Raw genomic sequence first — 287,160 nt, 5'->3', positions numbered from 1 at the left:
GTGTTGAAAGAGGTGAGCCTGTAGGATTCCTAGTCTGCACTCTTTGAGAGCTGTGTTTTCCCTGATGTGCTCAGCTTTCTCTACCAGATCCTGTGTGTGGGTTAGCAGATGAGATGGACAATGATGCCCTGGACCTGCCAATCTGAAAGCTTTCCTGGGCTGTTAGGGGGGCTCCAGCAGTCCCTGCTCATTGCAGGGGGTTGGACTCGATGATCTTTGAAAGGTCCCTTCCAACCCAAACTATTCTAGGATTCCATTCTATTCTAAATGTGTGACCCACCCTGGCAGATAGCAGTGCACTGCTGGGAAGCATCACCATGAAGGTGGAAACCTGAGCACTTCACCCCAGGAGCACCAGGGCTAAAAACGTTCTGGTTTTCTTTTTTCCAACCACCTTGCACACAGCTGTTTTATGTAGTTGAGAAACAGGCAGAACGTGTGAGTAAATCTGAAGCAACCACTGGAGTGCTGAGTTTTCTTTTAGGGTTTTTTCCCCTTTATCAGCTACATCTTCCATCAAAGTGGTCCTGTCTTATTCAGTTAAACTTGTAAGGAATTTGACCGTGCATTTTATTTCCCTAGGACATAACTGCAACTGGGGAGGGAAGGCTGATTTAACCTCCCAGGTAGAATCACAGGATGGCTTTTCACTGGGAAGAGTGACTTTGCTCTTTTTCATTCATTTATTTTGACAAGGCAAGCCTGAGTGCTGGTGTGAGTCTGACTGCAGATGAAAACAATGGAGTGATATCACTGCATGAATGAGCAAAATGCTACCAGCAAGTGGTGAAAAATACTTTAATCATAATTAACAGGACAAAATTAAAACTGAACTTTAACTATTCCCTGGTGTTTTAATTAATAGTGAAGCTAAATATTGGTTAGGGCACATCTTTGCAAGCTTTGAGGGACCTGTGGCAGGGCAGTCAGGAGAACATAGTTCTAGAAAATTCTCTGATGATATGTTCATAAACTTAGGCTGGAGGGACCTTATGAGCAACTTGTGCCACCCCGTAAAAGTAGTCAGTTTTGTAAGATCAGTGGACTGATGTAACATGGCACAGAGCATTCAGGTGCAGTGTAGTGTTTACTACACCTTGTGTAACTGTCTGATACATCTGCTGTCTGGGGCAGATGTTACAGCTGCTTCATGAGCTATTTCTTCTACTGTTTAGCCAATCTGTTTTGCATTGAAAGTGCAAGCTCTTCCTCATCCCTTTAGAGTGCTGCAGACCCTCTGAGAAGTATAGGCCAGGAGATGCTATCTGGTGATTTAGGTTTTTTTCTAACCCACCTTGAGCTACAGGCTGGTTTCCAGGAATATGATTGCCTGTGGTGGGGGCTATGGGCAGCAGATGTGATCCACAGTGGTTGTGCTTTTCCTCAGTGCTCAGCTCCCCAATCCCATGCAGAGCACTTACTTCTCCCACCTTTCTGTTCCATGTGGATTGGTTGAAAGTGCTTCTCTCTGTGGGTACCTGTTTTGTGTTCAATGCTCCTTCAGAATGTACCTGGGAAGCAAGAGGAGTATGTGAACATGTACCTGAAGCTGATGAGTGCTCAAAAGTTACAAGCAGGTCTGTAGCACTGGGTGCTGTACCAACCAAGTCCTGCAATACAGCCCGAAGATGGTTGGGAAGCCCATGGGCAAAGCTGATAGCCTGGGAGGGAAAAGCACTCTGAAGATGGCAACTTTTCTTTGTAAGCCACCTGTTTGGAAGCTCTGATGATGCATAGTTGGGCTGACTGACATTAGTGACAAGGAAGTGTGTTTGGTGGCTGCTGTCCATCTGGGGCTGCTGATGGATGCTGAACCAGCACGTGGTTCTGCACACTGTGCTTGGGGCCTTTGGGACTGTGTGATGGTGGGTGAGGATGTTTGTGCTATGAGATCACTCAGAGGATCACTTAGGGGTCAGCCTTATGCTGACTGTTCCCTGGCATGGAGCATGCTGTCTCAAAAGCATGGAGAAGGGACTTGGCTGGCTAGTGAGGGATGATTCTGAAACTACAGAAGTTGCAGGGGTCTTTGGTGTCCTGGCCATGCTGACTTGAAACTCTTCCACAGGAGCCTGACCAGGAGAAATCGAATATCATTTAAAAAGGATAAACCAACAGGGAAAAAATCAGTCTTGGGATGTCTTGAAACTCAGGGCTGTAGTCCTGGTTCCACAGGGCTAGATGGAGCTGGGGTATGGAACCTGGGAGACTTCCTGTGCTGCCCTGGAAGGGACTTACAGAGGAAGGGAGGTATGTCGTCTCTTTTGACCCACAGGGTAATAACACCTCTCCCAAAATGCAGGCGTGGGCCTGAACAGCTGTGGGATTGTAGAAATACTCCTGCTTACTTCAGTGAGCTGTCTCTGTGTGAAACACGCCTTGCTTATAGATGATGTGCTTTCAAATATGTCCACCTTCAAAATGTAACTGGTGAATGTCATGGAGGTTAAAAGATGGGAGATCTGAGGAAGTTGAATCCAGTGACCAGTGCACATGTGACTTCTTATGGCGTCTTAATAAGGCCAATCTTATCTATGAAAAAAGAGGTGAGATGAACAGTGCTGAAGGCAGTTGTTTTCAGAAGGTCTCTGCCTTGGTTTGCAGGTGCATCCAGAGTCCCATATTATGTAGATCCAGTGGTGAACATACTGTTTGGAAGCATTGCTATGAATAGCTGACTTGGTTTCTGGCTTTACAGGAATGTTTTCAAACATAGCAGTAACTCAGGCAGTTCCTTACCTCTCCCACCTTTTCCTTAATCCCACAAGCTTCCTTAGTTTGCATTGCTTCTGTGTTCCCTGCATGGTCTAAAGGTGCAGCAGACTCAGGAACTGTTACAAGCTGGTAGAAAGTGAGCTTTGAGGCTACAAATGTAAAAATCCATCCTGGGATGGTGGCTGTGGTGTTGTCCAGCCGGGAGTAAACCACTCTGGAGTCAGAGGTCAAATCTAAACTGTGCACCAAAGATTTGCATTTCGGATCTCAAACACTTGCAATGCAGAGCTCATAAACAAGTTACAGATCAGGAATCAGTCACCAAAACCATTGTGACTAATTTTAAATAACAGATATGGGGGGGGAGGAAAATCTGCTCCGAGATCCCTTGCAAGCTGAAGAAAATAGTCTAAAAATTATTCATCGAGCTTATCAAGCTTTATTCTTGAGTAATGTTGTGTCATCACTAGCAGGTGGCAGGAGAAATGGCACAGCATACCATAATTAGTAGTAGTCATGTATATTTGATACTGGTTTATCTGTGATGTATGTCCAGATGGCTTTGAAAATGGAATAAAGATAAAATACAGCTTCCTGTGTCAGAACTTGCTTCTGGTTATTGAGTTAATTCAAAGCTCATATTTGTTTAAAAAAAATATTCTAGATTACTAAGGAATAGTATCAAATGTTGGGATCATTCCAGCTTTATCATTGGATTTCTATTTTGGATGAATACAGCACATGAGCATTGCTGCAGGTATGTGTTATAATGCCATCTTGTTATGTGCCTGCCTACAGAAATGTTTCTGCTTGGTGCAGATGGTTGCCATGTAGCCTTGCCAAGCTTCAGCTGCTGACCTTCAAACTGGAAACAGCAGGAACTTCCCCAAATGGGCCTAATCATCTCTTAAAAAGTACTGCTCATTCATGAAATACACTGTCTGGGTCACAGAATTCTCATCTATGTGTCTGTAGCTTTTGCTAATATAATTTTGTTTCCAAGCAGCCTCCAGCCCCAGCAAACACCTCCTCAAGTTGTACCTAAATCTCTTGACCTGGTGTACTTGGACATCTTTTGCAGAAGTGTTCTAGGAAATCTCCAAGTAATTTCTTCTTTCCCTTTCTGACCCCGCTGGCAAGACCATAACCTTGCTTACACACATCGGTAGTGCTATTTGTGGACAACTGCTGGTGAACATGCATCACTGTAGAATTCAGTCACTGCTCCAGCTGAAGAACAGTGGGTTTCCCATCACCCTAAGTTTAGAAGTCTGCTAAGTTTAAGATAGTTGTCTACACTCCTTCTATAGCCAGTAGAGAGAAATAACTCCAGATCCATCCTATCCCAAGAGAAGCTTCTGAATTGCAGCAGCTTGCTTAGACTATGACAACTATTTGCTACTTAAGTGAGATGAATTTCACCCTGGGTTTCCAGCTGACCGCAGTTGGTGACTACTTGGTGTATAAACACAGATATTAAATAATCTGTCTCTGTTCTGATTAATATACTACAGTGGTAAACTCTGAGCTCATCAGAACCCAATGATGGTTCTCTTTGTAAGGGGGGTAGGAGGGAGAAGTAAAGGGATGGAAACAGAAATCCTGTATTATCTGGTGTTCTTTGTGCCAACCAACAAAGGTGAGGAAAACTGCTGTTTTGAGATTTGAGTGTTTGTCATGAGTGCTGGTTACTGGGAGACAAATTGTCTCTTGGTGCAGCTGATGAATATCATGCCTCTTCTAACACGGGTAGTAAAGAAACCAAGAAGCACTCTAGATAGATAGGTCTCTTCAGACATTGTCCTTGAAAGCAGACTGCTTGTTAGAGTCTGTGACAATAGGCAGCTTAGTGAAAATGTCAGCTTAGCTCATCAGGAAATTCCTATGACTGAAATGGGCTCCTGGCATGAGAAACACTTCTGAATTTGCTATTGGAAGCTTTTCTTCCAGTAGAACAGGTATTTCAGAAGGATGCTTACACCTGTTTCCTGATATGAGTATGTTTGATGCTTAATCATCCCTTCATGCACCAAGTAATTTCAGTTGTCCATGTGGGGCACTGCCTCTCGCCAAGCAGCATGCTGTGACTTGCACTGGGCTGGTTTCTGGTGCTGACCTCCTTTTCTGTGCCTAGACCTGCTTTATGATCAGTCTCAGTGCATGCAGCACCCAGCTGTACTAGGCAAAGTGTAGCTGATTCTTTGGAGTAAAATCAGAATAGCAACATACATATGTAATAATAGTTATAATGCAGATGTATGTGGAGGTGGATACTATGGGCACATTTTCTGGCATGTGAGGGTCATTGCAAAAAAGAATGAGTTATCACCAAAACTGCAGTTAACAGTTGGGGTAAGAGTGCTTAAAAACAGTTCAGTAAGGCAAAAATACCCTTTGTATCTGGCTTAAGCTGCAAAAGGAATCCAGGTTAAAATGATTTACAGTGAGTGATCAGATCAGTGTGGGTTGGGAAAGTTAGCATCCTGACTCAGTAAAGGAAGAGAAGGTTGCACTTTGGTTTTGCATCACTATGTGATGGTGTCTTTGGGCACAGAGCCACTCTGGTGCCATCACTCAGTTAAGAGTGGGAGAAGAGGCATCTGTGCTGAAGGACGTGGTTTTGCAGCCCTTGGGGGTTATCATTCTCCCTTGAGCTCCCAGAAAAGGGATCAGGTAATGTATGTATGCCCTTTTCCAAATGAACCCAAAGAGTTTGTTCCCAGGAATTCAAGCCTCTGGTGAATAACTTGTTCCTGGACAGGACAAGAACAAAACATGAAGGTATCCTCCTGGGATGCATGTGAGAGAGCAAGCCACCTCCCTGGAAAGAACTGGTGTTGCAGGGAAGGAGGTTGTGCTGTCTGGTAGTTAACAGGTTGAGCAAATGACAGCTCACGAGTCACGTTAGTGAGCAGGGTGAAATAATGCCTCTATCAGATGGAATGTGGTTGTATGGATTTGTCTACTCCAGCTAATGTATGTTTCTGGAAACTTCAACGCAAGAAATAGCGCAGCTTCTAGCAGAGCCGTGAGTGGATGTGTTAAACTCAAACTTGGGGGAGGTAGAGAGGCTACAGGCAGGAAAACGGAGAAGTAAAGGCCAACAGCTTCTTAGAAAGTGGAAGGTGGGGGAAATCCCTTTATCTGTGGACCTGAGTTTTGAAAGCCACAACCCTCAGCTCCTTCTGAAGCTTTTCAGTACCTGCTACTTTCAGCTGAGCTGTGTGATTAAGCTGGGTGTTTGGAAACAGATTAATACAAGCTAAAACAGATATGGCACAAGTCTCTGTAAAATATCTGCCTTATCTTTCCATAATGAATTAACAAAGATGAGCTTTGAAAGAAATGTAATAAATTATTCAAAAACCTCCTATGTTTTTGAAATGCTAACAAGCTAAATCCTTTGAGACTGCTTGATCAGATTATGGTGTGTCATACAGTAAATCGAATTGCTTATATCCAGTCCTGAATTATCAGATTTACTAGTTTGGTCAAAATAATGGAAGCGGGGTATAGAACATCAGTGCTGTGTGTAACTGAAATAATGCCAAATATTTTTAATTAAAATTAATTCACTTTCACAAAATAAGGAACTCAACCCAAATTCTCTACACTCTGGGGGCTGGGAACCATTTGTTCTTTTACCAAATCTCTGCTCAGCAGCAGGTCTCATGGCTTCCTTCCCACTCTTTCTGGGTGCCCAGCTTGAGATTGCAAGTGCCCCCATTTATTAAGTAGGTGCCTGGGATTTTCTGAGAACCAGACTTCTTTTAAGGCAAATATATAACCACAATAAAGACTAAACATTCAAATGGAGTTTGAATTTGTTTAATTTAAATGCTTCTGACCTAAATATCAGTGTGATATATACGCTGAAGTGGTTGGCTTCAGGTCCAGGCACATTATGTGGGGCAGAAATAAGCTTGCTATAGGACCCTAACCTTAGCACCTTTTACACACATTGGTAAGGACAGATCCTTTAACACAATTCACTCATGTTCATCGCATTCTGTGAATCCCATTCTTCATAATGACCTAAACTGGAAAAGTGTTTGTGTGCGTATCGGCGTACATCAGTGAATAGAGCTGACCTTGTGGAGTTAGAGCCAATAAAAGAAGCAGCAGAAGTCCTTCTCTGCGATATACAGGCTCTGTCCTCTCTCTTCAGCAGCAGTTTTAGGGTGCAGCTTCCAACCAAAATCTCTCACAAAGAAGAGGGCCTCATCTTATGCTGACCGGGAAAATATGCGTATCCCTCAAAACCCACTGGTCACTGTGGATGTTGCATGGACTCACAACAATATTTGTTCTCTCCAGAATATTTTTCTGGCTGAGAAAAATAGGTGAAATGTGGTGATTGTTTCCAGGGCTGTTCAGTTGCCCAACTAGCTTCCTTCAAAGGCTTTAGCTCTGTGTATGGGTTTGAGCTAGTACAGCCTGGCAAAGGGATCCCTGGCACTGCTCAGCACTCAATTCTTTCTTGCTTAATGCTTTCCTGCTTCCCATGTCTTCCATACCTTTGAGATGGGCTGACCCAGACAAGAGAGAACCCAGGTCTTAGAAGGGATGCAAGTGCTGGGTGTGTGACCTGTGCTGGTTCTTGTCCTGATGTGAAGGTGAGCTCCTGGTGTATGGCCTCACTTAGGGCTGTAGGGAGAGGGGAATGGGGTGGTCAGCAGACCCACCATCTCTGATAGGGTATTTATTACTGCTCACCTTCTGAGGCTCAGAACATCTCTGGGAGAAGCTTTAAATATTGCTTTCCCTTCTACAGCAAGTAACAAGAAGCACTGCTTAAGAGCCTCTTCTCTGCTTTTGGAGACTTTTGATGGGCTCCTCTGTCTGTCTCTGTGTGAAAAAATAGTAAGGCTTGAACAGTAAAAGCATTCTCCTTTTGGAAATGTGTTTTCCAGTGCCTGATCTGTGCTGATTGATAATGTATTTGCTGAGCAAGCAAATTCTTTACCAGCCTTAGCAATCCCAATGCCAACTGCATTTGTTATTCAGAAGCAGTTAACAGTGACCAGTGCTCTTATCTCATTGCTTGGTGAAGAGGAAGAATGAACAAATCAATCCCATTTATGGATGGTAAATGTTCAGGCTGGGAGCACAAAAACCAGGTAGAAGCTGCTGTCCTTTGCCCAGGCTGGCCTCCCTGCAGGGGGATGGTGGCCAGGGCTTTATTCTGTCTTGGGAGCAGTGGAGGGGGGAAATATCACAGCTACACCCAGAAATGCTGCTTTCCTCTTTCCCCACCCTTTGTCCAGACCCTTTGGGTAAGCGGTGATGTGCCCTTGTGCTGGGGCAGCACATCACAATGCTTTTGTCAACTACAGAATATGAAAAATTGGGATTAAAAACTGAGGACAGAGGAGCCTTTGGATGTTCCAAAGGCTGTATGTATAAATGAGTATTTGGTGCCAAATTCTGAACTCCTTGAAAAGCTCTGATATGAGGAATATAGTACTAGGAGGAAATGGGGCTTTGGTGTGGAGCCAGCTCTCCACTGGCAATGCCCATCTCTGGGGGGAGATGTGGCAGTCATCCAAAGAGCAGTTTAGCTAGCTGTGAAGCTGGTGCCAGCATTGACAAAGATGGGGAGCCAGGCTGTCCCCATGCTTCCATCATCTGTCCATAGAGTGGGCTGGACCCTGTTTACGAGCTGCTGCTGTAGTGCTTTTGCCTGAAGTTAAAACCTTGGGTCTGGTACAAACTAAGAGTGGTAAATGCTCTGTCGGTGTACAGTTGGTGTGATAAGAGCATCTTGGCTTGATCAAGCCCTTCCTTGGCAGGTGACAGGGCAGTGCATGATGCTGAATGCAAAGAAGAGAGGTGGTATAAACCAAAAGCAGTTTGTATGGTATGCCTCAATTCCCAGGGAGGAGGCTCTCCAAAGACAGCGCTGAGCAGCACAAAGAACTAACAGCTTGTGTGTAAACAGAATCATGTGTAATGAGACAGCTAGACGGAGGCACAGCCAGGCTGGTTTAAGACAGGCTAGGGTGCTAAAGGCAAGTATTATGATGAGTGCTAAGGCAGTACAATGAGTGCTCGGGTACATTGTGTGCCGAGGAGCAAACAGACCTACATGGGGGCCTGCCGTGCCTCATGCTCCTTTGGAGATGGGGGCAGACAGGTGACCTGAACAAACACAGGAGAACAAACCTGTTGGTTTGCTGCCCTGAGGTGGGTATGTTCTGAGTAACTGTTATGTTCAAAAGCATGCTGTAGTCCTCAGAGGTGCCTGGATCCAACCCTGATGCCCAGTGTTGTGTGGATTTGTCTGGGGCACTACATAAGTATGAAGGGAATGCAGCCTGAGCCCTTAGTTTGCTCTGCTGATGCACTTGTTGGGGTGAATGGCTTGTCCCAGGTGCAGCAATGTGTTGTGTTGTGTTTCTGGCTGTGCCATGGCCAAACCTGCCACGCAGGAGACCTCCTGCTCCTCCCTCCATGGCTGTGACCAAGCTAAGAGGGGGCTCTGACCTGCAGTATGCTGGTGCTCAGCATGTGGACAGGTTTAATGGCCCAAAATTAGCAGTTATCTAGCAACACAAGGGGCAGCTTTGGTATTGGGCACAGCCAGATGCCACTGCAGATCCAAGGGTGTGAGAAGGGACCTGCATCCATGGGCACCCCAGCAAAGCCCAGCAGGGCTGGTGCTGCAGCTGGGCACTGCAGACATCTTCCCGTGTGTTTGTCCATTTTGCAATTAACTCATTGAGAAGTTGAGTGCTTATAAGGCTATCTCATGATATAGCAGGAGAGAAAAGAGGCTTGTGTGTGTTTCAGTAACACCTTAAAGTGTCAGCTGAAGAGACAAAGCTGGTCCCTTGCCTCCAGAAGTGAGTCATGGTTGGAAGCTGGCTGTTTGCAGGGAATCACAGGCAAGTGGGTGAGTACCTGGCAGATGTTTAATCATTTTGTGGATTTTGCCCTTTCCGCTTAATTAAAAATCTGCCTGGTGGCAAACCTGTGCTGCAGAACACGGCTCCTTCCCCGCTTCTGTGTGGGGAGGGGGTTGGCGTGTTTCACCATGATGAACGCTCAGACTGTGCAATAATGCTTCAGCTGGACAGGGGTGTGATGGACTGCGGGGGTTTTGATTTACAGTGATCGAATATGCCTTCTGTACATAAAGCTAGCCTAGCAGGGCTGGCTGTTCCTGCTCCTTTGGGTGGAGGTGTTGGCCAGGAAGGACTGCCTGTAGATATGCTTTTGCTTTGTCTGTGAAAAAGCCTGTGAAATTGTCTCTCAGGGCAAGAGCCCTTTTGCAGAGGGTTGAAGTGGCTGCAAAAAGCTTGGTGATGCAGAAGGGTACAATGGCTGTTTGATGGTGGAAGGTCAGAGAGACTTTGATAGTTTTCCTCTTCTGTGATGTGCTTTAGGCTGTCTTTAGCCCCTGTGTGGGCAACAGGATGGATGATCTTTGAAGACAGACCTGGCAGAGCTGCTGGAGACCATTAGTGAGGTGACAGTGTGCAGGGAAGGTGTCCTGCTGTCCGAGTGCCTGGTGTAGTTACAGGTGGAACTGAGTGGTGCACAGAGAGGGTGACAGCAGTGCCTGCAGCCCAGGGCTTGTGCAGGCTGGCTCTCTTGGCCATGCATTGCTGGCTCTGAGATGGGTGCCTGGCTTTCCCATAGTGATTTCCTTTTGGATAAGAACTGGAACTTCTCATTCCAGTCAGTTTGACAGCCTGAGAAAAGGGAATTAAACGCATCAATGCTGCTAGCAGAAGCTCACAAATCCTTAGGTTTTCTCAACTAGTCTCCACAGAGCTGTAAAATCCATGGAGAGCTGCAGTGTAGAAATGATATACATATTCCCAACTTAAAATGCCACGGTCCAATTTGCTGGAAATGATCTGCCATGGCAGATGTGTTCTGTGCTGTCTGCTGGGTAACCACTGGGAGACAAGACTTGCCAGAGCAAGAGAAAAATCATGTCCTTCTGCCTCTCTTATTTTCTGCTAAAATTACCTGTAGGTCATTGTTCACCCTTTTCAGTCAAGCTCACAAGTGTCCTGAGTAGCTGAGAGATCTTTCTACATGTGCTTTAAGGAAGATGGTAAAGGCAGAGTTATGTTTCTCTGCCCCATGTGATGGCATAGGGATGCAGAAGGCCTGGAGCTGCTCAGTACCATGTGCACATCCCCGGCACTGGTGTGAGTAGGAATCCCTACAAAACCATAGGCTTTCTTCCTCACACTTGGAGATGGAAAGTCTTCACCTTGTCCTGCCTGTGTGAGTACCACCACCAGTTGCAGTGCTTGCTTCTGCTCCAGAGGAGAGCCTCGAGGGGGAGGCAGGGAAGGATTTGGAGGCAATACCAAGTTGAGCTCTGTGTGAAATGCCAGCTGCAGCATTTCTGAATGCAACCCTCTTAAGAGGGGGTTTTGTTTTATAGCCCCATGTGGGATGAGAACCAGACATTAGTGGTGGTTTATGGGTCTGTGGGCTAACTACTCAAAATGAATGGCTGCAGACCTGCTGGCTGCAGGTGCCACCAGATCTTGATTTATAGGTGACATGAAAAACATATGAAAACTTCCTCAGGCTCCTACTGGGAAAAATGCTGGTCCAGGTAACTCAGCTAGTGCAAACCAGTGTAACTCCACTGAAATCCATAAAGATTGATTGACCGTGTTGGAGGGTCTGCACTGCTGGCCTTTACTGAAATACTGCTAAAGTTGACAGGCACTTCACATGGGCTTTTGCTGTGGGGAAGGACAACTGAGTGGCTTGAAAGCAGTGAGATATTGATTTGGAGAGACACCAGTAAGCAGTTCGTCCTAACAATCAATCCCAGGAAGGTCTTGTTTTAAATTAAATCCACATCACCAAAGATGATGCAGTGAACTTGCAAGTTTGTTCCTACATTTCTCTCCCCTTGATAGTGGGTGGGTTGAAGGCAGAGGTCTGATTCTGGTTCAGAACTTGCTTCCCACCTTCCCTACTGCTGCCCCATACCACCCCTTCCTCAACCAGCCAGGCTGTCTGGCTCCCTGTATCCTTTTCACTTTATTTCAGAGACAGCAGTGGGTGAAAGCTCTAAACCCTCAGTGTCCAGCACTGTTGCTGCTGTCAAAGGAGCCCTGGAGAAGCAGCAGCATGCCTGCCTGGCTGCACCTCTGGGGAGTGCATGGAGTGATGGTAAGGTTGAAGGGGGTATTGATGTGACCCAGACTAGGCTGGGGAACAGTGGTGCCTGTTAGAGATGTCTTGTTTATTCCCTTGCACTGTCCTGGCAGAGAAGCCCCATCCCAGGACTGGGGGGAAGCTGATGCTGATCTCCCTGGCAGGGCTCAGCTCTGGAGGCAGCCTGATTGCTCTGCTGAGAGCACAGGACACTGCCTGAGAGGTACTAAATGATGGCTTGGGTGCACTGTACCTTCTCAAGGGAAAGATCTTCATTTCAGGCAGCTTCAGTACCAGTTTCATGCCTGCATTATCTAAGGCTTCACTTAGTCCTTTCAGTTTTCATGGACCTGAATTAGTCCTTATTTGTCCAAGCAATATTAACATCCTATCAGAACTGACAGATGCATAGAAATGCAATGTAGTACAACTTTTTACAATGGTCACTGCTCCAAAACAATTTTATTTTGTCATTCTAAAATAGCCAAAGCTCTTAATTCCACCAGGAGGCTTTATCCATATTTGAAAGCTGCTCCTAGGTGAGTTTTGGTTCATATGTTCAATTGCCTTTTATGAGCTCCGTTAGAGCTTCTTCCATAGGGCTGCTCTGATTTGTGTCAGCAAATGATCTGGTGTCTCATGTCACAGACCTATCTTTATTGTTAGCTGACTGTACACTGGCTAACTTAGTAGTTGATACTTAGTACTCTTATTTCAGAGGTGCCCATTAGTTCCAACTTTAACTACACTGGGTTTTTAGCACCAACTTTGTGTTCTAAGAAATCCTGTTACATAAAAATGTGCTGGAATTCTTGAACTTTATATAAATGAAATTAGGAACTCAGCAAATGGGTATGGACAAAATCATGGAGTCCTGATGCTGATATGGTTTCAGTTGAGTGTATCTGAAGAAGGATGCTCATCTCTGCACTGACATTACCTATGATGAATAGGCACTACCAGAATACTTGCTAAATGTGTGCTGTATACATGGAAATCATATTTGGTGTGGGAAAAGCATCCATTCATCCTGTTGCCTCAGTAAACATGTACAAGAAATACAAGGAGTGCACTGTATGCAGAGCAGGCTATGCCAGCTGAAAGCTATTGGCATGTAATCTGTACTCTGCTGTGAACAAGACTGCAAAGACTTGGGTTTAGCACATGGGTGGCTGGGAATTATCTGAATAAGAAGAAATTGTTCACAGGACATCTTGAAGTTGCAATAATTAGGAATCTGGCTGTAGAAAGACAGCAAGATTAGTGGTATGACTGACAAATGGTTGGGTCCTTGGCAAGTGAAACTTTATAAATAAAGAAATTATGTTTATAAACTTCATAATAAAGGAATTGTCTTTAGCAGCTGACAAATCCACAAACAAAAAGAAACTCTGATTTTAGTCACTGGTGAAACACTAGTTTGCCAGGGTCCCTTCCAAACCATATTGCAATCTTTGATAAGGTACCTCATTGCTACAGTAAGCTTAATTCAAGCATGTGGAGGGAGCAAATGAAACCTTTTGCTTGTTTGTTTGCCTGGAAGGGCAGGCCTCACTGAGATACCTATAGAAAAATTGCTGAACTCATCGCAATCAGCCATAAAAAGCAGTTCTTGTGGTGTAAACAGTGTTCAAAATGGAATTTCCCTCCCGTCTTCTCTGGCATCTGAGATGTTGTCCTCTGCTCTTGTGAGACCTCAGTTGGAGTATTGTGTGCAGTTCTGGTGTCCTCAACATAAAAGGGACATTGAACTGTTAGAACAAGTCCAGAGGAGGGCCACAAGGATGATCAGGGGAATGGAGCACCTCCTGTATGAAGACAGGCTGAGAAAGTTGGGACTGTTCAGCCTGGAGAAGAGAAGGCTGCGTGGAGACCTCATAGCAGCCTTCCAGTATCTAAAGGGGGCCTACAGGGATGCTGGTGAGGGACTATTCATTAGGGACTGTAGTGATAGGACAAGGGGTAATGGGTTGAAACTTAAACAGCAGAGGTTTAGACTGGATCTAAGGAAGAAATTCTTTCCTGTTAGGGTGGTGAGGTGCTGGAATGGGTTGCCCAGGGAGGCTGTGAATGCTTCATCCCTGGTGGTGTTCCAGGCCAGGTTGGACAAAGCCTTGGGTGGAACGCTTCAATGTGAGGTGTCTCTGCCCCTGGCAGGGGGGGTTGGAACTGGATGATCTTAAGGTCCTTTCCAACCCTAACGATTCTATGATTCTATGTTGTCATTAGGTGATCTGAAAGGCAAACTATTGACATTTGATCTTGTAGACTCAAATCCATGCCAGTAGAAACCACCATAAGAACTATAAATCATAGCTGGGTGATTAAGGGGTTACCTTGAGTGTGTGTGTATCCCTTAAAATCTGCTTCGCCTCATCGTGGAGTTGCAGTTTTTACCCATATTCCATTTTTGTAGGGGCTACTGTACTGAAAGTATGTCTCTTGGCAACTGGCTTATGTCACTGGTTAGTAGGTAGTTAAAAGTCCTTAGCTGCTATTTTTACTACCTGTTATCTGTATATTTTTGCAATGAATGGGTTATCAGCACCTGTATTTAGTATTTGAAGCAGACTGAAAGTAAATAGAAGTAGTGTTTCCTTTTCGAAGCCTTATAGTGATTGCTCAGGTTCTACTCATTCTGTGCTGTTTGTGAAGGTGCATTTGCAGGAATGAACCTTTCTGGTTTGTATCGTGGTTTTCACTGTTTTCCCTTTGAATCCAGTCCATGTGTCCTCTTGACACATATATACATTTGTGGCAGGAGCTGTGTGAATGTGGAGTGGGAGTTAGTCTTCATGTAAATAGTTTGTATGTTTTTCCCCACGCCTACACATCTTACACATATAGCTACCATTTTGCTCTTCCATGCTCTATTTCTTTTTTCCCCAGATCCTGATAATAATTGATTTGGGACCTCTCTTTCCTCATTTGTTTCCTTCTTCAGACACAGTAATTTTCCCTTGTCCCAGGATCTATATTATTGATCTCAGGTGGTCCACTTCACTCTGGCAAATGTTTCTATTCCGATTGGATTGACTTTGGTTTGCTGGCCAATTTGAGAGCTGGCAAGCTCCTGAGTGACTCCTCGTGTCTGTGTAATACTGTGAAAAGCAAGATTCAGCTGTAATGATTCTGAAGGGGGATATTTATTAAGGCCACTTGGTGTTCAGAGGATCTTGTTCTACTCTCTGACTTTCTAGCCCTCAGGCAAATTAAATTGTTGACTTCTGTCAGTCTCCCATAGTTTCCTCAGGCTGGGCTGGGTCCTGGGGACTATTTAAGTTACACAACCTGCCTTGTGTCCTTAGAGCAAGAGCTTAGCCAGAAAACCAGGGAAAAACTTCCCGATGATAAATGTATAAAACCATTATGACATTCTTACATAAGGCCCATTTGTGCCAATAAAAGATACACAAAATATCTGTCCTTTCCCCTTAAAGAAACAGTGGTACTGCACTTAGTGATGGGGTCAGCCAGCAATTCAGAGCAGGAATGGCATGAAACAGTTCCCGGCACACCAGTGAGAACAGCCTGAATGAGATGCTGAATGGCTGTTGCTTCAACTCCTGCTCCTAGGCTGCCTTGTTGGGGTTTGCACCCCGAGCTTCCACTCCCTTTTAATTTAACTGATTGTATATGTCCCTTACAGACTGCGGAAAACTGACTTTGTTCTCCATCGTGAAGGTGTGCAGCTCTGTCATGGGGAGCTGCATCCAAACAACATCATCCCTAAGAAGTTGCCACTGGGGTCCATTGTACTTGTCTGTGTGTTTTTTCAAGGAGAAACATCAAGATCAAAGTCTGAGAACACCATTTGATCTTTCAGCTGTAAACAACTACTAAAAGAGAACATACGCTATATTTAATTACTCTCCATCGAGGTGCTTGTATACAAACTATGACAAGCTGGTGAGTTTCTTTTCTCCTTACTTGAAGCCATAGGTAAAGGAGATGGGCAGTGTGAGAAAAAGTGAGTGAAGAGGCAGGAGAGCTGAACAAGATTCAGTCCTTTAGCTCTTTTTATTTCCTGCTGGAACTACTAGAATGCAGCTGGGATGTTGGTTTTGCTTAGGGAGTGTACCCATGGGCGCTCAGTCTTCAACTTGTGCATCCACTGGCTGTTCACAAAAACATCATCCAGAAAGCTCTTGTCAATGAGTCCTTATTCTCATCAGTTTTATATGTACCCACCAACCATAAACCTGGCGGATGGCTAAATCTGAACAGTAGCTCTCAGTTTTATAGTTGATTATCAGAAAGACCTTGCTTAGCTTCACTCCCTTCCCCTACGCTCATCAAATACTCGAACAAGATGAAGTGGTGACCTGATCACACCAAAACTATAGGGGTTTTGTAGAAAAAATAAAGTCAGTTCACTGGTCTAGTAAAGCACTTGTGTTGAGCTACCAGCACATCAGTCCTGACCCAAATGGAACTGTCTATGCTGAAGTTCACATCTGCTTTTACATTTTAGAGCAGCACCCAGATGTCAAAATTCAGTAGGAAGTAAATTTCCTAATAATATATGTGGATTATTGAGTCATTACTGTAATGAGGAGCTATTATCTACATTGCCTTGGAAGGTTGATTCACCACATTGATAACTGATCAATCTGGAATATTTCCAATTGCTAGGAGCATTAAAAAAGGCAACAGATAAAGATCCAAGGCAACAAATTTGCTCCTCTTTCTTATGAGGAGACCTGCTGGACTGATCACTGGTTTTATGTTAACCAAATTTACAAGATTCAAGGTTTCTGCCTCAGTGTTTGATACTTTTGAAAAAAGATAGTAAGTAGTTGGGCTAAATTACCCTGGAATTTATCTGGAAACCTATTTTTCTTCTCCATTTTCCCCTCTCCCAAGCTTCTTAGGTATGATTTTGTTCCAAAACAATGATGCATAGCCATGAAATGGCTTTGCCCTCTATCGCTCCAGCATAGGAGGAGATAAACCAAACAGACCTGTTTATTCATTTTGGAGGGAAAACAAAATTAAAAGGCTTCTGTGTATTGTGGTAATGTAATTCTTAATCAATGACAGTGGGTTTAACAGATTTATGGGGTTTTAACTTGCAAGATTAATGGCTACATACATTGATGCTGTCAAAATGACAGTATCACGGTCACGTACCTCATGGAACAGATAGCAACCTCCTGCCAGACACGTCCTTAAGGAAATGCAATTATTGCTACCCATTTTACAGTGCATAACTTTTTTCTCTTGGTAAGTGACAACAGAATGGGGTTTGAGCATAAATTAATCTTTCTAGATGAACTGTTAACCCTTCATGCCTAGCAGCTAGTTTTATTAGCGCAATGCCTGCATACTGTTTTCTGGGGTGGCCCTGGCAAATAAAATCAAGCAGTGCCAGAAGTACCATCTGGAGGCTCTCTGGAGCACTCTGTTCCAACAGCCATGTGGAGGATCAAGTCTGCAATGTGACTGTCTCGTATTAGACTTTGTTACTGAAGCAGTTACTGACAGTGCCCCCGGCAACACTTCCAAATGTGTATGTGGACACACAAGCATATACAGGTGTGTGCATTTACACACACACAGGGCATAGCAGTAAGCCTCTGCATGTGCAATGCACTGCAGGCAGATAGCTAGCAAATGCAGATGTGGGGAAATACCTGCTCTAGCTGTGGCTATTCCCAGGACAGTGAAGTTATCACAATATCTGGTTATGTGTGTGTGATTACAAGACTACCTGACTGCCTGTGTCCTAAGAGCCAGGTGTGAGGTGCCAGGTCTGGGACATGGTCAGGCTGAGAGCTGCAATCACTGTCATGGCCCTGTTGCTGGGTGCCTGAGATGTCGCATTCTTGCTTGCAGATCTCCCACCTTGTGCTGGGCTGCAAAACATGCCAGCACAGCCTCTTCTTAGGGGTGAAAACTGATGGTTGATAAATACATGTGAAATATGGTGACAGGACATGCGGGAGTCTTAGTGGAGGCTTAGAAATCCCAATGACAACTTACAGATAGCAGAACAAGACCATCCAGTGCTGGCCCCAGATGCTGCTCTGTGCTGTTCTCAATTTCTCATCTTTCTGCTTCCCCTAGTACTGTAACTCCTGAGTACTTACACTGCAACTCCATCCTTTTGTTCTCAAGTTATTTATTTTTGGGGAGTGATCAGGTTCAATTGTTCCCGTTACTGACACTTGCCAAGCTGGATGTGGGAAGCAGCTTTTCTCCATCTGAGTTGTTCACATGGTGTAATTACACTACTGGGTCTTGGAACTGAACAACCTTATGTTGCGCCCAGAAACAGAAGGGTGCAGAAGAGTTGTTTTGGATTTTGTTTTAGGTTGTTTTCTTGGGGTTTGGTTGTTTGTTTGGTTGGTTTGTGGTTGTTTTTTAGTATTTGTTGCTTTTCCAAAACTGGGAATTGAATACTTGGTCACGTGGTTTTTGATGGTAGGTGGTCTCGTAAGGGCAACCACTCTTCCTTGTTCACCTGCCATTTTTACCAGTGTCACCTCTGGTGGGGCACAGCAGTGGAGCTGGGGCTACAGTTCTTATTTTATATGAAATAAAGCTCAACCACTCATTTTAATGTGTAATAATTTGTAATTGCTGTTGGTTTCCTTTGTTTCCTGATAAGCATAATGATGGTTTGCCCAAAGCAGTGATAAATGCTCCATCCCTGGCAGTGTTCAAGGCCAGGCTGGACAGAGCCTTGGGTGACATGGTTTAGTGGGAGGTGTCCCTGCCCATGGCAGGGGGGTTGGAATTAAATGATCTTTCCAACTTTAACCATTCTATAATTCTATGGTAAGCATCTGTAGACCTTATTTTCGTCTTGTGAGTCCTGAACAAACATAACATTCAAGTTTGTTCTCCCACAGTATTCCTCCAGAGATTACAAGACGGTAGAAGCTGCTAGAATGTTAATAGCCATCCTGGAAAAGGACAGTGTCCTGCTCTCCTGCATTTTGCAGCTCTGTTTGCACATTCTGGGACTTTCTGTCCATTTATAACTTCTCTTAGTGTTTCATATTCATCTTTTTTTGCATTCAGTGCAAAAAGCATAGAATAAAGTTCTTGGCCTCTCCCTGTTAATGGCCTTGCTTGCATATTAGGGCATTGTTCTCTGGATCTGGCTGCTTGTTACAGAGCAGAAGATGGCAATGTAGCAAGGCCAGCATGACCTAAATTGCTGACCTGGATGTTAGTACATGTCCCCTGGAAATATGCAGGTTTCTTACTCCTGAATCTTTAGTCCATAAAGATAACACAGCTTTTTCTCTATAGTTTTGGTATGAAGTCAGTTGTGTTTGCCACAGGAACTTGTCCCAGGTGACCAGACATGGTGCTAGCAGCATTTGGTATTGATGGAGTCACGTTCAACTTGGTTCAGCTTTGTCAGATAACACTGACTTTAGCACAGCTGTCCCTGCATGCAGAGTTTCCTGACAGAGTGCAGAGGTCGTTTGGATCATGCATAGGCTTTTAAAGTGGCTGTTTAATGTTGGATCATGTATTTGCACTCATCCTTACAGCAGTTTCTGCAGCACTGCAGTTCTCTAAGCAAAGTATCTGTAAGAAGGCAGTGCTCCTGGAGAGTACTCCCATAGTCCTGGAAAGCAGCTGTCTATCCTAACCCCAGGTCTTGAAGCAGTTCTCCATACCTGCTGAGAGGCCAGCCTGGTCAGAGAAACCTTCATAGTGTGCACAGCTCAGTATAAACTGTATTCACAAAGCATTAGTGTGCCTGCAGGTGTCCTTTATCTGACTCTGTACTAACGCAGCCTTCAGCCCCTGGTTGTTTTTTATATGAAAGAAAGGTTGCTTTAGGAGCTGTAAAACTGAGCTGTCTTGGCAAGAAGGATGTGATTCAAAGACTGATCCAGATGAGCTGCTTCTGAAACATTGTTTTGATGGATAGATATTCTGATCATCCATTGCTTAGCTGGGAGCTCACCGGATGTGAGCAGCTCCCATTTCTGAGCCCCCGAGTGTTTGAACTGTGTCACAAACTTCATCAGCAAGCATCACAGGGCCATTGGGAATGTACTGAGGAAATGGGGCTTTGCAGGTGCAGGAAGTGGCTTTGGTGGGAGGTAATGTTGGCATGGTGGCACTTATAACCAGCAAGAGGCTGGTTTGCTGGTTTGAGAACCCACAGCAACATTCATTTCTCCACCTGCTTTCCCCATAATAGGAGAGCTGTTTGAGACTGCCAGACTCTCCTGGCCCACAGGATTTGTGTTGAGTCAGTTGAAGGGTTTGCTACAGAAGAGTGGTGTGACCCCAGCTGAGGGTGCTGGCTGCTCGTGGGACATGTCCAGACTTCGAATATCTTCTGTAAGAATGCAAAACCTGGATTTTCCCTGTTACCTACTGCCAGAAGCTATTGATTAATGAGAGGGGTGTTCCTCTGTGAACTACTGATGCATTAAAGAAATGGATGGGGAGGTACCATACTGTGGTCCAAGTCTGGCTGTGGGTAGGTGTGTGGCTCGTGAACTGAGAAGGATGTCCAATGGCCTGGGGAGGAGGAATGATGGCTGCAGATGCCAGAAGAATGAATGCTGTAATCTAAGCGCACACCGAGGTTTGCCTGTTAGACAAACGGACAAAGGAAACTGCAGCAAACTTTGTAACTCAGAATGTATTAGTTTGTTTTCTGGGAAATACTAAAAAAGTGTGCAACGTAGATTTTAAATGCTTGGTCTCCCATGAGCGTGTGGAGATGAGGTTTGCTGAATCCATTTACTAGTTAATGCTTTCATCTCCTGAGCACTTCAAGCTTTAGAACCTGGTGTCAGATGTAGCAAATGCTTTATTTTTTCAAGTCCAGCTTGCAAGTTCATCTTTGGAAAGGAGCTGTTCACCTGAATGAATTCAATGTAGAAAGAGATGATGTTTTTTGGTGGCAATTCGGTGCAGCCTCTTGCTGGCTCCTTTGCAAGCATGGGAACCCTGATGCTAGCAGGTGCTAAAATAGCTGATTTGAACACTGTGCCCTTTCACATGGAACATGTAGGTTAAGGAATACCATGTCTGAATCCTGCAAGATCTTGTATTGCTGTTGTTGTTCAGTGGCTGTTACTGAAAATCAGGGCTCTGGTCATCTCCTTACCACCATCTCCTGCTCTGTGGGAGCACTTGGCTGGGCCCTGCACCATTGTGCTTGAGGATCTCATCAAATGGGCACCCAGTGACTCAGATCTGGATCCACACCAGTTTGTAGGGCATGTGGGTGCATGTGCTAATTCAGAGAATAGGGGATTTGGCAGTCTGGTGCACAAACAGAGCCACTGGTGTGTTGGGGCATGGATTTTGGAAGCTTATAAACCTGAGATAAGCAATCTGTAAAGGGCAGATAGAGGAGATGATCCATTATGTGAAGTTTTTATATGCTTTTTAGCATGAAAAGTATTAAAATTCTCCAGCTGCCCCTCATTCTAGCCATTATGTGTGATCCATTTCTTAGAGGCACCCAAACATGACTGGGGCTGGAGAAGCTGTTTCCCCTGGAGGTTAGGTTTATGAATGTTTTTGGTAAAGTGGAGCACCTTCATACCCAGACTGAAGCAAATGTTTGTCAGCAGCATTTCCACCCTGTTTGCACCTGAGAGGGTGGGATCTTGCCCAGTTTTACCCACTGTGGTAAGTGCAAGTGCCAATGGTACTCACCTGCACAGGGCAACAAACTGTCCTGCACAACTGTGCTCATCTGGGGGGGAGCCCAGAGAAGACCTGAGAAAAGAGGGGCTGCTTTCAAAACCATGTAGAGCTGCATGGTTCCAACTACAGCCCCATTCAGCTCTCCTGGAGTGTAGCCACAGCTGTGATGGGAGCAGAGCCTGGCAGTTTCTTGGTGTTCATAAAAGCAACCCTTGGTCTCTGCAGGTGTTGCTGAAGGGGGCACTGTGGGGTGCTTGTGGGCAGCATCTTCCATCTAGGGCTTTCTCTCCCTATTATAAATCAAATAACTTTCTAAGGAATAACTTTTTCAGTGGGCAAGGCCAGGGATCACTGCCTGCAGAGGAAGATAACTTGTCATCATAAAAAAAAAAAACAAGTCTTCATAAAGTCCCCAAGACTTGTACAGACAGGGAAAAGACAATTACAGACTTAGCTGTAAGGAAGAAGGGAGGAGGGGAAGTCTACTCGATATTTCTCCTTTTCTGTTTTATGGAGTTCAAGAGGATAACTGGTGCAGAGAGGCCTCAGTGGAGAATGGTTTGTTTTTGTTTAACCTTACATCAGCAGCACTGATTAGGTGTCATCTCTGCCGTTGCCTTTTTTTTGCTCAACTGTGGCTGACTGTGCTCAGGGGGTACCTTGCAGCATGTCAGCTTGATGCGATGCAGTAATTGTTCCATTTGGCAGACATGGAGTGGTTACCGAACAAGCAATAGCTCCTGTCTCTTTATGGAGTGATGTGGTTAATGTGTGTGATTATACATAGAGCCTTAAAACCAATGTGCTGGTGTGCCTTTCCCTTGGAAAGTTGTTGTGCCACGGGGGCAGCTCCCTGTGTTCTGGAGAGGAGAAGGGGAGGCTGGCTGTAGCCATGGGAGTTTGTGCGGAGGGATGGTTGTGAGCCTCGATGAGTGCAGAGGGAGGAGACGTGCTTGTAGCTCCATTCTCACTCCCCACAGATGCAGGTAATGTTGCTGCTGATGTGCAGGCTTGGCCCGCCTTTGCTCAGGGCCAGTGTTGTGGGCATTGCTGCATGGAGTCCCCCTTAGCAGCCATGTGCAGCAGCCAGGATCAAGGCACACTCACATGTGCCATTTTGCTACATTAGTCTCCAAAACTGCTGTCCTTTCCTGAGGTTTCTCCTGGCCTGGAGAAGAGCAGAGTCTCTTGTGGCACATCTGCTGGCTGCCACTTAAGGGAGACTTACCGTCTCTGGCTGTAAGAGGTTGTAGGTGGCCCCTGAAGGAGAGCTCATTTTGCACAATCTGCATTGCCCTCACCTCTGTGGGGATCTGGTAGGACTCCTCTGAGATAGTGATCCAGAGGAATGCTGGCCCTTCTGATACTTTAGACTATGGTTGTACTCAGTATTAAGGATCTTTTCCAACCTAAATGATTCTGTGCTGTCCTAATTCTTATCTTTGTGCCTCCTGGCCTGCCTTCTGGATCCTCCCTGCAGAGACCCACTGATGATTTTGAGAGTCAGATTTCCTTTATTTATACTAATATACTCCTGTACTAGATGACAGCTTAGTAAAATGGCCATTGCCTTCTGCCCGTGGATTCCCCTGTGCCTTTTCTTGTTTTTCCCCTCTTTGATAATTCCTAGTAGTTTAATTAAACTTCAGATTTCATCCTTACTCATTCTCATCTCTGAATCACTGGTGCAGTTGCTCACACAGAGTGTGGTGGTTTTGCATGTTAAGCAGGTCTCTTCTGCAAGGCTGCAGATGTGTATCCTTATCTTCACCCCACGAGCCCTGCTATCCTCCCTGTGCTCGTAGACACAAACACAAAGTGCTCTTCTCTCTGGTGTGTGCTGGGTTTGGCTGTGAGCAGTGAATTGTCAGGCATGAGCCTTCCCGCACGCAGCTGCTGAGCATTAGTGCTGTTGATTGCTGGAGTTTACACATAGACACTCCTGGAAAAGGTCACACTAGTGCAATATTGGCTTAAATGAAAATTGGTTTATTATGCATGTGGCTCTTCCCTCAGGCAGCTGATTAGGCAGCCAGCGGTGGCCAGATGTCTGCTGGAGATCCTCTGGGATGCACGCAGCTTTAAAAGATGGTTTGGGTGACTTGTAGTTGAGCCTGTCTTGGCTCAGTTGGGCTGGTGGTACTTTTCATGGCAACTGGGCACAGTGCTTCTCACCAGCACGTGCAGGGCTGCTTGTCACTTGCACCACTGGTACATGGAGCATCAGAAGGGGAAGAACAACCTTTGATTCACTTGGAGTGTGCGGGCTGTGCTGGGCACTGAGGAGGATTCATTTCAAACACTCTATTGGGATGTATCAGAAGCAAAACATCTGAGAAGTAAATTGTTTTTCTTTACTTAGGCTATACTTATCTAACCTGAGTCAGCTGTAATCTATAAAGCAGCTTTCAGCTCATGTTTTCTGCACATAACTTCTAGTTATATTTGTGATAAATAACAATAGATGTTATTTTAAAGACACTATTTGATCAGATCAGAAAGATGTAGAGAGTGTGATTCATTTGAGAAGGGAAAGGGGTGTAAGTGGGGGGTGCTGGGGCTGTGCAGGTCAGGGAAGAAGAGGGCTGAAGAGCAGGCAGCCATGCATGGGCCCAGGAGCCAGTCTGGGGCTAGAGTGGAGCTGGTAAGACAGAGAGAGCAGGAGCTGCTGTGGGAGCCAGGGCAGTTCGACCATCACTGTTCAACCAACATGGGCTTGTTGTTAGATAAATGCTTTGCTTGCGTTTAAAACATCGTTTGACCCCTCTTCAGTAGCACCTGTTAAGGATTTGTAGCATGTCATAGAATCGTAGAATAGTTAGGATTGGAAAGGACCTCAAGATCATCTAGTTCCAACCCCCCTGCCACGGGCAGGGACACCTCACACTAAACCATATCACCCAAGGCTTCATCCAACCTGGCCTTGAACACTGCCAGGGATGGAGCATTCACAACCTCCCTGGGCAACCCATTCCAGTACCTCACCACCCGAACAGGAAAGAATTTCTTCCTTATGTCCAATCTAAACCTCTGCTGTTTAAGTTTTAACCCGTTACCCCTTGTCCTATCACTACAGTCCCTAATGAATAGTCCCTCCCCAGCGTCCCTGTAGGCCCCCTTCTGATACTGGAAGCTGCTATGAGGTCTCCACGCAGCCTTCTCTTCTCTGGGCTGAACAGACCCAACTTTTTCAGCCTGTCTTCATACAGGAGGTGCTCCAGTCCCCTGATCATCCTTGTGGCCTCCTCTGGACTTGTTCTAACAGTTCCATGTCCTTTCTATGCTGACGACACCAGAACTGCACACAATACTCCAAGTGAGGTCTCATGAGAGCAGAGTAGAGGGGCAGGATCACCTCCTTCTACCTGCTGGTCACGCTCCTTTTGATGCAGCCCAGAATACGGTTGCTTTCTGGGCTGCAAGCGCACACTGAAGCCGACTCATGTTCATTTTCTCGTTGACTAACACCCCCAAGTCCTTCTCTGCAGGGCTGCTCTGAATTTCCTTTTTGCCCAACCTGTAGCTGTGCCTGGGATTGCTCCAACCCAGGTGTAGGACCTTGCACTTGCCATGGTTAAACTTCATAAGGTTGCCATCAGCCCACCTCACAAGTGTGTCAAGGTCCCTCTGAATGGCATTCCTTCCCTCCAGCATATCAACTGAACCACACAGCTTGGTGTCATTGGCAAACTTGCTGAGGGCACACTCAATCCCACTGTCAATGTCAGCGACAAAGATATTAAACAAGACCGATCCCAACACCAATCCCTGAAGGACACCACTCATTACTGATCTCCAGCCGGACATTGAACCGTTGACCACAACTCTTCGAGTGCAACCATCCAGCCAGTTCTTTATCCACCGAGTGCTCCACCTATCAAATTGATGTCTCTCCAATTTAGAGACAAGGATGTCATGTGGGACAGTGTTGAACGCTTTGCACAAGTCCAGATAGATGACGTCAACTGCTCCACCCCTGTAAATCACTTCTGTAGCCCTGTCATAGAAGGCCACCAAATTGGTCAGGCAGGATTTTCCCCTAGTAAAGCCATGTTGGCTGTCACCAAGCACCTTGTTGTTTTTCATGTGCCCTAGCATGCCTTCCAGGAGAATCTGCTCCCAGATTTTGCCAGGCACAGAGGTGAGACTGACTGGTCTGTAATTCCCCGGGTCACCCATTTTCCCCTTCTTGAAAATGGGGGTTATATTTCCCTTTCTCCAGTCATTGGGAACTTCACCTGTCTGCCATGATTTTTCAAATATGATGGCCAGTGGCTTTGCAACTTCATTCACCAGCTCCTTCAGGACCCGCGGATGGATTTCATCAGGTCCCATGGACTTGTGTACATTCAGATTCTTAAGATGGTCTTGAAGCAGATCCTCATGTACAGTGGGCCCAAGGTCTAGGTTTTCACAGTCCCTGCATCCACCTTCCAAGACTCGGGTGCTGCAGTCAGAGCCTTTGCCAGTGAAGACCATGGCAAAGAAGCCATTCAGAACCTCAGCCTTCTCCAAGTCCTGTGTAGCCAGTTCTCCCGAAAGTTTCCAGAGGTGGCCTACATTGTCCTTAGTCTATTTTTTAGCTGCTACATACCTATAAAATCCCTTCCTATTATCTTTAACATCCCTTGCCAAGTTTAGCTCCAATTGGGCCTTACCTTTCCTAACTTGGTCCCTAACTACCCTGACAACATCCCTGTATTCATCCCAGGCCACCTGTCCTTGTTTCCACCTTTTATAAGCCTCTTTTTTCTTGTGAATTTTTCTCAGCAGCTCCTTATCCATCCAAGGGGGTCTCCTGACCCTCCTGCTGCACTTCCTTCTAGTCGGGATGCAACACTCCTGAGCTTGTAGCAGGTGATCCTTGAATATTAACCAAGAGTCTTGGGCCCCCTTGCCCTCTAGGGCTATATCCCATGGAACCTTGCTAAGCAGGTTCCTGAAGAGCCCAAAGTCTGCTCTCTTGAAGTCATGGTGGGTTGGATGGTTTCTGTTTAAATTGAGCCCCCTCTTGATAGAGCTGAAAGATGAGGTAATACTGATGGTCCTTCTGATACTGCTCCTGTGTTACTGGGCATTAATTATCCCTTCCTTGAGACTGCCTGTGTTTCAATTAGATAGCTTTCTGTGGAACTTCTAAGTAGACAAAAGGAAGAAAAAGGAGGAAAAATTCCACAGAGTGTGCTCTTTTTCTTCATTTTCTTCATTTGGAAGTAAACTGGGAAAGGGCATCTGTGCTAAAGGCTGTTTTAAGCAATGTTTGCTAAATGCACAATTTGGTTTGGCTGCATCGCTGTGTGATTTGACCTGAGATGTGTGCTAGTCAGAGGCTGATTGGTTTCCTCATGAACACAACATCTCAGACTTGGACTCCTATTTTACCTCTTTTATCCCAGAAACACACCAGTGCTGAAGGTCTGTACCTGCAGGACAGAAACCTGAGAGAGCTCAGCCCAGCAGAATCTCAGTTCCATTTACAAAGATGACTGTGAAAAATGACTAGTAAGGTACTGCTGGAAACTAGTGCCTATCACTCGCTTTACAGTGATATTTAATTCACAAGGTTGAATATCTCTAATGCTGTTGTTGGAAAGCCTGGCTGTCCTGAGGCTGGGCTGAAAAATGCATTGTAGAATGCAGCAGGGTAAAGTCTTAGCTCATGTAAATTCTGTACCTGTTTTCTAAGCCCTTTTCTAGGTGGGCAGCATGGCTGCTGGAGGCAGGGTGTGCTTGCCCTCACTTTTGCAATGAAGGCAGTGACTCAGGGGCATGGCATATGGGGCTCCTCTGCTGTGCTTTGGGCAAGTCTTGCAGCTGAGATGACTTTTGCTGGTCGGGGTGAGTGGCTGATGTGGAGCTGTCTACATGATGGGCATCTCCATTGCGTGAAGAGAATCCCATCTGCAGGGATGGCAAGGGGACACAGTACCCCTGGGGACACTCCCACAGTTAGGATGCTTTGCTGTGACACTGCAAGGGCAGGAGTCACAGATGTTTTAAAGCACCAAAAGCTGATCCATTCTGTGACAGTAACCCTTTGCTGGTTTTGTTTGGGGATATGAAGGCCATTGTTCACCTACAGTGCTCTGTCTGTACCCTGGGTTCACTGCCCCATTAGGAGCTGCGCTCTGGCAGCAGGACCTGTCCTGTGACCTCTCTCCTTGTCTTGGTGAGGATGGCATCACAGGGTGCCTATCTGTTGCATGGTATTTTATTGTTTTTCTCATGACCTGTTTCCAAGCCTAACCTGCACCTGATGAACCTGCCTGGACACCAAATGTTCCTGCAGAGTCCTCAGTCCAGGAGCTGTTTCACTGTGCTGCTGTACACCACCAGCCAATGCAAGGTGCAGCTGAAGATCTTTGGTACACTCTGTTACACCAAATTAATCTTCTGACTGTAATATTCAATATCATACTCTTGCTTGCAGTTCATCTTGTCCATTTAATCTGCTAAAAGAAGGTGCTGAGGGAGAGAAATGGGTGGAGCAAGGTTCCTAGCCTGTCTGTAAGGCAGGAGCACATGAGCTTTTAATATTTCTATTTGCACAATTTTGTAATTGTAATGAATATTTGTGTCTTTGGTCCCTTGGAACAAGGTAATAGTAAATTCAGTTGTGAAGCCTATTTATTACAAAAGGCTGGAGCCTTTCAACCCCCTTGTTGTGTCTGGCAACTCCTAGCAATTAATTGCATGCTGTCAGAAATGCAGGTCTCTCGAATCCAGCCCCAGCCTGCTAATAGTGGAGTCATTATTTAACAGTTCAAGAGTCTGGGAGGCTGCTTTTTATTCTGCTCTGCTTGGTGGCTATAGAGAGGTTTTTAGAGAACTGAACAGCTGAGGCAGAAGGCAGTTGCAAGTTGTCCCACCCATAGCATCCTCCATGACTGCTTCTGAGCTAATTGTGCCTGCACACAGGAATCACTTTGAATAGCTGATGGCCCTCATGCTGGCCATCTCCCTTGAAGCTGCCCCAGTGGGGTGAACAGGCTTGGGGGACACCTCTGATGTCCTTCAAGCTGAGCTGGGGACCTGCTGAGCTGCACAGCGGGTGCAGGGGGCTGCTGCAGGTTAGGGGTGTGGGACTACCAGCTCTGCCTGCCTTGTCTCAACCCTGACTATGAACCCCCTAAACTTCATTTAAAACCAGTAGGGAGATCTTGGCAGCTGGAAAAGCTTTTGCTGAGGCTCCCTGCTTTGGTAGTTAGGGACTGTCTTCCAACTCCCAGGGCAGATTTACCTCAGGAAAGTTCACAACCATTTACTCTTGTTCTAGCTCTGTTTATCAAGTTCTTCTCTATTGCTGTTTATCTCTCTATACATATGAATGCATATGGCCTGTGAAGCCTTGTAAAATGTAATTAATTCTATGCTATAGCTTTAGAAATGTCTGTGATTAAACTCCAGGATTTTTCTCAGCTGCTTTCTGTTGGTGACTCATGGCCATTCAAGCCCAGCTGGCACAACTGGGTTCTTGGTTGTTTCTGACTACTGAGGGTTTATAGCAAATGTATTGTTACAGGCAGACAAGTGGAGAGCCTTCTTTATTAGTATTGAATTCATCCCGTTTTATCACTTAAATCTTCAAGGTCATCTGGCTCTTACATGAAATACCTTGCCGGTGGGGGACTGAAGGAAACACAATGCCTTTTTTAATAATCTGGGAGCTTCATCAGTACTCTGCATGCCACGGCTGTTAATGAAAGTATGGAGACGGGCAGATCTCAGGCTCTCTCCATAAGGAGCTCTGATAAGCTCCATCAAATCTGACACTGTGAGCCCCTTTCAGCAGTGTGTCTTCCCCACTTATCTCTCTTGGATGCTGTGCTTTAAAACCTGTTCCCATGCCTTTTACAGCAGGGAGATTTGACAAGTTGGTTGGGCATTACCTGGATCACCCGCTCCTCTCATATGTTTAACCTTACATTTCTTGATCTCTAAGACACTGGACTTTTCTAATCAGTTCCTTCTCTATTCCACTTTCTGCTTAGTTTTAATAATTAAAATATTCTTCTAATGCCCTGTTGCTTCTCCAGAGAAGCCAGGAGCTTGAGCCCACAAAGTTTTACATAGTTTACATTTTTACATTCTGCATAGTGTTGGTATTTCTAATTTGAAGAAATATTGGGCTTCCTCTATAGGCAGTCCCCTGAGGTCCTGAATCCACTCTAGGATTTTGTATTTTCTGATCATAGTTCCTTTCTTGCACTTTCTATTTCTGGCAACAGGTATAATACGTTTATCATGGTCATGTATGTAACAACATGCAAATCTGTAATGTTTTACTGTGTAATGGTTGCCAAGGACTGGTCTTACTTATAGTATAAGTACCTATAAATCAAAAGTATATTATAAGAATCTATAAATCAGACAACAGCTCCAAATACAGTAGTAAGTTATGCACCATCTCATAATTTATTATAATACAAACAAGTTTGTCAAACACAATATATTGTCTACTTATGAAAATATCAATATTCACAATTTAAATAGATGATAGGTCCCATAATTTTATATACCAGCAACTTGTCTAAAAAGTATTTTGTTCCTATCTGTGGTCTTCAAGGACATATACCTGTAAGTAATTGTAAAACTGTCCATTCACAGCTTATTTTTTCTAACTGTAGATATTTGAAATATAAATTAAATAGAGTACAAAAGACCATCTCCACAACAGAGATGGTTTTGTCTCCAGGATACTTTTTCCATAAATAATGGCACTATATGTGCTTGGTTAAGTTTTTACTATTGGAAAATCAGGAGGTACGAATAATACAGCAAGACATTGGCTAGTTAGCAACAGTCATTGCAAGACACTTCACACAACCAAAAATAAGGCAAGTATTATCAACAGCAGCTTCCATATGGCAGACTAAAAAGTCACGGCTTTGTTATCCAAACTGGACTCTAAGAAGGCTTCAAATGTCCATTAGCAAGATACAGCTTGATCCAAAGCCCTGATAAGTTGATGGGGATTGGAAAAACCAACCACAAAACCCACAAGCAACCTTTCCTTTGACTTCAAGGGGCTTTGGAAGTAAGCTCTTGAAACCCTAAATTATCAGAAATGAAATGACCAATCCCACCACACATGAAAATTGCACCTTGTCATTTCTAAAGTGATATGGGAAAGGATGGTGAGGTTTTTCAAATGAAGTTACAATTTAATGGGTTATTTTTAGTGGGAAATAAAATATTCACACAAAGGTTTTGTTTTCAGATATGGTAATTTACAAAAATACATCATCAGAACAGGAAAAATCAGATGGCACTGCTTGTTTGCAGGACAAACGTTATGTTACAGAAACTAACAGATCACACCACGTGAATGGCAGCATATGCCATGCACCTAATTGAATCTTTTCAATAAATAAAAGCCCTAAACATTCACTATTTTCTGTAAGGTTACTATTATATTAAGTAAATAGTGAATTTCTTGTATAGTTTTTTTCAATAGATACATTCTCCAAAATGAACCACTTATCTCTACAGATATTGCACTTCAGACTCATTCACATGTAACTCAGACAAGCATTCCTCATAACAGATTTAGAATAAAAATAAGTTATAACTACAGTGTTTTCCCGAAATGAAACATACAGTACCTTTTTTCATAAGGTAACTTTGGTTACTATCAAATGACAAAGACCAGAGAGAGGTTTCTGAGAGGAGGGTAAAAGGCATGGCCCTAAAACTGAATTTCTGTAAAACTCTGGTAAGGGAGCAATCATTTCAACCTTGCCATGGCAAACACAGCAAGGGTGAGCATCCCTCTTACACTTTATTATTGCAAGTAAGTGTGAAGCTTTGCTGAGATCACAGGGACAAGCAGCCTACAGGATGAGGAAGCTCCTCATTTTTCTTTCGATCTGGGGAGATTAAGGTGGGTAGCATCCCTTTGGTGGGTGAGGGTGCAAAGGGTCACCTTTTTCTCTCAGTTCCCCTTTTCCTTGCTCTAACCAGAGTGGTCCCTGCAGTGCTCCAACACCTCACAGAGGAGTGCTGAGCAGCTCTCCTGATTGCTTTGCTGGTAGGAGAGGGTTGGGTAGTGCGTGCCCCCCAAGGCACTGGGCATTCTGTCTCTGTGCTCCTGACTGACCTGAGTAGCCCTGATCTGTCCTGAGAAAGCCATTCCACACACAAGCCAGCCTTTGCTTGGGGTCCTGGTCTTCATGGCTTGTGCTGCCGTTCCCACTTTGGGAAGGCATGCTCAGGTCTGGCATGGGTTTTGCTCTTGCAGGATGCTAGTATAAGTAGGTGTGCAAATGCAACCTTTGTGGCAGAAGGGAACCAAGCTGCTGTCCTCAGTAGGACTCTTGCAACTTGACATTTCTTAGGGGAAATGCACCAAAACTGAGCCATCCATGGGGTTTAGAGAGATGCTTTCAGCCCTCATATCCCACCAAAGTGGGATTGACTGGATCCCTTTGCAGAGGGCCTTGATGTTAGCCCCTGATGCCCCACTGGAAATGGAAATGGGCACAGGCCCAAATGCAGAGCTAGCACCAGGCTACTTCTCATTTGCTGGGAAGCTGCTGTGTCCACCAACCACATTGTGCTTGTGTTCACCAAGCAAGGAAGTCTGCTCTCGCATTTAGTAAGGCTGCATTAAGTGCCTAATATAGAAGTAAAAAGGTGGTATGTGGTCTGAGAGACCACATGCCAAGGTCTGAGAAGGAGAGAAATTATAAGAAATGCATTTTCAGTCTTCCTATAAATCTCTTCTCAGTTTCTACACTCAGCATTGCTGGGATTGAGTGTAAAGGAGGAGAAGTTAAGCTAATTTAAATAAGGTAAATACTCAAAAGCCTTAGTTCAAGCTGATCTGTTTTTACTGCTGCTGGGTATTTAATGGACTTGTTTCACAAATTGTTTTTTTAACAATTAAATGGCAAATGTGCAATAGGAGGGCACAAACTGTCAGGAGAAAAATCTTAGACTGAGTTTTTTTATATGTTAATGCCTAGAGGCCTGAACATGGGGATAACTGAGAGTCTTTATTGGTTAACAGGGAACCTGAAGGCTGTGATCACTTCAAACCTCGCAGGAGCAGCTTTAGTGGGATCTCTGCATTAGGCAGGACTTGGCCTCACACTGAAAGACTGTAGACACCATAACTAAAATAGCAGGGAAAAGATGCTGTTTTTGTTCTTGGCTCCAGAAACCTCCCTCCCTCCCTCCCTCCCTCCCGTGAGCTCTCCTGTCTTGGTCTCATTCTTAAATAGCAACTTAAAACGTATGAATATTGGCAGCTTGCAGGATTGCTTTCTGTGCCAAGGCTGTGACAGGTACTATATCGGTCCTTGAGCCTTGTTCAGGTAAGCCAAAAAGGGCATGTCCCAGTTTGTGTCTCGCAGGCTGCCTCCTGCAGCAAGGTCTTGATAGCAAGACTGTGGTAGTGTTTTGTGTCAGCAACAACATATCGTTTTTGGCAAGTGCACACACAGAAATGGCACCTTCCACGGTACATAAAAGCATCCATTTGCTTTGTCGATAGTGAACTGCGAGGTCAAATAAGTTTTTTTTTGTTGTAATTAAACACTGTTGTGGCTTCCTCTCTCCAATGACTTCAGACTGCACCAGTGCTGGGATGTAAAGCATTTGAGTGCAACTGAACACTAAGACTTGAACTCTGAAGCATATTCAAAATGCTGTGTAAGAGATGGAGGCATTTGCCTTCTCACTTTTGCTCCTAAAATCAAGTGCTCCTGATCCCTCCTTAACAGTCTGATCTGCCCTCCGTCTCCCAGGGAAATGAAATCAAAGGACCACTTGTCAAAACAGCCATTTCAGCAAATTACATCCTGAAGATGTAACCACTTGAAAACTTGCATCCAGAAACTCAAACTATTGCCCTTTTCATGGTGATATTTTTATAGGCTTTCCATTCTTATCATACTGGTAAACAAGCATTTTGATGCAGTGCGAATTGGCTGGGGAAATCCAAGGGCTGCTTGTTATGGAAAAGTTATGGTTTGTATAGAATTGCACAGGTTGCTTCTGACACTTAAAGAAGGCTTTCAGCGTGGCAGCTGCCATTGTGCGAAATCTTTTGCTAATAAAACAGTAGAGGAAGAAATTAATTGCAGTGTTCAGCAGCGCGAGCATATTGGCAATGTCCGACACAATATGTACCACCCAGCTGTTGTTTATAGGTGACACGTAGAGGTGATACAATATCATGATTACTCTTGGTGCCCAAAGTATAGCAAAAATAGAAGTTATAGTAAACAAAATGGCTGTTGTTTTCCCTGTGGAGTACCCTCGCAGTCGGAAATGGCTCTTTCGACGCAGCTTGTACACGATGATGGAATTCAGGATGAAGAAGATGGAGCAGGGCACCAAGTAAACGGTAAAGCAATGGATCCAGATGAGGACGTGATGCATTGATGTGCTTATGTAGTCTTCAATCCAAATGTTAGGCCACCAGTAGTAGGGAATGCTGGTCAAAAAGCAGGTGATGTAGACACTTACAATGACTTTTCGAGTACGAGCAGGGTAGGAGACTGTATGATACTTTAGCGGATGGCACACAGCTATATACCTATCGATTGTTAGCGGAACCGTAATCCAAATGGAGGTGTGGATAGAAGAAAACTCCAAGACCTCAATTATTTTGTCCAGTACCTGAGGCATCTGTTTGTTTAAGATGAAGTCTTCCATGAGGAAGTCAACAAAGACGATGAAGAACAGAACCAGGATGTCAGCAGCAGCTAAAGCTAGAAGGTAGTTATAGGAGGACTTCTGCCTGCGAGCCACGAGCTGGGAAAGGATGATAACTGTCAAGATGTTTGCTGTGGAAACAGAAACACAGAGTTAGGCAGTTAAGGCACAACACTACCTTTCCTGAGCACTTGCTTGGAGCAGTAGCTCTGTTCAACCACCTATCAACATGACCACCTTTAATGAAGTTCAAGAAACCAAAAGGAAAGCACTATGGTTGGGTCCCTCAGAGAAGCTGTTGCAATGAGGAGTATGTGGCCCTGCTCCCAGCTGTGGGATATACTGACACTCAGTGTCCCAGCAGACTGGGATGAGAGACAGAGGAATGTGGGACTCCAGGTGTGGGGTTAGGTGGTATCCAACATCCCTTGGCTATCTCCTTGGCGCAGATGTAGAGTCAGCCCTAGCTCTGTTGCTGCTCTCTGGTGAGCCCTGCTGCTGCTGTGGGCACGGCAGCAGCATTGTGAGCAGGGGGTGCTGGGACCCCTGCCTGTGCACTGCAAGGAAGGGCAGCAGGGGAAAGACACTGGTATCTCTCACACACAATCTTATTTCCCCACTTGCTTTTTTCACTTTTTTTCCTTTTTAAACTGACAGATGGGAAGGGTTGGGTGGACTGTGGAGAGAGACATTTTGTTCTTCATCCTAGCTCATGGTGCTTCCCTGTTCTAGTTTAGAACTCTGCCTAGAAAGAGCTGAAAAGCCACCTGGATTAGATGATTCTTCCTTGACTGAGTGGGAACCTAATCTAGAGAGTGGCTATCCGGAAGCACACCCTTGAGTCTCCTGAGAGCTGGAGGTGTGTTACAGCACACAAAGTTTTCAGCTCTCCCCAGGATGAGTCTCCTGTACTTGTCATCTCTTACAGACAGGCTCTGAAGAAGCATCTCCCTTCCCACCACTGAAACAGTCTGTTCCACAGACCTGCTTGCTTATCCTAAGCTGCTCTTTAGAAGTCCTTCAACTGGAAGGTATTTTTCCTCTGGCATGATACAGCTGAGTCTTTAAGGAAATGCTGCTGGTCACTTCAGACATGATGGATGTTCTCATCAGGCTAAGTATAAACATCCTTGAGTTTCCTGAAAAGGCATCTGCTTGCAATTTTCTGGCCACAGACCCATCACCTAAACCATGCCTAGATGTATTGCATGACATTAAATACTGCAGTGAAGTGAGTGTCCTATCTCTGCTGTTTCACTGTCTGGTTTGCTTCAGTCTTCTAAAGCTGTGATGTGTTTTGGTGTCTGCTTGAACCGGTACTATAAGGGATGTTCTAGGAAGGACTCAGTCCTACAGCCCCTCACCAGGCAGAGCTGCTCACCATGGCTGCAAACAGCCCGTGCAGTCCTTGAGAGCTTTCCTGGAGCACTATGAGGTGTAGCTGAACTTTAATCAGTTGCTCACATTTAATAGAACTTACTGTGTAGTCTTGAATAGGGAAAAAAATAATCCTGTTATAACTAGTGGTATGGCTGGAACGAGGCAGGTGAAATTGTTCCCATCAGAAATTTGTATAATTTTCCTACAATACCTGAAGTAGTGCTTAAAAATCAGGGATCTGGTTTACCGTACTAGAGACTGCCAAATGGTTGTATTTGACATTTTCTAAGTGTTCTATAAATCACCTCTTCTGTGAATTCAGTGCTTCAAACGTTTCTGTCAGCTTTGATGGATTTCCCAAAACAAATCAACAATAACTGTAAGGATTCTTTTAAATCAGAGAGAAAGGAAGTTGCTGACGTTAAGGTAATGATGACCTAGGACATATGTCCTACAACTGAAAATGCTCATTCTTTTTGAAGTGTTGGCACTGGAGAAAACCTTGTGCCTTCATAAATGCCTTCAAAGCCTGTTGTCTGGGTGCAGATTTCTGCCACCAGGGAAATGAACTGCAGCAGTGAATGATATTGAGTAATAGCCCTCATAAGTGTCACTTGCTTTTGTATTAACTTCATCTATTAATTTTGTAACTTGGAACAAAACTAAATGAAACATGACAATCAACTGATGCCTTCCCTAAATGAAAAAATAAGCATGAACTTTCCAACAATATTGTCTCAAACTGCCTTCAGGGTAATTTTCCCAGTTCTGCCCTCTATTAACATGAATGCAACTGCACTGATTTCCGCTCAGAGCAGGCATGGGAGATGGGGGGCAATACAGCTAGAACTGCTGTGTCATTTCTCACTTACTTGCTTATGAAATGCCTCTGTTATGCCTGCTGCTGTGCTGTAGAGGTACAGTGAGTGATGTACTGTCAAGGAAATCCTCCAGCTGGAATGTTTATCTTGACTTTGCAGCAAATGTTGGTTTTGGCCAGCCAGGCTGAGTGGCTTGGCTTCACAATTACTAGATGTGACCCACAGGGTTCATCCTCTCTTTAAATCCTCTGTATTTGACTCACTCCAGTGGCACCAGCTGAAGCCAGTGTGCAGCAAGGGGAATGCTTGAGGTCACTGCTGGTAACACTGGCCTGCCTGTCAGAGGGTATCCTGCGGGGATGCTGAAGTCATACTATGTCCTGGCACAGCAGCCTTGCTCCCTACCCCTTCTGCCCATTTTGGGGATCCTGCTGTTTGCTTTTAACCGCACTCGCAATTTTCTACAGGAGTAGATTTATGAGCAGTCCTTTCCTGTGGACCCCCTCTCCCTGTCTTTCTCAGGGTTCCCAGCAATAGCAGTAATAGCATGTACTGAAATGCAAGTTATTCACTTACTGCCAGCTTGGTGAGCCAGATTAGAAAATTGATCTGACAAAGTACATGCCATTTTTCTACAAGGGTTACAGTATCTTGTATTGGAAATGCTTTCTCTGGGATCGCATTAGGGCTTTTTCTGGCTGGATGATATGAAATATTGTAATATCATTTGCTTTATGAAAGCAGACATACAGTGGGGTGCAGCAGAAAGTTGCCAATATCACAGTGCCTTAGCACAGGGCTTGAGACTGTTTTTCCTGCTGCATGATGTATAGGGAAAGGGAAGATGAGCTATGGACAAGTCTCAGTCCTTCACCCATTTCCTAGCCAGTGTCCTCACTGATGTCTTCAAACGCTGTCTAAAGTTCAGTAAAATGGGAAATGGGTAGGAATGATACTGTATGAATAACTGTGTCCTTGTGCCAGCACCTTGGTGCATCCTGGGTGCATACTCAGTGCCCCGCAAGCTCTCCTGTAGGCAAAAATTATTTACTCCAGGTGAAAGGTGATGCAAGAGTATTTGCAACTGGATCTTAACTTAATTTACCCTAATTCTTGCACTGTTATTGTAGTCAGTGATAAAGATTATGGTAGAGATGGTGATGGAGATATAAAAGTGTCTGTTCCTACTGTAACTGGGGAGCTGCAGCTACTGGATAGGCCAGTGCCCCTAAATTCTCCTGCATGGTATACTGCACATTTCTTGCAGTGTTTTTTCTAGATATGAAGTAGTTAAGATCATCTGAATTTAAAAGACATTGATCACTGTGCTGGGAGTTGATTAGGGGATGATAGATGGGAATTTCTGCCACTGTCGCTTGCTGCAGTGCAGCATTCTGAATTTATAAGCACGTAGTTGAGATCCAGGGCTTGATTAGGGACTAGACAGCTGAAGCCTTGAGATGCCCCTAGCAGATGATAAGTAACTGTAAGAATGCCAGTCTCAAGTCTTTCCCTTCAGACATTGAGACACAATATCAGAATGTCTCTTGACACCCAAACACAATTGGTCCACGCTGCTCAAAATACAGCAACCTTCTAACCCAGGCAGGCTTCATCATGGGATACTTGCACCTCTGCTTTGACATCTCCTCTGACTCATCTTCTGAGTACAAACTGTAGCACTGAAATTCATGCCACTGGGGATCCTATGTATCTGAGAGGGGTCATCCTTTAGGAGAAACCCTTGTTCTCAGGTGGATTTAGGTCTGTTTCCCATACCAACACCATGCTACCTTGCCTGCAGACCCTAGTCTTCTGTGCCTCTTCAAAGTGGTGCCTGTGACCTAAAGGCACAGTTTTTTCTCCACCTTCTTGTTTTGTGGATTATAGTCATAGCTCAAATGCGAGGGATTCACACAGTTCCTTCCACTGACTATTATCACAGTGTGTGAGCTTAAGCAGGATCAATTGTATTTGTCTGAAGAAGAAACAGGCAGGTTTCTGGTCTTTGGTGTGGGTTTTTTTTTTACATTGAGAGCATTTTGCATGTACACAGCCGCCTGTGCAGTGAAATAGCCTTTACAACACAAGTGGTAGCACCACTGAGTTGGGAATAAGGCCTGCTGTGTGGTTCAGTAGTTCAGCATCATAAACCACCTAAATGAAGTAGCTGTGAGTGCCGCTTACTGAGTGTGATAAACATTAGGTCACTGACTGTAATGGACACCTTTTACCGAATGCAGTTGTTGCTAGGATCCCTACCAATTATTGTGCAGGGCATGGAACTACTCTGCAGGCCTTGTGTTAGTCACCTGACTGGCACAGAGAGATGGTTACAAACAGGAAAACTTAAATTGCTATGGAAAACATGTTTGTAACACCTCCTCCTTAGATTTAGAAACTCTGAGTACAATATGCTGAAAGTCTATGGTGAAAAAAAGGTGATGTCTTGGCTAAATGGAAATAGGTTATTTTCTCTAAACTAGGAAGTCATGTTATTAAGATGTAAACACGTACATTGTCCAGCAGCCAAATCTGACCATGGTTATGAACACAGTCACATGCCAATAGCTACCAGATTGGAGATGAGGATGGTATTCAGCGCTCACTCTATGTGTGGGCTCTCTGGAGAAGATGATGACAATGAGATTTCTGACAGAAGCTACACAACAGAACTGTTAAGAAAATAAAATGCTGTGGTAACAGAAATGTGTTTATTACTGATCTTGGCTATAGCTGGTTATGTGGTCTTTTAAAGTAACCCCTGGATGCTGTCTGCTGCTGAAGAAGGTGGGGTAGTTACATATATTCCTCTTACAATTGGTATTGGCCAAACTCAACACTACAGCATACAGGGACAGACCCTGTGAATGGTGCCTGCTCACAGCTAACGTAATTTGTTTCTCTCTTTTATTGCTGTATTCTGAGATCCTTCCTTAAACCATTGTGAAGTGTAAAGAGATACTTTATAGACTATAATTAGTGCAATACAATTCTTTCCTTCCCTGAGAGTTCCTGTGAGGATTGACTTTTAAAATAAATTGATTTATTTGTTGTTCAATTGCCTGAGTGTGCTGAATGGCACGGACCTGCTCACCCTCGGGGAAGGGGAGAGCCCTCAGCCCCTTCTGCTGGTGTCTGCATCACCTCCCAGGGGATCCAGAGGGGTCTAAGATGGGAAATGATCATCACAAAACCTACTGTAGGGGCATAGATGCAGGACTGCCACTGGAGGAGGTTTTGAACCTTGCTGGAAGGCTCTCATGTGGTTTGTGCTTAGAAATCACATGTACAGGGACAGACTGTGCCAGTTTTGATGATGGGAGTGAACCTGAAGGTAGAGAATGATCAAGATCCTGCCCAGATGCCAGAGGAAACACGGCATGGCCTTGCACTTACACATCACAAGTGAATTAAAGAGTTAGTGTTAGAGGCCAGGTTCTGATGAGGAAGTCTGGCTTCCAGCACTATTTTTCTCACTGACAGCTTTATTAGCTGAGGTGGCTCTGGGGAAGAATGCAGTGAATGGGGTACTCTGCTCCATAGCTGGCACTAGCCATCAGTGGGTTATGGAGGCCAGAGAAGGATTTTAATCCAGCCAAAAGCACTTCCTCTCTGTTGGAGAGCACAGATGTGGTAATGGCGTGGAGATGCCAATGGCAGGTATGCACTTTGAGCCTTCCCAACCACTCAGGCTTAAGTGCAGTAACTTGTCTGGTGGACAGGTGTAATTACATTGTGTTGCTTTTGGCTTTCCTAGATCATTGGAGTAGGGTTTCTTCCCTAATTGTTATAAAATAGGGCTATTTCTGCAATATTAGAATGGCTCAAAGGATCCCTAGGCTAGGATGTGGGGAGAACCAGTACATGTGTTCACTGATGACACATGTAAATGTGACAGGGATCTGGTTCTTGCCATCTTCACCCTCCTTATCCACCTGTCCTGAGAAGTGCAGAAAGCCTCTAATGACTCTTGGATGTTCTCCCCCTCCTCAAAGCCTTTCTTAAAGGCACTCGTACCAGGACAAAAATGCTTAATACTCCCATTTCACAATCTAGTGTTGCATCTTGCCACCACAGCAGTAAAGCTTTCTCATAAAATTCATGCTGGGAGGAGGAAAAAGCGATCTGCAAAATGATGGTTATTCATGTAACATATCTGAACAGAAGGAAATTTTCAAGGTAATTTGGGTAACTCATTTGGCAGGTGTCTATGGCTTCTAAATGTAGGCTGTCAGTAAAGTTTAAGAGGTCTCAAGCTGAGTAACTTGAGCTCAAAGATGGCAGTATGCCCTTCTGATACCGAACAACGAAGCATTAAGGCAGGTGCCAAAGGTATTTGATGGGATGACTAGGACAGAGGGAGGACGTGATTTCATAAGGGCACCAGCATAAATTCTTTACTGAACATGAATAATTAAGAGGATTTTACTTCTGATTGAGGTTTTACTAAAAAAAACCCTAGTCTTTATGTCTTCCTAAAGCATTAGCTAATGCAATAGGAGCTCATGCTTGCAAACCCCATGGCCAAGCTTTCTCAGAGACTGCCAATTTTACACAATATGCAGGAAATTACAAACTATGTAAAATCATCACAGTTTGGCTTTATTTCCCCCACACAGAATACACTGCATCCATGCTAGATAGATCACTCTTTGGTGTGCTAGTCTGGACATTGAGGAAAACATACACTTAGAATGTTTGTGAAATTTCCTAGTCTGATGTAACTGACAGGTAATTTGTCTTGAAACCAAAGTCAACATCTAGTGCACCTGTCCATTGAGTCAATGCACTGTATGATTGAAAGGATGGAGAACTTAAATGACTCTCTATTCCAGGGACTCTCAGTTTCAGATCGTAGAAAAGACCAATTTCAGTGAAAAACATATGTTCAGTGTTTCATAGGCAGGCTTCTCTCCTCTTCCATACATAAAGTGATAAAACTCCTTGTAGTCATCTTCTGTACTAATTTTGGTCTTACTTGGTTGTCTCTACTCCATTTCCTCTGCACAACCATACTAGTGTCCTGGGTGGGAACCCAGTACCATCTTCTCCCATCAGGTCACCCCTAGAACAGCACCAACAGCACTCCAGACACTAGGGTTTAGGATGCTTACATATCTCTTTACACTGAAGAATAAAAATGGAATTGTGTGCAAGGTCTCTTATGCTCAAGAGGTTAATTTTGGCTTTACTTCCTCTTCTGGTGTCTCAAAGTTAATGGGGAAAGAGATAAGGCTCAAAAAGACCACCTGAAACAGAAGATTATAGGCCAGGGAGTGTTTTGCCCTTGGCATGAGAAAGCAGGGAGTGCATCACATCAGGACAGATATCTCCATGTTGTTCGTTGCCTATAGCAAATTGTTTTGATGTATGCGGATGAAGGCCTTCTCCTGCTGGCTTGTTTCTTCTGATTCACCCCCATTTTACAGAAGGGAGCACAAAGAGGAGGAGGAGGATAGAACTAAGGAATTGGATGAAGAACAGCAGGGTATTAGACTGCCTAGTGCTTCTGAATGCTTGACTTCTTAATGACTGGGGGCTCTGCATTACCCACCTACCGTGAAAACTGGCTGTGCTCTCTCTTTTGTGTCGTCATTTCAAGGAAAAATCTCCTTTGGAGTTTTTCCTTCCCAATCCATTTTAGCAGCGTGCCATGCAAGGTTGTGCACTTCATAGTCTACTGAGCCTCCCAAATATTGTACCTCGTTATCATTACAGCCCTGACAGTGATGTTTCCTACTGATGTGGCAGAAGAAAACCAAAGTTAGCAGTTGTACTCTGTAGTGGCATTCAGAGATGAGCAATCAAGTCCTCTTCTGCATTAGTATGTATTCAGCCACACGCTGCCATTCAGGATGCAAGGTTTTAGTGGCCACAGTCTCCAGACATAGTGACCAAACTAAATCACTCCCATCTGTCACTGGTTCTATGCAGAGACACTGTAATGAAACTATTCTTTTTCCTAATGATTCTTCTTTCCTTAAAGAAAAAGCATTCATTTTACAATAGGAAATGACTCATTTTAAGCATGTTAGCAGCAGTTTTGTTTCCTTCTGTCCAGCAGTGCTACTGCAATGTGCTGTAGTGCCCTTCAGTTGCTCCGACAGCTGAGCTAAAGTTCTGCCAGTTTATTTGCCCTCCTTTAAGCAGGATGCAATGTACTGGCTTTGTGTCCAATTCAGATTTTAAGTCAGAGAAAGTGTGGCCTTTAAAAGGGGGGTTGAATTAGGCCTCAGGAGTGTTCAGTTCTTATTCATTGTATGAACTCTATCTAATGAGCAACAGCTAAAGACTGCTGTTTTTTCAAGGTCATAACTCTGCTTGTAACAATTCTCCCACTCATATTTTCAGATCTTCTTCTAGCACTTCTATTGTTCAGGTGTTCTTTTATGAAAAAGGCTATTTATTCAGGTGTTGGAAATGCTCTCTTTAATCAGAAGCCTCTAGTGTGATTGCAGAAGAAGATACTAGCAGTAGATGGCAGGAATCCAAAACAGGTCAGACACACTTCTGCACTGCTGTGTGCTGTATGTACACCTACCTTCTGCCTGCTTTGGTATTTACTGGGTATTACATGCCATGTGAGTCATCAACAAACATTGCTACCTGTCCTCCTTCCTACTTGTGGTACTAACCAGGTCATGGCTATAAGCACAGACATGGCAATGCTCTTCGGGTCTCATTCCCCCTACACCATGGGAGCAGAGGTAGTGCAGCTGGGCTGTTGCATGGTGGTGGTCTCTTAGATCAGGGATGCACAGCCCACTAGCACTACCTGCCTTGCCAGGATGATGAACCTGACTAGCATTCCTTCTGAGTAGCCTCTTTATTGCACACTGCATCTGGGGAGAAGGCTGCAGAAGGACCAGTTCTCCACTGTTTCAGTTTGCCTGTGACTGTACTGTGGTTTGCATGGGCACAGTGCAAATGTTACGCTCCAGAGTGTCAATCCAACACCCTAGGGAGCATCTGGCTTGCTGTGTGAGGACACCCAGTCTGTTGGGGGAAGGTCCGTAATATTGTACCTGTCTTTCAACAGTGTGTTATAAAGGTCAGGCACCCTGCTGAGCTTACTTCCCCTAGGTCAGGACTACAGCTTCTCTTCCTCTTTGTGGAGGCCACTGAGTACGCTCTGTGCATGGCTGAGCTTTGAATGATACAGGTTGTCCCCACCTCCACAACACCTTGTTCAGCAGCAGGTCTGACATGAGAGCTACCTGCTTACAACCAAGTGTGGCCAGCTTGCTTTCCCAAGCTTGCAATCCTGAATTTACGTTTAGATGGGATCAGTTTTAAGCACAAAGAAGCATTTGTGGACTTTCAAAGTTTGGAGTGGTACTTTCCAGGGACATTGGTTTGTAATCTCCTAGAGATTTTGTGAGGATGCCAGGTATGTCCGTACTTTGTGTCACTGGCATGTGATGACCCCTGAAGAGAGTTGCTCCCCAGGTAGGCAACTGACCAGGGAGCAAAGTAGAGACAGAAATCACACAGTAAGAAAGCCAGATTTTACTGTCCCTCTCCAGGAGGAGGAGATCCCTGGAAAGAAGGGATTGAGCCAGGCCTGGGTGTGGGAAATGCTGCCACTTTGTCCTTTCTGCAGCAATACACTACACCCCCAACAGAGAAGGTGACTGCATGGAAGGCAAATCTGTTGCTGCTGTACCTTCTAATGAAGCAGGAATCAGGGTCAAAGCCAGGTGCCTGCAGCAAGCTCTGGGGCTTCTCTCCTTGACTTTGTGCAGCTCTCACTGGCAAAGGGATGGACTAAGAGTTGGTACCTGTTGCTCTTTCCTTTCTCACCTTACCAGCACCTTCTAGATTGAATCAAAGCAATTTCTTCTCTCCCCCACATCCCACAATACCTCTTCCCTGGCATTTTCTCTCACTAAAGCAAGAAACATTTCCATTAAGCCTTTCTGCAGCCCTTCTCTTGCCTCCTGGCTAACTGGAGGTGCTTCAGAAATCTGAGTGTCAGTCAAAGGGAGTGCAGAGATGGTAGAACAGGGGCTGCAGAACAGCTCTGTATATGATACTATTGCCCCCACAAATGGGAGTATGACCCCAGTTCTAGTGCTACTGCCTCACTCTGCTCCAAACCCTTGCACCAGCAGCTTCTCCCTGTTCCACACAGCCTGCTTCTGGCAGCAGGACTGCACACTTGTGGGACACCTTTGCACATCTGCATTCAGAACAAGTTTGAGAAAACAGTTTCTGTCTCACCAGCATCTGCTTAGAGGGAAAAGAGATCTCCCATCCCTGCTAACCAGGAGGCAGGATCACCTCTGGCAGACTGTATCTGCAGTACAGTACCAGACTACCTGGGGACACAGTACCTGCTGCAGCAGGGTCTGCTTGCATTGGTGCCTCTGTGGTTGCCCCTCTTTGCAGGGCACAGCTTGGAACTTGCCTCTCTGTGTGCCACAGCAGGGGTGAAGGAGTTCACTTTGCGCTCTCTTGTCTCTGCCTTTCTCAGACTTTCTGGTGCCTGGTTGAACAGGGAGGGAGAAAAAGTCGCTGCTGAGAACAGGATCTGCTGAGGTGCCTGGGTTACGCAAGGGAGGGAAAAGGATGCTTTCTCTGCATGCACAATCAGGCCTGGCATCACTTGGCCTCAAAGTGGAGTTGTTGAGTTAGTGAAATTTCCTTCAGACACTAGAGCAGGAAAGACAGAAACAGTTAACTGGTTTCTCATCAGTCTGTCATCAAGATTTGTGGCAAGGAGTAAACCATTGCATTTCAGCAAAACACTGTCCTAGACACTGTTTCTCTTAAATTCTTGGCACCATACAAAGCTGACTGCTCTGATCCCACAGACTTCAGGGTTCTTTTTCTATAGGTAGTAAGTATGCTACCTTTATAATTTTCTAATGTCAGAAAACTGAAAAGCAGCTTCAAATTAAAACATGAAAAGCTCTTTATAGCACTGCTCTCACCCTGTAACATATCCTCAGTGAAGCCTGGCTATTTGGGTCTTCCCCTACACATATTCAGCTTGTTCTCATCTCTGTGCAGTCTTCATATGAGAATCATTAATTTCTCATGCACTCAGTACACTGTACATATGCAGTGTTTTCAGGTGTTAGTGCCAATGTTATCCTCAAATAATGTGCACTGAACAAGCTGACACATTCATACCTGATGTGAGTCCACTGAACTCAGCACTGTTTTGCCACCAAATGCTTTGGTCAGTTCTGTTAAGTACTACCATTGATCATCTACCACAATCAACTGATGTCCGATTCCCCAGGAAATGCATGTCACCATTGCTAATGTGGATTGTACACCAATTTTAACTATGTTCTTAAAGTAACAGTGTTAGGTCTGTAATTACAATGCAGTATCCCTAGGGAGCTGGTGCGAGTATGTGCTGAACACCCATTAAGTGATCTTTCTTGTCTGTGCACATAAGATTTTCCCTGTTTCGGAAACATACAAAGGTAAGTTTAGCTACAGACTGCTTCAAAACAACTTCTTCGCCTGACAATCTTGAGAGGGTCTTGGTCAGTTTCTAGGGGACAGATGTTGAAACACAGCTTGTCATTACTGTGGACATCTAAGGCATTAATGAAGAGAAAACTACCTCCTTACCCCTGCTGGCTGGGTCCCTTCAGGTCAGAGCTGATACTCATCAATACTGTGGAGCAGACACTTGCTTATGCCCTACATCCTCTGTGAGGAAATACAGGACTTAACTTGCCAGTTTTGTGAAGTATTAGTGTGAACTATTAGCCAATCCTCAAATTTTACTTATAAGCCAGGGAGGCCATAAAAAACCCCAAATGAAACAAAACCCCGCCACAAAGAGCATCATTTCATGCAGGTACCTGCTATGGTAGGCTGCTCTTCGTGTCTGATTTGATTTCTTTTCTATGAATTAATTGCTTGAAGAAGGAATTTCAGTGAACAAAACATTTAGAAATTGTAGACTCCTGAATGTCACTGCTGCTTGTTATTTTACGCAGCGATTTAAATGTGTAGCTGTACACAGACACAACCAAACTCTTGTACTGCACCCTTAAAATACTGATTAACCCTGGTGCATCACATTGCTCTAACTTTTCCCCGACTCATCTGCCTGTCCTTGGGATCGCTGTAGGTCACTCTGAGGCTGGAGATGTTAAGCGAGGGAGCAAGCCATGATGTTTGCCCACCCAAGCTGAGCTGGGCTGGCAGCTCTGCCTACTGAAGCCCAGTCTTTAACTGCAGAAGTGATGCTGCATGAGCAGTTCCCTGTGGTCCTGTGTGCCAAGGTGTCTCACTGACAGCCACAGATACTCCCCTCCGGGAGGCAAAACCTGCTCATTCCCTTGTCTCAGCTGACACACTGATGCTGATGTGATGCTCATGTGGCATCTGCACATTCTGAGCTGTGGATATGTGCATGCTGGCAATGGTGCCTCAGGTATTCACACCCAACCCTGAAACATCCTTTCCTTCCCCATTTGGGGTCTCTCTTGCTTTTCTCATCTCTAGCATCTCTAGATCATCTTTGTCCCCTTTCTAAGTAGATTTCACTGAGGTTTTATGCAGGCTGGAGGCTGGTGCCTGTGAACTGGGACTTTCTCCTGAGCCCTGTACCTGCACTCGGGGATCTCAGTGTCAGTATTGCCATTGCCCTTGCAGGGCACTGACCTCAAAACCGGACTTTCTAGGTACTGTCCTGCTCCATCAGCTGTAGACACAGGCTCCTGAGTAAGACAAAACTGTCTGCTAACCTCCTGATAGCATGCTCCTTCCCCAGCCTAGTTCCTCACTGGTGGCATGCTGCTCCTAAAGCCAACCTTGCCCCAGATTTGCACTACAAAACCTCCTCAGCTACATTTCTCATTACAGCCAGCCCGGCCCGCGATCGACAGAGGACAGACCCGGCTGTCCTCGTACCGCTCTGTCTTCACATCACCAAACTGATAGCGGCAGGAACTTCACGACAGGCTGAGACTTTGTATGTCAAGTTCAAAGTCAGAGCGCCCGAGGGTGAGAAAGCGGCTGCAGCGGAGCGAGGGCAGGCGGGGACAAACCCGGCGGGCGACCGAACCGCAGGGACAGCGGCGTGCCGGGCGGCGAAGGCGCTGTCTGCGAAACACCCGCGCTCAGCCCCGCCGAGAACCCGCTCCAGGGGCCGCCGCAGGGCACCCATCCCGCACCGCAGGCAGCCGGGCAGAGGACGCTCCGGCTGGCGCTACCGGCAGCTCTGCGGGAGCCTCTCCCGGGGCAGCCCGGGCACGGCGGCACGTCCCCGCCCGGCACTCACCCGGCAGCCCGAGGCACAGCAGCAGGCTGTAGTAGACGACAGGTGCGTACCCCAAGCCGCAGCCATAGCGGTGGTGCGCCAGGAGGGACCCGTTGTGCAGGTGGACGTGGTTGTGCTCCATGGACCCGCTCTCCCCGCGGCAGCGCTGCCGGCGCCCGCTCCGCCGCACGGGCCGCCCAGCCCGCCCCTCGCGCGCTCGGCACCGGCGAGCTCAGCGCGGCACGCGGCGGCGCGGGGAGGGGCGGGACCAGCCGGCTCCCGGCGGCGGGGCGGGGCGGGCAGCCCCCGCCTCAGGGCAGCCCCCGCCTCAGGGCAGCCCCCGCCTCACACCCGCCCCGGCGGCAGCCGCCTCAGCGCAGCCCTCGCCTCAGTCCAGCCCCGGCTGCCGGCGCTGCTTCAGGCCGTTCCCGACTCAGGGTAGCCCCGGCTGCCGCCGACGCTCGAGTGATAGAGTCTGGGACCTCCCCACTCGGCAGAGGCAGGTCTGGGGCCGAGGAGGAGGGGTAGCCCGGCGGAGCAGGGCCTGAGGAGCATCCTGAGGGCGCCCTGCCTCGGGGCTGCACCTTGCCTTCCCCGGGACACAATGCCCTCTGCCAGGGGAGCGCAGGGGTGCCCGGCTCTGAGGCGGGCCGGCCGGTGGTGAGAGTGAACCTCCCCCGGGTGCTGCCGGCCCCACGGCGGAGAGCAGCGAGGGAATTCCCCAAGCTGGCACACAAGTCGGTAGGGTAGGGAGAGAGGCGGGCAGGGTTTGCCAGCGGTGTGGAGCTGTCTGGCAGCCCGGGTTGCGCTTCAAAACGGGCTGTGAAGGAAGTAGTAAATCCAGAAATGAGCGTTTATAGTAGCAAAACTGAAACGGAGACCTGGGGTTAATTACACTGTCACTCTTCTCCCTACAGAGACACGGTCAGCAGTGAAATACACCGTGCTCCCCCCCACCCAGGAACCACAGGTGTGTGTACAATTACTGTGAGGTAAAGCAGAAGGGAAATCAGGATGCCTAAAGTCGTTTCCACCCTTTCCTTAACATTTGTGTGTTTCAGTACATAGTCCTGTGTGTAATTAGGAAAGAGTAGAGTTACACTCATTATGTGAAGGTGGTAGAGCCCTATGTTTTGTGCTATCTACCAGTGGGCTGGACACTGATGTGTTGAGGTTACAGTTTAGTGATAAAATAGATGTTTGATTACACTTTTACTGAGAAGAAAACATGACTTTTTGTCACCCAGTGTGTAGGGTTGAGTCCCACAGCCTGGCACTGCCCATGGAAAGCATCACCTGGATTGTTGCCAGAGCAGGCCAAGGGGGTTTATGTGTGCAATACCTTTGAAGTTGGTCGCTGGGGCATGTCTGTTGGGATGCTCACGAGGTACAGTGGGTGGGTTATAAAGCTAAGTAAAGATTTGGTCTCTTGCTGTCTGAAAACATCCAATGTAACAGTAATACAGCATGAAATGTGTGCTACAGATGGGAAGACACTAGTAGGGCAAGTGCTGTAACAGTCCCTCAGGTGACTAAGAAATGACATGTATATCTCTGGGTTTCCATGAGTTTGTTTGAAGTTGTTGAAATGTAGTTTAGCTTCTGTTTAGAAACACAGCAAGGTGCAGGCAAGGCTCTGGTCCAGCAAGTGGTGTGAGACTCAGCGAGATTATTCACATGCTTTTTAACAGAAAAGGTCTTTTTGAACTGTACTGAAACCAGTTAAGTTTCCCAGGTTAAACAGGCTGAAAAAAACGTTTTTCCTCTTCTTATTCAGTTGGAGTTTTTGTGAATGTAGCTTTAAACACAGTTACAATCTGCTAGTATGGGCTTTAAGTGTATGTGTTCTTAAAATGAAGTATTTTGAATCTGTTTGTTCAAATGATCAACAAATTGTGTAAAGTGTTGTGTGGGGGGCTGTGATTATACAGTACAAGGCCTTGTGAATTCAGCTCTGCCTGGGTGGTTTGGTTTTTTTTATAGACAATTAACTTACGGGGTTTTCTAATTATTTTAAAAAGTGTAATTTCTTCTCACGTTCATCCAACAGACCTGGTGAGGAAAGAGAGTTCTTATTCCCAAAAGGGAAGTGGTGATTGCTAAAACTTCTTGGGTGAAGTGAGTGCCTCAGCAGCATTGAAAGTGTGACCCCCTGTTTCAAAGTTATGTGAAGTTTACCAGTAAAGCAGCACACAAAAGGAGAGGGCAGTGAAGCAGTAGTCAGTAAGTGATGGTTAAAAAGTGTCACATCCCGTTTGCAGTGCCCTGGGTCTCTCAACTTCCCAATTAACAGCAGTGAAATCCTGCAGAGGCTGGAGACTAAGGAAGCACCTCTACAATCCATTTTTTGTTGTGCTGCTGCACGGTTCTGTCTGGCCTAGTTTTAAACATCCTGAGCAATAGGACTTCCCTGGAGAGGTTTCTGTAATAGTAGCATTTGTTTCTTTGGAGTTAGACTTATCTCCAGGGCGCTGTTCAGGTAGCTGCTTGTGTGCTGAGAGGAGATTTTGGTCATAAGAGAAAGAATCTTTTGCCATCTTCCCACCTTGAGCTCTCATTAGAGCTTTGCAGCTGCAATCTGATGTGTTCCCATTGTATGAGGGGAAAAACTGGAAAATTTGGGCATGTTCTCTGACACTTCCTCTGGCCTGCCCTGCAAATGGAAAGGCCAGAGAAAATGAATCTGCTCCTGGTACCTCAGCTTGATTCAAGTTTGTTTGAGGAACTTTTCTGCCTTGCTGTACCAAGAGATTCTAAGAACAGGATGGACCAGGTTTCCAGGTCTGATTTTCTTTTGTTTCACTGAAGACAAGTTAACAAAATACTTTGTAATACATCAGAATTAAAGGCTCAAAGAGTGCTCTTCTGTTCAGTGTGTAGAAGGCTATTTGAGAGTATTCTGTCCTTCAAATAACTTCAAATGAGTTTTTGGCCTCAACGAAATTAATTTTGTTGTTCTGCTCTCTTAATTGTGCGGTAAGAGAACTTTGGACATAAAGACATTTCAATAAAGTCAATCCAAACCTAACCACAGTGTTTGCTTCTACTTGAAGCTGTTTATCTTTAAACTTCTTGTTGTTTTCTAGCTACTTTCTGAAGGGAAGACATTTACATATAACATCAGGCCCTCAGTGAGAAGAGCACTGTGTTCTGCTAGTGAATTAACAGTGAAGACAGAATTCCTCTGGAGCTTTAAGGAGGATGGTTTCTGAATCTCATCTCATAAACAGCCGTGTGCTCAGAAAACAAGTAACTTTTTTCTTTTTTTTTTTTCCAAAGAGCTCTTTATTCTTTGTATGACCTGCTACATAAGAGATGGGTGTACTTTGCTTTTAAATTTCTAGAGCTATTTGAACTTGGTTAGCTTTCTGTTTTTCAGAGGAACTGAGCCTCCCTGTAAATTGCTAGGCAATGGTCCTTGGGGAAGGAATATCGAACAGTATGTTACTCACATACACCCCCCTCCACTCAAGCTGTGGAGGAAAGCAGGAGTTACTTCAAGAGAAATGAGGCATTGACTCAAAGAGTCTGGAAGTACTAAATGTTGTGTTGTTGTAGGACACACTGGCATGAGTAACATGCCTGGAAGGTAGCAAGGGTGAAACTGGAAGACAAATGCATGGAGTCTGTACAAGGGATTAGGAGAGGCATTGTGAGGATAGAGGAGTCTTTCAAAGGAAGAAGTATAATTTAGACAAAAAAAAGGGGGCTAACAGTTATAAGAGAAAGGGACCTTAGCAACAGACTGGTTTACCCGGTCAAGGTTGTCTTACCTGTGTAGCAGTGCTGCAGGAACTCATTTCAGAGCTGCTACAGAGAAAATGATAGCTGTATGAATGACAAGTCTTACATTATACTGTATTAGATGCTTGTACAATTTTGCTGCAATGAAACCTTTCTCTTCAAAGCAATATTTTTATCTTTACTTACTGTTAGCTCACAGAATAATTGAGTCAAATTCTGCTCCTGATTTGAACGACTGTCTTTGTCAATACCATTCTCCAGGTCTCTTCAGGCTTGGAAGGGGAGTAAGACCTTCCTGTATTCTCATAAAAGCTGTTAAGAAGAAAATGCGATTATGAAAGTTCTTTACTGGAGCCTCCTCAGTGCCTTTGAATAGACAGGCTCTGGTTTTACAAGAGAACACTGAAGATTTATTCATTTTTAAGGTGAAAAATTTTTCTTGCGCTGGTGGTGCTTGCTGGAGAAGCCTGCAGGGCCAGAATACTGGTGCATCAAGGCTTCTGCTTGTGCTGTGGGTTCACGGCCTGCACCCTCATGCTCCCCACCCCTGTAGATTCCTCTTCACCTCTTCTTCCTGTGGCCTTACATCTCTCTGGAGACCTCATGAGAGTTACATCAGGTCTCAAACTGTGGCTGTAATGGAGCTTTGCCTATTTGAACCATCTGAAGATGTGTTTAAAGCTATTAAACACCTATGTTTTTCCTCCTAAAATTAAATGTTTATTCCCTGAACTCCCTTTTAGGTTTCAACTGATAAATCTCATTGTCATTCATTTGAGCACTATTGTGAGTATACTTTCCAAGGGAACAGAAAACAGATGTGATAAATGCCTGAACATGAGATTTAACCTAGCATCTGTTGTTTCAAAGAAGCGTTGCAAAACAAAGGAAGGTAACTCTGTTTGCATTTAACCAGTAGGTGATACACCTGATTTTCCATAGTAGTCTTTTCAGGTTACACTGAAAACATGGGGCAGAAGCGTGCCCTGAGGTAAACTCACTTCACCTGTCCAGTCTGCAGTGGTTATGACAAATTAATACTATTTTTACAAGCGTCAGCATATAGGTAGTGTTTCAGGTAAAATTAATTCATTATAATAAAAATGCTTTCTGCAGGATAAGGAAGTAGAAAGTATCCATCAGAGTTTGCATGATGCTTAACTGTAGTGTTAATGGGCTAATTCATATGTTTAGCATAAGGATATGCTGAAGTGCTTTGCTGGATTCAGGCATAAATAAATTAGGATTAAAATGTAACTACTTGACAAATACTTGTAAAGACTGAGACTAATTTATCCTCTCCCCGAGGTGAAAAGAAAGCACATGGGATTCATGTCACAGATACTCTGTGTCTCTTCTGCTGGGATTTTTAAAAGTTGAACAATAAAGTACTTGAATATTGAAGTTTTTGCTTGGGCTGGAAATTCCACATGGTTTAACTGTAGAAAAGATAGAGTGTACAAAGGCCTAATAAATGGAAGTGAAACTTTCTTGTTCCATTACTGTGCAGAAATCAAGCCCAGCCTTTGAATAGCAAGAAAAAGAGTGAAAACAGATTAGATTGTCTCTTATTTAAAAATCATTATAACAATTATCCGTACTAATTATTGCCAAAAATGTTATTATTACCACAATGTATTCATATCACGATAACCCTCATTAGACTTCATTTCAAGATTAAGTCACAAAGTTATGTACTTTGTTCTGTAGTTTCCTATGTAAATGACATGTTTAGCTGGTTTGGTTAAATCTTCCTTGCATGTCTCAAGGTAGAGCTATGTCATTTTCATTTAGATTTGGAGCTTTTCTTCAAGAAAAAAAATACACTCCTTCCCCATCAACACTTGTTGATGCCTTCGCATTACTGGAACATAACAAGCACCAGCAAAATCAATGCACCTCTTCATGAGAGCTGGGAATGGTTTCTGTATGGAGCAGTCGTCACTGGCTGGTAATGAGGCTCCTACACAGAGTGTCTTGTCAGGAGTGGTGGCTCTGGCATTGGTGTGCTTGTCACGGGTGTGCGCAGCGGCAGTCCCTGCAGCTGCAGGAGCTGAGTGCTGGGGGCAGCTTCTCCACTGACTTGTATGTGGCTTATTACTTGCAGCCTGATAGAGCTGAAGGAAGGTCTTGCAGCATCACCTTTGTTTTCTGTGGGGAGGGGCAGGAGGCATGAAAGAGTGTAGCTCCATGGACAAAAGGCTGATGCAGACTCTGATCGTGTGGCCAATTAAATAGATTGCAAGGCCCCTTGTTAACTTCTGCCTGTCTACCAAATGAGCAGCAGCCTGAGCAGAATATGATTATGTTCTCATTTTACATATGGTTTTCACATGCTATCCCTCCTATTAATTAACTAGATTAAAGGTTTTGTCTTCCTTGAACTCCTCCTTTTTTTGTCTGATACGCTCTGAATTAGATGTAACCATTATAAAACATACCAGAAGCAGAAGATTCTTTTTTTTCTAATTTTCTGGGTATTGTGGGTATTTTTAGGTACCACACTTGGCAGATACAGCAAAAATACCTTCCTGCAGGTGGGTGTTTCAAGTGGCCGTAAAAGCTGCTGTTTATCTGGCTTTTATTTCCTTGATGTAAAAAAATCTATTTTGACTCTTCAGTAAGAGTAATTCATCTGTCAGTGGACATGTATTTTCACGCTTTGGGATTGTCTTTTTTTGTTGTTTTTGCTCTAGATAAAGAGAACTAGTGTTTACTCAAGCAACAATGCCATTAAAAACGTTAATGAGCTTTCTACCCAGTCTTACTCTCATGTAGTTTCACTACTTACCTTGGCATAAGGGAGGCATAAGCAGGATTTGGCTCAGGTTAGCAGCAGTTTTACTGTAATCCATAAGGCCAGTGAGAGCACAAAAAGGAAAATAGCTGTACATAATTGGAAATCAGATAATGTAGTCCTACATCTCTGCTTAGTTGCTTGCTGGTGATGTTGAGCACATGTCCGAGCCTATACTAAAGGCACAACAAGCAGTCGCCTGGGGAAAGAGGAGCAGGACGAGTGGTGTATCTGAGCCCCAAGACTAGAAATGGTTTTGATTAAATTCATGTCATTTTACAGACAGGTGCAACACTCTGATATCCTTATGTTTATTCCGCAGCTCATCTAGCTTTGTCTGTGGCAGGAGAAAGAGATGTTGGAACACATCATTGAAGAAAGGAAAAAAAGAAACCGAAAATTGAACTTGTCAGTATTAGCAGGGAGAGGGATGTAACTGCAAACTAACTGACGTGGTTCAACTCAGCCGAGACAAGCAAGCAGCAGAGGCCGAGCTGCAATAAGGCTGCTTTCTAGGTGGGGACCAGTTTCATTAACTTCAGTAAGATTGCTTCACTGAGTGGGATGGGCAGTATTTGGCTTTTAGAAAACTGCAGAGAATATTATTGCAGGGTTCTCAGATTTTTTTCCCCTGTTTAAATTGGCTCAGCAGTCCTTGCAAAAATCCCTGTGGGTTTGAACAAAAAATGATTTGCAGTTTCCTAGAGGCCGACAACTGTTTCTCCTCTAATCAGATATTGCCCTGAAGAAAGCTTTGGTCTCCCTGTGGATCCGGCAGCGGTAATCTAAAGTTACTTACAGGGGACCTAATCCTGCTTGCCAGCATGTTTTAAAGAGGGTTAGTAGATTATTTCACACCTAAGACCACATAGGCTCTGCATGATATAGAGAGTGTGGTAAGACTGCATGGCAAAAGTTTCTGTCCTTGATAATATTAGTGCTTGGGCACACTTTTGACAAAGACATACGGCTGTGATTTTCCTACCTTGAACTTGAAAGAGAAGTCAGGATTTAATTTTATGTCAGCACCTGGAGGCTCTTTGTTTCTTGCCTTTGCTCTTTATTGCTCCCACACTGCAAAAGCATACACCAAACTGAAGCCTCTAATAATACAGTCTATGGAAATCACAAATGCAAGGTCACACAAGTGCTTGCTATTGGCCCCTGAAGTCCAACTTGGGCACCGCTATAAAAGCAGAGACTCTTCTGCCATTGACTCTTCTCTTGCACTGCTGTTGGCCTGGGAACACTAGAGCACTTACAAGACTACAGGGCTCTTCTTCCATATATGTCATGAACAGAGCAGTATTTTCCAAAGGGGCTACTGTACTGACTTTTCACCTGGAAACAGTGGAAGCTGTCAGTGGTCAACATTTCCAGTATGAGGCCTGAAGTTCATAGTTTTGTTGCTGCTCCTTCTGGTTGATATGCACAGGGTTTGTCAGATCAATGGCAGTATTGCATTCCTGAGTCAGACTTGGTCTTGGGGTTTTTTTTCAGTGGAATTTGGTTTATGTGAGATGGGAAGGAAAGCTATCAGGAGGACTTCATCCCTTTCCTTTTCCTCTCTTTGTACTGGCCAGTGCCTCTGGCCCAGATGATGCAGGTGTAAGCTTCTGTGGATGTGTATAAGCATTGATGGAGTACTGTGCTAGCAGTGAGTTACCTGCAGCTGTGGGTTGAATACTTTCTTTTTAGTCTTTGAATGAACCTACATATTTCTGAACTTCACTTCTTCTGTACGATATTGGTGGTAGATCTTCAAATACTCATTTCCTCATTTTCAGGGGTTTGTTCTGTTTTGTGATGGCCAATGAAATAAGCATTTGGTTTTCAGTTTGAGGTAGCTAATGGATTTCAAGGCAATTTGCTATTGTAATTTTTTGCCTAATTGGTTTTTCTCTGTAACTGTATGCCTTCACTTCCAGGATTTACTCTTACATTCCCATGTTGTTAGTTTGATGCAGATTCTGTGTGCTTCCACAAAATGACTCTTTGTTCAATAGCAATCAAGGCTGCAGACAGGGGAGACAGAGGCTGCAAGAAGATTATTTTCATCTGCCACTCAAAATGTAATTTCTGACCTGCTTCTGGAAAAAATGACACCCCAATCTCAGAAAGTGGGTAACGTATCATTGTATGTGGCAATCATTTGGAAGTGCTGGGCAGCTGACTAATGAGAGAGACAAACAAGCTGTGCATGAGTCAAATTTCTGACTCGCTTTTACAAAGGCTTTTTTTTGCGCAGGTACCAGCTTATAACCAATGTGCTTTAGATTTTGTCTAGCATGTGGGAAGGTTCTTGTAGGTTGGCACCACTTTGAACATTAGGGTAGTATCTAGTTTCTATAAATACTGATTTCTCCTTAAACAGGTTGACTTTAACTTGTTTTTAATTAGTAATGGCAGATGTTCAGCTGGAAGAACACCTAGGGATCATTATTCTAATAATGTCCTATTAGCTTTTAAACCTTCCTCTTAACGTAAATCTGTAATTAGAGTGCTCTATCTGCTGCATCCTACTACAGAATCTGTCTGTAAGCCAATACACTGGGATGCCAAAAAGCTGCAGGGATCGTAAATAATGTCTTATGACTCTGTGTTTCAGATAATTGCACTCTGAGGACAAAGCAGAGTAACATAGCAGAGCTGCAGCAGCAGCCCCCATCATCTTCCAGTTCAAAGGAAGGATATTCCCTTGGGTGGAGGAGGCTTTGAAGCAAGGGAAGACTGAAGAGGTGGAGCGTTTTTGTAGTCATTGTGTCCCACTGAGACAGAATCCAGATGTAGAACAGCCCTTGAAGTTGATGGCAGTGTGTCCTCCAGCCTTGCCCACACCTCCCTTGCAAGAGTAAGCTTGATGATGGTCTGTGCCAGCAGGGTAGGGCAAGAGAATGCCTCTGGCCCTGGGTGGGGAGACTGTTGTCCTCCGAGTTTGGCCAAGGGTCTGTGAGAATTAAGACTATTTCCTGTAGGTCCCTGGCTACATGACTGAGATAACATGGAAGGTATCTGAGGAGGCTTTACGTCTGCTGGAAGCTTTTGGCTTTTTAGATATTTAGATGTATTTAGGTGAGTGCTTCTCCCCTGTGTCATTATTTCACTACCTCACATGTGTTCAGTCCCAAATATTATGGCACTGGCCGGTCACTTCCTTAAAGTGATTTTATATCAGCACATCTCTGCTGACTCTCACCAAGCCATTCCAGCACCAAACTGATATAAACAAGTGTACCATGCCATGAGCTGTGTCTGTAAGCGCACATGTAGAATTTAGATGGCTTAGTTGTTTTATCCTTGTAACTTGTCTCTTATAAATAAAACCCAACCCATTTCATTCACTGCCCTCTGGTGGCATATTCACTTTTCCTCATATCTCTTCATATCCTCATATCTCATATCTCTTTAGAGAAGAGATTTAGAGCAGCTCTGTGGAGAAGGACTTGGGGGTGCTGGTCTATGAGAAAATGAACATGGGCCAGCAGTGTGCACTTGCAGCCCAGAAAGCCAACCATGTCCTGGGCTGCATCAAAAGGAGCGTGACCAGCAGGTCGAAGGAGGTGATCCTGCCCCTCTACTCTGCTCTCGTGAGATCTCACTTGGAATATTGTGTGCAGTTCTGGTGTTCTCAACATAAAAAGGACATGGAACTGTTGGAACAAGTCCAGAGGAGGGACACGAGGATGATCAGGGGACTGGAGCACCTCCCATATGAAGACAGGCTGAGAAAGTTGGGGCTGTTCAGCCTGGAGAAGAGAAGGCTGCGTGGAGACCTCATAGCAGCCTTCCAGTATCTGAAGGGGGCCTACAGGGATGCTGGGGAGGGACTATTCATTAGGGACTGTAGTGATAGGACAAGGGGTAATGGGTTGAAACTTAAACAGCAGAGGTTTAGACTGGATCTAAGGAAGAAATTCTTTACTGTTAGGGTGGTGAGGTACTGGAATGGGTTGCCCAGGGAGGTAGTGAATGCTCCATCCCTGGCAGTGTTCAAGACCAGGTTGGATGAAGCCTTGGGTGACATGGTTTAGTGTGAGTTGTCCCTGCCCATGGCAGAGGGGTTGGAACTGGGTGATCTTAAGGTCTTTTTCAACCCTAACTATTCTATGATTTTATGATTCTGTATTAATCCTTCCTCACATATAGATACATCATCCATTTCATCTGTGTGTCCCAAAGGAGAAGCTGATGTCATTATTTGCACATGGCACAAACCAGATGTGCAGAGATCTTCTTAGTTGCCTACAGTAACACTGGCAACATCCAGAGCTTCAGAGGACCCCATGGGTTGTTGATCTGCAGTCCCTTGGCTCCCATCCCACCTCCTGTGAGAGGTGCTCTTCAATCTATTACTCACAGACCACTAATCCCATTCACATTTTCCATTGCAATAGAAAATACTAGCTCTTGCCATCAGATAGGAGGGCATATGTGACTGTCTGTATATTTTATGTTTCCCTTGAGAATGTAGCTTCATTAAACTCCTTCAGTGTTGAGTCTTAACCATGTACCCACACTGAAATAAAATGACATTCTAAAAAGCTCACTCCAACTTTCCAGCCTCCTGGAGTCAAGCCTAGAGTGGCATAAATCTGCTGTGCTGTCTGTGAGAGACTTATTTCTAGTCCTACAGTGACACAATCTTTTTGACTTATCTGCAAAGATTTCCTTCCTTGCTCTCTTCCCATCCCACTCACTTCTCTTTTCTCTTCCTGCGGGCACAGTGTTTAACTACTGGCTTAATTTAAAATAAATAAATAATGCTCTATGGTATCCATCAGACTCTTAAGGATCACTCTTGAAAGGTCACTCCATACTCACACGACATGTTGAAGTTACCAAAACCTGCTAACCTGTTTCTCTTACTTATCCTCCAGACTTCACACTGGAGTGTCTGCCTTTAGTAACTGGATAATCTGCACAAATGGAGTCAACAGGTGCCAGGTTTTATACTGATGTAGGAAAAGAACCAGACTCTGTCTTTCTTTGTATTTCTTTTACAAGGCAAAGACTCCTGATACTCTTGAAAGCCATCAAACTGCTATCCTAATGTGTGCTGATATGTCCAGTTTATTTCTTTTAAATCTATACCCTGCTCCTTTCCAGTATGCTGTGCAGTCTTACTCAAAGGCTTTCCTGTATGTTACCTCTTGCTTTTTAGGGAAGAAAATATTAGTGATCTTTTCTTAATTACCTTGTATTTCTCAGTGTTTAACTTCATTCTTTCATTCAGGCAGCGCTTGAAGCATATCCTGCCTGATGTGACTAAGCTGTTGACTCACTCCTTTTATGGCTGTAATAAAACTAGATCTAATGACCAATGTCTGGATATCAAACACAAAAAGTATTTGCAAAAAAAAAATCCAGATTGTTTCTTTTCAAGGTTGTGTGTCCTGGCATAACATTCACTTAATTTCTGGTATCAAGTAAGTATGGCCCAGATGTAATCACAGTTTTGTTTTCTTCTTTAATAGAGATGACCTGCTTGGCTTTATCGTTATCCCAGACCCTCCAGTTCTGAAAGTTTTAAGTAGCAGTGTTTTGGAATCTGTTCCTGCAACCATTAGAGCTGGTAATTGCATTCAAAGACTTAATGTAGACAATTAGCCTTGCACTGGGCCCTAGGGATTGAATAATTTTATGAATTTGCAGCTAGCCTCAATTTTGGCATCCGGCTGGTGTAACTTTGGGGCCTCTCAGCCCCTGCTGTCATCTCAGGTGGGTTATTGTCTGTGATTCCAGCATGTCTCTACCACACAGGGATGGGGAAGAGCAGGCATCTAATTTTTGGTTGTGGGTGACCCCATCAAGTGTCCCCAGTATAAGGAAGGCTGTGGTGGGCATCTGCATGAGAATGTGGCCCTTACAATTCTGCTTATGTCTTTGTTGAGTATAAGTTGAATTTCATGCATGGGAAGGTGGTGTGAGAGAACCCATTTCGTCCCCATATATCCTTGGTATTTTCCTTGCCAGTGGCAAAATAGCGGATTATTAAATGTAGTACAGGGCATGGATAGGAAGGAGAATCAGGGACCTGGAGCTGGTTCCCTAGAGACTCCACCATCTGCTGTGCTGAGAAAGCTGACAGTAATTCTACACGTTGAATCCAGACTCAGGGAAATGGTGGGGGTTAGCCGTAAGACATCTACGGTCTTTTCCAAATTGATATTGTATCACAGTATTTGGTGCTGGAGTCATTCAATTACATAAGATTCTCAGTTTCATTTACAAGAAAAAATAAGTTTCTGTACTGCAGAGTACCAAAGATTAGCTTGCAGAGATGAGCTGAGGGACTAGGAAAGGCTCTCAGTCCATGGACTGAAGAGTCTGATGTTTGTTGTTTGACATCTCATCATTTTAGAACCATCTCACAGTACAACCGGCCTCATAATGGGAAGTTCCTTTCAGTGAATGTTAAGTTTTATTATTTTAAAAAAGCCCCAAACCCAACAGTGGCAGGTTCAGCAGATCTGAAGCTTTCTGATGATATTCAGCAAATTCTCTGGGAGGGAAACAGGAGACATTTGCTTTGGAGAAGCTGCATTACTTCTCTCAAACATTCTTGTTTTTGCTCTGACCCAGTGTTTACATTAGAGAATTGAGTTGTTCTTAACAAAGGAAATTAAACAAAGAAGATAAACAAAACAATATGGGATGACTTAAAAAATATGGAAGACGCAGACATTTTAATTTGACATAATATACACCCATTATATGCACACTCTTAGTTTGGAGATGTGTCTGGCAAGCTTTTGTTCTTTTGGGGAAGAGTGCTGCAGGGAAAGCTGCCCTGGAAAAATAGAGCCTAGACCTTGCAAGTGGTTTGTGCCTTAGCACCAATAGAGAAAAATCCAGTGTCCCACTTCTCCAAAGCAGTGGTAAATGCTTCATCCCTGGCAGTGTTCAAGGCCAGGTAGGACAGAGCCTTGAGCAACATGGTTTAGTGTGAGGTGTCCCTGCCCATGGCAGGGGGGTTGGAACTAAATGATCTTAAGGTCCCTTTCCATCTATGATTCTATGTATGCAGGTATTATGGGCTTCTTTTCCTTTGGCCTTCTCGTCTTGCAACAAAGTGAGCTCACCTGAACACCTCACCTTCCTGGCTGTAATCAGCAGGGCATTAAAACACATATCCAGGCCTTGGTTTGAAAGAAGCTTTGAGGTTGTATTAAATCACTTGTCAAACCCAGTAACACTGACTTGGAATCTGGCTCTTCTGACTGATGCTTTTTGCTGCTTCTCATGTGCTTGCCCATGGGCTGTCAGCCCCTGCAGGATTTAGCTAGGGTTGTATTTAGAGTGGGGGGACTGGAGTGGGGAGACAGACTATGTCACTCTTCCTGCAGCACAGCCAATACTTCTTGGTATGAAGGGAAGAGACCATGGCACTGCGTGGCTCTGCTGGCACCACCCTCATGGCATCCACCTTGCCGAATCTGGCCAGCTAGTGGAAATGGGGACATCCATGGTACTGGTTGTGTGTGTGAGAAAAGCTTTTCTTCTCTTTTTTTTTGCCATGCTTTTATAGAGTAGAAGGTCTTTGGGGCAGTGATGGTCAGTTTTCTTTTTGTACAGGGCTGAGCTGAGGACTTCAAATCTCATAGGTGTCAACTGGTGGCATCATTTGTATTAACAAGGTAACTGGTATGTTACCAGTGTCAGTACTGGTAGATGTTACCCCAGGCTTTCCAGAAACATCTGACCCTAGAGGAAAATAATCTCTGTACTCAATCTATTTGGAGAAGGACATGTGTTCTTTATCTGTATTATGTCAGGCAAAGTTCAGCCTCTGAGATTCCTTAAAAGAACGAAATGCCAGAGAGGAAAACTGCCTATTGAAAGACTGGGGGAGGAAATAGCACCTTGCTTTCTTCTGATAAAAGCAAGTGATGGTCTCAAGGAGATGTCTCAGGATCTGATCCCACTTAGGGAATTTTGCCTGGGAAACCTCAGGGTCTTGCTTGACTGTTGCATTTCTGCAGCTCTCACAGTGTCCAGGATCCCTAAAAAAATATGAACTTTTCAGTAGAACTGAGCGAGAAGTTTTTATGCTCAGTTCTAAGAGCAGCACTGGCTTTTGATAAGTGGTTGAGTGGTTTTAAACAATGAAAAATTAAAACAATCATTCAATTACATGTGAGCAGATGCCCTGAAGTGAACTGGTGTGGCTAACTTTACAGTTTTATTGATGATAAGGCTTGGAAGTATTTGATCGTTCTTATTTCATGACTCCCTTGCTTAATATAATCCTTTTTTATAGCTGAGGTGGTTTTAAAACATGAGATAAATTTTTGCAGCAGCAATACATTTTCCTGAAGAAAATGCAAATCTCCAGGAATGGCTTATTTACAGCATACTGAGTCAGAGGAGGTCCTGCTTGACTTTTATTTAGAGCAAGATTTCACAAGATATTTAGGTGTCTGTATGGGATATGAACAACTCAGCTTTTCAGAATTGCTTTGCCAAAGCCCCCCATGCATGCTTTTTGAAAATGGGCCTTTACTTCATATGGAAACAAAAATCGCTATTAACAAAGCATCCACAGTCTCTTTGATCCCCTGAAGGCAGGCACTGCTCCATCTTGGCACCTGCAGGGACTACCATTGCATGAAAGCAGGAGCTAAACCACCTTCAAAGAAAAATGACCCCTATTTTATTTGTTCTTTTGCAAAAACTGAAAACTTCTGCTTTAGCAGACTTCATCCCCAACTCTCTTGAATGCACTGTATTAACTGATGCTCAAATATTTTTGAACGTCTGGGTTTCTTATTTATTTTGGTTTTAAACTCCTGTAAGCTTTTGAAGTTAAGGGGAAGTGATGGGGAGAAGGCCCAGCCTGGGGATCCTTCATGTTATTGCATTCAGAAGACGGAACCTGTATCCTTGTACTCCAGATCTTACTATAAAAATAGCTTGATGAAGAATCCCCAAGTATGGGAAACTGCCCTGTTTCATTCCTTCATTCTGAGATGTGGAAAGAACTTCAAAGTCCACATTTTTGTTACTTTAGATTTCACCTACTCTGTTGTAGACCAGTTTCTTTCTTCCGTCCATCCCAGCTGCATCCCTGCCAGGCCAGTAGAGCACTGGCATTCAGCAGGTCCCACCTACCCAAGCTGTCCCTGGAGTCCTGCTGCCTTGCACTGCAGGGCTCGATGTGCTCTGCCCCAGCAGCCTCTCTGCATGGTGCAGAGTTCACTGTGCCCCAGCTTGTGTTTCATGTGCTGGGAATGGCCATGTCATGTTCAATATGCAGAGTGCCTCAGGGACAGAGGCTGAAGAATCAGAGGGCAGCTGGCTGCCCTCTTCACTGCCAAAGCTGGACACTAATGAGGTGACATGTCTGAAAAGCAGCTTGTCTTGTCTCTGATTTGACTATTTGTTTACGTCTGGTCCCTTGTGTCATTTTCAGGAGCATTTCCTCCTTGTTTCTGTATATAGGGGTTTTGCTGCATTTCTGAATAAGCCAGCTTCCACCCCCATTGCAAATGAAGAAGGTGGTGCAAGTACTGAAAACAGGAAGAGTGCAAATAATTACTTCCTTGGAAAGGTGGGATGTGGTTTACCTCATTAGAGTAAACCAATTAAAGCTGGACTCAAATCCTACCCTTTGGGCTATGCATTGACACCTGGTGATAATGTGGCCAAGTATTAGCACATAAGTCAATGAGAAATAAAAGTCCCTATTTGTATTAATATAGCAGAATGAGCTTGAGGGACTGTTAACAGGAAGGAAATTCTGGATAAGAATTTAATTTTCTGGAGGCAAAGCCTGTAAATATATTGTCTGCTAAAGGTCCACTCAGGCTTTACCTCTATCTGGGGCTACCTCATGCCCCAAAATGCTCTGCACTGCTCCCTCAAACCAGGTTGACCTTAAGAGGTTCACATTTTCCTTCACCATGAGATGGTGACTGTAGGAATCCTGATTGAGAACTGAAGAGATTTCCTAATCTCTTCCTTTGTTTTCTGCCTTCTTTTCCCAAATCCAACACCACTAATATTTTAGAGGCGCTTTCACAAGTTCACTGTGGAAATTGCACCTGTATTCTCGGGCAGTAACTGCTCATGTTGCGTCCTTCTCTCTTGTCTCTTCAGTGGATTTTGCCTTGAACCAGTCTCTATCTGTATGGCCATGTTGCAGCTTTTGTGGCTTTGGATCACAAAGGGATTTTCCAATCTGGAATGCAATTGCTAGTTATTTACTGGTAATAAACTAGAAATAACTCACCTGTCTGCAAGTCTAGGAAAAGAAATGCAATGAGGAATGCCAGTGAAGCCAGCCAGCAGGTTGCATTTTTGAGGAAGTGTGAAGCTCAGTTCTAGTCTGAGCAGAAAGAGCAGCATAAGCAGCTCTTACATGCCCAGAAGTGTCATTTTAAAGGTACCACTGATATTACTGTCTCCTTAGCCATGCCACTGCTTAGCAACTGCACATTAAAATGTCCAAAAGCTCTGTGTTAACTTGAAAGAGGAGAAACAGAGATAATAACTCCAAAGTTGGAGGTATCAGTACTTTAGGCATCAGTTTGAAAACCCCACAAGAGGGACCATATGTGATACTGTAGTCATCTGGGGCCAGATGATCAAACCAAGAAGCCATCTCCACACCTAAGCTGGATTCTTAACAGATGGTAGAGCCAGTCCACCTTCTTGTGAGGCTGTAAAACATTTGCAGGGCTAGTCCATGGCAGCCATGGTGCTGTTGTCCCTTGTGTGGTATCAGCTGGGACGCTGAAAAACTGGCTTCAATGGTGGCAAATCCTGCCCAGCTCTGATCTGTGCCAAACCCGGAGAAAATGAACCTAGGAAAAGGAGGAGCTGTAATGTGGGTGCAGGGGGGCTGCCTGCAGCACCTTAGGCTTTGTGCTGCTCATCTGAGGGCTATTGAGTTAGAGGGGAACTGGAAATCCTTGCTCTGTTTACTAGATGTTTTCCCAAGAGATCTGTTCTGCTTGGGTAATTCTTTGGTTACCTTTTGTCACAGAAACACATAATAATATCACAGAGGACAGGAAGAATGTCGTGCTGAGTGGCTGTGTTTGGGAATTAGGGGAGAACATTCATAACATCACTTGGGATCTCTCAAGCACTCCTTGAAGGCAAAATGAAAAAGTTAACATGAAACACGGAGTCTGAATTTAACTGTTCTCATTTGGGTTTTGAACTCTTAAATCTTTGAAAGCATCAAGCAGAGTTTTGATTTTGACAGAGTGTTATTCAGTATAAAACTGCTGAACAAATTCAGTTCACGTAGGAATGTTTTGTTTAAAGAATTCATTTCAGAGATGCCTGAAGTAGAGCAATACCTACAACCTCTGCTAAGTGGTACGCTGTGATGTTGCTGATAGGACTAAGAGATTATGTGTTATATATTTCAAGTTATTCGCTCAAAGGCTTGTAAGATGAAAGACTGTATTTTGAAGAAGAACAGTCTGTGGAACAAGTTTGATGGGAAAAAAAGCAACATCTGTAAAGTGGAAGTGTGTTCATCACAGCAAGGATTAATTGTCAGAAAGGGCGGTAGTTATGAATAATATCATGGTAAATTGAAAATGTCTGGAAATGCTGTGCAAGGTTCAAAGCCTGTCAATGGCGGACAGGGAAAATTTAAGGTGAAGAGAAGGCGAGCATTGCAGAGTGCACGAAGTGTAAACCTGCCCTTTTTTCTGATTAGAAATACACCAGCTAAATATAATTAAGAAACATCACTTGTCTGAGTCAGAACCTGGAAAAGGTTAGAAGAAGAAATCTTTTCAAAGTGTTTACAAGCCACAGGGGGGTGTAAATCCCACTTGAGTTTTACAAGCTCAGAGGCACTGGTTTGAACTCATATTTTTGTGAATATCTTTGTACATGTTTTCATAATGTACTACGTTATTCCCCCTGTTTTGGAATGGTAGCACTGGTTTCTGTGTGCAACAGAACAGATTTTAAAGAATCTTTCGGGGAGTGAGAAGTTATAAATGTCTGCTTGTGGCCACGAAGTTTTTCATTACTAAAAATGAATCCACATGAGAAGACACTCTCTGGCTTAAGCATATAGGAACTTTGCAGAAATCTGGATAGATAGAGTTTTTAGTTCAAATTTGACCATACTGAAGATCATAAGTGATCACATACCATGCTGCTTTCATAAGCGATTGCTGCTATCCTTGAAAAAGGTCTTTATCAATAGAACACTTTACTACAGAAGGAAACACTGTGGTGGCTTGTGAGGAGCCAGAGGACAACTGAAGTCCCAAACTGTTCCCATCTCTGTGATGCATTGCACATAATTAACAGGAATGATGAAGAGACTGGAAGCAGAAATCTCTTGAGCAGAATGTAAGGTGAAATGGTCTCTGTGTACTTATTGAATCTAATAATTTACATCTCATTGAACCCAATCAAGTTAGCAGTTTATCACATTAAGATTGCATTAAGTTGGTTGTCTCCAGCAAGCCTGAATTATTGCTGGAGGGGATCCTACAGCTTTGTGCTTGGGGCTTTTATATTCCTCAAGTAAAAGGTCTAACTTTGGCTGGGATGTGCCTTTGCAGAAGCCCCATTTCCTGACACAGCTCCATGTCTTACTCACTAGTGATGAAAGCGAGCTTTTGGCAATCAAAAGGAGATGGCTCCACACTTGCATCTTGTTTACACCCAGTCACTGAAATGCCACGGAAATCAGCAGGTTTGTTTGGAATTTTCTTCCTTGCAGCTGAGGTCTGATCAAATCCTTTAAGTGTAGTTTTATGATAGAAGTCTCTTGTTAGCCAGGTCTGTAGGTGGGTGGCAGCAACAGTAGTTGTGTAATGCCCCTTTACCTTCACCTATTGAGAATATGCAGCTACTGGAATATTTTGAAATTCAGAAGTTGATCAGGTGTGACCAAAAAAAAAACCACCCAAGTGTCCAGTTTCCAACTGATTCTGTGATTCAGCAATACCCACTGGCTACAGACATGTCCAGCAAGAGCAAAGGACAGAGTTAATCTTAACACTGAGAAATGGAAGATAGAAAATGAGATATTTGTGTAGCCCAGTTACAATATCACAGATTGTGTGAAAATAGTTTTTGTAACTAACTCTTGCTTATGAGGCAAAAGCAAATTACTGTGCTTTTTGTTTTTCATCTGAAAGTCTCAGTCTGTAAACTGGAATGAGCCTGAAGAGAAGAGTGCTCTGCAGAGATGACTTGGGTGCCGTATAGATTTTTATGGGGAATTTTGTCTCTGCAGCGGAACTCTGTTGGGTGGTTTTACAGTTCTGGGGAAAGATTATTGCTGTTTCTGGAAGAGCTTCGTCTAAACGCATGGGTCCCGCTGGTGCTGCTGCTGTTCAGCTGTGCAGGGCACAGCCTACGGCTCTGCCTGCGGGATGCAGCACCCAGGGAGTAGGTGGAGGCTGCCCAGGGTGGGTGGAGCCGAGACCAGTGTCGCCTGACCTACGGGGTTTTTTGTGTTGCTCCAAGGGTTGTCTCCTATGCAGTCAATAGTGTCTGACCTTAGAGGTCTACTGGTGCAGTCATGACCTAATCAGTGGAGGTATGGTTATCATGGTCCCACTGCCTCAAAGGGAGGCTGAGCTGCGCCATTCAGGGTCTTCAGAGCCACTTTTCCCACATGATGTCCTATTCTACTTAGGAAGAGGTAGACTGAAGGGAGATGTGTTCCTGCCGAGCTGAAATCCAGACAGTTCAGTTAGAAGAGAAAAAAACAAATGAAAAATATGGTGGGAGCAAGCTGGTTACTGTGCACAGCTTACAGGTGTAAAGACAAAGGTTTTCATTGGCAGTAGACTTCTAAATGGCTTTTTCTTCGGGGTTGCAGCTGCTGATTGCACAGTATCATAAAGCCTCTTGGTCTGATTCTCCATTTTCTCCCTGCTCTGCAGTTTTGTTGCTGTTCTGCAGCCCACTTGCATTCTGCTGAGTAGTGTGCAGAGAAGAGTCTTCAATATTTTTTAAAACAGCCTGTGGGCGGTTGATCCAAGATTACCAGTGTCCTGCAAATTGGTTGTCGTTATTTAAACATCAGATAATTTCTGCCTTAGGGCCTGGGCCAAACAAATACGGTTTTGCTGAAAAATGGTTTTATAAGAATAATTTGAACATGAGCTGAGGAGAGGGGAAGGCCTTCATCTCACTTCCCATATCTCATTACAACTTACTCCAGTGCATTAATATGGGAATCATCAGGAAAGGCAGCTCAGTTTTTATCAAAGACTCGATGTCATTTTTCTTGGGGCTTTTGCAGTAGCTGCAAACTGATTAGGTTTGTTTTGGAATAGGCTGGATCAAGTAGGATTTCACAGAGGTTAAATAAAAATCTGGGTTATTTCTAAATTACAATTCTGGGATTACTGGAAAGGTATTTAAAAAAGTCCTGCATTTTCAGAAAGGAATGCAGGTTTTTAGTAATTCTGTATTTCTTTTCTGGATCTATTAAAAGTCAGTGGAGTTGCCTTTGGATAGTGACCCAATGTTCTCATCTGTATTTAGCCCAGTGTGAATAATTATGCAATGTGGTCCATGTGACCTCATTTTCTAGAGCCCTCTGGACAACTGGACTGCCTTTTAGGTCCTGCAATCCTTCAATTAGCTTGATTTTTCTCTCAGCTCCCATCTTCTGTGTAGCAACACTTTTAGTCCTTGCAAAGACCTTTCAAGTTTTCGGGAGGGTTCACACCTATTTTAATTCAGCCAGACGCTGGTGCAGAATGGGGCTGCAGGGACATGCATATATTGAAGCTTGGCTGGTTTAACAAAGGTGACTTTGAACTACCACTGTGCTCCAGTAATTGTGAGATTGGTGAGCTCTGAAGGAGAACTGGAAGGGAAATGAGATTACATCAGGGCATGATACCTTTTCTTTGCCATCACTTACATGTTTCTGAGACAGGAGCACCAGTAACACTTCTAGCTGATTTTATGTATAGACTCATCAAGTCATTGCATTAGTCTTGCTATTTTGAAGTCTGACTTTTACCATCACAAAATAGATTTGATGCACTAATGAATGGAGTCAGCAAGTTAAAAGATGTGGCCAATGAGCAGCTGGATACAAAAGACTTTAGTAAGTAAAGTTATCACATAGGTAAAGATGCTTTTACTGTGCTCTTTTTGCTCTTTTGTGGGGTTTATTCAACAGTAAACACAATTAATTTAGTGGCTATATTCCAAATCATCTACGTGTTATTCACAGTGCAATAATACAAAATACTCAAGGGTGTTGTTCCAGTGATTTCTCTTGGTGAGCAGTTTAAAATGGCTGTTACATTTGGATTTGGTGGAAAATCCAATTTCTAAGACTGGGAAATACTTTATTTTTTAAAATCAGGCATGTTTATTAGACTCATAAAAGTTAATGGAAACAACAGAAAGCCAGTAAGATCTGGGCAGAGATAACAAGGTTTCTCTCCTTAATAAAACTACCTTTGCCTGGGATAGCATTTTCTATTCCTCTCTGCAGGGAGCTGGGCAGTCCCTGGCACTGGGGGAGGAAGGCTGAGTCAGTGGCAGGGCTCACAGGTAACAGTCAGGACAGAATAACCCTGAAAAACCTCCCAGACGCCGTGAGCTCACCCTTGAAATCAGGAGTACGTGTGGAGCTCAGGAAAGCAGCCTCTTAATGAGAGCCTCTGAGTCTACCCCTGGGCCAGACAGGCCCTTGAAATGGGGCTTTCCAGGGGGATTTTCAGCCGTGATGGAGCTCCCAGATGAGTATCTGCAGCATGAAGAGAACAGGGAGGCCAGCATGTCCCACCCTGATGACCTGCTTCCCTGGCCAGGCAGTGGTGCTGTAGGGAGCAGTAACCTTGACCTGTCCTTTGGGGTCACCTCTGCAGAGATGCTTCCTACTGTCAGCTTCAGTGGAATCCCTATCTAAGGACAGGATTAACTCAGTGACGATGCAGACAAAGTTTTACTCGTTTCCAGGATTGAAATTGTCTTTTGTGGAAGCAGACTCTATGATCCTGCTGAAGCACTGGCATTTGGGAAAGATTATCAAGCACAACTCCCATTTATTTTTGAACACACAGGAGTGAGAACAAGTTATTTACTCTATTCTGCTTGGTTTGAGGGTTTTCTTTTTAGCAGTCAGTGTCTCCCCAAACTTGGCAAATGACCCAGAAAACAAAATACATGGACTGGCGCTCTGGTAGTAATGGAAATAGCAGTGGAAAGGCTCAAATCGGACCAGAGCCAGGTTATGTTACAGAGACAAGGACTCCTGTAAAGCAGGGGAAGGGCTCTCTTATTTTTCTGCAGAGTAAACTGATTTACAAGGAGGCCCATCTTCTCTTGGGCATATACAGAAGACATCATTAACTATTTTAGTCACGAGAAGCAAGGAAAGGGATGCATTTAATGACTCTGTGTTAGAGCTGTAGAAGATTAATAGATTCCTTCGAAATAGCTGGCATTTGGGTTAGAGCATCCTTCAACAAAGAGCCCAGCTGTGATCCTGTTTCTCTGTAGGGCTATTCTCTCTGCCAGGTGCCTGCCCCTGAGAGAGCAGTGAGTGCTGGGCTGCCAGTCAGGCTGGATGGCGAGATGCTGAGAGAGCCCCAGTTGTTAGCAGAATGTGTGGCTTTATTCCTTTTCAATTAACGTCATCATGTGTAAATCTGCTGTGGGACTCCAGTGATAAAGAAAACTGACATGCACCACTCCAGTGCAATAAATCTTTAGGCTCTGGCTGTGGGGATGCCAAATCCACTCGTCAGCTTGGTATTCTTGAGCTCATCAATTGTGTGGCAGTTGTTGCTGCAGTCTGAATACCATTGTTTTGTGCAGAGGCTGAGCTCTGGTTGAGCAACTGAAAAAATCCATAAGTGTGAGGCTTAGGTTTTGCTTCTCCCTTTTCTGTAATAGATTGTGTTCAATAATCATTTTAAGACCCTGTAGTTTACTTCCCTGCCACATCTTCACTATTGACAGTTTTAGATTTCAGTTTTCAACATGTGCTTGTGTATCTGTGTGCACAGTGTGTGCATGTGGAGGGGCTTTAAAGTTGCAATCAGAAAACTTTCTAACCTAACTGATTAATTTCTACTGGGATGGATCTGCACCAGTGTTTCTAGGTGAGAACAATTTGAATTCACTCGCAGACCAAGATACAGCTCCTGATGGTGAAGTCTCCCAGCCTTAGGTTTAAAGAATTTCTCTGCTCTGAAGCTTTGTGTCATTAAAGAAGTTGAACATTATCTTTCTTTAAGTAAATCACATTATTTTGCTGGAGACCTCAGTATTTTGTCCAGCTGTTGTCTCATTTAGTGCAGTACATCAGACTGGCTGGCTGAGGTATTTGCAAAAGCCATGCAGTTCCTAGTGATGGACCATTTGGGGCTTATTCTCATTATAAGCTTTTTTATCATTATTCTTAAAGTAGAAGCCTGCTACAAATAATGTATGTAGTGTCTGGCATGAACTAACTAATGGCCTGCTGGCAGGGCAGCTCTTTTGCTGCCTACAGTACTTTATACTTGAATATTCTAGTGGGATGGGAACTGTGTAATGCTAACTAGTAATGATGGGCTACCTGCACAAGCCTATATATATGTCTGAGAAAACTGCTTCCTTTGGTACTCATTTGTTCTTGAAGCACCTTATATTACATGGGGTATAATAACACCACAATTTAATATTAGAAAAATCAGGTGAAATGAAAAAAATAACCCCTTAAAGTTGCACATAAATCATATTACTCCATTTTTCAGAACCACTTTATTTCTTGAAGAGAAGGTGAGGAGCTGTGGGAGTTGAAATTCCCTTTCTGAGCAATCCTTATAATTATTTATACCACATCATGACAGCAGTCCCACTAAGGGGTGCTGTCTTTATGGTGATTGTATAGTGGCATGAAAGATGAGGTACTGCTACAGGAGAGCTGTGTCAATATATTACAGTACCTGGAGAGCTGGGGGAGCAAATTTGGGTTTCGGAAGCTTGTGAAAATGGTGTGGAAGGAAGAAGACATAGCAAATAATGATTTTTAAAGTGGATTTTTTAAATTTCTTTACTGAGTATTTAGACTTTCCTTTTTTTTTTAAGAAGTTGATTGCTTAAAATTTCAACCAAATCCCCAACTGAGCAACTCCAAAATGTTCAGTACGATTTGTCATTATGATGTTGGATCTGCATCTTTTTCTCCCTTACTTCTCCATTAGCTAGCAAAGTGAAAAACCCCCTAGATTCTCTTTTAAAACTTGACAAAATTTGAGCAGCTGCAGAGAAGGAGTTTTGTTGCAATCAGCCATTGCTATTTCTATATGAGTATTATTAGGTTTCAGAAAGAATTTCTATATGTAAAAGGGAAAAGCTAAGTAATTTTTTGAATGAATATATATGATTGTAGCATAAGTATATGTTTATGTTCTGTACCTGCATTATTATTAACATAGTTTAATTTTGTGTGTTGATGAGACAACCGGACAACTGAACAGCGAGTTACCAGAACTGATTGTTTTCCTTCTCCTATCTATCAGAGAATTGCAGAACGGTTAGGGTTGGAAAGGACCTTAAGATCATCAGGTTCCAACCCCCCTGCCATGGGCAGGGACACCTCTCACTAAGCCATGTCACCTAAGACTCCATCCAACCTGGCCCTGAACCCTGCCAGGGATGGAGCATTTATCACTTCTTTGGGCAACCCATTCCAGTACCTCACCACCCTCACAGTAAAGAACTTCCTCCTTATATCCAATCTAAACTTCCCCTGTTTAAGTTTTAGCCTGTTACCCCTTGTCCTATCACTACAGTCCCTAATGAATAGTCCATCACCAGCATCCCTATAGCCCCACTTCAGATACTGGAAGGCTGCTCTGAGGTCTCTACGCAGCCTTCTCTTCTCCAGGCAGAACAGCCCCAGCTTTCTCAGCCTGTCTTTATACGGGAGGTGCTTGAGCTCCTGTGTCATCCTCGTGGCCCTCCTCTGAGCTTTCTCCAACAGTTCCATGTCCTTTTCATGTTGAGGACACCATAATAATCTTTTTTTTTTCTTTCTATATAGTCCAAAGTAAATATGATTGAGCAATTCATATATTTGCACATGAAATTGGATCTGCTCAGGCTCCTGATGCATGAGCAATGCAGGATCAAGCTCATAAACTTTCTGAAAATTTCTGCTGCTTTCTGCATGTATTTAGCCCCCTTCACTTGGAATCCACATTAAAAGCTAAATGCTTCAGCAGCTGCCATCACTATGTAATGTGTCAGTTAATGCTTGTATTGCTGTATACAGATAAAATTGAGGCAACACAGAATTTTCCAATTTTTGTTTAATTACCCAAGTCACTTTTTAATAAATGAGGAAGTTGTTTCACTTCTTGTAAACACATCTATTTGCATGAAACTCCAGGAAATCTGTCAAACCGTCATTCTTGCTTGAATTTTGGGTGTCACTTTTTATCACTGTCTAGATGATGGAATTTAAATTGGTGATTAAAAACAATACCCTTAAGGATCTCATTTAAGAACCCTGAAAATACAAGTGGCTCAATTCAGACCTGCCAGTTAAGAGAAGTCATTAGAGTTTCTGGAAATGTGAGAGACACCACTAATGAGAACTATGCATCCACTCTCTGATACCATGGAGGTGGGTTTAACTCTTTGGAAATTCCCTGAAAATAGTCTCTTTTTAAGACACTTGGAAGCAGGAGAGGAAGAGCAGACTCCATTTCAGACACATTTTGTTTCCAGCTTTATTTTTGCTCCTTTCCAGTTCCTATTTATTCTCAGCTATTATAATAATTACTAAACACCTAGATAACCAAATATATACATAAATAGAGATAAATAAAATATTGATGTTATCTGGACATGCTGTGCTCCTGCAGCAGTAAACTATTTATGCTGTCTGAATAACAGTGTAAATTATACATCAGATAATTATACCATGTGATTGCTGGAAATAATAGGATGAAACTTAACCAAAATAAAGGAGATGTGTAGAGGAAGTAGCCTTACGCTCTGCGCTAGCTTTAGATGGCATTAACTAAGCTAAAGGAAAAGGTTCAGGCTTTGTCAATGCCAACTATGCAAATAATGTTTGTTGCCTGGGCTGCATATAATCATAGCTGGTGATGGGAGCCTGTGTTTTGAATGCTGTGTAGAACAACTGATTTAAAGAGGGACTTTGGTCCAGGAATTTTAATTCAGCCTCCTCCAGATTTCTAGAAAATCTGGAAAAGGCATCCTAGTTTCACATTGGAGATTCCACTAACAATTGTGCATTGATTTCTTTTAACAAGGGTATGATCTTTTGAAAGAATGAACTGTGATTTGACAGTATTTTAATGAAAACTTTCTTGTGTTTGGTTGGACAACTGGCAGGTTTTAAATGAAGGTGAGCTTCAGAGCCTTGCCAAAGTAGCACACTACTGATTTTTTTTCTCCTTGTCCTTAAATGACCAAGTCTACAAAATGCCTGAGAGAAAAGATAGGCACAGCATGCCAGGAAAATCTGGCAGAAGGAGGAGGAAAGCATTCCCCATAGGTGAAGTGTTTTCACTGGTAATTCCTTATCACTGAATATCCTCATTTACATAAAAGCGACTCCCATATCGATCTTGGCTGCAGCAATGTAGGTACGTTCTGGTGACTCACAAAACCTGAACCCTTCTATTGACTTCACTGGGTCAGAGCTGAGCTGCTTTGGAGTAAGGGCCATCTCTTTGCTACCCAGATCCCAAACTAGCATCAGTTCAGAGCATTGGGGTAGCCATCACTTGCACATGGGAAGGATCCAGCACCTCAGCTTCTCTGATGTTATGTTTGCACTAATGTGTGCATCATGCATTTGGTAGCTGATAATGAGGCTCTTTTTCTGCAAGATACCGAGGGAGTTGAAGAGCCTGAAAGAATGAAGCTCTTTGAAGTGGTAGCCCAGACGCTCATTAAATGCCCCTGTTGGGTTTTCATCCTTCCTCTGGACCTCTGTCTGCAACTGCTCAATTGTTTCCATTTCTTCCAGACACGCTATTTCATTACGATGCCTCCTGGATTAGATAGAAAAGCAATAATAAGTTTAATTGTTTAATCATTGATGAGGTTGGGCTGAACGAGACATGAATTCAGTTATGTAATTCTGAATATAATATTTTGAGATTGAACTGAGAACAGAGCTGGTCCAAACCTTGGGCAAAGGAGGCAGGAGTCTGGCCTGGCAGGCCACAGAGGACATCTCTCCTTGTCCAGGAATAGGCATAGGAAGGGATAGGAAGAGCTCAGCCTTGCTCCCAGATCCCATAGCTCTCTGCCAGGGGAGGAGGGAGTGGAAGGCTCTTACCTGTGCTGCCAGCACTGGCTTCATCCTTTTCCCCATCTCCCTGGCAGCAGGAACAGGAATCTCTGGGGTTTTGTCCCTCCCTGGTCCTTTCCCAAAGCCTCACTGCAGAGGATGCTGGCAGATAGTGCTTGGCCAGGGGTAGGACTAGGACAGCAAGAAGCATCCTGTGCCTGGGACACTGGGGAAGGAGCAGAGGATCTGGAAACAGGGAAAGGCTATGCCTTACTCATTTCCAAACCCTTCAGCAGCCCCCCTCAAAAATCCTACTCACCCCTCCCAGCCCTCCTCTCCTGACAGCTTCCTAACCCTCTCTGGCATCTCCCTTCTCACTCTTGCCACCAGCACTGTCTTCCCTTGTACATCCTCTTTGTCACATCCTGACTTGTATCCAGCCAGACTCTGAAAATCATGGATCTCACAGGAAGACATCTTGTCCACCCACCCCCTGCCATTATTTTCCTGCAACCAGCACAAAGGGGTTTTTTTTGCCTCCGTTGCTGGGACATTTGGAGGTGGCATCAGTTACAACATCCAATGGATGAGTGTTGGGGTGATGAGAGATTGTTGGGACACAAGTTCAAAATGAAGTCTCTGCTCTGGAGTAACTGGTTGCAGGCATCACTGCAGCTGCCTGTGTTTAGATTGCAACACTTACCAAGCAAATCAGTAATGCCTGGTGGGGAATGATACCCTGGTGTGGGTACCAGTAAGTAACCTGGTGGCATCATGAATGAACAGAAGGAAACTGCATACATCAGCATAACAATGTGGACATAGATTTACATGAATTTGTTAATTTTATTCATAAGAGCCTCCTGTATTCTGCTCCACATTTTTATTGCCTGTTATATGTACTCATATGCTGGAGTTTGCTTTGCTATGAAGGAAAAATAATAAAAGATGAACCTACAGGTATCATCATTGTTTATAGCTCTGATATATCCTTGCAAAGCAAAACTGGTTATTAGAAAGCCTAGATACTGAGCAAAGTTATCTGCAGCATATAAGATGCTTTTTCAAACACTGTAGTAAATACACAGAGTAGTGACACACCAACTGTTCCTTAGCATTAATGAACTAACACAAAGCTAAGAACCCGCTCAGTCTAAGCCCCCATGTAGATAGCCTTGCTGATTTACAGTGCTGCTTTTGAAGTAATTGAGTAATGTGCTAGGACATTTTTCTCTCTAGCCTTTTATTCAGCAGTTTTACAACCATAAGTAACTGCAGTGAGTTGATGCATCAGCTGGTGCAGCTCAGGACAGCTCTGCTGAAATCACTGAAATAAGTCCTGTATTAAAGTTGCCTGATTATTTGTAGGAATTAATTCTTGATTCATTCTGTGCAGATCTAAGTGTAAGTTAAGATTCTTTGTGTAGCATGAAAGTACTCTGTAGTTGTTAGGTTAGCACTGACCTAATACCAGAGCTTTTCTAGGCATGCTTATATGCCTGTATGTTGATATAGTTACCTTCTCAGTTGGATGGGTTGTATTAGTTGGATGCTAAATATTATTTCATGACATCAAAAGATAAATTGTGTTCTCAAATCTTTCTGAGCAAATCAACCTGTAAATATGGACCTATTTATTCTTCTACTACTATCTAGCAATGGAGTATAATTTTAATCAGAAAATTTATCTAGATGGAAGAAACCCAATGTGCAATAATCTGAACTGTGATGATTTGATGGATCTTGGATTTCAAGATCACTTTGTGCTCTACAACAAAGATGGCTGTGTTTTTTGGAGTTATCTATATATGTAGATCTCAGATATAGTTGTATATACAGCATTAAGAAAAAATACAAATCATACATAAAGGAGAACTTTTAGATACATACATTTTGGTGGGCACAGGGCACTTTGAAGCATACTGCATGTAGTGTTATGGGGAAGGCTGCACTGTGTGCTTCCCTGATGGGGATCACAGCTGTATAAGAGTTATTCCTATTCCCATCAGTAACAGTTATGAAGACCTTTGCAAATTTGAAATTACTTGTCCTTGTATCACCTCTGAAGTAATATTATATCCATTTTACAAATGGGAAGCTGAAGCGCAGCAGAACGAGATGACTGTAGCCTCATCCTCAATCAATGTGTATCAAATTAGCTTAATGTTCATCCGAGTGCTCAGATTTGTCTAGAAGAAAGTGTGATCATCACCAGATAATGTCATTCACTTGTCATTATGGTCAAAATGACTAGACAGCATAAAGATATGTTGCTCCTTGTCCTGAGAGCCAAGTCACCCAAGTTCTATGTTTCAATGGTAAAGCTTCACCCTGTGAGTGGTCAGGTTGCAGTGGCTTCAGCTCCCCAGCTTTCAGCTGAGCACATTATCTGCTATCTCTATTCTCCCCATTAGGTGCTACTGGCATAGTTTAATGTAAGTATAGTATGACTCTCTTGAATGATGAATCCTATTTTCTGTGAAACAGCAGGCAGGCTCCCCAGTTCTTATATCCTGTATAACAGATAGATAAGTAAATGCAGTTACTCCCAGGTCACCTCTGGTGAATGCATGACTTTGCCTGCTGGGACAAAGAGTAGTGTGTGTCCTAATAAAAGGAATGATGAAATGAGAAGAAAAACTCATTTTCAAATCAGAGTGTCTGGCTACAAAGCAATTATTTTTTATGCTTACAGAAAAGTAACTCCCTGCCAGCTATGCTTTTTGTAGGACTTGAGACCACTTCATACTTCTATGGTGCTGTGGTGCAGAGAAAATGTATGTTAGCTAATCTCATTCTAATTAGTTAATCTTATTCTGTGATTTACAGAACATGGGCCATAACACCAAAGACACACCAAAACATACCTGAAAATACATAGAGCTGCTTTCAACATGGACAAACTGCTTTTGGAAATGTTTGGATTGGTCGTGATTTCTCTCCACCTCTTATTATCCTCCATGCACTTTTCCAGAGATGGTATTTTGAAGACTGGACATCGAGAATGATGGGTCAGGTATGTATTTGTGTTAGACTATAAGCTTTTAGAGACCTAATGAAGTTTGTAGAGCTGCCTGCAATACTGCATGTTCTACCTATAGATTTGTTACCAGGCTCTTTTTACACTGACAACCATGCTGTTTGCATGTTATGCTGAAGACAATTCCCTGTTCAGCAGTGGAAGGGGTTTGTTCCTCTGCAAGGGTTAGTTCTGATTAAGCTACATTTTATTGTTGAGCTCATAACTGCACATGAGACAGTTCCAGTGAGGAGAAAAAGGGAACAATGGGTATCTAAGAAACTGCTATAGTAGTTTCCAGACAGTTTTCCAAAACCTACTAGGAAGAAGACTCAAACCTAGTTTCTGGTGTGTAGGTGGTTGGATGGACCCTGGTAAGACAGGCATTTGCTTAGGCTGGCTACAGCAGTCATCATTGTTTGTTTGATGTTGTTTCTACTATTGCGTTTAAACTAAGTTGTTCTCTTTAATTCTGTTTTGAGTCCTCTAAAATGTCAAATGTCGTGGTTCCGAATGGAAAAATGCTAGGGAGGACAAACCCAACCTGACATATCTGTGTACCTGAGACCAGTGCAACAAGAGTCAGAGGTGAAGGCTAATGGAGAGACTGGAAAGGGGAAATGTATTGCTATCCTCAAAATGTAGACTATGAGTGTCTTTTTCATTATAGTTGAGGGCTCTGTACTTTGATATCTCTGTATATTACCATCTCTTTATATAACCATCTCTTTGTAGAGCTGTATGCTCAACAATCCCTTTGCCAACATCAAGGTTTGTGCTGCAGTAGATTTCTTATCCCAGTAAAATGAGTGGAGAGCAACCTAACCTATTCACCTCTCTTAATGGATCATTCAAAGTTAAATTCTGATAAGGCCCCTTCGCAATGCTATCTGAAATCTGAAATGCTCTGAAATCCTTGGTCAGATTACATGTAGGTGCAGATGTCTACATCTTCTAATTGCTTATATTATGATTATCTGCTATTAGATTCTCCCCAGCATTCCTCTAGGGCAGACAGGTCTCAGTTTACCTTGTTCAGAAATATTTTATGTTCTCAGTTAAGCTCTTGCTTTGGTGAAAAAATTGTATCCTGTTTTGGAGTACACTGAATAGACTGTGCAGTAGCCTACTGAAGGAAGAGGAATTTATGTCTTTCATTAACTTCACTTCTGGAGCGTTACCTCCACTACTTGATGTCTGAAGCCAGATCCAATGTTGTTTTCTATCTCTTGAACTCAGCTGCCTTCTTTCTAGCCTGTTGCTATATCACTTGCTTTTACCCCTGCAAACAGTGTCAACAGTACTGAGTAACAGCGTGCACAGCCACACTGGTAGCTGACCATGCTGGGCTGATGTGGGATGGATAAGTGGGCTGTGTTTATGCTGTTGCCCTTGCTGGGTTTCAGATGGCTGTGAAACTCCATCACAAGGGGAGCATCACCTCAGCACTGAAAGCTGACCTCTGGGAGGCTGTGGGATATCACAGCTATCTCCTGGCTCCACAGGAGGGGACTACATCCTGCTCTGCATCTTTGACACAAATGATTGCTTTTCTATGTATTCTGGGAGTATGACTGATATTCAGATCTACAGAGTAGATTACCAAAAGAGTCCCTCTCTCCTGAGAAAAGCCCTAGTGATGAGCAGTAGGGAGAAGTAACTTTGCCATCAGCCTTCTCCTGGGGAGGAGCACTTTGTACTTCTCAGATATCTCTAATACATACAAACAAGCATGAGGAGACTGCACTGCTGAGATTAGAGAATTTTTTAACTTTGGGATTTCTGATCAAGGACAGAAGAAATAAAGATTAATACTAAGATGTGAAGTACAGGATTTGAATGAATATCACAAATGCTTACTAACACAGAAATGAAATCCAATGAAGCAGGGAGCAATATATACCTTCAAATAAATAAAAAGCAGTTCATTTTGACCAAGAGTGCTGATCTGATCTCTGATTTCAAATGGAATAAGGAGGACTGCAGATGTCTCTTGAAATTGCTGTTAGGTATTCAGCTTGAGTTTCTCTGTATTGAGACATATGTATAAAGATCTGAAAGGGCTGCAATAACATCTGGATGGTGTTTTGGTGCCATAATGGGCTGGTAAATAACATTACTGAAAGTGAGGAATGATGCTGTGCATATCTTTTTTTTTCCTGTTTCCACTGTAGCAGGAGTTTTAAAGCAGTCTTAAAGATGCCTGGTTAATGATCCATCCAGGTACTTGTATCAGATTTGCAGTGATGTTCTCAAGGGTAAAAGTCATTAATAACTAATATTTGTTCTATTAAGCTTACTAAACTAAAGTCTGACTGACCTGGTGGAATCCTAAATCCTGAGCAAGAGTAGTACTACTCTTCAAAGGGATTTTGTAGTCTTGATGATATATTGCTAGCTGTAAGGAAGAGTTTCAAAGCTAGGAAAACTGAGAAGCAAAAACCATTTGATTCCAGTGAGCGCCTCTCCCAACTTCTACAGCCAGTGCTCCAGTGGTATAAACCAGTACTTTCCACTGCAGTCAGTGGAATTGTACCAGTTACAGTAGATGAGAGCTGGGTCCTGTACTTCAGTAGACTGTAAATGTCAGCTCTTACTAGCAGATGTAAAAAATATGGAGCATTGTTGTGATGTACCACATGATCTTCAGCCCTTAATCCATTTAATCAAGCAGAAATAATAGAAACTGGCTAATTCTGGCACCCTCACTGTTCCTTAATTGGGCAGAGTGTTGAGTTTCTCAGAGATCCCTGGACTAATGAATTTTTAGCAATATGACTAAAGGGAAAAAAGCAAATGACAGTGAGTTTGTTACTTGCACACTTTTCCTATCACGTAACATGAAGCTAATTCCAGTTATTCATATAAAGGTACACTCTTGTCTTCAAATACTTCATCATTTCATTACTGTTCTGCTAAAATGCATTTCCTATGTAATCCAGGATTACTTTATAGTTACTGACAGTGGAAGGGCATTTAAAAAACAAATAGATACAAGTACAGTACCATAATCTATTTAGAAAGAAGTGCGTTAAATCAAGTCCTGAATAAAATGAAGGAAACTCCACAGGCTCAGGTTAATTTCTTATGAATGTATTTGCTTCTATTCATTATATGGCTGCAATACAAAGACCAGATAAGATAGACTTTGACCCTGATATAATTCTTTCTGCACGAGCTCAACCTCCAAGAGCCAAACACCTCAGATGAGATCCTCCATATGGAACTTTGAAGAATTTTAGGGTTTTTAATCTTATTTTTATTTAGTTTGCTTGAAGATCCTGACATGGAGGCAAAGGGAAGAGCAGCTCTTTCAGCTGCTAGCAAAGTATGAGCATAAACAATGCAGTCAAAATGCAAAACTTTTCAGAATGTGCTTTGGTTTATGGAGGGTGCTATATCTGCAGCATTCACAAGGACCTTTGGTTAAGACAAGCCTACACATACCATCCTAACCGATGGTGCTCTGACTGAGATTTTAAAGCAGAAAAGGGCATACTGGGATTTGAGACCTTCCTAGGAGGAAGGAACAGGAACACCCCTCTTCTATCTCAGGCAGTCCCACAGAACCTTTCATTTTTAACAACTTGTATGTATCCTATAGCTGATGACACCAAGCTGTGTGGTTTGGCTGATACGCTGGAGGGAAGGAATGCCATCCAGAGGGACCTTGACACGCTTGTGAGGTGGGCTGATGCCAACCTCATGGAGTTTAACCAAGCCAAGTGCCAGGTTCTACACCTGGGTCGGAGCAATCCCAGGCACAGCTACAGGTTGGGCAGAGAAGAGATTCAGAGCAGCCCTGCAGAGAAGGACTTGGGGGTGTTGATCGATGAGAAAACGGACATGAGCCAGCTTCAGTGTGTGTCCACAGACCAGAAAGGCAACTGTATCCTGAGCTGCATCAAATGGAGCATGACCAGCAGGTAGAAGGAGGTGATCCTGCCCCTCTACTCTGCTCTCATGACACCTCACCTGGAATATTGTGTACAGTTCTGGTGTTCTCAACATAAAAAGGACATGGAACTGTTGGAACAAGTCCAGAGGAGGGCCACGAGGATGATCAGGGGACTGGAGCACCTCCCGTAAGAAGACAGACTGAGAAAGTTGGGGCTGTTCAGCCTGGAGAAGAGAAGGCTGCATGGAGACCTCATAGCAGCCTTCCAGTATCTGAAGGGGGCCTATAGGGATGCTGGGGAGGGACTCTTCATTAGGGACTGTAGTGATAGGACAAGGGGTAATGGGTTAAAACTTAAACAGGGGAAGTTTAGATTGGATCTAAGGAAGAAATTCTTTACTGTTAGGGTGGTGAGGTACTGGAATGGGTTGCCCAGGGAGGTTGTGAATGCTCCATCCCTGGCAGTGTTCAAGGCCAGGTGGGACAGATGCTTGGGTGACATGGTTTAGTGTGAGGTGTCCCTGCCCTGGCAGGGGGGGTTGGAACTTGGTTATCTTAAGGTCCTTTCCAACTTTAACTGTTCTATGATTCTATGTTAGAGGTCCCATCAAAGCATTTCTAAATATGGGTGTTAATATTGCATATTCTGTTTTGAATGTAGGAGCAGATACAATCAGTGGAAACTGGAGGAGCACGTCATTAGGGAGCCAATCAGGTAGATTTTATGCAAACACAATTAGGGCTTTGCATAACTCAGTCACTGGTGCTCTTGCTATCTCCTTCCCGCGTTTATTCAGAACCCACTGTCAGTGCAGTTGAGCACATACCAGCTACTGAGGCATGCAAACATTGACTTTGTTTGTATAAAGTCACTTTTTGGCAAATTGGCTTCATAAACCGTGATTATGCATTGATAGTGTTGATGTGTGTAGTCAAACTAATCCCCAAATACAGAGACAGGCGATCCCTTTTGAATTAAAACATTGCTGAGAGAGCCACTATTGTCATGGGGAAACACAGGCACATTTCATTAAGAAGGGTAGATATTGTTGAAGTTATAAAATGCAGATGTAGCTACTCTGAAACTGGTAGTAAGGAATGATTTCTAGTGTCAGTTTCAGGTCTGCGCGGTGTTAGGGAGAGAGAAGGTTCTTTTGCACGTACTCTGGCAGAATTTAAGAGTTGAGACTTTCTGGAAAGGCAAATAGCTAAAGAGAAAGATCAAAAATGGTTCTAATTTGGTAACTAATTGCTATGCTTAAACATTGCTTGAAGTTTATTGCTGATCATGGTACATTTCTGTCATGCAGCAGTGCAGTGGCCGTGTGACTTGGCAAGATCCATTCCCTTTAAATAATCTCCACAATCACATTTCCAGGCACAAGTGGCACACCCAGCCCTTTTACAGCAGTAAAAGTTTAGTTTAGGTCTTGCTTCACTGCCTGGATGTCCAGGTCCTTCCTCTGTACCATAGTGGATGCCTTATGGAGGGCTTTCTCCTCATCTCTGCTCTCTGCTGCTGTAGTGTTTGCTGGGCCTGGTGAATATACAGGTGTCAGGAAGAGAGCTGGGAGAGCCTCAGAGCTCCTTGTGTTCCTTGGCTGTTACTGAGGAGCTTGGCTGGCGCTGTGGGCAGGGAGGGACCTCTGCTCAGAGCCTGGTATAGCCAGGGTTATCATATTAATTCTGTGCAAAATGAAGATTAAAGTTTCTTTGGGAAGCATTGATGTAGATAAAAAGTTTTCATGGTTTCAATATATATCATTTATTATTCCAGGCACATCTTCCGTATATATAGATAGGCTTTGTCTTTTTTTTTGAGCTGTTTTTTTATTGCCCTATGGGTGTTTGGGTCGATATATACTGTCTCTGTTAACCAGGAGGCTGGAAATTCCTTGTAATTCTGAAGAGGAGGGCTGGACAAGAGAAACCATTGATTTTTCTGATTTGTCTGCTAAAGTCCTGCAGCTCTGGAAACAGGTTATCTGCCTGAGCTCAGCAGGCTGTTTGGTACTTCTAGGGGGTCAGAGTTGCACCAGTATTTCATTTTGGAGAGCAAACCAGGTTTGAGGATCTTTGTATCACAGTAACAGTAATGACAGAGCAAGCAGCATTCGGGGGATGTCACAGCAGCGCAGGAGGACTTGGCAGCTCTAATTTCAGGTGCCAGATGTGCTCCTGACTCACTAGGGAATTTCAGGTAAATGACCTGAAATTACCTTCAGGCGGTTTGGGTCTGTCTTGGGAACAGCGGCTGAAGTGATGGTCACTGCCTCTGTGGAGGGATTGTCAGAAAAAGAGGCTTTAAAATTATCTTCAGGTAACAGACACATCCCAGGACTAGGTGGTTATTGAAATGTTAAAACGCAGGAAGTTCTGGCTCAGGTGAGCTGGTCAGAGGTGTGAGAGTTTGGATGACCATAAGAATTTCAGTGCTTGGAAAACATGGAATGTAGATAGGTGAGAGGCAGTGAGGGGAGCGGTGCCAAGAATGAGATAGCCGCTGGGTTCTGTTGGTGTGACCTCTTGAGAACCTGAAGTAGGCAGTGGGTGTTCAGGCAGACTCAGGTGTGCCAAGCCCAACAACTTATGTGTTTTCTGTTCTCACTTTGCCTTTATGTCTAGGCATAGGAAGAACTGAGACTGGGATGAAGGATACACAACTCTGTGCCTGCTCCTAGATTACAAGGGTGCTTGAGTCTATGCAGAGATGCCAGAGGTGGTGAGACTGAGCTCAGGTTGAGTTTGCAACTCAGTGCATGCTGGTAAATGAAGTGTGGCTGGTAAGTGACTCTAGGTTTGAGAGCAGGCTTAGGCTTGAGCCAAATACAGTGAAGACATCTTATAGATTCTAGGAAAGGACTAAGGTATCGCTAGACATACCCTCCCTCCTTTAGAATGTCTAAGTAATGTCTGATAGCAGTATTAGATATTTAAGAGAATTCTGGAGCAAGAATTACAGCAGATTCAACAAGGTTTCTTAGGTTAATGCAGCCCTTGTCAAATTATAAAAACGTGCTTAAACCTGAAGATGGCACTGGAGGAGGCAATGGATCAGGAAGCTGGATCTGCATATTCTTGTGAAGTATTTTGCAAGCTATTGGGACTGCAGAAAGCCTGGCATAACCTGCCCTCAGGCTGGGATCCTGGGTAACCAGGATGCTTTTGCTGTTGTGAGCATAGCAGTCTTAAATCTTTGCATGGGAATGTTCAGTGAGGGATGATGTAAATGGACTGCACTAGATATAAATTAGGTTTTAAAGATACGAAATATTCTAACTTTATTTAACTAATGCTTTGAAATATGGCATTCCCTGTAAAGGGAGACTCTTAAATTGTATGTACTGAGTGGACATGCGTTGAAACTCGGTTAACTTTTGCATTTATCTGTTATCCAAGTTATCACTGGTATAGTATGATATTTATACAAAGTGTGCTTGGGCTTAGTGTTTTTCCATTTCCAAGTTCTTACTTTTATTTTCAATAGCAGGGAAACTGCTATCAGATGTATTTACAGCTTGTGCAATATGAGTCTTTAAAATGTAATGCTCCAAGAACCCAAGAGATAATACATGATGAATGAAAGAAAGAAAGAATGAATGAATGAACGCAGCTAGAATGGTTAAACAGCTCCATAGCAGTAGGTCTTCATAGAGAGACACAGGAACCATGTACTTTTGTTTTTGCTGGTGTTTAAGATGGCAAGACTGAGATGATAAGATCATTAAATGAATCATAGAATCACAGAATAGTTAGGGTTGGAAAGGACCTTAAGATCATCCAGTTCCAACCCCCCTGCCATGGGCAAAGACACCTCACACTAAACCATTTCACCCAAGGCTTCATCCAACCTGGCCTTGAACACTGCCAGGGATGGAGCATTCACAACCTCCCTGGGCAACCCATTCCAGTACCTCACCACCCTAACAGTAAAGAACTTCCTCCTTATATCCAATCTAAACTTCCCCTGTTTGTTTTAACTCATTCCCCCTCGTCCTGTCACTAGAGTCCCTAATGGATAGTCCATCCCCAGCATCCCTATAGGCCCCCTTCAGATACTGGAAGGTTGCTATGAGGTCTCCACGCAGCCTTCTCTTCTCCAGGCTGAACAGCCCCAACTTTCTCAGCCTGTTTTCATACAGGAGGTGCTAAAGTCCCCTGATCATCCTCGTGGCCTCCTCTGGACTTGTTCCAACAGTTCCATGATCTTTTTATTTTGAGGACACCAGAACTGCACACAATAGAATCACAGAATCATAAACTGGTTGGAAGGCACCTTAAAGATCATCCAGTTCCAGCCACCTGCCACGGACAGGGACACTTTCACTAGACCAGATTGCTCAAAACCCCGTCCAGCCTGGCCTTGAACCCTTCCAGGGATGAGGCAGCCAGAACTCCTCTGAGCAACCTGTTCCATAGTGAAGAACTTTTTCCTAATATCTAATCTAAATCTCTTCTCTGTCAGGTTAAAGCCATTACCGCTTGTCCTGACTCTCTCCAGATTTCTTGTCAGCCCTTTTAGGCACTGGAAGGTCTAAGGTCCTCCCAGAGCCTTCTCTTCTCCAGGCTGAACAAGCCCAGCTGTCTCAGCCTGTCTCCATAGCAGAGCTGCTCCAGCCCCAGAGTGTTATAATGGCCTTCATTAAGAAAAGTGGAGAAAAAAGAAAAGACTTTTTTACAGTCTATTTCTCTGACCCTTTTTTAAGGGTTTAAGGTCAAAGAGCCCTTATGTGTCTTGGCACTGGCAGTGGCTGGTGATCCCAGCTTCCCAGCTGAAATGTCTTTGAATGATAAATACTGGAATCCTTTCCAAAGGAGGCATGAGAATGTGTGACAGGTGTTAGCATCTGTGTTCCACAGGATGGACTCAGTGTCAGAGACTGCAGGGACTTTTGCTACATACTGCAGGCTTAGCAGCTGGAGACCGTAAACTTAAGTCAATTGTAATAAAATAATGAGCTGCCAAAGTGTCCAGTCTAAAATGAGCTGATACGGTCGATTGCATCAGTGAAAATATTCTTGGTGATGGTGGTCAGTGTTTATACTATAGTATAGGACATTTTCACGATTGCATTTAGAATTAAAAATACAAGAAAAACTATAAATTATATTTAAAAGCATCAGTGTTTTAAATAAAATAAGAAATGTCAAGCCTGTTAAAGCTCTTCAAGGGCAAGATCCATTCACAGTCAGTGGGATTCTGTCCAAAAATCCACACTTCTCATTTACTGCAGAACATTTCTCAGCTTCAGTGAATTAGCCTCTAATTAGAGGTTAAGCTTTTATAAACTAAACATGGGAAAATAGGAAAAGGCAACCTACAGTAAGTCATCTTGAAAGACAAACCTGGAGGAAAAAATAGATGTTTCCCCATGTGCAGAAAATATTACAACAATTTATCTTTGGATGTCATCCTCTAGGAAGGATGTAAAGCAAGGAAAAATAATGGTGATGCCAGATATTAAGTTTAGAATTGTAGCACTTCATTTATTAGACAGCAGAAATCAAAATGTCTCAAAATGTCTATTTTGTCTGGAGGCAAATGACTTAAAACAATCCCAGTAATGGTTTATTGCACTGGTAAACATTTTGGGAAGCTCTGTATGGAGGGACTTATAAGGAAATTAGTTAAATTGAATTTTGTGTAAAGAACACATCCATTAATGACTCTTTAGAGAGCCTACACACGGAGGAATCTTAATAAATATGAAAAGTAGGATTTTTGAATTCTGCTTAACACTCAGGACATGGTTATTACCTTCTACTAAGGAAGTGGGACACCCACCTTTCCAGGTAAACAGAATAGGCTGTGGAGTCCACTTTTCAAAGGTATATATTACCAGGGAGTAACACAGTCTGACTGAACCCTTGCAGCATGTCCCCAGATCTTGTGAGTGTAAAGCTCCTGCATATGCTGTTGGTGCCTGTCACTTTATGTGTTTACAACTGTTTGTGTACATCTTTAGAAGTAGAAGTGAGCACAAAGCTGCAGTGACAGACTGGGTATTTGCCAGCATGGGAAATTCCTAGTTTTAAATGTGTGTGTGAATGCTCCTGGGGGTGAATGCTGAGTATATTAAGCAAAATATTTACTCTTATCTGTCAGGTCAAGATGAACCAATTGATTGATGGCTTAGCTTCGTGAGCGAAGAAGATTTGGGAAGGGCTTTACCCATGCTTACTGCAAGCACAATGACCAAAGGCATGCAGGATAGGCAAATCTGTTTGGAAAAAAAGGGTGCTTAGGCAATCAGAAAGTGTCCAACCAGGACTGTCATCTCCTGGGGCAATCTCGAGTGATCCCGATGAACCAATAGTCACATGGTATCACGCCCAGTATGACACTGGCTGTAAAGCCTCATTTACTGAAGAGGGAAATGTCCTTCTGTGCCACTTAAGAAAGCACAGTTTGCATGCAGCTGAGAACATACATTTTTTTGCATTCATAATAGTATGCTCACACTTATACAGATCATGCTGACGTTCCCACTTTTGCATATGTCCAGTCCTTTGTGCACCAGGACCATTACCAGCCTCAAGTCAAGAAAGTGTACTGGAGAAAGTTTAGTGTTCTCAGGCCTGATCATCATCAGGAGCAGATGCAACAAAAATACCATTAAAAAAGTCATTTTACATCAAGAGCTGTAAAAAGAAATCTGTTTACAGGCAATTGCATGGATAATTCCAATAATAAGATGAGGAGAAAGAAGAAGCCAACCAAAACTGTTGTAATGGTATAATATCCCATTACCACTGTCCATGGAATGGCATTGTACACAGTATTGAAAGAGAGTGAAGGCATGAGCCATTAAGCTGTATTCAGAGTAATTGCAACCTCCAAGTTTAAAACATATTGGGGCTTATCTTCTGCAGGTGTAAATGAGTTTTGCTGTACAGTTGTCAATGGAGCTGTACCCGCTTACAGCCGCCAAGGATCTGTCTCATTAGGTTCATCTGACACGCTGTGCTGGAAACCATGTCTTTTGCAAGCTCTACAGTTATTGCTGCCAAAACTTTTCAACCTTGAGAGAGTGAAAGAAATGTGTGACAAAACAGTTGCACTTTGGGGATAAAGCATGTCCTAACAGAATCTGTTTTTCTTTGTCCGGTTGCCAAATACTTCTTCCCACATAAGCAATTGAAAAGTCTCATTTGAGCAACTTCTCAGGAATAGTGTAACTGTTGCAAAAAATGTATGGTCTGAAAGAACATCATAAGTATTTAAAACAATCTTTTCTCAGACCCAGGGGGAATAGAAGAGCTGCCAACCTTCTCTCACAAGCAAGTTCTGGCTGAATGTAGGGTTGCTTGTAAGACAGGCAGAAACTTGGAAGATGAACTTTTGCCCTTTTTCTTCCCAGGAATATGTGCCACACCAGAGCTCTCACACCAGCTACAAGGCTGATCACCTGCCCATTCCCTTTCTGTGGTCAGTCATGGGATATTCCCAACAACCCAGAGTGTTTCTTTAGGTCACTAGCAAAATTTGATAAATAACAAAATAATCACTTAATTCATACAGGTACAATAAGGTGCCTGAGAGGTAGAGCTATCCTTGTTTAGTGATCTGAGACAAGGAGCCATTTAAATCTCCAGGAAACATGGGGTTAGGTCAGAGCAGCAGCCATGTCTGCTCCTCCCTGGAAAATCATGCTCTTTATTACCTCCAGCCTAACTCAGCCAGACATCACAGAGATAAAATAATCAGAAGCACAGAGCAACTTGATCAAATAAGGAGCTATGCTAAACACTTGCTGGAATCACTGACAAACAAGAAAAGGAGAGCAAGATGGGAACAGGTGTAATATGGGTCCAGGAGTACCAAAGATGTGATTGAAGGCCCAGAACAGAGTTATCCTGTCACTAAACCACAGTGATGAACAATGCTAGGTGAGAAACCAGCAGGAAGGCTTAGTCTTGGGCACTAACACCTTCCAGGCTCTTCAGCTGTTTGTCTGTGTGGGATGGGACTCTGGAGTTTGGGCGAATGGCTTACAGGCAGGTGGAAAGTGTTTGGAGGTGGCCACAGACAGGTTATAATGTTTCTCAGACTGGTGTTTCTCTGTGCTACTGGGACAAGAGTATCTCCTCCAAGTAGCTGTGTGTCCCCTGTTGCTACCTCAGGGGCTGAGTGCAACCCTGTGAGGCTAATGGACACTGATAGGACTCTTGGTACTCTGGTGAAATAACATACTGTTCAAAATGTAGAGTGGCAGATGATTGATGTTTTACCTTGCCTTTTAAAATTTAAGTGAAAAGTAAGTTTAAACTACTTTTGTCATCTGATGTACAGGATTTCTGTGCATGAAAGATTCTGTTATTGTAACATTTATATAGCTAGAGAAGTCCTAAGGTATCCCTGTTGATTTTAACTTTGACTTACTTTCATCCTGTGGGCAAACTTCTTCAAAAATCAATACTTCTATATCTGACAAATCCATTGCAAATGCATTGTTTTACCTATGAAATGTGAAGAAAATGAAAGCTGGTCAGCATAAAACCTTTCTCATCGTACTTAATATTGCTCATAGTAAGCCTCATTGAGCATATGTGGTATATGCTCTCTCCTAAGTGACCAGGATTTGCATTTAAGGTCTCGCTTGAAATTTTGGCATTGTGGGCTATCTTATACCACAAATCTGGTAATTTACCAACAGCATTAGGGAGAAAGTTTCCAAAAGTATTAAGCTTTAAAAGCACATTAAAGGTACAGATGGCCACTGGCATACTCATTTTGCAGGCAGAGGGGGAAAAAGGACTGTCAAGGTGACAGGAAGGCTGTACAGCAGATTAGGAATTTCCTCCTAGTGGAAGTGCAGCTTCTGTTTGGGCACTCTTTGGTGGAGCACATCTCACTGCATAAGACCAAACTTCCTCTTGGTGTAAGTCCCCAAAACTCTGATGTTGCACAGGGCACTTGTAGACAGTATCTTAAAAGTTCTGCTTCGTTGCTTCACTGAAAGCCACGGGACTTTGTCATTGACTTCCACAGCCACAAAGACAGCTCCAAAATATTTTTATACTCTATATTATTTTTTAAATAGGCTGCTTCCATTAAAACTTCCCTTAAGTAACATAAACTGTTGTGACCGCACTTAGCAGGTCATCTTGGGTCCCAATGACGTGGGCAGGATTAAGCAGGGCCTTAATTTTAATAATGAGAAGCTGTCAGACAAATAATTTTGACTGCTGTTTATTCACAAATGTAAATTCCTTTAACAGTCACTGAGGGCTCTGAAGGACACCTGTTGTTGTTTAATTTCTACCAGCAAATGCATTTTTTATGATTATGTGGCTGTCAGAGTCAGGAGCACTGCCCTGCCTTTCAGCAGGAGCTGAGGAGGAAGGATGATGGGCACTGCAAAGTCCAGTTAAATCTGCCCAGAAGTCAAATACTTGAGTGTGCTGCTGCACACTTTTCTCCTCAGGATGGGTCTGCTTTAGGGAAAGACAGAGGCCAGGAGCCACTGTCACAGCTCCCACTGATTTCAGCTGAAAAATGGCCTTTAATTCACAGCATTCCTCAGACACAGGAGCCCAGTCCTTATCTCACCTGGGTGAGGACAGGGTTGAGGGAAGCTCCTGCTACAGTCCCCGAAGGTGCTTTTGACTGGCCCTGCTCCCCTCCACACTGCAGTATGTAGTGGCTTCAGCCCAGGAGTTGCTATATCCCAGACAAGCAGGATTGCCTTCATGCCTTCACAACAAGGGAGAGGGGGTCCCCCTCAATGAAGCAGCCTTCCTGTCCCAGCAGGAAACTGTTCTCCTACTGAGGTGTTAATGTAAGGTGCAGTCTGCCATGTCTTCTTTCTGTAGCCCTGATCACAAGCTTCTTGAAGTGCACACAAGGAGTGCTCAAAGGCAGGAACTGCCTTTCAAACAGAATGAATGCTGATGGCACATAATGCTTATTGCTAAATCTATGCTGCATCTGATAGCGTCACACTGGATAGTTACACTTAGTTGTCCATTATTCTTCATCCCGAACCAGCAGGAAGAGGAGTGTTCAAGAACGTCAGACAGGGTAGCACAAGGTAAGATACAGGCTTGTTAAAAGGAGAGAGTGAATCAAGAGGAGAAAATGAGAGGTCTGGAAGCCCTGCAAAATGAGGCTCTGAAATACATATTGCTATTATTTAATGATAGTATTAATCCATCCAGCCAGTTTATTGCTTCCTGCTCTTACCCAACCCTGTAAGCCATCATCCATCTACTGTACAGTCTCAGTTGCTTTGGATAAGTTTTTCTGTCCAACAGAGAAAACAGGAAGAACAGCTAGAGAATACTCTGTACTTCCTCAAATGCCTTGCATTGTCAGTCACATGCTGATCTGTGCCTGGGGAATCCAGGGTCTTACTCTGTAACTCCAGAGGACACAGTCCTGGAGCCCTTCCTCCTGGAGATAGCAATGGCTCCAAAGTCACTGGGCTGCTAAAATGCATGTATTTCCTTTTCAGTTTTGAGATACTCCCTGTGGTATTTGCAGTGTCTTTCTAACAAAGATACTATATTCTTTTGAGATTATAGACCAATGGTTTGATTTCCTGAGAAGGGTGCCCAGGGTGTCCCCAGCCCAGGTTTCAATGCAGTAATCGCAGAGGTATTGCATTGACAAGAATGGGGAGAGCCTTCCCAATTTCTAGAGGCCAAGGACAGCCCCAGGCATGAGTTATGCATGAAAGTCCTGTTTTGTGGTTCCTTGTCATTTCTTCTAATCAGCAGCATCCATGAGCTGGGTATCAACTGCCTCTCTGATTTAGGGGATAGAGATCAGTTGGCTAATAGTATAGTATTACCCTTTTGATAGTTACTAATATTAGCTATATATAAAATGATAACAAGGCAGTGATTGGAGTGCCTTAGTGTGAGTTATTTATAGCTTATTGCTTATACCTAATCTCAGTGCTACTTTGTACAATTTTCTGGGCCTTCTGGAAGGCTGTGAACACTCCTGCAGTTTTACATAAAGCTGTGAAGTGCTATAGTGCTGAGAGTATGCCATACATCAGATGGAAACTCAAGCATGCTCAAGGTATGAGCACCTCAGTGCTGAACTATAACATCAGGAGTTAAAATCTGAGTTAAGAGGAGTTAAGGAAGGTGTGATTGCACTTTTTGGGTTTTTCCCCACTCCAAGGACAGGATGCCATTCGCACTTTTGCCCTTTTTGGTTTTAGATGCAAGACTGAATCAAGCCAAAGAGATCTTGTTTTGCTGAGATATTAAACAACCCTTTTATTTTTTTAAATAAAAGGACTCAGCTAAGTAATTCTGACCATTTAATTGGAAAATACTCTGTACTGTTCTTGCTGACCCCTCTGAACAAGGCAATATTATCACCAGCATGCAGAAAAGTCCCCGACAGAAAGCACACATTCAGAGTATCTTTAATACAGTACAAATAAGAGGGTGGGACTGAACTTTTGGGTGCTTTTGCAGTCATGCCATCTATTCCTCTGAAAGTGCATGCCCTCTGCCTGCTTCCAGGGAAACATCAAATTGAATTATCAGCTGCTCTGAATGCACAGAACTGGTGCAGAGATTAGAGCATCTGACAGCAGCAACTGTTTGTTTTGCATTCAGTAACATCCTTCTCCACAGATGTCCCTCATCTGTAATATTGTATATTGGGTCAGTACATTCAAGTAATGCACAGAAGTAGAATACCTGAGGTGGAATCCAGACTGGGAAGCACTTGGCACAGACTGAATCACATCAGAACTATAAAAAGCCCATTTTAGCAATGCTGGACAGTAAAGCCAGAAAAACCACTATTAGTGCTATCTGAAATTCACCAGTTTCTGCAGAGTGGCTGGAAACTTCCATATACCTTCTTTGGGTTTGCTTGCTAACTCTTTTCCCAGAACTGAAAGCTGTTTCCCCCTCTGTTTGAAATGACTGTCAGTACCTGCAGCCAGCTGGGGAGAGAGAGCATGGGGAGCACATTGCTGGTGCCACCTGAACATGTGGCATGTGGGTATCCCTTTCCCCCAGCCCTTACTGCAGCTATGGTGCTCCAGCCACTCCAAGGCCACATCATCCAGCATCCTCAATGCAAACATTGCCATTGCGTTAACAAATGGTGCAGTACTGAAACAAATGCATTCCCACAGGAAAAGATCTTGGCTTTTTTGTCAAAATGCTGATTACTGCTTTTAAGTAAACATTTTTCATCAAATAGGTTTCAATTCCAGAACATACAAAGCACCTTGAAGGTTGGTAGCTTTGCTTTTTGTTATGAATATCATACCTGTTTGTTAATGCTACAGGTCCTTCCTTGCTCTTCTGTCCCCACAAGGGTCGAGGCATCATTTTTGTCATAAATAGGAAACACAGTAATTTTCTATTCATAGGGGAAGCACTTTGTTCTCAGAGAAAGATGAATTATGTAGTCCAAACAGGTGACACATAGTAGATGTTGTTGCTTTCCACAACCTGAGCTGTAACCCAGCTGTGCCCTTTGCTTTTGCAGATGTCAGCCGTACCATCTGCTGATAAAAAAGAAATAGATGCATCGCTGTGGAAACACTGAGCAGTTCCGTGGTCTTTTCTGCACTCTGCTCAGGCTGTGCATTTTTACATAGCATGACCTTTATTGATTCTTTCAAAAATGAACTGTCCAAGATGGAAAACCTGAAATGTATATTGACAGAGATTCCTTTTAGGACAAAGAATACAATTCTTTTACAGAAGTGTTAAAACCAGAAGATATGAAATCAGTTAATTTCCTCTGAAAATGTTTGGAAGAGCTTCAGAAAAATAGAATGAGTGATAACAGGAAACAGAGCTGCTCAGAGGGAGAGTGGGATGGTAAAAAATACTTGCTCCATTGAAGTCAGAAGTAGTTTTGGAATTGCTTTCAGTGGAACAAGGGTTGCATCAACTCTAATGTTTAATGCACCACAATTTTATAGCATTTTGAGTAAGGAGGATGCTGTGTCTTGAAATCCTTCTCTCTGCTGTAGGTGTAAGCTGGCACCTGGTAGTTATCTGCTGTCAGGGGCTGGCTGGGAAATGGTGCAAACAGCCAGGAAAGGGGAAACCTATGTGCAGTGTGAGACTTACTGCTTTGTATGCCTCCTATTTCCTCCATCCAGGCCAGTTGTTGTCTTCCTCCTCTCCTGGAAGCTACAGAGATGTTGTCTTTCCGTACATGAGGTCTTCCACTCTTGTTTCTCAAAATGTCCTTAGGACAGCTTCTCTCAGCTGGCCCTCCTGAGGGCTTATTCCCAGACTTGCCAAATCAGCTTTGCCGTTCCTCTTTGTTCCATGCCACTGCCCCATGTTCTATCAACAGTGTGAAGACAGGCCAGAAAACACAGGCCCTTTTGAATCCTCCATCCTTGTTCGTATCTACTCCTGGCCCCAGCTGGATAGCAGAAGGTCTTCAGTTGTAGTCTTTATTACTAGGCTCCAGAGAGACAACCTGAAGTAAAACACTGAAGCTTTGTGTGCTCTAAAGGACTTACCAGTGGTTTTGTTTCCTCTTTTTCAATTAATCAAATTTTAGATGGTTCCAGAAGGAACACAAGTGTTGTGGTTTAGCAGACAACCAAATAGTTTCAGTGTGCTGAAGAGCACAGCAAGTATTTTTAACTCTGCAGTGTTGTGCTCTTTGTGGCTACTGCTATCATGAAGTACCAAGAAAGTGTGTAAGTACTAAAATGAAATCACTCAAATTCAACTGGGAAAATATAGCTATCCTCCCTGGGTTCAGATTTTCAGTGTCTGTGTTCTTCTGGGACTAATGGCAGCAAACTTCATTTCTGCTCTTGCATAGCTTTTACGTGGAAGCCCCATTTGAGTTAAGTACTCAAAAGTCTAGGCTTAACAAACCAGCTTTCTGAATTCAAAGGGGATGGAAGACAAATTTAGGAAGTACTGTGCTGCTTTGTGTTACTGTGAAACAGCATGTATTCTTCAAACAGCCATAAACAATGTCAAGTGTCTTCAGACTCCCTGAAGAAGGATGAAAATGGGAAGATCCTACTAAAAATAGGAAAACAGGGACTCATGCTATTAGACCATTAGTCTGGCAGGTCTGAGAGGGGCTATCTAGTGGAGGGGCTGGCTGCTGTATTCATCAGCATTGTCTGCAGCCTGCAGATTCCTTATGGCTGATGAAGAATCCCGACAGTTTTCTGTGTCTGGCTATGTGAAGGCTGTTTGTGGAAGTTATGACACTTAAATTTGTGCAGTGTATTTCTGAGGCTGTTTCTGGAAGATGATTTACCATAATAGTAAGTGAAACTGCAGACTCCTCCAGAAAGAACATTTGATGTCTAACACAGACAGCTCCTGATGTAAATGTTTATGAAGAGTTTGTTAAGTATGTGACATTGCCTGTATGGTAATGCAGAAATTATCCTGCTAGTGAATGATATGTTGTGATTATAAAAATCAGTGGACGAGGAATGGATGAGAATGGTGCCAAAACAGGACACTGCTGTGACAAATGTAGTGCCAAGCAAGTGCAGCAAGAAGAAAATCTATTAACTACATATATTCACTTAGTGGCATATCTTGAATTCGTCATTTTAAGATGCTATTAAAATTAATGCTGTCCTGAGAGGTGCTTTCAGAACTATGTATAAAATTGCCTAATTAGTAAAAAAAATAAAAAAGGCATTCCAATTAGATGCTAGATCTTGGGAGAGAAGGAGTGAGCAGCTCAGTGAGCCACGAAGCACTCATAAAATGTACTCTCCTTGGAGAAGAGTGCTTTACCTCTGGTTTCCAAGAACTGCAGGAACTGAAGATCATATCTGCAAATCTTTCCATTTCAAAAGGTATTCTTTTATTTATTTAAAAGGCATTTTATTGAATGGACCCAGACTGCAAATCAGTGGGTTAAGTGAAATAAATTACCCTCTTACTGAAACTCTCTTTCATTTACTGATGCAGGCCATGAAATCACTGGTCACTCGTTTCCATGACCATAATTTAATCTCACAGTGAAACAGAGGGAATCCCTGATATTTACCTCTGGCAAAACAAATGCAAACATTTCTCAGATACTGTCTTTTCCCATCCAGTCCACTATAGGACCCAAAACAGGTTTAATGACCTGTGTGCTGTGGAATCTGTAAAATCAGAATAGCTAAACCTCTGGTCCTGCTGGCAAATGGCTGATAGGAGAGTCCAACACATTTTAGAAGGCAGAATGGTGTCAGAAATAAAGGAAAAACACAAGGAGATGCATGAGCATTCTGCATACATAGAGAGAGAAGTGCTGGATATACCAGAAGACACAGGCAGGGGGATGCACTGGAGCAAATGGGGACCTCTGGAGGTCCAAGCTGTGATAAACAGATCTCCTTCAGGTAGGGTTGTTCTCTCAGCTGCACCAGTTGAGTTCTGAGTGTGGTTAAAGGCAGGGAGGGACCGAGCTGAGCATTTCTGCAACCCAGACAGAGCCTCTGGTGTCCCTGCACATGGATTTATCCTCACCACCATCGGTGGCTGTGAGTGTTCATACTTTCTGGCAGTAAGCACCTACAGGTATAATCTTCTCTACTGTGGCAGTACCCAAATCAATAAGTGAAATCACAGCCTTGTATTGATTTTATGTTCTGCTGATAATGAATTTGGGAATCCTCTGGGATTAGGTATATGTGCTGACACAGAGCTATGGGGAGGGTTCCTGTATTCCTGTTTCACAGCAGCTAGCCAGTTATTGACACACACATTTTTGTAACAGTGATGTATTAAAATTCAATATGTGTGTTTCATTTGAAATAAGAGGTGGGGGAAGTGTAGAGGGGCCTGCTAATCCTAATAAAAGGAAACCCATTCAAATGAGTAATTTTATAAACTCCCAAGCACTTGTGCTGAATAAGAAGTTATTGCCAGAGCTACTTCTATTAGCTCTAGCAATAAGAGGCTGATTTTGATTATTAAAGCCACCATGAGGGAATACCTAGCAGCAGATGCTGCCAGTGAACCACAGACTTTGGGCAGGAGATCCTTTCAATATGCAAGTGTAGGGAAACATTTCCTTTAATAAAACAGAAGAAAATGAGATTCCTACTGCATTCAAAACAAAACTATTCTGCAAAAAAATTATAATGGTACTATCATGCTGTACATAAATGATCTTTTTGCTCTGCTAGGAGGTATACATTGTTTGGTATGAACACACCGTTGCACCATCCACTGCTGTGCAATGTTAAAAACACATGCAGCAGAGTCAGAGATACACAGGGACATGTACCAGGAAACCTGGAGAAGCTCCCAGTGTCAGACCCTGCTTTGGGCAGGCACTGTTACAGCCACTTTCCTGAGTACAGGGAGACACAGAACAGGAGCCCCATGTGAACTGCCTGCAGTAAATATTAGAAACCATTTGAGAACCAACTTTAAGAGTTAAAATTTGATGTTGGTATTTTGGCAATTTATACATTAGCATTTCCTGATTCTTGCTTATGGAAGGCAGCGCTTGTAACATTTACAAAACTCCCACAATCCTCAGAATTTGCTTAGATAGTGATTTTGAATGCATGTGCTGCTAATCAATGTGTTAATGATTTCTTCCATGCTGTAATCCATCATTTTATCACAGCACACAATTTAGCAATTTGCTTATGCTAATTACTACAACAGCTAGAGCAGTTCTGAGCACAGCTCTAGGCTATGGCAAGAGAAATGTTTGCTGTGTTATTTACATTTCCTCCATTTACCAGGGGGAAGGCCCAGAATCCACAGTACACCTGGAAATATTTACTTAGATACCAAAGATGCACATCTTGCAATGGGTCAGGTTTCCCTCGGTGATCGCTGCAAAGGAGACATAAGGAGACTCATCTCCTGAACCCACTGCACTCTGAGGTGCAGATGCGAACAGGCTACAGACAAGAATCAGAGGTAAAAGGGGCTTCTTGCACTGCTGCTTGTAGTGGGGTAAATGTGTTCAGGGATCAGGGTTGTTAATCCCAAGAGCAAAGCAGAGACAGCAGTTTGGCAGATAGAGCACTAGGCAGACATCGCATTTAGGCTTTATCTTCTATCTTTTGTTGTATTGCCTGTTTAGGCTGCTTCGACTTTTCTCAGGGCAGGAAGCATTGCCAGGGAATCCTGCTGGTGTGTGCTCCTAACTGAAGGTATTTTGCCAGTGCAGTCAGCAATGTGTGGGCATGTGTCCCTGCTCTAGGCTGTCCACTGGGGTAAACAGAGCTCCTATCCTTCCTGTCTGTGCTGTAGAAATTTAATGCATGGCTTAAGCACAAGAAGGGGATTTGCTGTATCTACCCAGTAGCCTCTCAGTACAGCTGTTGATGGCAGCGCTAAGTGAGGAGGAGCCTTCAGGATGTCCTGATGTGGGATTTAGTCAGTTGTCCAGTGTGACATAGAGTGTGTCAGCTCTAAGGGAGCTGCCAGGCATTATATGGGCACAGAGACACCCTTCTCCGTCCTGTCCTGGGGGAACCCAGCAAATATCCTCATCAGCTGGGGAAGTGTCAGATGCTCTCCTGGTCAGAGCTCTGCACCTTGATGAGTGCAATAGCCAGTGGCCCAAGAGAGTGAGCACTTGAGTGTTTTAAAGAGCAGTTGTGGCTGGAGGACATTTGAACCTACTGCCATGCCCCTGGCCTTGCTGGGAACTTGAAGGAAATGTTGAAATTGCAGCCTGTCACGGAACAATAGTTTTCAACCTCCATCATAATTGGCCTCTTAAAAGTAGCACAGAAGACTTTCCTGACAAGGCCATTACTGCTGAAAGGACAAAGGGAAAGTAGTTACTCGGCTGTGTTCAGAACTGGGTTATCAAATTAGCTTCAGCCACTTTCAATTACAGAATCTCATGGTTTTGAAATGAGCTCTAAATGAGGGGCTATAATTCTTTGTCAGCAGTGAGCAAAAAGAACATAATCATCATTATTTAACAGGGGCCTACAGTCTAGCTAGCTCCTGGATAAGTTTGCCCAAGAAAAGAAAGGATTCAGTTGGCATAAGCAAGGCAAAAGATTATCAGCTGGCCAGGCTTCAATGCATTTCTCCAACCTGCAGCTATGGAAGTGACCTTGGGACTCTTCCAGGAGGGATTTCTCCTGGAAGCACTCTGAACTACTAGGTAATGAAACATAAATACCACAAAAATGAGAGCAGCAGCGATTGTCCCAAGCATGCATCATTCCACCTTAAGCTGGTGCTTTCTTCTGCTGTGACTTCCACTCTGCTTGAAGACTGTTCTTGTTATTATAATGATGGTGTTAAATTCTACCTGTCTGGTGGCTGTTGGTCGTTTGAGCTGCTTTGTATCACCATACCAAGGAGAGAGAATATCTGTGCTAGAAAGAAAGAAGGATCATTTGCAGGATCAGGCAACCTGCTGGAACCAGTGCCTGTCCTGCTGAACTTCATTTTCCCGATGCAGTCAGCCAGCTCCTTGGTCTGGGTGCAGTAGACAAGCTTGCCCAGGGACCGCTGGGTCTCCAGCAGTGGATGCAAATCCAGAAATGCAAGGGCACTTAGGGTCTCTAAGGAGTGGATGCCATGCTGTCACCATCCTCCAGGATGCTTTGGGAACCTATAGCCAGGTTCAAGAGAATGGCTGTTCCTGTGCAGCCTCACAGCCTCCCTCCCTGGTCAGTCTATGTGGTTAGGTTGCTTGGGGTGGTCAGAATCTGAGAGTCAGGGCAGTGCCTGAGACCTCTGAAGGACATCTTCCACAGTCCTTTAATAATATGCTTTAGTGTGAGGTGTCCCTGCCCATGGCAGGGGGGTTGGAACTTGATGATCTTAAGGTCCTTTCCAACCCTAACTATTCTATGATTCTATGATTCTAGGCACAGGCAATGTCAGTGAAATTATCCAGGCTTCTTGGTCTCTGAGGGAGCCAATGATGACGTCCAGATTGCTTTTCAGTGCACGGTCCAGAGCAGCTACAGTGAAATAAGCTGCAAGGACACCATTGTCATGCAGGCGTTGGTGGGCCACCAAGGGAGATCAACAGATATCTTGGCAGGCTTCATTGCACACTTCATGACATTTATGTTCTCTCTAACTTAGGCTCTGAAACCAGGCTGAATTATGGTCTCCATTTTTTCAGTGCCTCCATCTGGAAATGTAAGACCATGCTTCCTCTCTGTATGTCAGGATGGCAGCTATAAAGGGTAATTGTGAGAAGGTGAGAAAATTCAAGGATGGAGTCATGGTAACCATTATAGGTTTGTGTATATGGCACAATACATGGTGTCATGGATGGATATATATACCATGGATGGATGTATATACCACATGAGCTAGTCTGAACTAATCCTCCCACTGCATGCTCTTAACACAAAGTAAGCATGGGGTCATTTGTCACATCTCAAAGGTAAATTCTGATCTGGCCTATCTCACATGAAGCTTTGTAATTACTCCACCTAACTCTAGATTGACACATCTACTTAAGGAGCTTACACCACCCCTGAGGTAGTGGAGAAAGAGGTGTCCCCAGATGTATGACAAGGTGGGGTAGGAAAGCAAGTTTGAGCATCATCTGATACATTTTCAGGAAAATTTTACAGACCAGATGAACAATCCGGAGACCATTTTCCTCCTTCTATTCACTGGATTTCAGAGATCAGATTTACTGCCTTCTGACTGTTGATGTTTGGCACAAACATCTGGGGCGAAATGCTGTCTCTGCTGAAGTCAAGAGAGTTTTGTCATTTCTTTCAACAGGTCATTGACTCTTTAATTTGCGTTCTGCCTTTCTGAATCAACATTGCCCTCGGGCTTGGGAATATATTTAGATTTACAGAGTCATGAATACACACACAAATGAAAGCAACAGAGAAAGAAATCATTTCAAGTCCCACAGCTTTTATTAATTTGTGCAGTCCTTGCTCTGTACATTAATTCTATTTTCAACAAGATGTCTATTTTATACAAGTTACAAAATGAATATCCAGGGGAAACTCATGCCATTTCACACTAGATTTGTTGTTTCTGTCAGGAACTGAGACACTGACTTTCTTGTTTTCCTTGACATTTTTGTGGAGTTTATTCTGTTCTTCACCATAAATGGATTTTCACTGACAATGCCTAATAGCTGCTGAAATTGCTTTGAAGTTTTCCTTGTGAAACATCATAATATTGGATCTGAAAATTAAATGATTGTAATGATGTGGAGGTCAGTCAGTTGTGCAGTATAATATTGTAGCAAAAAAGGTGCAAAATGTTTCCTTAATGGATACATTGCTTGGCTAAGGGTTTAAGCATTTACCCTCGACTTGCTGGTCAGAATGCCAAAGAACTCTCATTTTGAAAAATTGAAGTAGATAGAAAATTAACATTCTGATTATCCATCATATTTGAAAAATCATGGCAGTCAGGTGAAGTTCCCAACAACTGGGAAAAGGGAAATATAATGCCCATTTTGAAGAAGGGGAAAATGGATGACCCAGCAGATCACAGACCAGTCAGTCTCACCTCTGTGCCTGGCAAAAGCTGGGAGCAGATTCTCCTGGAAGGCATTCTAAGGCACATGAAAAACAACAAGGTGCTTGGTGACAGCCAGCATGGCTTCACTAAGGGGAAATCCTGCCTGACCAATTTGGTGGCCTTCTATGATGGGGCTACAGAAGTGATGGACAGGGGTGGAGCATTTGACGTCATCTACCTGGACTTGTGCAAAGCGTTTGACACTGTCCCACATGACATCCTTGTCTCTAAATTGGAGTGTCATCAATTTGATAGATGGACCACTCAGTGGATAAAGAACTGGCTGGATGGCTGCAAGCAAAGAGTTGTGGTCAACGGCTCAGTGTTCAACTGGAGACCAGTAACGAGTGGTGTCCCTCAGGGATTGGTGTTGGGACCGGTCTTGTTTAATATGTTTGTCGCTAACATGGACAATTGAATTGAGTGTGCCCTCAGCAAGTTTGCCGATGACACCAAGCTGTGTGGTTCCATTGATACGCTGGAGGGAAGGAATGCCATCCAGAAGGACCTTGACACACTTGTGAGGTGGGCTGATGCCAACCTCATGAAGTTTAACCATGCCAAGTGCAAGGTCCTGCACCTGGGTTGGAGCAATCCCAGGCACAGCTACAGGTTGGGCAGAGAAGAGATTCAGAGCAGCCCTGCAGAGAAGGACCTGGGGGTGTTGGTTGATGAGAAAATGAACATGAGCCAGCTTCAGTGTGCGCTCACAGCCCAGAAAGCCAACCGTATCCTGGGCTGCATCAAAAGGAGCATGACCATCAAAGAGGTGATCCTGCGCCTCTACTCTACTCTAGTGAGACCTCACCTGGAGTATTGTGTGCAGTTCTGGTGTCCTCAACATAAAAAGAACATGGAACTGTTGGAACAAGTCCAGAGGAGGGCCATGAGGATGATCAGGGGACTGGAGCACTTCCCATATGAAGACAGGCTGAGAAAGTTGGGGCTGTTCAGCCTGGAGAAGAGAAGGCTGCATGGAGACCTCATAGCAGCCTTCCAGTATCTGAAGGGGGCCTATAGGGATGCTGGGGAGGGACTCTTCATTAGGTACTGTAGTGATAGGACAAGGGCTAACTGGTTCAAACTTAAATAGGGGAAGTTTAGATTGGATATAAGGAAGAAATTCTCTACTGTTAGGGTGGTGAGGCACTGGAATGGGTTGCCCAGGGAGGTTGTGAATCCTCCATCCCTGTTGGTTTTCAGGGCCAGGTGGGACAGATGCTTGGGTGACATGGTTTAGTGTGAGTTGTCCCTGTCCATGGCAGGGGGGTTGGAACTAGATGATCTTAAGGTCCTTTCCAACCCTAACTATTCTATGATTCTATGATTTGCCTGGAATGGAAGGATCTCTTTTCTCATCAGAGAGACAGACAGTGAGAAGACCAGCATGTAAGTTTGGGCACACGGGGATGGGACTATCAAAACAGGAGTTTTATTCAGGTGCTGAATGAAAAAGCAGGGCTTGGGTTCACTCCTGAGTTTTTTGCCAGGGTCATGTGCTGCTTCCATGCTGTGGTTTCACTCACAGGAAATGGAAGCTTGATCTTTTGCCTTTGTTGTGTTTTCTTTTTCTGTGTTGACACTTAGGTTTTAGACACTTTACAGGAAACAGAGGTAGTCTTGGGGCCTTGATTTTGTCAGGTCCACATAGTCCTGCTACAAATCTAAGTGTTATTAATTACAGACAGTTCTGTATACATTGTCAAGTCCCAAAGTGCTAGTTGGCTCTTGTAGAACCTGTTGTCAGCTCTGTTAGTGCAAGGAAGATAGTTCCAATTTTGAGCTGTAAACATACTGGAGACCATTAGCAATTCAAAGCCTTGTCTCGGGGATCTCTGAAATTCCCTGCAGTTCCTCTTTGGCTTTCAGGAAAGAGAAATCCCATCACCTTCCCTTGCCTCCATGACCATAGTACATGCATGCGCTCATGCATGGAGTGCAGTACATGTGCACTCACAGCCAGTAAGAGGAATTAGCACTTCAGTGCGCAAAACAAAGGGCCAGCTGGTGTGGCTGTGTTGTGTTTACACACCTTATTCACGCAAAGCTCTGTTAAATGGTCTAATGAAACAAGGTGCTCTGAGGGGAAAAGCCCATTTAACAGAATAACAAATCCCATTAAGCTCAGTGGAGCTGGAAATCTACTGCATAATAAATTACCTCTGAATCTGTGGCTTTGAACATAAATTTCCAGGTCTAGACTGATACATTTTTAAGCTTGTATGCAACTTGGCCAATAAGCTCTGCATTGGTTTTTCTTCAGATATATTTTGCTGATAGTTTTTCTCTGTTTCTATAAAATCAGCAGTTTTATTGCTCTGTCCACCTGCTACAGAAGGAAGAGCTGTCATTACTCAAACTTCAAGAGCACTTTGCAACTCACTGTTCAAGAGTGAGACCACAAGATGGAAGGTATCACCCAGACCTGTAAGCAAAGGACTGTCCCTGTCCCCAAGGCCTGCCAATCTAAGGCAGTCTAATACAGTCCATGCATCCATAGATCAGGAAGAGGAGACATGCTGTCTTAAAGTGACAGTCAGCTTACAGTATGGATGTATATGACTTGGTACAGGGCCTACAGTAATAAGCCAGAAGACAGATTTTACTGATCTGCATATAATTCAGCATGAATGTGGCTATGCAACTTCCAGGCCAGATCTGGAGTGCCCAGTGCACTGTGGGAACCTGCTTGGGGCCAGTCCAACATCTCAGCTTTGGGCTCTGTCCCACAGTGTAAGCATATGTTGTCTCCAGTGCAGCACGCATCAAATCTTGTCTTGAAATGGTCTTGCTGGCATGCTACCCAAGAGATACAGGAGCATCAACACAGTAAAATCGTGGTAGAATTAATTTGAGCAACTTCCCTTTCAGTTACTGCTTCTGACTGATCACAGCAGCTGCATGGATTAAACGGTGAAATCACCAAATCAGACTACTTGAATAAAAGCTGAATTTCCATCCTGTGAAGCCAGAATGTATCCTGCAGAGCCCTTCACTGACAAGGCAGCTCAGTCAGGTTATATAATTGGCACCCTCATAAGCTTTTAATCTTTGGCAGAGTGGTACTCGAACGGAGTGAAGTTCTCTCCTACCCTTGAAAATATCAATGAAACTCAGAGTGCTTACTGCTGAATGTCCCATGATCGCAAGAAGACAAGGACACGGTGCCTTAGCACCAACAAGAAAAGATCTTTTGGAAAGTCAATCTCCTTCCTTCTAAAAAAAAAAATAAATAAAAAATCAGTGATTTTCAGGACTGTTCCCATCAAAACAACTTGGGTCCTTTGGGTCACTAATTCCTACTTTATGTGATGTGAGAGCCCCAGATCCAATCCAGAGGCTCCTTTTTCACATCTTGTATTCAGGAACAGTAGAAATGTGTTCTCTGCCTTCCTGTGGCAGGATGGAGGCTTTGCCTAGCCTATCTGGACATACCATTGTGGTGCAGTGAGCCCCTCAACCCAGCATTTACAACCTCCTGAGGGACCAGGTGAGCTTGGGACCATGGGAGCCCATTCTGGGGCTTGAGTTTGAGCAAGCAATGACTCCATCCTTGTGGGCTGACGGTGCACATGCTTTTCAAGGGCAACAAGGATGCAGACAGCTGGAGTCTTAACTTACTGGGGTGAATCAATTCTGATATAACTTCATGCATGTCAGTGAAATTACACTTGGTCCAGGATCTGTACATTCTGAGTATGTCACTGGATTTATTGCTGTCTCCTATAGAGCAACAGAGATGTTTCTGTGAGAACTGTCAAGGGCAGAACATCAGCATCCCCCCAGGACATCAGCAAGGTTAGCTGGATGGTGTCATTAAATCTCGGTTAATATTCGGGGTCAGCAAACCCTCTGCAGAGTGCCAGTCCATAAGCAGCAGGTAAGTAGGCAGAGGAGACCTCTCCGATGGGAGCTGTAGCTGCTGGAATCTTCTCATCCTTGTTGGGAAAAAGACAAGTACATTGGGGCCTGCAGTTTAGATCAACATATACCTGTTCATGCACACTGTTTGGTCTGGTTTGGGGATGAGGGCTGTTTGTTCAATAACAGGTAAGGGTCAGGGCCATCACCAGTGGTGCCTGATGACCTGTTTAAAGTCAGGAACCCAGGAAGGTAGCCAGAACTCTAGAATTAGGAGGAAATTGCTATTCGTCAGTATATTTTTTGCCATGTATCAGGCTGTTTTTCTTTATTTAGCCTTTAGGACAGCCCGACTGGGTTCTTTTCTTGCTTTGAACTCCCTTCAGCTTGTTACTTGTCGTGGGTTTCTTAGAACCAGAAAGGTGCCAGCAGGCTAAGGGAAATGTCTTAAGAGGACAACAGAGCCTATTAAGGACTGAAAGGGGAATGTGAAGAAAACGCAGAGCGGAGACAGGACCTGCAATCGATGGTAATCGCTAGAGGCGACCCTTCCCTGCTGCCCACCTCAGCCGGACACTGAGCGGAGGCTCACCGGCCCAAAGGCCATCACCCCAGCCGACCTTGCCGGTAAGGAGGGGGGGTTGTGCTGATGGAGCCCCTCCAGGGGTGGTGCATGCTGGGGAGAACCTGGCCAGAAAGGCACGGGCTGGGCTGGGGAGTGTGGTTTGCAGTGGCCATGGCGGGGTTGTGGTGCATGATGGGAGCTGGGCTTCTGCTGAGGCCTCGTGTGGAGGGGGCAGCCTGCTCCAGCTGCTGCGCTGATGGCTTGAAGGATAGAGGTAAGGCAGCCATGCCTGTACCTGTGAGCATCAACAGTGCTGCTGTGTGCTTAACAGAAGGCAAGTGCTGTGAGCCTGAGCTGCCCTCAGATTGCATTCTGCGCAGGTTGTTTTCCTGTGGCTGTTTATCTCACATGAGAAGAAAAGCTGAGTGCTGTTTGTGCAACACATTAACCAGCTTCCTCCTGCACGTGCTCCCTGGAGGGTTCCTGTCAACCATGAGATCTTCACCATGATGCCCACGGGATGTTTGATGGGCCACTGTGGCTCTCCCCCACCACATAGCCCTGCATGGCAGCTGTGATGGCAGCCGCGGTGCTGGTGGGGTGAGCTGGATTGTGCCTGCTGGCCTGTGGCTGCTTCTGTTGTCCAAACAGAAGGAAGGAGTCTGAAGCTTTTCTGCATTCTAACATGATTTTTGAGCATGTTCATGTTTGGGGGTGATGTTGCTCAGCTCCTTATATATTTTCTGGACTTCCCTGGACTAAACTAAGAAGCTAGAGTTAGAGCATCTGAGGGGAAGAGGGAAGTGGCTGGTGGAAAGTTTTTACAGGCCTTTATGGCAGGAAAAAAGAATTATTAAATACTATGGTGGGAAAGATAAATCTGCAAACACTGTTTTTGCTGTGATGCATTTCAGCGTGGTCACATAACCTGTTGAAGGCAAGAGGAGAAATATACAGCTGATGCGTTAGAGAAAGCACGTCCCTGGGCCTGTGCCTTAGCTCACACTGCATTCCAGTACCTCATTAGGTGAGTTGCCCTCATGTGGAAAGCAGAGGGGAGTGGGACTCTAGAAATCTGTTTTGTGAGTTAAAATGGTTGTTAAATAAGTAGAGTTTATCTTCTGCTAGTGGTGTAGGTTCAGGATGATTCCCAGGTATCAGAGCTGAGCATGAGCAACTCTGCACTGGAGTCGCATAAACAGTTAAAATGAACTTGGATTAACCTTCTGTATTGTCATCTTTAGCATGAGCTGGTTCATTGTTCCAGCTAGTCTCAAAGTCACAGCAGAGCACTGATGCTTGTGGAATTTAATATTCCTAAAATCGGCAATACTCGTTGCCCATAAAGTTCACTGCACCCTGCTGTCTAGTGTCTGCACTTCTGCCACTTGGCAATTTTGACACTGCCATTTTAAATAGTATTATTAATCTCCAGAACAATTAAGGTGCATTTTATTGCTTATTGATGAGATAGAAGACTCATAGAGACTGTTAATTCTTGTGCATGAGAGTCACAGGCTTGTTTGACCATGGGTATTAAAATTGGAATTGAGCTCATCTGTATTTTTGAAAGTATAAAGCAAAAATGAACTCTCATGGCTTGTACCAAAAACTTTACAGTGAGAGACTCTGCAGCTCTTCATACGTTTTGTAGGAGCATCAGTTGTTTATTTTGGATTTTTTAAAGTACGCTGTAAGAGCTGTTGGCTCTCTGACTCTTTATAAATAGCACACAGCATTTTTCTGTTAAAGCGAAGTTCAAATAGAGAAGAGCATCTTGCTTTCTTTTGTGTGCATTTCTGTGTAGTAGCTTCTCAGAGGACAGTACCTAAAATAAAACTGTTTACAATAACCTCCTCAGATAAAAACATTTGAGCACAAAATTTTCATGTCTTGCACTTCAGCTCTGATGTGCCTTGCTCTCATATTTTGCCCAGAGGTTTGGTTATTGTTCCATTACTGATACAAATGGAGGAGCTTCTGTTGCAATTCAGGCTTTTCAAGTAAACTCTCTGAATCATCAAGGTCTAGGCACTGTACTTTTTTAATCTCTAGCTATAACTTTCTTGCTTTTCCACTTATTGTAAAATCTGTTTTCTGTTTACCCTTTTATAACTTGAATGTAATATTTTTCCTCTTTTCATCATTGTTCTCCTTGCTTTCCATCTTTTTTCTTTGCCATACCCTTATGATGGTGTTTATTTCTTGAATTGTCTTCAGTCAGCTTGAACCCTGCAGACAGCACAAGTGTGTCTGAAGAAACAGGTAAGAGGATAGCATTTTCCAATACCCAACAGTACAGCACTACTTACAATACTGATTAGAGTTATTGCTGGGTACTACAAACTACTGTGTGCATTGAAAAAGTCCAGTTCATTGCCTGTCAACTTGGTAGTTCAAGTAAGTAATTGTTAAAGTGGTTCATTTGCTTGTTCAGTGTTTCAGTACTACAGGTTCGTGGTTCTGCAAGTGTCAAAATGCAGAAAAGTTTGTTTCCTTGCAATGGAGGCAAATTAAGACAGTGCTTCTTCTGACAGAAATTTCATAACAATAGCAAAAATGAAATAACATTGCATCTTCTTTGCAGTAATCTTAGACTCTCTCTTCGGCATTTCTGTACAATTTTACTGGAGCATACACGTACAAATTACAGCTCTGATGAACAGTCATCAAGGGCATCCAGAACTCAGTGCTGTTACTGTATCTCCTTGGTTTTACCTATAATATTGAGTCAGATTAACTACATTGGAATATGTCTGAGTCTACTGAAGTGAAAGTGTCATTTTCTTAATAGGGTTTTGTTCTGTGACTGCATTGCTAATGGCCTGTGCACCCTGCTTCCTAGCAATGGCCTAATTAAAGGTTTGACATTGAAAAAGTAGTTAAAATTTGCATGAGAAGTGTTGAAGGGATTAATTTATTTTTTTTTCTGGTGAGTAGATAATAACTAACTTGTTTTGGTAAGTGTTAAGAGCTCTGATCCAATGGACTTGCTGGACAGAAGCATCTATTCAAGGTATGGCATTTGATGCTTACTAATTTTGTTGAGACTTAAGCTTATGTGTTTAAAGTTAAGCAGATATTACAGATGTTAAATCCTGAATATGGAGTGAAGCCTGTATGCCAGTAGTTGGCAGAATTATAACTCTTGATAGATATTTACTTTTGAATATACTTTTGGCAGTTTTAAAGGATGGCCATTTACAAAATTTAGTAGGTGAATAACTAATACAGGGTTTAGGTTCTGGGTAACCTTACTTGTACTGAGCAGTACACGCTTCAAACAATAGCCCTGCTGAAGTAAAAGACTATCAAAAACATATCAGTAACACTATTGGAATCTGTCCCATTGATGGTGGCTGGATGAGAATATCAATTTTACTCTTGCCAAACCTGAATCAGCAATATATATTTTTAAAAGGCACCTGGTTTTGCAACAAGCAGGTAACAAGCCTTTGTATAGACACAGTAGCATAATTCTTCCTCCTAGTACAACTGTATTGGCTTAAGTGAAGTTATCATTGTTCAAATTGGTACTTGATCTATGGAATAGAAGCTGTAGAACTACTGGAGGGAACTTTCTTCTTGCTGTTGTATTGTCAGAGAACTGCTTCATCTATTCCCACTGCCATGATATACAGTGTTTTCAAAAGGATTCCATCCTGCAGGCAACTTCTGCGCTCATCTCTAGTGCTTAAAATCTGACATGCAAATCAACTAAGGGCGATTACAAGCATTGCCAGGAGCTGCACGCACATGACTGAATGCTCGTAGGCAGGAACATACTGTGCATTGGATGTCTATGGATCTCAGTAGTGCAAGTAGGTCTTTCCTCCTTTAAGCTGTGTGTGTACATGTGCAGGTTTCTGTATTGGTTACCTCTGCTCAGTGAGGAAGAAAAGACTTGCTGGTCATCACAAGCTCTGTATCAGGGCTCTTCATGAGCAAAGTAAGCTAGGAAGTATTTCAGTGCATCATACAATCATGTTCGCTGGTGTTTGACCGTTCTTTTGAAGTGTGCCTGCAAGGCCTGATTGTTAAGTATCTGTAGCAATTTATGCTCTAGCATATCAGGTTTAAGTAGAGAAGGCTCTTGTTGCTGTCTCATAAATAGATACCATGTTCTAGAGAGATGGTATATTTTGAAGACTTAAACATGAGATTTCTAGGAATACAAAATTCAAATGTGTAAGGAGCTGCTAGTCAGATGAGGCAGGCTGCCAAAATAAGGATCAGGGCTCCTGTTACAGAATTAGTGAGGGGAAAATCTGAGTGTACTGTAATTCTGTTGAGAATCCAAACTTCTGCTGAGTAATTCCCTGTAGAAAAATAAAACCTTCTGCATGAAGATCTGACCCACTTCAGTCAGTGAAACCTTATATCAGACTTTGACAGAAGGCAAGTAACCAGATTGTTAACAAGAATCATTTGGAAATCGGGTAATATAAATCTTGCAAACCCAATGGGGAGAAAGCTCTCTTGAGTGAGTCAGGATCTCTATCAATTCCCTGCATTTAATGGAAAAAGTATGTCTGTCCTGCTGCTGGCCATCTCGCAGTCTGACCTCTCTGTTGTCCAGTTTTACCCCCAGTTAACCTAAATATGCTGATCTGAGCAAAAGGGAAGGCTTTGCATCAATGTAGGCACTGATCTGTACTAAGTGATGCCTGTACCTGTGGCCCCAGAAGCCTCTACTTCAAGTGTAGATAGCCAAAGCCATAAGAATGTTGTGTGGGTCCCTCGATCTGTGGTGGATATGTGTCAGAAAAGCCTCTAAGTATATTTTTCACTGTAGCTATGAAAATGCCTGTTTTGTGGGGCTGATAATCCTGAATTGCTTCTCTACATACATACTGGAAAGAAATGGCCCTTGTCAGCGTCCTTCCTGCAGGAGGGACCTTGCATGCCAGTGTATCTTAGCAGAAAACTGAACCTACGCGTTCCCACTGGGAAGCTGTTGTACCATATGTTTATAAGCTTCTCAGATAGCCTGCCTGTCTTCTACTCCCTCTTTATACATACTTCAAGGTGAAAAGCAAATGTGGTTTTGTTTCTTCTTCCCCCGGGCTTTATTTTTTTCTATGGCCTGGTATCAGATTTTTTTGATCTGTGCATGCAAAGTACATGGAGGGAAGTCATTCCTGAACCTAGTAATCTTTTCCCCCAAACCAGAGATTAAAAACCCAAACTAAAAACTTCCTTGTGAGAATATGAGCTCACTAGCTGGAGATGCTCTGCTTGATCTGTTTGGATACAAAGGCTTGATCTGTTTAGATACAAAGGCAATGCTTGCTCAGTGTCAGGCTTTTAGGACTGCTACAGCATGAATGAATGATGCTACGAACTGTTGTTTTTTATTCCCTGTGCATAGATAGAGGCAGCAATATATCTGCATAGGCAGGGTACTGGTATGAATTAATTCAACTCATGGAAAAAAAAAGAGAAAAATAAACCCAACTTCATTATACTCAGATGCAACTGAACAGGAATGCTCATTTTTTTTAAGAGGCTTATTAAACTTTGAAAAAGCACAGTATACAATAGAAGGAGGATGTGCTGTGCATATGTAATTATTGCCCTTAAATGCTCTCTCTCTGGTCACAGGAAGAAGGAATAAACCTGCACAATAGAACTACAGGGAGGTGAAATGCATGAAACAACAAAGTCTGTCCAAAAGACTCTTAACAAAACCAAGTACTGTGGAAAGTGCAGAGCCTTTGCAGGTTTTTAATAAGCAGTGGTTCAACACTTGAATACTTGGCAAACAGGCCTTTTAGCATGGGAAGTAAATTTGTTTTAGTGGTGTGTAGGCTTATATTCTACTTTCCTGTATTCAGTAGCCATCTCTGCCTCCAAAGAATGATAGCTTGAAATTCAAGAAGAGCTGCTTGGCTTAGGTACCTCTCTTTCATGTCACAGCACTGTTTCCCCCAGCTTGCTCCTTAGTGTTGCCATACATCCAGTCCTCTGTGAGATGCAAGTCTGACATGTTCCTTGGGTTGATGTTTGTTGGCTTAATACAGTCTCCCTGATGCTTGTAGTAAATGAGCAGACATGGGACTTGGTGAGCAAAGGCAACTCATTTGAAATGAATAATAGTAAATGTGTAAATAATTCACAGCCTTTATCTAGCTCTTTGCACATCCCACATTATATATGTGAAACCTACCATCTCTAGTAATTTCAAACATGAATATGGGAGCCAGCCTTGTTCAGTGTTATTCTATCAAGCAAATGTACATATTTTACAAACAAAAAATTGTGGTTTTAATGATGCTGCTGAGAATTTATCACTGCTAGTCAGGGCCCAGTGTGCAAGGCACTGTACAAGAGAAAACAGCCATGCCTTAAAAGCTTCCAGTCGAAGCATAAATGCCAAATGGCAATGAGCAATGGAAAGAAATGCTGTGGTAATGGTTACACTGGGTGTTCTAGCAGCTTATCTATTAAATGTATCTTGTAGATGTCCCAGGAAAAGAGATATCTAAAGAAGAGCAAAGCTGATGTTTTCACATGCAAAGTCTCTTTGCACAGTTCTTGTTAGATAAAAATGCCTGTGCAGGAAGAGGAAACATGACCTAATGTTCTCCCTGTATACCTATGTATGTGTGTGTGTAGGTGTTTTTTTATGATATACTTATGTTAGTGATAGTAATTACACTGTGCAAAAGAAGAATTATAAATAATGAGGGAAGAATGAGCTCTGGGAGACCTAATTAAAATCCTGCTCTCTTTATTGGTTAACAAAGTAATTTAAGTCAACCTCTGGCTCTAATGATTTTTTCACTGTATTGTAAAGGAAATTAATCATCTCTTAAAGAGTATTTTCTTTAACTCTTCACCTTGGCAAGATTGTTGGTTAAAAATAGATTTTGGAAGAAAATTCATAGGTGAAGCTGGAAATACTATGTTTTTTAATTTGGATGTACATTCTTTCATAGGTAGAAGCAGCTGCATGTTGCTTCCTGTCTGTTATCTGCCAGTCTGTAGCACTTCACACTAAATAACTTGCATCCAGGGCAAGCTCCACATGTGTACTTACCCTCTTGAGTCCAGTGCTTCTGATAAAACTTGTTCTTAACAAGTTAAAACTCTTAACTGTTGAATTGTTTTTCTGTCAGTTTAAGATACTATTACAGGTTTAAATAATTAGTTTATAATTGTGTTTTGATAATAGCCCTGACTGGGAAATGTGGGGAAAGAAGAGAACAGTAATTTTCTAAAAATACTCATGCTTTTAAACAGTCCACTGAAGAATGAAATAGATCTTCGTTGAAAGTTACTGTGTGCCAATACACATGAACCAATGGTTCTTTGATGTATTTACATTTTTTGAAGTTTTCAGGAAAAAAATTGGGGGGAAGAAGAGTTTTGGAAGAGGAGAAAGATAATGAGTCTTTCTGTAGCAGTCAGGCATGCCAGGGCCTCTTGAATTATTAAACTTCGTTAGTTTCATTTGTTATTCCTGGAGGCTACAAATATTAAATGCCAATCCAAAGTGTGGTATGTTTGATGTGGTGGGATCATGAATTTGGGAATATACTGCAATGCCACTAAACTTCTGAATAAACCCACAATTCCGCTGTGCTCTCATTTTATGAAGAGTGCATGTATTTTCATAGAATTCTAGTAGAAAATAAGAGCATCTTAAAATGTGCTCAGCATTGTGTGATACCTCAGTAGTCCAGGGGATGCTTCAGTCTGTGTTTCTGAAGTTATTTAGGTCCTGATTTCATATAAGCTTGTATGTGTGCAGAACATCATTCCATCATTCACTGATTGCAACTGCCTGTGCAAACTGTTGCAATAGATGTCACTTCTTGCAAACCTAGCTTCTGTTTTTCTTTGGCTTGTAGTTAGTAACCTCTCGGGGTGTTGTATCTTGGTAACTAATACAGCCAGTTGTCTCATGTTGAGAAAATACTTTATCTGCACAATAAAAGTGAGAAAATTTGATCCTTGACCCATGCTAATTATGCTCCTGAAACAGACAAATGATAAAACACTTTTAGCTGTGATAGGCAAGGAATATCCTGTACAGAGAGCAGAAGACTAGCACAGAGCTTGTCAATTAGTGGAACAAAGTAGTTTTTCTTTTACCTAAAGAAGCTGATCTTGACAAGTGAGGAGATGTCAGGTAACAATGGAAATCAAAACCTGGCTGCAGTGCTCCAGTCACTACTGTGCCATTACTGCCAGCCTCAGATTCCTTTTAACAGATGATCATGGACATCAGGTCTAACATGCCATCACTAGCTTGTTAGTCTGCAACTCCTGTGTAAGTTCAAGAACATCCTTCCTGCTCTTGAGAACTAATGACCCTCTGAAACGAAGTTTTCCTTTAGGCAGGATAAAGAGGGTGTGGAAATAATTTGGTATAGAGTAGGAAGAGGTTTGTTGTGTAAGACTTTTTTTCTTTTACATACTTTTTTGGAGATGACCTTCCGGAGTTTAGGTACTTTTTGCAAGGACCAACTTCACAGATAGCTATTTCCAGAAGGCCATAAAACTCCAAAGTAGGAGGAGGAACAGCTAAGTACAGCAGTGCAGACTAGAAAGGCAGAACTGTATTGAAGTGGGCCCAATTTAGTCACTTAAAAATTCATTGAAGCCTACAGTTACTTAATTCTGCCAAGAACAGGCTCTCACAGCCTGGCTGACATTTTGGTACTTTATCTTCGTTTGTGGCTCAGGTGAGATTTTTCTAACCTTCACAAAACAGTGACTTGATTCAACTTCTGACCAAATTGGATCCATTTTCTATCTTAATCAATAGTAATGGTTGATTAAGGAAGGAAGTGTAATAAAAATTACCTAAATCATGAGCCTGTCTCTGCCTGTGTTAACTGATCACCTTTACTGTTAACCTCTCTTTTAGGCAAGATAGTGTGCACCATCTTTGTTGTGTTCTAGTTGTAAATTAATCTGTTGCAAAATAATTGATCAGTCTTGTATAAAGGCAGTGAAAAAGCAAAAAGGCAATTCTCATACCAGAGTTAGTGCAAACTAGAAGAGAATAGTCCATTTAGATGGAAAAGGGCATGAATTTTGCCAGAAACTTAATGAAAATTTGTATTTGGAAGAGGGAGAGATGGAAAGGGAAGGACAATCATGAATGTTGGAATTTTACCACTCTCCAGTTTTCAGCACAATTCATATATGCAGACCCAGTAACTCAGTGGTCATTTGCTGTCAAGTCAGCTGGCTTTTAAATCATTTCAGGGATTTTGGTATTCCCATACAATGCACTGCATTAATGGTGTAATAATGTTGCATTTTGCTACTAATTATGCTCCTGTACTGTTTGAGTCGTGAGAGATTTAGTTTTAGGCTGGTCATTCTTTTCAATTATGAATTAGTAATGGTGCATATTTCCCTATTGGTTTTATTTTCTGATCATATCTTGGAATATGCTAAAACGTTATCAACAGGCTGCTGCTTAGCTGAGAGATTTTGTCCTGAAAGAAAACAGGGAGGGTGAAATGATGAATGGGCAACAGTGTCATCCTAAAGCAGTATGTAGGTATAAAATAATATATTGCCCTAAAGGTCTAGTTAGCAATGAATCGCCTGTACTGAGAGATTACTTTCTTAAATGATCTTCTCAGCCCCATTCATACATGGGTTTGTACTACCATCTTCTATAAGGCATGTTAGGATACTTCTGTAGAGGTAAGAGAGGGGAAGAGAACATGTGCACTGTCAGATTCCCCTTAATGACTTGAGTGGCCCAGGATGGAGGTTGTCCTTAACACACAGCATAAAGCTTAGAGATGATTTTGCAAGGGATTTGTTGTTATAAACTGTGAAGAGGAGAGATGACAGGAAAGTCTCAAGCAGCAGCAAAAATTTCATAGTCAACATAGAAGGTGTCTAATGAATCATAGTGCTAAATCACTGAGAGTTGTTACTTGGGATAACTTGATCTCAAAAACTTAATTTGTGTGTTGACCAGGAAAAATTCTGTAACAAAACCAGCTGCATTTAATAGTAATTATCATACTTTGATTTATTTATGGAATGGAATACTGTAAAATATCCCTGGTCCTTCGTCAAAACTGGGCATGATGCAGGTTACTGCTAATAGGCAGCTCCTGCTTTCTGTGGTGTAGTCCCAGGCTCCTTAATGCTAATGCTACACTGATGTTAAGACTCCTGTGAAAAAGCTGCTTACAGCAGTTAGCTCTGAACATCTTTAGTATTATCTTTACGTTAGGTCACAAATGCTGAGTCCTGAATGGTTCTGAGTGCTTGTAATACAAAATTATTTAATTTAGGGTTTGATTTTTATTTATTTCCCAGTGGAAACTTGATCTGTGTGCTCAGCAGATGCTCAGCTTCTGTCAGGAACCAAGCCCTGATTAATTCATATTCCCTTTTTTGTATTTATTCCCTGAATGTTTTTGCAGTGTGGATGAAGCTCTTGAATTTAAAAACACTCGTAAGATCGAAACATCTGAAAATGTGCTCTTTAAAATTCAGTTACTTTGTGAATCAGCACTAATCTCTGAAAATAAAATCAGATTTTTCAAGCAGGATTGATCCGCTGTTGGTCACCAGATTTATGTTCCTTCTAAAATCCAGACAGAGTAAGATGTTGGTAGTTTGGGTATAACACTACCCACATCTAGCAAGGAACTGGATATGCAGTAAACACATAAACTGTAGACAGAAAACACGTTAATCTCTTCTGTTTTGACATCAGATTAAAAAAAAAAGTCTCAATTGCCTCAAACTATGAGGCAGACTTACTGAAGGATATTAATACAGGAAACATCCTGGGGTATCTGACTGTATTCTTGGGGCCAGATTCTTCATCCAGCATAGCTGTGTCCTAGCTGCTACTCCTCCAAGATCAGTTTAGAATAGGTGACTGTGAAGAGTTTTGATTGAGGGCTCAGATGCCCTTAATTTTGAAGTCAGAACGAAAGGACTGTCAGAGCCTCCAAGGCACTTTGCACTCACAGTGATTGGTGCTACATTAGTGTAGTTTTGAGGTCTTCTGTTTTCTTAACAGAGACTTTCAGAAGAATGAAGTTCTCTTTTGGATTGGTCAGTGTGTCCTGGCTAGGTGGAATACGGAGTTTATAAAATATTTAGATATGGAAAGTGTAACACTTGGCACCTCTTCCTAACTAAATGACACATGAAATCAGATAAAATGCAAAAGGAGCTTGTGCTATGCTTGTGAATAAAAGCACAAGGGTAGTGGGAATGAACTGAGCTTGTGAAAGCTGGCCCCCTTGGAAATAGTCATTTAAGCATCAAAAAAACCCTCAAATATCCAAGGGCTGATGTCTTTCTGATGGACTTGATTTGCTGTCTTTTGCTGGGGGAAAAACAGCCAAATGAGGACAGGCTGTGGGGAACACAGGCTGGCAAAGAGGGTGATGAATCTGCTCACTGTAGTCTAATAACATTGTTCCTGTCTTATTAAAGGTAATGAGCTTCTATGAGAAATGAGCAACTTCCAGAGAAGATGTTTGGCAGGGGACAGAGAGGAGAGGTCCTAGCCTGCCCTCCTGCTGCAGAGCAGGGGGAAGTACTCAATGCATACTACCTGCATACTGAATTCAGAAGTCAACACATGCCTCATCTTTTTATTAAAGTGTTAAACAGATCTTCATCATTTCTTATTTGAAAAAGCACATTAATACACTGCTTCAGTTCAGATGATGCAAATGCAGTAATAAATGGTGGTTTCAGTCAACTGACTTGCTGGTGTGAGAGAGGAGAGCGGCTGTTCTCCAGTGTTGCACAGTGGTATTCTGTGTCCTTGTAGGATGGGTCCCCTATCTAATTCCTCACTAATAATTAATTTCTCTTTCTTTTCCTTTTTAAAAGCAGTTTGATACAGCAAAAAAAAAATATACATTCTGGGGCATTTAAAGTATATATTCTGGACCTTTTAAAATAGTGAGGCAAGAGCTTTTAAAGCCACTGTACCGGCAGTCATATTTTGAAGAGATGCTGCTGTAGCTGTGGAGCTGTTCTTTTTTTACAGGACTTAGCAATCAATAAATGAAGTCGACTGACTGTAACTGGCAGTTCTGAGGCCTCTAGAAATGAGTTTGACAGGTAGCTGCCTACAGCTGGTACTGTTTAGGGTGGGGGGAAATGCCATTAGGAAAATAAAAGCAAAGAGAGAGCAAAGTCACCACATAACTTCACTGTATATTCCAGTCTTTTCACAGGGGTTGGACATTGCAAACAACAAGCAGATATATGTCCCTTTGACTCACAAATCCAAAGTCAAATAACCTGTGAATAACACTTGCAAGTAGTGGTAAACATTACTCTGGATATGGGAGCATTACAACATCTGAGCTTCATGTAGACCTTCAGACTGGTCTGTTAAATCAGAAAGCTTATTTACAGCATACTTTTGATACTGCAATAATGAAAGCAGGAAATTATTAGTATTTCATAGGAAGTATATCTCTACTTAACAGAGAAATTTATTTGCTTTAGTGACTTCTTAGAGAAGAGCCTCTTGCAAAATTTCAGTAAACTTAATTTGTTCACAACAAGCTCAGGACTTTACCTGTTTCTGATACAAAATTAAAAGCCTGAGTTCCCCCAGCAAAGAAAGGTTTGATCAATCAGTTGGAAAGATGGTCCTTAAAGTTCATAATTCAGTACAGTACAAACAGGGTTGGAGACAGGGAAATCACTTATCATAATGACATTGACTGTCCTAAGGATTAAAATCAAAAGAGAGGGTTTAAAGTGGTGCAGACATTAATGGAACATTGAAGAGCAGCTGTGTTCCAGAGCACATCCCAATTTGTTGGTGTGCTCTTATCAGTACCAGCTACCGCAGTAATGCAAGCAATGTTTTTCTCTTTCACTTACTTCAATGCTGGCTGATGACCTGCAGGACGGCAGTTAGCATCCAGCTGTTATCAGCAAGGTTTGCATTAAATAATGAAAAGAAATGTGGGTGTTAATTTAAAGAAAAAAATAAAACCAGTATTTAAACTGGCTCCATTTTTCCTCAAAACAGCGTGAGTGTGCCCCTTTAAATAAAGGCTTAGGCTAAATCCATAACATTAGAAACAAGACAAAAATAATTCCCTCTTCCTTTACCCCTCTGCTTTCAATTTCTCCCAGTGGTGTCTGGAAAGATGCTGTATGTGGTAAATGTGTCTGGAAGAAAGGGCATGCTTTCTATGTCTAGAAAGCATGGGGCTGCTGGCATGTGAGCAGAACAGTGCCACAGAGCTTGCAGTCCTGGAGGTGAGGTGAGCCTCCTCTGTGCCCTGGGAGGACTGTGGGATGTTTTACCCATTGACAAAGTCTCCACTTCACTACAGTGACTTGTGGCTTTTGTATTGTTTTCCTGGAGCTGTTCTGGGTGGGATACAAAGCTTGCTGTGGACTTGGCAGTGTGGCAGAACAGCTGTCACCTGCGAGAATCTGTCAGTCCTAAATACTACAAGTATATTTGGAAATTGCTTTTGTAATTGCCCTGTTGTTGCATTGAACAGATGTGCAGATTAGAACTACTGAAAAGTCTCTTAAATAAGGTCAGTACATGCACAGCCAAAGAAATGGGTTTAAAACCACTGGGACAGTCTTTAAAAACATGACAAAATTAATTCTGAGCCTAATTCTTCACTAGTGTTCTGCTGATTTCAATGGAGCTAACCCAGTTTTCACTTACACAAAACCAGAACTTGGTGTTTTAATCTGGCTTTGCTCTGAACCTTTCAACAGCCTGTGTATGTGCTTGCTGCAAGTGATCCACCGGAGCTGTGCTGGACCATAGTTACACTGGCAATCCAGGCTCTGCACATTCAGGCAGGATCAGGTCTGTATGCCTTCATGGGAGATTTGCTTATTTGAAGATTTGGGATGGAATTTCCATTGCTCTAAAAACAGATCTCCTGCTTTTGAAGTAGGGAAGGAGGTGGATCGTGAAGCACTTCTTGAAGTTAGTCAGGTTTGTTGCTGGGATGATATTCTACCTCTACCCTGTGTGGAAATACAGTGCAGGGTAGTGGTGATGGGAATGAGTCAGCTGTTTTGCATCAGATCATCCAGCTGCTCAGAGGGAGAGAAAGCATGTGGAAAGGTTTTATATACTGAGTTTCAGTATATGCATGCAGCATCGCACATTTTATAGTGTTCTCCTTCCTCTAAACATAACCTCTAAAGATATTTATCTTCTGCATGCGAAAATTATCACACAATCTGCTGTAGACCATACATCTTTAAAGCGTCCCAGTGCAGTATCTTTGGGTATAACACTGTCTTCTTGTCCTCTTTTTTTTGTGTTTTTAAACACCCTTTGCTACCCAAACCAGACAAGTTGGCAGCTTGACAAAGAGAAGCTTTGGGGTTTCAGTTTTATGAACTTGTGCCTGAAACCTCACACAAAACTGTTAATTTCTTTGTCTATAAAGCAAAGGTTGAGACGCAGAAAGGCTTCTGGGCACATGTTGTGTATAATGAAATTTTAGTTTAGGGATTCACTCTTTGCTCAGTATTCAAGGCTTGAGTCTGATTCCTCAGATGTGGAAAATGTTCAGTATTCCTCTTTAGGCCAGTGAATGGGCACTGTTACATGACAGAGGGTTCATTTGCTGTCTGCTTGTTCTATTCACAGTTTTGTTATTTTGCAAACACACTCCTTTTTCTAATATCTGTGCCCCCCAAATTTATAGCATGAAGATATGTGACCTATTGTATTTGACGCCAACTGTGCTCTGTAAACAGTGGTGTGAGGCAGAATAGATGTTACCTTTTCAGGCTGTTAAATAACTCCATATGTTGCAGTATCCTGGAAACTTTAAAATGTTACTTAATGTGAAGATCACAGCTCATTCACATCTCTAATCAGAGTGGGAAGTATTCTGTGTTAGTGTAATAGTTTTGGTCCTCAGCCTGCAAGCTGAAACACAAAGAAATAGCAATGATGTAAATAAGCAGTGATCAGTGGTTCTCCAGGTAAATCTTGGCCTGTTCCAAAACCACTGGACCAAAGCTCTTTCAAGTCACACCGTGCTGTACTTGCACGTTCTTGGGCTTCCCGTTATTTGAGTAGGATACAGCACTGCCTTTACTTTGAGCTTCCAGCATGTGTCTGAGCCCAGTATCAGTCTGTTATTTTTTCCATGTGGAAGTGGCTCTTAGAATGAACACCTCTTAGCCTGGCTTTGTAGATGCTCATTTTCCCAGCACCCATTTTCCAATCCCATTGGATTTACAGTTCACCTCTCAAAAAGCAGAAGATGCTCCAGCCATGTAGGGTTTATAAAGAGTTACCCTAAACTCTTACCTGAGGGAACAATTGGCACCCTTTTGGCACCCTTCATTATCAGTGCATTAGCTGCAGTCTTGACTTCTGCCTTGATGTGGAGACCAAAGGGGACAGCAGACAACCAAACTCTATATGTCAAAATGCAAAGTCTGTACTCAAGAGTCCCCACATATTCACAGGCTTCATGGGCAGATCCACAGTAGGAAATATGCCATAAACATACACTTGAGGCACCCCTGGATCTTTCAGTGGTCTGGAATTTGCTGTACATCCAGCACCATAAACAGAGGACTTTGGAAGGAAAAGAGGTAAAATAGAGGTGCTGTGAGACCTATTGCTAGGATCTGCTGTGGGCCTGCCACAGGCATCAAATGCTGGTTTTACTTCTGCTGACCAGGAGCTATGTGAGCATGGAAGTTGATGTTGTCCTGAGTTCAGAATAAGTTTCCCTTCCTTGCCTGTTCCTCATAATCACTTCGAATCTTTCATAAATGCAGTCTGCTGTCAGTCTCCCAGACCAAACAAAGCATCTGTGGGGAACTTTGAATCAGCAAGAGTATAGTCCCATGTCTATGGAGAAATCTGAATTTCTGGTTACCTTCCAGTGCATTTCTGCTAATGGCTGATGCTCAGCTTCAGAGCACATAAAAAATTTAAAGAATCACTAAATGCTAAGTAAAATAAATAGAATGGAGTTCTCTGCACTCAGTGAAATTATTGAAGCAATAAAGAATAATGCTTTTGCAGATGAGGCTCCAGACCAGGCATTGCAGAGTAAATCAATAATGTCATACTTCTTGCCAGAATCAAAATACTAGTGGAAATAGCTGTGGAATGGAAGGGGAAAAGGTTTGTTTCAATCTATCATGCTTGTTGTATAATGCAGTATCACAGACCAAACTAACTTGCTTGCTAGGGACTTTAAGAGCTTGAAAAGCATTTAATCAAAAATGTTGAGGCACTGTTTATCCTGAAGGCTCATTATAGAGGGTGAATGTGATGGATACAGGGAAAGCAGGCGAAACCAGCAAGGTTGCATCAGGTCCAGGACTCTTCCCCTGCATTTCCTCATGCAAAAATCAGGTTTCTGAAGCTTCAAGACTGACTTTTAGTTCAGAACATCTCACTGCATGTTCAGCCTGTGACTGCCAGTGAAACAGTGGGAGAAATGCCCAGTCAGGGTGTGCAGACTGGGAGAAGCTTGCTTGGTATCTTGATGTTTGTAACGCAGCATTGCACTGGAGACCAGCTGCGAGTTGTTCTCTACTCTCTGCCAGCTCTTACAGGTTACTCAGTGTTTAGATGGTCCTGCTCTTAGTTAATTTACAGTTTAAGCAATTAATGTATGTTTGGAGTAGGTGCAAATGCTAATGAAATTAAATGACCTGCTCAGGAAAGGTGTAGCAGAGCTGAGAGTTGAAAACGGAACTCATGAATTCTAGTCCCAAAACTTTATAGCCAAGCTGTCCTTTGTAGACAGCACCAAGCTAATGCAGGGAGACAAATTTGGATTAGAATTGCTCCCTGAACATGGCTGTGATTGAGAGCAGCTCATGTTAATGTGTCTAGGGCCCAAAGACTGTAACAAAGGGATAATTCATGATACAGTAAATGGCCATCCAGTCATAGTGCCCAGGGTTCAGTTCAGGAGCTTGTTGCAGCTGCACAGGAGCTCTTCAGATGTAAAGCATGAGACAATGCTCTGAACTTAGTGCTGGTTTGTTTAAATGATACCTATTTTGATACCTATATTGAATGTGTCCCTGGAACCTCAATTTACCAGGTGTGAGAAAACTCTTTTCATAGCTTCTCTGTTTAAAAACTACTTTTTAAAAAAAAGAGGAACATGATCTTCAGCTTCTGCTGAACAGAATGCTGCAACAGAAGTGATTGTTTCTCTAGTACACACAGTCTCTGAAGCACCCTGTATTGTGTATTGATCAAGAGGATGTGACAATTTCCCTCTCTTTTGATGTCAGTATTTTATTGCTGAAAGGGCAGCAACTCCAATTTCAGCAGCTTTTCAGGATTTGAAGCACATTAGTTCTGCTGTTGAGCAATGTGAACTCTATTTTATATGAATGTGGAATTGCAGTCACATAATTTCCAGGATGAAAGTCAAGTTTTGTGTGGGACACTAAGATCCATGTGCTCTGACTGGCACATAGTTCATGTGCTTAGGTCATTTCTTATCCCAGATATTCCTGACCTGGCCAGAACAGGGAACTGAACCAAAGTCTCCCTTCATTCTATGATACAGTCATCTCTGGTTTTATTCTTTTGTATTTTAAAAAGTTCAAACTAATTAATTGCCACAAATTATTTGCTAAACCAGCACAATTCCACAAGATCCAGCTGAACCAGCAAAGTTTTGATGACTGTAGTTAGACTATTATGCAGTTTTCTTGAAGGTCATCTAAAGGCTTGAAGCTTTTGGGATTTTGGAATGGAAATTGTCATCTTCATTCATTTTGAGTAATAGTGGAAGGAACTAGAATTATAAATTGAGATTCAGTTCTTCCTCATTCAGCTGCTGAACGAAAAAAGTTGTATAAAATGAGATCCATCTTCTGATTACTCAGAACAGGATTTTCAGCCTCTCATAAGGCAGGTCAAACAATGCCCAGAAAGTTTCCCCTCCTTTCCTTAGGCCATTAGAGAATTAAATTGATTGCATCATTTTCAGCATCATTTCACAACAGTCAATAGTCCATCTTCCAAATTACATCAGTGCCTCGTACCATAATACCCATCTGGAAGAAGGAGCAGCTGCCCCTTCCTGATGCACAAGGCATTTAAAATTCTCCTACAGAAAATTATTCAAACAAAACAGCAAAATGGCAGCAATTTACCAGCTATTTTCTCCTCCAAATAGTCTTCTGTAAGAAAAAATTATTTACTGTTGTTCTTTTTTTCTTCTCCCATTACGTAGCCTAAATTCACCATTATGTAGAGAAGTTTAGATCAAAAGAGAATACACGTAGTAACTGTGCTGTAATAGTCATAGGCATTAACTGAATAAAGCAAAGTCAGAAGTCAGCTTGAAGGCTGGGAGGAATCACTTCTGACAGTGTGCTGCTCTGTTGCACTGTTGTGTCTTCTTACCTGGAGGCTTATTTAATGGTGGAAAGGGGAAGGACTGCCAGTCTGCGTGGTGTGCTTTGGGAGCGAAGCAGGAAAGGCAGTAGGAACTGGAATATACTTTCATGCTTCTGGAGGCTTTTTCCTCCCAAGCTGCAGTTATTTTTCATAACCACTTCATGAAAAATACTCTGTCCCTGGCTGACCCCTTTACAGATGATCCTTCTGAAGTTAGTAGTGTAAAAAAGAACTACTTAAATTTACCCTGTAAATGTATTCTGTATTAGTAACAGGGTGCAGCTGTGGTCCAGAGCAAATATTAGCTTCAACCTTTCTGCCCTTGAGTCCTGGATATGAATCAAACCAATTTATGTGTGTATTTTTGTTGTGTGATCAGCCCATGAGGAGAAGACATGTCAATAGGCTTGTACCAAATGCAGAATCATAGAATCATAGAATAGTTAGGGTTGGAAAGGACCATAATAGTTAGGGTTGGAAAGGACTAGTTCCAATCCCCCTGCCATGGGCAGGGACACCTCACACTAACCCATATCACCCAAGGCTTCATCCAACCTGGCCTTGAAAACCACCAGGGATGGAGCATTCACAGCCTCCCTGGGCAACCCATTCCAGTACCTCACCACCCTAACAGTGAAGAATTTCTTCCTTATATCCGATCTAAACTTCCCCTGTTTAAGTGTCAACCCGTTACCCCTTGTCCTGTCACTGCAGTCCCTAATGAATAGTCCATCAACGGCATCTCTGTAGACCCCCTTCAAATACTGGAAGGCTGCTATGAGGTCTCCACACAGCCTTCTCTTCTCCAGGCTGAACAGCCCCAACTTTCTCAGCCTGTCTTCATATGGGAGGTGCTCCAGTCACCTGATCATCCTCATGGCCTCCTCTGGACTTGTTCCAACGGTTCCATGTCCTTTTTATGCTGAGGACACCAGAACTGCACACAATACTGCAACTGAGGTCTCACGAGAGCAGAGCAGAGGAGCAGGATCACCTCCTTCGACCTGCTGGTCACACTTCTTTTGATGTAGCCCCAGTCCTCCATTCTGCTCCCACACAACTGTTGTCTCAGCCCCCTACTGTCAGCCACAGCCTTGTGACCATTGGAGGTTGCCCAACTTGATGCTACTGCCTAGGTTAAAAAGTAGAGAAAGCATGTTATAAGCAGCAGCAATTTACCAGTTACTGGCTCAGTATGACTGCCAATGGGCTGGCAAAGACTGGCCATTACACTCTTCAATTGAATAATTTCTGTTTCTTTTCCTGAGGCTTAGGGTTCCCAGAATATCAGTGAGTTAAAGGGCATGAGACAGAAAGCACATCTCTCAGCTGGCCTGACCTGTGTTTTAAGTGAACAAGCTGGACTCTGGACCATAGTGCATTTTAGTTGCTCAGCCCAGACTTCTGCTCTGCAGCCCTGAAAATGTTGCTGCAGCACTTGCTGTGAACAGCTTAGAGTGAGCCCTTTCTACTGCTTGTTTATTGTTTGAGGGACCTCTGAGCTCAGAATTTTCTTTCCCTGGTAGATCTACAGGATTTTCCAAAGCACTGCAAAAGCAAAGCATTCGCTCACCTCTGTTGCCTCAACATGGAGTTGATCCCTGTGGTAAGGTGGAGCTGTAGCAGTGTGTCTGCCGAGGTGTGATTGATAGTATTTTAGGACAAATTGAAAGAAAATGCAGAAATTCACAATTTGTTGATCTTGTTGGAATAAGGTATTTGTTAAGACCCAAATGACTTGAAGAGTGTACGGCAGAGTTTGCCTGTAGCTGTTCTGTTTGGTTCTTTTCACTTTGTGTATTTTTCCCCCACATAGAAATGCTAGAGCTTGTTTCTTTTTTTGTAGCAAGATAGAGGATGATAGCTGCATGAAAGGCAACCATAGTTTATATTTTCACTTTGATTTGCTGTCATGGTAGCATATGGAACAGCTAGTGAGGCATTCAAGGAATGTATTCAACATCACTACTTTTGCATGGAAATGTGGCTCAGAGGTAGACTGGCTGTGTAAGAAACAGTTCTCCTTTCTTTTTCATCCCAGATGAAGAGGTATTGAAGCATCCAGGGACTACCTCCCCTTTAGGCAATGGCTTGATCAGGTTGCTACCTGGATTATAGAGTCTCCTGATGCCTTGTGGTCAGTGTGCATCTTGCCGTGCTGAGGACTGTTGCAGGGCAGCTTCTGTGGCACAGATATTACAAGGGCATCCTTGGTCCAGTGATCCTAAATGGGAGGAAGGCCATACCAGCAGTAATAATCCAGTGCTGTGTCCTGGCGACACGAGCTGTAAGAATAGAGTCTAGCAAACGTTAATTCTCAGCATGGTCTTGGTGCAGGGAAGCCTTTGGCAGGAACAGTTCTCACATCCAGGGAAACATGGTAACCACTGCAGTGCTGCCAGGTAGTCTGGCTTGGGGAAGTTAGGAGGTGATCCATCAGTGCCATCCACCTTGCAAACCAGACTAACTTACAGTGGCTTGAAACATGGAGGAGTCAGGGTGGAGTTTGGTGCCATGTCCCCTTGCACTGCTTTGGTTAAAATCAGCTGCAGTCAGCAGGGCTTAATGATTTCAGGCCCAGCACCTTGCTAATGCTGTTACTTGGCTTCTGGTTTTGGCCTTCTGGTAACAGCTACTTGTTCAGAGCTCTCTGCATTGCCCTTGGTTTGGCGTGTAGCTGCGCCCTATGTATGCAATAGAGGTATAGATAAACCAATGCTGATACTGCTGCTGACCAACACTAATCCATTGTGTTTTGTTATTGATCTCAGCCAGTGTTACCTCATCTGTATCCTACCTCAAATGCATATATTTAGACAGCAAAGTAACTTTCCCTCCTGTGATTGTCATGTGTAAGTGAAGGCCTTGCTCCACAGGAACTGCTGGGTATGTGGTTGCAATCCTCCTGACCATCTGGCTGCAGTCACCAAGTAATTTTGATCCAGACCACTGCTACGACACTGGCTACAGAAAATCCCTTTTGGGATTGAAGTTTGAATAAGGAAAAGTGAAATCTTGATGTAGAAAAGTCTGATGGTGTATTAACCTGCCAGTTTAGGAGGTACCCACCCCACTGTGAATATAAACATGCTCTTAATGAGAGTACAGAAACTGTCAGGGACCATTTTCAAAGTAAAAACAGACTCTTCAGCAAGCACTGTAATCTGTTAAATTGCAAGATTACCATTTGAGGTGATACAGGGCGGTAAGAAGAGTCCTTAGCTTGTCTAAGAAAGTAATCATTTTGGGTATGAAGAGAGTTATTTCTGATAAGGTTACTTGTAACAGTTCCAAACACGTAATTTCAGTCTCCCTGGGAGTTAATACACAGCCAGAAAACAGCTCTCTGGGTTTAAGTGGGAGATACAAAGCTGGTGATAACATCCATACAGCCTAGAGCTACTTCACTTGTACCCTCTCTTTTTCCCAGAGGCACATCTATGTTCACATAGAAGTTCCTCCATATCATCTGAGACAAATCTGTTGTTCCAGATTTCCCCCCATCTCAGTGGATGATTTTGTATCCTCTCAGGAAGCATCATACTCTTTTCCTGGATATTTGACAGTGGCCATTCCCCTGGCTGTTATTACATGTTTACCAGCAAGTAGAATATATTGAAGGCCAGATACGGGAAACGAGATGTAAGTGCCTGAGAACGGAATGTGTGCCTCTGATAACAGAACTTCTCAGAGTACATCATGTTAATAGGACACTTGTATCTGTAGAGTTTGCTCCAAAGACCTGCAGAGACTCCATCACAGGCTTTGCACAGTTGAGAGCAGCTGTTGTGGTTTAAACCCAGGCAGCAACTAAGCCCCACTCAGACACATGCTTGCTATCCCCCAATAGGTCGGGTGAGAAATCAGAAAAGTGAGAAAAGTGGTGAGTTGAGATACAGACAGTTTAATAGGTAAAGCACAAACCACGCACACAAGCAAAACTAAACAAGAAATCCATTCAGCACTTCCCATAGTCGAGAAGTTGTTCAGCATTTCCAGGAAAGCAGAGCTCCATCGTGCGTAGTAGCAGTGACTTGGAAAGACAAAACACCATCACTCCAAACATATGTTCCCTCTTCCTTCTTCCCTGAAGCTCTATTATACTGAGCGTGACATCAGAGGGTATGAAGTATGAATGGCTTGGAAGGAGCATTCTTTGGCTACAAGTTTGGAGGGATTGTTTTTTTCCTGCACTAGGTGGGTTGTGGCAGGACATGTTAGGAATGGAATAGCATAGCTGTATCTGTGGAAGTCTGTTTGATGCAACCAGCAGCCTGCATGCCTCACTGAGCACTACTGATGGTGGGTTGATATGATGAGCCTCCTGCTTCTAGGTTGTCTTATATTTTCAAAGTGATGTGAACTGTATTCTGTGTGCTACTGAGGTCTGGTTGCAGAGGGAGTCAGAAACAAACTGGAAAGTGCAAATGACTGGAGCTGCACCATGATGTTCTACATAACCAGCTGTGACCTCAATGAAAGTCTTCATGGCTCATCAGGTGAATTTATGTACTTCAAAACCAGTGTGAGATTGTGTCAAACTCCCAAAGACACAGGGGGAGAGATTATCCCATGTAACACTGTCAACAGTATCATGCCACTCAGAAGGTGAAGAAGTTCACATCTTCTTGCTGTTACTATCAGCCTTTACTTTGACATTAAAATTAACATTATTTCCTCCAAAATGTATTTGTATTGACCAGCAGAGACATCTACCATCAGCAGACCTACATATTCAAATATATTTTCTTGCTTTTTGTTTCCTTTCTCCAAATGACAGTTTGTTCTAATAGCACTCCCACAGTCTCTTTCAGAAATTATAACTGCTGTAGACTGCATGCCGCAGGAGGTGAGCTCTGTAAATTGGGAGTTTTGCCTCTCTCTAAATCTTCTGCCAACTTTCAGAGTTCATGTGGTTCACCCTTTAGGCTAAGAGCTTCTTTGTATTTAAGCACACACATACACTTGCCCTTACAGTTTTTCATCTTAACTCAGAAAAGCATTGCAGCCTTTTTGCTACTTCTTTATACATTTAAATGAAAATTGGTGCTCCCTTTTAATCGTATAGCCACATCAGCTGGTCAGTTACTGTGTTCGATCTTCTGGTAACTTTAGAGGAGAAAAGGGGGATTGGATTTGGCTTTAGCTTTCTCTGTGCTTATGCCGGGCACTTAGGGACAATATGTAATATAAAAGATAGCTGATGTGAGTAATAGCTGTAATCACTGTTAGGTCTGTTAAAGATAGTGGGTATGTATATTGTACTCCAACTATGCTGTGCCATAACTGTATGTCTGCACATTCCCCATGCTATACTGTTCATCTGAAAAACCTATGGCAATCAGAGGGGCAAAGTTGATACTGTTACAGGACCATCAATAGATGTGCTTAATTAGTCACAGATCTGTTCTGTTCTTTGCTTTTAAGATGATTCTTCCATGGCTATTGTTATGTATTACTCTTGTAATTACTCTTGTAATAACTCATGTATTACTTTTACTTCTTGGAGTCAGTTCTGGCAAGGAAATACTGACTGTACAGTGCCTATATGACATACATTTGGCAAAAATAGCTGGTGCCTGGGAATGTGCTATTAAACATTTTGATTCAGAAAAAGACAGGAATTGGGATTTTTGTAAGTTATTCTGAAACATAACAGATTTATGTATCTACTGCAAAATTCAGTAGCAGGAATTCAGGCTGAAGACACTGACCTGAACACCAGTTTAAATTTCTTTGTTATTTGCTTAGCTATTCTTTCTCATTTACCCTTTGCCATAATGTAACAGCTCCCTGGGGCCAAGTGCTGTTTTAGCTCTTATCCCCCATCCCAAAGTCAAAAGGGCTGCTCAGAGGAGGACCAAAATGTGATGGTAAAATTCTCTTGGTCTCCCAAACCTGGAAAGCTCTCTGCCCCCTTGTTGCCATAGTAACACCTCCCATCCACATTCCTTCATCACTGCTCACTATTACCTTGCTGTACGACTGTCTTGAAGCAATCGTTGTCTTTTTCTATTTCTATGGTGAAGCAAGGAGAAAAATTACATAGAAACTGAAGGAACAGCCATAATCACACAAGGGTAGGTTCATTCTGAATATAAAACCACCAAAGTGATTAGCCCTGAGGACAGGATAGTCAAGAGAACAAAGAACAAATTTTGGATTGGAAAGGGCAGCTCTGGTTCTCATCAGTAATTCCCTGCTAACTTTTATATTGATGGTTGCACAGATCATTCCCTGGCATAGATGCTTTCATTTATGCCTCTGAAATTTGGGATTGTTTAGGAAGGTTATTGCTTGGGATTTCTCTCAGATCATCGTGGGCCACCTGGCCAAGCTAAAGGGTGTCTGATGAAGGGTTTGCCTCAAAAAGCAGACTGGCTTGAGACTGTAGAAAATATTGTGAAGGGGGTTAAGATGAAATGCCTGCACTAGCAGTTCCCAGAGGCTCTATTCCTCAAAGTGATGTCCAGGAAATACATTGAAATAGGCTTGGCCCAAGCTTCAGTTATGTAGCTGGTGATCTTTGTAGAGGCTGTAGTTCTTTCTACTAGAAAATGCTTGATGGCAACCAGCCTGGCAAACTCTCCTTGTAGATAATGTTTCTATCACCCAAATGAACGTATGTGTGCTAGTTCCTTGAGTGCAGTGAGTTTTGCAGGTTCGTCATTAGGTCTGAACCTCTGCTTTTGGTCTAGCTGGCTAAAGTTGAAAAGTTTTTTGTGTTCTCTGAACCTACATGTCTGTGCAACACAAACAAGGAAGTATGGGCCATGTCTTATTTTGATGCAAAGGTAATCACATGTAATTACACAATTCTGTACAGTTACCTATCTTTAATTAGAAACATTGATAATTATCTGTTCAAAAGTGGATAATTACAGTACTTCTAACTAAAACTCACTTGTTGGTGTCTCCTAGAATGTGAATGAGGGCTGTTCTCCCCCTCCTGAAGTGTACATTTTACCTGTGTCACAGCGTGAGATAAGGTGAGTGACATCATGGAATGTCTTAATCTCACATCTGTACTTGGTCTTTTTCCTGGCAACATGGTAACTGATGTACTTGAAGCAATAACCCAGCATAGCCTGGTGTAACAGATCCACAATGCGTACTGCACAGTCTTACTGGAAACTTCATAATCAGGCGAATTCCAGGAAACTGGTTTTATATCATATTGATAGTTTTCTCTTTAGATTTAACTGGAATGTTCTCCACTGCCTGGCACTTTTCTGAGATTCAATAAAACTGCTTCTCCAAAGGAGAGGCTTTGTAAATCAAACCCAAACGATTTCATAGTGGAATCTAAAGGCTTGTATTGGAAATGGGCTGGGGAGACTTGCACTGATAGTTGATCTTCTGCATGTGAGGTGTCTCAAGGATGATGTGGCTGTGTATTTAGGACTGGATGCAGGAGTAGTCAGTAGTAAAGCTTCACCCCTCTTATAAAATCAGTTCTTTCTTCTTCTGTTCTTTATGCTTATATGCTTCTCTTTTCATGAAGTCTTGGCCTGTCCTACTTAGTATTTTTAGGTTTTCTTCTTCTGGGAGCCTCTCATTTAGGCAGTGGCTTGCTCTCCCACTAGTCCCATGGTATGTCTTCATTTCACAGATCATCTTCACCTTCCACTCTGCCCTTCCCTTTGTATTTTTGTGACACTAGAAGAACAGGGGAGGGAAAGATTGGTACAACATGATGTAGATGAGAGATTGTGTTATTTTCTGCTTGAGTATGGTGTAGTATATGTAGAAAACTAGTATCTGCTGGAGGAATAACATGCACAGAACACAAGTCTTTCAAGTTGTCCTCTAAAAGATTTCTGCTGAGATCCCATAAGATTGAAAGGATAGCAGAAAATTTAATCAAATTCATTTCTTCTCTCTATAAGCAATTGGATTGATAGCATTAAGCTTTGAGAAATGCTGGATTCTCATCAACAAGATGCTAACTGTGTCTTGCTCCAAAGCCCTATCCTACTCCTAATGTTATATGGAGCTTGCTAAATATAGGTAATTTTTCTGATATTCAGACATGAAGAGAAGGTAATTAGTGGTGTTTGTGTACAGAAGAAGCTGATCTGTGCAGGGAAAACACAAACTCTGCTTTCTTTATTTCCATGACAGAGTGAGTTTAAAACTGTAACGTTTCCTTTTTCCCTCTTGCCTCCTCAGAGAGAGGGGAAAGAAGAAAACCAGGTTCTTTGGTCAAAAATGCACTCAGAGAAACTGGGAGAGTTCATCCAACACAGCAACTTGAGCAACTTTAATTAAGGATGTTTAGTAGCTGGTCATGATCATGAGCGAATGAAAATCAGAATTGGGATGATGTCAGTCCAGTTAACTTTAATTTGATTCTCAACATGCATCAGTCAGCATAGCTCCATTAGTTGAAGAGCATGTGTCTGATCCTCTTGCTGTTGTCATCAGAGCTCTTCTACACAAGAACATTAAAATCAACAAATCAATAAGGTGGAAATGAACCATCAGCAGGAACCCTGCTTCTCCTGAAAGCTTAAAAAAATCCAGAGAAGTTTCTTACACACAGAGAAAATCACAACTCTTGCACAACCAACCTCAGCTTTTTGCATCTGCCTATTTATCCAGGTTTACCTGGTGAGCTAACCTTGCCCCAGCACCTCTTGATGCTCAGTGGTGCTAGCAGAGTATTTGGACACTAGTAAAACAAGAAGAGGTTGGCATGGAGTGGCATATACTGATCTGGGGCTGTAAGTATCTTGCTTTTCTGTAGCATGCATTGTATTTTTCTAGTAAGCATTAGCTTGAGATTATTATGCAGTAGTGCAGCCATATTTGTATAACAGAGGTAGCTCTGAAATGAGAAAATAAATGTATAGACAGCTCACAAGTCAGTGGATAAAGGTAAATAAAGCTACCAAGTACATACAAAAATGTCTTGCAGTGTGAGGGGAATCCATGTTACGTCTATTGACTTGTGGTAGGAAATAGCCCTCTGTTGACTTTCATCAGATGTAGGCATTGCAGGTAAGTGCTGAGGGTTTGTGTTGTGGTCAGAGACAGAAATGTAAAGCAGCCATGAGAAGCCAGGCAGTTCGAAGTGATCATCACTATGCTATGGGCTATGCCATGCTTCACTCTCCTCCAACCTCAGTTTTCACTTCTCACTTTGAGCCAATGAGGAGCTGTGGAGGAATTCTTCATGAAAAGGGGATTGAGAACCACTGAGAAAATACCTGTTTCTAAACCAAACTCTCTTTAATGTCTTGAATTTCCCTAGTAATGTGTGCTGCATACAAAAAGTTGCTCATAAATAACAAAGCTCATATTGCCAGCCTGTAGAGTGCTGATGCATACCCTGATAGTGCAAAGCATTACTCATTTGAGCTTGATAGAAATGTACTGCCTCTGCTGAGATGGTCACTGAAATGGTACTTCATTGAAAATACAGATATCAGAAGGAATAGATAGCATTTTGAATGCATGGCATTTCCTTTATACTTCCAGTCACTATTCATCATAGTTTGTATTTTACTATGTTACGTCACTTTTCATTTGACTTGTATTTTTAGGGGATTTTGAAATTACTACTTAAAAACCTGTCTCCATTCCTTTGAGATACAAAATGCAGATCTCACAAAATCATTTTTTCCATGCTTTAAAATTCTCTTGGGATTGGTTTAGGAGGAGCATTCCCCATTATTGTACAGCTGTGGTGCAGCAACTGTGGTGGCCAAAAAGTATGCATAAGAGAAGCTGTTGTAGTGCAAGCTAAGGAAAACATAAATGATGAACGCAGAGCAGGCTTCAGAGTATTTACATGATCTTGTAAAGGTTTTATTTTTAATCAGTTAGAGTGAGTGTTTATTCAAATAGTTGTTGAGTTATGCTGATGGTGGAATGGCTGTGTCAGCCTCCATGACAAATGTGTAAATGCATTTGAGTGTGATGTTAAAACAACAGTGGTGGCGATGGGAAGTCCCCAACCTTATATTGAATACAGATGGTGTTTCAGTGTTGTCAATCAAACAGGTAAATAATTGGGAACAAATTCTTACGTTTTTGTCTTTAGCTTTGAAAAGTGCAGAGAGATCAAAATCAACTGCTACTTTGCTGCCTGGACTTGATTTTTCTGCACGTACAAAGAATTCATTTTTTACAGCAGAGATTTTTGGTCACCTGTAACGTGCTCTACACTGGCCTCAATACATCACTGTCTGATGTCATCACTGATCCCCCTTCTGTAAGCACTAGTGCGTAGTCCTTCAGAGACAACAGTTTTTGCCCAGGAGGAGAGGATAAAGTCTTGGGTCTTCTGTATGAAGAGAACCAAAGAAACTAGAGCCAGGATGATGAAGAAGTATTGGAGGAAATGATGATAATGAAGATCTGGTAAAGAAGAACTGGGCAGATCCTGGAAGTCATCAAGAATAGGAGTGCCTTGGAGGAGTAAGCCAGTGGGATATTAAAAAGAGCAAACCCCAAGACCATGCACAACAGCTGGTCTAGTAGGATCAGGAGGAAGCTATTTTGGGTTATTACCTTAGCTGTGAATTTGTTTTGTCAATTCTGTGGCTCGGTATAGATGATAGAACTCTATCTTTCTGTAAACATCAGCAGCCCACTCGTTATATTTCCAGGAGACATTATTTAAATTGCAGTCTGGTCTCATGATAGACACAGCAGTGTTGCTTTTGCAGCTTCTCAGAGCACATTAACATGGTAGCTCTGTTGTAGTGATGTGTTCCAATGTGAGGAGTTCAGCTGGCATGTCACATATAGCATGCTTTGGTGTGTTCTGTTTCTGTCAGTTGTTTCAAATTTGTAGAATTGGGAAAAATATTTTGATACTCTTGAAAGAGACTTAATGACCTTGCTGTGATTTTATGCATTGACATACAATGGTAACTTTGGCATAGGAGGACTTTGGGCAGAGGTCAAGATATTTTTGTTTTAACTTTCTAGGTTGAGTTTTTTTCTTGGTTTCAGAAACTTTATATCTCTTTTTTACTGATGTTTTGTTTTGCAAAAAAAAATGTCTGATCTGACAGGCCAATTCCAAAAGGCCAAAATTACTCCTGTTCTGGGTAGCTTGATGTCAGCATTCCTTAGCTGGAAGTCCCTGGTTGACTGGATTTATTAAATGCATTGGCATTCAGTTTAAATCTCCAGCTAGTCCTGGAGCTTGGTGAGAGTGTTACATACAGGTATGAAGGATCAAGTAGATCTTCATTCAGCTGTTCTCTTTGACATGGATGGGTCAATGAGCCTTAGGGTCCCTATAGGTGTTGCCTGTGAAGTCTCTGTCAGATACGATGTTCTTTGGACCTTTTGGTTCTCTGTATTTTGTCCCCCGGGTCACTAAGTCCTCCAAGGAGCCAACGCGGAGAGTATGATCTTTCGATTTACCAGCAGGTGGCATTAACGGAGCAGATAGAGATGTGCTCTGGGCATTGCTAATGAAGAAATCAGTGGTACCGGCTTCCTGGGAAGGTTGGCTTATTCCTGGTACCTTGTTACTCTCCAGCTCATTCCCTTAGACTGCGCTTGGGCAGCTTTCCTGACACTTGGAAATCTTGTGCAGAATGATGGCCTTAAGTTTCTGTTGTTTAACACTCAGTGATTTTCCCTAAGTCAAATAGTCTAATTTCTCATCTCTGACTGTACCATTGAAATGCATTGTTGTACAAGGCTTAGATAAATTATTAGGAACAAACTCGTGGCGGAATGAACATATATTTGGAAACTTATTTTACGTGCTCCCAATATAAATGAAAATTTGTTCACTTCAAAACTGCAGTGGCTCTCAGTGGGAAGATTTCAGATTGCAAAATTATATTAATTTCAAAATGAATGCATTCATTTATCCAAATGTATCTTCTTTACCTGTGTCAGAAATTCACCTTCACCAATGACTGTTCAATAGAAAGCCTCTTTCTTGTCCTGTATGAAGTCTTCCGGTTGCTGACAGAGCACATCCTTCACATTTCCACATCCGTGAGCTGAGCAAATCACCCAAAGAATTTTTGTGCCAACCAGCATCTTAGTGCCAGGGTCTTAAGGGGGAAAATACACAGATGAATTTACAGCAAAGGTTGTCAAGCACACACTAAAAAGTGTCCAGTTTCTTCTTTCACTGAATCTTAATAAAGGATTATGTGGGAAATCATCAATGTCTAGAACAAAACCAGTTCAAACTAGAGGCATGTATTTAACTCCAGTGGGAAGATTGTTACATCCCACTCATGGTTCTTACAAAGGCTGTAATTGCCACCCATAAACCAAGTATTCCTGGAGGCACCTGATGCTGTGCAGCCAGTGTAAAACAGTGATACAGACTTTTGCAATATGGTCTGAATCCTCCAAGAAGCACATGTGATTTATGGGCAAATGCCTTTGTCCACTGAAGTTACTAGACTTTGGCAAATAGCTATTTATGAAAAGGATCAGGATGTGGTGGTAGAGTATTTTCCTATAGCAGTGCTTTGAAGGAAAAGTGAGACCCAGCATCAGAGACCCAGCAGTGTCAAACTAAGTGAAAGGAAATAATAGTTAACCAATATTTATTAACCCTTCCATCCATTACCAGTCTTAAGGAACCGTATTTCTGACAACCATAGATAACATAACCTGGGATGTAGAGACTGGGGAGAATGTTTTCCCAGCGTATTGCTTTAGCTCAGGAGAAGTGTCTGAGTCTGTTAGCGGTTGTGTGCATGCTAAGAAATAACCAGCAACTGCTCAAAAATAGCAAGGCCAGAGAAAATAAATTAAGGCAGAATTCCCAAATTATTTCAGTCCATTAAATGGATGCTTTGAAAAGCTGAGACTTCAGCAGTGATGTTTACACATGTATGGTCCTTAGCCTCTGCTGACTAATTATGATTCTACCTATGTTGTTCTTGGCAAGCAGACAGCATTTGTTCAAGGGGGCTTCTGCCAGCTATGCTGTTGAAAGTGCTGTTCAATAAGATTCCGATTAAATGCTTTATTAATATTTATTATTCACTAGTTGCAGTTGTTGGTAACATGTGTTTGCCCAGGAGAGCTTAAATGAAATGCAGGAAGGTGTTAACTGCTGGGGAGGGGGAAAAAACAATTCTGTGATTGTTTGTGTTCGCTGCCTGGTGTGTAGGTGCTGATAATAGACACAGAATGTGGATGGTGAGGGTGCCTGTTCAGTGAATCCCACCCATGACCTGGTGTAGTGTAACTGGCAGGCTCTGGTGGAAGGGCAGCCATTGCATGTTTGTTTAGTAGCGAGAGGCATGGGCAGTTGGCTGTCATGGCTTTAGCTCTGTCAATGTTTTACATGAAGCAACTACTTCGAGGCGATTCTCAGAAACTAGAAAATGAGGACACATTGGGCACTTTGTGTTTCTCTTGGTCCAGTACTGCACCATGACAAACTGCTGCCTCCTTTGACATTAATGAAAGAGCTCAATTTGGCTTGGCCTTTCAGTCATGGTAGTTCCCACATGTAGTGAATCAAATGTGAAACACAAGCAGTGCAATTTATCTGGAAGCCCTCTGAACTTGACACAAACTTGAGTTGAATAATTGACAGCTTCTGTGGGACTCCTGATGCACAGAGGCAGTAGTGTGATCACAAGCCCAGGTGGATTTGAGCCATTTCCCAAATCAAAGTTTCAGATGAGCACAGCCTCCTTCCCCCATCGCAGCCAATTATACCAAGCACAGTTTTCAGACATCTGAGCTGAGTAATTTCCATCAGCCACACTCCACTTTACACAATAGCATATTTTTATTAAAGTGTGAATTGTTACTTTTTGTTAATATTTCTGCATAAAATCATTGTGGCCTTGCAGCAAACTCTCCTCTCCTTGCTCTCAGGAGTGAGTGTGAGAGAAAGGCAAGACAGTTAAAGGCTTCCTAACGTGGAGTTTGTCAGTCCAAGTCTTTGAATTAGATGCCTAAAATTTAGACACCTCATTCTAGCCATCCCATCAGTCTTCAAACATAACACACAGTCTTCAAGCATATATATATATGTAAGGCATATATATGTCTCTACCAGAGCCAAACTTCTGACCTTCAAGCCAGACCTTCAATTTATACCAATTATACCACTTCCACACATCAGGGTTTTTTGAACGGTCAGCACATTTGTTGTGCATTTGTATTAATCTCTTTTAATGTACTGTGGTTCTGTTTCTGTTATGCTGATGCCAGCTGAGAGTAATTCCTGGGGAGTTAAGCTAGGATGAATCTGTTGTAAAGAGGAAAATAATTATTACATTTCTCTTTAGGACTGATTTTTCCTTTGCATTTGAGCATTTATGATTGATTGTCAATTCTGAACATTTTTCATCCTTGAAATTTAAGAAAAGAATGAGATGAATTGCCAGCTGCAAGATGCTCAGAGGTGTATTTTAAGGAAGAATAGGCTGACATTTAGTGAAAAAGGAGTCAGCATTTCTTGGGAATGGTTCAGGTTTGCCTTCTTTTTTTGTATTAAACCTTGCTGCGCTTCACATTTGTTTGTGAGCTCTTTTATAAATAAAATTCTTAGCTGTAAGTGGTGCTTCCTGTGCTCTGTGTTGATAACCAGACCATCTTGACATTGCACATGAAACCAGCTCCACGCTCGGTACACACTGATCTCTCTTTACTTAGTCCTGTTGATCTTAATTGATAGGGCTTTTTTATGTGGATAAGGAGATTTTTCATATGATTGATGTATTCAAAATATTGGTATTCATTTACAGGAACAAATTTGACTACTAAACATTGTCTTTGTTTTTTTTTTTTAATGGATTTAAATATTTTTTAGAATGTTTGGGCACATTTGTAATGGTGTACTCTTTAAAATTAAACAGATTTGCTTCATGTTTAGACTGAAATAAAAGCAGTATTTGACTTAGCAAAGCTTGAAGAAATGGTTTAATTTCAGATATTTAGGGTTCGATTCTGCTTATGATAGTTGAGGAGCCACTATAGCGTTATGAGTTTTGTTTGTTGACAGAAGCTGGCTTGATAGAGGAAGTGAGTTGGCACTGGATTATCTGAATCTGCTTAAAACCCCTTTACATTTTGTTACAGGAAAATACTCTGGAACTTCAGATCATAGGGAAAATGAGACAACATGCAAGGTCACTTGCCTGGCACAGGGGGCATGTCCTGCCTTGGTCAAGTGTTGGACGATCCTCACCCAGTCACAAAGGAGGCAGCCTTTCAACCACAGCAGGAGTTACCTTTCAGGCAGGCTTTTACCAGATGCTTTTTAAAGTAGATTTACAACTCTTGTCATGCACCAGGGCACAGCATGTGTGTCTGCACTTGGCCTCTTGTCTTAACACAGCATCTGAGAGTGGCTGGAATAGAAATGAGAACATCATTTGCTGAGATGGCACATGTTTTCATTAAAATGTAATCTTACACCTTATAATAGGATAGATAGCAGCTTCAGGATTGAGCCTTGTGTACAGTGGGTAGGCACAGTGAAAATTAATTTTTTTTTCATTATCTTGAATGGTAAACCCATCTGCCAGATACAGAGTGGTGCTGAACAGTGCTTGCTCTGATTTTCTGTGAGGAAACTAATTAAAAGATTATAGCTTCTGTGTTTAATAGTTGTTCAAAATATATTGGCGGCAATGCTTGCCATTTGAATTTCATCATGTTGCAGGCAGCAAAGGGAGACCATGCTGACATTTCCCTCTCTTTGGGATTTACTTCATCTCATTCGCTTTCTAATCTGATCTCCCAAGATATCAAATGAGAGCTTCTGTTTGTTAATGAATGCCCAATGTTAAATGAAAGTGAAATGAAACATGATATCCAGCAGTGTGTAAGGCCCTTCTGGCAATGTCCCAGAGAACTGATGTTTGTGTCCAAAGGAGAACTGACTTTCTCGGTTGTGTGCAAAAGTAACAGCTTTGGCACACTTCAGTGGTTGAGTTGACAAGACATTTTTTCTATCAGATACTTGTAAATAAAGTCCTCTTAACAAGGATACTGAGAAATACTTCGTGTTTCCTGGATCCCACACTGTCCAGCTGATTTGCAGGGTACTGCAGTTCTGTCAAAAACATGCTCTGCCCAAAACCCATGAGAATTCAACTTTACTCAGCATCTTCAAAGAATATTCTTTCTTTTAAGTAATAGTAGCTCAGCTGGGTGCACAATTAGAAGTCAAGGAGCTCTTGGATCTACCATTCTGACTTTTGGCCTACAGTTTCCCTAGGTAGGTGTAAGGTCCTTTTGACCTTATAGATGATGCTACTGGGAGCTGCAGCTGGCACAGACCTGTATGAGTGGAGCCTGTTTGATCAGTTGTCTTCACTAATTTCAGATAGTTTAAGTAAACTGCTCATAAACTAGATCCAAGACCTTCGAAACCCAGGTGGACCTTATTATTAGTGATCTACCACTGAACACTTCCACAGAAAACCTCTTCCATTAACTGGATTTAGTTGAAGTCCCGATGAATGTTAACCCCAACAGAGATTAAACTGTGCCTGCAAAGTATTGCCATAAACTGTTGTACTTTGTGTTGTCTTGTTAAGTCCTCATCAGTGAAGGCCAGCTCATAAGGTATGTGTGTTGCATGTTGAGTGCTATTTATTTGGATAAACTGAAGTAGAGAAGTTAATATTTCATCTTAAATCTCTAAGAGCAGGTGCACATTGCAGCCTTCATAGCATACAAGATACCTCATAGGTACTGCAGTTCTAGCAAATAATTGTAAGAGATCCAGTACTTTAAAATTTTCCACTTCTTGTTGACTTGTTTGACAGGTGAGAGTTGGGAGATTGCCACTGTTCTTTCAGTGCTGTATTCTTCACTGCTGAGATTAATCCTCCTTCCATTCAATTGGCTGTTCCTTAATTTTGTAAGGTTTCACCTTTTTTTGTCTGCTTACATAGGAAAGTAACTTATTAGCATTAACAAGTTGGGAACAAAGACTTGAAAACCTGCTTTTGAAATGAAATGCTAATGAATGAATTTCCTTCTCTAATTGTGCAGGAAAGGGTTTCAGATTTTCAGAATTATTTCTGCTTTATCTGGCCCTTGCAGGAAGAAAGAAATTAGAGTTGTCCAGCAGTTCCACCAGCTGCACTTGCATAACTTTATATGTGGGATAGTTAAGGGACCTAACATAACTGAACTATGAATCATACCTGTGACTTTATTCATTAGATATGATCTTTTTCTTACTGGAATTAAATTATATCTTTATTTTTTTGGATTTTTTTACTGCTTGATAATAAAAAAAATCACAAACTGCCTTTTGGTGCCCCTTTGGGCATAGCCCTTAGCTTCAATTATTACTTTGGAAGATTACTTTAGAAATATGCTTTGTAATGCGAGTGCCATCCTTCTGTGAGCTTTTAATCTCCTCTGAAAACAACAGGGCTTTCTTAGGGTACATTGGAAAGCAACTGGTTGCAAACCTGTAGCAAATTTTGTTCAGAAATAGTAGTTTTATATCTTGATCTGTTTGCCATGGCACATGCACCTTTCAAACTGAGAGCAGTTTTATCAATAATAAAGGCATCATTTGAGCGAAATTGACAGTAGATTAAGAACCGATGACAACTGATCCCAGTAAAACTAGGAGTTAAATTGGATTCAGAAGAGAGGTCACACAGAACGAGCCATTGATTCTGAAGTTTTTACTTCTATTTTTTGATTCAGCTCTGTGTTCACTTGAGGTGATTCATTCTTCCAGTGAGTGCCTTCCCGGAAGGATTCTCCACAATCCTCGGAATTTTGCTCTTTGTGCTACTAAACTTCTTTCTCTGTTATTACAGTTTCTTTTTGGCTGTGTCTTCTTTGATTCCTCTCAAAGGATCCTTTTATAAAAGGAAATGCAAGAACTAAGCTGCTTATTGCAAAAAGAATTGCTCTAGTAATTGCTTACTTCCCTCCCACCCTCCCCCCTAAAAAGGAAAATGGATTATATGAAATGCAGATTTTCATCTATCCAACCTAGAAACTCGGAAGACTTGTTAATGAGGTCAGAAGTAGTGCAGCTATTGCTAAAATGTGTTAATGCGTTAAACTGGCCTTTTAACTTACTCTTTCGTATGAAATAAAGCATGAAGAAGAGATGACAGAATGTATACAGCTCAGATATTGTATCTAAAAGGCTGTGTAGGACTCAAAACACATCACTGAAGAACATGCAACAGGGGCAGACACCAAACGTAGGCTGAGTATTGGAAAACGGAATTGTGCAGTGACTGGGCAGAGCTCAATATCTCATCCTTCACTGCAGACTTAAGTGTCCCAGTATTAGTGTTGTCATCTCTCCATTTGTAACCACCTATTTGAGCAGTAAATTCAGGAGCAAATCAAAGCCTCTGGTGGAAATAAGTCTGCAAACTCAAAACTGTTTACCTGCTGGTTGAAAAGAGCATTTGCTATCCTGTGGATCTGCTTCACTTCCAGGCAGAATGAGCCCATGATTCTTATACTGGCTGGACAGTGTCTCCATCTTATGTGTCAGTTTTTTTCTGTTGCTTGGAGCTATCTGTGTGGAGGTTAATTATACTGTTCACATACATATGTCTTTTTGCAGTGAAGTATCTGGGATTGGGGAACATCCTAGGCTGATCTGGAACAGCTGATGCTTATCTGTTCTGAATTACAGGGGAGGAGAAGGGGTTGAGGATTTGGACAATAATCATAACCAGATTGCCAAGAGAGGGGACAGTGTCTGCTCTCTGTTGTGCCCTTGCTTATGAAGAAGAGAAGCCACGCTGAATATAGGAGGATGAGGCAGGCAATGGATGTTTAAAACACTCCAACCACTCAAAAATCCTGATGAAGTTTTGCTGACACCTGTTAAAGTGCAGATTCCTTTCTGCCATGCAGTACTTAGTATCAGAGTGTTAACGTAGTGATTCAGTGATGACATGAGAGTGGGAGAAGCAGTTTTTGTGTGATGAAAACAAGGATGTGAGTGGGTGTGTGCCTGCCAGGCAGTGATATACGACTGCAGTTAGCGTGGTCATGCCAATCTAGTCAGCTCAGAACCAGCTAAGAACTGGTAAGAACCACCATTGACAGGAGCAGTGGCTGTAGCCACACATGTGGCTGTGCTATAGGCAGTTCAGCCATGCCTGTACAAGGTGTGAACATGCCTTGGATTACACAGCAGATCAGTGTCTGGATCAAATGCCTTACCTTCTCTCCTTCTGCTTTTGTCTTGCTTTGTTCTCCTAAGAATTCAGAAAATGCCTCCAAGGTGTGCTCCCCAGCATAGGCCACCCCCTGAAAGAGTTTTAAGGTTAAGTATTAACTCTGTGCACAAAATGCTGGAAATAATGCCATAATCAAATGCAGGATTTCAGTTCTTTAGACTGACCGGACTCTAGACTTTTGTGCTTAGTTTAGAAAGTGAGGGAGGAAGCACAGCGAGTTCCAATGTCGTCTGAAACTCAAGTGTGAAGAAGAAGTAGATGTATGTCCCTCAGAAGGAAAAAAATTGTATCAAAACCATAACTATTCTTGTATAATACCAGTACCAGACACCAGTGTCTTTTTGTGTTTAACAGTAAGCACTTGCAAGATATTTTGAAGAACAGTCTTTCAAGTGTCCAGCCATGTTGTTCAGTGCTAGCTAAATATTTTAATGGAAATAGAGTTTCTGAAAAAGCTTGGAAATACACAGTCCAGAAGTACCAGCTGTTGCACAGCTTGAAAGAGCAAGATGATGATGAGCAGTGATATTAATTTTCTTACACTTCATGTTAAGTTGGGGTTCTACTGAGGATTTTCTTCTGGGGAATTTTAATGGAAGAAGCACTTTCAGTTTAGAGCTTTAAATTGTCTGGGTAGGTCTAAGCACCATACTGTATTTTAAAGATCCACCACTCCACCCCCTAAATACCTTTGCGCTCTGGAAGTATGAAAAGATCTTGCACAAGCCTTCTAACAAAAAATTGCAGAAGCTCGTGTGCATGACACTTTGGATTGTCTGCTGTTACCTGAGCATATCTAGAAATAGACAGATACCTATTCTCACTTGGGTTAAGCTCACTTACTCCCACTGAGATGAATAGTGCTGTGCTACTTTACACTTGATGAGAGTTCAAAGGACTGTTAACAAAACACTTCCGTTCTCTGTTGAATTCACTAGAAGTATGCACAGGTTTGATGTTTCCATTCAGTTAGGTGTTCTCCTGTAATAAGAATTGTGTCAGTTGGAACATCAGTTTCTCAGAGCCCAGTGTCCTGTAAAGCCAGAGAAACAGCTGATCCCTGCACTGGTTACTGAGGGTGTGTGTCAACACTTCTCAATAAGAGTGATTGTGTGTAAGAGTATGTACATGTTATTTTTTTCACTTAATCCATAGAAACAAATAGAATAATCTTCTGGGTCAGAGCAATCCCAGGCACAGCTACAGGTTGGACAAAAAGGAAATTCAGTGCAGCCCTGCAGAGAAGGACTTGGGGGTGTTGGTTGAGGAGAAAATGAACACGAACCGGCTTCAGTGTGTGCTCACAGTCCAGAAAGCCAACCATATCCTGGGCTACATCAAAAGGAGTGACCAGCAGGTCAAAGGAGGTGATCCTGCCCCTCTACTCTGCTCTTGTGAGACCTCACTTGGAGTATTCTGTGCAGCTCTGGTGTCCTCAGCATAAAAAGGACATGGAACTGTTGGAACAAGTCCAGAGGAGGCCACAAGGATGATCAGGGGACTGGAGCACCTCCCATATGAAGACAGGCTGAGAAAGTTGGGGCTGTTCAGCTTGGAGAAGAGAAGGCTGCGTGGAGACCTCATAGCAGCCTTCCAGTATCTGAAGGGGGCCTATAGGGATGCTGGTGAGGGACTATTCATTAGGGACTGTAGTGATAGGACAAAGGGTAATGGGTTCAAACTTAAACAGGGGAAGTTTAGATTGGATATAAGGAATAAATTCTTCACTGTTAGGGTGGTGAGGTACTGGAATGGGTTGCCCAGGGAGGTAGTGAATGCTCCATCCCTGGCAGTGTTCAAGGCCAGGTTGGATGAAGCCTTGGGTGATATGGTTTAGTGTGAGGTGTCCCTGCCCATGGCAGGGGAGTTGGAACTGGATGATCTTAAGGTCCTTTCCAACCCTAACTATTCTATGATTCTATGTTTTTCTCTTACATTTGGAGTGGATGATGCAGTGGATGAGTTGTTCATCAGCTTCACAGATGGAGCTCAGATGATGCCTGGTCACTCCCTCCTCCATGTAATTCAGCAGATTCCTTCTCTTGTTCCTTCAGCTCTGGCTGTAACTGTTCATCAGCATAGAAACACTCAGTGCTTTGGAAACCTGGACATATGCTTAAACACCCAACTATAGATCTAGATGTCTTAGTTCATGCAACTTCACTGAACTCCAGTTAACCTGGACTGGCTCCTGATTTAAAAATGTTATGCATCTAGTTTTGCATCCACTTAAAATGAGAGGGTGACTTGTCATTAACTTCAGAAAAAGTTGAGCCTATTCTTAAACAGACTTCAGAGTGACAGTCCACAGACAGTTCTAGCTTGGAGACCTAGCAGACACTTCTGTTCAAAGGATGATATCAAATACAATCTCATCAGGTGAGAGGGTTTGGAAGACACTGCATAATGTGTTCTGCACATGGCTTTGCCTCTAAGGAGGTGTAAGGGTGTCTCTGGTGGCCAGAGAACTTAATCCAGTCTATAAAACAGCTTTGGGTCATGTTAGCTGCATTTCCCTTTACCAGGAGCAGGTTCAGACTTCTTTATGTGCATTTTGATGGGCTTTCTAGAGTCATCTTAACCCAGGACAATGCTGTGATACTACATTTGTATCCTGTGCTCTGACTTTGGTTACCTTCCAGAAAAGGACAAGTATATGTGGAAGAATTCCCAGTATAACTGCTGGTTGAGATATGATGGCTGCACTGACTGTGTTAACAGCTTGAGTGCGTCTCAGATCATTCATGATTTCCTGTAGTGAGTAAAGATGGATGTGGCCAGCTGTTTGTATAGTGCCAAAAGAAGGAAGGCTAGAGTCAGACATCTCTGCACTGGTAGTGATGCCCAATTTAAAATCCCGAAGTTGAGGTAACTAGTATAAAAACTGTGGTCCACAAGGAAGAATGTGAGATTTCAAATACTCTTTGATTTTGTGGTATTGTACATATACAACAACTCCTTAATAGTTAATGAAAATTGTTACTGATATTTCTTGACAAACTGACATTTATTATGAGCATTTAGTGGGTATCCTGCTTTCCTGCATAAAGACTGAACATGGTGTGAGTGTGCAGGACTGCAGTTCAACTTATTAGGAGCTGTGCATGCACATCTGAGAGGAAAATCTCTCCCTCAAAGATTAAATGAGGACATGGGCAAATGTCTTAGAATTTAATTTAAGTTTAAGACTAAAAAGAAAAACTAAAAGCTTAGTAATGTCTTAATTATAACAGTGTCTTAGCATTGAATTTTTTTTTTGCTTCAGAGATATTTTCTTTTTAATTAGGTTATGTAGATGGAGGAATGTAACTTTAATATTTTTCTTTGCCTCTTTCTGCAGCATTTTCTGATTATTGTGTAACATAGCTGATTATAGCTGATAGCTATAGCTGATAGCTATAGCTGATAGGTAGCATATTGTACAGATCATTGGTCTTAACAACAAATATGTATTCCAAATTGAGGTTGTGATGCTGGAATGAGGTAAAATTACTGGCATAAGTGTATAGAAGAAAGTTTGGGATTTGGATTTTGTGAAAATACAGAGGATATAAAGAGTAGCACCAGCATTTTAGAGGGTATAGTCATACCTGCTCTGGAAACAACCATGGCAGGGTAGTTCTGTAACAGTACATCTCTACTCATGGTCTGAAGTAGAAAGACACTGCACTGATGGCAAGGTATCTGTAAATTCACTCTGAGTTGGAACTGTTGCTAGAACCCAACAGACAGATTGGAGATTGTTCAACAGCAGAATGTAAGGTTGTAATGACTTGCAAGTCCATGTTGGTAAATGATGCATGGGCTTTTGCCACAGCATCCTACATAGGAAGAGACAACAGGAAGACTTCTCTAATTCATGTACTTGACAGCAATGAATCCAATGTTGAGTAGCTAAGGACTAAAGATTGCTCGTTTAAAGGACTCCTCACCATGACAGGTACATGCAGACACACATACACATCCCTCCTCAGGGTCTCCATGTTCTTCCCTGACAGCTTCTCACTTGATAGTCTGGTCCAGCAGGAAAGAGTCTGAAGAATGGATAGCGAGGTAATCCAATGGACAGGACGTTGTTTGCTGTGACATCTGTCTTTGCAATGATTATGTCTGTATGACTTTCATAGTGCTCTCCTAATTCATCCCAGATTGGAAGGAATTTTCTGCAGTCATAGGACCAAGGGGCATCTGCAAAATTAAAAATAAAAGTAGAAGGATAGAGTTTGGCAGAGAGCATGTGCTGGTGCAATTGCTGGGACACATTTGTGGTCAATCTTTACTTGAAATCATTCCATTTCTTGATTTTCATGAGTTTTCATGTAGTGATTACTACCTGTTCACTAATGCATTTCTGACAGCAGTGCTGCATTAGCTCTCTTTAGGTTTTTTATGACTATAACAAACACACAACCCTTGCCATATGACTTTGCTGGAGGGATGTGCCAAATGACCAATGCAACCTAAGTCTTGCATCATTCCTATGATGAAATGCTTGCCAGAAGCACAAAATGTTTTCTACATACTAAAATGAATCATAATTAATAAACGATGCCATATATACATTGAAAGGAGGAGTTTGAGCTATGGCAGTGTTTTGAGTCTGAGCACTGCATGCATGCTGATTAACAAAAAGGCAGACTGCTGAGAACACAGTATCCCCTTAAATAACATACAACATGGTCACAGTCTTTCAATCGTGAGAACAGTGCTCATACTCGTTTTGGATGGAATTGAACTTCCCTGAATAAGCTACATCCCATTTATCCCATTTATCAGCCTTTCATTTCCAGCAGACTTGGTTCAATTCTTGCCTAGATCAGTCTATTCATGATACTGCAATGTAAAGATGACTTGCATGAATTAAATGGCTGCAGCCAGCAAGAAGGATTGCAGGATCATACTACCTTTAAGAACTTTAGAATTCCAGGTAGTACAGCTACTTCTTGTTGTCAATGCTGTATGTTTGCTCTATTGAAGTAATTAAGGCACAAACTAATGCCTGGATAGGGCATCGGTTTCTGGCTGGGAAGAGTCAAGCAGGAAAGCCACTTCCCTTGCAGGAAGAGGAGCAAAAAGGAGTTACAGTTTGATAAACTACAACTCCTCTCTGGGATTTAATCCCAGACCATGATAACCTGACAACCTCATTTAGCTCTCCCTCTGTCCTTGGAAGACAGACTGACTCATGCTGTACAGCACCCTGTAGTGTTCTGTTGTACATGATGCTCTAGTGTCATTTTGTCTTCCAGCACTGACATTTGATATGGCCTTGACAAATATTTATTCAAGGGAGCCAGTGTTATTAAGTACAGCCCTAAGTCAGCAAAGGTATCACAGTGTTTCCATAGATATGACACATTTTAACTTCAGTGCTTTCATTAGACAATGAAAATTCATTAAGCTCAGCTCCTGTAAACTGCAAATATGAGTTTGGTACGTAAGCATGAGCTTTTGTTTTTCACTTCAGATTGATCATGTTAAAGCAACCTAAAACCTGAATACAACAATAACACTTAAAAAAAATGTAACAAACACAGTCCTGGTCTTATCAAAGACAATCCTGTTAAATTCTTCCCAACAAGCACTTTGACAGGCATCTCATCCCAGTCCTCTGGAATTTACTCACTGGGGAGGTTTAGCTAAGCAGAAACAGAACACTTCTGTGAAGGAGCAAGGAGCATTGGGGAAGTGTACTCTAGCTCAAGTTACTGTGAGACCAGTGGTACATTTCTTGGAGCCAGCCTTCATGTGCTAGTACCTTCTCTCCCTTCAGCAGGGAGCTGAGGTCTTGCACCCATATGTAATTGGGAGTCAGAATTACTCATCCCTCTCTTGAATACAGACTCCATAGTACACAGTCTGAAAATGACCCTTTGAAACATTTTTGCATTCATTGTACTGAATTCTTTTTGCCTGGTGTTCAGAAACTAGACTACTGAAAAACGCACCTATTGCTGGCTTTCAAAAGTGATGTAAAACACACAAGACAGTGTGCATTGCTGCTTAAATCTCTGCCTTTTCCACCAGTGACAGTCCTCACAGAACTGCTACAATTTACAGCTAATGCTGGCAATTTCTTTTCTTTTATACACCAACACAGTAGTAGAAAGGCACACATTCCCCGTAGAAGCTGGTCCCTGCTGTGAGTTTGTCACTCAAGTAAATCTTGGTGGAGAAGAGATAACATCCCCACCTCTTCTGTCCTTCTGCCCCACCTCCAACATGGAAATCAGGATACTACTCCAATCTCTTAAATTTTGTCTGCTGTCAGATGGACTATTTAATCTTTTCTCCTCATGATGGAAACAAAAGTATATCACCCTGAAGAACACTGAATAAACAAAACATCTTCATGTATTTTTGTAGTGAGTGTGGAGAATGATGCTTCATTATTCTTTACTGTTAGGGTGGTGAGGTACTGGAATGGGTTGCCCAGGGAAGCTGTGAATGCTCCATCCCTGGCAGTGTTCAAGGCCAGGTTGGATAAAGCCTTGGGTGATATGGTTTAGTGTGAGGTGTCCCTGCCCATGGCAGGGGGGTTGGAACTAGATGATCTTAAGGTCCTTTCCAACCCTAACTATTCTATGATTCTATGATAACAAATACCGCATTTAACATTGTAAGTGATTCTCCTGGTGCAAATTCATTCTGAGTTCACTTATAACAAATATCAAATCTTACTCCACTCTGAAAATCAATTTTCTATTTATTGGACTTCTCCAAATCCTCAGAATCTGTTGCAGTCATTGTTTGCATCTCTCCCAACTAAGGGAATTAAATAGCTCCATTATTGTACTGGCAAGATCAAGACGTAGGGAGTTTGAGTTTCTAAACCACTAAAGTACATCAGCTCAAATTAACTAGAACATTGTTCGACAAATGGTTCATCCAGTTTTTGCATAAGAGGACTAGTGAAATTTGTAGTTCACATCAGTTGTTAAATACAGAAGAAAACTCTGTCAGCAGCTGTAGATGAATGCTTTGAAAGGAGAGTAAATTACTAAATTGATGATCAGAAAGGCACATTGTTATCATTTAAAAAAGGATGTTTTGCAAATTTGTCAATGTTTTAGCTGGGTTAGTAAAGAGATGTCTCATTAGTAGTGGACATACCTTTGCTTTTCCATTTAGGTAGCTCTGGCAGACTTCCTTCAGGTTCTCCACAGTCACCTCATTTGCAAGCGTTTTGTACATTGCCTCACTTGTCAGATTTAGGATTCTCAAGGCAGGAACGTCAACCTTCCTGATGTAAAAGTACTCAAAAGCTCTTCCTTTCCTTGGTTCATTAGTATCCACCAAGACAAACATTATCTGGTAAGAAAGAGTTGTGCATCTGGTTGAGTCTTCCAGCTTTGGTTTAGCCATTTTAGAGAATTGGCTTGTGGAGCTTGACAGTGGGTTAGGATCTGACATTAAATGCAAGAAATTGTGTAGAACAAGGAATTGCAAGTTGTTTGGTCTCAGACCAACAACCAGAAGTTCTGTGGACTTCATCATACCTTGATCCTAGTTAATAACAAGTGCTAAAGCAGCCAAAAGGAGCAAAGCTTTTCCTTCTGTCATTTGCAGTGGTTTGCTATCACGCACTTTCGTAATGCTTACAAATTATCCCTCAAAACTTTTATTGCTCCACCTAATAAATCTAAACAGGACAAAAGAGCTGAAACACCTGTAATCCAATGTCTTTACCAGTGTGATAGTTGTGTGGCAGAAATTGCCACAACATTGCTAAAACTATCTTTGGTTGGAAGTTGCTCCTGCAAAGTCATATTTGCAATATCAGAAACAAATTTATTGGGAGCAGCTATAATTAAGTGTTGGTTTATGTGATTGTTGCATTTTAATGAATTGTTTTCAAGTGAAGGTTCTTTTTCAGCTTGTCCCCCTAACATCTAAAGAATAGTTGCTGATACTGTTTTAAAATTATTTGGTAGCCTTAGAAGATGAACTGACAGCAGTGTACTTTTACCAGTAACATTGGTGAATGTTTTTCTATTGATCATTTGGCATTCCTATTTGCAAAGCAGGAATTCAGCATTACAAAACTTCCCTGTAAATTCCGCAGCAGCAGACTTGTAGTTTTCATAAATTGCACTGAACATCTCCAAGTTCGTTGGGGCAAACAGCAGGATGTGATTTTCAACAGGGACATCAAAAATCTTCACAGATGTCCGGGAAACAAAAGGCTCAACATCTGTTCCACTCTTTGTAAGCAGAACAGTGAATCAGAGGCTCGGCATATCAGCGTCATTTAGTTGTGCGATCACAAATTTTACTTTTTAAGACTCGGCTCCCAATCATTTCCATGACTGTTGGGTTTTTTTCATTGTTTTAAAGAAGATAAAGTGAGAAAAATCAGCAGCTGCTGAATGTTTTCTCTGTTACAGGGAAAACCTCATTGTTATTCATAGATTTTTACAGTCAGAAGGGATTGTGATCTGCCAATCTGACCTCCTGTGTAACACACACTGAAGAATTAATGCTAGAGATGTGCTTGAAGTAAAAAGCATTGTTACCCAGGAAGGCCCAGCTGCAGCAGCTGCGGGAGCTGGACCTGCTTGGGGTACTTCCTTAATTTCTGAGTGGCATCAGCATCTTATATCTCTTTCCCTGCATGCCACCCCACCATGATCAAAGGCAGTGGGATGTCCCCCCAGTAAGCAGGTATTTCCCTGATTTCCATGTCTTTCCCTTCATATCTGCACTAACAAACATTATTGCTGACTTCTTTCTTCCTCGCCTTGGTGAAGAGGACCTGTTTGCTGCATGGGAGTGGAAAAATTGAAAACCTTCCAACCTCCAACCTGACGTAGTTACTGCAGAAGGAGCTCGGGCCTTTGTGTTGGCTCCACAGAAGGGAGGTGTCTGTGTACTCAGGCAAGTTCACTGTTTGTTCAGCCATTACTCTTCTCTTCTAAGAAACGTCTTGCCAAAGGGAAGCATACTGTGGCATGGATTAGACCAAGAGCTGCCTCTTGGGTTCTGCTGGTGTTTCTAGATGTGTCTGTGGCTAGCCTAGTCAAACAAGCAAACAAAATGCTCGAATACTAAGGAGGAGAATAGCTCCCCAAGTCTTTTTCTGCATGGGTTCTTGTCATTTTTGTCTTTCTCCTGTGGCTTTTGTTAATACAATGAAATACACAAACCTCAAAATTATATTCAGTGACCAAATCCAGGGTAAAGGTTTTTATTAGCCTCATTAGATCCAGTTTGTTCTGTCTGCCATCTTCCAGCGCTTCATTATGCACAGGTTTCCCTTGGACAAATAGTGAATTTTGTGAGGTTGTTGCCCTTATTGACTACATCAGCAAAGAGACTATCTTTACTCTAAAATGTTGTTCTCAGCTTTGCTGGTTTATGATCCTCAGTAACTGAAATTCCATAACTTGTAAAATGAATGTCACAGCTAGATTACAACACAAGATTATAGCTAAAATTCAAGGTACAGCTGACAATTTTAATTTGCTTGGTAATCTTAACATACTGAAAGATCTGTTCTATATATATGCTGTGACGTACACTCACTTGGGACATCCTTGGTCTAACTAGTTCATAGCCTAAACGTTGGTGCTACTTCTGTGTAGTTTTATTCTTGTTGTTGGACACCTCTTTTGTGGACTGAAAGAAAAGATTTCTAGCCAAAATCAACACAAAGGAAAAGAGGTGAATGTCTGCAAAATTCACTGAACCTGGCAGCATGTGTTGATCAGAATGTGGGTTGGAAATTGAAGGTTTTTTATCAAACGCCTAAGTATAAATTAGGAGCCTGAATATAGGCAACTGTGTTGAAGACATCAGCTGTCCAAAGGTTGCTGTTTGCTTCTACATGTCACTCTTGTCTATACATGTGATATTCTTTGTGATAAGCTTTTTTAATTTCAACTAGGAAATCATTTAATCTGAAAAATTCCCTAACTGTCTTTCCATAACCTAATGCATAACCTAGCTGCTCTGGAAGCTACTGTACCTTGCATCCTAGGCTTTTGTACTCCTACCTTCTTAAACATAACAAGGGTGTTCTTTTGGATGCCGTAATTAGCACAGACATCCTCACTGGCTGTCATCCCAAAAGACATCTCTGGCACATCTCTAGCTGTCTCACAGAAAACTTCCACATTGTCACTGTGAATTTTCTAGTCCTGGAAAGAATATGTATTAAAACTGTGTCCTCCATCCTGCTAGGATGTGTAGAAGTGAGAGCTATTAGTGAGACAGGCTGCTAAAGGCTTGTTAATTAGAGAGGAGAGTGTAATTGTGATGTGAGTATAACTTGCTGTGATTACCTCCAAGGGGAGATCTTTACAACAGGGGACATCCTAAGAATGCTATGACACTACTAGTGTCTTCATGGGTCCAGCAAGTGCTGGTGGGCCTGAGTCAATATAGATGGTGTATAGTTCCCTGTGTCCTTGCACTAACCTCATCTGCCCAGCATTCCCATGGCATTTCCACACTCTGCAAAGACTTCTGCAGATGGGGGAAGATCATGCCAACAACAGCTCCCCTGCTGCAGATCCGTCTGTACAACAGGCAGGCTGTGATGGATTAGAGAGGAGGGCTCTCTGCTTGCGAGAGGACCTGACTGATGTGTTTGGTGCTTTGACTGAGTGCTCTTCAAGGCAGGGACCTTGACTCCTACGTCTGTCAAATAGTCACTGTGCTGTCCACCCTCAGACTAATAGTAAATAAGCATGATGAAAGTCAACAGCGCTTCCAGATTTGATTTAATCAGACAATTATTTCATGCTAGATGAATAGTAATTTATATGCTGAGTCCTCCCAGCACATCCTGGCACTCACATTTGTGAACAATCTGTGACTAATAGAAGGCCAAATACAGCTCTTTATTTACTTGGATGCTGTTTTGTTGGCTTCCACCCATTAAATTTCTGATATGACCTAACTCATGCTCATCTATTGTCATTTCAGCCTCAGAGTGAAATCATGGAGTCAAGTCAAACACATCTGCAGGCAGTATCTGCTACCAGCATGGTTCTGGGAGCTCACCGGTATCACTGTAATAGCAAGGGCTTCTCAACCTGCCCCAGCACTGGGAAACTGCCTTCCTTCATAAATGGCTTCAGGCAGATTGCTGCAAAGCAAAATTCTGGGCACTCTGAGCATTTTCACAGTTTGTCCTATTATGCAGTACATGTTCATGAGCTCTGTTACTATGGGACACTGTGGCAACGAATCCTGTTTTCCACATCCTTAAGACTTGGACTATCCACTGTAGCCAACACACCTGGGACCTTATCAGCTGAGGTATCAGTCCAGACACCATGCTTTTAATTAGGGAGAGAGATACCACAACAGAAGTCTCTTTAGTTATAGAAAATCCTTGATTGAATGTTTCAGATATGAAACATTTCAAGAAAAGGCTGCGTGGAGACCTCAGAGCAGCCTTCCAGTATCTGAAAGGGGCCTATAAGAGGCCTATAAGAATGCTGGTGAGGGACTATTCATTAGGGACTGTAGTGATAGGACAAGGGGTAATGGGTTAAAACTTAAACAGGGGAGGTTTAGATTGGATATAAGGAAGAAATTCTTTACTGTTAGGGTGGTGAGGCACTGGAATGGGTTGCCCAGGGAGGCTGTGAATGCTCCATCCCTGGCGGTGTTCAAGACCAGGTTGGACAAAGCCTTGGGTGACATGGTTTAGTGTGAGGTGTCCCTACCCATGGGAGGGGGGTTGGAAGTTGATGATCTTAAGGTCCTTTCCAACCCTAACTATTTTATGATTCTATGACAAATTGAAAAGCAGGAAAAAAATATTCCTATTTTACTCCCTTCTGACTTTATGCCTTGACAGAATTTATTTTGCAGTACTTAACTGTTGTTCTGTATCATTCAGCCCCAAATCTTAACAACTTTATTCTGCTATGGAAATTAGTAGGAATTTGCTTGAGAAAGGACTATATGAGTTGGATCATACACAGTAAAATATTTTATGACTTCCTATTGATGCAGATTTCTTAGCTGGCAGGAACTATAATGCACAGTTAGCCTGATATTTATGGAGCTGTCTCTGCCCCCCCGAGTTTTACTGAAGTTGTTTAAATCATCAAATGGGAAGAGGAAGAAAAGGTACACCAGTATGTTAGACAATATTTACTGCTTTTTTTTAATGGACTTAAGCAGGAAGGGAACAGTCCTTCACTAGAACAGCCTGCAGCTGTTCATGCCTATGATTTTACACTGGGTCTGAATAGAAATACAGTGACCGGGTAACCCTAGATTTTTAGTTCAGTTACAACTCTGGGCAAGGATTACAACTTTATGCATTTGGAGGCTGCAGTAGCAGCATAATCCACATCAACAGTGGGTTGAGCCTTTCCAAAGAAAAGGGTTAAGTAAGGGTAGGTAGATCAGTAGTTCTGCCCTCTTCCCACCAGCCACCAAATTTGGGATGGTTTGGCAGAAGCTCTTTCTCTGAGGATACAGGAAAGTCTGCTGTGACCAGGGTTGTGAAAGCACTGCCGTTACATCATGTTCTCAGAAGCTGGTCTCAGAGTGGTAGGTCTCTGTGCTTGGAAAAAGTGTTGTGGTGCAAGATGTTCTTATATCTGCCTGTGCTGCTTATTTGGAAGTGTGAAAAAGATAAAAACAAGTAGAAAATGCAGAGAAAACTGAGGGCCTGGAGGTTTCAGGCAAGTTCTATGTCTTTCAGATATGTAGGATTTGGTGACGATAGCAAGCAGTATATCCCAAAGCTGAAAAAAAAACCCAGCCTTTTGAGTTTCCCAGTAGATTACCTTAAAAAAGCCAGTCACTGCCAAATCATCAGCATTTATGATGGCTTCAGCCTCATCAGTAGGGTTGATTAAAACAGTGCTAGGTCCTGTTCTTCTTTTCACTTATGTAATAGAGGCTGAGGCTTGCCTGACTCCTGTGGAAAGGAAAGATTGTTAAAATGACCATAAAAATGAATGAGAAAAATTTCTGTGCAATCAGGATAGAGGTAGTGGGGTGGAAAATGATGGTGAATACAAATAGACTTGGGCTTCTTAGGACTGGGGTCAAAACTGACTCAAGGTGGGCCTGTGGCATCACAATTGAAGTTCAGGTTCTAATTGTTTAAACTATTGCTGACTGTAGAATATTAATGGTAGATCAGTGCTGTGTTTTCTGAGACCTCTGTAAATGCCTGTATGTCCAATTAGCTGCTTAATCACATATGGAGAATAGAGATGAGGAAATTTAGACAAGTAGAGAACCAGTTCAGCAAGATTTCCTGTGTCCCAAAATCACAGTCAGCTATAAAGAGCTATTGACCTGAGGTTTAATCCAAAATGACTTCAAACCAATTGCAGATTTTATTGAACTGTCTCTTCAATTAAATTAGGTGTCAGAATTGTTCCTTCAGTTCTGCAGAAGGGATCTGATAGGCTTAGAGACATTAAAATTCCTCTGGAGTGCTGCAGCTTCACTGTTCAGTTTAGACACAAGAAACAAAGCTGAGGTATCAAAGTTGTCCTGTAATTCTGGATTGTTCCAAATTACTGCTACCAGAGATAACAGTCTATTTATCTGGTAAGTTCTCTTCAAGCGTTCAGGAGTTTTAGGAATCTTGAGTCTCTTTTAAAGTTTGTAGCTATCATGTTTTCAGAGGAATTTGAGCCGTGGATTTAGTCTCGGGAGATTAAAATCTCAGCTGTACAGTAGCCCTTTCATTTCTGTGAGTTTGATATCCTTGTTGGATCAGAGCTGAGTCCAGCAAAGAGTTAATGAAAGTTATATGTAAGAAAAAGACTGTATGATGTGAAAAGTGCTAGAGTCAAGATGTACAGTACAAGTGGATTATCAAAGATGTGAGTCCTGGTACTGTGCATTTTAGCATTATGACAAGATCAAAATTGAGTCAGACCATTTTACTGCCATCAAGTCATTTTGCAGCAGGCTGCACTGCAACTAGCTTAAACCACTGTTTTTTTAAGATGAAGCTGACAGGCATCTGTTTTGGGGTGAGTAGGCTCCAGAGCAAAGCACACAGCAGTATCTAGTGGCCACATAGTGCTTGACTTCTGCTGTCTCACATGCAGATTTGAGGTTTTGCAGCTTATGTCAGTGGTACAACCCCTCAGCATATTTTTCTTATGGTTAATCTTTCTGCTGAGTTGCTTTAAACAGCCTGTATACCTTGTTTCTACTGTTCAGATGGAGTTGTAAATGATGATTTTACAAAGCCTAGGGTTTGGCTTTTACACTCTGTCCATTGCAGGATGACCATTTAAAAACTCCCTCTGCTATGAAATATTTGAGTTCATTTCTTGATTTAACTGCAGTCTGCAGGTTTTTCTGTAGTGTAAAGTATATACTAAGCTCTGTATGAGAAGTTACTGGGCAGTTACTGCATGTTTTTGGTTGCCAATTAGCAGTGGTTTTAAAGTCATATGCCATAGGTCAGATTTTACTAGTTATTGTACATAAGCATTTACCAGCCAACAAAGTGTAGTTTAAGTCATTACTGGTGGTACGCCTGAAAGGTTAGTGCTGTCTTGTACAAATCACAGAGCAGAAGCCAGTTTCCTCATATCTTGATAGTGTGTCTTCAATAGCAGCTCTCAGCTGAAGGGTGACCGATACTCTGTGTTCGCTGGTTCTCACTAGTGAACCTGTCAAATTGGTTTACCTGTTTGAAAGAGGTTTTCTTGTCAACGCTATAGATACAATCAAAGACTGAAGATAGGTGCTTTCGTTCTCATATAGCAGCACCTCTAATAAAAGTTTAGTGTGGCAAATCACGCTTTTGTGGCATTTGCGCAGAAGCTGCTGTTTGCACAAGTGGTGGGAACTTGGTAAGAAATTCAATAGCAATGAGGAGCAAGTTACTAAAAATACTGAAGATCAGCTTGCAGCAGCAGCAGCCACAGGGGGCTCAGCAGTTAAAGAAATCAGAGCACTTGGTTGTGTACAGGCTCAGGAGGCAAACTCAAAGTTCCTTTTTTTGTTGGCTGTATTAAACTTGTGATTCAACTGTATCTGCTCAGAGCACACTGACAGATGCTTGGCCAAGTCCTGCCATTTTTGTCAACTCTGAAAAGCTTCATTAATTTAGGGAAAAATAATTTTTAAAAAAATCTGTCTTGTATATACTTTTAGTGAAAGAAAAAGTCTCCATAAGGCCTGGATTTCCCAGGATTGCTCAGTCCTATTGTCTTTGCTTAATAACTTTTTATAAAAGGCTTCAAATAATTCCTTAGGTTTTCTGAGCCATGTATGAGCTCCCTCTGATGGTTAAATTGCAAAATGATTTTCCTTGGCTTAGGAAGTATATTAATGTAGGAAATGTACCTAGGAACTTAGGCAGTATATTAAAGAACCTTGTGAATTCATGATTCGTTGTCAGATGCACAAGAGTATTGCTCCAGCCTACTGCCGTAGGTGCACTACCTGTGAACTAGAAGAGCAAATGGAGCAGGTTTGGGACCACATTCTTGTTTGGCAACTCATTTATTTATGTTTATTGTGTAGATGGGAGTAAGTCATCTTCTTGTGGAGATTCTCTGTACTTGGCGGAATTACACCGCAACTAATTTGGCTGAACGAACTAAACACTGCAAAGCATGTTCAGCTATACACCTGAAAGATTAATTAAAAGCAAACTTACTGCATTAGTACAGGTGTAATTGTGTATTTTAAATCATGGGCAAAACAAGATCTCTACCTTGCATATTCTCTGAGTATCTATATTTTTCTTCCCAGCAGCATACTATATAGGTACATCCTGCTGTTACATATCATTATCTTATCAGTGCATGAGACAGTTTACCTTTGCAGTCTATGGGATTTTCCCTGCTGCCATCCACAAAAAATTCACAGTAGGAAACTCTTGAATATTAAATTCTTTTCTCAAATCAGGTTGGTATGTGACACCAATTTTGCCAAACTGGATTCTTGGAGCTGTTGTTTTAAGCTGTTGTGCAGCTTCTGCAAATTCTTCAGAAAAATTCTGAGATGATTGGGATAAAGAAACATCTGGAAAGGGTCAACCAAAAGCAAATGGGTTACACAAGCATGAAGCTTCCTAGTGGAGATTTTTCTATCATGTTGTAGCTCGAATAAGCTACAACAGCGTATTGAATAAGAGGTTGAGTAAGGTTTTTTGACTCAAATGAAGGAAAAGTTATATTTAGTTTTTACTTCTTTGTATTGATGATGATTGTTGGCCACTCTACATATCCTTGGACCAGTCACAGGGACCAGCAAGTAAGATTTCAGTACTCTTCTGTTGGGAAGAAATAATGTGGAATTAAAAAGTAGTTTGACTGACTATACTGGGTATGAATCAAAGGGAGGTCAAGAGCAGAGTTAGTTATTACTCACATTAGGACTCTTTGATTAGATACCATTTTTGTAAGCACTTCACTAAGGCAAACTTTTGTGATGCAGAAACTCCTTTTCCAGATAAGAGATGGCAGTGGGGGAAGGAGAGCAACAGAGTATGGTATTTTAGAGACCGGAGAAGTATTTCTGTATGTCGTGCTATGCCCTTCTGTAGCTCAGATGATAGACTGCAATTGTGTGTTTAGAGAAAGGAGAAAGGTCATGCTAGCCTTAGCCCTGGAGCTGTAAGTTATATTAGTGTGAAAAAAAGGGTAAGAGAAAGAAACTGGTCACACATCAGCTGCTCTTTATTCAGAGGTCTGGAGGTCTGAAGATTTACAGTTTTGCAACTTGGGTTGGCAAGAAAATAAATTCCACTTTCTTTTGATTAAAATTGAGATAGCCTATCTTGTTGAATTTGTTTTGTTATAAAGAGCAAAGCCTTTCTCTTTAGATTCTGCATGGAAGAGTATGTATCATCAATATACTTTTCAAATAGGAACAGATGAAAAACATCCAGTTAATGTTAGTTTCATACATTTATGTGTGTTCCCATGTGTATGTATACACACATTTAGATACATACTTAGACAAGCACACACACTTGGCTTTGACACCTGTGTGTCAAAGCATGAATCTAACAGAGTAACCCTCTTTTGTTCTTTCACAACATTACAGTTGCACTTCTGTACAGCCTACCTGGTGAAGATATTGCTCAACATATTTATAACCAAAAAGTGAAGGAACATTTCTGTAGGAGTTCTGATAAATGAAAGATAAAACCACTAATCTAACTCAGTGCTGAGTTACATTTCTTGCATTATTAATCATTATCCTTGCTCTGAATCCCAGCCATCAATCATCTTTTTCCACCTAACTGCAACAGCAAGGAGTGGGAAGAGTAGCATTAAATAATGTTATTTTCTCAAAACACTAATGTGATAGGCCCTATAAATTCTGTCACATATAAACCCATCTTGACTTAAGCTCACAGAAACCCCAGCACTGGGACAGCTGCTCCAGCTGCTTAGTGCCAAAGGGGGTTCCTGTTGGTAGAACAAAACTTAGTGTCTATTCAGGAGGCACACAGATACCATAGTGATGAATCGAAGACACTTCTCTAAAATAGTAAATGATCTTAAGGAATCAGTCCAAAGCAAATTGTGGTTTTAGGATCCATTTTTCTCTGAAATATTCCAGTTACAAACAGATACTTTGAGAAGGATCTGTTACCACTGAAGGACCTGTATAAGCAGAGTTGCAGGTAACTAACTAGTAATGTAACTAGCATGCTTAGGTAATGAGAGTTGGTAAAGTTAGTGGCTCCTGGCTGGAGCTGGGGAAAGTACATGACTCCATCCCATAAAAAGTATTCATTGCAGTCAGAGACCAGTAGAAATCAGAGTATCATTAACCTGGCAACACTGAGACTGAAGTTCAGTGAGTGAACAGCCTTATTCATCAGACAGATAAAAACTCTTTCCTTGACTACCTAAAACGCATGTGGAAGCATCCATCACACACCTTTCCTGAATGATTAGGCTCATCTTCAGCTTTCCATCAATTCCTTTTCAATCCATTCATTCTCTGTTTGCCTCCCAGGTGCTTTATTTTTCAAGTCACTTGAATGTCGCAGGAAATCATCGCTCCTTTTTTTGAAGCCTTTTCTTGAGTTTTGTTTCACTTCCTCTGGTTTAGATTTTTATTGACACTGATCGCTTCAGGCATTGGGGTGAGGAAGCAGCTGCTGAGGCTAACACAGCATCACAGAGCTCAACTTAAGGAGAGCTGAGCATCAGCAGAATACAAAGGCTGACACAAATGAGAGGTAACAGAGATGGTGGCAAGGTCATGAGAGAGACGTGCATGGGTGGTGGGATATGGGTTTGCTGAGATTTTAAATCTTTTTTCCTAGATAGTGTGTTTGACCTGCCTTTTGAAAGTATCACTGAATTCCCTCCCACGCTGTGTCACTGCTGTTTGTGAGGTATCCTTTTCAAAACACATGCAAACCTCTAGTGGAGCATTTGAACAGATATCCACCATTTGATCATGGGTACAGAAGGTCCCGAAAATAAATTGTGTGAGAACAGCTCAGGCTCTTTGGCTCAAATACGGGAAGAATTAAAAGGAACCACAGAACTAGGACAGTTAAAAGCACCTGTGAGGTCTCTTCTTGAATTTCTGCTCTTTCTTTTCTTTTTGATAACAGTTAAGCTGCAACCAGTCACCTTTTTAAATCACTTGCAGGGGGAGACTGTAGCACCACTTCTGCAGCCACTTTGCTCTGACAGTATTGGCATGTTGTCTTTGTGAGGAGAAGGCCCTGCACTGAAGAGTGTCACATTTTCAGCACCTTCCCTAACAACTAAAGTTTCCCATATTTTAGAAAGTGTTCCAAGAATGCTTCTCTCTAAAGGTCATGCTGAACAAATCTTACACGCACCCTCATTCCACAAAGGAAGCATGTTGAGTGTGGGAAGATTGACACATTTTCCATTTCATGAACTATAATAAAGGATATTTTGTTGGTTTTGTTTTCCATGGACAACCAGTGAACCAGATTAACATGAAATCCTATGTACATTGAAAGCAAAGCCTGACAAACTGAAAGGGAATACAGATTTTGAATCATTGTCAAAACCCCTGATTTTTACAGCTGAAACAGTCTTGTTCTAGGCACTGTAAAACGTTTTGTGAGAGACCAGTCCTACTTCTCGGAAGAATTTACAGTACGACTGCATAAGGATCAAGAACAAGGTGAGTATCATTACATGTTATCACTCTATTTTAGAGAGGTGGAGTATATTTTGCCTGAAGCCACACCAAATGGATACAGCAAAAGTGGAAAAAGAGAACCAGGAATCCTGTACTTGGGGAGACTCTTTCTTTTGTGCACATCAATAACCTGAGTAAGTTGATTCTTCTTTTCCAGTGCACTTTACTGAACTAAAATATACTGAAATGTGGATAGAGAAATTTTTTGCTGATAACATAAATGTGTTTATGTGTTTAAAGCATTTTTGAAGCGAGCATAACAAGAAAACATGGTAAGTTCCTCCTTTAGCTAATTGCTGGTGGCCTCAAATTTTTTCCTGCAGTCTATTTTGATGGTCTAGTGATTGCTGCAGTCATTGTGAATATGCCTGTTGTCATGCTTAATACTTATTTCCTAGCTATTAGTTTCTGCTATGGTCTGAAAGTAATTTTAGCAGTCCCACTTTTCATCTTGTGTGTAGGCTGCTTTTACAGTTTTACTACAGATCTATAATTTTCTCTGTAGCAGACTCTTGAGATGAAGAATGGATTTATGTTTAACACACCAGAGTTGGAGGGATGTTAATCTTCTTGCAGTTGCAAACTTTCTTGTGTGACCTTGAATTCTCCCATTCTCTCCTGTGCTGATCTCTGTACTTTTAAACTTACATTTGGAGTTCACTTGAGATCATCTGCTATGCAAACATCAAGCATTATTCTACAGTTTGGATCCTTATTCAAAGCATTCAATAAAATAAGCTTGTGTAAGACATACCTACAGGAGGGACGCATGTTAATCAGTAAGTCTGTGCTGTAGGTAAGTAGAACTTCATCTAGTGACTTGTACCTGTCTGGACATACATTTCTACTGTCCTGCTCTTTTTTGCACGCATACTTTGCGAACAATGTAAGTGACTCTTTTAAGAAGATTTATTTCTACAAGACTGACACGGATTCCTGAGAAAACCTGTAGGCGTGAGTCACCCACGTTCCACTGTTTTTCACGCTGCAATAGGTTCTTATAGTAAGCTTAGTTATAAGAAATAACTGTTCTGGGTGGTTTTGAACTGTTTGCATTCATCTCCTGTGTTAAGGAGAACACTGTACGCTGAAATGAGCTCTTAGCACAGGAGTGAGTATGCTTTGGATGTTGGCTTTGTAAGTGAGCTGATCATCTGATCTATACAACTGATTTAAGATCATGTCCCCCACACTGTTTTCTAGAAATCCCCCATATCTATGCATAAAGAGCAATTTATTGTTGGTTTGGGATATTTTTCAGTAACATCACCTTCAGCTTTTGTGCCTTGAACAGGAGATGTTTGTCTTTAAGAGTAACCCATATCTTACTCATTAAATGTCATTATCTCAGCACAGATTGTTAGTCACGGGCTGCAGGAATCCTATGGCTGACCTGGTGCCTCACTGGGTGTATAAATGTTTTGCTAGAAAAAGTAAACATTACTTTTTCATAAATGAGAGTGCACTTAGCACACAGAACAGCAGCACAAGTTCTGCACTGCTTGTGTTTGTCCTTAGGTTATCTCTATGTTTATCTAAGAACTGAAAACTTCACTGGAAACGACAGGAGTGTGCATTCTCAGAGATCTGGGGAGTCAAACATTTGCTGAGGTCTAGGCCTTTTCCTGAATTCTTCTGTTAGGCAGGAGAAAGTGGCTTTAGCATGTGCTCTGCACCCATTTTGTTTCCCAAAATATGCTATTAACCAGGTTAAAGGCTTGTAGAACTAGAGCTGTAAGGGGCTTGGAGAGGTTGTTTGTCTGGTCTAAAGCAAGAAATCATACCTAAACCAATCTTGACAGCTGTTTGACTAATCTGGCTTTAAATATTGCCATGAGTGGACATACCAGAGCCACTCTAGGCATCATTAGCCTTCCTGATAAATGGTCATCTTTATCTCTGCCTATGATATCTGTAGTGTTTAAATCCATTACATTGCCAGTGAAAATGAATAACAGCGTAATACCTGTTTCTATGCAGAAACAGTGAATTTGGTTACATTTAACATGTCTCCTCTCAGTCACAGTATGGTCTGTTGATGGGGGCTGATGCACTGTATTTTAGCCCTGGGCTGGAGCGTACTGTGGGCTATTTCTGCCTCTCTGGCCTGGGAAAACCTTAAGCATGAATGGTATTCACCATACTGTTTGGGAGATATGGGGACTGTTCTTCCACAGGGAAGTATGAGACAATTGCTGAGTCCTGTGGAAACCATTCTGACAACAGAAAATTGAAAGGGTTTACAGAAGGCTTTTGAAGAGACACAAAACAGAAGATGTGCCTCACTGTGTTCTGATAGTTGCTGCTCCTGGGAAAATCAGAGTAATGCATGACTTCGGCTGGTTACAGTTTGCAGTGGTGTGCAGCAATGCTTTTAGTGTTTGTGGGTTTAAGTGTACAAAGCTTATTTTCCCTGTGATAAAGACATTTGTGAAGTGCTTGGGATTTGGGGGTTTGTTGGGTTTTTTGAAAGCATCAGTATTCTGCAATGAAAGCTAACATAGGGACTCATTTATCTAATGTATACTGTAAAGCATAAAACTCTCCCATGCAGGCAACATTGATGTGGTATCTACCTTCTGCTGGTGGCAAGTGCTCTATATTCCCTGTGCTGATAGACATTTCTGTGATATTTAGATCAGTTTAACATGGATAGGGAGATGCCACAGAGTGCAGCAGAGGACAGTTTCCAATTGAGCATTTAGATTAGGTCCTCCTAGAACATGCAGGACATATAACTCAGCTGGGCAGGCAGGAGGACTTGCATCTGTATAGGAGGGTAGGCACATTGCTGTGTGCTACTCTCATTGGTTTCAGACATTGTTCCCTGTGCCTTCCCAAAAAAACAAAGCGAAGCTGGAACCTCTTTTTCCTCACCCTCTTATGCTGCCCCTTCAGCTACTCTTCTGTTGAATGCAGTTGTTCAACAAAAGTTGACAGAAGAGTGCAGGTTTCTGGGTCACTACTTTGTTTCTATGCTGGGTACCTGCCCAGTGTACTTTGCTCAGACTCTGAGGGTAGCCTCATGCTGCTTGGCAGAAAGTCAGCATACATTTCTGTAGTAAACCTTGCTTGAAAGAAGGCAGATCAGAAACACTGTGAGGGTGAAACTGAAGGACATTAGGAGGACTTGTGAGTCACTGGGCAGAAGACATCAAAGCAAGCCTCTCCTGATAAATATTGTGGGATTGGTAAGTGCATAATGGTACGCAACAGGGAAAGCATTGGGATTTTCACATAAAGGAGAGGCCTAGGGCAGATCCTAGAGTGCTGAATCATTTTTCCCGTGTTGTTACAGCACTATATCAATCCCGCTTTCTGGGAAACATGGGATTCCTTCCCATTCTCTGTGTCTTTGTGATTAAGAATGGGTCAAGAAGAGAACAGTCTCAGGTACTCCCTTCATTCTGGATTTATGAAGCTAACTCCTGACAGGCCCACAGACTTCCTGTGTCTCTGGGGAGTATTGCTTTGTCTCTCATTATGTAAATTCCCTTAATAGTTCCATATTCACACAGACTGTTTATTTATGTAGCCTGTTTTAAGGAGTAGGACATAAAATATTAGGGCTTTATGGTTTCTCTGTGCAGGTGCGTGTGTGTGTGTGTCCTGTCTTTAGTCTCTTTCTGTTGTGGCAGTGCAAATGATTACAGAAAATGAACCGTCTGGCTCAGCACTGTGGACTCAGGTTTCCTACATCCTGGGGCAATGCCTTGCTGCAGGATAGTTTTTCACTGCCCCAGAGGCTGTTTAGTGACATGTCTCCAAAGAGAGCTATGGAGATTGAGGTCAGTGATTTCCACATAATGTGTGTGAGTTGTGGAGCTCATCACTTTCATGAGTGATTCTGTAATTCTCCAGATTCTGTAGATGCCTTTATGGTTTATGGGGGAAAGGCAATCCATGAGTTTTCAGTAAGTTCTTGGCCTTGAATCCAAACCAGAAGGCAGTGAGAACCACTAGAGCAAAGTATGGCTGGGGAGCAGTGTTTCATCACTGACTTTTTAGAAGATGCATAGAATGGAAGAGTGTTCCTCCTTCCCTTCTGATGAAAGCCAGTTGTGAGAATAGTGAGATATAAGAGAAGTCCAAGATTCTTCTCTGAAGCAGGGAGAAGAAATCCTGATTTAGATCTCCTGCATCCTTTGAGTGCCCAAGTCCCTGGGTTAATGTATTCTGAACAATACTTTCTTCATCTCTTCATGAAAATTTTCTTATCTTTCCATTCAGTGTTAGGTTGAAATCATGGAGTGTGTTGCAGTATCTCTTTGTTGATCAGCTCTGCCAGTACTAAGGAGCTTTGGCTGCAAACTCTTCTCTGATCTGGATGTTTAGGTTCTGTGCTTTGAATCAGCTCTTACAAAGCTGAGAATGGAGCTTGACTGAGGGTTTTCTGCTAAATTTTTTCACCAAAATAATACATCTTCCAAGGGATCAGAACAGTTCACAGGTGGAGACTGGATCTGGCAGATAGCTTTAGACCTCTACAACTAAAAAAATAAAATCTTACTAACTTTCAACACTTTCAAAAATGTTCAGAAGTCTTAATCATAAGTTTTATAGAAATTTCTAATGTGATTGTTCTGAAAGTTTTCAAAATATTTAAAGTTTTATAACATTATTTCAGGATTAATGAAATGTTTGGTATGTTCCAAGCATATTTTTAGTTTAGTTAATCTGTTACTGTATATTTAGGTTTTGTTGTTGAAAAAGTACAAGTTTTCAGTTCAGATTGACCTATACTGCTACTACTATTTATTGTCCTCATCATCCAGGTTTGATAGTGAGGCAAAAGAACAATTTATGTGCACTTCTGCAAAGTTGGGATATTGCCACCTTAATTTCAAATATCCCTTCCAAATATGAAATAGATTGGGTTTTTTTTAGCTTGTACCTGCTCTGATGCCTGTCTCCAAAGGTGTGCTGCTTTGCAAGGTGTTGGTATAATTTAAGGCTGTGTGGATGCATGCATTGAGCTCAGTGAGTATGGCACAGTTAAGCAACATCAAGACGAAGCAATGGAGACAAAGCTTTTGCTCTCTTATGTGCATGAAGAGTTTCTCCTACCAGCAGGCTGCTGGGAAATACAGCTCTATGTTTGTGAAGACAGAATTATGCAGTGTCTGAGCTTTTACGTGGGTAACCTCACGACAATGTACTGTTTGGCTTTTGCTTTTGTGATAGGCTTTCTGTAAGGTTCAGATCTTCTAACAAAGTTAGTTACTTGAAAGCACCTACTACTCTCCTCCCCATAAGGAGCAAACATGAACTTAGAAAAACCAAAAAACTGGCCTCCACCTTATCAAGTGCTAATTTCAGGTAAAGAGTCCAACATGAGACAATTAGAGACACCAGAATATGGGAAAAGACACTCCCTGAAGCCCAGACTCTCAGAGAGGAGATGTGCCAACCGACAAAACCCTTACACAAAGCGCTAATGAAAATGTAAGAGGGAGAAAAGCCTTCTCTGATTTTTTTTTTTAATATCCATCACTGCTGTGAAACACATACTTGGAAAATCAGGCAGTGGAAGCAGAGAGTGCCAACTCAGTATTGTATGCATGGACCCATCTTACTCGCAATATCCATCTTACGTAGCAGACTGGTATTTACCCACCCCAAAAGAGAATAAATTACTGTAGTTATGGTCAGAAATAGAGACATGGAGATAAATAAAAGAAACAAGGACTGCTGAGGGACAAAGCAGTGGTAAAGTACGCATACCAAAGTGCCACAGCCATCAGGGTAGGAGAGCAGAAATTGATACAGAACTCCACCAGCAGGTACTTACTTTCCTACAGTGCTCAATCGAAGTTGCTCTTTTTCAGCAAGAGGGCATTGTTCTCCTTTTATTTTGAGGATTTTGGCTTTCTTTGGCTTTGTTTCATTTGGGCTTATGCTGTCTGCTGCCAGGAAGCCTGTAAGAAGCAATAATGGCAGAAGGAAAAACTGATGTGTCTTCATCTGTCCAGTTACTGAGAAAGAAAGCAAAGGAGCACTAAGTATTAGGGTTTGCTGCTTAAATGGCTGCTGTTCTATCAGCCAAACTAAGAGGCTGATAAAGTTGATAATGGAGTCTTATCACCAGTGGAGGCAACTGCAGCTTTCCACAGGAAGATTAATATAGTTAATGACTTCAGCAGTGTCTGGAAAAGAAATGTGTGTGGGGAAGGTGGATTTACTGTTCCTTGCCTGCAGAAGCACCATTCGATTTGTAGCGCACTTCTCTAGACAGCCTGCTTCTGTCACCATTACCTAGTGCAAAGCTTCAGACAAAACAGTAAATGGGGTACCTGGGGCAGTATTTGAGGGCTGCTCCTCCTCTGAATATTTGGATGTCTGTTGCACTTATAGAGCTGTCTGATTATGGATCTTTTTCAGAGCACACTGTAGTCAGGGAAAAATTCCTGTTGCTTTGCATGTGAAATTTTAATGTCTATGCTTCTTCAGTGCCTTGTCTGTGACCCTCCCATCTCTACTAAGGATGGGAAGTAGCAAGTTTTAGCTCAAGTAAGGTATTATTTGTGGGTTAAACCAGAGAATTTGCCATTGGTTTTCAGTGAGCACAATTTCATGCAGCTAATACCCATAGAGTAAGCTGAAGGCACTAAATGTTCTTTTCATTCCTAGATAGATATTTCATTCTTAGAATAATCATCAGCTGTGTCTGTGAACGATGAACCCTCCCTGGCTGGTCTTTTCAGAACCTTTTAAGAAGTATCTTACAAAAAATATTGAGGCGGCATTTACTAAGAAATAGTTATTTCTGTAAATCCATGCCAGTCTGTAACTGTAGCAGGAACCGATTCTTTAATCCTTAAACTGTCCTGAAATTTGTGAACTGTACACCTAACGCGGTAGCCTCTCAAGAGGGGAACAGGTATTCTGGTGGTGGTTTTGTTTGCACAGACAAGGACAGGTGGGTCTGGATTAGTAGAACCAAGCTGATAGTTGAAGAAATTGCTTCCAGTAATGACTCTAGATTTCTCTTCCGCAGCAGTTAAGTGCTGCTTTGTTCCTTCATGCCCTTAGGAGTGTTTGTAATGGTGGTTTATGTGGTAGCCCCCACTTACTGGGGGTGAAGGATGTTAGGTGGCATATAGCTTCCATTTAGGTTGGTTTAATGTCTGGTGTGAGTGGGGTTGGGTCTCAAGTGAACTTTTTCCTCTCAGTCTCAAAGGCTTTGGGTTGTAACATACCTTGAGATATGTCCTATGAGCGCTTGCACAGGGTGCATAATGAAATCAGAGGGAGCTGTGTATTCAGGCTGCTTGCAAGATAAGATCACACGTAAATATAGATGCAGTAATCAGGTACTAAACAAAAGAAAAGGACAGAAAGATAAGAGTCTCCTCTTTGACTTTGTGGTCTTTCTCTCTTCCTAACAGTCTTCTTTCCAAAGATGCCTTCCAAGTAACATTCTAGGACTGTTAAAAAGCATCTTCTGGAAGTACAGGGAAAACCTAACAAGGCCTGTCTTACCTGAACAGGCTGTGTTGTAAGCTCAGAAAACAACCTGAGACTCCCAGAACATCGATAGGATGACAAAACCATTTGCTTAGAAAGCTGGTTTTCCTCATTCTGCCACTAAAACAAGTAACAGGCAACACAAAAGCCTTTTGGAAATCTCCTACTAGTAAATGGGCACTATTTTTGATAGGACTTCTAACCTCTATGTCCTGGAAGGAACCTGCAGTTTCCATCAGATTTGCAATGAGGAAAGGAGTGGGATTTAGCAGAGCTGAACAGAAAATTGAAACTGATGGAGTACAGTGTTTTGGTTTGGGCATACAGCAGATTAGGTCACATTTCTGCACATTTCTTTATCAGTGCTGAGTAGTTCTGGCTCCTTCGTTGTGTGCTTTACAGTTTTTGAGAGGTATATGGAAAATCTGTCTTTTGCAGAAGTCACAGGCAGGATATGTACAATTCTTGGGCCTTCTGCTCTGTTACTCCCCACACCCTGGAAATCATTGTATGATCGAGAGCCATTGACAAATGCCTCACATGGAAGCACCTTCTATTTGCATTTCTGTTTTGCCTCACAAATACAGTGATTAGAGTGGTGACAGTGTTATTTATTGGCATTAAACACTTTAAACTGTTATGAGATCTACACTTGCAATACATAATGAAAGTAATGTGCAGTATCCATGTTAGAAAGGTATGTGCTATTAAATAAGGAGAAGGTAATGCCACAGAAGGGTTTAAAAGCATCAGGAAATTGGTTACACTCAAAACAAGTTTATCAGAAGATTCTGCATCTGTGAGTAAAGCTCCAGTTTTAATGATTTACAAGGCTGGGCTTTAAATAACTGCAATATCATCAGTTTTGTCTCTTCCACATGTACCTGTATGGTGTGTAGGAAAGACTAGGAGGAACTGGAAATGCAGGAATTTTCTTTGCAAGTTTGTTTTACAGCATGTATCATTTTCCAAGTTGCACACTTCAGCTGAAGTGCAAAGCAAATGGAAGTCTTTGACATTTCACCTTTCATTGACTAGTGTTCATTTTGTATTTATTCCATGCCCCAAATGAAAATACAACTCACAAGGAAATAAATTAGATTCATCAGTTTTATTGGTGTCTAAGATCAGTGTGAATCGCCATCTAGTGTATATTTAAGACACTGCATAATTACAGAGACTTAAATCAAGGTCATAAAGTGTCCTCGAAACACTTTCTATAGCTAGTGGTGTTTTATTTCTGTATGCAGGAAAAATAAAATCTAAAAGCTACAGGAATCAAGAGATAGATATTCCAAAAAGGACTGGCAAGTGAAAGTTTTGAGATATGAGATTCATCCTTCAGCTGGCCAAGTAGAGGGCAAAGATTATAATGACAAAAACAGCACAAGATCTCTTTGCCAGAAACAGAGAAACACTTATTTTACAAATCACATAAAATAATGGGGAAAACTGAGGACAGACACAACCAACCTATTTATTGAAGCTGGCTTGCATTAATTTGTCCAGCACCGCAAAGTAGGCAGCATCCAATATGTGGCTGATTTTAAATGTGTTTTCTTTCATTTCAGATGCCTGATTCCTGCAGGTGTGCATCTGATTTTTTAACCCACTGTCTAAGAAAGCATCATTGATCATGAGGACATTTATTAAATCATGGATTCCTCAGTGTTTGCGGATTCTTGGGTCACCTTGCAGGTTATTCCATGGATGCAACAGGCTTTTTACATCTCAGATTATTTCTTATTATGACTCTATAAACCAGTGTAAAAAGGAACTGCCTGAATATTTCAACTTTGCAAGTGATGTCTTGGATGAGTGGTCACAACTAGAAAAGGTAGTATTTTTCTTTTACTTCATAGACATTGGAACAAATCTCATATGATACAAATCGATTTTCCTGATTGATACTGGGTAGTATAAGCTGCAGAGTAGAATGCACTGCTTTGTTTTCTGTGTCAGAATATGGGTGTCACTTTAAGACACTAGTTGCCAGGGTAAATCAGTTATCTGGAGTTATTTTGGATAGAAATTAAACATTTTAAGGTTTGTATTCTGTTGCATTCTAGGTTGGAAAACAAAGAGCAAATCCAGCTTTTTGGTGGGTGAATGATGAGGGAGAAGAGGTAAAGTGGAGCTTTGAAGAGTTGGGATTTCTTTCTAGGAAAGCAGCTAATATACTTTCTGAGGCCTGTGGTTTGCAGAGAGGAGACAGAGTTATAGTAGTGCTGCCTCGTGTTCCTGAATGGTGGCTACTGTATATAGCCTGTATGCGAACAGGTGAGTGACTTTACTGATCTCTTGGATGCAGAAAAAATAAATAAAAGATATGAAAAGTACACTAAATTAAATTGAAAAAAAAATAAGCAGGAATATGCTGCTGTGCCCTGTATAGTTCAGCTTTTGCATAGAGAGAGAGAATTGGCAGCACCCACACAGGAACCAAAGCAACACTGCACTAGGTGCTGAGCAGACCTGGTCTAGTTAAACACCTTCTTAGTTGAAGCCATTGAAGGTTGAATGGTTATAATCTAAGGCCAGGTTTGGCCATATACATTGTCAGTATGAACAGTTTTAATGTAGTAAGTTATATGACCAAACTGGTTAAGAATTCCATACAATATTTTTTTGCTCTGCTATTAGAATTTTTAAAATTCTTTGGCAGAAGTTAACGTATTGCATTTTTAGAGTGCTAAGCATCCATAATAAAACAATTTAGCATCAACAGGGACATGATCAAGTATTTTTGTCCCACTTAGAAACTCTGTGATTTTGGCGGGTTGTAAATCAGGTTAAGGGTCAGAGAATCCAATTCTATCTTACCCAAGTTTTTTTGGACTATGATGTGGGAGTAGCATTCAGTATCTCAGTGTCTCCATTTCCCATTTGTAAAACTTGGTAGACATCTCTGAAGGTCCATGAAGGCTGTAATCAGTATAGGTCAATTCTGTTGAAATCCTTGGGAAAAAGAGGATATAGAAATGCACTAACATGCTTAGAAGTACGCTAAATTGACATTCAACCACTCTCAATGTGATTTCAGTCACATTGTAGTCAGTATCCAAACTTAGGTTTGTTCACATTACAAAATTAATCCAAGCTTTAGGGATTTGTTGACTGAGTAGCGTATGTAAGCTGCCAGACTCAATCTGTTTATCCCATATCAAGACATTAATTCCTTATTGAAATGAATAATGGCTTTATTCCAGATGTAAATATAATTCATATGCTGGTCGTCTTCATATACTTAATAAAGGGGGTGATAACACTTCCTTCCTGAGTCATAAATCATGAAGGAAATGCTCAAAACTGCTCTAAACCTACATCTTACTCGTGATCTAGATACCTGTAATATGGATGACACAAAACTTAACATCAGTGTTGCAGGGTTTGAAGGTCTTTTAGAGCCAGATAATCCCAGGTCATTTTTAGACCATAAATTCACCCAAGGCCTGCCTTCAAACATGAATTATACTTGGCTCCCATTTCTCAGAAAATAAGAAATAGCTCAGCTTTTCTATGTCTGGGGTCATATCCTGTGAATGTAATAAAGAGAAATGGTCAATTTTCTAAATTGCTTGTTGCTTTTTTCCAGGAATTGTCTTTATTTCAGGAACATCTCAATTAACAACAAAAGACATCTTATACCGACTCCAGACTTCAAAGGCCAAGTGCATCATTACTAATGACACACTGGCACCTGCAGTGGAATCAGTCATACCTGACTGCCAGTTTCTGAAAAGCAAACTAATTGTAGCCAAAGGGAGCAGAGATGGGTGGCTGAACCTCAAAGAACTCTTTGCGTGAGTATCCAGCTGTTACACTGTCACCCCTGTGAGGTGAGAAGCTGTATCAGGTGACATTGCTGAATTTTTGATTCATTTCCAGAATGCAAATGAAATACATTTTTGCACCCCTCTGACAACTTGCTGTAATCAGTGCATTGAGTACAAACCCCCTCAACACACTTCTTGGGAGATACATTCAGATCTTTCTGCTTCTTTTTATTCAGCAGCCTGCCAGTTTGTGGAAGCTCTTTGCTTCTACTGTGATCACAGGACAAGCATGCAGAGTACTAATCTTGCAGTTGTTTCACACTTGTCTTCTAGAGCCCAGCCTAATGCCTCTTGAATTCAATGAGAAGATGCCCATTGCCAGCTCTTAGAGTTTAGCTAACCTGGGATCAGTTATTTCTTCCCTTTGCTATGTTGGTAGCCCAGACAATCTGAATTGCTCATCAGTCTCTTGAACATAAATGGTATAGTAATGCCTAGAACCTGGCATGATAGACTGAATTTGGCCCCCGTTGACTTCATATTGTGAGACAATATATGTTGAGATAGAAGTTGGTTTTGTTCTGTAATAAGCACCCTGAGTGCCCTTGCAAAATAGTTGTAAACAAAGTCACTGGAATATGCTGTAGGTGCTCATATCTTGAAGGTTACAGCATACAGAGAACACTTGTGACTAGCAAAATGTGCTCTCTAACTCTTACCTGTGGTGTCTGATGCAACTATTTATTTAGTGAGATCATACAGTCTGGGACTGTTTTCCTGTTTATTTCCTAAACCCTAAGAAGTACTGCTTCCTTTGTGAAAAACTACATGCAGTAATTGTCGTATACTGTTTCCTCTGAAGGGTGGCATCTGCTGACCATAAATGTGTGAAGACAAGGAGTCAAGACCCAATGATAATTGGTTTTACTAGTGGAAGTACAGGCTTTCCAAAAATGGTGGTGCAGTCCCACAGCAGTTATGGCATTGGATTCGCAACCAGCGGCAGGTAAACCTTGCAGTTGCTCCCAGTGTCCTGGTCAAGTGACATGATCGCAGTTAAATTTAAAATGTGACTGTAAAAACTCCAGTAAATGTAGGCATTTCATAAGTGTAAGTTCTTGCTTTGTCCTCACCTTTCCTCTCTCACAGTGAATCCTTATTATAAAAAGCTTCTTGAAGACTCAGTTGACATCATCAAACACAGTCTTCTGGCACTCAGAGGACTGACTGCAGAGTAGCAATAAGAGCAGCATCCTTGTAGCAAAAACAGATAAAATGCTTTAGTATTGTGTAAATCTTCCTTGAGAATGAAAGCAACCTTGGGCCATAGCATTATACCTTAAAAGTCACAGTTTAGTCTGAATCTGTGTTTTGGTACTGATTTGCTTTCATTTAACATCTTTTGTTTATGCTTTGAAGGAGTGAGAAATTTCATTAAAATCAAAGGATACGTTTCCCAAGGAACATTGAGGTGGAAGTTGATGATATATAATCCATAGAAGTAATATGATTAGTTTCATAGAGAAATAAAATGTGATTTAGCTGATGTCACTAATCCACAAGGTGGGGAAGGCCTACTCCAAATGATCTGTTTGGTTTTTCATTTAGATCCAGATTGTGCAACACAAGCCAAGGATGTTCTGCACTGTTCAGGAGAAAACCAAATGCTGGAAATGTTAAACAGGAGGGAATGATGGGAAATAAGAGAGTGTTTTAAGATACTTCAACTCTTACAAACTTTCTAAAGAGCCCTACTTGCTAACATCACATCTTCTAATGGGAGCCTCTTGCCCTTTAATTATGCTGTCACCTGGGCCTGGGTCTTTCACACCCTATAAAGCTTTTTTTTTTCTCTCTGTTTTATCACCAGGTACTGGATGAACTTGACTCCTTCAGATATAATGTGGAATACTTCTGATACTGGCTGGGCAAAATCGTCTTGGAGCAGTGTTTTTGCACCATGGATCTGTGGATCCTGTGTCTTTGTACACAATATGCCACAGTTTAAACCAGAAGTCATTGCACAAGTAAGTGTAGTATTTGTAACTGAGTTTTATTTCCATTTTGGGTAACAGGAGCAAAGCCCATACAGAGCATGGGTATCCACTGTTCTGTAGCAGAAGGGATAATAATTCCCACATCCCAAGCAATCATACCTCCTTTTGGTGTCCAGAAACGTAAAGGAACAAATGTTTTCCACCCTAGTTAGGTCAAGTGACATGGATGGCTACAGTGTAGAGGGGATGTGATGAAAGATGCAGGATAAAAAGAACTCAGAATCACTGCTGTCTTGTCCCATATTTACTTCAAGTATGGACTTCAGCTGCTTTGGGTTCAGGATGAGCATAGGCCAGTGATCAGAGTATGGCATAGATGTGAATCAGGGCCTTCTTATCCTGAATTTTCAGTGAGTTGCCAAAATGCCTGTTCCTCCACTCTGCCATTTCACAAAACCAGTCAGCTGGCCTGTTTGCCACAACATTGGTCTCTTGTGTGGAGAGGAGACCCAGACTTCCCAAGAATAAAGTTGGGAAAGATTTGATCTAGTTCACTGTTGTCACTTAGTCTTGAGCCTAAGACAGAGTTGCCTGGGAAGCAGAAAACAATCTTAACTGGAACTACTACTCTCAGTGGACGTTCATTTGCATGAGAATATTTCCGACAGCAGTGGGACTGACAGGTGCAGCCACTCCACAGTCAGGATTCATAGTCACTAATGCATAGGGGTTCTCTGTGTCGAATGTATGTTGCATTTTTATAGTTTTCATTTTGCAGACATTTGAGCACATAACTTGTGTTAATCACCTTCACATTTGTAGGGTCAGACTCAACATTACATTCTCTTTTCAGCAAAATAACTTTCTATGTTTCCTAGACTCTCTCAAGATACCCCATCACTACCTTTTGTACTGTTCCCACTGCCTACAGCATGCTGGTCCAACATGATCTGAGCAGGTACCTCTGACCATCCATCCATTCCATGGGTAGCAGAGAGAGGCTGGGATACAATGCTGTGACAGCTCTGGCTGTTTAGTTACTTATGTTGCTTAATTTTAATTTTATTTTTGAGTTAAAAGAAATATAATTGAAATTGCTCTAGAAAATTCTCAGTGTCTTACTTGATCTAGGATGTTGGCACCTAACTCAGCTTTCCACAAATACCTGATGGGCTTGCTCAGGCTTCTCCATTCTTGTTAGCTCTTCCAAGAAACACCTTTCCTCCCTCATCTTCCAGAAAAAAAAAAAGCTACTTCTGTAGGCTTAAATTATAGGTTTAAACTAACAATAGTTCATGTAGCTTTAAACTAACATAGTACAGCAAACTGTTCTAACTTGCTAACACATAGAGAGAAAGGAATGTTCGGCTGATGAGGGAAGAGACATCATGGGACTGATAACAACTAAGGAGACCCAAGGATGCTAGCCTTCAAGATAGCAGAGTGGTACCCAATGTGGGGTGAGACTGGAACAGAACAGAAGCAAGGACATACCAACTGCTCAGTACTAGGACCTTGTGACCATGTGCAGGCACTGAAGGCATTCAGTAAACACAGTGAGGAAGACTATCAGTAACCACCAGAGACCCCCACTCAACAAGAAAGAGCATGCATAATTAGAATGCAAATATTATAATTAGTTCATGGAAATATAATGAATATGTAAAGTATTTCCTGGGAAGTCTGTAAATATGCATGAGCATGCTAAAAATGTAACAGTTGCCAACACATAATGGGCGCGCTCACCTTTGCAAAACTATTCACATGTGTGCCCAGCTCTGCCATAAAGAATGCCTGCTTGCTGAAACTCCAGATTGAGTCTTAGAGAGTTTCTCTGACCAACTTTTATGGTAACACTTCCAGTGACACAGATATAAACCCCATTGTCCTCAGTGTTAACATGAGCAATATAGGAGTTCAATCCAGATCTGTGCAGAGGGATGATTATTGTAATTTCCAAAGTAGCTTTTGAAGTTTTATGCATACTAGCTCTGAAAGTTGAGGGAGCCTGTTCAGTTAAGACCATTTACTGCTCTTTTCAGGAGGTTAAAGAAATAAATATTTAATTTGCTATTTCTCTCAAGGTATAAGTTCATGAGTTTGAAACACTGTGTAAGTGGAGGGGAACCACTCAATCCTGAAGTGATGGCGAAGTGGAAAATCCAGACAGGCGTGGATATCCATGAAGGTTATGGCCAGACAGAAACTGTATGTTTGCATTAATTTTTGCAGTATGCCTTTTCAAAGGTAACAATACCAGAGGCACATTGTGCTTGATAAATCAATGGAAAATGTGAGAATCATTTAAATGAATTATAGGCAATATATAATTACGCTTATATATTTCCAAAATCAACTAGCAACATGTTTTAATGTTTATAGGAAGTACTATGACTGTGGAGTTCAGCCCCTACAAAAGCCGTGCCAGAGATTATCTCAGATCAAATAACTTGTAGTAGATCCCTTCTGTCATCTTTACTTAAAAGGCAGAACTAAAAAGAAATAAAATAAATAATTTGCTCTGGGTATCAATTTGGCCTGTCTAATGTTTTAATGAAAAATATTAAATCAGTTCACATCCAGACTTCTCTGCAAGTGAACATTAACGAAGCTATTAAGAGTCAGATTTCAGGCATTCTCTCTCCTCTTACCCTTGATATGGTCCAAAATTAATTGTCCCATTAGTGAAATAAAATCTGTAATAATTTCACATCTGCTGTCTTGCAAAATCAAGTGTTTTCAGAAGAACCCAGTGGCTCAAACTGAACACAGCCAACCTCATTCCACAAGGCTGAACTAGAATGCCTCTCAACCCTCTCTGATGTGCTTGAGAACCACAGTGCATTAGTCCTGATTCAGTCCTTGTCACGACAAAGTCATGAAGAGGTGTCATGCCTAATGGAAACAATAATAAAGTCTATAAGATGTTGCACAAATTAAAAATAGAATCTATTTGCAGGTGGCAATTTGTGCCAATATGAAAGGAATGAAAATTAAACCTGGCTCTTTGGGAAAACCTGTTCCCCCTTATGATGTGCAGGTATGTTGATACGTCTCATCTGAGCTCAGCTGCAGCTTTGGGTACAAGAGTAGGGGAACGCTGTCTGTGTCCCTTCTCTGCCCTGCACTGTGCTGTAGCAGATATTTCATTAAGCTAATCAAAGCAGTAATGATGTGTCTTTTCTGCAGATCGTAGATGACCATGGGGCTATTCTGCCTGCAGGAGAAGAAGGCAACATTGCTGTCCGTGTTAAACCAACACGACCATTCTGCATGTTCTCTGAGTACTTGGTAAGTCCGACTTGGTCTGTCAGTGCCTTCCAAGAAGCTCAAGAGAGATCCAGGGCAAAGTTCTGACTTATTCAAGAAGCAGAATTTCATCTAGGATCTTTGCAAAGTCTCCCTAGGCTGCTTGAGGACTTTGAGCCTGATCTGATCTGATCTGATTTGAGCGTTTGTTCTGATAATCCTGGAACAGACTGACTGGCAGAGTATAACTTCAAGATGCAACATAAACCAGGTGCTACCTTGTTGCAGACCTGTACCTGGTAGTTGGCACAAACTTCACCTTCAATGCATCACTCCCTTCCATTCTACTTCCATCCTTGGCTAAGGATTAATGAAGGAAGCCCATAAAGGCTACTCTAACACATCAAAAGTTCAGAAAGACTTTCCAAAGATCACAAGTATCTTATGATCTCATACCACTGTCAGAGGTATCCATAGATTTCTCTCTTACATCTTTAAAAGTTACCAGCATGCATATATATCTAGTGTCAGAGAAACCCTTTGTACAGCTATGATCCCACGAGTTTATGGTAGTGGCATATGTAATCTAACATCACTATTCAAATGGGAATGCTCTACCAACTGAAAGCAGAACAGGTTAACAAAATTCAGAAAAATGGCCATCTTGGTTAAGATCAAAGGTCCACCTAAGGTATTCAGTCTGCGATGGTGCTGAGTTGTAGTATATACTTAAGAAAACACTAGAATCAGGCAGATTCATTTCATTTGAACTATCGCATTGTGTATGCTTTGGGAACCTATGTGTTTAAATCTCCTCTGAAACCCCATAATACTTGGATATTTTTAGCATACTCAAGCAACAACTGGCACAGAGTAATTACTATATGATAAAAAGCTTCTTTTGGTTCAATACTATTATTTCAACTTTTCATTTTGTCTTCTGTCATCAAGGTGTTTTTCCTGTGTAACCTGCACCTGATAGATCAGTTTAGATAGTGAAGTTTTTCCTGTAGGTCACCTCATTTGTGTTTTGATCTTGAAGGCTGGGGTAAATGTTTTCCACTGACAGGAGGTTATTGTGGCAACCCCCTGCAGTGATAAGTCATTTCCCTGAAGACAGTGAGTTATTCAGTTTAGTAATTTGCTGTGATGGATGAGCATATTGATTCAACACAGCCCTTTTTCCCTAGAACATGAAACCATATCTACACAAATGATGTTTTCCACCTCTCACAAGTTTCCACCACAAAATTGCTGTTTTTCTTAATTGAAGACATAAAATAATACTTAGGTTGAGAACAACTTAAAAATTGTCTCAATTAATTTTATCATCACTGCGAATGAATGCATTACATTTCATTACATACATTTCATTACATACATTAAATGCATTACATTTCATTACACACATTACCTTTCACTAACAATCAGATACATTTTTTACATGTTTGATTATTGTCAGGATAATCCAGAGAAAACTGCTGCCTCTGTGCGTGGAAATTTTTATGTCACTGGGGACAGAGGGATTATGTGTGAAGAAGGATATGTCTGGTTTGTTGGAAGAGCTGATGATATAATTAATTCTTCTGGGTAAGTCAGTCGCTATTAGCAGTGCTCATTTGTCTGTTAGAATTCAGTATGAAACACCAGTTGAATGGCTGCCTTGCTGCAGCTGTCATATGTGCATTTTCTCCCAGGTACCGCATTGGCCCATTTGAAGTTGAAAGTGCATTAATTCAGCACCCTGCAGTCTCAGAGGTAGCTGTTGTCAGCAGTCCTGATCCAGTTCGAGGGGAGGTAAATAGAAAAAAAGAAGATATAGAAAGAAATGCACTTTATTCTGAGCATCAAGTTCCTTGTGTGTACTAGGCTGCTTTGAAATTAAGATGTTGCTAATTTATAAGATTAAAATCATTCAAAAAAACTTTAAACCCATACCTTGACAAATCTTAGAAATTCATAATTATTTCCTTCTTTGAAGGGTTTTATTTGGGGAAAGAAAAGTTTGCCTCTTAAGACTTATTTTGGCATTTTTGGCGAAGAACTAGGATTCAGATGATTTCTCTTTTTGTCACTAAGCACCAGGTGGCAATTATATGCAGAGTATCTAATTTTTCTTTATGTTTCAAAGTTGACAATATAGAAGCTTTGAGCTCTGGGGTGAGATTTTCAGATGGTTATTTTTTTGTTGTTGTTCTACAACTTTCTGAAAGTTTAGTAGTGTATAAAGTGGAAAAAATAGCTGCAGAATATTTCCTTCATAATATTGCATTCTGTAATAAACAACCAATGAAAAGAGAAATTAGAGAAAAAGCTCAGATTTTTGCATTTTGAATTTTGATACTCAGTTCTGGCAAGAAATATATCCCTTTATTCCCATGTCTGGAGGATAATGGAGTCCCTTAACTTTTGTGGTACAGGTAGTCAAAGCCTTCATTGTTTTAGCTCCTGCTTATGTGTCACATGATCCAGAAAAATTAACTCATGAGCTTCAGCAATATGTCAAGAAGGTGACTGCACCTTACAAGTACCCGAGGAAGGTAAGTACACCACAGAAAGACAGGTCTTCTAATGGCATCAAATATTGAACAGTCTTTGTCCCGCTTTGGCTTCTTTTCAGCTGCATTCTGACAAACACCCCAACCATAGTTAAATAAAATAAATTACAGGGTCTGTTGCAGCTGTGGCCTTGGGTTCACTATATGTGCAGGAAAGAGCCTATAGGGAGGAAATGGTAGTGTAGATTGCTTTTATCAGAGTCCTTTCATAAAATACTGAGGTTTTCATAGCAACTCAAGGGCAAAGCATTCAGCTCTGTTTAGACTCTCACCCAAAGCAAAGGGGAAATTTCTGCTGGCAACAGATGGGTCAGAATCCATCCCTTATAACCAGAAAAAATATCAGTAACCCCCTGTCCTGACAGCTGAAGCACTCACCTCTTCAGGACTGTGTCACTGCAAATACTGCCTGTGCAGTCAGATAAGATGTGTGGTAAGGAGTTTCACCATCCCAGCCCCAAGTTGTGCAGCTTCCCACCTTTTTACTCCAGCCATAATTAAAGTGTCCCTTCCTTGCATCTGGGGGTTTAATCAGAATGTTATTTCGCTAAAAGTGAGCATTTTTGCCTTTCAGGTGGAATTTGTTCAGGATCTGCCAAAGACGGCTACTGGGAAAATCAAGAGAAAGGTTCTAAGGAACAAAGAGTGGGGAAGACTCTAACGTGATCTGGAAACTGAGGAGAGAGAATTCCCATCATCTGTACCAGTCATAGCACATCACACTTGCCATGTGGTCATGACCCAGAGCACTAGGAGAACTTAGGAAAAAACAAGCCATAGAAAAAAAAAGGGGGAAGTAACACGTGGCTTGAGGATGCCATCGGCCTACAGATTTCCAGGAGACAGAAGGTGCAAGTAATTAAGAATGAGGACTAGAAGAGAAAAGGGTGATTACAAAGGTTTAATTATTTTACTGGAATTAGTATGAACAGCTTCCTTAAAAAAAGTGTAATGACAACATTTTTATAATGTTTACAGATAAATGTGAAATTAATAAAAAATATCTTTCTCCTGTAGTGGGTATCAGCAGTGAAGTGATATTCTCTCTTCAAAACCTGCCACTGTAACATTCCCATTTTCTTTCTGTCTGGAAGGAAAGAGACATGCGATTTAACACCTTCCTCTTCATGAATTTGTGATCTACTTAAATGGTTAAAGTGGGGGGGGAAAGAAGATACAAAGTACTTTAGGTAAAGGTGCAATTTATGCACAATTGACAACAGTGTAAATGATTACCTGAAAAAGGTTGCTCCACAGGAAGAATCATGCTGCCTGGTCTGTTTTCTGCTATGTCCTGTTCTCATTACTGCAAAAGAAGCAAGTGAAAGAGTATAAAGGGTTTCACTCCAAATCCTTTTTCACAGAATGTCATGTTTGTCATGTTTAGATAAAAGCTAATCTTTACAGTGCCTTGTTTGGGAAACATGACCTGAAAGCAGAATGAACTGAATGAAGAGGATCTACCCAGCCAGCTCTCCATCTATACTGTCCACAACAAACAGGTCAGGAAAACATTGTTTGAATTCCTAGTGTTGCTGACGGTTGAGAAGCAGCAGATGGTACTAAATTAGGAAAAATAATGTCTGATTCTTGCAGCAGTTCAGAGGTCTTTGCCATTACTGGGTCTTTTCCTCAATTTTTTCACTTCATTTTCACTTGTAAGCTTGCAGGTGAAAAAGTGCTAAAAACTGAAGGCTGTCACAGCAAAACTGTGATGACATTTTTGTAGACCATTAAGGAATCCTGGATTTAAAATGTTTATCAGTCTACCCGTCCTGAATGCCATTTCCAATCTTGAATACTGTTCCTGAATGTTCTTTCTTTCCTGTTTTCTTCACAGGCTATTGTGTAAACTTTGTCATTGCAATGCTCTTAAATCTGCAGATTAGAGCTAAACCATAGAACCAGAGCAGACTAAGAAATGAGAAATAGCTGTGTTATTAAAAAGAATAATCAAAGTTACTGGGTTCTTCTGTTAAGGGAATTAAAGTGGATCCATTGGTTTTTACCATTAACAGTGGAGATCATGTCCTCAAAGAAAGGTTACATTTAACAAAAATCTTATCTGTTTTTACTGGCAGTTGTTTCCTCATGTAAGAAAAAGAAAACCTGAATAAAAATGAATGTGTATCCCAAAATATGATATAAACCCCCTGAATTAATATCCATTTCCTATGGATGTAATTAGGGAATGCTTAAAATGCCTTTTTTCACCAGTAAAATCCTTTTAGATTAATTTTTTCTACCAGGTGCTAGTAATAGAGTTTTGGTTTAAAAACTCTATGTAAAATATAAGTACTATCTAAATAAGTTTCTGCTCTATAATCATCATTCTGAAGTGGGTGACACTTAGGGACACAACACTTAGTTTTATATCCATGTCCTGTGATTGTTTCTCAGGAGCAAATTATACCTTACAGGTTTATTTACAGCTGGTCGGTATTTCCCTACCTCAGTCTCAATGTAGCATGAAGAACACTGTAAATTACTGTTGATTTAACAACATACCTGTTCTGGGGGAAAAATTATGCTGTCAGATATCACTGAAAAGATTAAGTGGTCCAAGTTCTAGGTATTTGAGTTCATTCACCTGGTAGGTAGATTAAATATTATTGTAAAAGCTTCTGCTAAGGAATAAGGAGCTGTTAAATAATTTACTTTTTCTCAGGGGATAAAATTTGACCAGAACTGAGATCTAGGCATCAGAGATGTAATGATAACTGGTTACAGTTGAAGGCACAGGACAAAAGGTAAAGAAATACAAAAAAAACTTTAAACCTTGGGACAAAGGGCAAAACTTTGCAGCTTTGTTCAGGCCACAGAACTTCCCACATGGAAAGGAACTTAGCTAAGAGTTTATCTATAATTTGGTTCCTAGTTTGTGAATAGCTTCATCCTTTGTAAGAACAGAAAATTAACCTGTATTTCAACAGTAACTCACCTTAACGTTAGTAACTTGTGGTGAAAAAAGGAATAGATAGATCATCAACTGGCTGCTGCTCTGACTGCAGGCTCTCCCAGATATGTTTGATAATCTTCATGTGCATGTACAAGAAACCTCATGATAGCTTTGAAATGTTTGGAATTGAGCACAATTCTGAAGCAATCTTCTAGACTGCTGAAAATGATAGTAGTAATACAAAAAGAAAGGAAAAAAGTGAAATGGAAAGGAAGAAAATAATTTTACTTGCGGGCTTTTAGAGTCATCATGGGGAGTATAGATGGAAGAGGGCATTTACAGCAAGCAAATATACAAGTGTCTAAATAAAATTTGGGGACCTATGTAAGTGATTACTGAAGCAAAGGTTCTCTGAGAGATATGTGGTGATGAATGGATATGTCAGTCAGCAATTGTTCAAGCTAAAGCAGTGAGAATCTTGATGGAAATAGTCTGGAAACATCCTTCAGTTCCATTTGAAGGAAAAGGAATAGAGAATCAGCTACTGAATGCTTTGGAGTAAGAACCAGTAACCTTCTTGGAATGCAAACAATAACCTCTGATGTGTTTGACTAAGGAGAATTGTGGGCAATTAGCAGCCCCAAAGATCCATAAGGGTCTGCTGAGTTGAAGGGAAGAAGCCAGATCAGTACACTACATTAAATCCTTAAAAAGCTGATGGTAGAAAATGAAAGAAAGCAGGATGGAAAAGTTCATATCTAATTGAACTGATAAAAACATCAGTTTGGCTGTGACTGGCCTAAGTGACTTCAAATAATAACTTCAAACTGAATTGTCTTTGGATAATCTTAAGGTTCTTTTTTTTTTCTTTTGTTGTTGCTGCAGGACTCACTGCAACGATTCTGCTAATTTTCATATAGTCTATAGCATCTATGTACATCCTCTTCTGCCATGAAGTTGTTGTTCAAATTACAGACTCTAAAATCTCTGTGGACTTTGAAGCTTCCTAATAGGACTTTCCATGGACACCCCAGGCTGCTCACATCTGATGTATATTCACAATACGAGCCTGTCAGGAGGGGCAAACAGGAAATACCAAAATACTTCAACTTTGCAAGTGATGTTCTGGACAAATGGTCTGAGATTGAAAAGGTAGACAATCTTTTGGTGTGCAGATGAGATACTCTAATTTGAAATTTTACTTGAAATAAGTTGGGTATTTCTTTTATAAAAAAAAATCAGTTGTGAAAACCCATTTGCATTAGGAAATGATACAAAATCTCATTCTTTCTTGCCTTATTTTAAAAGTGTCCCTGACCCTTGGTGCTTCCTATATAGGTAGAAAAAAGCAGTGATAAGTCCCTTTTGACTTTGATTTAACTTTGGAATGGCTGTGTTTATTCCTTCTGCATACTATAATATGAGATATTTGCATCATAAAAATACAGGTAACATAGCAATAACATTGCATGCTAGGGAAAACTCTCACACAAATATTTTAATTGCCTTGTCCCAAAGTGGATTCTGCATTTGTCCAGATGCCCTATAGTTAAAGATCACTTAACTCTCCTGTTCCTGGCACTGTGTCATCCTGTTGTTTTATTTTGTCCTCTGTCTGTGCTGCTTCTGTTTAACAGTGTTCCACAACTCCACCCAGAATATCAGGAGTATTATGTGAAGTATTTCCTATTATCTGTTATTTTGTAGGAGCATTAATGCTGAGCATAAGGTTTAAACTGAAATAGGGTCTGGAAGAGGCCTTGAGGCTGGAAACAGTTTAGCTGGTAAACATTTTGGTTTGGAAAAGGAGAATTTATTGGAAATATCTGAGCTTGATCCATTAAGGACAAAGGGAAACATTATAGTTTATATGCCAGTTGTGAAATACTCAAAACTTGCAGTTATTCTATATTTGCAGATATTTGTGCATTATAATTTCACTTTTTTTTTCAGAAGAAATGTTTTGGGTTTGGATCCCTATGTTTTATAGGCTGGAAAGAGACCATCAAACCCTGCCTTTTGGTGGATAAATGGAGAAGGTGAAGAAGTGAAGTGGAGCTTTGAGGAGCTGGGGTTCCTGTCTCGGAAAGTGGCAAATGTTCTGACTAAAGTATGTGGACTGCAGAAGGGGGACAGAATTGTTGTGGTCCTGCCACGAGTTCCAGAATGGTGGCTGATAGCTGTGGCTTGCATGCGAGCAGGTCAGTGAATATATCTGAGACTGGTAAAACTGGCTCATGCAAACTGGTTGAGAGGATCAAGAATTTAATATGGCTTGTAAAGAAAATGTAATGTAATAATCTAGGGAGTGTCCTAGCTATGCAGGCAGTCCTGGATAATTTGCACTAGGTGCTGTGGGGAAAGTGGCCTGTATAGCAGGCATGGAGGTGAAAGGAGTCAAGGAAGAGCCATGGAAGTCACCAGGCAGGTCCATGTTTCATTCCTTACAGGAGAGCACAAGCAGCTCCATTATTCCACTATAACTGTTTGGCTTGGGAATGCCAGGGCAAATTAATCTCAGAGGTCAGTTTAGGATTAGTTAATACTTTAGGTTCTCAGAAAAGGATCAGATGTAAAAAATGCTATTCCTAACTAACTTTACTGCTCTTCCAGGAATTGTCTTAATTCCAGGAATATCCCAATTGTCAGCCAAAGACATACTATATCGACTCCAAGCGTCAAAAGCCACGTGCATTATTACCGATGACACACTGACTCCCGCTGTGGACTCAGTGGCATCTGAGTGTCAGTTTCTGAAAACCAAGCTAATTGTGTCCAAAGGCAGTAGGGAGGGATGGCTCAACTTCACTGACCTCTACAAGTGAGTATGAGTTAGAGACACTGCAGTCATGATGCAGAAGGCAGACCTGTTCTTCACAAGTACTCATTTACAAGTATTCATTGTAACACTAAATACCAAGATTAAGGTGTTAATTGTGACAGCTTGATTGCTGATACACATGAGAATTGTTTACCAACAGTGGTCTTGTTCTGGGCGGTTTCTGTCCTGTTCTTAAGGGGAAGTCTGTCTTTGAGGTAACTCCAAATTATTTTAGTCTGATTTGGTGAAAAGCTTCTGTGAAGCTTATTTGGGGTAGGAGTTCTGCAACATGCAATAACTTAATTATATTCTGAAGCCTGTGTAAAGTAACCATTGAATTATTTGCATTATTGATTATTGCATTCTCTGTTTTAAAGAAACCAATCTGCTGACCATACCTGTGTCAAAACAAGGATTCAAGACTCAATGATTATCTTCTTTACCAGTGGAACCACAGGTTCTCCAAAGATGACTGAACATTCCCAGGGTAGTCTTGGTTTCAGACCCCTTTTAAGTGAAAGGTATGAAAGGTCTTGAGCCTGATTGAACTTGGGGTAATTGAAGCTGCATAGTCGAACTGCTGAAAAATAACTAAATAAGAAATACCAATGTATGGCTCTAGCCCTTCTCTCTCCAAAATTGGACTAGAAATTCCAGCAGATTTCTAGGGCCGTAGAATCACCCCTGGTGTTCCCATTTTTCAATGAATATATGTTATGCTTTCTTTAGAGTGGTTCAAAGGACAGCCATCAGCTGGAAATAGTGTAGTGCAAAGAACCAATATATACTGTGCAGTTAGGGCTGCAAAATGCTTGGTGATGTGTAGATGAGCAGAGGCAGAGTATTGGTTGCACAGATCATCCTGTCCCTTAGCCTTAGAACTGAAATACCTGCTGTCCAATAGAGCATCCATCAATGCTTCTGCTTCAGCCCTATCTTTCTACCTAGTGGAAAGTCACTTTATTGAAAGAAATTCAGACTGCTCTCCTCCCCTTACTCTATCTTATGAATGACATCATATATGTATGATATACACATGTGTATATTTATGCAAACATACAGTTAGGTGCCCTTTTATTCTAGGGCTAGCTCATATAATAACCTTATTCAGAGTGCACAGTGCCCATCTATCTTGTGAGAAATCTTGTGCTTGTTGGGTTTTTTGTTTGGTTTTTTTTTTAGGTTTTGGGGGTTTTAGTTTTGTGGTTTAGGTGAGAGTGTTAAACATAAATTTTTCATTATCTTTCTGATAATTTTTTTCTGCTCTATCAGGTATTGGTTGGATTCGACTCCCTCAGATGTGATATGGAGCACAGCAGACACAGGATGGATAGTAGCTTCACTGGCATCTGTTTTTGATCCCTGGGTTTTTGGATCATGCATCTTTATACATAAGCTACCACGGATTGAATCAGCAGCCATCTTAAATGTAAGGGAAAACTCACGGAGATGTGTTAATTTGCAGAAAAGGGCACATAAAAAAATATTCTTAGCAGCATCTATAGATCTTGTGAGGGTTGTGTTTGAGCTGCTGTATCTGTTGTATAAAGCCCCTACTTGTATCTTCAATGTACACAGAAGGGGCCAAACCTGCCCTTCATTCACACATTTTGCTTCTAGCTGGTAAGCACATGAATGAAAATCATCCAAAAGCAGCACTAATTGCTAGTATTAACGCAGACTGAAACCTAAGCATTCCTCTGCCCATGCTGACCAAGATGAAAGTGAAAACCTTACCTGTAATGTTGACAAAGAGGAGCCTATACTGGTCATACTCCAAGCTATGTGGTCTGGGTGTCATGCTGACATGTTAGCACGGGATTTTGTCCTACCAAATATTCTGTGAATCTCTGCATATTACACTAACTGCAGGAGGGTTTCTTACCCAACAGAGAGTGTATAGTGCTTTTCCATAGAAAGGGGAGCCTACATTTTCCTTCTAGATTACCTATTCACTATACATCCAAAAGGCATTTTTTTATCTCAGCTTCATATGCCTGTTTTGTTGTTTAACTCCCTAGACTCTTTGCAGATTCCCTATTGACACACTGGTTAGTGCTCCAACATTGTTCCGCATGCTGGTACAAAATGATTTTTCCAGGTATGTCAAGGAATTATTTACTCATATTGAATTTATCCAAACCAAACTTTAGTGATCTCCCACATCTAGCTGCTTGACCAAAAATAGGGTAGTAGTTTAGTTTAAAATATCCTTCATGAAAAGATTGGCATAGAAAATGTCCTAATTTTCAATTACCTAATTAATTTTCCATGCCTTGGGAAGGACTGTCATCCTAGAAAGTGAGAGTCAGCATATCTGCGAGGGAGTCATTTGTGGCAGTTGTACATCATTCCCTGCTCCACTTCCCACTGCCTGCCACTGTTCCTGCCTCCCCTCTTGCATTTTCTCACTTGGGCTGCTGCAGAGGGTCAGCAGTCAGGGCCCTGGCTCAGCAAATTGCTCTGTGATTTGTTATAGGCATGTCCTTAAATCCCAGCTGACTTCAGCAAAAAATTTACTTTGTTTCTCATGTGTGTTTAATTCTGACTGCTACTACTCAGAGTGTTGAGCACAGACTGATAGCCTTGCTGTATCAGAAGCTGAAGGATCAGGCATCCTCTGATTTCCCCACTTCATGGGACTAACTCTCCCAACAGCTCTCCAATATTACTTGTTTGTAGTTGCATGCTCCTTGTCTTGCCAATGGATTGAAATACTGCTTCTTTTGTTTTTTAACTCCTTGTGAAGCTACAAATTCATGAACCTGAAGCACTGTGTGAGTGGAGGAGAGCCACTCAACCCAGAAGTTCTGCAGCAATGGAAAAGCAAGACTGGGCTGGACATCTATGAAGTATATGGACAGACTGAAACGGTACATCTGTAGAGTCAATGTTGTGTTAAATCTTTATAATTCCTTTTTGTTGCATGATGTTTTATGTTTGTTTTGAAAGAACACAGCCTGTTTGTTCCTTGATGCTTCTGTGTCTCAGACCCTCCCCATGATAACCTCTGAAAGAAACAATTTCATGGCTCTCCTCACAGAACCTGCCAGAAACATGGATTGCTGGGAGGAAATGTGCTAATTTCCATAAATGTCCTTCAGCAAATTCCAAGAGACAGGGACAGGCAAGACGGCAGAGTCTGACTCTCAAAGAAGGGGACTGCTTAGCAGAGGGCATTAATTCTTTGCAGATAATAGAAAAGTATCCTTTCAGGGAGTTTCTTGATTTTGCTTATCTGTACCACATTGCTCTGACATACAGAATCCTATGAATCTTAATTCCTTACTTTGGAATTATTCTAGAAAGTGTATTTAATGAATTGAATATAAATGTAGCAGTTTTCTATAGTAAAACATTGATTTAATTTTTATTTTTTTCAGGGAATAATCTGCTCTGGTTTTAAAGGAATGAAGATTAAACCTGGATCAATGGGGAAGGCAGCTCCACTTTACGATGTTCAGGTTTTTTGGCTGCTCTTAAATTCTTTCATCAAGTTTTTTGTTTGGGTTTGGTTTGGGTTTGATTTTCCCATTGGACTAAAACCTGTGTTGTTTCTCATTCTAGATTATAGACAAAAATGCTAATATTCTGCCTTCAGGACAACAGGGGGAAATTGCTGTCAGAAGCAAACCTATAAAACCACTTGGTTTTTTCTCTGGATATGTGGTAAGGACTTAATTTTATTCTCACCACCACTGATCTCTCCAGTTGAGCATAGTGGCTCAAAAGCTGAATATTTTTCACCAGTTTAGTATTTATCACCAGAGTAATTTGTTTGTTTGAAATGGTGGATGTTAGAAAATGGAAGCGTTTGCTGAAGATTGAGTTAAAATTTTATAGCAATACCAGTACAATTCTTGAACATCCTTGACTGAAAAATTAAGTTTCAGTGCATTTAATGTTATGTGTGTTATAGCACAATGTATAGGTAGTGCATGTTCAATATCTAAACTACTGTTTGTAAACCACTTTGAGGATAACCCTAAGAAAACCGCAGAAACTGAACGTGGGGATTTTTATGTCACTGGAGACAGAGGGACTGTGGATGAAGATGGATATTTTCAGTTCATTGGAAGAGACGATGACATCATCATTTCTTCAGGGTCAGTTTGCACACTTCCTTTCGAAATCTGCCATTGTCTAATCTTACATGTTGTGTTCCTGGTGAGCTTCTGACATGATAATTCTGTGATGAATATATTGACCTTTTGATTTAGGAATACTTGCTTTTATTATTAGCTTTTCATAGACTTGCAGTACCATCTTGGTGATGTCAGTGGCATCTCTGTGTCAATTTCACCTCCAGCGTCTTGTCTGTTTCAACAAAAAGTGAAGACTGCCATTGACAGAGGAGGGAATTTAATCTAGTTTGGGTTTTTAACTAAAATTGAAGGGCATCGCTATCAAAACAGCATTTGAAATGTTTTATTTTTAACGTGGTGGAGTGAAACAATTTTATGTTGTATGATGTGATACCATAACACAACATTGGCTAGTACTACAGACCCCAACTATCAGGTTGAGATGGAGCTCCAGTGTAGGAGCCACAGTGAGAGGGGAGAGATGGGAGAGCCTCAGATGTCCTCTACCACATGACCACCATGAAATGCTCCTCTTTTAACACAGCCAACCTTCCCATTCTGCCTGAGGTTTCTGTAGTTGGTTGTTAGCTTGTTTTGGGTTTCTTCTGCAATATTAACATTAAAAATCCATTTGGTACTGGTTTTCCAGCTCATAAAGACAGAGCCTACTTTTTTTTCCTTACCTAGATATCGCATTGGGCCTTTTGAAGTAGAGAATGCCCTGATAGAACACCCAGCAGTAGCAGAAACAGCTGTTGTCAGCAGCCCAGATCCCATCAGAGGAGAGGTAATGATGGCTGAGCAGTGGTGGGGGAAGCAGTATGATTGTTTAAATATATAATTTGATAAAGCAGTTTCTACTTTACTGAATAATGTACAGCTCTAAGGCAGTCATGTCATCATAGATAATCCTGCTTGGGATGACAGGCAAAATCCCTTCTTATTTACATGCCTTTGCTTTTAGTTTATTTTCATCCCAAGATCTTCTCTGGAGAACATTACAGTGATGCTTACTTTCCTCTTGTTGTTAAGCACTTGTCTGTACACTGAAATTGTCTTTTTTGTCTGTCTTGGTGTAACCAAAGTTATTCTGTACTAGTATTAGCTAGTTACATATAGGTAACTAGCATACTGTAACTGGCATTAGAAAGCACAGTGCTGTGCTGGGATGACATGGGCCTTCTGTCTCTCTGTGAACTTCAGAAAGAAACAAAGTGTCCCTCAGCTTCAGGGAGAACTCTGCAGAGACACCTCTTATTACTCCTCCTTCTTGATGCATACTGATAAGATAGAGCAAATGCTCTTGCTTTGTAACGAGGGAAGAAAAACTCTGCTTTCAACTTTCCCTTCTGTGAGACATGTGCAGAAGCTGGGCACAGCCATTTCTTATATCATGCTGGTTTCTCTGCTCCTCCCTTTTGCATGTCATGAGACTGAGCAGTACTGTTCACTGGTAATTTGGGTATCAGCTTTTAAAAGTGCATGGTGTTAGATCACTTCTGTTGACATTTTCTTACAGGTTGTGAAAGCATTTGTGGTCCTGTCCCCAACTTTTTCATCCAATGATTTAGAGAGCTTAACCTGGGACTTGCAGGAGCATGTCAAGAAAACTACTGCTCCATATAAATACCCCAGAAAGGTAAATGCTTCTGAGGTGGTCAACCAGGTCACCCTTCCATATATCTCACAGAATTACTATTTGGATTTTCATAATTGACCTGAAAGAGACAGTGGTAAAGATTCAGCTAAAGCTCTGGCTCCAGGAAATCTTTCCTAAATAACATTTGCTTATTTTGGTTTTCATTCGAGTTAAGTGTTTGCTTAAACCTGTCAAAAATTTCTAAGCTTCATATAATATCCTAGTTAGCTCTGCATATTTTAAGTCAAATTCACAATTCTCCATTTTGTATTTAATCTTCAACTGAGCACTCTCTAGTGACTTTAGGGTAGTATCTGACTGAATCTGAATAAGTTTTTATCTACTGCTTCTCACAGTTAATATATAAGATAAAAGCCCAGGAGTATACACTTGGTGTTTCTCAGTAATCCCAGCCCTACAGGAGAAGAGCTACTAGCAGTGCCCTAGTTTACTTGTGCAGAACTCATAGGAACTGAGGACCATTAGTTTATTTAGTTTATTAGGTGTGCCAATAACATCTCTTTCTTCTTCTTTTTTATGATTTTTCTCTGACATCTGATACCATTCAGGTATTCATCCTGAATGCTACAGTACTCAGTTTGGTTAGCTGGGAGACAGCTACACAGGTCTTTGGCCATCTAAGGAGCCAAAGAAACTGACAAATGGCACAATACACTGCTTTGATTTGGCTTGGACTTCATCCTTTAGGCAAGCTGTTCTTACTGATAGGAGTCCTCTTAGTTTTCCATATATGCTAAGAGCTAGTCTTGGAAAATCAACTCTGTAGAACTTGCTACATTGTTGTCTGTCTTTTTTTATTTAGGTGGAATTTGTCCAAGAGCTGCCAAAAACAGTCACTGGGAAGATCAAGAGGAATGAATTAAGAAAGAAAGAGTGGGGTCGGATGTAGTATTGTTTGGAAATCAATGGAACTTCTTTCATTCCATTAAGAATTACACATTTCTCTGATGTAATTGCCTTCCTCTTTTTTGTTAAATGCCTGAGTATCAAAAGCTGTAGATAACACCAAGATCTGATGTTTGCACCTGCTTCCAAAGTGTCAGTACCACCATTTCAGTTCCTGAAGCACTACTGGAAAAGGGAACAAATGATACAACTCCATTCTAGTCCTGAATGTCCACAGATTCACCAGAATTTGGCTGGTAACCCATCTCCTTTAGATAGTATTCAGGATGAGTGAAGAGACATTGCTGATTATCAGTTGTCTAGCTCGAAGCTACAGAAAAGGCAGGAATGGATTTGAGTGGTTCAGATGCTCTGTACTTAAATGCAGTGTGTTTAATCTGAATGCAGCCCTCCTATCATTTATTGAAGATGGAAAGACCCCTCTTTATTGATGCCACCATACAACCTTCATAAACCTTTCTTGATTAATACGTGTGTTGATGATAAGCAGTGCTAGCTTCTCCTGTGCTTTATCCACAAATAATGTCCATGCAGAAGTAGCTTCATTGTTCCCCTCTGTTCTAATGTTTGCATACAATGGACAAAACTCCTGTACCACTTCTGCCCCCTTCCACCCCATTCCATCCCATGCCTCTCCATTCCATTCCATTCTGTGCCAGCACCTGCCAATACAGCAGTCACAATCCCCAGGATAGGATAAAAGAGAGCAACCTCCTGTGTCCCCTGGCAGAAGTGGCATGGGGCAGCTCTAAGACATCCCAGAGGAAGCCCTTGAGCTTATGGAGTTAACTACAGGGGGCTCAGGCAGGAAGGGCAGCTGCTGATGGAGGCTGCTGGAGGCTCTCGGCTGCAAGGCCAGCTCCTGGCTGGAGCAGCTTCCTAGCTCATGGGAGGGATAGCAATCCTTTTCAGCTGGATAGAGCATGGCCAGAGCATATGAATGTGTTCTTGAGGAGCACTGTAGAGCTAACCATCCTCATCTGCCACAGAGCCAGGGGCAGCAGCCATAAACAATAGGATGCAGAGGTGTTTCCAGGGATCCCAGTGCTTCTCTCAGAAACCAGTGAGGTGGCTGCAGGTTGAGGGAGAATTGGGCTTGGGTATCTCCTGGGAGGCGTGAGCACCCCGTGGACCAGGAGCAGGTCTTGCTCACATGCTCAGGGACAGCTGATCACCAGCACTGGGGTCAGGAAGGAATTTTCCCCCGGGGCAGATTGGCACTGGTCCCTGGGGGCTTTTTGCTTTCCTCTGAGTGTGGAGCAGGACCATTTGTCAGGGTTCCTCTGGTCCATTCTGCTGGGTTACTGCCTGCTGCTCATGTACCACGAAGGTGGCCCTTTGTGTCCTGCAGCTGGGGGGAAGGCTTTTTTCCCCACAGAGGACATGCAAGTGTCCCCAGGGGTTTTTTGCCTTCCTCCACAGCTGAGCACAGCCCCTTCCTGGGGCTCCTTTGGGCAATTGTGCCCAAAGGCTGCTGCTCATGCTCCATGCAGGTGTCCCTCGTGCCCTGCTTCTGGAGGGAGGAAGCTTTCTGGCCTTCCAGGGTATTCCCTGGGAGTTGCTGTTTGTCCTCTGGAGCACTGAGCACATCCCCTTGTCAGGCTTCCCCTTTGGCCTTGGTTCTTGCCCGCTGCTCTTGCACCTCCAGGGCACTCTCATGTCCTGGCTCTCTTTGGCTCCATTGCCCAGTGCAATCTTGGAGTGGGAGCAAGCTCTGCTCTTCCCTTAGCTCCATCTCCCCAGGGGTTCTTGCTTCTGCACAGCAGCCTGTGCTTGGGAGGGCTCCAACCTTGCTGCCCCATCAGCAGCTGCCACTCTCCAGTTCTCCCTGCTTGCAACACCAGTGCCAGGCAGGCACAAGAACACTTTTCATGCATCCCTGGCCAGGAAGCACAGTGAATGAATGAGTATTGAAAGTCAATTGTGTGCATATCATTGATAGATGTCATGCTTTGGGAAATACCCCATGCTACCACACACCTTCTTCTTCTTGCATATTTGTGTGTGGTTGGTGATGATGCTTGTAAATAATAACATAAAACTTTCAGGCTGGATGTAAGGAAGAAGTGTCAGGGTGCTGAGGCACTGAAACAGTTTGCCTAAAGAAGCTGTGTGTGCTCCATCCCATGGTGATGTACAACACCATCACGTTGTACAGACCCTTGGGTGACATCTCCTGGTGAGGTATAAGACCAGGCTGCACCGAGCCTTGGGCGACATGTTTCTCATGTGAGGCATCCCTGAAAATGGCAGGGCAGTTGGAACTATGTGCTCTTGAAGTCCTCTCCAACCCTATCTAGTCTATGATTCTAGGATGTAATGATTCTAAAAGAACATAAAATATAAGAAACCAAACCAAAATCAAATGGAATTATAAAATAAAATCTTGTTTCCACATGAAAGTTTTGTGATTTGTGTCCTTGAAAGTGCTTTTGTAGCTGAAAACCCCTGACGCTGAAGAGAAATCAGTGTCACTAGTATTCAGTTCAGGTTGAGCATAGAGAATGGAATGGAACCTAATGAAATGGACTACACTAGACTAGACTAGAACAGAATTGGTATAGGTTAGGCTATGTTACGCCTGCAACTCTGCTTGACAAGTGATGCCCTTGTTGTTGGGCAGGTGACCCAATTTGTAAAACAGACCATGGTTCTTTGCCATAGGAGACACTTCCTACAGGACCAGTCTATTTCTGCAGTCACTTAGGGGTGAAACTAGTGAAAAACATTCCTTGGTCTGGTTTAGATGGTTGCATAATTTTTTAACATTTAACTCTGATCTTCATGAAGAAGCATGTACAAAGTGTACACACCCTTACTTCTTACAGTGGCACGTGCAATAGTGGTACAGACTTCAAGGTAGTATCAGTTCTTAGTTACTCATCCTGGGGGTTTGTGGGGTTTTTTTGGGTTTTTTTTTTGAATTTCATTTTGTGGCACAAATTTTCATTATTTAACAAAAGCATCTCCAGCCTTAGAGTCCTCTTATGTTCATTAAGTAAGAAGAAATTGCTGGGTAACAATAGCATCTTTAGGCAGGAAATAAGTGCTTTTACAGTTGTGTCTCACTGCCTGGAGTTCTCTCTCTGCTGCAGCTGTAAAGTGGGATTTGGAGCATTCTAATCTTGAGAAATGAAAATATTTTATTTCTTGAGAGTAAACACTTCTGTCACTAGAACAATTTCTGTACTAGCAACTGCTTGAAATAAAAGTAATTGTCAATAAATACATTTATGTCACTCTTTTTGACAGTAGCTTCATTTTTTGGAATTCTTAATATTACAGAGAAGTTTTAAAACACTCACTCCTGAGTTTTCTTGGAGCATTAGATTATATTATTATAAAACTGATCATTAGTTTCTTCAATGCACCTGTTTGGGCATGTCACTTGTTGCTGCCTCAAAATCTTTTCTGTACCCAGTTCAGTTTCCTTTAACAGCCCTGTACTCCTGGGCCTTCCAAGGACTCTACATCTTCTACATCTTTCTGCTTGCTTTTAAACAGAGAAGTGTTTAAAAACAACAAAAAGTAGACAAAACAACAAAAAGGCTGCAAAAAGTGGAATGGTGAGCAAGTGTACAAACTGGAGTTCAGAGCACCTGGCAACTCCCCTTGTACCTGCAGTTAGGTGTTTGGGCAGTTAAACTCCAGTGATGTCTGAGAATTAGGAAGTTTTGTGGGTTTTTTTCCCTTACCAAATTTAAGGACCTAAAATCAAGCAACTAAATTCAGAGTTGGGGTTCAGAACCTTAAAAGAAAAGGTCTGAATTAAACTACCATACTGAAGACTGGAGTTTTACCACTGATTTCTGTGGGGTCATGACTCTCTAAATTCTAATGTGTCTCATTGGAATAATGTGCTCCAGGCTTCCATGCTAGAACTGTTATCTATGGTAATCACTTCCTTATTTGACCATAGAAACTGGGTTTCTGTTGTGCTATAGTACCCAGGTTTTTGCATGAACAGTCCAGGGTCAAAGTCAAGAAGACTGACAAGTTATTCATGCCACATGCTGTGGCTCTAGGCTGTGAGGTGCTCTGCTCCATGCTACAGCAACCTCTTATCAGCAATATTCAGTACACTGTTCTGTCTCATGTTTAAGGTAGATAATTTGTTTACTTTTTCTCCTATGCCCAGAATAAGAGAATTGCCAGTATATTTCCTCTGATCCATGCAGAATGATTTCAGAGACACCGCTTGCAGCTACAAGCAATTGAAAGCAAAGTAAATGTCTGCAGCAAGTCTTTCTTCTGGAGCCACAAAGTTTGAAACTTGACTGGATTGTATCATTCTGGCTGAAAACTATAATTTTCAAGAGACCAGCCTTTCCCTTTGAGACCTCCTCTCCTTCCCTCTTACAGCCCAACTTCATAGTACATGCTTAAAGTTGCATGTATATGTATGCTCTCTGTGTGTGTACATATATTGGGTGCATGTATTTTGGCACGTAAAATTGTTCTGCTTGCATTAGTAAAAAAGTTAATATTTAGTTTTATGCCTAGAGATCCTTTATTCACTTCCAGAATGTGCTTGGAACCTGGTCTTGCAGATTTGCTGGATGGTGATTTTGTGACTTTGCATGCCCTTTGCATGACTGACTTTTAGCCAGTCCATTGAGCAGGAGCGTTTTTATAAGTGATCTACAACTTCATCTCCTTTCCAGCAATACAAAAAGCTGGAATAAAGGTGCAGCCATGAGGTGAGTTTGGCTTTAGTTATTCATAAGGCAATTATTATGCTAATATTTTATCTGTCCCCATGTAAGAATAAAAAAGAACATAATTTATAAATTAAATTGATATAATCGTATCTGTGTGAGAAGGGTTCATTATTGAAAAGATCAGTTACAGAAGGAGTAATTAGCCAAGTTTGGCCATTATGTTCAAGTGTTAGATTTAAGATGCAGATCAGAACTCACTACCAGTGTCTGAGCTTCGTCAGCTATGGCAGAGTAACAGAGTCCAGCTGCTGCTTGTTTCTTAAAGGATTCCTTGCAGTCCTAAAATCCAGAATAAGTTATCTTCAAGCACAATGTCACACACCTCTAGTGAGTGTAGAAAATAAAATCCCCCATGAAAGAAAAAAATTGTTTAATGTGATTCTATCAGAAGAAAAGTGAGCAAAACAAGCTTGTGGTCAAATCTGGCTCTAGGAGCATTGTCTGCCAAGAAGCCTATGCTCTGAATGGCTCCATACTCTGAATCAGGTTCCCCTAGAGAGAGGGAAACTGCAAGCACTAGACCTCTCATTTTTTAAGCCCTCTGTGAGTGCCACACATTTCAGATAAATGGGATTAATCAGAGAAGGTAACACACTTCACCTCTTTAATTCAGGTATTTATTTCACTTGCTTCCAGTGGGTGATAACAGTGTATGGGTATGTTTTCAAAAATTGCTTATCTTAGCCTTTTATGATGCTTTCAGTATTTGTTTCCCTGTGATACTTCCTAGGCAAGTGCAGTCAAGTGCAGAGGTGAGGTTATTCATTGGGCATAGGCCAGGCATTCATAGCTAGATTGTTGAAACCTCATTGCCTGTTATTATGGTCAGACTGGCTAGTTCTGGATAGAAAGCATTATTTTCTTAGTAAATGAAATAACAGAAATGTGAAGGAAGCAGAGAGGACTTTGTGTGCTTCCTTTAATAATTTTAAATGATTCCACGGTTTTTTTTTCCCTTCCATGTTTATGGTCTGCAGCAAAATGACATTAAAGGTAAATCTCTTCTACTCGGTGACATGAAGCTACACTCCTGAGAGATCCGTTAAAGAATCAGGCCTGTTAATGAATTGAAAGAGGATTATGTAAATTGACGTCTACATCTGCTTAGCCCCATTTGTAATTTTTTTTTCTATTGAATGTTTTATTTATAATTTCCTCATCATTACTAAGCTTTGGGTGAATTTGTATTCCTCTGATACACTATGGGGTCTGATACAGGCTGGATAAAATTTGACCCTTCTACCTCATTTTCTCCATAGATTCAGGGATCATGCCTCTTTTCACGTGGCTAGCTACAGATGACAGAGCAACTATTTTAAATGTAAGAATAAAAAGTGTGTTCTCAAGAGCAAAAGCTGTTGTATTAGTGGATTGTTAATGCCTGGTGAGAGACAGTGCTCTTGGTAGAGTGGAAACTCAAAAACACATTCAGTTTTTTGTACCACGCACAGACATAAGGATTGATCTAGGGCAAGTCACATCTCTGTAACACCACGAATTCTTTTTCATCAAAAATGAGTAATGATATCTCCCTCTGCACTGTAAACTATCCTGAGGCGTGCTCTGCTTCCACCAAATAATGGTGTCACTGCCTCTCTGATTTTTGCTTAGTGTTTGCTTGTTTGAGCTACCTAAAACGTCTAATATGTACGTGTATTGAGAAATAGCTGTCCATGAGGGAAATATTGGCTTTATTAACATTGTAAAGATGTAGATTGGCATTTTCAAGTACATTTTTGTATGTATTTAAAATACATACAAAAGAGGAATCTAACATCCTTTTGATTTCAGAAAAAATAGGGGTACCTACACCAATGGCTTCTCTGTATTCCAGTGAGATCCTATAGCTTGAAGTAATGTACCCTAGCTATTCTTAGGAAGATGATTAAGTAAATGTGGCTTATCTAAGTCACCCCTCTTCTTCAACACTGAGGACACGACGTGCCTGCCTAACCACCAGTGAAGGATTCCTATCTGCTGGGAATGCCACTGTGCTGTTTTAAAGCCCATTTCTGGAACTCAGCAAATGATAAAAAACAGTAAGTTGTCCAGTATCTGGCTTGGAAACCTGTATTTCTATGGGTTTGAAAGAGATCTGATTGTAGAAAATTGTGTTATTTTTCTTAGTCTTCCTATTGAACATTATTCATCAAGTTAATGATTGCTGAGTTTTGCCTTACTCTAGCTCTCTCCTTTAGGTAGTAAAACCTTTTATTGTTCTGTCTCCTGAATTTACATCTCAAGATCCTGAAAAAATCCTCCTTCAGCATGTGAAAAAAAGTTACTGCACCTTACAAATACCCAAGAAAGGCAAGTACCACAGAGTTCTGAATATACAAGTAGTGCTTGACAATACACTCCTCTAATCAAACCTAATAATCAGATAAGAAATACAGTCAGGTTTTGTTTTGGAATAGTAGAATTTTGCTTTTTTTCTCCTGGAACTTCTTTTAATCAGGTTTTGAAATGTAAAATTGAGAAACTGACAGCAACACACATCCTTTACATGCTTAGCTGAACATCATAGGCCTACCCTGATAGGATCTGATGTTGTCTTCTTAGGTTGAAACTACAGAGGAACCTATATTAGATTTCACTGTGATTATATGCAGGGAAATTAAATGTTCCTTTCCCTAATCAAATTGTGCCTATGAGTATAAATTTATCCTAATTATTTTAAACAAAAGAATCAGATCCTATGAATTTGATACAATTATAAGATATTAAATGTATTTCTATACATCTTGAATGACTAACTGAACAGAGACAGATAATTCTTGGATGTTATAACAGAGGGTTGAAAGCCTCAGCTGGCAACAATCAATTGGCCTGTCAAGTTACTCAGCAGTTATCACAGTTTGCACTGGTTGCAGATTATCAGGCTCAAGGGGTATGGCAGGTTTGAGAGAATCTCAGCGTGATTTTCACATCTCGTTACTGGTGGCAGTGGGCTGTGCAGAGGCAAACAGTGCTACAGCTAGTGCAGGTGAAGCAGGACTCAGACTCCACTAGCGGAGCATCTAGCACAGTTGAAAAGAACCCCAGGGCCTCCAGAGTTAACATGAATAGTTCATCAGAAGAAGGATAAGCCCCACCTCTAAACCATGTCAAAACCTGAACCTGACCAGGAAAAAAGAAACAAAACAGCTGGATCAAAACATTTCTGTTGGGGGTGTGTGCAGGAGTGTCCAGTGAGCTCTGCCTCACTGGCCAGGGTTTCCAGCAAGCAAATAAAGCTCTTAGTAGCCCCCTTTCCCAAGCTGTGCTCAAATTCAGTGGGGTGCGATTGTCCCTCACAACTGGTTTGAAGAATTGCTGAGTGACCCAAGTGATGAACTCTGTTTCTTTAAAAAGTCACTCTTTATTGGGCACTGGGTGTGCTGCCTGCTGCTTCATCCTCAGAAGAGCCTGTAGCTTTTAAAATCACAGGCTTGCTGCAGCAAAGGAACACAGCTTGGAATGAAGCTGGAAGTTCTGTCAAACTGCTGAGTATTGTTATTTCTTTACAGACAAGTTGGAGTTTGTTCAACAACTGCCAAAGATGGTCTCTGAGAAAATCCAAAGGAAGAATCTAAGAAAGGAAGACTGGGGAAGAGCTGAGTTTTGCTGCTGAGCTGCTGGCCAGAATGTGCTGTACATGACTGCTTTTCTGCTTTCTGGCATCCTGTTCCTTAACATTCTTAAGAGGTGCTGGAGAACCTTCTGAGTAAGGTTTTGGTCTTGTGCTTTTGGGTATTTCCAAAGCAATATTTTCCCTATAATTTATAATGTGTATGGGAGAAACTGGCTTGAAAATAATGATAAATGAGGGGGACTCAGACTTGCCTTCAGCTTTTGCTTTTATGTTTGTATGTGCGTTGTTTCACTGAAAGCCACAAAGTATGCAAGTCAAATCCTATTTTGTGAGAATGGTTTTTAATAATTGTTGATGATCAGACTTTACGCTTTAGACAGTGCTGGGTCACAGATAGTTTCAGGATTAAATATAATCAAGGATTTCCTGGACTAAGTAGTCAGTTCAGGCTGTGAGAAATTTCCATAACAGTCAAGCAGAGTTACGTGGCTGTGGCTGCAGCAGAGGTTTAGATCATCCCTGTTAGGTCACATCTCACATTTCTTATGACCCCTCTGTAGCACTTGCACCTCACACAGTGCTGCTACAGCACAGGCTGTATACTCTTTATTCTTGCTGCAGAAGATGTAAGTAGTAGTTGAACTCTATGACCAATGCTGTATTTACTAGAAGCACAAAAACACCAGTGCTCAAAGTGCACAAAAACACCGAGTCCAGGGTTGTTTATCTCAGAATTTCCTTGTTCTGTTGTAAAGCCACTATGCAGTACCCATGAACCCATCTGCTGTTGTACCAAGAGCCTGGGAAAATAGCAAATGTGCTGTGTAGTGAAGCTGTTGTTGACCTTTGAGGACAGCTAATTGAGTTATTAACTGGCTAACAAAGACAAGTCCCAGGAGAGGCTGTGCCAGGAGGATTCTGCAGGTGGATCTCACCTCTTTCATACTCTTAAGCTCTGAAATGGATATGGCTTTGCTTTCCACTTAGAAAGCACGTAATTGCCTGAGGTCAAAACCAAAGAGAAAGCAAATGCACAAAATGCTATGTCTGTGTAAATTACATCAATCTAAATGTATCTGAGTTTGCACTACTCAGGGGATAGATGAAAATTTATTTCTTTAGGAGCAAAATTAGACCTCAGATGAAAAATAAACCCTACTAGTACTCTGGAGTATTTGCATGCTGTGAGCATTAAATGTTTTAGAGAATTTACGAAAGATACTGAAACGAGGCGGTTTTGGATATTTTATTAACCAGTCCTTTGGAGATTCATTCCACAGAAAGTCTTTAGACTGTCCAAAATGTTGTACTTGAAGTAACAGACATGCAGAGAGGAATTGTATCATCTGCCTTGAATGGTTCTCTACAACATTTGCATCAACAGCCAGTAGTTAAATTCGGTGAGCAACTGAGAAACTTCTCTGGATTTCATTGCAACTACCATGAAAATTATGGGTCAATTGGGTTTTTTTCCATGTGTGCTAGTGGAAGACTGCTACAGTACGTTCACTGTTTGGGGGCTCTCACCCTTTTTGCTTGTTCTAGGATTTTGTGGACAAATTGGGCTGACCCATCCATGTGTGTATGATCCATCATTATTGCACCCAATAATGGTTTATGACATTTACAAACAGTAGCAGCTGTGTTGTGTGTCTCCAAATGTATTTACGTGGTGAAGGCAGCACGAGGGACCTCACTGGAGTTCTTGCTGTAAACCCCTGAGTGCTCATAGAAATTTACCCTGATTTACCCTGGGAAAAGGGCCAAATTTGTCTGCCCTGAAAAATCTGTGAGCAAATTCAGTCATTGATTTCAGTCTCTCCACACTGGGTTGAAGATGGGCTTAATGCCCTCTCATGTATGTACGTTAGAAACACTGTGTTTGGAACGGCTTTTCATGTGTGTATTGCACAGCTCAAAAGACACTTAACAACCACAATAAAATGAGGAATGGGAGGAGTAATTTCCACATGGGGAAAGCAGATGGAAAATTCTGTGCTCTGTTACAGAAGCCTGAAGTTCCTCAAACCTTGACCCAAACATGTTTGCTCGGAATCTCACTGGGGGTGCTCCTGAAGCGTACATTCAAAGAACTGAGCACTGCACTGTGGCTTTTCTCCAGGTTTCACTGGGAATTTCATGTGGTTGCTATTGCTCTGTCCATTTTAACTTCTCTGAATATATGAGCTACCAGGCAGCATAAGACACAGTTATCTTTTCTCCTAGTCTTGACTGAAAAATGGTAAGAGGAGAAGCAGAACCAGTTAAATAGCAGTCAGATCAGAAAAATGGGGTAATTCTCTCTTCAGATCACCTTAACATCAGTAAACACTGTCACTTGAGGCAGTCTGCTGCATGCCCTTTTTTAAGTGTTAAGCTGAGAGACAGGTAGCCTGCAATTACTTTAGCTTTGGGTATCTGCATTTTCAGAATATCATATGTGATTTACCAAGCTGGGGAGGATCATCTCCTAACACTACAGCAGCAGGCTGGGGGAGCTGGCTCCAAGTCTACAAGACACAGAAGGCATGGAGGGAGAGGTGGTACGTGACTTGTGCAAAGACACTGATTCCAAATTGGATAGTTCTGAGGCATTTCAGAGCTTACATTCAGTTTGCAAAAGTGGCTTGAAAGCTTCCCGATATCCATAACACACAGCAGTTCAATGGTTTTCTTGGAAGACTGGCCATGCATTGATGCCTGCAGAGATTCTGCATGTGGTCCCCAACAGCCTGGTTCTGCCTCTTTGTAGTCACTTATTTCCATGGCTGCTCTTTGTGCTTGTTGTTTCTAGCAGCATCTCTGTTCCCTGACTCTGATCCTTAATTACACCCTGTACTGCCTCTATATAGAATCATAGAATAATTTAGTTTGGAAAAGACCGTTAAGATCATCAAGTCCAACAATAAGCCCAACTCTGCCAAAGTCCACGACTAAACCATGTCCCTAAGTGTTATATCTACACATCTTTTAAATACCTATATTTATACACAGTCTGTATATATCATATAGTCTATGTGTTTGCTTATGTATAGCTTTTACTTATCTGTGTCTTAGTTTAAAAATATCTTTCCCTTTGCAGAGCTTATTGCCTGTGGTAGCAATACTGACAGACATTACTGTGACAGCAGTAGAATTCACCTAATCCAAGTTTACAAAGCTCACCATAACTGAATACCTGGAGATCCTGTATCATGTCTTTCAGAGCCTGGATTTTGTGTCTCGGCCTTTTGTAACCCTTTTCATAGCAATGATGGTAGTTTGAGTTTTCATTGTCCTCAGAGCTGATGTCAGAACCGCATGTATTTTGTTCACAGAAGTATCTGATGGCAGATATTATAGGTGATATTTATTTGCAACAAGCTTCTGAAAATCTTCATATCTTTATCAATTCTCATACTATATTTAACTCCAGCATCTGAGAATAAAGCCCCATTGTTGCTATTTCCAAAGTTATTGGTGCCATAAAATAGTTATACAGTAATGTATGGTAGATTATCCATTCTCCAAAGGCAGTGAACCAGAAACACAATTATTCATACTCAGCGCTCTTCCTGTCTTCTCTCAGCTTTTTTGGTGATTGTGCCTTTCTCCAGAAGGAGATTGGAGAGATGAATTCTGTGCTCTCAGGGGAAATAATCCCCACCATGGAACATGATGTGTGATCCTAATGAAGGGCCACAGCTACTCAAAGAACTAGAGAGAAGCCAGATGGCAGTACTCACCAATTAAGTACTAGGCAAGATACATGAGGAGGAGTTGACAGAAGTCTCACCTGATCACAAATAACACCTCCAGGTAAGCACAACCTACTTAAACACCCTGAGAAATTAGTTTTTATTTAATAGTTGTTCAGATGTCTTTTCAAATGACAGATGCCATCTACTAATGTGAAAAAATGTAACTCTACAGTGCTGTACTTTATTCCTCTTTCTTTGCATGATTCTCACTTTTATGAAAGAGGGTGGACTACTTTTCTGTTTTGTCCCAAGCAGACTGAAGAAGTAGCTTCTTTCTGCAAGAACATCTTCTAGATCTGAGTCTGCAATCACTGGCTCAGATCCAAGAGAAAAATAAACCAGCAGCCATTTCCACAAAGATGTCACTGATTAACCGTGAGTTCTGGAATCTGGATTTTTTAATGACCTCTTAGGGACAGAGATAAGAAATAATGTGTTATAAGCAAACTATGTGAAAAAAGAAAAATCCTTTTATTAGTCTCTGAAGCTGATGTATGCTGAGCACCATGTTCCCATACATACGGCTGTAATTCACTCTTGCAAAGTGTTTTCAAGGTCATGCAAAATGACAAATGGTATTCTGTAAAACCAAATGCAACTCTGCATATTGAAGGACAGATGCAGATGTGGCAAAAGCATTAGTCTGGTAAACAAATCAATAATAGAATGTGGAAAGGCACCTCAGACTTATTCATAAGACTTTGCTATCCAACTAATAAAAAGCAAATGCCAGCAGTGGGGAGGGAACACATTTTTTTCTGTGGACAGTAAGGAAGGCAGAGTAAATGGTGCAATGCAGAATACTCAGCTTAGCCTCTACTTTGGTTGGAAAGAGTAGGAATTGTCAGCTCCAGGGGGAATTCTCTGAGAAACCTGTGGGAAGATGAAAAAGCAGGAGACTTAAAAGTGATACCAGAGCTCTAGCTTACACATAAGGAGAGGTGGGATAAAATGTTATACAGAAGTGGACTTGCTGCTCTGTATACATCTGTTCCATTTGGAGCCAACAGCCCATCTGGGAATGTGCACACCATAATACTATTACTGATTTTTCAGCCTCTTGTAGGAAGGAACTAATCATTAAAAAACCAGTTCTGATGGTTTTTTATTATATCCAAAAGCCCCCATACATCTGCTTTTGTGCCACAAAGATTTTACTTGTATTTCAAGTGTTGCAGTCCTCATGGAGCATCCACACACTCTGCAGATTATTCCACCAGTATCACAAGACTTTTGCACCTTTGAATTTCTCATATTATGAAGCTATCAGTCGTTGTGAACAGGAAGTACCCAAGTACTTTAATTTTGCAAGTGATGTGCTGGACAAGTGGTCTCAAATCAAAAAGGTAACGTTTCTGACCCTGTAGATTCAGTGTTTTTAGTAAAACTCTGCCCCTATCCCCAATATCAAGCCTAAAACCATCACTGGCTTCAGTGGTACCAGAATTTCCTCCCTGTTTCTATCTTAGCATAATATTGACATTGCAGAGAAAGGAGAGGCAATTTGCTTGGCATCAGAAGGGACATGGTGCTTTGTCTCTATGACTCTGATTCAGCAGTGTGTGCAGTGCTGGGGTCATAAAAGCCTCTAAGTTATATATGAACATTGCAAATTAGTTAGCTATACTCACCAACTTATAGTTGCCTTGAAAAAGGTCTCTTTTAAACCACATGCATAATATCCCTGCCCTAGAATATGTCACACTATCAGATTCCACTTCCTGGACCATCCCAAAAACCCTGCATGGAACTGCAGGTGTATCAGAAGTAACCAACATGCTCTTTACGCTTGTGTATAGGAACAAAAAGGACCATCAAATCCAGCTCTATGGTGGATAAATGGAAAAGGAGATGAAATTAAATGGAGCTTTGAGGAGCTGGGCTTCCTGTCCCAAAAAGTGGCCAACATGCTCTCTGGGCCGTGCAGTCTGGAAAGTGGAGACCGAGTTTTAGTGATTCTCCCTCGAATCCCAGAGTGGTGGCTGTTGAGCATAGCTTGTATGCGAACAGGTGAATTGTGTCATTGCTAATAGTCTGTAGATTGGTTGTTACCTTCTATGCCAAAAGTTGGTTAACAGTTCATTTAACAATTACATTTCTTATTTGACTGTGTAGCAAACATTTGACAATCAAAGAGGCTGACAGTGTAGTCTCTTATGACTGATGGAATTACCTTCATCATTTTTCTTTGCTTTCTGTGGCTTGTGTTGATTGTGTTAAATCAATTTGGTTGTGTTAAATCAATTTAACTTCAATAAAGTTAAAGCTGCTAGTGTTTACTGTCCCAAAGTTATATTTTCTACTTACATTGTGCCTGGAGCAAAGGATCTCATAAAAACAAAGCTATATTGTACTGCAGATTGACACATCTGTATTCAAGTTCATGTGTGTGGCGCTTGTTTTATCTTCTTCTAATTTCTGGACTGAATGGTGCTGATATTCAGCAATTCAGGAAAAGCTATGAAGTTATCAGGACTGAAAGTGACAAATACCTAATAAATTCCCAATCTTATGGCACTTTCAGGTGTTATCATCATCCCAGGGTCCACACAACTGACAGCACAAGACATCTACTATAGATTGCTGGCTTCCAAGGCTAAGTGCATTATTACAACTGATGTGCTTGCTCCTGTGGTGGACTCAGTTGCATCCAAATCCCAGTTTCTGAAAACAAAGGTAATTGTATCTGAAAGCAGAAGGGACAAGTGGCTGAACTTCCGTGATTTGCTCAAGTAAGTGCCTTCTACAATAACCCCATCATCATTACCTCTAGTGGAACATTTCTCCTGTTGTTTAAATACACTTGTGCACTTGTGTCTAGATATGAACTAGATACCTTTGAGGGAGTGTGAGAGAAGGCAATTAAGTTTTTTTTTCTACAGAGCATTTGGAAATAGCTGAATCAAAGAATAAGTACAGTCGTACAATGACTAGGTTTTTTATATATGACTATGAAATAATACAGAATAATAGATAGGAAAGCCTCTCTCATTGACAGCTGTGGCCTGTTTACCCTCTAAAGTGCAAAGAAAAATATTCTATACCAATTATTCCAATCCATATTCCTAAAACTCTATTATAATAAGGTTAGTAGAAATAGCTTTTCAGTATGAAAAGCTAAAAAAGGGCACTGCAAAATTAACCTAATGTGTTTAGGAAACAACCTGCCTCACAGCTGAAAAGTAGCTACTAAAATGGCACCCAACAGACAGGTCTTCACTGCAGTGCATGGGACTGTAGAAAGGGTGGAAAGGCAGAGTAGAGAAGAAAAGCAAGTACCCTGTTAAAATCAATGTAGCTAAAACCATTATTTCAAGGTGGGATCCAAGCCCTTCAGTCACTTTAAGAGCTTCGTAAGATGTACCATGTGTTCTCGCAACTACAGGTGTCTGAACTAGTACTGCGTGTGCAGCTCACAATGCATTTACATGACTGTAAATTACTGACTGTATTTACATCTGTTCTTTTGAACAATGGCACATTTCAGTGTCACTAAACTGAAAGACAGGGAAAGCAGTAACACTGCATTCTCAAACCTCCTAGAGCTACTAAAACATTGTCAAGTCGATTTGATGAATCCTCTTTCATGCTGGTCTAATATTCCACATCTCAGTTTCATGGCAGAGAGTAAAATTGATTTTGATAAAACCTAAATATTGCCTGGAACTGCATCAGTCCTGCAGAGGCTGTGCCTGGCAGTCAGGCAGGTAGGCTGTCTGGTTTCCCAGGATGGCTGCCCTGTGAAGTGCTGGCTGTCTGGCTCCAGGGTTGCTCAGCTGTCATGCTCACAGTCTTCCTAGAGTGCTGGACTGTTGTCCTGCCTGACTTGCTGTCTCGCCAGATCACTGGCAGCCTGCCTATCTACTGGGATACTTGCCCAGTCTGCCCAGCTCCCCATGTCCTCAGCTGCCTTAGCCAACTGCTAAACCAGCCAGGAGGCTGTGAGGCTCTGGAGTGAGGGCTTCTGGGGATCAGGTCTGCCTGGCAACCAGCACAGGGAGACGGCTGGCCTGGGCAGAGAGACTTCCTATGCCCAGCTTCGCAGGCATGGACAGTGTTTGCATGCCAAGTAGAAGCTTTTAGAACATCAGTCCTGGCAGAGGAAGGGTTTTGCTTTCTCATCCTAGAAAGTGATGAGAAATATTTCCCTGTCACATGCCAAACAACTGAGAGTTTGAGCCTCTTCATACTTCCCAAACAGGGTTAATTAACTAGTGGGACCACATATCCAAAGCTTCCCTCAGCTTATCACGTTAAGACTGGAAGCTGTGCTTTCTGGAGGGCACTTGAGTCAAACACAAGGTGCTGGGCCCTTTTTATGGCTGTTAAGGGAGGCAAATAAAGGTCAGCCAGTTGGCATTTTTACTGTGGAGAAGTTGGACATAGAAAATAGTTAAAGAAGACCAACATCAACAATGCTTCAATACAGAACTAGCAGTGCAAGAGTGAGGGAATCTCAGTAGTTTCTTATCCCTCACATCTCACTTTACAAAGTCCTGCATATATTGGGTACAGAGGATCGAAGCTGAGTGTGCTGAATAATGCTGCCCACTGTTTCAGTAACCTGTCTTTTCTTGTAAGGGCTGCCTCTGCTATCCATAACTGTGTGAAGACAAAAAGCCAGGATCCAATGGCAATCTATTTCACCAGTGGTACCACAGGCTCTCCCAAAATGGTTGAACATTCCTATGGAAGCTTTGGTCTGGGTTTTTTTCTCTTAGGAAGGTAAAGTATTCAGCTAATTATGTCTTTACAGCTCTGGAATGTGAAGCAAACAGAGAGATTTTGTGTGTGATAGAGTTATGATAGATGATGAGGCGCCAGCAATACCGTACATGTCATTTCTCTTGTCTCCTCAGCTGAATTTTACCCAGGAAGCAAGGACCTATTTCGATCTGGTCTGTGGCTCTGTTTTAGAAACTACTTGTCTGTTAGGCTAAATAATGAGTTAGGATATTGTTTGATTTTTTTTTTACCAGTACAAAGGCTGGGCAAAAGGCATTTATTTGAGCTCCTGAGTTTTGGATCAAATTCACCATGCCGTTCTAAGGAAAAATAAATAAAACAACAACCAAAAAACCACCAAACAAACAAAAAGAACCTACAAAAACCCCTGCCTGCCTCACATTCCTAATTTCTACTTGCAGACTTTCTTATAGACACCTTTGTTTTCAACAGGTACTGGATGGATTTGACTCCCTCAGACATCTTGTGGAACATGTCAGACACTGCTTGGGTAAAGGCAGCTGCTGGGAGCATTTTCGGGCCATGGTTCCAGGGCTCATGTGTTTTCATACATGCCATGCCACAGTTTGATGCAAGAGAAACCTTAAATGTAAGAACACCATGTTCATAATGAACAGTTACTCATATTTCATGTTGTTTTCCAAGCAGGCCACAAAATTAAGCTTCTCAGGTTTATGGGATTAGCCGTTTTAAGCTGGCATAACCACAAGGTGATTATTCTTTGATAGGAATATAATACAGGAAGGATTTTGTAGCATGACTCTTGGGCACAGGATATTACCAGCTGCTTCTGATCAGCAGGAGTTACTCGTGTTACTTAAGCCTCTTGCCTACTGTATTTCACTACTGAAATGATAAATGAGCTGGCTTACATGTAAATTAATATTTTAATTACACTGTTGTGACCATTAAGGAAGTCAAGTGAGTACTGGGAAGCACTGAAGCTGTGAGATTGACTTGAAAGAAATTGTTCTGAAAAGAAATTATTTTCAAGCTTCTCAAAGCAATCTGAGTTTTAATCTAACACAAGAGGAACACTGCTGTTCCCAAATGGCTCAAAGCACCTATGTGGAAAAGTGTATGTTCCTAACGTGGGGGTTATTTGGGGATCTGAATACTGTTTCATTTCCATTTTAAAATTGTAGTTGCTGGTTTGGTTTCCTTTTTTGTATAAATTTCTTGGCTGCTTCACCCACGGCGTGGCTGGAGTGAAAGCTGCTGAAGGAGAGGCCTTTCCCCTCTGTGAGCAGATTTGCATTGCAGGCAGAAAGGAGTTTAAAGAAAAAAGAAGTAAGGCTTAGCTCTGCCTGAATGGCTGGGAATCATCTGCTGGTGGTATGGGTGTGAATTAAAGATGTGTCAGAAAACAGAGGCTTGACTGAGATCTTTATTTTGCTAGCAAGCTACTCCTGTCCTGGCCCATGTAAAGGAGGATATATAAATTTACTAGTCCAAAACAACCTTTTAATACAGCATTACTCACAACTCAGCCAGATCTCATGGAGACTTGGCTCTGCATGTCAGGCCTTTTGTTAGGGCAGCTGAGGGAATTAGAATATGTCTGAAGATTAGTGACAGTCCTTTTTACAAAGCATGTGGCTAGATAAAAGACAGGCAAAATGTTCAAAAGAAACCTGCAGTTTTAGTTGCCTCTGTTTTGAGGTGTTTGACTTTGTCCTTTGTCCTAGGGTGAGATGTGGGGGTTACAGTATAGTTCCCTGCAAAACTTAGGTTGTTCCTCCAGGGCCAAGGTTTCATACCAAGGGCTGATCCTTGTGCTTCAAGTAAGCATCATGACAAATCAGGGTACCCCAGTGACTTACCACGGTCAGTGTATCACCTCTTCGGCTGATGTTTGAGCCCTGTAACATCTTTCCTGAATACTGGAAGTGACACCAATTACTTTGCTTTCCATGTAAGTGAGGTTACAATCAGGTCTCGTATTTTGAGCTGTAATATGCAATAGAAAGTAATAGTTTGCAGCAGAGTTTTTCCCAAAACAGTATTATTCAATCTTCTTTTTATTTGTTAGACCTTGTGCAGATACCCAGTGACCACTCTGTGCACTGCACCAACTGCCTACCGCATGCTGGTACAGCACGACCTCACCAGGTACCGCGGGTCTGTTAACAAGTAGCCATGCTGTGTCTGCAAGCTATTGTCTGTCTCTTAACAGTGATTTCTACAGGACCTCATAGCCATTTAAACTCTTAGAGTGGTGGAGATTTGTGGGAGGCAGATCCATTTCTTTAGCACTGCAGAGAGGTGATGAAATCCACCCCTCGGGCACCTCCAATGCAGAGCAAGTTTTGCCCTTAGGCATTAGGGATAGTGCATACAGAGGCTGGTATTCAGCCCTTGAAGGCACAGGTGTGGCTGCACTGTCAGTCCTGTGCATCTTTGCACCTCACTGCTTAGGCAGCCCCTTTCCAGCCCCACTCCAATTAGAGCTCTAGATTTTCTCCCAACCCTAACCCTTACTCTAAGAGAATCTGGTGTGTCCTGAAGTCACGGGGTTGGACATAACAACTGCCAGGGAGAGCATTTGTCCCTTTCTGTCCTCTGATACTCAGTAATGTCCTCTGCTTATGAAGGTATGCGTTCAAGGCACTGAAGCACTGTTTGACTGCAGGTGAACCACTCAACCCAGACGTGATGGCACAGTGGAAAAGCCAAACAGGACTGAATATTTATGAAGGCTATGGCCAAACCGAAATTGTATGTTCCGCTTTTTTGTAAAGCTCAGCTGTCACTTGGATTCTATCTCATTCCTCTTAGTAAATACAGAACTGGGCCATGCATATGTGATTAAAAAGAAAGATGGCATTAGAGTATGTGACAGTTGCTTACAGGAGGGTTTAAGGTTTTTAGAATTATGGCTTGGTTATGATACTGCTTCTAAGACTACTTAAGCTGAAAAATATCTTGAACTATTTGTCCAAGACTTTCAGTGAAATTCAGTGTTTTGCCTCACACAAATGGAAAATTTACATCTTACACTAGCTCAACAATGGGCATAGTACAAGAACAGGAAGAGCCTCAGGAATAACAGTGAAAAATACCTGGGCTGGTTGTTTGTCTTTTCCAACAGGGAATGGCATGTGCCAATACAAAAGAAACGAAAATTAAGCCAGGTTCCTTGGGAAAGGCAGCTCCCCACTATGATATTCAGGTAGGTGGTCCCATTTTCTGCTTACTGTTGATTTCATAGGAAGTAGAATATAAGAGAGTACAACATACTGTACAAGTTTCAGTACTATACAGTGGTATTCATGGCAGGCTGACTTTTTGGTTGAGCTGTTGGCTGTTGGTTAGTTTTAGAACATGGCTTTCTTAAAATGGGAAGTTATAATCACCCATTTGCCTTTTCGATTGCAGATTATAGATGAAAATGGCAGTGTTCTGCCTCCTGGGAAAGAAGGAGACATTGCTATCAAAGTAGATGCCAAGTGGCCATTTACTTTTTTCACTCGATACGTGGTAAGCCAGTTGAGGCCTGCAGCATGGTATGTATTTATACCAAGAGGAGCAGGTGCAGCACCAAAGAGCTTTGGCTCATCTTGATCTCACAATATTTTGACTTACCACACTTCAGTTCTCTACACCAGCCTTCTGCAGACCTATTATGTGACCTTAAGTTCCCTATCTGGCTCTGTGATAAATTTTCCCCTCTGGAAGAAGCAAGCACAAGCTATTGCATACTTGAGACAGAAAACAAGCAGTGAAAAATATTTGGGTAGTGCCCAAAGAGGCAAAACTCATCTCTGAGGTTCAGGCTTCTCAATATTCAGAATAATTGTTGCTTGTTTAACAGGATGATCCAGTGAAAACTGCTTCCACAATCCGTGGGAACTTCTACGTCACTGGAGACAGAGGGAGCATGGATGAGGATGGATATATATGGTTTATGGGGAGATCTGATGATGTCATAATCTCCTCTGGGTTTGTAGATTTCAGTTAAAATGCCAAGAAATGTCTAAAAAATAAGCATATACATTTTACTAAGCATTTCATTTCTTTCTCCCAGGTATCGTATTGGACCATTTGAAATAGAGAGTGCCCTGATAGAGCACCCAGCTGTCGCTGAGTCAGCTGTGGTCAGCAGCCCAGATCCCATCAGAGGGGAGGTAATTAGTGATCACTCTCATGTTCATAAACTGCCTTGTGTGACAGAGCTCACACTCAAGCTTCCACTGAACTCCTAAGATTTTTAATACAGCTACACAAACTTCTCTCCATCGCTTCACCCAAAGCAAGGGGAGTAGTCTGTGTACCCTTTTTTTCTGTCTTAAAAATGAATATAATCCTTGGTTTCCTAAAGAACATGACACTGAGTATAAAGGTGACTCTGGTAAGAACTGATGTACACTTTGACCCACTGCCTGGGGAATTATATTCTTTAGCAACATACATTTACAGAAAAGGCTGTATCATCTAAGAACTTTAAAGCACTGCTTTAGAGAACTCTAAATTTCAAGCAGAGTTTAAAACTTTTATCATGTATCACTTAGGACCTTTCCTAATGTAAGGTAGAATCAGTCTTTTGTCCTAATTTTATATTTGCTTACACAAAAGCAAGATTTTCTGTACTGCAGATGTGTGATAGAATAAGCTTGTAGTGCAGGCAGTACTCACTCTCAATTAACTGCCTCATTCCTTAGGTTGGTCTGGTTTAACTAATGCTGCATTTTTACTCATTTTCCATTTGTAGGTGGTAAAAGCTTTTGTGGTCTTATCTCCTTCCTTCAAGTCACAAGATCCAAAGAAACTGACACGTGAATTGCAAGATTATGTCAGGAAAGTCACTGCTCCATACAAGTACCCCAGGAAGGCAAGTAAACACGAGTGTATTAAAAATAAATAAATAAATAAAATCCCAAACACCTATTCTCACCATAGGGAGGCTACAAACAGAAAAAACAGACTCAGTTCAAATGCAGTAACAGAAAAAGCCCAAATACTTGCTGTGCAAGAAAAATAACAAGACTATTTAAAGAACCTCTTGGAATAGAATAGATCCAACACAATCTAAAATGAAATTAGGAGTTACTTCCACAGTCCCCTAATTCTTATTTAAATTAAGTAGGATGAAGACTTTGGATGGAGCTGTTCTGAAAAAAGAAATAAATAAATGTAAATGACATATACTCATTTTAGTTTCTTCCTCTTTTGAATCAGATTGAATTTGTCCAGCAGCTGCCAAAGACAATCTCTGGGAAAATCAGGCGGAATGAACTGAAGAACAAGGAATGGAGAAAGACTTAATTTTGATAAGCAATCTAAAAAGGCCTATCCCTATCAATTTAATTCATAATGGAGCTCTTCTAACAACTGTAAGCACCAACACAGGATTATATTTCACCCACTGAGCAGCGACTGTGTAAGAATGCACAAGGTTTAAAAACTCCCGTTTGTTTTTTAAATGCTTGTGTTCTTGCTTAACAAAAATCAAGCCTACCTTGGCATGGCAGATGCAAACACAACTTCCAGCCATGTAGCACTTTTCAGAATTACAGTACAAGTAGAAGTGATTCCAGGATGAAGGAGTGTGTTCATTCTTTTGAGACCAGATAATTTAATTCACAAGAGGTTTACTAACAAGGAAATTGTGATAGTATACAATAAAGTTCCCAGAAATGGCCACACACATCCAAATTAAGCACTCTGCTTGTATGAATCTAAATAAATTTAGGAATTAATGTGTTAACAGTGAATGTTCAATAACTGCAAGTTATAAAAAAAACAAAAGTAAAAGGATGGCATCTTTTAAGACTCCAGCATAGGCAGCATGTACATGTAAGACAGACACAGGCTTGACAAACAGGCAGCAGCTATTCAGCAGTTTCTTCTGAAGAACTGCAGGTCCTGTAGACACACATAAGTGAGAAGGCTAAAAAAAAACCCAAACCAAAACACAACAATCAAAAACTACAAACTATCCATGAGTCTATCCTTGTCCTTAGTAAGTAAGGTAAGCAGGCTGTCTTGAATCATGGTCATCAACATACGCCACCAATAAACATTCACAGTTGACCTTCGCATCTGGTCTCAAATGGTTCTTTCCTATGTGTTATCCAGACATTGATGGTTTTAATTCACACACAAGCAGCTTTAAAATTTAAGGAAAACACTGATGGAGGTAAGAAAGCAGAGTTTTAATAAACGGGTAGTAAGGGAAAGAGGACTGGGGAAAAGAGTTGTCTTAATTTTCCAGCTTCTGAAAGAATTTTGAGAAGAGGAAAATACAAATTCAACATTGTTGACAGACTTTGACAAATCCTTTTCATTAAACCAAGACACGTAACAAGTGGTGTTCTTCAAGATGAGTCTTTCCCCACTGGCAACCCACAAGCTTTTATGCTAGAAATGAAATACTAAAGCTAGACAGTTGTACAGGAAGCATACTCAGAACCCTATTGGAAAGCAAGTTATAGATGCACTGGCTTTGGTTGTTTTTTGAGTCACTGGGGTATCAAAAGAGCTGCTGTAACAAACAGGCAACAGACTCACTAACATTACTTTCAATCTGAAACAGAATTAATACTGTAAAGCTAAAACTGTACCAAAAATTAAGCTTAATTCCCTTTATCCAGTATAGTCAAATGGGAGCTTCTTTCATAAGAAGTTCCCAAGCAGTATTTAAATTCAAATTTTGAGACCTAAATAAAAAAATAAAAACAAAACGAAGACTTCATAAACACCCCCAAGGATTAAGTCTTTGGAAAGAGCAGCAAAAGGCTGTAGCAAGAAATTACACAAAAGGAGTCTGTTCAGTGACTGTAACATTTCTTACAAACCAGTAACTGCTGTATACACAGCTAATGTAAACACACATGTAGTTTTTGCTAAAACCATCTGCAGTGCCTGCACTATACTTCTACTGTCCTAGAACAGTCAAATCTAAATAGTCTCATAATATTCAAGTATTTTGATGATAGCAGTTCTTCCCATTTACTTTCAAGATTTAGCCTTGTAGATCAATGTGTATGTATATATATATATATATATATATGTATATAACCCTCCATCAGACAGGAAATAATCAGGTTTAGCTCATTCTGTTGTTCACTCAGAAAACTGTATCTGAGTTCTCCAGTCACACAAGTTGTCAGATCACATCCTTAAAACCCCTCTGCAGTCAACTGTCTTTTTCAGATCACTCACTTTCATCAATACTTCCTGATAGAGCTGACTCTACACTGCCTTTTCACTTCTGTAGCCATCAGATATAACAAAGGAGAGTCAATGTATGTCAGGATGGCCACATTTACATATGCCATGCACACACTCCTGCTTTTTGTACTAGGTAAAGGCACTGCAGAACAAAGCTGTAAAAGAATGACAGCAAGGTTCACCAGAAAGGTGAGCACTCTTGTATCTGTTGTAATGTCAGCTCTACCTGCACCAAGCATTGAATTCTTACACATGTGAATTTTAAAAACAAGATTTCAAAACAAAACCACTCTCCTCTTTAAAAACACCCTTTCAGAACTCTAGGGCAACTCTTTTAGTTTGGATTGTGTTTATCTTTCCCTTCTGTCACACTTTTTACACTGTCAGCGTGTCATTCCCCTTGGGCTCAGCTTCTGTTTCAACTTGATTCTTGTTCTCTAGTTTTGCTTCTTCTGAGCTCTTCTCTCCCTCAGCTTCTGGTTTTACTACCTTGGAGTTCTGTTCTTCTGTCAAACTTGATGTATTTTGTTGTTTGTCTTCTTTGTTGCTCTTCACCACCTCTTGTAGATTGTATTTTCTGAATAGAACATAGTCTCTCACCACACTCAAGCAACAGACGGTTTTTATTATTTCTACCACAATTGTATATTGTGGGTTATTAAGGTTGACTTTGTTTTCTGGATTGAGGCTGCCCACAATTCCTGTAAAACAAGATGTAGTTTAAAAGATGCTGGGAAAACTGTTTCAGTAAGCATGCCCTAATGAAAGGAGAAAAGTTAAGAGGGAAAGCAACATGCCCCTTAGTTGTAACCAACTACTTGTTTTTTTTGTAATTGCTTAAAATAGCTGAACGGAGCAGGACTCAGAATATACCAGCATAACTGAAAAACTGTCCCACTGCAGTTACCAAGAAACAAAATACTAGAGTAAGGTGGAGCTATTTTATGAGTCATATATGCAATGGAAATAGTAACACACTATTTCAACATAGCATCCAGAGAGAAAGCCTGAGAGCATTAATTTCAGAGAACATGGAAATAACACTCCAAACACTGGACTTGTTTCTGCTTATTGTCTCTTGAGACCTTAACACCAGCAAGGAATATTGATGTCAATTTTTTTTGAGTTTTAGAGAAGCTTTTGTAATTCAACATAAAGATTTTAAGCAACAAATGTGTGTGCCCATTAAGACCGCTTGTAATAATCTGACCTATGTTATGCATGCAGTTGTGGACTGCTTAGGTACTTGTTCTCAGTTTTGTGGGAAATCCATACATACCTGCTAATTCCTTAATTACTTCTTCCCTACTCATATGACTGTTATTACGAGCTTTGTAAACAATCTGAAAAGTACCCTTATTAGGGGCTTTAAACCAAGGCTCAAAAAATGTTTCCGTATATTTTTTCATATCCTCCATAAAAGCTTTGCAAGTTCCAGAAATGGGCAGCATCCTCAGGATTACTCTCGTTTTCTTCTTTTTAGTGGCATGCATATCCTTTAATATATGGTGCACCAGGTTCTCAGGTTCTACAAGAAAAACAGCTAGGTATGAGAAACAAATTGAAGGCATTTTCTCCCTTCCTGACCCCTCTAAGTAACACACTGGAGAAACACTCAGCTGCACTGCTCTCTCTCAAACCCTTTTCTGTAAGGAGTTCTTTTGCTATATCAAAACTGGATAATCAAGGATTATTTTGTCAATGCATACTCCTCTACCTTTAGCAACTCTGCTAATGACAAAAGTCAGGGACTATGCAAAAAGGAGGGGGAAAACCCTGTGTTTGGTGTATATGTGTTTCTTGGAAGTCATGTTCTGTGGCTTTTTACTACCACTGTTTAGTGTAGTTTACCCCACAGCATTACACAGCATCAGCTGATGTCCTACCAATGCCCTGGGTTCTGATGAAGACCACGTTATTGGCACCACTCTCCACCGACTGGAACCGCCGCAGCTTCTGCTCCGTCGAGGCACGGATCTGGCCGACCTCCTTCTTCAGGGCTGCCTCAACGTCATCCTCATCCTCCTCCCTCTCGCTTCCAGACAGCCGTTCCTCGTGATCTGAAAACTTCACACACGGCATGTTTCGTTTGGTGAGTACTGAGCAACACAAACCGCCAGCATGGCCCCAAAGCCTGGAGGTGATGGGCAAGGACTTTATATCCACCCAACCCGAGGGGCTGCACTGGGGGTTGATGCCAGAAACCGTGTGTGGTGAACACAAACATGGGGTTTCACACACAGAGCAGGCTCCAGGCGCTACCCCCCCCCCCGCTGTCACCGCTGCCAGGCCGCGGGCAGCAGCGGAGCAGCCGAAGCCGCGCTCCCCGGCGTCAGGGCCGTCTCCCGCCCAGCCCCGACCCCCCGGCCGGTCCCGCCCGCACGCACCTGCTCAGGCCCGTAGAGCAGGTCCCCGTACTCGCCGAGGAGGCTGTAGGCCTCCCCCACGCACTTGCGCTCGTTCATGTTGCAGGTGATGAGGATGCCGCGCATGCCGGCCTCCAGCTGCCTCCCGCCGCTGCGGGGCCGCTTGGCCCGCCCGGCCGCGAAGTGCCCCTTGGGCCGCCGCTTCCTCGCCGCCGCCGCCGCCTCCGCTGCGGCCATTGACCGCCACTCGCTGCTGCTGCCGCGCACTGCGATGGCGTCAGCGCCGCGCCGCCGGCCTGCCGGGAAGAGCGCCGCCCCGCGGCCCGTTACCGCCCTGCCGGGGAGCGCTGAGGGCCGCGGGCGCGGCACCTCCCGTCACACCGGCGGGGGAGCCGAGCCGCGGCCCTGGTGATGCCCTCAGCCGCCCCCAGGCTGCTCTGCCGAGCGGTGCTGCTGTGCGCAGAGCAGCGCCCTTGGAGAAAGAAGAAACAAACCCCATCCGTTAAAACTGCAGTTCACCTCAGGGGTTACACGTGCCCTGCACAGCACTCGGCTGTGGCCGGGCCCTGTCCATCGTAGCCCTTCAAGCCTTCTCCTGTGCCGAACTTAAGTTCCAGGGTTAAAGTCTGGGTTTGTGTTAATGATTCCAGAGCACATGATCAGTGGGACGGGGGCAGGGGAGGATGGGTGCTCACTGAAGTGCAGGGGAGCAAGGAGACCTCAATCCTGCTCAGCACTGGAGCGCAGAGCACTGACCTGTACACCCCAACGGGGGGAGAGATGGGTCAGCTGCTTCCCTCCCTTCATATCTAACTCCTGAAGGTGTCATGGTGTAGAGAGACCAGCAGAAACAGAAACTCTTTATACAGGTAAATTTAGGTGCGAGATACTAGAGAACATGTGTTGAGAGAAAAGGCATAGCCCACAGCATGGGTCCTAAAGGAAGGTGTCTTTGTGCTTCCCTGTCCATACGAGCCTCCTCTGCCTGCAGTAACTCGTGAGTTTCGTGGACAATGCATGGGGAGAATTAAGCCCCTCCTGATTTTGTGAAAACAGGTAGAAGAGTCAGCTAAGCAGGCCTCTCTAGGGGCAGGACTCTCCTTGAGCTTCAGAGAATCCAGGTGGGCTGAAGTGCTGTCAAACATTAAGTCCCCTGTGAGGGTGCTGAGGTGCTGGCACAGGGTGCCCGGAGAAGCTGTGGCTGCCCCATCCCTGGCAGTGTTCAAGGCCAGGCTGGATGGGGCCTGGAGCAACCTGGTCTAGTGGAAGGTGTCCCTGCCTGTGGCAGGGGACTGGAACTGGATGAGCTCAAGGTCCCTTCCAACACAAACCGTTCTATGATTTTATGGAAGTAGGAAAAAAGGAAACTTCATGAATTGATGCAAGTTACAACTGCAACAGGAGGTGGCGTTTATGTCTTATCTGAACCTTTGTTCCTGCAAAGCCTTTGAGGTTCCTATAATTCTACAGCAATTGTTAAACATCAGTGGGATTACTGACCACGCATAAATTAAGTCACTCATTCTCTGCAGGGCTGGGGTTGTGTGAAAGACTCCAAGTTGTGGTGAAGTATAGGGATAGTCTCTGGAGTTGGGCATGTCAGGACATGTTTGAAAAATGAAGTTCTACAGGCAGCTGTAGGTGCAGAGGAAACCATACAGAATGTAACTAGGATACTTCAGTGCTGAAAAGTGCTGGGGGACTTGGAAATACCCATTGGTACTCTGCAAATCAGTTATATGCCCTATCAAAAGAATAGGTTACAGGTTAGGTCACTGTGAAAGTTATGGGTTTCTTCCTGAAGTGGAAACCTTTTTGCCTACATATTACTGGCACATTTCCTGACTCTTATCATAAGCCATTGCTGTCATTTTCTCTTAATGTTCATGCCTCCTCTGGAGTGATGTGATCTGGGTAGGGAATCCCTTTAAGGCTATTCCTCTGGGAGACTTCCATCGCATGCATTTCAAAAAGCAGTTTAAAATATCACTACTGCAGACTGACTGTGAGAGCAGGTTTGTCGTTTGGGGAGCTGTTTTGAATCAGTTTCTTTCTGCTGCAGTGAATGTTGCAGGGAAGTGGTTAATATCTCCTTGGAGTGTGCTGTTTACAGACATGGGCAGAACCCCAGTTCTGGCAAAATTACAGGGCTTGTGTGCCAAGAAAGACTGTGGCATCACCCTCACTGATCAGCACCCAGAGCACTGTTCTGCTCCCGAAACGTACATGGATGTTAGCAAGCTCCCTGCTTATGTTTTGAGCATGGAAATACAGTGGGAGCTATTTAGGACTCTAGTAGCCAAACTCTTATGATGATGCCCCAATTTAAGCTACATCTGTCACTAGATCCCTAGTGAGTGAAATCCTCGCAGGGGAGGCTGAATGTAGAGGCACACATCAATGCCACACAGTGCCCACAGTGATGTTGGGCTGTGGCCTGAATGGCTGAGAGGATGGCACATATTCCCTCCTGCAGTGCTGGAGCACCACATGTGCTCTCTGAACATGAGGTAGAGCCCTTAAAAACCTCACAACTTACCAGGTATTAAAGCTGGTCCTGTCACCAGCTGCAGCATCCCAGGACTATTATCAAGAATATATCAGGAATACTCAACTGTTGTCATGGCTGAACTGCTGTGCTTACGTGTGGAGCCCCAAGCTACCTGCTGAGCTGTGTAGTCACAAAACCAATCTGTTGCTCCTGGGTTGCCCCAGCCAGAGTGTAACAGATGTAACCTGGCTGTAGCAAGGTTTTATGATCGTGTTCGTCCATGGGCTGGTGGGTGGGAAGAGAGAAGGAAAAGGAAAGATTCGGGACTCACATGTTCTAGCTCCACTCCGAGCTCCACAGAAACCTGTCAATCACCTTTCTTACTACATTGGTCTTGTCTCTATAGATGTAGGACTGTTTTTGTAGTCTCAGGCTGTTCATGATGAGGAGCTAAACACAGTTATGTCCAGCCTGGCAGCAAGGGCAGAGCAGAGATATCACTTATCTGACACAATTGCTCCTTTTACAGGAAAAACAGGTTTTGGCAGGCTGTAGATAGAACAAGAAACAACCTCTGGAGAATATGCTTTACCTTCTGAAGTGTACTGTTAAAATCTGCTCCCCTGAAAATGAAACTTGGTGCTATTGTACTTTCAAATATATAATAAGTATCATGTTCTTGCTGCCTCAGTGAATTTTTCACTCAGGAGGTGACTTTATTGCTACTGGTAAATGCATTAGCCGCCTTTAAAGCACACTGTATGCATAAGTTTCAAATCATGTATCAGGTAGGTGAGGTACTTTCTAAAAGGTCACACTGTGTGGGCCTGTGCTTTTGCAATGTTGATTTAATTTGCAGAAGTACCAGAGAGGCCCAATTCCAGATGAAGGAAATTCTTCATCGATTACAGAAATCCAAGGAAAAGTGTGTCATCGCTGATGATTCTGTGGCACCAGCTGTACGCTCTGTTGGGGCTGAATGTCAGTCTCTGAAATTCAAATTGCTTGTGTCAGAGGGCCACAGAGGATAGCTGAACTCCTGAAGTGAGTAAATACCACTGTGAAAGCACCATGGTTATAATGAAAGAAAAGCACAGTGGTTTGTTTTGAATAAGAAAAGCTGACACACACCAATATATTTTTGCCCTATTAAGACTGCAAAGTGAAAAAATATCAGATATTTATGACACTTTCAGTTGCTGCAGTGTTTTTGGTTAAATATTTTCAATATAGTGTAAGTCGCTCGCACTTTCAAATCACTTTATTAATCATTTTGCTTATTTTAAGAAGTGTTCCTGTGTGTGCACAAAGCATCAAGATCCAGTGGCTGTCCGTTTTAGCAGTGGAATTACAGCATCTCCAAAAATGGCTGAACATTCCCACAGCAGCTATGATATTGGCCTCACAGTAAGTGGAAGGTATAGATATCCTGGGCTGCATCAAAAGGAGTGTGACCAGCATGTTGAAGGATGTGATCTTGCCCCTCTACTCTGCTCTTATGAGACCTCACTTGGAGTATTGTGTGCAGTTCTGGTGTCCTCAACATAAAAATGACACGGAACTGTTGGAACAAGTCCAGAGGAGGCCATGAGGATGATCAGGGGACTGGAGCAGCTCTCGTATGAAGACAGGCTGAGAAAGTTGGGGCCTACAGGGATGCTGGGGATGGACTCTTCATTAGGGACTGTAGTGACAGGACAAGGGGTAATGGTTTAAAACTTAAACAGGGGAAGTTTAGATTGGATATAAGGAAGAAATTCTTTACTGTGAGGGTGGTGAGGTACTGGAATGGGTTGCCCAGGGAAGTTGTGAATGCTCCATCCCTGGCGGTGTTAAAGGCCAGGTTGAATGAAGCCTTGGGTGACATGGTTTAGTGTGAGGTGTCTGCCCATGGCAGGGGGGTTGGAACTAGATGATCTTGAGGTCCTTTCCAACCCTAACTATTCTATGATTCTATAACATTTTAAATCAGGTATATTTCTGTAGCTGGTCACACAGCAAAAGGAAGAGAAACAACATTTTTTATGAGAAGCTTTTGCTTCAATAATTCAAAATCAGCAATTGTTTTACATCCCCAAAAGAGTGTGGGTTTATTTTTATAAAATAAAGGCAGTTCAGAGAATTTAGCAGTCATATAGGCACTGATTTCTTTTTAACATTAACTTCTGGTAAATTCTTCACTGTGTATAGTTAATAGATTGCCCATGAACTGAACATTAGCACAAGTTTATGAAGTCTGTACCATAAAAGGAAAAAAAAATGAGTCTGTTAGGCTTCTGAATTCACATGTGTCTGGATTAGACACAGCTACTGCAGAAACAAAATACTGATAGTTCAAAGTCTTTAAATTTATAAGATAATGTTTATAAAATTGATATGGCAGAGCTCTTCACTCTGACAAGCAGAGAATAACAAATGAGAAAATACCCAACTAGAAGTAAAAAAACAACAAAAAATCCTTATTGCTAAAAATGAGTTCAACAAAACCCCAGCAATCTCATACATATATTCATACAACATCTTGTTCTGAGGTGGTGTTAGCTTGGCTGTATAATTTTTCCCTTAGAAAAATGCAACATCATTCTATCCTGCTGACATCCTCACTATGCTGTTACTTACTCCTGCTCAGAAATTCATACTTTTCTAATTGTCATTTACTCAAGACAACCACTGATGTATTTGCTTTGCTGGCACGTCCCTTGTTGATACTTTAATATTTGCCTTATTCCTGCCAAATAGACTGTGGAACATTTCCTTCTGTACCAGATACTGGCTGGACTTGACTTTCTCAGATATATTTTAGAATGCATGAGACACTGGCTGAGGAAAGTCAACTTGGAGCAGCATTTTTCACCATGGATTCAAGGGACATATATATATTTGTATGTAAGATACCATGCTTTGACTCAAGCATTGCCTTTGAGGTAAGCAAGGAGAGCCCAGTAACAAGCAGCTCTATTCTCTGTGGCTGCTCTTGCCCAGGTTTTCACTTCCCCTGGCACTGCACAGGGGCAGCATGCAGCACAGTTATAACTTCAACCACAGAGCAACCAACCAGTAAGTTAAGTATTGAGTGCTGCAAATATGTACCCTCAAACAAGAACATATTTGCCATCCAAAGAGTTTCATCATACACTCTGCTCTGGATTAGACTGCACAAAACCTGCAAATATCCATTATTAGGCCTAAAAGTGAAGCACAGGAGAAATTGTTCTGGGATTTGTGGAGCACTTTGGTGCAGTTATTAGAGTAAATGACAAGAGCAGATGAATGAGAATTTCAGTTGCCTGCACCAGGTAATTCAAAGTTAAGGAGTGAAGAGGCAGCAAGGTTGAATTTCTATAAAAAAGGCACCAACATTATATTACCTTACATCCTCCACACACAGCTCTTCATAATTTGAATGAGACTACCATATTTCATTTTGCATGGAATGACTTTATCATCATATCCATGTTAATTAATTGCTTGTTAATGTTAGGCTGTGTTGAAGAACAATCAGTTGTAACACTGACAGACAGCATCTAAAAAAAGATCCTTATGGTTTCACTTGTTTTTCTACTGCAATTATGAAGAAATTCTGCAGGAGAATTAGTTTCAGTTTTGAATAAATTCTTACCTCATTCCCAGCATTTGGCTGTTCAAGATGATATACTAATAGTACAGAAGGAGGTGGATTGAGTATACAAATGAAATGGGAAACTCATATAGTCTGAGTCAAGGTGGTGGGTAAATAAAGTATTTAATGAAATGCCACCAGCATTTTATCTTTATTGTTACTTAAAGGATAAAAAACCCATTAAGAAAACATTACAGCTTCAAGAATCCCTTTTGAGAAGTGCAACAACTTTGAAATACATTTTTAAAAGTTAGTTATAACCATTACAAGTGTATTTAGAAAAAAGTATAAATAAAACCACTATCATTACTAGTCCAGGCCTTAAGGAACATTTTAAAGTATTTAAAATACTTGATAAAGCGGAAATTTAAGATTTGTAGCAGCAGCTGCTTATATGTTAATTTTAGCACTTAATAGTTTCATCTGTTCTCTCACACATCACTAAAGAGATACTTTGATATATTGATGTTTTTTATGCTTGATTGATTTCCATTTCTGTGCTAAGCAGTGATTTCCATTTCTGTGTTAACTAAGCAGTGTAATTTCTGCCCCATTCTTAGAATGCATATCTGACATCATTTGACTGGCCAGAAATTTTACCGATTTCTAGGTTCGCATAGAGGGCCTAAGACACAAACACTTTTTGTTGGAAGAATTTTCTGAATTATTAGCAACACTTCTGAGAGAGATCAAAGCATCTGCATTCCGAGCAGGACCATTAGATTTCTCTTTTAGAAGTGCATATTCCCACTTGAAGTATCCACAGCCTTTCTTACTGCCTTCATGCTTGCCAACAGGACAACAGAAAAATGCTTTGCCATGATTTGGACCAGTGTTCGAAACGTAAAGTTTTCTAGCTCTTCTGCCACAATTACACAGAGGTGGAGTTGGTTTTCCATTTTTCATGGCTCTTACAGACTGATTCAAATTGGCTGTGGAGTTCAGAATGGCAGGAGACACTTTGGGCAAATTTGAACTTCTTAAAGGTAAGGAATGATCAAATGAGGCAGTTTTCTCTTGATATATAGCAAAAGACATTTTTTTCACTGGTGGGAACATTTTTGGGCTAGTTGGCTTTCTTTTAGGAGCCTCTGAAGGAGTAGAATAACTGCCAGTTACTACTGTTTGTGATGAAATAGTATTTACCCTTGCAGACGGTAACTTAAAGGCTGAGAAATCTGAAGTCTGCCTTTGTACTGCTCCTACATTATTGACAGTAGTATCAGGACTTTTGTAAATTACAGATTTCAGAGGTCCCACAGGTACTTCAGTTTTCTCCAAACTTTGATTAGCTGAACTCATTACAGCTGATGGTTTCAAAATTGTTCTTTCTTCAGACATTGGTAAAATATCTGTACTGGAGTCATCTTTGAATTGAACACAGTCTGAATTCTGTTCATACTGAGACTCTGGTATTAAAGCAACATCTTCCCAGTCAGTCAGCAGAGATAAGCAATCAGAACTAGTACTGGTATCCTCATTGGAGATATTGACTGAAGAGATGGTAGTGGAGACAAGCACTAATCCTGATCCATGTTCTGGAAGGCTGTATCTGGTTGTACTCAGAGGGTGCCCATTGTTCAATCCTTGCCAAATGCCTGTTGATACAGTGCTGGGATTTTGCTGTGCCCGCTCAAGAGGAACAGGACATCTGCCAGTACATGCTGTTGAAGAGCTTTGGGACTGAGCAGGTAATTCAGACCTTGAGTTGCTGGTAGGTACAAAGAGGACAGCTGCAGAGGAATCGATGCAAGTGGTCTGTTGTTCCCCAGTTTGTACAGTAGAATTTATCTTTATTCCAGCAATACGGTTTTTCTCATCCAGAGAGTTTGTTTCACAAATTCCATCTCTAGATGCTTCAGGTCTGCTGTTACTTCCCAGTGGAGTCTTACCAGTGGAGTTTATAGTCAGTGTTCTGGAAATTAAGTTATTTTTCAGATGTGTCTAGGGAGTCCGTAAACAAAAGGAGATTTTGGAAGGTAAATATCCAGCAGTTTTAGAAATTAGTGCACAAAATGAATAAGCGTATTATCCTAGGGATGTTTTGTTCAGTTCATAGTCAAGATACTGGCTTCATTATTTGAACAGCTCACCTTTTATCTGTATTCCAGGGCTGCAAAGTAAGTACAAGGGAAAATATGAAGTAGTTACTAACCTTATCCAAAGATTTGGTAACCTTCAGCACACATCCATCACAGATCAGCCTCCAAGCTAGACGGGCAGTATTCCGGGAATCATCCAACCCTTCAAAAGTATGGTTATATTAATACCTTATTTTTAAACTATTACTGGGGATATGTTCTTGTTAGAGGAAAAGTGTAGTCTAGGTAAGCCTTACATAAATGACAGGGATTCACAAAACTCTTGACACAGTTACCTAGTTCAAAAAAGGGAAGCAGAAGTAAAAAATTCCAAAGAATTCCCTGTGCTGTGATGTCCGAAGGACGGATCCATTGAGCTGAATATACATCCACAAGTTTTAAAATCCTTACTGTGTTATTAATCATTTAAAACCAATCATATTGTTCTGGTATTCTCTTACACTAACATGCTGTCCAGACCTCTCAGGTAAAATCAAGTTTCCCTGTCCTCCCCCTGATTCAGAAATTGATCTTGTTGAGCATGCACTCAATAGCACAAGGGGAAATTGCAGAAATTAAGCAGGAGGTTAGCAGTAACAGACTCACATCTTTGAAGCATCAAGCTGTTCTTGTTCTGATGTTTTTGTTGGACAGAACATTGTATATCCTGGTAACAATAGTTACTATTTAGATTAATGACTAGCTATTACTAGCTGCTTCACTTTCACTGAATAAAGCTAAAAAGTAGCTACTAAGCTTTATAAAATATATATATATATATATTAAAATGAGGATCATCATTATCATACTTACCAGAATGTTCCCGTCCTGTAAAAGCTATCCCCAAATCCTGCAAAGCACCATTTAGCCCTTTAGGCTTTCTATTATAGAAGACCTAAGGAAAGAAACACAGGTGCTTAACATAAAGCACTTCAAAACCTCTTCATATTGAAGGGGAAACCATTTCAGAAATAGCATCTTATAAATAATAAATCTCACAAGGCAATCGTGCAAGTTGGGTATCTTCATTTTATAGTTGGGATAAATAAGCCTAAGAACATAAGTGACTGATCCTGTAACAAGTTAGAATGGAAAGAACCATGAATCCCTTCTCTCAGTCTTAAACTAATCCATTCTGTCTTAGCTCTGAAGTCATTCATTTGCACTTTATGGCTTACATTGAAGGCCTTAAGCAGAGCAGCATTGAAGAATACAACTATAAATAATATCTTGAGATGTTTAAGTTGTTCCATATTGCAAAGGCACAGACATTAATATATTTGGCATAGGTATAAATTATTTTTAAATGAGAAAGAGCAAATATTGCCACTCACTCCAAGCAACTCATCTGATCACAAAAAAGGGAGAATATTCATACTGTTTATCTTTAATAAAGACCTAATTCTACTGTCTAGATTAAGAGACTAAGCTTCACTGTCTAGATTAAGAGCCTGAGCTCCAAGTGTCAGGACAGGTGAACTCCTAGATCACCCTCCTAAAGTTTACTTGATCTTCAGTGCTGTCAGCCCCCAGGTTGGAACTCTGTTGCAGCATAGACTATGTAACCAAATATACATTCATGTTGTCAATATTATTCGTGCTATTCAGAATATACTTCCTGGTCCAAGTGCAGTTCACATGCTAGGCCTTTAAGTACTTCTAAACAGATGCTGATGACTATTTTCTACACAGCAATGAGAGGCAGCAATAAAACACACAAAACAAGGTAAGTTAGGAAGCAAGCAGAGCAAAAGATGTCAGAAAAGCAAGAGGAGCTTAGATAAATGAATTCTCTAGGAGAATTTTTCATCAAGAGAATTAATTTATCCAACAATAACACCAGGTTGTTTTCCTAGCATTAAGATTTCTATCAAAATTCACACATTTCTAGGGCATGCAGTTTGCTACTGAGCAATAGCAACATGGAAAGAAAACAAATGGGTTCCCCTAGTCACTGGATTGTACAATACTGGCTTGCAACCTCAGATACAGTTAGCCTTTGAGATGATAATATGAGTATAAATGTTTCACAGTCTGTGGATCTTCTCACCCTGTATGTTGCTTTGAGATCAATCCAGGAATTTAAAATGTCAGGTTTTCGCAGCTGCTTCCTTTTACACTCGTAATGCAAACACACACCCAGGTCCCAGTCTGCAAGGAAAACACCCACAAATAAGCTGTCACTAAAGAACTGGCCTGAAACGTGTGTAAAGGGACATAACATCAACATAACAGTAGCATCCTGTAGTGCTGGACAGGAAGCACAGGCTAATGCAGTGTTTGTAGATAAAAAGCACTAGGGTTGCTGCAATTGGACATCAGGGTTAGTGAATGCCTGTTAGTAAAGAATCACTTCACGTGGGTAAAGATCTCAAACACCTCATTAAATCATTTAGACACATTGAGAATGGTGACAGTGTTCTGTATGTAAAGCAGAAAAATGTAACAAGGTCAGACCCTGAAGGTGAAGATGTAGGGAACACATCAGGATTGAGTGGGTTTCATATTTTCAGCCTTATCCCAATATTGGGCATCTTTAACACCTAATAACAGGGGTTTGGCACCCTGGAAGTGAAGACAATCTCACTACCACCACCAGATGTTAATTTTTAATGGGTATTACTCCCCAGAAAAAGCAAATTAGAATTTTATTTACCTGTCCAAGTAACAAAGGTACATGCTTTTGCTTCTGAAGTAGAATTGCATGGGATATCTGTACCAAATACAATTTTCTTCTCCATTTGTATCTTTTGAATCCATTTCAAAAACTGTGATAAACAAATGCTTAGGGGGACCCCTTCATCAACCTGATTCTTTATGAAATGGAACAAGAATGTGTTAGTATGTACTGAAGGTCATTTGAGGTGTATTTCTTTTTAGTTCTTTAAATAATACAATAAATAATAATTATACCTGTGTTATGCCAGTCAGTTCTGTGCAAAATTCAGAGAGAATAGGATGCTCCTGGGGCTGGACGTATGTGTGGAATTCAGATTCAATCTCTCCTGTTGCGGTGTTTAACAGGACTGCTGGAAATTCGACTGTGAGAAAGCAGAAGGAGGAAAACGAGGAAGCAAAGAAGAGAACCAACAACCCCAAAGCCGGGGAGGCAAGAGCCGTTCACAGCCGTCACTCCGCCTGTTGTGGTCGGGGTTGACCTGTCAGCCGCGCCAGCCGGGGCTCGGAGCGACCCCTGCACCGCCCCTCCCGCGCTCACCGATCTCGGGCGCGCGCCGCCCCGCGTCCCGCCAGCACGTGGCCTCGAAGTCGATGACGATCAGGTACCCGAACCGCTGCCGCTCCGCCCGCGCGCTGCTCCGCGTCCGCGCGCTGCTCCGAGCCAGCCCCAGCTGCCTAAGGACAGCACCAGCACCCACCATCCATCATCCATCACCCAGCACCATCACCCAGCACCCAGCACCCCCGCCCGGGCACCACCCTCACCCCTTCCTCCTCGCCTGGATTCCCTTCAGAAGCCTCACTGGGACAGCGCGCACCCCCGCACCCCCCCCCCCCCGAGGCTGTCGCCACGGCCCGCACCTAGCCAGACGCTTGGTGGCCATCCCGGCCCTCAGCCGCAGCCGCCACCCCAAGGCGCCGCAGCCTCCATTTCAAACCACCCGCCGGCGGCAGCGGCCCGCCCCTATCTGCGCTGTCGGCGATCGGCTGCTCTGGCCTTGCCCGCAGGCAGGCGCAGGTAGCTGCGTGCCTACACGGCGGGCTATCCAGGGGGCTCTGTGTGGTTGAGGTGGGATCCGCGGCCAGGGCCCCTCCTCGGGGGGCCGGGGGAGCAGGGGGCGGCTGGGGATCGGGCCCACGGCGTCAGAGCTGCCCGGGGAGCCCCGGCGGGGGGCGGGCGCTGGGGGCGTCCCTCAGTGTGAGGGGCCTGGGGAGCCCCCCAGTGTGAGGGACCGGGGGAGCTTCGCCCCGGCCGCCATGACCCTGCGGTGGTTTCGTCTAGGCCATGGCGGAGGCTGGCTGCCTGAACGGGTGCAAGAGGCCCGCCGGCGGGAGCGCGGAGGGACAGGCGGCTCGGAAGAAGAGGAAGGTGGGTGGCGGCGGCCGGGGTCCTGAGGTGAGCAGCGGGGCCTGTGGCTGTGCGGCGTTTCCCTCACAGTCCCCTTGGGGTATTTTGTGATGGTATTCACGCTGGGATGCTGGAAATTCAGCAAAAATGAGTTTTACTGGCTCAGGGTTGGCTAAAAGGTAGTCCCTGCGGAGAATAGTTTGGTTTCTGCCAAGAAACATGGAAACGAACTCACTTGGAGTGTCGGGCGTTAACATTTAAAGATTTTTTTACAAAATAAATACGGTCTCCAATGTATTTTTCCCATTATGTTTCCGTGCTACGAAAAAGCTGCTCCTTTTTACAAGGAGTCACATGGGAAAAACAGTGGGTAATTGGGCGGAAGTTACTCCTGGGGGGATACTTGGACACAAGAGGAAAATTGTTCACAATGAGAATAATCACCCCATTGGAATAATCTCCCCAGGGAAGTGGTGGACTCCCCAGCACTGGGCCCTTTTAACATTTGGCTGGACAGGGTGCTGGGACAGCTGGTCTAGGTCATGCTTTGCATAGAGAGGTTGGACCTTAAGGTCCCTCCCAGTGCGGGAATCACAATCATGGAATCTACAATTCTGAAACAAAATAGATCGTGGAAGAAACACTGTGTTCAGGTTTCAGCCTGATGGTAACACCTTGCTCACCCAGGTTATGACTTACTTACTGCCCGAAAATGGGACAAGAGTAAGCGTGTCTGACCTTTGAGATCAGTCTTATTTGTACCCAATTAGAGACTGAAATTCTTGTGGTTGCCAGGTAGCCTTTGCTTGGTGAAATGAAACTCGTGCTGTTTGGTTGGATTTTTGGCAAAGCTCTAATTAGGTTCTGTTGAAAACAACAGTGTCCTTATTTACTTGTCTGAGCATGAGAGATGAGAGACTGGCAATTATACAACCCTATGTTATTATTACCAGATGATTTTTAGCCACTTGAACCTCAAGGACTGTCACCTCTATGTAGCTTTCTCATCCAATGACAAATAGCTTTCACAGTGCACCAGCTCAATCCCAGGTGGGCATTGTCAAAATTAATAAGCACGAAGCTTGTTAGCGTGGTGGGAAAACAGCTTCTGGTAGTTGTCCTGTGGGATTCAATATTCTGTAGTGTTCTGTGGTTTCTTTTTCCCTGTAAGCTGTGATGTCTTCTTGTTGCATAAGAGCATCTTTAAAGTTTTTACAGTCTGAAGGAGCCCCGTTGGAACAGGCAGTATAGTCACTGGAGGGCTCCAAAATCATGCATTTACTTGCTGGTTAGCTTTGAGAATTCGTGCATTTAGGCTTAAAAAACTGGTGTGTTGAACCGCGGGGTACAGTCTCCATCTCATCTGTTTGCTTTCTTTCTGCACTTTCCTTGGATTTTACTGAAACTTTTCCTGCAGGGGTCAGCAAACCCACATGCCAAAACAGATCACATCACATAAGTGAAGTAAATGAGGTTCAGCAAAACCTTACTGAAGTGGCTACATATAACATTTATATAAATGCCCAAAGCTGTAGAGCAGCAAGTGGGTGAATGGGTTGAGAAAGCAGAACATTGTGTTTGCAAATCAAATAACTTTGTCTCCTTACTACATACATCTACTTACATTCATCTTTATCAAATCCTTGAAGACAGAATAATTTAAATTTTAATAGTAAAATTAATATTGAAGAGTGATCTGAGAGGAACCTTGCCTGTAGCGAGTGGAAGAGTTATTTTAAATATCGTTGATTGTATCCAAATAGTTTCCTTTTACTTTATAACTGACTTCATTTTCTGTGAACCTGTGTGATTTGATAAAATCTTTCTTAACAAGCATTTCCCTTTTAACAGGAAAAGTCATCTCGCTTGTCAGCAGCTCTGTTTGGTGAGGACTGTGAGATCAGCCATGACCAGCTGTATGAGCTGTTAAAGTATGCAGCTCTGGGCAAACGCCACAATGCAACACAGCCCAGGTACAACACATTTGGGAATCAGCTGTCCCCAGATGTTGTGAAAACGTAGCTGAAGGCACTTTGGCCGTGCTGGTTTTGGAATACTTGCAACACACTTACCATAATGACAGCCTGTATTATGTAGATACAGGTGCTATTAGACTTGCCCAGAGACCAGAATTCCTCTTCTAACAAAAAATGGTACCATTTCATAGTTTTGTTTCATGCAGTTATTAAAAACTAAACAATTTTGTAGAACCAGATAAATTCACACTGAGAAGTGAAATAATACTATGGTAAAAATACTAACACAACACAGAAAATCTGAGCAGTGTTCTAGAGTGTTTTGGAAGAAACATTTTAATCACTTTGCCCTTTTTCAGGGCAACTGCTCAGCAATGGAGGGGAAAGGCTGAGGATGGTATATAACCTTGGATAACCAAAATATGGTGAAATGTAATGACTCTTAAAATGAAACTCAAGGCAAAAATGATCCCACTAGATTTTTAGTAGTGAATAGAAAATGATTTTGTGAAACCTTTTTGATGCATTAATTCACTAGACTGCATCACTGCAGCTGAAGTTACTTGTGTATTCACATTCTGATGCATATAAATGAGGTATAAATGTCTTGAAATGGTACTGCAGCACAATTTTGCTACAACTCATTCTTTCTTTGCTTCATATATTCTGTTGCTTTCAGGAATATGTGGTTCTTTGAGATAAGCTATAAAGCCTCTTCTCATTGAAGTCATTTGGCACTTTGCCATTCAATGACTTAAAAGCTGGGCTGGTTCCAGGTTTGTTTTTAAGAGTGATAATTGTTTTGCTTTGATTTTTTTCTTTTTCAACTGCAGCTGGTGCCGTATTTCTCACCAAAGCCACCTGGCTGGGGTCGTGGTTATTGTTCTACATGAAATGAGCCAACTCCATTTCTACAAATTCTATTTGCAGTTCAAGCACCTCAGGAAAGTGTTCCGGCATGTAAGTGCCTGAACTATATCACTGTCTTCTAAACTTCTTCAAGTCCTGAAACCATCTTCCAGGCACTAATCGCTGCAGTGAAATTACTGCCTTTTCCAATAGGAAGTGGCCATGTTTTGACCTTCAAAGCAAGCTACTGAGAGGATCTATTTGTAGCCATTGTCAGCTCAGAACAAAGGCCAAGGCTTTGATACTAGAAACAGATTTTTGAGACTTATGTCTTTGAAGCCTTACCAGGTGAAACACATATTGATGTTTCACTCCTCCGACTATTATGCATCCTGCATCATCAAGATGCCAGTGAGGTTAAAAATATCTCAGTTAATTTGGAATTTACTCTTGAGTGAGCGATGAGATTCTCAGTGGAATTATGGTAGTCTCACTTCATTACAAGTTTCTCCCACTTCCCAAAAAGATTATGAAAGGGATTATTTCTGTTTTCTGAGTTACAAGCAATATTTTTGAAAGAAGAAAGAAAAAGCACTTCGATTCAGACTTACAGGGAATTCTCCCTGAACTTCAGCAAATGCAGATCACAACTCAACTGGAAAGTCTGGTACTTGCTTTAGTTTCTATCAAAGTCTTGAGATTTGCCTTCTTGATCGTATCAGGCAAGGCAAATCTGTCCCTTACTACAAAGAATCCTATATCATCTGTCATTACAACAGGTTTGGTGGGTGTTGGGGTTTTTTGTCTCCCTTGGGAAAACACCAGACAGATCTCCACTACCTTTTTATCCATCTTTCTCTAAGTATGGATGGTTTGGGCATCAAGAAACATCTCAGTTGCTCAATATTTCTGCTTCTATTTGAAAGTGTCTGACATGTCTGTGTTTTTTTTCCAGAGATTCATATTAACACCTTCAACTAACTTTTTTGCCAGCCTGTATGGAGAGGGAGCAAATCTGAAGCCTCAGAACACTGCCCAAGGTAGCTTGTTTGGTTTTGCATCATCTCTTTCAACAGTAATTTGTGCCTTTGCATCCTGTGCAATCCCAGCATGCTACTGTGGTTAGCTTGTTTACAAAGACAAATGTACAGTGGCTTAAACCATGACACTAGTTACCCTGACTCAATCAGTAACTCTCTGTGGGGCTTATTGTCAGAAGTAAATGCAAAAAGCAGAAAGTTTTTAACATGTTTAATTCAAAATTCTGATGCTTTATTATCCATTTTGTAATTATTTTGCTTTAAGATGTATCTAATAAAAGATACAGAGATATAAATCAGATTCAAGTTAAGTAGTTACTCATTTCTTAGTTTTCTTCATTATACTGAGCAGCAAATCAAGTTAAAAAGACGGGTGTGTTGACAACTGATTTCTTATTTTTATACTCTTTATAGAGGTGATTGTAACCCATCAGGCTTGTACAAAACCTGCAAGATACCACAGTGTGAACTTCACTGAAATTGTTAAAGTGTAACAAAGCATCTTGAATTGGAGTCCTAAATGGGAGAATGAACAGCTGTTACTTTCAATGTATTGGCAAACTCCTCTAGCACCCTGACTATAAACCTCACAGATCTGAGATGTCAGGTATATTTTTCTTTTAAGTACAATCTGCAGAGTCACCTACAGATTATTTAACTTCATACAGCTGTGGATTCTGGTGTCAGTTCAGCTCTTGCTTCTTTGTGAGCCACACTTAGAACACATTTTCTCCTGACAATATTACAGAAAAGAATTTCACAAAGGGGTAATAATAATAAAATTATAGCTTTTTTTACAGCGTGCGTGAACTAACAGATGATTATGTTGTCACGCTTACAAGACAAGTTTGTTTTCTCCATCTCTGAAAGGAATGTGAGACACAGACTTGTGAGGCTTCTGAATCAGCAGGCAGTCTGTAGCTGAAGTGGGAAATGATTCAAGTACCCTGAATATCAAGTATATTTTTCACATATACAGAGTATATATACTGTATACATTATATATACTACTGTGTATATATAATTATGCACATATAATTTCTATAGTGTATCTATGTATAGGCACACAATAAATGACATAAATATATAAACTGGAGGGAAAGAGAGAGAAAAATAAACTGGAGATAGACAGACAATAGTCTGTCTAATCTATTTCTCCAGTTTATTGTTCCAGGCAGTGTTTTCCTTTGCAATGGTGTAGCCTGTTAGTGTGCATACTAATGCAGAAAACTGACTGCAGCAGATAGTTCTATCTGCACTTGACAGTTGCTTCTGTATTTTACAGGTTTGACTTCTGCTGGCAGTGAATGTATTCAGAAAAACTCAGACTTGCAATGTGATCCCATCATTCGGAAATATGGAATAAAACCCCAAGGCCTTACTAGCTATATTCTAACTTTAGAAGAGCAGAGAAAAAATGACTATCCCATAAAAGGTCAGTTTTGGGGGGCTTTTGGTTGGTTGTTGAGGGTTTTTTTTTTGCTGTGTTTTCTTTTGGTTTTAATTTTGACAGTTGTGATATGTTTGGTCATATAAGATCAGTGATGAGTTCTGGAAGAGAGGTCTGTTTCTTATTAATGGGTGTCTTTTCATTCCAGGCTCCCCAGGTTGTAAGGGCTATATATATACAGAGTGTGATCAGCAGAGGACAGACAGCAGCCCCCTCTTTGGTCTGGATTGTGAAATGGTAAAAATAAATGTGTAAGGCCTTACAAAATGCAGGCAAGCAACCAAACTTTTACCAGCTATTCCACCCTGTATATTTGCTAAACCACTTCTGATACATTAGTATCTGCTGCCAGCCCCTTCATTGATGGAACCAGTGCTAAGGCAGCCATGAGAAGGACTCAGGAAGTCGTTCTGGCAATGAGACAGAAATATCTTGAGCAGTGCAGCAGAGTTCAGTTCTCTGTTGGTTGTCAGAGCAGCAGCTGGAGCTGCCAGGCCCATCAGCAATGCTGCAGTAACCCCTGACACTGCTGTGGAATTCCTCCTCCCAGCCCTCCCCAAGGTGGGGGAAAAGAAAAATGCTTCTCTATCACACATTTTTTCTGTTTGGCATCAGCACTGAGTAACTAGTGATACAACCTAGACTCTGCTTTTAAATCTTCCCTGGTGAAGATGCACTCAGTGACAGCTCTGCCGTGCACAGCACAGGCTGATTCTATGAAATCAGTACTTCTTTATAATGGTTTTCTTTGTGTTGTGCTTGCCTATGTGTTTGCTGCGCTAATGGTGGGCATTTAACAATAAAAATGAAGTGTGCTACAGTATAAAACAACTAGTTAGGAGTAGTAGATCTCAAAGTTGAGTAACTCCTTAGTAGTGATGCTGGCCACAGCCAAAGCGGATATTAACAAAGGGTTTTGAGTAGCAGCATCATCCTGATTCAACAGTTGTTTCTGCTTCTTCCTCACAGTGCCTGACTGCAAAAGGAAATGAAGTCACTCGTGTCTCTTTGGTGGATGCACAGGGTCAATGCCTCTTGAATGAACTAGTCAAACCTGAAAGCAGAGTGATGAACTACCTTACCAGGTGACTTGCACAGAAGTTCCTTATCTCATCATCTTTTAAGAGCTGCAACCCTTTCAACTTAAGCCTGTTACACAGGACCTTTCAGAAGGCTTTGATTTGCACAGATGCCTATTGCATTTCACTCCCTGTTTATAAGAATAGAGTTCTTGCTGTGTGATTAGAAGAACCAGCATCATGTATACACCCTGCTACATAGCACCTGCATGGCTACTAGGCAGCAGCATTACCGTTCTGCCGTGTTTTAGGAAAAGTTACGTTACAAATTAATGATACACAATGCAAGTTACTCTTTACTGCTGTGTATAAAATAAGAAGGAGGGTAATGGTATAGTATTGCAGTCTGGATCTCTCTGCTCCATAGTTAAGTTTGCTTATCTCTACAAAATTAATAGAGCAGCTCATCAGCTTGTACACACCTCTAGGGCTGGGCTCAGGATTATAACAAAAGCAGGCAAAACTCAAGCCTTGTCTTTTCCAAAACTTTGCCTGGCTTTATCCAGGAGGTGATGTGTCAATCCCTCAGGTTTTTTTGGAAGCATCTCTTTCCACCATCAGTCTTGCAGCATTTCCTTACCTGTGCTAGCTGGTTCTGAGAACTACATTACTTAAGAATAAGTTGTACTTGAGAAAGAGAAACTTTCAAAACCAATGTGGTAGCACTCATAGCAGTTTACTGTACCTGTAGTATATCCTCTTATGTTGGAACAGAAAGCACTAAACAGTGTTCTGTCGTTAGTTACACTGAGTTCATATTTTACGTGCCTTGCTCATAATATAGCTCAGTAGGCTAACATGTTGCTTTTACTTTATCCAACTTTTGATTTGAAGATTCTCAGGAGTCACAAAGAAAATGCTTCTTCCAGTGAAAACAAGACTGTCAGACATCCAAACCAGACTAAAAGAAATGCTTCCCCATGATGCAGTATTGGTGGGTCATTCTCTAAATGCTGATCTTCAGGCTTTGGAAGTGAGTATGCTTTTAAGAGTATTTTTCCAGACCCTGTGATACTTATTTCAGTCTTGAAAACTCCAAACAATCTTTTTGTTAGTGAACATGTGTTAATTGTTTTTTATTATGAATAGCCTTCTGTTTGTAAGGATTTGAAAGAGAAAGACTCTCTACATCTGTAAAACTTGCATGGGCTGTTCAGAACACAAAAGGAAAGGAGGAGTCTGTCCATACATAGATACGGTTGCAACAGAAGTTTTAAGTCTCTGCTTTAGCCAGATGCTTCTCATAGCTCTGTCATGGGACTATATTTAAATTAAACAACCTAAAATGCTTGAATCATAATTAATCTTTCTAACCCAATCTAGATCTTCCCAATAGAGTGCTGATAGGAGTTTCATTATTCCCATCTGCTCTGTTGTTGTGGATCAGTTATCTATCACTGAGAAACTGTCAACTGAAATGAGAAGGCAGAAGCACAGACGATAATGGAGTTACTGCCCCATTTTATATGACTGCTGTTCTTAAATGGGTGATGTTTTTTCTCCTCCAGATGATCCACCCCAGCGTTATTGACACTTCACTGCTGTTTGCCAGAAATGAAGGTCGAAGATTTAAGCTCAAATTTCTAGCCAAAGCTGTTTTAGGGTAAGATTATTGCTGTTTTGTAATGAGAAATACTAGAAACTGTCATGGTGTGTCATATTGAAATTCAAAAGAAAGGAGCAGGCTCTGCAAATAGACATGGTAAAGGGGAATTTACTGCCTGCTGGAAACATCAGGCAGCATAATAAATTGGCTTGTGTTTCAGCAAGCGGGGACACTGTGACCCAGCCAGGTTTGAGTCCTAACAAAATGACCTTTTCTGCGGGTCTGTAGCAGTACCAGTGTATTGAACTGCAGAGCATCAAAAACACGCTGGCTCACACAAGTGAAATTAGTTGCAGTTAGCAAGAAAGAAAGACTAGTGTATGAAAGTATGATTTACTGACATAAATTATATTCCTTGGTGTACTAGTAACCACTGGATAGTATCTCTTAGTGCTACAGTGCTTGCTATTCACATTAATATTAATATCCTGCAGTGCCAAACTTCACTGAGTTGTTGGCAACTTCCCTGTCTTTGTTAAAATTGTGAGCTGGGTCATTGGTCAAAGAAGTACAATTAAAAATAGCCATGCATCAGAGTACCAAGTATTAGCACTGCTTGTGTCAAACCCAGTAAACAGTGTTTTGCTCAACATTGCAAAAACATTTCTTGCAGTAACTTTGGAGAGTATTTCACAAGAATGCTGCTGCACAGAACTGAAATCCGTTTTGGAGAGGGGAAGCTATTTTGCCTGAAAAGGACCCAGTTTAGAAAAGACAGGATGTTGATCAGTGTGGAAACAGATAACCTGCCTGTACACCTGATTTTGATGCTGTAGGAAGGAGATTCAGTGTGAAGAGAAGCTTGGGCACGATCCTGAAGAAGATGCTAGAGCTGCATTGGAATTGGCTCAATTCTTTATTGAGCAAGGACCAGCAAAGGTAGCTACATCTAGTTTAGATTTCTGTCCTTAATTGCAGAACATACAAGTTGTGAAGGGGAAAAAAATAATTTCTGCCCATCTTTTTGTTGATTTAAAAGAGAAAATGGAGCTGTGGTAGAGGCCTCAGTTTTGACAGCTTGTTGCTTTCAGTGTATATCCAGGTATCTCAATAACCTGAGAATTACCCATGTTTCAGTACTCCAGCACTGACGTGAATCAGCATTGCTGCTGATCTTGAAGAGGGGTATTGAGTAAAGAAGCATTGAGACACTTCCAGCCTACAGGAATGCCTGTCATTTTTCCAGATGAAAGAAATGAGAGACCTTGTATGTTGTGGTAGTGATTCAGCTGGCTTTATGAGTCTCTTGCTTGTGTTGTTGATTTCTGAGGGAACTTTTTTGGAGCTGATTGCTGGTTGATGCTGTGAATGCTGCATGCTTCAAATGACAACAGAAAATAATAAGGCAAGAAATTAATGCCCATGTTTGTTCACTGCTGTGGAGTGTGCCTGTGTGACTCAGAGAGAAAGCACATGCTTTTTGGTTAGCTACAATTAGCTGAGATGAAAGCCAACTGCTAATCTTCTTCCTTCCCCAAGGTAGCAGAGCTAAACTTGGAGATGCTTCTGACAACTGAAAAACTGGCCAAGGACTCACAGAACAAAGCTGCATTACAGCCACAAGGATGTAGAGTCCAGAAACAGTTCAATGAGCCTACACATTTATCCAAACCATGGTAATAAGATCTCAAATATGCATTTTTTTTCTTGAGTCAGACTCTCAGTAAAATCAAAGAAGTCTGTTATGTTTTGCAGAAACCATCAGGATCTTCAGAGAGACACAAATAACTGTAGCATAGCACTGATAAATTTACTTAGAAGTTGTATCTTGTATTTCACAAAGCTTTTTCTAGGCTTCTTTTGATGTTGAGAACAAGAATATTTTTTTTCCAAATATCTTCAATGAACTGTATCATTTTTCTCTGACAAGCACTTCTTAAAATCTTTTAATTCACCATATCAATAAATCCTGTGATTCACAGCATTCTTCTCTCTTCTAGTTTTTTAGACTGCTTGCAGGTGACTGGCCAAAAACCCGTCCTGTTGGGCAGACAGGGACTAGACTCTTCAGGTCTGCGTCAGAGTAACCTGAGCACTTCAAACAAACAGGTGAATGGGCTTAGAGTGAGTGGGTTGGTCTAAGCAAGCATCAAAGTAGTTCAAAGTTCTTGTTCTGGGGGTGGGTAGATGAGTCCTATTTTAAAAAGCTGACTGACAGTACTGTTAGCAATAGTGTTAATACCAGGTTAGCTAAATCCATTTTAACATTTTGGCAATAAGCTTTGATCTTCTACATCCTCTCATGAGTCACTAAAGAAGAATTTCTGCCTGAGGGCTTCCTTGAACAATAATGAAAATTAAAGTTGGGAATTCAGTTCTGTAGCTTTGTTTCTGCTCCTTTACAGTACAGATCTCTTGTATGCCTGAGCCTTATACTCTTTTCTCTCCAGATTCTTCAGAGAGCCTTAGAAGATGTTCCCCTGTCCACATTCAGTATCATTCAGTTCAGTTTGGGTCCAGAGTACACAGCATCTCATCTTCCTGCACTTTGTGAACAGGTACTATTTTTTTTTGAGAATAGTCTTCACTGCTGAGCTTGGAAAGAGATGTTATGTATCTGGAGGCACCAAGCAGTTAGTTCCTTTGCTTTGTGAAGTTCCTCCTCAACTCTGTGTTCCTACAGGTGAGAAGCAAGCTGGCTGACATGCTGACAATTTATGCAGGTCCTTTTGAAGAAGGCTTTTGCCTACACTCTGTGAAAAAAGAATTTGGGAGGTGTGGACCAATCCAAACTCTTACAGTGGTAACTGAACCATACAAGGTAAGGAGTGCTCAAAGCATTAAGCTTGCTGATGGGCAGGGCAGGGTAGGCTCAAGTAATCTCTTGGAAAAATATGGATTAGAACCACTGAAATACCAGTTACTCCATTTGGTTTGGTTTGTTTTTTTTTCTCCTGGTGGTTGAGGCATCAGCTACACCAGTTCAGGGTATCTAAAAGTTGTTGCACAGAATGACAAGAATAAGCAGAGCTCGTATGGCTTTGCTGTGCTATTGAACACAGGAGTACTTTGAGCATGGAGCCAAGATTCTTTTTGTCCCTTTTTTGAACTTGCATGCTAAGGCCTTTAGTGGCAAGGGAAAACGAAGTTGTTAACTGATGAACTAATTGAAGGTTGTTTGTAACAGATACTATGTATGAAGTGTTAGATCTATTACCTCTAAACCTTTTTATAAAAAGAAAACACAACTTTATTGAGACCTGACTTTTAAAAGAAAGGAGGGCGAATGTGTAAGCCTGAAGTATCTTATCATTCTGTTTCAAGCCTTATGTCTGTATCCAGTATGAAGTGCTAGAAGCTGCCCAGCTTGCTGTGGAAAGCCTAAATGGAGCTGAGGTAGCAGGATCCTGCATTAAGGTAAACAACACAAATAGCAAAAGTTATGTTGTGCACAGGAACAGCATCCAGTATGTCTCCTAACATCTACTCCCAGCCTAGCATCCAGGCAAATTCTGACTGTTTGTGCTGTTACAATCTCGCTGTCCCTAGACAACTTAGGGCCACTGGCAGAAAGGAAATGGTGATAGCTCCCTTCTTCCCATTCTGCCTGTCAGCAGAAGGGGGTTAGAAAGCATTGTCCTGCAGCTGCGGCTTCAAAAGGAAGAGCCAAGTACCAGGGTGTTAAAATGCCGTATACAAAGTATAGAGTTCTTAATTTGATAGTGTTTCTGCATTACAAACATAATCTCTCTTCCTTTTTTCATGCTTAATTAAGTTAACCTTCATTAGTCATATTTTTTTCAAGAGGGAGAAAATAGCTTGTCAACTGTTGGTAATGGGGGGAAATAATTTACTGTAGAAGCTCAGAACACAGAGCTGCTCGGGCTGACGTTTGTGCCTGCTGAATCCACCCCAGGTCCAGAGACCTGTCACTGCAGCAATGCTCGACTGTGATGATTTGATAAAGGAACTAGAACTGGATGTAGAAAATGAAGGTGTGATTTACGTGGCGGGGCTAAAGAAGTCATTAACAGAGATGGACTTGCAAGAAGAATTCAGCCAGTTAAAAGACCTGGAAATACTGTTCCTGCCAAAAGACCTCCGGAATGGCAAGCACAGGAACTGCTGTTTCCTCAGTAAGTAGCTTCACATACAGCCTGCTTATTTCCTTCAAGTAAGCTCATTTAGCAGCCCTTGGGACTTTGTAGAGACAGAGCAAGAACTACTGCCAGTCATGTGTGCTCAAAGTGATGGTATTTAAAATAACTCCAGTGAAAGGGGGCATTGTTTGGAGGAGCAGTTTACAGCTAAATATTTTAAGGGGAGGTGTGAACCTGCTAGAATTTGACTTTAGAATAAGTTCCAGGATAGCTCCTTGGCTCCAGTACCTCAGCGTGAGGGCTGGCCACTATGCAGCTCCACGCAGACAAGTAATCACCTCAGAAGAAGCAAGGAAAACACCTGGGTGAGTGCTGTTGTGATTAACGGGCAGGTCTATGGTCTGATGTTTACCTATAGCAAAATGAGGATCTATTTGCTGCAGTGATTTCAGTTAATCTCCCTTTTTCTCCACAGGTGTAGCCCTGCCCTGCAGTGCCAAGGAACAGGGCAGCAACATCCCTGCCAAAGCACATTCTCTTCTCTTTGTGTTTCAGAATTCCAGGAATCAGAGAGTGCTGCGGATGCCATTGAAGTTATAAATGGATGGACTGTGAAGGGTAGCAAACTAAGAAGTAGGAATGCTCTTGCTTCAGGTCACCTCTGGAGATGGATTTGGCAAATGAAACACAGCAATGGGAAGCAAGGAGGACACATCTTATATGAGAAGATGGAGCAATTGTCTGACTCTGTGAGTTTAAGGCTGTGGTGATGTTCATTGCATTTAGTGAGGAGGTACTGCCCTGGGAACTAGGAGTGATAAATTTGAACAGATTTAGGTGTAGAGCTGCACGTGGCAGGAGGGGCTCCTTGTGAGAGGAGAGCAGAAAGGCTGCCAAGGATCTATTCCCACAAGGCAGTTTGGAGAGGTAGTATTATGTGAGATATTACAGGGTACTGTATAACCTTAAAACCAGCAAAGCTTGATACTACACAGGAGCTGAAGCTATCACTTGAGAGCAGACAGAGCTATGTACAGGTGTAGCAGGCGGTATGGGAATCGGAGGGAGAGGTGACTAGTGGTGTAGCTATGGGGGGGGGGGGGGGCAGATTTAGTTGCAGTCACAGAATCACTGCTGTCCTCACCTCTTTGTTCTCAACCCTGCCCAAGGTCAGTCTCACCACACCTGCTTTTAAGTGTGATTGCTGCACATCTGCAGATGAATTGGGGATTTTAATGCTCATATTCTGTTGTGCAGGAGCAGGATCTAAGGAAGAAGGCGAAGAAGTTAGACCATCATATCAAAAAGCTTTATAGAAGTCTTCGGAATAATACCCTGTGTGTTGTTCTCTTTCCTGGAGTGAACAGGTAACTTGCCACTGATTTTGCAAAGTGCCAAGGAAAATACATAGCCTAATAGTTTTATCTTAATCTATTAAAACCCTGCACAAGGAAGTGAAAGCCTAAGAGAAGGCCTGAAGAAGCTGTTGTACTTCTTCAGTCTGACTTTCATGTTTGGCCAGTAAGTTCTGCTGAAACCACTTAATGGCGCAGATGGGCCAGATTAGCAAGCCTGAAGTACACAGCGTTGATTAATTATACAGATCTTCTCAGTTCTCCTGCCTTTCCCAGCTGTGTGTTCCATCCCTATAGACAGCAAAGGTAAGTTTTACACGAGAACCAGCAGTTTCCACAGCAGCCATTTTTTTGAGCGGTTTTGTTCATTTTTTAAAATGACCCAAGTGCTGCAGCTGAGGCCCCACCTACCAGCTGTTGTGTTGTGGTACCCTGATGTATGTGCTATGCCCTCATTCATACGTGAGGGACACAGCTGGGAAAAAAAGAACACTTTCAGTGAGTCCATAAGCTTCTGGAGGAAGTGACAAGCCCTGGAGTTGAGTTGGCTTCAGCACCAGATAGGGTGGGCTTCCTGCATTTCAGACTCTGGAGCCCAAACTGCCAGTCATTGACTGCTTAATTATTAACCAGCAAGGCTAAAGCTTTCCTATGCAAGGCCCTAGTTACGGAGTACTTACTTACTTCAGCGGTCTTCTGTTCTGTTACTGTGTCAGTGGTCAGACAGTCAAATAAAGGTCACCTCTACCCTTGTTTTCTTCAGTTTCCCTTCAACATAAGGGGTACCCTTCCTTGTGGAGACAGAAGACATGCCCTGAAGTAGGAGCAGGGAGGCAGAGCTGCTCGGCAGCATCTCTTCTGCCTGGCTAGGCAGCCAGGCCAGGTTCCACTCTCTTGTAAAGCTTCCTGAGAAAAACATTGATGCTGTATTACCCTCTGAACCAGTGTCCCAAAAAAGGCAGATGCATCCCAAGCTACAGGTATATTTAGGCTTAATAGCAATGACAAGCTGTTTTAGTAAGGTTGCATGCCGAGGGCTGTTCTCGGGGTGATTTGCTCCAATTGTTCAGTTTCCAATAACTTTGGGTTTTTAAAGAATATGGTTTTGGTTTGTTTGCTTGGCTGGGTGGGTTTGGAGGTTTGTTCATCCCAGGCTTGGAAGAGGCTTCTTATCCCCAGGACTGTTTGCCAGAGGATTGGCAGCCCAGGGGAGGTTTCTTGATTAAAAAGAATGCCAAATAATTATTGAGTAGGGGGGGGAAAAATAGGTTTTCCAGTCTGCTGCCTCTGAGGGTTGCAGCTTCCCACCACTAAGACCAGCAAGCTTATTGTGTGCATCAAGGCTACCCTGAGCAGAAATGACACCCCTCTTGTTTATGTTGCAGCAGGCACGGAGCACAACCTGGCCTTGGTCTGATGGCAGTAAAAGATGATGGAGGGAGGAGCGCTCATTGAACTGCCAAGTTTTTAAGCAAAGTCTTTTGTTAAGATATTTTTAATTACTTTCAATATTGATGTCTTTATAAAGCTTTCCTACCATACAAACAATAGGCTTCCACTCTGTATCTTTTACAAAGTCTAAAAATAAAAGCTATTCAAAACATCTTAAAGCACAAAACTTTTTCCATTAACCCTTCCTGCTATAGCAGTTTCCCTTGGCAGTGGGTGAGGTAGGCAAGGGCATGGGAAGAGCTGGGGACAAGCCAGGGGGGAGTGTTGCTTAAAAGCCTGTCTTTGAGCTTGGTTGTCTTCACTGAATCATTGCAGGCTGCAAACCAGCAAGCCCAGTTCATGCAGTACCTGCAGCAGCTGCTCAGTGTTACCAGCTGTCCTCAGGATTGTGTGGATTTCTGGCAACATGGTGTGCCAGCTTCTGAAGCAGTCACTGCCTCCTTTCTGGGAAAGCATTGTACTTAGTCCATGGAAAGGAGGAATTGGTGATTCATACTTCTTGGACAAGCTCCACTTAATCCTCCCTCCCTCATCACCCTCCGTACCCTTCACACACAAAAAAAAGAAGAAAAAAGAAGCTGCAGGGGCTGTGTTAAGGACAGCACAGTCTGTGGGAGCTTCACACATCAGTGCTTTCAGCAGGGCGCTGGAGCTGCAGTAACACTCAGTGCACAACCAGCTGTAGGATGAGGTGTTTGCAACCTGACAACTTCAGACCTGTGCTTTGCAGCCACTGCCACCTCAAATAAAGGCTGCTGGAGCATCTCTTGTTAACGTGGGGAATTTCCAAGCAGGAAGATGCCTGGGAGACCTTTTGGCACTCAGGAAAAAAAAGGAAATGTTTGTTACAAGGTTTGAACACGAGACAAAGAATTTCTTGATATGAATTAGAATGGGCTGAGATAAAGTTGAAGTAGTTATTATTCCAGAAATTATTAAATACAGCTGATACAGTATTTACACCCTCCTACTTTCCAACCCCAAGCTGGCAGTTTATGGAGTGGAAGCTGGGAGTTGCTATGTGGAGGAGCAGACAAAAATAGAGGCAAAAGAGAGAAAGGAGAAAGGCAAATGCAGTGCTAGCCCAGCACTGGTGAGTGGGTAGTGGATGCTCACGTCAGTGTTGTTCCCACATAAAGGCTCCAAAATTCCTGAAATGAAAGCTTACTAAAGATGAATGCAGCTGGGTTTTTTTTTTCTTTTAAAAGGCACTTTATGCCCTCCAGGTGAGCCTGGTGACCTCTGGCTGTAGCTATCAAACTGGGAATAGCATCATGTGCTACTATAGGATGTGAAAGGAGCCAGTCTCTCGCCCAGCATTGCCCATCCCCTTGGCTCCCTGCTCTGTGAAAGAGGCCAAGTGCCGGCCTGCCCCAGCACTCGCCCTCTGTGAGAGCACACTTCTGTTAAGGCTGCTCACATCCAGCATCTCCTTCTTGTAGACATCTGCACTGCAAAGCTGGAAAACCCCAGCTAGCTTTCATTCCATGCACTGAGAAGCGATGGGATCACTTCCTTGCAAGGACTAGACAGAATTTAGTAAACATCCAGGATTCCTGCTTGAGAAACGCTGGGATGACAAATAAAACTAGCAAGAGTCCTATTTATAGGCATGAAAAAATAATTAATTTGCCCCCTTTTAATTGAAAATGTAAAAAGGACTTCAGCTTTAAATAAGACATTTTGTACAAAGCTTGAGCACAAAAAAGTGAACACCAATGTGTCATGTAAACACCACAAACGTTACTCATTTGTTCAGTAATGCACAGAGCAGCGTGCACATGCCCCTTCCAGTGGATTAGATTGCTGTAGCTGTTCCCCTCCCTCCCCTCAGACCTTAACGGAATACAGGAAACCCAGAAGCTTTGGAACATTTACAAAGCTACAGTAGGCAGGATACATTGTGACTGAAGGGTTATTTTGTTTTCTTTGAGGGATTGGTCATTTAAATATACATAAGTTCAATAGTCTCACAGGTAAATGAATGGCAACTTGGATTAGAAAAAGCACCAAAATATTTAATATACATCTGGCACAAATTCCACAAGAAGTCAGTAATGGACAAACCAATGCTTTGCTTAAAAGAAAAACCTCAGACTGCACTTAATGCTCTTCTTCCAAAAGGGACACGACAAAAACATTGCACTCAGGATTGCTATCAAGTAAAGACAACCTTCTCATTACAACCTATTTGCATTGTGCCTTAGATTGCACATTCTAGAAGATGCTGTTTCCATTCTGTTCCAGACAACAATGGTGAGCAGAATTTCACATAAGAAAAGTAACTGTAAAACTACAAACCCAAAGGGACGCAGGAGATGCATCGGCTTGAACGTCTCCCACTTTTCCTCTACATCATGGTTTACAAATTTGGCCACATCTCTTTAGAAAAAGGCCCTACATGAAACAGAATTTACTCCAGCCATTTTCAAGCATTACATTTACACAGCACCTCTGATACTGCTGCCTTAAAGAGGAAGCACGGGTCTGCTCCACAACAAGCAACACATTCATTGTTTCCCAGAGCGAGAAAACTGGATCATACAGAGTCATCTCTTGGGTGAGTCTGAAAAGGCAAAACCCACTCCCAACAGAGAACAGCAGATCTGATCCTATCCACGCTTGCTGCTTTACTGAGGGATGGGGAGATTGATTCTATTTCCTTAGTTAGAACTAGTTACTTCTCTGGGAGCAAACACTATCAAAATGCATTCCTTCCATAAAGGGTGAGTCAAGACTAAGTTGGGGCCGCAGAATCCACAAGCGAGTACTCCAAGAAACCCAGCTGCGTCAACAAGTTCCCCTAGGCCGACCCTTCTCCTCCACACATCCTGTCAATGATGTGCAGTTGCTTCACGTCCTCAAGATCAGCCAGCACAAACCCCAACAGTGCAGGGACAGGACCTAATCCTGCCCATTGCACCCACAGCTCTTGGAATTCAAGTTACTCAACAACTTAACAGCATGAGGCCCCCCAACCATTCCTACCAGCCCATCTCCTTAGTAAGGACTCGTTCAAACTCATAGCTAAGAAAGCAAGCCTACTTTAAAGATAACTATGTTTAGTGTGATTTAAAAAGTCACAACTTCAAAATATTAAGCACTATTCTGTGAAGTCCTCTAATGTGTAATACATACGGGAGTACAAAAACAGCAGCCAGCCCTCCTCAGCTCCACCTCTGTGTGGGATTGCCACCTCTGGTCACACATCTCCCCCTCTTATGGGCTCAGAGAAGAAGAGCAAGACTCAGCAGGTGTAACTGCATACAATGGCAACATTCAAGTAAACACACTGGTTCAACAGTAGGCAACCTGTAGTCCAAATATAATTTACAGGGAGGAAAAGAAACACTTTACAGCAAGACCACTGGAGCTGGATGGTTCCTCCGCCTGCGTGTGAAGTGAATGCTATTCAGAAAGGGCTCATCTCAAGAGTGCAATTATGCAAAGATAGAAGCTTCTCAAAAATAATTTAAAAACTCTGTATAACCTCCAGAACCTGTTGGATTTTAAAACCTAACTACAGACAGGCCGAGGATTGCTATAGTAGTGAGGAACCGCTCTAACCTCAGTGATTTAAGGCAAGCTGTTAGCAGGACTGGGACCTTCAGCCTCCTTTTATCTGGTGTCTCAGACACCCCCATTCCCTTGAAATACATGCCTGTTCAAATAGTGCAAGAGGTCACATCCTGCAAGCAGCCCCCAGACTGGAAGAAGAATCCTGTGGCAACAGTTGCTACAGCACAGCATCTGCCTGGGATCTGCAGTGACCATAACTGGTGTAGTTCTCTCTGGGGGAAGAACACAAGGAACACAAGTGTGTTCCATGACAGAGAGACACCACCTGAACACACTAATGAGCACAACAGAGCCACTCTGGCACCTCCAATACACTTGAGAACACTCCCTCTTTGCTCATGCATATGGGTTTTGTCCCGAGCAAGATTCTGACCTTGGGGATGAAAAGGATGCGTGCAGCCTCCTGCAGCTCCCCTCTTTGCTGGGTGTTACAAGTCCAGTTCAACACGGAACAAAACACAGTCATTTCCAATTAAAATACACTCATGGCACTGTATCAGGTGGGTTCCTACAGTTTTCCAAGGGCAAAGGAAAAAGCTGATGGCTCCCTCCTGGGGAGCAGCTGCTCCATCTTCAATGTATTGTCAGTACAGGCAGCCCGACCAGGGGAGAGGGTGCATGAGAAAACCCCTGAGCCACATGCAGAGTAGCTCCCAGTTGGTCACTGTGGCACTCCAAAGCTAGCACCCAGGAGGACCAACACTTGTTTGCAGCTTGACTTGGCTCCCTTTCAAAGGGAGCACATGGATTAAAAGCAGTTTACCAAAAAGGATGGCAGAGAGATAATACTTAATTTGGGTCAATTAAAATAAAGTACTCATCCAGGCATTAAATCCTGGGAGAGAAGGATGGTAACCTCAAGCAATTCAAGTCTAAGAACAAGAGGTAGAGATACCTATGTACTTCATGATGAAGGAGTTACAGCCTTCCATCTTACAATCTCATGTATTTCACTGCAGTTGACAATATAAAACCAAAGCTGCAATCTCCAATATTCCAGAGAGAAAATCTTAACACTGGTGGTTTTGTTTGCACACAAGATTTAAGCAGACACTCAGCTTTCAATACTTACTAGAGAAAACATGTAATGTCTTTCTGTATATTGAAACACTACCCTGAAGAGATCTGAGTTTCAGGTTAAGCATCTTCCTTTTTAATACAAAAGGCTAAATTCACATGCACACGTTTTGAGCACAGTGAGCTCAAGAGAAGAATTGGGCACCCAATTCACCAAGGGTCTTCTAAAAAAGGATCACACTGCAGAACACAAGGCTGCAAGACCCAGAAACTCACAATGACTATTGTGTTCTGATGAATGGGAATGATGTAGTCTCAGCCAACAAATTACATCATGACTGAGGTGGCTGTTAAACTACGTGGTGTTTCTTTAACTTTGCTGGGCTTTATTTGGAAATAAGGATTAGAACTGTAAGGAGGATAACTTGTGTTGTGTCAGGAAAATACTAAGGTCATCAGTCAATGCATAGCCATGCCTGGGAACCATGGGTGACAGACTAGCTCTGGGATCCATGGGCTCTTCAGGCTCTGACAGACATGCAAGGAGAGAAAGAGAAGTCACACAGGCAAAGCTGCTGCTGCCCCCAGTGCTCTGAACCCTTACCTCAGAGCCACCCTGCCTGGGAGGGGGGGGCTGCATCTGTGTGCAACCGGCCTCAAGTCACCCATCAGCAGAGTGGACTTGTTTCATACTCTTCAATGGACTGGCTGAAAAGCCATCATGGTTCAGAGGCTGATGCATGCACAGATCTGCTGTGCCAGCCAGGGCTCAGCACACCCACCTGCCACAGGTGTCCAGTTTTGTGCCACACCTCCATGTATTTTTCCTGTGGTTCTTTCATTACAATTGCACAGTATTAAAAAGCTGTAATTCTCCATACAGAATAGCACCAGCAGCAAGTAAACTCACAATTCAGCATTCAATTTCCTCAGTCATGTTTTACGGCCAGCTATGGGCGGAATCTTCCAAATCCTACTCGAATCAATAGCCTTGACCTCAGCAATACTCACAAGTAAAAATTAGCACAGCTGAGCCTCCAGTCATTCTGGGAGCCAAATTCTAAAGATGCTGCAAACTATAATGTGGTGCAGGTGGTCAGTGTTTTATTACTAGGGACTGAAGTTTACAAGAGTTGTATTTCTTTGCATATCAGGGAAGGCAGTAAGATGCCACAGAGTGTGGATGTCAGACCAGTTTTCCAGTACATTACTATAACTAACTCTATAGTATTCTATAGTTATTTATCCCAAGTTGCAGCAGATTCACTACATGCATAAGGTTTCCTAACACATACTATAATTAAAATAAAGTTAAATAGTTGCAATGGTTCCAAGGATTTCATCAGCTGCTCACTACAGTCCTGTGCCTACACAATGAGGATTTAAAGTATAGAAAATGAAGAGTGAAAGTATTTGGCCTGTTCCACAGATATTCACAGTTTAACCATTAAACAAGCATATCTTTAGAGGCTTCTCAGAACATACAGAAGCCCCACTCCCACACGAGAACACCAGCATTACAGAGTAAGGTCTGGTCTTGTTTAGGATCATACAATCACCAGGCAATCCAAGGGAAGGGAAGTCTGACTCCCTCTCTCACTGTCAGCACTGCCAAAGAGTTGGATCTTCAGCTCCTGGTTCAGGAATATAAAACTGATACAGGTTTGGTTTGCATTCTGTAAATGGCAATTAAAACATTAAAGTTAGGCTAAAAATAAATGGTACTTTGCTAGAGCATGTGGCTATTTTTGCAAGTATTCTACCCATCGGGTGGAGTTGCTCCTGCTAGGCTGAAAGCAGAACAAGAGCAAGGCTGGCCCCACATACATGGGCCTTAAGTCACTGAGAATCATGTCTTTTCCCTAAGAGAAAATAAGATTTTCCCTTCCTCTATATTCACCACCACCATCTTTAAGAAGCTGTTTTATGTTTGTTATACTAAAATGGCTCAGCCTTGATGTGCTTCAGATTGATTTCCTCACTGCTCTCCACATTCAAGCCACAAGCTAAGTGCCAGCCTTAAAGCACTCCATCCCTCATTCTCTGGAGCTGCTGCAGTTTAGCACATGACTCAGTAGCAGCTGCTGCCATGATTTGGTGTGTGTGCGTGCATGCACTGCCTATTCATCTGAATACTCAGTTTTCACACTCTGGACATTTTAAATTACCTTTAGAGTTAAAAAATAGAGATGAACAAAGCATTTAATAGCTGAATGAGAAGTCTCAAACTTACAAATACAGTTTTCATTTACTAAATCAGGCTCCATATGGAACTTGCACTAACAAAGCAGCCTCTGTTGGGGAGCTTTTCTTTTTTTAAACAACAGCACCAGCAAAAGTCTCACCATAAATTCAATTATAGCAGCACAAGTGCTTTGGCCTGCTTTGTTCACCAACTTGGAATAAGGTTTTGCTGCCAGACTGTGCTTAGGCCATGGTAGCTTGTAAGGTAATAGTAGCAAGGACAAACCTTTGGGTGGATTTACCTGTAACACAGCAAGTTCGGGGCTCCCCTCCTGCAAAGGGACAGACTCAGCTGCACCTAGAACAACATTTGTTTTCTACAGCTTAATGCATGTCCCAGCAAGAGCTTGCAGAAGCAGCATGGACCAAACTCTCCTTTTATTAGATGAAAGAGATGCTATCTGTGGCTTGTGGGTTTGGTTTTTAAGTTTTCAATACCCACATTTTGTTAGTGATTCATGATCTCAGACCCAAGCTATTGCATAGGCTGCACACCAGCAAAGCCAGTGACAGAATTCATGCGGATCATCCTCTCTCTGCTACCCCCTCTGGGGCATAGCAGATGTGCAAAGCATGCCACCCTGGAGCCAGTGACACCGCTCATCACCTAAAATCTGGTTCCCTTTAAAACCCTGGTATCACAAAAGCCATTAGATGCTATGGATGACTGTCCAGGCTTTGGTTTTGGTTTGTTTTTTTCACTGAAGCCATTCTATGATCCTGAAAATGCAGCTCTGAGAACAAAAGGTGTGTAATGGAAATGTATCAAATTCGTTAAGCCAGCACGTAGCTCTGCAGAAAGCCTTGGCAACCATCCCTTTTACCAAAAGGTGTAAAAAAGTTGACATACTAAAATTAAAAAAGGTAGCATCAATAACCAAAAAAGTTTCAACCAGTGTTAATAAAACTCCCTTTAAGTCACAAGTTTCAACAGGCAAACAGTCCCAATACAGGCATTGTAAAATAATATATTGACTCCTATCCAAAGATTATCAAATCAGTCTAATTATCAAAACAGTCTACACTGTTGTCATTAAGAACACATTAAGAATTCACTTTGTCATCAGATGCCGATATTGTTGCTCCAGGAAATGTGCAGTATTAACTGCGCCTTAGCAATTAAACAGAGGCTTTAAAAAATCGGTTCGTCAATATTAATGCAAAAGATAGTTCCTTACATAGAAGTACTGTGCTTGCCAGACAAGTAAGGTAATACTTTAGGTATAAATCAAACAAATTAAAGCAGAATTATACCACAGTTTTCCTTGAAGACTTAGGGTTTGTGTGTTGCTTCTGCCAATGTGTAGCAAACTTAAGAAGCAGAACCTTTGGTTCTTTTAGTCAAGTAAAAATAGTCTCATGTAACCACAAAAATACAACTTCCAGAGAAAAATGGAAGTCCATCAAGAAGTCCACTTTCAATAAAACTGAGGTAGTACTGCTCTTTTATTATGTGGTGTGTAAGAGATTTAGGTACAAATCGTCATCTACCACTCAGTTGACTGACAGGTACAGTAATTAGATAAAACAATCCCAACATTTAGTCTGAAACTCCAAAACAAAAGGAATGATCTGGACTCATTCACTAAGAGCTCAAATGGGAATTAGCCGTATTACAAAAGGCTGTTGGTTTTGTTGGTTGTTTGGAACCTTATACCAGGGGATCAATGCATTTGTAGTTAACACTGCTGTTCATCTTGGTAGAAAACCTTAGAATTATTACAGCCTAAAACGTCAACAATGTAAACAGCACTACACACAGTACAGACCTGCCCTGACGGATGTGGTATGAAAAACTTAAATCTGGCACTGTATAATTTAGCAATGTTAATTTACCCTAACGAAAAAGATCTACATTGTGCAAGAAATATCAGATTTACTTATACTAATCTGAAGTCTTAAAAAAACAAAACAAAAACAACCCCAAAATGCTTAACTTGGAGCCAGGGTCAAATATTTCAGGGCAAGAGTAAAAGGAATAACCAAAATTAAGAAAGTGCCTAAAACATAATACAGCATTTTAGAGCCCTTTCAAAGACAAGGCAGAAAAAGGTGTAAAGTAGAAAAATCTGGAGCCTTGGTAATTTCCAGAAACATCCAGAGTTTACATTTCATGAAGGGCAACAGGTTGCTTCCATCACTGCTGCTTCGATGCTGCTAAGTCTGTTCCGCCTCTGTGTCCGAAGACAGAATACATTTGGTTTCCTCTTCCTTTTTCCTTCGCTCCATTTCCCACTCCACAAAGGTATCAAAGAGACTCGGCCAGGCCTCATCTTCACTGTAGTTGCTAAGGTCCGGTCCAATCACCTGAGTAAAATTTAGAAACATGTTCCACGTGTCCCGGGAGATTCCCTTGATTCCTGAGGGGTTCTCGACTAGGAAGTGTAACCATTGGTCCAAAATAGGGGGCTTGTTTTGGGTGAAAACTAATTTCCAAAGGGCAATGGCTATTTCCCGATGTAGCGACCTCTGTCCTTCTTCAGAGTCCAGGCCAAACTGGAAGGTGAAACGATAGAGATCCTTGAATTTATCTTCCTGCTTGGCTTCATTTAAGAGGCTGGGGAACCTTGCACAAATGCCATCAATGCTGTCTGCGTTTATTGCTTTGCAGCCTTCAAAAAACTCCTTCCTATTGAGCAAGAGAAGAGAAATTAGTGTGAGCACTTCACCCTGATCTCACGTGCTGACCACTTCCCATCTCCATTCAGCTATGTCAAATCAGAAGAGGGTTGTCTGCGTAAGACGAGGTGTACTCTCAAGCCCAGGTGGCACAAGGATTTTGGCAATGGAGCTGGTAGGAAGATACACATTTCCAGGAAGTTCCCCGTGGCCTGGGTATCACATACACCCCTCACGTCTGGTGGGTTTTGAAAGATTTTGCTGTCTGGCTTTCTGACAACTCAATACTATCACAATCCAGTGCCTTTCACATTAAGAAGTGAATAAAATCTACCATAGAAGAAATACCAAATGTTTGACAACACCACATCTATGCACTGAATCAAGCTGATTTATATACTGTGCTTCAGTATGGCCCATGTCTAAGCACCCATGCTCTGGGTGAGCTGTTCTCAAGGCACAGAGCAGTTCACTGCCAGCTTTCCTGTGTTTTTTTATTGCCCTTCCAGCCTGCAAAATAAATGGGTGCCAAGAGCAATGGTCACCAAGGCACCTGCTGAGAGTGGAAGAGAGCATGGCATGAGAGAGCACAGGCTGCAGGGCAACATGTAAACACTGCTCAAAGCACCAATGCTGTACTAATTAGCCTGCTAATAATCTGACCAAATGGGTAGATGGTAGCTCCGATTGCTCTAATGCTCACGAGCAAGTATTATAACCAGACAATATCAACCAAAGCCAGCAGACTGCCACAGGAAGGGCTGGAAGGCAGATGGGGCAGCACTTAGGAGAAAAGAAGACAACACTGCTTTCCTTGATGAAATAAGTCAATCAGCACCAGTCAGTGCACCCTTGTACAAAGGCAGCCTCTCACCACTAGATCTGCCCTCTCCAAGAAAATCATAATGACGCTAATAAAACTGACAGTGGTTGTGCAGAACCACAGACACTACCTGCAATTCACGTTAGCAAATACCTGTCCCATCAGCAGTCATTAAACCCACATTTGCATTCCAGAGTAACTCACCCATTTGACACCCTCCCACAGTCACATAGATTCTGAAGGTGCTGGAAAAGCTGTGTTCAGTGCACAGCAAAGGCTTGCTTCAAGGCTCAGAACACCAAAGTAATTTTGAAAGTTATAAGCTGAGTAAAAATAGGAAGCATTACTCAAAATAAAAGATTCATTCTCTCTCAGCAAGTCCCTGTAGGAAATCTTACCTGGATATCGACAATCAAGTTGGGGAAGGCTACTGTAGTTTCGGAGGGTTTTTTGTTTGTTTTTACTGATAAGTTCTAACAATTCTGCTGTTTCCTGAAGTATCACATGTGTTATCAGCCAACTGACTGACCCCCTTGTCCAGGACAGACAGCACTTTAAATACCAGTTACTTGTCAGCCAGTATGAAATAGCTACAAGTGTCAAAACCCTTGCAATTTCCTTCCCTCTCTATACTTCAACAGGATTATTCTTGGAAAAAGACATCAAGTTTAATAGTGGTTGGGCAGGAACAATTCTTTGGAAGCAGTCTGTCATTATTTACAGGATGAGAACAGAGCTGGTAGCAATTATTAAGGAATCTCACATTACTTTAAAGCAAAAATTAAGTTTTGTGTCCAATCTCATCACCAAATAATGCTGGAAACAGTAAAATTGGTTTTGGTAAATTAAGAATAAATTCATATCTACAGAAGTTCATTACACTGTTCTTCTTGCTATAATGTCCAAAACCACTTCTGGTTCTGAAACCCACTGTGAGGGGAAGCGGAAAAGAGGACAATACAAACCTTACCTTCTCAGCAGTAGGAATTAATGTGATCAAAATGCTAGTGTTAAAAAAAACAGGTAAGTGAAGTTAATGAGGCTGCCTCTCTAACACACAGTGACAGGATATACTTTAGCATATGAAAATAATTACAAGTTCTACAAGAACTAACCTTGTAAATTTGCACATGGTAGCAGCCTGGAATTTCCAAGCCAAAACTAGCACTTTAAATTCAGTGGGATCAACACAGAGGTCATTGCAAAATCGTTCCATTCCTTCTTCCAGTATGGCGTCTTCCCGTTCATCCTTATATCTCCTAAATAGCTCCCCAATCCTTTGGAGTGAAGATTCTTCTGCACTGGTAACAGGGTCTTTCTTTATCTCTCCAGAAAACGTTGAAGGCTGATTGGACTCCACAGCAGCATCCGCTTTCTTTGTCCCATTCACAAGTATATCTCCCGGAGACTTCCCACAAGCTGAACCATGGTCATCTTTGTGGACTGCACTTCTTTTACTGTGTGATTTGCTGCCAGATTCCCTTTCCCCATTTTTGCTGCCAAGGGTAGAAGAAGGATTCTTGCACTTCGTGACACACTGGCCCATGATGTTGCAAGCCCAGCTTCTAAAGAAGTCCCCTTACCGTCGGACACCCTCGCAGCTCCTCTTCAACACATCTCACCATGCCATTAGCGGTAGTCAACTGACCTGAAAAGCAGTTTCAGAGTCAAATTGCTGTTTTTTTCCACAAACAATATTATAAGTATTGAATGTGGGATAACATTCACCAGTAAGAGACCGACTTCAGGATATTTAAGTTTGGCGTACTGAAAAGGAGCAGTGTAGAGAAGGTTGGCATATGCCATAAATTTCAGGCAAATTCAGGCTGTTTTACCTAGAAATCAATGCAGCTCACTCAGTGGCTGCAGTATACTAACGGGTCCTAATAAAGGAAATTCCTAAAATTCTTACTGTAACATAGGTTACAAAGAGGTTGATTCATGTACAGGCTTCATCAAGACAGACTACTCTAACCCAGAAATATTCTAAAGGAAATGGTTTTTAAAAGTATACCCACATTTCATATATAGAATATAACACACTGAAACAAAGTAAGGGGGGAGGAGGCAGGGGGAGGGAGGGTGGAGACACTGATGGGACAACCTGGCAGAGTTAAGCATTAGACTGTACCTTCAGCAAAAGGGAAAAAGGTGGGTTTTTTTGGGGGGTGTTGGGTTTGGGTTTAACTGGGGGGGATAAAGGGGGGAACAACAACAAGGCAAGGCAGGGATGATGGGAGTTGTGGGTTTGTTTGGGTTTCTTCAAACTGAGTCTGTAATCTAGATTTTTTGTTCTTAACACACACAGAAAGGTGCAACAATCACTTTCCACACAAGATAGCATTTAGGAATTATTCATTGTTTCAAGTGGGTTCCTCCCTTCAGGTAAGGAGACAGACAGAGGGAGGGGGCCTTTGTAATGAACCTCTTCAGACAGACTCCCATGCAGATAAGAAGTAGCAATTCCAGTTCAGTTAAAAAAAAAATAAAAAATTAAAATGCCAAATGATGTCATCATTTTCTGTTTTTATAAATCATAATGTTAAAGTCTTGCATATTTGGAAAAGAAATTTTACCCACAGAAAAAGTTTCTCCAATGATCCCTGTTAAAACCAAGCTAACACTCTGACACTATCCTATCAGCATGCAGCCACACCATGGACAGTCCATTTCTCAGAAACATCGACTCCAAGAAAGCGATTGCTTATCATATTCCTCCTTTACCCACTTATTTGCATTTCATCTCCACCGTCAGGCAAAAGCCTCAAACATAAGAATTGGGTTTGCTTTGTCTTTGTTTACAGCTCCCAGGTTACAGAATTAGAACAAGAAAGATTAAAATTAAAAAATAAAAAATAAAACAGACTTCAGGTTTTTTGTATTCTTCCAAGATCAAACCTCCATTTTAAGCTGCAAATTGACTTGGAACAGCAGCACCAAGTGCAGATGAATTCTCCAGATATTAGGATTACAAACCTCAATCCTCTCTCAGCCATTGTACCCGCTTTGTCAAACAGCATGTATGCAGTTTCAAGAGCAAAGAAAAGGTATTTTTTGCCAAGATGCTGGTTTCAACTACCTGGCTTCTCCTCCCCAATTCCTTTTCTTAAGTCCATAGCCCACAAACAAAACTAACAAAAAGCTAGTTTTAAGCAGCAGAAGAAACAAATATCTGGTATATGCCTTCATCAAACTGCTTTAACCACGAACCAGCATCATTTTTATAGGCAAGTAAAGTTCAATTTAGTGTATTCAAGAATAATTTCTTATTCGTTTGTATTTTAAAGCATTCATTAAAATATGCATTTCCACATAAACAACCCAAAAAACAACAGTCCTTAGTACTTCACAGCTCTTTGTGAATTGCAGAGTACAACCTGGCACTGGTTCCTGTGCTGCCATGCGTCTGAGCAACAGCATCTTCTCCAGTCTATACCATTTCTTCATTACACCAAAACAAGCAGGATATTATTAGGCAGTGTAAATTACTGCTTAAACTCCCAGATACCAGCCTTCTTTTATTCTCTCCTTTTAATTCATCAGAATTCAAATGCTCCATCTACATTAATCCTTGTTCTTCCATCAGTTTCTCCAAGGCAGCTAGCACTGCTTTGGCTAAGTTTTCCTTTATACAGAAGCATGCAAGTAAAGGGACAGAATGAAGAAATCCTGAGTAAAAACCACAAGTAGAATTTGAAGTACAGTATAGCTAGTTTATGAAGCTTTCTGCTCCAACACATAACAGCAATTATTAACTGTTGGGGATTTGGAAAAAGCTTTTCCCCATGGACAGACTAAAGAATAGCTTTATTATTAGTGAAAGGTACTATCCTTTAAGTTAGCTGGTAGCAGTCAAATCACACACAGCATAATGGACAGAGATTAATCCAATTCACTTCAGGAATCCACATTTCAAGTTAGAAAGACAGTTTGCAAGACAAACTCATATACTCTGCCCCTAAGTTTTCCAAATGCAAGTGATTCATGCTGTCATGTTTCCTAAGCAACGGCTTGTATTAATGATGATCTAACATTTGAGTCTACAAAGTGACATCACCAATCTGATGAAACAGATGGCATTTATTGTCATTTGCTGTCATGAAAAGACAACATTACAGTACACAGAGGGAAGGTCAGCCAGCATTATTAAACACCTGTGAGAAAGTGTCCCAACAGCTGTTTCCAAAACCGCTGGAGAGCACAACATAAACCCATAGAGTGCAAGTTAACCACACCCCCTGCAGCATACCCCTCTAACAAGCATGTTTTCTGTACTTCAGCCTACTTGCCTTACAAGTAACTGGCTGCTGCTCCTGAACAGCCACGGCCTGGGCTCTGCAAGCACTGCTCCTCCCTGCAGTAACAGAGTTCTTTCCTCCTCCCTGCCGAGGAGGCTTTCAGAGCACAATCCTACTCATTAGGAACAAACACTATAGAAGATACTAAAGTACAGTTGCTGCAATTCCTCACTTTCTACTACACGAAACTTGATGCCATGTGCCAGATACTTTGAAGCCTTCTACCCCAAAAATAGCAAAACCTGCTTAAAAAAAAATTAAAGGTCAGACTGCATCCGCTGGCAGCTTGTGCATGTATCTGGTTTTGTAAGAGAAAAATCTTCTGGCGCTCCATCAGTTACCCTCTTATAAAATGCCTTCACTGAGCTGGATCCACTTCACTTACTAGTCACCTCCGCTTCCTACATGACTCAGGTTTCAAGGCTTGAAAGGAACAAGAGCCTCGGAAGGAGACAGAAACAAGTGGGAGAAGTCGGCCCTTTTGTTAAGGGAGGCTGGAGAGAGGATCCCGTTGCAGCATCGGGAGCTGCATGGAACTCAGCGTTCAAGGAATATGAAAAAGCACTCTCATGAAAGCAAACAAAGAGACTCATTTAACTGCAAAGCAAAACAAACATCATGTCTAGGTCATGCTGACTGCAGCTAAGTGAGCACAAAGATGTGCAGAGCTGTTTCTCCCAGCTGGATCAGGAACTGCAAGTATAAAGTTCTCGTGTACTCAAAGGTTATACTGGATTGGTGACAAAACACTAATTCCCAAACGGATCATGTCCCAGGAGCAAAACTACTGTAACAGTACAACATGAACTGTGAGACACAAAAACAGTGCTCACCACTCGTTTTGCCATTCTGCTACAAAAGATCAAAATTGAGGGCTAAGGTTGGAACATACTTCGTGCTACAGGATACATGACTCCCAAAGAGTTACTCAGACAAGCATTGAGCAATAACCTACAGTAAATATGAATCACCAAGAAGCCCATGAGGCCATCTTCCACATAACAGGAACTGCAAAGCAGAGATCGACTATGATGCTCTCTGCTCCTTTCAGAAGGGAAGGAAAAGGAGAGCCTCCATCTAAGAACAAAGGATGTGTAGAACTATATTGCCCAACATGTTAAACATAAAACCTAGAGAAGATTGAAAAGACCTTGTTATGCTTGGTGGGACTTCTTGGTTTGCTTGTTGGATTGGGGGTTTTTTTAGGGCTTTTTGGGGATGGGTTGGTTTTTTGTAAGTGCTGTAAAGGAATTAAGTTTTTTCTTCATTTCAAGTGACCAGATCACATGCAACCCAAGATTGGAAGGGAGCAAAACAACAAAATGACTCAGTAATAATTCGCTGTCATACAAGCATGCCATGGCACAACTGAAAGCAGCAGCACTGAAGTGGGGGAGAGCTGGCAAGAGAAGAGAAGATGCAAAGGAAATATTTAAGTCACCCTGTATTTTTCCTTAATGACCAATGTTACTGCACTAATAGAAATTATCAGATACATCCAGAGAACAACAAAACACAGGCGAGCATTATGCCATTTAATAAAGTGTTGCATCAGAAGGTATTTACAATGAATTTCAAAACATGTTAAGTATAGAAAGAAGCAGAAAAAACCTTCCACAGAGTCAAGAACCCATCAAAGACAAATTTAGGAAATCTTGTAACAAAAGGGGACACAGCTCAGCCAACCATTAAATCCCTTCCCAAGTAGCAGTTCACAAGCAATGGCAAAGATAACATTGCTAGAGCTTAACTCAGCCTCAACTTTTCACTACACATTATCTACCTTTTACTGGACAGGGATACATGACTTCTTCAATAGCTGGAGGTATCATGGGTGCCCTGTCTTTTTACAGCTTTGAGCAGATACACACAGATTTCCTCTGGGGAGTCACAAAAGGATCACTGCAACTGCTGAAGCAGGAGCGATTGCTGTTTTAAGAGCTGATGCTGGACAAGTGATCCTGTAAGCAAACATCTAATACTCACATAGTTTCAGTTACATGGGGAATCATTCCACTTGCTTCACAGCCTCCTTCAGGCTTCCTGGATTCCACATGAAATGCTGCAAGACAAAAGACCACACAAGTCTTCACGTTCAGAAGAGGCTATGAAACCACAAAATACACCACATTGCTCAGAAATGACCATGCATTTAATAAAACCTTCATAGTCAAAATCCATTTGTTGAAAGAGTCATTTTATACAACTACTTCACTTTTTGACTTATAAAGTATCATTATTAACACCATTAGCTCTGCATTGTCATTAAAGCATAGATCAGGTAATGAATTCAACACACAAGCTCAAATGTTTGTTAGCAGTAAACACACACTTCCGGACAATTTAATGGCTTTCAGCATGGGAGAGTTAAATCCTCATTTCATGCACTCAAAGCAAAACAGAGGACATGCTATCATTGTCAATGCATGTTAGCTAAGCGGCTGTTTAATCTGTGAATGCCAGACAGCTGCTTCCTAGCAAAGCATCATTTGGGTCTAGAAAGTAATTCTCTTTTTTCATTCTCTAGCACATTCTTTTCCATGTTTGTTTTCCCATGTTCAGTTCAGCTGGCTCAACTGCCCTTCTCTTAAATTCCCAGCTCTGCTATGGAACTATGAAGCTCTGAAGAGAAGATGACACACAAAACATAGGTGTGGTTTGTGTAGCAAAAGCTACAACCACAGCACCTAGTCAACACCTCTGTTTGTATCTGATCTAGGAAAAAAAACATCAAACAAAAACAAGACAGCTCTGCTAAAGCTCCTCTGCTCCAACATACTAAACCACTAAAATGGCTTGTTTTTACAGCTCCTAGTACATCTGGTGAGAAAGCAGGTGATCAAAAGCTGCCTTTCTGCATACTTCTTTTTACATAAGACCTATTACTGAGGAAACAAGTGTGAACATCAGCTTCCTTCAGTAAAAGTAGGCAATGGATATACCATGAAATAAGTTCGTATCACACACACCAATTTCCACACCAATTGAGTTTTCTGCAAACTCAAGTCCTACATGTGTATTTAGGACAAATCTGACCAATAAATAAAACCTAGTGCAGATCAAAGCTTTTTAAAAAGCTTTTAAAAGTCCAGGAAGCAGCATCCAAAACACTTCAAAACCCCTACAAACTGTGGACTGGCACTGCCACACACGTTCACACAAAGCAAAATTGTACCTCCACTGTACCATTTTTAGGCATTTACATTTGAGATGGATAGTCCAAAAAGCCTACATCTGTCTGGATTTACATCCTCTGCTTCCAAACCTCACCTTCCACACAAACAACAACCTTTTTGCACCCACTCCACAGCCTCACAGGTATTGTAGAGCTTTTGTAGCACACACTCCTGCTGAAAGGGCCACCCTGTGCGGGTGCACAGCCATCAGCCCACTTAAATGTGTATATGAACAGAAGAGTTCCTGTCCTTCTCACAGTGGAAGTGCTAGCTTGGATTCCTTTCTATTTGACCATAGCACTTCATGAATTTCAAGAATTTAAGAAAAAGTAACATTTAGCACTTCTGTGTCAATTCCTTTTGGTGCCCTGCAACTAAATAATTCCTTCTATAAACCATTGGGGAAGGAAATTAGCAACATGAGGGACACGAGGGCACTGCAGAGCCTCATTCCCCCAGGAGCCTGCTTAAATAGAGGAGAGGCAACATCTTACACTTCACATTTTAAAACCATTGTCATGGCAACTTCAGGCAACAAACTACTTTTCAAACACATCTGTATTTCTTTGGAAGAAATCTATAATCCACCAAATCCACATTTCCACCTAACTACTGGAAGCAAACCCTTCTTTCAAAGTTCAAAAGGAGCTGAATCTGGTGGAGTTCAGCCCTACCCAGCAAAAGCCAAACTTTCTCAGGTTGTTTGAAGTAGTTTCCAGGCTGGCTGACCTATACACACACACTGTAGAGCTGGAAGTTTTAACATCTGTTAGAACCACCAGCTACAATTCTTCCTCCATTCTTACTACTTTTATTCTACCAAGTTGCCCATTTCACCTTTTTTTAATTTTTAATGTAGTAGCAAGTGGAAACTTCTGTGACAACACCATTATGGGATGTGGAATGAAAAGCCAGTATGAGCAGTAAAGAAACCAAGCTCTTCAAGCCTGCATTTAAAGGCTATCACACAGCACAGCAATGCGTTGTGGCTGACTCGATGCTAAAATAATGTGAGTGGGATGGAAAGAAGCATCAAACACATACTTCTGTGGCACAGGTTTTAATTCAGTCCTTGGGTCAGGTTTGCAAGGTATAGCTGTATGCTATGATCACCAAGCATTCCCCCTTGCTGGCACAGCAGGAGTGTCACACTACAGCAACTCAGAAAACAGTCTACTTCATTGTTAGCAATCCCACTCAGCGGTCCACTGGGACAATACATAAATGGTGTGTGCCCTCAGGATTATGGAGACCTTTGTTTTGCTCACCTGCCTTTCTATACACCTGTGCCTTTGGCTCTCCTGAGCACTGATGCAGAGGATCACACTACAGAACATTGCAGCACCAAAACTGCTATCGCCCTCCACACTTTTCTTCAGCAGCTTTTCCAGGTGTAAGAGCTGACAGCATTCTCACAAAGGCAACTTTCTTTGCTTTCCTGTGGGGAATCAGTGAAGAATTAGTGATACTGTTTCCCTCTTCAGCAAGCAGAATTTTAGAGGATCAGCTCTGCACATGGAAGATTTTACTGTGCATGTAACTTTTATCATACAGCACCAAAGCAGTTGGTGCATTAAGTGTTAAAGCACCAACAAAGCTTCGGTCAGCAAAGCCATCACGTTATAGAAACTGCTTATTTCAAGTCATAACCTGCAATTAAACTTTCTCAGCAAAAGCAGTCTGACTCCAGCACAATGGGCACATTATGGGCTTTCATTAGCCCAGAAGACACCTCACCATATCCCTACCCAAGCGCTGTGCTAAGCACCAGTCTGTCACACACATCTGCTCTGCACCTCTGCTGCAGAAAAATGTTTATGCAAAGTTAGTTAAGAGGAAGTCTTAAGCAGGAAAGTCCTGCTGCAATCAGTTACAATGAATTATCAGTCTGTCAGGCTGCCTGCAGTTCAAGCACCTTTCAATGAACTACAGCCAGGTAATGGTTTTGGGAGCACACAGATGGGAGCTCTCTCCACCTCTTCCAAATCAGAGATAACAAGCTATCTCTAATTCACCTCGCTTTGAGCTTTGGAAACAAACTAGATTTAGAAATTCAATTGAATTGCGTAAGTTTGTCTCTATAGAACATACCTGTATCAGAGTAGGAGCTAGTTACGCTGAGGCTTGAAAAGGAACCATACAGACTTTTGGCTGCAGGCTAAATGGCAGAAGGCTAAATGGCAGAAGGCTAAATGGCAGAAGGCTAAATGGCAGAAGGCTAAATGGCAGAAGGCTAAATGGCAGTCAGCAGGAAAACCAAGCCAGACAATGTGTATCTTGGAAGCCTGAATACTTTATCAAATGAGATGTGGACTTCTTTGAGAAAGACCATACCAGAAAGGCTTAACTAGCACAGAAGGCAAAACAGGGGCAGATACAAAAATTCCTAAAAAGTATTGTATTTAAGTGACAATATAGTCAGAAACTGCCTTACCATGTCTACAGTCCACAATGCTGGGCCAGCTCTCAGTGCCAAGAACCAGGGCTACCACCAAACCTCTACCTAGAAGCATGCCCACTGCTGCCAGAAGCAGGCAAAAATCTCTTAAACAACTGCTCCTCGATACAGTGTGCTGTCACTTCAAGACCAGGACTGGGACATCAAGGGAGACTTTTCCATTCAAGACCTTGAGCAGAAGAAACCTGCTTTCTGTATCCTGGAAAGCACCCTACTAAGGTCATGAACACCACTTTTTATGTCCGAAGTCCAACTAGTAGTCTTAAAAAACAAAACAGATGTTTTGGAATTGTAGTTCACTGTATGAAGTAATTTTATAAAATTATTAATTTTTTTCTTAAGATAATGTGAAAAATCATAGGGAGAATAATGGCACCTCACCGCTTTCTCTCATGAAAGGCATTCCTTAAGCAGCTTTTTCAGCAGACATGCATCACTCTCAAATCCTTCCCTTTCTTTCACACCCTCTAACCGCACAATACCTTACTTACTGATTACTTCTGACTGTTTTACCACTTAGCCCCATTTAAAAGTTTTAAATCCTTTCCTATTATGTGCTTCATCCTACTTTATTAGGTGGGTGGAATGATTTGTTAGGATTATTGTATTTTCACAGAGCAAACCCAAGTCCAGTTAGCTAAATAGCGTATAATCTTAGAAGGGTGCCTTCAGGTGCTTCTGTAATGTAAATAAATTAATGAACCAATTCATATAGCAGCAGTACTTGTTTTGAGAAGTCTATACTATTGGCAAGACAATGGGCAGAGGGGAAATCAAGCCAGCCAAACAACATGGCTCTTCAAGATCACACCATCAGTTTTCAGTAAAGCTGAAACCAGAACCCCAACCAGATTGCATACAATGCCCTACCTCATTCATACTTAGACGTGAACAAACTCGTTTATTTCACTGCACATAACTCAACCCCTGGATGAGTTTGAATCTATCACTGTGAAAACACAAAGATTCAGTCAGTGAGCAATTCATCTCTATCCATTTAAAAACTATCAACCTTCCCCCTCTGCCCTGAGATGAAGCCACACAACTCTTCAAGGTCCAGCACTTCCGAAAAAGCAAACCACCATCTAATGAAGGTTTGTGGGGTTTTTCCTTTTAACATGCAAAGAGTTGTAAAAGAATAATCCTTCAGTATTTTTCCAGGGTACACTGTAACTTTTGCACAGCATGACAACCTTTAGCACCTCAGTATGTATTATGAATAATTAAAGCAGCACACACCAGAGCAAGAGACACTTTGTGCTCAAACACAACCAGCAAAACTGCAGGTTATGGGACCAACAGAAACCATGACCCTCAGATATTTGACACAGATTCATTCCACTGTAAGCATCTGAAAGTAGCTGTGCTACAAATATTTACCTTACCCTGTCTCAGTCAATTCCATAGATTAATCTACGGAAAACTGTAACTATCCTGTAGCCAAACCAGAATAACTTTGGAAAACCACCTTGTTCTACAATCCACCCTGCAGTGGGGAAAAACACATTGACTTCTAAACTGAGCTAAGTGTGCAGGGATTTTCTTTTGCACCAAGTTCAGTCAGCAGGCTTCACCCTGAAGCAGCTGAGGCACCTTCATCCATTATGTCCAGCTGAACATAATTCAGGTAGATAAAGTGATTCATAGAATCATAGAATAGTTAGGGTTGGAAAGGACCTTAAGATCATCTAGTTCCAACCCCCCTGCCATGCACAGGGACACCTCACACTAAAGCATGCCACCCAAGGCTTTATCCAACCAGGCCTTGAACGCCAGGGATGGAGCATTCACAACCTCCCTGGGAAACCCATTCCAGTGCCTCACCACCCTAACAGTAAAGAATTTCTTCCTTATATCCAATCTAAACCTCCCATTCATACAATAAGATATGCTTTAAACTAACTGTAATAAAGTGAATAACTTCATATTTCTTACTCCTCTTAACGATGAAGAAAACACACCAATCACAAAACAAAAAGGAAGTCCTTCCAGCAGCTCTGGTCAACAGCATTGCATCTCCAGCACAAAGCAGCTGTGAGAACCATGACCCACACAGCCACCTCACAGGGCAGCAAAGGGACAAGTCTAAAGACAAGAGCCAAACCACCTCATAAGATCACTGCTGGCAGCAGATGCTCATAAGTTTAGAGAAGGCTTGACAGCCATCTCAGTAAGTGTAACATGGTTTACAGGATACCAGCCAAAAGAATCACTCATTTAATGCAGTTGTGTAGGAACTTCATTACCATTCTGACCACGTAAATACTCAAATCATATTTAGTTATGTACAAAGAATTGTTCTAAGTGAAAGGGCTGACATCTGAAAGTGCTTTAAGAGAACGTGCTCGATTTTTACATCAACTGCAGTTTTTAAAGCAGAAAATACACAAAGCCACCTGCAGAGACCCCAGTTCACTCTACTGATTAGAGTCCTGACTTCCCTATTACAGTGAATCATACTAACACTTCACACTGTACAAAGGATGCTGCAATATTTAGATGTTACTGTATCAACTGCTTCAAAGGAGCTCCTCTGAGTACTCGAACTTAGGCCATCAGTTATAACACAGACTCTCAGCTCTCCTTGAGAAATCTGGTGGCAGCTTCAACCAACACACACATTTTGTTAATAAGTTTTCACATTTCCCAGATTTCATTTGACGTCCTGTGTCTCAAGAGACATACAGTGTGTAGGCATGTATCCTGTGCTTCACGAGACATAATCACTAACTCCACTCACAGGTAACTGTGCTTGAAGCTGGTATACATCAGACCTTTGGCACTTCCCGAACGCCCACTTATGTGCTGATCCAGACTACCCAAGGCTTTCAGTACAGACTCATCTGCAACAAAAACATTGAACAGTCAGCATATGACCAAAACCAAGTTCTAGGACATTTGTGTTTGTGAGTCCATTACTAAGCTACACACGCCTCCCATAATCATAGGCATTAAGGTGATTTTTCTCCCTCCCTTTCAATGTTTAAACAAAAGGGCAAAACTGACTGCCCTAGATGTTTCAAAGCTGCAGAAGGAAAAGTATGGCACTAAAAAATTTCAGAGTAAGAACTAAAACCTGTCACTTTCTGCTACTACGTGGATGCAAAAACAAGACTGGTATTTTTCAGAAACACATAATCCCTTTGGTTTTTTAAAAAAACACTTATGTTCACTAAATAGGAAAAGTGAGACAACAAATAACTGACTGTCATACTGTCTTTGGCAGTCTGACTTTCTGGGACTAACAAACTGTGACAGGAGGTCAGTAACAGCGTTCTCACATTTTGCTAAGTAAGTTTTGTCTTTCACAAAACAGATGCCACAGACAGAACAGCATTTATAACTATTCTTTCTGAGACACCAGAAGATTATACTAGTTCATTCTTTTACTGGAATCCTGGCTCACCACCTATGCTTTTGTTGGTTTCTCTACAGTATTCCTACTTCTGTGAAAGAGTTCTTTAATACTCACTGCTCAGCAGTCTCCTAACCATCACTCTTTTAGTACCAAAACATTGCAATTAAATAACCTTTACCTAAAATCCAGATTTTCTGCTTCTTTCCACCACTGGACTAGAGAGCTGTCCCCCAACACACACGGATAAAATGAAGACATAACAAGCCTAAACTGGTTAGCTCTCACATTATCTTTTAGACAAGAAGCTTTGATTCAGCTCTTCCCCTGTTTGCTCTGTTTTGATTAGCACCAAAATCAAAAGGTAAAAGTCACCAAACTGTCACACCAAAGCCACATGTGACAAGAACATTCTTATAGCACCACAAAGAATAGTGGCATTTGTGCAAGGGAAAGCAGAGGTGCCCTTCAGATGTCAACAACTACTGCCCCCGGGTCTCTCAGATCTCCTCACCAACAGCCAGTTACCACTAGCTGAGCAGTTCCACAAAGCCTCCCCATGAAAGGGTGAAGTCAAAGTACAAGACAAGTGAACGATGGGAGCAAGTCTGCAAGTCTTGGCTTTTCTGATCACTCCCTGGAAAGGCTTCAACCCAGATCTGTAATTACCTGACTCAAACTGGAGTCAAGGGGGGGAGGCGTAGGGAAGAGATAGCTGACTGTTTCGAAAGACACACTTGAGACAACTTACTGTACAGAAGACACTGAGAAAACTAGCACAGTTTACTTGTGTCATATGTTTACAGGGGGTAAATTGCAGGTGGCTCTTTACCAGAAGGCAACATTCGCCTTGAGCATTTGCCGTGAAATTACCACTGTTTTGAGTCAAGTTACTATGTCATTACTGCTGAATAACTTAGAGTCAAATATACAATTAATCCATCTCACCAATGTAGATAATCTGCAAAACATTACAGCCATTTAATATAGTATTTTTAAAAGGAAGAAGGGGGAAAGAGACAAAAGAAATTATTATACTTCCAGTAACCAGAAGACAAAGCCTATTAGTCAGAGGCAAACAGACGAAAGGAAGCCAGTGAGATAAGATGCAGACCCCTAGGGAGAAGCAGCCAGAGAGAAGGAGCCAGTCAGGGAATTCTGAAGGCTGTTAAGGGGGTTCCCTCTTATCTTCCTGTGTCTAAGTCCCTTAAGTGTTTACAGATTGTTCTTTCAGTCTCCAAGAATTCTGGCTACCAATTTTCAGCTCCTTCTTTACGTTTAAGAATGAGGATGAAAGAAATTACTGTTTTTCTAACATCCTATGCCTTTATTTTTACAGTCTCCTCTTACTCAGAACACAGTTTTCCTGTTAACATTCACCACTACAAACCATGTGCCTAATGGAACAATAACATTGTTTCTGTACTTTGCAAGTTCTTACAAACTGCCAAAACCCATTACTGTGGATTTTATAGTGCTCCAAGACTCTAAATTTAATCAATGCTTCCCCAGCACCAAGCGCTACAGTGTGGGCCAGTTCTGAGCAGTACCAGGAGACTCACTCTTGGCAACTTGCAGCTGTGTATCTCCTGATATACAAATCACCTCTACATGGTTTTCTGCCATGAGGAAATTCAAATTTAGAAGAGTTATTTCTATACCCCACTGCTCCATCTACTTTATATTCCCCTGCCCCTATTCTTTCCAACACACACACCATACAGGATTTTCCCCTGTTCCTTAAGCTGAACCAATGAAAGCAGCAGAACCAATCCTCTTCCTCATCCACACAAATTTTGCAGAACAAGTCCCTTTGTCTCAGTCTGTCAAACTGGCAGCCCCTCTTCCTCAATTATATACTGCTTTAACTAATTTCAATGACAGTCTTCCAAAAGAGCTGTTCTTAGTTTTCTCTCAAATCCACCTCTTCAGTTCATCTGATCACTTTATTTAACACAATTCGCACTAAACAGAAGATGTAATTGTGAATTACAATCAATAAACTGTAAGAGCTACTGACGCAAATCAGTTAGAATTTGCTACATAAGAAAACGTTCAACTCCAAAATAAAGCAAGACACCGTTCAAAGAATGAACCTAACCCAGCCTTTAAGATGCAGGGGCTGATTACAGATCATAGTGCAGGCTATCAGTCTCCAGGTGAAAGCAATTTCACATTGAGCAGCCACAGAGCATCAAAGCTGCAAGTCCCCCCATTAAGTTCTGTGAATTTGTTTAAGGATTATCATCATTCACACCTGCATATAACTTACTATTAGGGAATAATCTGAATTTCAGAAACCATTACAAGAGCTGGTATTTGCAGTAGCTTTGTAAAGGCAGTTACACTTTGCAAATCTGAACCAATTCAACACAGATCACAAGCTCTCATCTTTCTGCTGATGTGCAGAAAACCTTTGCTTTAGACTGCATGCTGCCTTTCGTGTAAAGAACTATGAAGGTTTCCCACAGGTCACACACACGCCCGTGCATAGGGAAGATTTTAAATACAAGCCTCAGAACTGACAAGAACATGAAGTCAGATCTCTCTACTTGCACATCTGATTTTAACCAAGGAACTGTTTCCTTTCCTGAGGATTATGTTTTACTGGGGAAACAAATAGTGCTCAGATGCACTTGAGAAACACCAGTACTCACTCTCTTCCCATTGCTAGCCCAAATAAAACACTAATACCATAGTTACATATTAACTGTTTAACAAAGAGGCTCTTAAACACATAATGCGTTTAGAAGATATGTATTCAACCAGCTGTTCTCCCCAAAAACACAGAACATGCAGTGCAATTGCCAGGGAGGACCGTCTGTAATTTACAGGAAGGTAAGGCAGTTCTGCGCTTTCTCTGCACAGCTCTACCCCTTTTTTTCAGAGCACTTAACCTATTACCTCTTTAAATTATGCGGCAGACAGTCCCATTTAAAAAAGTTCCCAGCTGTGGATCAATGCTGTATTCCAATAGCCAGCATCAGGCTGTTCAGTTATCAATGTAACATTTTGAAGGACAGCACTATAAGCAGCGTTAACTATTTAAAAGATAATCAATGATTCTTTCCAGCAACCACAACGCTAACAGGAAAAGCATATTCCTTCAACCATTATCTGCTTGAAACACTGATTATGCAAGTTAGAATTTATGCTGTTATGAGCAGCTTGCTTGTACCACCAGCCCCAGACAGCAAGTGACTAGCACAGACTGCAGGTTTCACAGGAAGGGTATACACATCCTCAGGAGAAGGGACGAAAGCTAAAGTTAGAGGAAAAGTGGCTGTGCAAGGGTGGCATATTCAGATTATGGAAACTACGCTGGAAATAAACTGATCTACGTTTCCCCTCTGCCTCTTCCCCGCAAACACAATGACTATCGCAGTGCTACACACATAAAGCTGGACACAGAGTGGGGCTGAACAAAGCAGCTGATCCCCGCGGACCCCGGAGGGATGCGGTGCTGCTCGCAGAGAGGCAGCTTGTCAAGAAACGTCCTGGAACCCTGCAGAAGGCACACACCGACATGGAAAAATAGGGAGAGGACCCTGAGGTGAGCCAGCACCATTACTTAAGGCGCACGAACTGGTGGCGGAGGGGGGTCCAGGGATGCAGCCGCCTGCTGAGCAGCCGTACTGGCCTGCAAGGGAGCCAGACCGAGCGCCCACCCGCGGGAGAGGGGCCCGGACGGGGCGGCCCCGCGCCGCGGCACCGGGGGAGGCTCCTGCTCCCGGTCGGGCACGCCGTCACCCGAGGGCCATTGCAATGGCTGCGAGCTCCGTGATCGAGCGGGCTGCGACGGGCCCTGCCGTGAGGGGGCGGCGGCGACGTGGGGCCCCCCTCACTCAACTGGCCCTGGTGGGGCTGGGGGGCAGAGCGGACGCCCCCGCCCCCGCCGAGGCTGCCGGCCGAGCCCCGCAGCCCGCGCCGAGCGGAACCCGGAGCCGAGCCCCTCACCGCCGCCGTACCCCCCGCCCGCTGCCCGGCACGGACGGGAAGAGACACGGTCCAATTCACTCACCTCCGCGGCTCCCTGCGAGACTGCCACCCCTCCCCGCATCACTTCCGGGGGTGAGCAGTCAGCTGGCGGCGGCGGCGCCGTGACGCAAAGCGGCGTGCCTGACGCCGCACGCACGGTGAGGGCAGGTTGGGAGACTGCTCGCCGTGTCTCTCGCCCACCGAAGCGGGGGGACGGGGCCTACTGGGGCGGAACCGCCCCACGAAGGCGGGGAGCGGGACCTCGATACGCTTCTTCCCTAAGGTAAAGCGAGAAGGTAGAGGGCGGGCAAGTCGACACGCGCGGAAGGTGGAGGGGAGGGGACTGGCTGGAGGCCTTTAGGGTTGGGCAACCCCCTCCTCTTCACGCGTTGGTTCCGCCCGGCTGCAGGGGCAATGTCGCCCCGGCAGCCAGGGGGCAGGAGGGCGCCCGCTCCTGCAGCGCCCCCGGCGGCCGGGCGGCGGTGGGCAATGGCGGGGGGCGGCCAACGCCATCGTATCGCTGGCAGCAGCCTGCGTGGTACACAGGAGGCGGAGGACGGCCAAGTTCCACAGTCACACTGCTCTCGGCCACAGTGCACTTGCAGCCCTGCACTGTGTGAACGGGGCCTTTCTCGGGGTAGGCCTGACCCCCACAGCCTGTGCCTGGCTGCTTGCAGCAGTAGCTGCAGAGGTGGCTGTGGCATGGCCCGGGTCCCAGGTGCTTGCAAAATGAGTCCCGAACCTCTCACCTGCACCTGCAGATCCTGTCAAGGAGGTGTTCTGTCACCATCAGGCCCAAGGGTTGTCCATAGAACCCGAGAGAAGACTCTGGGACAGATAGAGCAGCACTTCCCGTCACCCAGTGTTCCTCTGCCCTTGTGCCAGCTATGAGGCAGGAGCCCCAAAGGCTGATCAATCAGCCGTTCAGGAGAGTCTAGTGCAAGTACTCTGTGAGGTTTTCTTGGCAAAACTCCCAAACTGGAATGGGATTCTCACACTTGAATACCAAAATCCAGGTATTTATATATACGACCTGCTAGAGTGCTCAAATAGTGACTGAAAATCACATATATCAATGTCCTGGGACCAAAGTGCTTGGAAACAGAAGGAGAAGGTTTGTAAACTGAGTTTCATTAAATGACCCACAGAATGAAGTAAGAAATGGGGTAGGGAGCATTGTTTCTCAGATAGCATTAATATTTATATTTGTTCTTGAGTTTGGGAGCATTTCCAATGCTGGGAAATATTTTTATTAATGCATTCAGTTGCATTTGGCTTGAACCCAAGATAATGAATAAGGTGCATAAATCCATACTGGGATTTGTGTCTACACTGTTATCTTTCTGTATGCTTCTGTATTATATAAGTAAAGCCATCCAAGGATAGCTGAGACTTCATTTTCTCTGCTAAATATGTTGCACTGCATTAAAACCTCTTTCTCTGCTTGTAACTAATAGCGAACTAAACACAAAGGAGGAAGAAAGGAGAAAATGGTTGTAACTGTATGAAAGCATAAGCAAAAGGGCTTCACAAGACTAGAGACAGGTTCATGTTGCTTTAGTTTACCTGGGGACTGCATGATTTTCAGGAGAAAGCTAAGAAATATGTAAAGTGCTGGTTTTTTTGCTTTGCCTCCCCATCTCCACAGTCCAAGTCAGCATTTTTGTTCTTCCTGAGGCTACTCCTGCACAGGAGGCACTCACCCGGCTGGAGTCCCTATGTCCTACTAAAGCCAGATAATGCCTTGACCAACTCAGACTGACAAAATGAAAACTCTGTGATCAGAAGGGACTAGTTAAGGGTTCCCCTTTCATTTATACAAATGGAGAAAATGTTGTAGAATCCTAATTTCCTGCAATTTCATTTATTTGAAATAACATAGGAAACCCAGAGATAAAACAAGTCCTTGGTTTTACTATTTAATTATATTCAATTTGCATGCAGTTCCCTTTTTCTGATGAAAAGATTGCTCTGTATGTAAGAAAAAGCTTAGAAGAGATCCCAGTTCAGTCAGAAATCCAATGCATGAATAGAATGGCAGAGCCTCATCCCAGCTGATGAACAGTGTAAGTACAACGACTTAGAGAGGCTGGTTCAGATGTGTCGATTGATGTTTCACATCAGGGTTTCAGATCACTTCAGTTTGCCAGCACAAAGATACTGGTATGACAAAATCTAAACCCATGTGAAAGTCACTTTGCTTTCAGGTATCGTTACTGAGTAACTTTATTCATAACTTCATTCTTTTTCACCAAATCTGCATAGATTTCTGACTGCAGCTTGTAGATGGAAACAGTGAGAAATAGTTGGAATCAAATAATCCTTGATGGAAACTACTTGAAATTGCATCACTGGTAGAAATGAGGATGTAACACCATCATGGAAGAATACTAGCTTTCATTTTAGTTTGGTTTTCACCATGTGAAGATGGAATATTTTAGCTGTGATTGAAGTTTTGCTATGATTTGATTTTGACTAAATATCAAAAAAAGATTGTTCAATCAAGAGTAAAAATCAGATGAGTTTTCACTTTGCTACAAACTGCAGCCACGTGTGGTCGATGTTTGCAGGGCACCAGCTGTCACAGGCCACTAAGTCGCTGATTTGAGTAAAAGAAGATAAAATTATTTTTGTAGAAAGTGGATTTTGGAAATTAGTATCACTGGAAGGCATGTGACTTACCCAGCTATCACAGGAATCTGTGACCCCTTCTGTTCTCCCTGTGCCACAGGAACTCATTGTTTCAGTTGTTGTCCCTCAAGGGAATGATAGAACAAATTCACTGCTGCCTTAAGAACCGCAGACTTGTTTTGGCAGACTGGCATGAAAGATGAATATGGATTACTGACCTCCAGTTGCTGTGGATAGCTGTGAAAGGAATGATTGATTATCTGCTGCAATAGCAGCAGGAGAGAGACTGCAGGTCACTCTTTAGCTAAATGGTATAATTTAGCTCCTAAAACAAAGGCAAGATACACACAGGTCTTCACATTTCTTTAGTTAGCCAAAAAGTGCATTTGAAACTAGGAGATATGGATTGTCCTGCAGGACATAGCTGCTGTTGATCCATGCTATAATGTTGATACGCTATGCTTTTGAATTATGTCACTTATTTCTGTAACAGAAATGTGATTATAGCTTGATTTGGATGGCAGTCAGCCCAGCAGTTTGTCACCGTGTCTTTAGGACTATTTGCCAGTAGCAAGCCAGCTGTCAGATAGAATTTGTGTTGTTTCTAAATAAAACATTTTACATCCAAGAAGTTCAAAGGTGCTTTTTTGAATTATTTCACACAGAGTTCTGTTCCCCACCATCTCCTCCCCTGAGCAAATCTGGTTTCAGCATCAGCATTAATGCATGCCCTAGTTAGCTGGGATGTAAAAGAAGAGATCTATTGTCTTAAAATGTAATTTTTTTACCCATGAGCTATTACTTGCACCCTTTGTTTTCTAAAATCCTCAATGTACTCATTGCTGACAGATTTTATATTTCAAGTGAGTAGTTAATACTTGACTTGAAAAGAAAGGATGAAATAAAATAGACTTAAAACTGCATCAAAGGAGATAGGAGGAGAGTGCTGGACATGCTTTCTTAGCCAAGCATCCCTCCCTGGGAAGCAGCTGTAATTTAGCTGCTCGTACACAGTGTTCATGCAGCTCGCCTTCTTTGCTGTGACAGTGCACTGCTGGGGTCACTTTACAGTGCAGGTGACAGATTCCTTATTTTTATATAAACTTTAAATTTAAATTCTAAACAAACCTGCAAGTAGCAGAAGACAACTGGTGTTTGACTGATTATTCAGATTAGTGAACTTCTGGGTCAGTCATCTAAAAATCCAAAGGAATGTGTATTTGTTTCCCCAAAGAAACACTTATTACATTTCATAGTCTAAAGGACTATTTGTTTTAATTAACAATGAAAAAAGTTTGCATCTTCACCATGCAGTAACTCATTAACTGCTCAAGCCTCCTTTGCAAGTTTGGATACAATGGGATATTTCATGTGTTTGATCTGCATGTTGATAACAGGGCTTTGCATGTAGATCAAAAGAATGATACAACCCTGCATTATCAGAACTCTGCCACAGCATCCAGAAAATGCTATGTGGAAGGCAACGCTTGGCTTCCCTCCAGAGGATGAATTCTAGCACTCAGCTCAAAAGCAACCTACCACTTTTCCCATTGATACATTTGTGCCTACAGACCTACCTTTGACCTCTCACAGCTTGTTTTGTTGCAGTGAACACCTGAAATTTGCTCAGTTAATACAATAGCCCTGTACTTTTCGACAAAAATGCCTGTGGTTAACCTCTGTGGGCTGCATTCTGCAATAAAATGAAGGGTGGTAGAAGTTAAACAATGGGTGTGACTACCACAAGATGAGTGTTAGTGGGAAAGTGGTGTAACATCTACTTAACATTCCAGAGATGTGAAATATAATTATGATTTAAATGCCAAAGATGTAAGTTGCAAGATGAGTAACTACAAGGACATGAAAGCCTCCCTTATCTTCCTTTCTGTCCCACTCAGAATCATTTTTACACACCCACAAAACTAATACAAGTAATGTCACTTCATGAAATTACACCTGATACATGACTTGTACTGTCACTTACATTTCTGTCAGTGTGGGCTCTGTTTATACCAAAGAAAAAACCTGCAATCTCATTTACAGCATTTTAACTTGGAAGTAATTTTGCTCTTAGTGGAATTATCCCATATTTAGACACCCACTCAGAATCTGAGCCAGGCTTTGAGTTTTGTCCTATGCGCTCCCATCTCTTCCTGTGACAGACTGGGGTCCTCTGGCTGTGAAGAGTTCCTCACACATTCATTTATGTATCTTTGCAGAAATGGTCTATGAGCAGGTCTGTAACATTAGAAATTGTTGACTAAATGAGCCATATATATGAAAAGCTGCTTAATGTCTTTTACATCATCTAGCATATGTGGGAAGGAGAGCAATAATGCAGAAATGCAGCCCATGCCTAGGTGAGGGGCTACACAGTTCTCTATCAATTCCAACACTGAGAAATTAAAGAAACAGTAAGTTCTAGGTGGGGGAGCAGAAGCAACTAGTGGGGAAAAAAACCACACTGATTCTAAACCTTTAAACAATAACTTTATAAACAGGTTCTTGGTATGGTTAAAACCCAAAAGCAACAGGTGTCATTACAGCTCTGAGCAAAGGACATAAACTGTCCAAGTTGTGGCCTTGGAAACTGTCTAATGTGGAGATCAGAATTTAAACTTTTATTTTAAACATTTTTTTTCTCCTGACATTATTCCTCTAATTTTTCTTTATGTATTACATGAAAACCTGAGCTGAAAGTTTCCAGTGCAGTACTACCTTTTATTAGCTGTCAGCAGGAAACGAAGCGTCTACCAGAAAGTGACATCTTCAGCTAAAAGCAGAGGGGTGAGGACAGGAGGGGCTGTAAGTTAAGGACATGACTTGGGACTCGGCTTGTGCTTGGTCAGCCCTTGTAATTGAACTGTTTATTTTCTGTACAAAATATGCACTTGGCAGAGGGAAGCAGTGGTTTTTCAGATACACGTACACACGTAGCTTTGTGTATGAGTAATGCTATTGCCTGAAATGGAGCTGCAAAGTGGATAAAGTGAAGCATTTGCTGCAAAGTGGATAAAATGAAGCATTTACTCCAAAGTGCTTGACGAGCTGGGACTATCAGGCTGTTATATTGTGCATATTTGTTTCCTAGAAATACCATAAACATTTACTAGAAATACTGGGTAGGAAGGATCATTTTTATATCTGGAGGGAAAAGATACAATTGTTTAAATGCTTTAAAAATACAAATAGCAGAAAAAAATGTTCTCTCAAGAGTCAGTTTTATGTCTGTACTTCTTAAGATCCTTAACAGAGTTCATGAAGCAACAAAAAGTCCTTCGATCATAGCAACAGTTAAGACGAAATATGCTTGGATTTAATACATTGGGGGCTTTTTTAGTAAAATGAACTATGGCTCAAGTCATGTCTTCAGTTAGCATCTGTAACTCTGGTGAGGAAAAGACAGTGTGAGGGGCTGAAGCCACAGGAGGACTGAAATACCAGTAGAAATTAGCTGCTATGGTGGAGGCGGCCACTTGAGAACTAATACGGCTTGAGAAGACTTTGGGTCAAAACCCTGGGCTACTACTACCCACATCACAGCTAGATGAGTGACGACGGCCACACTGCCAGACTTTGGGTGCGTGCATTGGGAAGTGGCTTTTCCTCTATGATCAAGGGAGGAGAGAGTGCTCCCTCCAGAGGCTGTTCAGGCCGTCTGGCTTACCCTGCTCCACACTGTCCTTCGGAGGAGCTATTCCCAGCGCACAGGTCTGATTTCAGGGTTGATTCGGCCACACTAACTAGAGTTCCAGGTTTGCAAATGGATCCTGAGTCAGTCAGGTAGTGGCCTGTCCCTGATATCTGTTCCTCGTTGCAGCTATATACTTACTGTGTAGTGCTACTGCGTCTGCCTTTTGGACAGGAAGGTATCCTCAATAGCTGTGGTGTCCCTAAAGCACTAGTCATTGTTTCTGCAGCAGATTTTTTTTTTCAGGGATAATTGTTGCCTGACATGAAATAGTGTCAGTGGTGATAAAATACTCATTTAAATAGAATAAGAATAGAATAGGATTTCATTCTTGATTTCTGACAAAGATTCTTACCACACCTGGAGGCTGATTCAGTGGGCTGAGCAGGTATGCAGCTCTCTGAAAATAAAGACATTCAGAACTTTCCTAAATCCACAGTTAGTCTGCCTCTCCTGCAGTGCTTAGATAAAATAACTTTCATCACTTTTTCATCACATCAAACTCCAGCTGAATCATTACCATGTACTGTAGTGGTGTCACAAATAAGCTTCTCGGTCTCTGAAACCTATACAGGTTTTCAGCAATACCGTGGTTATTTTATCATGTATTTTATTCAAGATGCTTTGCAAAGATAGGGGCAGCACTGGTACAACAGTTTCACAGGAAGGGGGATGCTCAGAGTTTCAGTGACTCACCCAATGTCTGTTGCAAAATAGCAGTGAGGCAAAACCTGGGCATTCTTGTACCAGGCTTGTGATTCAGCAAAGCACTAAAGCAAGTGCTTAACTTTGAGCAAGAACTGGAGCTGTTTGAATGGAAACAAGTTTGAGTGTCAGTTTAAATACTTTGCTGGACTGGGTCTTCTGCTTTCAACAGCTGATTACTGTTTACAACTATTTTGGGGCTTTTGTATAGCTTAGCATATCTTTAGATGGTGGAAATACCTTAAAACTAATTCAATTGTGTGAGAAAGCATACTGCTTGCTGGCCTTTTAGCAATTCAAATGTTCGTGCATATGTTTGGGGTTTTGTGTTGCTTTTTTAGATGACCCCAGTTACTCGACAAGAAGTTCTTGGCCTTTACCGGAAGATATTCCGAATAGCCAAAAAATGGCAATCAGCATCAGGACAGATAGAAGAAACTGTTAAAGAGAAAGAGTACATTATCAATGAAGCCCAAACATTATTCCGAAAAAACAAAAATGTGAGTGTCCTTACAGTTTTGATTTTCTGAATGGTTGTCCTCTTGCTTTTTGCACCATCACAGTGATTGGGTGCTAACATATGAATATAAGAGCTGATTTCCCAACACTTCATTCACCTTAAATGCTGGTGTATTTTGGTTATAGTTTAAATCCCACTACTGAAATAGTAATAAGAAAACTCAAACCATTTCAGCTCTTCATTAACCACTGTAGAAGTCTAAAAGGTTTAGAGCTTTCACTAAAAAATACCAAGAAAAAAATAAATTCCAAAGATATTGCTTATGTAATTGAAGCAGCTTTTGATCTTTTAGAAAGGTAGATAAATGTATCATTACCCCTGCAATGGCAAACAGCTCATTAGCTTCTTATACTTCTTTGCTCTTCTCAAAGCAACAATTATTGGAAATTCTTTTAAAAGAAGCACCTTTTTTTCTTAAGGAAGAAATTTCAAACCCCTTTTGAAAGAGACAATACAGACTGCATGGTAATCGAAGGTCCTTTTTGTAATCTAGATCACAATGCTTACTTATATCCCATTTTGGACTGGGACTAAATTGGAGTAATGCAAAATAAAAAAAAAAAATTAAGTCACAATTTACACCACATTTCTGACTTCAGAGTGAGTTTCAGGATAGGATGATAACAGAATGTAGACCAAGGAGTCTCTTCTCTTTCTTCTCTAGCTATCTTGCTGAGTGACGAATGGGTGAGTGTGGTTTTTTCATAGCTATATTAGTAGTTTACATGTGTATTGTTTTTTTTACAATGAAAATACCATGTTTGGGTAAAACCCTCTTTCTGTAGTCTCAGTCAAGATAGCTCCGGGCCTTAATATCCAGCACCATCAAGCCCAGAATTATTGAGTCAAGGCAATGTTACCTTTTATGGATATGAAAAATACAATCATTGTATTCTTGGGATTGCCAAAAAAAGCTAGACAAAGTCATGTGGCTGTGCATCATTTACGCTTGAGCTTTCAATTGCTAACTGCTGTACTCATACAAAACATTTGTTTCTGTGATCATAGGTAACAGATCCAAAGTTGATTAAGCAGTGTATAGAAGAATGTGAGGCAAGAATTGAAATTGGACTTCACTATAACATCCCCTACCCAAGGCCTGTGAGTATAAATCTTAAGTCACAAAATCTTCAGCTGCACCCTCTTGGCTCTCACTGGGCAATAATTATATCACAGTCCACATCACTGTCTCCGCAGTGCATTTTTAGATGAGCTGGTATTTAAATGCTATGCTAAATCAGAGCCAAATAAGCCAAATGTGTATTGAAATGGTTTCCATCTATCTTATTTCCCTGTAAATTGGCTAACTTCTTCACAAATTAAGAAGTCAAAGTCTAAATGGAGTTGCATGAGCTAAACTCCCAAGGCCCTTGAATATTTAGGCAGTCTTGTCCAACCAATGTCCAATCAGAAAAAGACATTAATGGAATCCAATCTGTTAATCTTTCCATGTAATAAAACAAGAGAATAAAAATACTTAATTACATCTGCCATAGATACAATTATTTTCATAGCCTGCATTACTGGTAGCTGTTCTTCTAACAAATCAGGTCTTATGAAACTCCTGCATATGTTGCTTCTTTTCCCCTCTTCCTAGAGAAAAACATGTCCAAGATGACCAAAATGCTGGAAGTTGCAGCAGCGTCTTCTATTGCACCATTCAGTATAGTTACCTCACTGATGAGTCACTTCTGTCTGTAGTACTTTATGCTGCCTCCCATAGAAACTTCCTCTCAACTCCTGTTGATTAGTTTGTATTTTCACATCTGTAGTTTCCTTATCAAGGAAGTCAAAATTAAATTTTATCTATCTCCATCAGATGTTTGCCTAGAATATGATCAATGTTAGCATCTGCTTCACATACAACTTTTTCTTTTTCTCCAGGATAGGGAATAACAATGCACATCTGGCAAACAGTGCTCCTAGAAATGGGCTTAAAATTTATGCTCTGCAGTGGCTTCAGAATCCCAAAGCATCAGTCCAAGATTCACTGTCTCAGACAAACTGGATGATCGTTATTTTTCAGATTCTAGTAATCTCTATTGCTGCTTTAGTCAGTGCTTTTACTACTTGCACTTAAGCAGCTCTCTTACAGGGTAACAGCCTCAGCAACAATAACATCTGACTGCTAACACCTACATTTTTCAATCACTTAGCAGGGGGGGGATATAGTTGCATGACTCCCACTAGCAGTCCTATGAAATACAAAGACTTTGTCAATCAAAGAAAGAACCTATTACTTATTGCTGCTTCTGCTTGTGGAGTCAATGACATTGTGCATTTTAATATGGTATACATAATCATAACAGTAAGAAGACAGTCTTTCAGTACATACAGTCTTGTGACTTGTTAGGTAGGAATGAGTAGAGCGCACTGCTACTCAGGAATTTTGAGAGTTTTCTAGGTCTTACCATTCTGGAACATCGTCAGCAGTCCTATTTCAGCAAGCATTATATCATTACAGTGTGATACCAAGCTCCAAAACAAGGTTACTAAAGCCTAATGTATATATAGAATCATAGAATAGTATATATATATATACGATTTTAATAAACACAACATTTAGGGCCTGAAATTTACACCACTAATCACACCTCAGAGTGCTCCTCCTAGAAATCCAATAAGCTGGATGGTACAGTTGCCCTCTCCAAAGTGTGAAAAAATTATTTCAAACTCAATGAAACCTGGTCTATATATATACTTTCTTTTTCTTGTAGCTTTTCAATTTGCACCTAACTGGTTGGATTTTCTTTTCCAGATCCACCTGCCTCCTATGGGTCTTGCCCATAAACAAGGCCGTATGTTGCGACACCAGGAAAAGTTAAGGAAGATTTCTAAACCAATATACTTGAAATCCCATGATGAAGTTTCATAATCCATTATTTAAGATGTGATGTGTAATCATATAATTTAAACTATGAACTGCAATCCAGGTGATTTGTGTGCACAACTGTGAATGAAGCTGTTTGGTCACTTGCTCACATATTTCCGGAGGCCAAAAAGCGATGATATAATGTATATGATGAATAAGGTTGGTTTGGTATTTATTGCATTACAACCACTGACTCCTCAATAAAAGTAACATTTTTCAAGGAGTGAGATGTGATACAAGATTACTTTGACATCAGGTAAATTACAGCAGGTTTTTAAACTCTTGTTCATTTATATCAGGGTTCCCTGGTGGTTTGAGAGTTATATATGCTCAATTGTGATTCAAGGCAGTGCCTTGTGTAAGAGTCAGCAAGAATCAAGAAAGTCCAGGAGAATAAAGAAGACACTGCACCTCCAGAGCTTCCAAATGCAGGTGGGAATACACTGGCTAGAGCTGCACTCCTTCCTCTCTTGTCACTGCTCTGCCTATTGTCCCTGAAGAATCATTTCAGTTTCATAGTATCCTTATAGAGAAATATTGTTTCTAAAGGGACAGTAGCAAAGGGACAGCAGAAATGCCACAAGTCCTCCTTTTATCTTTTTGCAAACTGCGGGGGAGTAGCCTAGAGCCTCTATGTCAGCTT

At 42.1% G+C, this 287,160-nt stretch overlaps 10 protein-coding genes across 17 annotated transcripts; 5 read left to right on the top strand and 5 right to left on the bottom strand.

The window, feature by feature from the left end:
• Positions 1 to 33,354: 33,354 nt before the first annotated feature.
• Positions 33,355 to 47,737, bottom strand: GPR139 (G protein-coupled receptor 139). The gene is made up of 2 exons (XM_034065676.1): positions 47,617 to 47,737; positions 33,355 to 34,289 (listed from the first exon to the last, which is right to left on the bottom strand). The coding sequence occupies exons 1-2, from the start codon at positions 47,735 to 47,737 to the stop codon at positions 33,355 to 33,357; spliced, it is 1,056 nt and encodes a 351-aa protein (XP_033921567.1).
• Positions 47,738 to 132,939: 85,202 nt separating this feature from the next.
• Positions 132,940 to 169,712, bottom strand: PDILT (protein disulfide isomerase like, testis expressed). Its single transcript, XM_034065371.1, is given in 14 exon segments — positions 132,940 to 133,155; positions 144,628 to 144,714; positions 148,651 to 148,832; positions 150,158 to 150,214; positions 150,217 to 150,283; positions 151,758 to 151,977; positions 152,691 to 152,830; positions 153,791 to 153,900; positions 154,612 to 154,777; positions 157,400 to 157,533; positions 160,417 to 160,461; positions 160,464 to 160,622; positions 169,516 to 169,598; positions 169,600 to 169,712. Coding segments are annotated over 14 exon segments (1,779 nt in total).
• A 3,139-nt stretch (positions 169,713 to 172,851) lies between these two features.
• Positions 172,852 to 183,456, top strand: LOC101881455 (acyl-coenzyme A synthetase ACSM3, mitochondrial-like). Its single transcript, XM_005143385.2, has 13 exons — positions 172,852 to 173,052; positions 173,285 to 173,495; positions 174,811 to 175,018; positions 175,854 to 175,997; positions 176,862 to 177,018; positions 177,867 to 177,946; positions 179,073 to 179,196; positions 179,948 to 180,028; positions 180,178 to 180,279; positions 181,700 to 181,827; positions 181,935 to 182,034; positions 182,658 to 182,777; positions 183,370 to 183,456. The coding sequence occupies exons 1-13, from the start codon at positions 172,852 to 172,854 to the stop codon at positions 183,454 to 183,456; spliced, it is 1,743 nt and encodes a 580-aa protein (XP_005143442.2).
• A 3,160-nt stretch (positions 183,457 to 186,616) lies between these two features.
• On the top strand, positions 186,617 to 195,149 carry LOC101881287 (acyl-coenzyme A synthetase ACSM3, mitochondrial). Its single transcript, XM_005143384.3, has 13 exons — positions 186,617 to 186,846; positions 187,685 to 187,895; positions 188,308 to 188,515; positions 188,893 to 189,036; positions 189,788 to 189,944; positions 190,537 to 190,616; positions 191,265 to 191,388; positions 191,899 to 191,979; positions 192,083 to 192,184; positions 192,494 to 192,621; positions 193,288 to 193,387; positions 194,120 to 194,239; positions 195,063 to 195,149. Exons 1-13 carry the CDS (start codon positions 186,646 to 186,648, stop codon positions 195,147 to 195,149), a joined length of 1,743 nt encoding a protein of 580 aa, XP_005143441.2. The 5' UTR covers positions 186,617 to 186,645.
• A 4,712-nt stretch (positions 195,150 to 199,861) lies between these two features.
• LOC101871998 (acyl-coenzyme A synthetase ACSM4, mitochondrial-like) lies at positions 199,862 to 217,212 on the top strand. Its single transcript, XM_013127552.3, has 14 exons — positions 199,862 to 199,866; positions 208,409 to 208,547; positions 209,001 to 209,211; positions 209,726 to 209,933; positions 211,783 to 211,926; positions 212,380 to 212,536; positions 213,980 to 214,059; positions 214,542 to 214,665; positions 215,039 to 215,119; positions 215,326 to 215,427; positions 215,762 to 215,889; positions 215,975 to 216,074; positions 216,659 to 216,778; positions 217,126 to 217,212. Exons 1-14 carry the CDS (start codon positions 199,862 to 199,864, stop codon positions 217,210 to 217,212), a joined length of 1,686 nt encoding a protein of 561 aa, XP_012983006.3.
• An 869-nt stretch (positions 217,213 to 218,081) lies between these two features.
• Positions 218,082 to 221,771, bottom strand: THUMPD1 (THUMP domain containing 1). Its single transcript, XM_034065745.1, has 4 exons — positions 221,508 to 221,771; positions 221,007 to 221,187; positions 220,400 to 220,648; positions 218,082 to 219,821 (listed from the first exon to the last, which is right to left on the bottom strand). The coding sequence occupies exons 1-4, from the start codon at positions 221,721 to 221,723 to the stop codon at positions 219,496 to 219,498; spliced, it is 972 nt and encodes a 323-aa protein (XP_033921636.1). The 5' UTR covers positions 221,724 to 221,771; the 3' UTR covers positions 218,082 to 219,495.
• Positions 221,772 to 227,712: 5,941 nt separating this feature from the next.
• ERI2 (ERI1 exoribonuclease family member 2) lies at positions 227,713 to 233,240 on the bottom strand. Its single transcript, XM_013127567.3, has 8 exons — positions 233,218 to 233,240; positions 232,895 to 233,031; positions 232,591 to 232,718; positions 232,334 to 232,490; positions 231,728 to 231,828; positions 230,491 to 230,572; positions 229,752 to 229,840; positions 227,713 to 229,540 (listed from the first exon to the last, which is right to left on the bottom strand). Exons 1-8 carry the CDS (start codon positions 233,238 to 233,240, stop codon positions 228,203 to 228,205), a joined length of 2,055 nt encoding a protein of 684 aa, XP_012983021.2. The 3' UTR covers positions 227,713 to 228,202.
• A 334-nt stretch (positions 233,241 to 233,574) lies between these two features.
• On the top strand, positions 233,575 to 248,695 carry REXO5 (RNA exonuclease 5). Of its 6 annotated transcripts, none has more exons than XR_004549890.1 (20): positions 233,575 to 233,752; positions 235,556 to 235,677; positions 236,514 to 236,640; positions 237,485 to 237,569; positions 238,855 to 239,004; positions 239,168 to 239,256; positions 239,989 to 240,104; positions 240,933 to 241,071; positions 241,607 to 241,701; positions 242,481 to 242,583; positions 243,184 to 243,320; positions 243,645 to 243,753; positions 244,095 to 244,202; positions 244,328 to 244,465; positions 244,969 to 245,061; positions 245,561 to 245,780; positions 246,300 to 246,493; positions 247,002 to 247,111; positions 247,863 to 248,079; positions 248,485 to 248,599. XR_004549890.1 is itself a non-coding variant. In XM_034065162.1 (19 exons), the coding sequence occupies exons 1-19, from the start codon at positions 233,642 to 233,644 to the stop codon at positions 248,552 to 248,554; spliced, it is 2,313 nt and encodes a 770-aa protein (XP_033921053.1). In that variant the 5' UTR covers positions 233,575 to 233,641; the 3' UTR covers positions 248,555 to 248,695. The 6 variants fall into 6 exon arrangements, 4 of the variants coding, with proteins under 4 accessions (XP_033921053.1, XP_033921052.1, XP_030899847.2 ...); XR_004549891.1 differs by having other exon boundaries at positions 248,488 to 248,585; XM_034065162.1 differs by lacking the exon at positions 247,863 to 248,079 and having other exon boundaries at positions 248,488 to 248,695.
• Positions 248,696 to 250,448: 1,753 nt separating this feature from the next.
• Positions 250,449 to 276,346, bottom strand: DCUN1D3 (defective in cullin neddylation 1 domain containing 3). Of its 3 annotated transcripts, none has more exons than XM_005143382.3 (4): positions 276,142 to 276,346; positions 265,118 to 265,193; positions 259,949 to 260,481; positions 250,449 to 258,020 (listed from the first exon to the last, which is right to left on the bottom strand). In XM_005143382.3, the coding sequence occupies exons 3-4, from the start codon at positions 260,377 to 260,379 to the stop codon at positions 257,549 to 257,551; spliced, it is 903 nt and encodes a 300-aa protein (XP_005143439.1). In that variant the 5' UTR covers positions 260,380 to 260,481; positions 265,118 to 265,193; positions 276,142 to 276,346; the 3' UTR covers positions 250,449 to 257,548. The 3 variants fall into 3 exon arrangements, with proteins under 3 accessions (XP_005143439.1, XP_030899850.1, XP_030899849.1); XM_031043990.2 differs by lacking the exon at positions 276,142 to 276,346 and adding an exon at positions 271,506 to 271,552; XM_031043989.2 differs by lacking the exon at positions 276,142 to 276,346 and adding an exon at positions 267,576 to 267,723.
• On the top strand, positions 276,221 to 286,744 carry LYRM1 (LYR motif containing 1). The gene is made up of 4 exons (XM_005143380.3): positions 276,221 to 276,381; positions 283,467 to 283,625; positions 284,654 to 284,746; positions 286,404 to 286,744. Exons 2-4 carry the CDS (start codon positions 283,467 to 283,469, stop codon positions 286,518 to 286,520), a joined length of 369 nt encoding a protein of 122 aa, XP_005143437.1. The 5' UTR covers positions 276,221 to 276,381; the 3' UTR covers positions 286,521 to 286,744.
• Positions 286,745 to 287,160: the final 416 nt, after the last annotated feature.

Source organism: Melopsittacus undulatus, chromosome 8, assembly GCF_012275295.1.
Source record: "Melopsittacus undulatus isolate bMelUnd1 chromosome 8, bMelUnd1.mat.Z, whole genome shotgun sequence".
Lineage (NCBI taxonomy): Eukaryota > Metazoa > Chordata > Aves > Psittaciformes > Psittaculidae > Melopsittacus > Melopsittacus undulatus.
Note: the sequence above shows the minus strand (reverse complement) of the source record. Positions and strands in the feature narration are given on the sequence as shown.

Coding starts and splice junctions, on each gene's coding strand:
- GPR139 (XM_034065676.1), bottom strand. CDS start 47,737: ATGGAGCACAACCACGTCCACCTGCACAACGGGTCCCTCCTGGCGCAC. Junction 34,290..47,616: donor GCTGTGCCTCGGGCTGCCGG/GTGAGTGCCGGG, acceptor CTGTTTCCACAG/CAAACATCTTGACAGTTATC.
- LOC101881455 (XM_005143385.2), top strand. CDS start 172,852: ATGAGGACATTTATTAAATCATGGATTCCTCAGTGTTTGCGGATTCTT. Junction 173,053..173,284: donor AGTGGTCACAACTAGAAAAG/GTAGTATTTTTC, acceptor GTTGCATTCTAG/GTTGGAAAACAAAGAGCAAA. Junction 180,280..181,699: donor GCATGTTCTCTGAGTACTTG/GTAAGTCCGACT, acceptor GATTATTGTCAG/GATAATCCAGAGAAAACTGC.
- LOC101881287 (XM_005143384.3), top strand. CDS start 186,646: ATGAAGTTGTTGTTCAAATTACAGACTCTAAAATCTCTGTGGACTTTG. Junction 191,389..191,898: donor TATATGGACAGACTGAAACG/GTACATCTGTAG, acceptor TATTTTTTTCAG/GGAATAATCTGCTCTGGTTT. Junction 193,388..194,119: donor CAGATCCCATCAGAGGAGAG/GTAATGATGGCT, acceptor ATTTTCTTACAG/GTTGTGAAAGCATTTGTGGT.
- LOC101871998 (XM_013127552.3), top strand. Junction 209,934..211,782: donor AACTTCCGTGATTTGCTCAA/GTAAGTGCCTTC, acceptor TTTTCTTGTAAG/GGCTGCCTCTGCTATCCATA. Junction 215,890..215,974: donor GATGTCATAATCTCCTCTGG/GTTTGTAGATTT, acceptor TCTTTCTCCCAG/GTATCGTATTGGACCATTTG.
- THUMPD1 (XM_034065745.1), bottom strand. CDS start 221,723: ATGGCCGCAGCGGAGGCGGCGGCGGCGGCGAGGAAGCGGCGGCCCAAG. Junction 220,649..221,006: donor CATCAGAACCCAGGGCATTG/GTAGGACATCAG, acceptor TTTTTCTTGTAG/AACCTGAGAACCTGGTGCAC. Junction 219,822..220,399: donor AGTAATTAAGGAATTAGCAG/GTATGTATGGAT, acceptor CTTGTTTTACAG/GAATTGTGGGCAGCCTCAAT.
- ERI2 (XM_013127567.3), bottom strand. CDS start 233,240: ATGGCCACCAAGCGTCTGGCTAG. Junction 231,829..232,333: donor TACCTTTGTTACTTGGACAG/GTAAATAAAATT, acceptor TTTTCCTTGCAG/ACTGGGACCTGGGTGTGTGT. Junction 229,541..229,751: donor TTACCAAATCTTTGGATAAG/GTTAGTAACTAC, acceptor CGGACTCCCTAG/ACACATCTGAAAAATAACTT.
- REXO5 (XM_034065161.1), top strand. CDS start 233,642: ATGGCGGAGGCTGGCTGCCTGAACGGGTGCAAGAGGCCCGCCGGCGGG. Junction 237,570..238,854: donor GCCTCAGAACACTGCCCAAG/GTAGCTTGTTTG, acceptor TGTATTTTACAG/GTTTGACTTCTGCTGGCAGT. Junction 247,112..248,484: donor CTCTTTCCTGGAGTGAACAG/GTAACTTGCCAC, acceptor TTTATGTTGCAG/CAGGCACGGAGCACAACCTG.
- DCUN1D3 (XM_005143382.3), bottom strand. CDS start 260,379: ATGGGCCAGTGTGTCACGAAGTGCAAGAATCCTTCTTCTACCCTTGGC. Junction 258,021..259,948: donor ACCATGTGCAAATTTACAAG/GTTAGTTCTTGT, acceptor CTTGCTCAATAG/GAAGGAGTTTTTTGAAGGCT.
- LYRM1 (XM_005143380.3), top strand. CDS start 283,467: ATGACCCCAGTTACTCGACAAGAAGTTCTTGGCCTTTACCGGAAGATA. Junction 283,626..284,653: donor TATTCCGAAAAAACAAAAAT/GTGAGTGTCCTT, acceptor CTGTGATCATAG/GTAACAGATCCAAAGTTGAT. Junction 284,747..286,403: donor ACATCCCCTACCCAAGGCCT/GTGAGTATAAAT, acceptor TTTCTTTTCCAG/ATCCACCTGCCTCCTATGGG.